The sequence below is a fragment of the Diadema antillarum genome, unplaced genomic scaffold (genome assembly GCF_040938485.1).
Source record: "Diadema antillarum isolate AM-2024a unplaced genomic scaffold, OU_Dant_1.0 scf00000041, whole genome shotgun sequence".
Lineage (NCBI taxonomy): Eukaryota > Metazoa > Echinodermata > Echinoidea > Diadematoida > Diadematidae > Diadema > Diadema antillarum.
The window spans coordinates 198,705-487,062 of NW_027270930.1; the positions used below are offsets into that span (position 1 = coordinate 198,705).

The 288,358-nt window shown below is 38.7% G+C and overlaps 6 protein-coding genes across 6 annotated transcripts; 4 read left to right on the forward strand and 2 right to left on the reverse strand.

Moving 5' to 3' along the window:
- The first annotated feature begins 1,248 nt into the window (after positions 1 to 1,248).
- On the forward strand, positions 1,249 to 3,138 carry LOC139712559 (uncharacterized). Its single transcript, XM_071624373.1, has 2 exons — positions 1,249 to 1,374; positions 2,727 to 3,138. The coding sequence occupies exons 1-2, from the start codon at positions 1,249 to 1,251 to the stop codon at positions 2,916 to 2,918; spliced, it is 318 nt and encodes a 105-aa protein (XP_071480474.1). The 3' UTR covers positions 2,919 to 3,138.
- Positions 3,139 to 17,876: 14,738 nt separating this feature from the next.
- On the forward strand, positions 17,877 to 55,782 carry LOC139712571 (dual specificity mitogen-activated protein kinase kinase 5-like). Its single transcript, XM_071624383.1, has 20 exons — positions 17,877 to 17,975; positions 19,400 to 19,448; positions 23,288 to 23,355; positions 27,920 to 27,989; positions 29,232 to 29,269; positions 30,221 to 30,285; positions 31,820 to 31,862; positions 33,063 to 33,127; positions 33,713 to 33,752; positions 35,349 to 35,417; positions 45,483 to 45,564; positions 46,111 to 46,172; positions 46,817 to 46,865; positions 47,709 to 47,833; positions 48,447 to 48,518; positions 50,677 to 50,703; positions 51,784 to 51,810; positions 53,681 to 53,713; positions 54,555 to 54,616; positions 55,396 to 55,782. The coding sequence occupies exons 1-20, from the start codon at positions 17,877 to 17,879 to the stop codon at positions 55,550 to 55,552; spliced, it is 1,302 nt and encodes a 433-aa protein (XP_071480484.1). The 3' UTR covers positions 55,553 to 55,782.
- LOC139712630 (complement C1q-like protein 2) lies at positions 38,404 to 43,839 on the reverse strand. Its single transcript, XM_071624442.1, has 2 exons — positions 43,800 to 43,839; positions 38,404 to 39,197 (listed from the first exon to the last, which is right to left on the reverse strand). Exons 1-2 carry the CDS (start codon positions 43,837 to 43,839, stop codon positions 38,404 to 38,406), a joined length of 834 nt encoding a protein of 277 aa, XP_071480543.1.
- Positions 55,783 to 66,173: 10,391 nt separating the features above from the next.
- On the reverse strand, positions 66,174 to 74,216 carry LOC139712390 (uncharacterized). The gene is made up of 7 exons (XM_071624219.1): positions 74,190 to 74,216; positions 73,756 to 73,844; positions 71,890 to 72,034; positions 71,157 to 71,238; positions 69,194 to 69,890; positions 68,314 to 68,477; positions 66,174 to 66,412 (listed from the first exon to the last, which is right to left on the reverse strand). The coding sequence occupies exons 1-7, from the start codon at positions 74,214 to 74,216 to the stop codon at positions 66,174 to 66,176; spliced, it is 1,443 nt and encodes a 480-aa protein (XP_071480320.1).
- Positions 74,217 to 82,808: 8,592 nt separating this feature from the next.
- LOC139712640 (C-myc promoter-binding protein-like) lies at positions 82,809 to 190,561 on the forward strand. The gene is made up of 30 exons (XM_071624452.1): positions 82,809 to 82,998; positions 107,521 to 107,636; positions 119,729 to 119,945; positions 122,799 to 122,935; positions 123,451 to 123,649; positions 145,721 to 145,850; positions 149,071 to 149,240; positions 153,499 to 153,740; positions 159,326 to 159,392; positions 162,426 to 162,626; positions 163,235 to 163,410; positions 163,925 to 163,967; positions 164,702 to 164,842; positions 165,886 to 166,027; positions 166,408 to 166,553; positions 167,792 to 167,907; positions 168,523 to 168,720; positions 169,647 to 169,791; positions 170,533 to 170,661; positions 171,335 to 171,599; positions 173,928 to 174,299; positions 176,630 to 176,845; positions 177,321 to 178,550; positions 179,722 to 179,905; positions 180,158 to 180,610; positions 180,837 to 181,155; positions 181,737 to 181,820; positions 182,361 to 182,533; positions 183,330 to 183,502; positions 184,275 to 190,561. Exons 3-30 carry the CDS (start codon positions 119,769 to 119,771, stop codon positions 184,409 to 184,411), a joined length of 6,165 nt encoding a protein of 2,054 aa, XP_071480553.1. The 5' UTR covers positions 82,809 to 82,998; positions 107,521 to 107,636; positions 119,729 to 119,768; the 3' UTR covers positions 184,412 to 190,561.
- Positions 190,562 to 211,878: 21,317 nt separating this feature from the next.
- On the forward strand, positions 211,879 to 243,528 carry LOC139712403 (methylmalonyl-CoA epimerase, mitochondrial-like). Its single transcript, XM_071624230.1, has 5 exons — positions 211,879 to 211,938; positions 215,680 to 215,782; positions 217,613 to 217,668; positions 220,453 to 220,599; positions 243,197 to 243,528. Exons 1-5 carry the CDS (start codon positions 211,879 to 211,881, stop codon positions 243,347 to 243,349), a joined length of 519 nt encoding a protein of 172 aa, XP_071480331.1. The 3' UTR covers positions 243,350 to 243,528.
- Positions 243,529 to 288,358: the final 44,830 nt, after the last annotated feature.

Sequence of the window (288,358 nt, forward strand, 5' to 3'; positions counted from 1 at the left end):
TATTCTATTATTTTTCTTGTTGTTGCCATGCCCATGTAATATCCTCACACTGATGATTTTTATGTTACGTGGTAATTACAGGTTTGTTCAATCTGAAGCACATGTAAATGTTTGATTTATATTTGAGCTGTGCTGTGCTGTTGTTTTTTTTTTTTTCAGATGTGGTGAATGACTTGAATTGAAGACGGAATCTGTATTACATTTTATTCATAAATCATTCCTACTAATAAATTGATTGAATCTTTTATGTATTTCTGCTTCTTGCTGATGTAACCATTATGATATCTACTAACAGCCTCACCCTATTTTCTTTGATTTGTGCCAAGCACAGAATCATGTTTATTTCATGTTTCACCAGGTCATAGAAAAAAAGACGAACAGAATTTCTATAAATTCATGTGAAGAGAATCATACAATTAGAGCAAGTGAATTTTGAGCAGTTTGGTGCTTCAATGTGTCAAGCTCAAATGGCTTTCTGCAACATGCCTTTTTTAACTTTAATATTTGATGTGTACCTACTGTATATCACACCAATTTTACCTATTTGCTTACATATGTACACAATGTACATATCTTTCTCATCTGATTTATCGTCTGATGTTTTTACTTGGTGTGCATATGTTGCTGTTTACAAAGCTGAATCAATGCAATTCAGTTTATTTTTGTGGTCTTGTGAGGAAAGGAATGATGCTCAAACAACTGGCCTCCTTCCATGAGTTAGTGTAACTATATATACATGTATATATGTAACATATTACTTTATATCTTCACAAATCAAAGCATGTAAGGAACAATCCTGGGTTACTATACCTGCCCACAGGCAGGTAAGTACAAGGAAAGAAATACAATGGACCCGGTCCATTACAACACAGTTGGCAAGGACACAAATATACATATACATTTACAAACAAACATGATACATTTGATCAGCTTTTTCAGGACAAAAAAGGTGTTTTAACATACATTTAACTTAACACCAAAAAGAGAAAAAGAATAACTTTTATGCCTTCATTCAATTATAAAAACTACCAAAATACACTACCAATAAATTTCATTAAATTCACCCAACATAATCTTATTTCACATCCAACATTATAGAAAAAAAAAAGAGAAATTTTCCGACTGGAAGAAAAAATACAAGAAACATATAAATCCTACACATATTCAACAATATGTATTTTTGCCTCCATATTATCACAATAGGTGATCCCTACTCTCTGTGCACAGAAGCTTATCAGTATAAGCAGCATGGCTGTTCCCCATCGCACATCCAAGCGCCCCTGGGGCACCATCACCAAGCCTGATGATATGCACCTCGGCCACCAGAAAGTCAGCATGTATGAGGTTGACCAGCTGGTAGAAAGACTCTATGAGGTAAAACTTGTCTTTATTCTACTGTACTAACATTGATCTGTCTCCTTTAATGTTTGATAGTGATTCATCTAAATGATTTATGGTAATGTTCAATCAATATTATGCAAAGTTGTAATATGCCATGCAAAAACTTACATAAACTATAATGAGAGGAGTGAAGGAGGTGGACGTATTATTTTGATGAAATGGGAATATCAGGAACACACCTCATTTCCACCATGAAATGAAATAGATGCCTGACAAGGAGAGTGAACCCATTATCTACTCTATGTATATCAACAGCTTCTATATACCCACTCCCTCCACTTAAAACATTATCATTTGTATGAAATGTGCTGGAGACAAAATTTGAGAGAGAAAACAGTCTCAGTTGTCTTGATGTTTAGCACTATAGTCATCTACTGCAGGTCATTTTTTTAAACAAATAATTTTTAGATCAGAAGAATTTTTGTTTTTCTTTAGTTGAGCAAGGAATGATATTGATTACGTAGGTTCTTTCTTGAGGAGCTTATATTTAATGTTGGGTGAGGAAGCAAAATGTCAAGGCATCCATTACTTCTCATGCCTTCCCATACTTACTATGATATGAAGGTTATTTTGCTTCAGTATGTTACTACAGGCTTTTAATGTGCATCATTGCTAAACATACATAGTGCATTAAAGTCCCTGGAGTTAGGGCCCAAGGAAGATGCACATACACCATGCACTACCTGAGCAAAAGTAAGACTCTGCCCGGTGTTGGCACAGTGCCTATGTTTACTTCCTGATGTGTATGTGTGTAAATGTATGTAAATGTGTATTTCCTGAAGTGTGTATTTTCCATACACACATAAACATGCGCATGGATGCAAACACACAAACAGCGGCCCTTAGAGCTTGGTGGTTAATACTGCAACTGATCAAGGTGTGCTGTATCTTCTCAAATGCACTTTGCTGACATGCAGTGAATGGGAGATTTTGTGACAGCAACATTACATGAATTCCACACTCTTAATACATCTGAGTCAGAACTGACCTGGAACTGGGTCCGTTGGGGTCACACACCGTTCCGGGTCAGATATGACAAGGAATGGGGTAAGATATGACCCATTCAGAGTCATGAATTGGGTCAGGGTGACCCCATTCGGGGTCTTCATGACCAAATTCCAAGTCATTTTTGACCCGGAACGGTGTGTGACCCCAATGGACCCAGTTCCGGGTCAGTTCTGACTCGGAATTTTTTAGAGTGCATATTTAGTGCCTGTCTACTTCTTAAGCTGGTATTACATTGCATTTCATTTATCTGTTGCTCTCAGAATATCAGAATACTGAAAACTGATTAAAATGTTAAACTTTTATTTCTACAACCCAAGATACGGAAGGAAATTCCACTCACATCGAATCGGCAAAATCCCAAAATGACTCCAGAGGCAGTAGATGACATGCTGGACAGGTTGACAAGGAACTCGGGTGAGAAAGCGCCAGATGCTAAACGAGTTGCAGAAGGGAAACTGAAAGATATTGGCATTCTGAACTCCTTTGCATGGAAAGGCTACAATTATTGAGAAACAGAAGTGGAAAGAATGAAGAAGAAGAGCCATTCACTCTGATAAGGTATAGATGAGATTCTTCTTGTACTACTACAGCAATATTTATTTCTACTTGTGGAAGATATCAACACTACCACTACAAACAATACATTTTTATAAAGGAATATGTATGCCAGTTCTACTTGCTCTGTTTCATGTTGAATCTAGATATGAATTCAGACATAATACAGTTATGAACCAGCCTCTCACTAAAAAAGAAAAGTGACCCTGCAATTTTACCATTGCTTAAACTGTTGAATTTGGGTCGACTATAAGCAAACATACCCATTGTGGGATAAAAGGATTGAATATTGTTACCATGTTTTGATCATATAATAGCTCTTGATTGCATCAGATAAAATACTGAAACAATTAAAGCTTTCACTTTGTGCTTTTACTCAAAAAATATTTTCTTAGAAATTAGCTGTGACTGACACACATCTTTAGAAGCCAGCTAGTAATATGACATGGGATTCCTTCGTAAGGCAAAATGAAGATCAACCAAAAAGTAAGGTAATTGAAGCTTTACGGGAAAAAGGAATTTGAGCTGTAAAAGACATGTGGTGCCTCACATACTTTGGTTGTGAACAATGCAGTGAGTGCACATTTTGAATTTTGACACTTTTTATCAATATGCAAAGCAAATGCTTATGTTTTCATCCCATTTAGTATGCAGTAAAAAGAGTGCCAGAATAAACATCAAAATTCAGTATTTATCTGCAGTTTACAGATACAAGCTCAGTATGAATGTCCATTGAAATCTGAAATGTTTGCCATTACTTTATAATCAAGCCACTATTACCCAAGCTGCATAATACATCCTTCTTGATGATATCAGCAAGCTGTAGGCCTACAAATTAGCAGTCACCATAATTTATATGCAAGTGAACTGCCTGTTAGCCATCATTACCATTTCAGAGGTCCAAATGTCAGCCAAAATTATTGTAGGTAAAACCTTATTTGATAAAGAGTTGTTGTCCACAATTGCTTCTGAAAATGAATAATAAATGTAAACAGTGCTTTTTAACATGATTGCTTTACTGTTACAGTAAATGGGCAAGTGTAATAACCATTAATCTTATTTATTAGGTTTGTATCATTGGCATTATCTATGACAGGTTTCTTTTTTACCACCTGATCTTTCACATTTGCAGTATTTGGTTTCGGTGCACTGAGAGGCTTTGGATCTTTTTTAAACACCTAATGTACAGAAGTTATGTTATTATATAAAATACACATCCAGATGTATGTGCTTACTATAAAGGTGCAAGGCATTATGCTTTCATGGGAATGATATTCTGTGTGAGTACTTCTGAACAAAATTTCAGCAAACTTCATCAAGTATTAGCAAAAGTCAGGTTGAAATAACAAAAGTTCACTTCTCAGTATTCAATTTTTTATCATATCATTCCAGTAGGCTAGTAAGTAGATTGTAACACCCTGTTACTTTTTTTTTTTTGTTTTACCTGCAAGAATTTTATTATCTATACACTATACTTAGGAACAGTGAGCTTTATTGTTCTCATTGTTATTTTGCATTAATATGTTTATTACTATTTTTTTTTGGTGTGGGAAATGTCTTTTTTTCATATGAACCTTTTTTTTTTTGTTACTGGTGATGGGCTCTTTGTGACTGTGTGAAAACTATATACAATTATGTTATCATTTGGTACATGTATGTAGATAATAAACGTTTTTATATGCTCATTTTTTTTATAATTTTTACATGATTGCTAGAACATGTGTCTGTTATATGTGTACACATGTGTTTTATTACATCTCATATCTTATACTTTACCCCTTGTCCTCTAAATTTCACACTTTATATGGATAAAATAGTGAAGGATGATCTATTGTAAAAGAGAGGTGCCCTCCCTGATTGTAATAAAATGATAAATATGTAAGGCCACAAATTCATTGAAAAATATTATATAATCTGTGTCAAAATGATGCAAGCCAACCTTATCTTTCAGTCTCTTATTCCATAATGTCAGTAAAAATACATGAGAGGGACTTTGATAGTGTTCATGGTCATTCTGTTTTTCAGATACATAGCCCCACAAAGGCTCAGTTGGGTGCTGTGTAGTTCCAGTATTATCTTGTTGAATTCTTTTATATTGTGCCTGCCACGTTTATGTGCAATATGTTGAGGTGTAATGCTTTCCAATGAGGTTTCACTCTATGTATGAAATGAATTCCAGCTACAAGAGGGTATGTAGTTATTGAAGTTGTGAAGATGTTTGTGCACAGTCATTTAGTGTTGATGCCGTGCTGGTAATGGATTCATCAAGTGAAGAGTTTGTTTGCAAAAACCGATAAGTCCATATTTGCCAAATTGAGATATTTGCGATTAAAGGTCAAGAAAAATAAAGAGAATAATAAGAAATTTTTTGCCTCTTTTGACCATAACTTCAAAAATGTACCTTTACATGTAGTGACCAATATATCATTTGAAAGGTATTATTTTGTACTTTATGACACAGACCGTACTTCAAAATCTACAAAAATGGACTTATCGGTTTATGCGAACAAACCCTTCAAGTGTTGTGCAACATTGAATGCTGCAAGTTGTCAAAATAAGCAACGCATAGATTAGCAGGTGTAAAATAATGTATGCTGCTTACCACCAAAGAAACTGATAGCATCTGAACAAATTTAAAAGCTTTGCTGGAAATCTGTCTCTTGGGCTTCTGTTTGTGTGATTCGATTTGTGAGACAGTTGGGTCTTGTTCTTGTTTTCAAATGTTGTGCTGTATTTAATTTCAGTTTGCCCTGCAGATTGAAAGTTTACAATCATGGTATACATATTTATATATGTACTGTTTGTGGTTCACTGCATAAATATCATAATGTTTTGAACACAAAGTACCAGCAATACCCTAACTGGTTAAAATTAGATGTGTCAAGGGGTTCATGATATTTTCTAGTATGACTGATTCTTCCATGACTTTGTGTGTGTGGGATCTTTTCCTAATTAAATTTCTTCATTTCATCCATGCTTATATATCTGAGATTGTTGTTTTTTAATTGGTTGTCAGTATTGCAAAACAAGTATGATTCATTGCAAATGATTCAAACTTGTTAGAATTGACAGTGTCTTGTGTATTGCTCGTGCCACATTCTTACTCATGCCGATTGTTTTTTATTTTGAAATAAACTGATAAAGAAAAGAAAGCTCAAATGTTATTGAATGTAATTCCTGAAAATGTGTGGTGTCGCATGAGTACTTGCATGCATACCTCAAGATTTTTTATTTATCTATTTTGTGTGTGTGTGTGTATGTGTGTGTGTGTGTATATGTTAGGTTAAGTGAATATAAAAGAAAAATGAAATGGATCTTCTGTGTGAAGATATACAATGTATATATATATATACATATATATATATAATATATATATATATATATATATATATATATATATATATATATATATAGTCATGACGAAGGAAGAAGGGCTGCTGGCAGATGTAGTAGCAGTTCACTCACTGCCTTTTATTGCTGCCAAGCTTTTGACCCTGTACAGGTCTTCTTACTCGTCTTAAGTGTACCTGTGTGGTTTCTGGTGTATGTGCAGTATGTATTATATAAATAAATGAATAAATATATATATATATATATATATATATATATATATATATATATATATGTTCCAAAGCTTCTCGGGGTGCTGGTGTGATGCATAAGCTAAAATTTATTATTCAAATTCATGAATTCTTTTACGTCGATGTAGGGCAATTTGTCAATCAGTTGCAATGAAAACTAAAATTTATTGTTCCTAAAAGTGTCTTGACTACACTGTATAATAGCATCATAATGCCTCACTTGATGTATTGTAATGTTGCCTGGGGTAATACTTATAACAGCCATCTTCATAAATTGTTTATTGTACAAAAAAGAGCTATCAGGCTAATAACAAGCTCACACTTTACTAGGCCAAGTGCCCCCCAGTTCTTACAGCTGTGTTGTTTACCTCTAAACGAGTTAGTGTCTTTTAACTCATTGGCATTCATGTACAAGCTTCACATGTCCAGTTCTCCCTCCTTATTTCTGGATTTGTTCGTCAAAAACTCAGTTGTTCATTCCCATAATACACGTCAGAAAAACCTTCTGCATCTACCTCGTGTAGCTACCAGTATTGCCCTAAATTCTTTTTATGTGTCTTGCATAAAAGAATGGAACATGTTACCCTCAGATGTTAAAGATAGTACCACTTTTTCCAGATTTAAAGTGTTGGCTCGGAAGTATTTGCTTCATCGATATTCTCAGTCTCATTGATGCTGCTCCTTTTAAATTCTACATACATGACTTCATCTCATCGCTTTCCATTTGAGTAACATAGTCTAATGCCAATTATGTTTTGCTTTAAAATTCCATAGGTAGTGTGTGTGTGTGTGTGTGTGTGTGTGTGTGTGTGTGTGTGTGTGTGTGTGTGTGTGAGGGATTGAGGAATTCCAGTAGAATTATTCTATGGCTTTAATGTTTGTTTTATAGTAGTGAGTTGTTATATTGCATGTCTTAACTTGCCTTTCCAGAGGTTCTTATTATACAAGCTTGCTTTTCTAAGACCCCTCCACTTTACATTTATGCATCTACATGCATTGTCAATTTATTTTCAATTCTGCAAATTGTTTTAATCGCATATATTCAACAATGTATTCCTTGTTACATATTATTGTTCTTATGTAATTTTTGTATTGTGGAAACTTTGAATAAACTTGAAACTTGAAACTTAATATATATATATATATAGAGAGAGAGAGATATGTATATATATATATATATATATATATATATATATATATATATATGTATATATATATATATATATAATAAATAGTGAAAACTTTGAGCAAAGAAAATGGGTTTTCATCGGGATTCGAACCCGAGACCTCCGGATTACTAGACCGGTGCTCTACCGACTGAGCTATTGAAAGCCCTAGATCGGTGTTCGTCCCAAACCATTAATTCTCTTTGCTCGTGTGGTCAGAAGCTATAGTGTGTGTGTGTGTGTGTGTGTGTGTGTGTGTGTGTGTGTGTGTGTGTGTGTGCGCACACACACATTAACCTGACATAAACACAAAGGATGTAAATCAACTTTGGAATAAATGCGAGGGATCGCCGAAGCGATGCAGCTTTTTATTTTTTGTGATATATATTGAAACAAGAAAGGGAAAACTGACCAGAAACAAATAATAGATAGTGAAAACTTTGAGCAAAGAAAATGGGTATACATCGGGATTCGAACCCGAGACCTCCGGATTACTAGACCGGTGCTCTACCGACTGAGCTATTGAAAGCCCTAGATCGGTGGTCGTCCCAAAACCCTTAAAGGGACTGTACAGCACTGGTTGAGGTGGGGATTCATGTTTTGATCATTCCCGAAGTGAGATAATGAGAAACCTCTTATAAAATATGAAAGAGCATGTAATTTTAAGAAGGATTCAATGTTTATTTGATGAAAATTGGTTTTCAAATGGCTGAGATATCCAAAAAAAAACGATAAAAATAAAAGGCGACAGGCCACGCCTTTTATTAGGATCTCTTTGTTTCACCTTGTTTTGGGATATCTCAGCCATTTCAAAACCGATTTTCATCAAATAAACTTTTGATACCCCTTAGAATTGCATGCTCTTTGACATCTCATAGAGTGGTTTCTGAATATCTTGCAAAACGTTAAAAGCTAAAATCCTCATCTCGACCAGAACTGTACACACCCTTTAACTCTCTTTGCTCGTGTGGTCAGAAGCTATAGTGTGTGTATGTGTGCCACACACACACACACACATACACACACACACACACACACACACACACACACACACACACACACACACACACACATTAACCTGACATAAACCCAAAAGATGTAAATCAACTTTGGAATAAATGCGAGGGATCGCCGAAGCGATGCAGCTTTTTATTTTTTGTGATATATATTGAAACAAGAAAGGGAAAACTGACCAGAAACAAATAATAAATAGTGAAAACTTTGAGCAAAGAAAATGAGTTTTCATCGGGATTCGAACCCGAGACCTCCGGATTACTAGACCGGTGCTCTACCGACTGAGTTATTGAAAGCCCTAGATCGGTGTTCGTCCCAAACCCTTAACTCTCTTTGCTCGTGTGGTCAGAAGCTATAGTGTATGTATGTGTGCCACGCACACACACATTAACCTGACATAAACCCAAAGGATGTAAATCAACTTTGGAATAAATGCGAGGGATCGCCGAAGCGATATATATAATATATGTATGTGTGTGTGTGTATTCCACAATCACAGATTAAAGTTAATATTTGAAAAATAATGCAGATAAAGATTTTCATTAAAAACTATTGGAAGAAACCAACAAGAAAATAAGAAATGTTACAATATCACATTCAGCGAGCATTATGAAAATAATGTAAGCCTACTGCAAAACTCCAAGCGTTGGGAGGTGATTTTACCTATATGATTGGCAGGTATAGTTACTACCGTTATATCAGGGTGTAAGTATTGCCGTCTGTTGATAATCAGGAAATTTTGGGTACATTGAAGCATATTTACAGTAGTGACAACTCCAATTCCTCTTCAAGAATAGCCCCAAAAAGGCATTTTAGATGCAACGTACACAGGGCAATATAAATCGATGGAATTCCTGTCAATTAGCTTAGAGGGGGAATAAGAAAACAGATTTGTTTGTTAAATTGTTGCTTTTCTGGGGGTGGGGCTGTGTGCCAATTTCACCTAAACAGACGTCAAAAAAGGACGCTATATGCTTCAAGATTGATCTTCTCTGCAAGTTGAAATACATGACTTGATCTCAAGGCACTGGCGTAGCCAGGGGGGGGGGGGGGAGGGCGATGGGGGCGATCGCCCCCCCTAAGATTTGGACCGGGGATTTGGGAGGCGGAAAAAAAAAATGCGTGTATACTGTATGCATGCACATGAAGCGGGTCTCCTTTGCAACCTTTCATCAAATAAGATATTTTTTTTGAATATTTCACTCAAAGTGTGCACCAGATCGTTGAATTTCAATTCAAATTATGCAAAATCTCTCGTGCTTGGGAGGGGGATACCCCTCCCAAACCCTCCCCCTCTGTGCCTCTTTCCCCAGCTTAGTACACTTTTTAGATTTTTTTAACAATTATGAATAATTCTGAGTGCACAAGACTTATCACTTATATTCCGAAAACTCAAGGTTCCCTCATGTATAAGGGGAATTTCCCTTTTAATCGACCCTTTCCTCCCTCAGTCCCCCCCCCCTCCCCCAATCAGTTTTTGTGTGTGTGTGTGTGTGTGATTTCCCAAATGTTGATTCCATCAAATATGCGTAGACGAGATATCTCAATTTCAACCTTAAAAAAGCAAAAGCTCCAAGGGTGGGGAAGGGTGGGGATAACACTCGCCCACGCCTTCTCCCTGCTCGCCCGCCCCTCCCCCCCCCCCTTCCGCCATGCATAGAAGTAGACTGTGGCTATACCCAGATCGCTTTATTTCAATTCTAAAAACGCAAAAGCTCCGCGAGCGGGAGGATTGCCCCTTCCCCTAAGCTCTACCTCACTAGACTTTCTACATACACACAGATGGTGCACATTCGGAATAAGAGCTAAATCCCGTGATGTTATCACTTCGATGAAAAAGTATTGCACCAAAAATTTGCAACAGATCGCTGAATTTCAGGTCTGAAAACGCAAAATCACCTTCGTGTGGAGGAGATATGCCCCTATCTACACCCTCGTGTGCATGCTTTTTCTGTTTGACTGCTGAACAGACAGTGTTAAAGATATTCAGTGTAAGAATTAATACAAGACGATTATTTAAATGATACCATTTTATAGGCAAATTGTTCAATAAAAATCTACACTAAAATATACTGCAACTTTAAACAAGTGGGACTGTTTCAACTCGTTAAAACACGCAAAAACATGCATCAAATTGCACCATTTGCAACATCAAAATGCAAAAAGTTCTCATCGTGGGAGGGGGACATCCCCTCCCACACCCACTCCTCCCCCTTCGCCCTCTCCGCTCTCTCGGGTTCAGTCGCGTTCATGATATTCAGTGAAAAGAATTAATACAAGAAGCGTATTTAAGATAGCATTTTATAGGCAAATTGTTCAATGATAATCTACATCAAAATATACTGCTACCTTAAACAAGTGGGACTGTTTCACGTTGATAAAACGCGCAAAAGCATGCATCAAATTGCACCATTTGCAACATCAAAATGCAAAAAGTTCTCACCGTGGGAGGGGGGACACCCCCTCCCCTCCCCCCTCGCTCGCTCCGCTCGCCCGGGTTCAGTCGCGTTAATGATATTCAGTGAAAAGAATTAATACAAGAAGTGTATCTAAATTATACCATTATATAGGCAAATTGTTCAATGATAATCTACATCAAAATATACTGCTACCTTAAACAAGTGGGACTGTTTCACGTCGATAAAACGCGCAAAAACATGCATCAAATTGCACCATTTGCAACATCAAAATGCAAGAAGTTCTTACCGTGGGAGGGGGACACCCCCTCCCACACCCTCCCCTCCCCCTCGCTCGCTCCGCTCGCTCGGGTTCAGTCGCGTTCATGATATTCAGTGAAAAGAAGTAATACAAGAAGTGCATTTAAATTGTACCATATTATAGGCAAATTGTTCAATGATAATCTACATCAAAATATACTGCAACCTTAAACAAATGGGACTGTTTCAACTCGTTAAAACACGCCAAAACATGCATCAAATTGCACCATTTGCAGCATCAAATGCAAAAAGTTCTCACCGTGGAGGGGGACACCCCCTCCCACACCCTCCCCTCCCCCTCGCTCGCTCCGCTCGCTCGGGTTCAGTCGCGTTCATGATATTCAGTGAAAAGAATCAATACAAGAAGTGTATTTAACTTATACCATTTTATAGGCAAATTGTTCAATAATAATCTACATCAAAATAAACTGCTACCTTAAACAAGTGGGACTGTTTGACGTCGATAGAACGCGCAAAAACATGCATCAAATTGCACCATTTGCAACATCAAAATGCAAAAAGTTCTTACCGTGGGAGGGGGGACACCCCCTCCCACACCCTCCCCTCCCCCTTCGCTCGCTCCGCTCTCTCGGGTTCAGTCGCGTTCATGATATTCAGTGAAAAGAATTAATACAAGAAGCATATTTAAATGATAGTATTTTATGGGCAAATTGTTCAATGATATTCTATATACTGCTACCTTAAACAAGTGGGACTGTTTCACGTCGATAAAACGCGCAAAAACATGCATAAAATTGCACCATTTGCAGCATCAAAATGCAAAAAGTTCTTACCGTGGGAGGGGGGACACGCCCTCCCACACCCTCCCCTCTCCTTCGCTCGCTCCGCTCTCTCGGGTTCAGTCGCGTTCATGATATTCAGTGAAAAGAATTAATACAAGAAGCATATTTAAATGATAGCATTTTATAGGCAAACTGTTCAATGATAATCTACATCAAAATATACCTTAAACAAGTGGGACTGTTTCACGTCGATAAAACGCGCAAAAACATGCATCAAATTGCACCATTTGCAACATCAAAATGCAAAAAGTTCTTACCGTGGGAGGGGGACACCCCCTCCCACACCCTCCCCTCCCCCATCCTCGCTCCGCTCGCTCGGGTTCAGTCGCGTTCATGATATTCAGTGAAAAGAAGTAATACAAGAAGTGTATTTAAATTGTACCATATTATAGGCAAATTGTTCAATGATAATCTACATCAAAATATACTGCAACCTTAAACAAGTGGGACTGTTTCAACTCGTTAAAACACGCAAAAACATGCATCAAATTGCACCATTTGCAGCATCAAAATGCAAAAAAGTCTCACCGTGGGAGGGGGACACCCCCCTCCCACACCCCCCCCCCCCCCCTCCCCCTTCACTCGCTCCGCTCGCTCGGGTGGGAAATAGGCAAATTGTTCAATGATAATCTACATCAAAATATACTGCAACCTTAAACAAGTGGGACTGTTTCAACTCGTTAAAACACGCAAAAACATGCATCAAATTGCACCATTTGCAGCATCAAAATGCAAAAAAGTCTCACCGTGGGAGGGGGACACCCCCCTCCCACACCCACCCCCTTCACTCGCTCCGCTCGCTCGGGTGGGAAATAGGCAAATTGTTCAATGATAATCTACATCAAAATATACTGCAACCTTAAACAAGTGGGACTGTTTCAACTCGTTAAAACACGCAAAAACATGCATCAAATTGCACCATTTGCAGCATCAAAATGCAAAAAGTTCTCACCGTGGGAGGGGGGACACCCCCCTCCCACACCCTCCCCCTCCCCCCTCGCTCGCTCCGCTCGCTCGGGCTCGGTCGCTTCGCTCCCTCGCAGACTAACCGCCCCCCCTAAGATGAAATCCTGGCTACGCCGTTGTCTCAAGGGAAGACGTCGATTAAAAATGATTTTCGAATCTTGAGGGATCAATTTTGAAATTCTTAGTCGCACAGCCACACACGGAAGCATCTTCGTTCAAAATTAAACACTTTAATAATGATTCGTATCATTGTCATTTTTTGTATAGACGAGAATTGGGGTTTTAACTTTTGGGGAGATACCAAGAAACCACTTACAAAAACAATAATTGAGAGCATACCATACTAAGAGGAATTCAAAGTTTATTAGATGAAAATCGGTTTTGGAATGCCTGAGACATCGATTAGGATTGCTCTGTTTTGAATATCTCAGCCATTTCAAAACCAATTTTCATTAAATAAACGTTGAGTCCCTTTTGGAATTACATGCTCTTTCATATTTCAGAAGAGGTTTCTCATTTTCTCACCAAAAAATATCAGAAACCTGAAGTTAGGTCTCAACCAAAACTATACCATTCGTTTAACAAGTCAAACATGTTTACGTGAGTAAATGGCAATGTTTATATACAAATAACGCTATTTCTTATTTGATTATGGCACCTGTTCAATCCAGTAGTGGCGGCAGAACGATCGCTACGTCTTTTAAGAACACAAGTTTTCCATGTCCGATTACTTTATAAAGACATAAACGTCAAGGAGGTCATTAAGGGTCGTCAGTTTGATATATTTATTCTCGCTTTTCACATTCCAACTTAATTGATATGAATTAATGGACTCGAATATCATTATGCGCTATTATATGATTTTTTTTCTGTTCCCTTGGACACTTACACGAAAGACATTTGGCGAACAGATGCAACCCTGTGATATCGTTACCAAGTATATAGGTCTAGTATAGTCGGAAGATTTTATGCGAATTGACATTACCTCAGACTTTTATTCCAAGGATTACAGGGCCTCGTCGACATACTCATGCAAAGAACTGAGAATTCGAGAGGATTTGGGAGTATTTCGCGGCACCCTCGTTGATATATCCATGGGGGGGGGGGGGATATTGCTATCTCTCCTTCGCTACATTTTGTGTGTGTGTGTGTGTGTGTGTGTAATTTTTCCTGACAATCGCTTTATACAATATTCATATGGAGAATATACACATCTTAACTCCAAAATAACACGAATTAAACAACAGACTGAATCCCTCCTTTTAGAATGGAGTGAAAATAGTGCGTTGAGAATCGTGTTGCCCTTCGCGCACAGTGAATATTCGTAGCTCTTTTTCGTCCACCTTGTTTTCGGACTGAATGACGTCGTGATAGCATAACATGAAATTCCAGCTAAAACTTTGATTACATTTTTAGCAAGAAAAAAAAAAGATACATAAAAAAAGATGCGTAGAAAGATGAAAGACGTTTTAGCTGTGTTTATAGTTAGAAATATGCATTTTGATACGTAAACTATGTCATTAACATATACTGGGTTCACAGTCATGATCCAACACCAGTGTTACCCCCCCCCCCCCCCCCCCCTCTCTCTCTCTTAGTGCTAAAATCAAATTTCTATTTGGGATACCTGGCATTAAAAGGCATCTCCTTTTCCGTTGTGAACGACATGCTTACGAGACAAGGAAATATTTCTCAAGCTGTTTGAGATGACCTTATTTTCAAGATAAACTCCACAAGCAGAAAGGTGCGATGCATGCAACCATGCAAATATCTTGTCTATTCGATAGTACATGTAATAGTTTTTTCACCTCGATGAACTATATACATAACTAAATAAAATATTTACACTTGTTTTCAAGTATAGATAATCATGCAATATCTAGCCTACTAAGTTGCGTATTGATGAAAACGTAAAGTTATATAGTCACTTTTATTATGTATCATTAGACGGCATCCATTGCAAATTGCTTAACACACAAACAGACAGACAACAGACACACACAATACCATTATGTAATGATCTCTTATGCCTACGTTTTCACTCTCTTCTTCCAATGTCTTCAAAATGACAAATTCTCCAGTTGTTCGATATTCTAATGGTGAACTTGCATCCTCATTTTTAATGCTTGAGGTCATTCAAATTTTGAAAGGGCAGAGATGGATGTACATAAAAAAAGGCAAAAATGTAGAAAGAGGGAAGAGAGAGGAGGATGAGGTGGAGAAAGAGAAGGAGAATGAAAGTAATGAGAGAAAGAATTTGAACAAATCAATCCACACTGTCAACATCATGAATGTTGCAAATATCACCTCTTTGGCCAAGCAATTTGTTACACTTGTACCGAAGAGTCCAATCTAGATTCGATTATCATGTAAATATATACAGTATGTATACATATTTTTTTTATCATTTTTATTATCATTATTATTATTTTTTGTGGAGAGCCATCCGCAACTTGCACTGCACGATGCAGGGACAATAATCACTACACTACTAGTAATACCTAAACCATTAGTCATCAATTAAGCCCCCGTTGTGTGCATGCAAAGTCTCTTCCAAAAACCTCGTATTGGCGCTTCCTTCTCGTGTATTGTGCGCACATTCATTTTACATCATATTCACGTTTATAACTCAAAATCAAAGTAGAGTTGCATGATGTGGGTTGCAGAATATCATCTGTATCCAGAATTAATTTCAATATATACCATACTATTCTGCGTTCGTATAATCAAGTCAAAACATATCAAAATTAGTAACAGAAAACCATGCATTATATCCCATCTTTCAATGCCTTTTAATATAGTCTGTCGACAATATTATCGGCTATGATGGTTGTCGTCATGTTTTTTTAAAACTAATTATGCAAGACATAAGAATAGCATCTCGAAAAATCAGAAGTTGTTTGTTCTGTTGTTGTTGTTGTTGTTGTTGTTGTTGTTGTTGTTGTTGTTGTTGAAATGTGATATAATTTGGTTGCTGGAATTTCCCCGTACACTTATTTTCAGTCACTGATGTAAGAAGAAGATTATTAAGTTGATGCAGGTTCGTTCTCCTGACAATGTAAGCATCCTAAAAACATTAAACAATTAATAACATAAACACGCATGAATACGCATCTCTGTCTGTGGATAAAAAATGTCAGTCATTATTTCAGTTAAATTGGGAAATGCACAGCAGACTCCTTGAATAATATGGTATACCCTTTTCCTATTTTTCCTCCTTTTTTTGAGGGAGAGAGCAGTTAATGACTTCACTTAGTAATATAATTATAACACTTGCGAATGACATATAAATCATAACTATACGAATTTTCAAATCTCAGAAACTCAAACACTCCTTTTCATTGAGGACTCTCAATTATACAGGTTAATGGAATTTTCTTATTTTTTTTCAGTCAATGAATCTTTCGATCCATTTTCTAGTCCCTGGTAAAAAGAAAATAACATGACGACAACCATTTTACGACTACTTGACGACAGATCCACGTACGCCTTTCAGCGAACTCTCCACGAGTCCATGTTTTGTTTTATTACGCTCCAATTATGACTAGATGTATAATCACACAGGGTCATATTGCTGATTTGGGTCATCAAGGTCTACTCGTAGGAATGACATTCTAGGTATTCCAATAAGATTGATTTCTGTAACGAAAATAACAACAAATTTACAAGTACAACAACAACAACAATAATAATGATAATAATAATAATAATAATAATAATAATAATAATAATAATAATAATAATAATAACAACAAGAACCACAATCACCACTACCACCATCATCACCATCACCATCATCATCACCATCACTAGTACCATCCTTTATCAACCTCTCCAGGGAGGTGGGAAGGAGCACCCGAGCACGCCACCTTTCTCTGGCACTCCCATCCCGCATGCTCCACAAGCAAGCGGTAACTCCCTTGACATTGTTCCACTCTGACTACCTCTTACCTCACTGTCTGTGTTGATGGTGGTGCTGAGGTGTAACTTGGCAAGCAGCGGGATAAATTTGAAGGGACTGGGGTGGGAGGATGGACAAAAGCTGTCAGAAATTTTGGCCTCGACTAGAGTGACGAATAAACAGTAGCGTTGGAAGAAAAAAAAATCTCAGTGTCCATTTACAGTTGTCTTGTTTGTTTATTTGCTTGCTTGCTAGATTAGTTGGAATTGTTTGTTGCTGTTGTAACGTTTTGAAGAAACTATGTCTTCTTCTGGTGCTTAGGGAATTTTCGGTTTGTCCACTAAACTGAGCGGAAAATGATATGTCTCCTTAATTGTTAGGACGTACTGTATTTACTCACAGTAAAGACATTTTTTTTTTCTTCTTTTTCTTGCACGAGACCTTCAAAACACTTGCAAGTAGAGTCCTTCCGCCATCAAAGACACAAACAAGTGTCTTGTTCAAAACTTCAGCTCACGGCATGATGCTTTTATAGGCAAAACAATAGAAACAACACAGCAGTCCAAATCATTGATCCAGTAAGTTATTACAATACACATAGTAGCTTGTAGGTCTACGAAAAAGACAATTTCTATCGGATCATCACAACTGGCTCGAAATTTAAGGAGTCTGTAAATACAGACTAGATACATAGCATACGCTCGCATGGAATACTGAGTAATGTCATTACTGTATAGTGGATGCGGCTTCCGTGATTGTCGATGATGGCTGCCCAACCACTTGTTATCAGGATAAAGACCCAAAACGGGGAAGATGTAGATTGGACGGTACAGTTAGGCCAGCTTTCATTCGAAGAAGTATTGGTAAGTGAATTTTCTGCCCGAAGAATCGATTTTGACGGGACTGTCGCAATACCGGTTGCGCAATGGTCGTTGGTCGTCTTCTTCTACAGCGGGAAAGCCAGTGGTCCCATACGTTCGTATTTGTGTGAGAGAAAGCAGTGAATAGCAGTGAAAAGACTGCATGCGCTTTGGGTACCGGTAGCGATACTATCATTCATAATTGTCGGTTTGAATGCACATAATGCATAGCAGATAAGTATCCTATGAGCGTGCACCTGTCCTCCTTATCTAAGTCTAACCAGTTATCTTTCGAGAGCAAAAATGGAAAGTTGATCGAGATTAGACTACTCGTATGAAGAAATCTCTCCCACAGTCGCAGTCACCACCTGACCACACAAATTTACAGTGTAATTTAGTCTAATTTAAATTTAATACTTCATATCTTTCTACCTGGAGTACGTTGCGTTGAAGAAAGTATGTTACATGTGAAAGAAATCAGACTAGACTATATCTATATTCAACTGTTTGTGCTTCTAAAACAGGGTTCTTAAATTCCTTTTGTCCACATTGCATTGTGAGGATGTAGATATTCTAGTAGTTGCTGACAGGAGTATCGACTTACTGTATCGTTAAATGACTAGAATCCCCTTCTACATGCATTCTGTGATCTAAATGCAAATGATTTTTGTGCATTGACGACCGAGCGAATAATACTGCAAATAAGTACCAGGTAGATCTAGACTATATTTTTATAACCCACAAAAGTGGTTTTTTTTTCTTGATTAATTGCTTTCCCTTTTTTGTAAAGAAATTATTCATGATTTATTTAATAATCCCACATGTGCACGTGTTAGCTTAGCCTTTGCTTTGTCATCTCAGTCTTCATCAGAAATCAAAGTCTAATTTACCTTTTTTTTTTGAAAGCTGACTAAACTTTAACTTGTTCCTCATAAAGTCAAAATAAAAAGTGTTCTGTAACATATTATTAAGGTTTCAAAATATTGAGTTTTCGTTAATTGTGCAAAATAACAATAGATTCATGTTTATGCTATAATATTTAATGTGATAATATTGGATATCATGATAATTAGATTGATGAAACAACTTCTATAGCTTGTTTTATCTGTTAAAAGCGTTCAAAATAAGTGATGGATATCATAAGAACTTTAAGAAACAGAAAGTCACAAATTATGTTTATATTTCATTTTCAAACATGAAATTGTGTGAAGTAAAAACTTTTGCTTCTGTTCTTGTGATTTATAAAGACACAGTGTACAAAAAAAGTTTTTCTCATGAAATGTAACAAAAATGAAAATGGTCAGCTTGCAAAACAAGGCTAGCACTTTCATGGATTTTCATATTCCACTTTGATTTTTTCTAATATGACCAGAACAAATAAAGTGATTGCGATGAGTCTCACATTTTGTTATCTCTTCTTCTTGCAGGAGGTAATAGCTCAGGTTCTCCAAGATAATACACCAGCTGCCTTTGAATGTGAGTATTCTATCCTCTAAATCTTGATGTGTATGAAGAATAATAATTAGGATAAAAAAGAAAGGTTGACCTTGAGAGGATGATGGAAGGGGGATGTCACAATTTTTCCTCGCATCTGTCACTTGCAAGGGGTGATGAATTCTTGATTAGTCACGCCAGTCTGGAGGGAAATAACTTCTTTATCATATAAATTTGTGGAGTATATCAGGTTAAGTGTCTGACAAGCCATTCCCATACGTGTAAAATCATTGTCCAGAGGCAGTGGTAAGAGTAAGTTACAATGTAGAGAAAATTGATCCAAAGAAACCAAAATGTAAATAACCAGGATAATTCTCTGAATACTCAACAGACTTTATGGGACTTCGAGCTTTGCTTTGTGATCAATTCAAGCTTCAAGTGAAACTTTAGGGTGCTCTGTGTTGCCATCACCATGGTACACAACGCCACAAATTTTGTCGACGCTTTGGATGGTATGCATCAGTTTGTCAAAATATGGTCTCTCAAAAACAGGCAGCCTAACATTTTTGCACCCTTTCTATCAAATACAAATGGCTTTCATTTTTTTATATCTCGTTCATTAAAACAGGTTGATGCATTTTATTGATCTCCTTGTTTCAGACCTCTATTAAAACAAAATTAAGGCTTTATTACATCATATTGCAAGGTTTGCCTAGAGTCAAACATAAATCGTTATGAATCTAACCAGTCAGAATCCATGATGGAAAATGTGTGCTTATTGTAAACATTCTATCTGAAATGTAGCAATGCAACAGGATGCAAAGCAGTGTAAACTTCGTGGTATATTTTTGATAATGGACTATTCAAATTCTATTTTTGGGAGCAGAGCTTTGATATTTGCCATGGAAATATTTTTCAGCATATATATCGTTAGTCAATAATCTAGCAAATACAACTCCTTCCATCTTACAGTCACCATTGCTGGATGATTACCACACAATCAGTCATTTGATGCTTTAGATTTGTCTGTTTAGTTTTCATTCAAAATTAAAAAAACAAGTAAATAGATGAAAAAAGTGGAGATTTATGTCCAGGTCAGTGAGAGATTTGTGAGATGATCACACCACCTCTTCTGATGTGCATACTGGTTGTGACTAGTGTCACTGCTTTTCCACTACCTCTACTAAGGAGGTTTAATGTTTGTATCAGCATTTGTTTGCAGGGGCAGATCCAGGAATTCTGTAAAAAAAAAAGGGGGGGGGGGCTTTACAAAATTAAAGGGGGCACACCCCCCCCCCCCCCCCCATTTCTTTCTTTTCATTTCTTTTGTTTTGAAAAATAAAAAATAAAGGGGGCCCATGCCCAGTGCTCCCCCACCTGGATCCACCACTGGTTTGTTTTGTTTTGTTTTTGTCTGTTTTCAAAATAACTCAAAAAGTTGTGAATGGATTTGAATGAAACTTACAGAAAAAGTTGATAATGGCACAAGGAACAGATTATTAAATTTTGGTAGTGATCTGGGTAGTTTTATGAATTTTTTAAGAATTTTTTTTTTAAATAATTTGGTGAGTAGGGTCAATTAACATGGGAATTCAAGCTGAGCACATTTGAGGTCTGCATACACACATTAAAGGGATCGTATAGTTTTGGTTGAGACCTAATTTCAGGTGTTTAACATTTTTTGGTGAGATGATGAAAAACCTCTTATGAAATGTGAAAGGGCATGTAATTTCAAGAGGAATTCAATGTTTCTTGATGAAAATTGGTTTTGAAATGGCTGAGATACCCGAAACACAGCAATCCTGATAAAAGTTGGGACCCAGCTTTTATTCTGATTGCTTGTTTTGCTTTGTTTTTGGATGTCTCAGCCATTCCAAAACCGATTGTCATCAAATAAACTTTGAATTCCTCTTAGAATGGTATACTTTGTTTTCTTAAGTGGTTTCTTGGTATCTCTCAAAAAGTTAAAAGGTCAAGCCTCATCTCCACCAATACTATACCATCCCTTTAAGGTTCTTGCTCTGCTCAAGGCACGGCCTTGCAGCATGCAGGAACAAGGCTTCTTTATTATTGGGAAATTGGGTGATTTTCAGCATGTGTGGAAATGAACTGCATGGTGGAGGTCTGTGCTTCTGAGTGCTAAATTGTAGGTTGTTTTTTTTTAAGATATGAAACTTTAAATTCCACAACTGTTAATGAAAACTTCTTCCACTTTTTTGGTTGTTTAGAAGTACAACTATTTGAAGAAAAGGTTATATGTGAATTTCACAGAAATTAATCTTTCCTGGGCATTGAAAGAGCACTTGATCTAGCATCTCTACAAAGCACTGGGAAAAGTATGTGCCTTTCAATTAATGGGTCTCAGAAACACTGAAAGGGATTGTCTGTTTTTCATGAAAAATATGTGGGGGGGGGGGGGCACTGATCATTGTCTCTCAACAGTTGTTTGACTGTTGCATGATGTTTTTAAATTGTACATTATAAAATGTTTGCAGCATAAGTTGTCATGTGTAGCTATCATGAGCATTAAATATAAATCCCTCATAGTGCATTGTAGAATTAGGGCTAAGGTTACAAACCCATACATTGTAAGTCTTCTGTCCAGTGGCAACTAAATTGTTCTCTCGATCATGTAAAGTCTAAAAATAAACTGGGTCGCCATGATTCAAGGCAGCCAGACATGCTCTAGGCAAAAGTAGGGATTGGTGCAATATCTGAACTTAGGAAAATTGGATTAGAATGGGTGATATCACTGATGCAGAAGAAGCGACAGACTTGTACTTAGTTTTAAAATATCCTCCCAGTATATCTCTATGACAAGTACCTTTCATTGATGCTTTCAATTGAACCGTGAAGGGATTGTATAGTTTTGGTTGAGACCTAATTTCAGGTTTCTAACATTTTTTGGTGAGATAATGAGAAACCACTTGAGGAATTCAACGTTTATTTGATGACAATTGGCTTTGAAATGGCTGAGATATCCACAAAAGAGCGATTCTGATAAAGTGTGGGACCCACATTTTATTACGATCGCTTTGTTTTACTTTGTTTTTGGATGTTTCAGTCATTTCAAACCCGATGTTCATCAAATAAACTTTGAATTCCTCTTAAAATGGTATGCTTTGTACTATATCATAAGTGTTTTCTTGGTATCTCGCAAAAAGTTGAAAGCCCAATTCTCATCTCCACCAATACTGTACCATCCCTTTAAAGCTTATCTATTAGCTATTTAATTTACATTGACAAACTGTTTTGTTTACAGACTGTATGTGCATGTATACATGTATTATATAATATTTGTCTAATGTTCATCAAATAAACTTTGAATTCCTCTTAAAATGGTATGCTCTGTACTATATCATAAGTGTTTTCTTGGTATCTCGCAAAAAGTTGAAAGCCCAATTCTCATCTCCACCAATACTGTACCATCACTTTAAAGCTTATCTATTAGCTATTTAAGTTACATTGACAAACTGTTTTGTTTACAGACTGTATGTGCATGTATACATGTATTATATAATATTTGTCTAATGTATTTGTCTAATTGTATAATATTTGTATAATGTTTGTTCACTTGTTTGTTTTTATGTTCTATCTTTTATGATAGTATGTTGTAACATATCTTTATATCATATTCATTTCTGTTTCCACACTCAGCGCCATGAGTACTACTGATATTGTTATCATTATTAAAAGCATGGTTTGCCTTTGTGTAATTCTATATTTTCTTGTTGTTAAGGCATGTGAGAAAATAAACATTGATTTTAAAATAGTAGAACCCAGAGTGTTGTTACATTTAATGAGTGACTGCTGCATTTAGTTAACATTACAATTCAATCAGCTGCAACGATAATGCTTATTATTTTTGTCTCATTGTCCAGATGAGGACGAAGATGGGGATCGCATCACAGTTCGCAGTGATGATGAAATGGAGGCCATGATAAACTATGTAAGTTCATATTATCATTTGTATGTTTATAGTAGATTATCTCCAGGGAAGACATCATTGTCAGATGAAGATGGTCACACAAAGGCAGCCGAGTCGCAAAATTCTGAGTAGAACTGGATAAATAGTGTGAAAGTTCTAATGATCATGTAATCAGCAGATTAAATCTGACATGCTGTCTAGTTGGTCATACACAATAATAGTATATGATAATAATAATATTAATAATAGTTGATATCCTTAGAGCACCTTTTCCCCAGTATAAAGTGCTGTGAGACGTCATCCGTGGTTGCCATAGGAGATAAAATATGTACAGCTGTACAAATTATCAGGCAGTGACAGTAGGAGTTCAGTGCATGCATACACTAAAGGGATTTCAGAATAAGTAGGTCTTACCCATTTGGCTCCTGATACTTTTATCATGATAGGCCTACCCATCCTGCACTGAATTCATAAAGTGATATAATAATACAATTTTTATTGTGTATTTGTATGATAATAAATTTACAAGTTTCTTCTGTCTTCGAAAGTGTGTCAGAACATAATGATCCAGGGCCCTGTTTTATAAAACTTGTAAGTTGCAATGGTTGTTAGAAGCTACTGAAATCCTTACATCTGATTGGATGAGAGTAAATTTGTCATAGAAATGTTGCAGTTGTTACTGATAATGTGTTTTTTTAAATAGGACCCTGGTTGTGATGAAGGATTGCCAAGGTTATGACAGGAAATACCTCTTGATGGAAAAAATGAAATTTGCAGCATTCTCATGCTCACAACAGTTTAGGAGTACCCTGAAAATGAGGTTATAATCACCCAATCGTTATGACAGTGTTCTTTTTGTTGGTTGACCAAGTGCTAACATTACAAGTCATGTTAATGTTCTTTGATATTTCCCTGACTATGCTCAAATTTCACAATGTTTTGCCTTGTTTGGTTTAAATGATCCATATTTTTCTCAACTCTTGGGCTAGTCCTTCCTAAGGAGGGTTAAGCACACATTAATGCACAATATAGCATGGTAAGCATACTATATGAGAATACAATTGGGCAGAGAAAAAAAATTTGTGGGTACGATGTGTACAACGATCCTGTTGCAGATTTTCCTGTTTGCATGCAGGCATACAGGGTCAATGGTAATCCTGATATACCTAACATCCTCTGTACATTAGTGCAGTAATTGTGCTCATCAACATGTACATCAGTTACTATGAGTCATTCTACTGAAGAGAAATGATATCCCGCTCAGCATTTTTTTTTTTTTTTTTGTTCCTGTTTCATTCTTCCTTTGATGTGCGTGCTAGAATTGTATAGAACTCGGTGCTTGGGCACATCCATTTTGACAAAGTTGGGCATGTGTTTGAGAATGAGCTAAGTTTGGAAGTGCAATATTTATTCATTTGTTGTGCAAGAATTATTTCATTCATTAACTCATCCACTTCTTCACTAAATTCATTCATTTATTCTAGGCAGAGTAAAAGGGTTATTTGTTGTAATACGAGGAGGAATCGTACCTTCCTTCATCACGGAAAGTAGAAATCATATAGAGAGAACAACAGTTATTGGAATGTGCATTAGATGCAATGTATCAAAATAGTGACATTTTTAACTAACATCGTGTGATCCTCCTTTTTTACAGACAAATGAAAGTGAAATTGCTACATTTTGCTTGTAAGAACTACAGATATTCACATGTAAGTGAGTTAAGAATAATGACATCTAGACTATTTTCAATCTCTTTTGTTGGTTCTGTATAGTTGGCACATGTCAGGTCGTCTCTACACTAAGAAATTGCAATTGATAGCAATCTCAGTAGGGACAATGAGTATCTATGAGTGGATGCTTATAAAGCGATTCAGCTGAATTGTTTTTATTTTTCTGTAACTCAGCCAGTAAGATATTTTCTCATGAGTGAAAGCACTTTGGTTCAGTTATTCTTTTTGTCTTAAAATAGCTTCTTATCTGAATAATACATTCCATCTTTTTGTTTTCTTCAAACAAGAATTTTCACTTTCTCTTGCACATAAGCCCCACTCCCTAGAAAAAAATGACAAACCTTGATGTATGATTGCTGAAAACAGTAGGCTTAGCTTGTTACATATCCTATGTTATTCAGCAATTGGTGAATGTGAAAGTGTTCCACCCATTAGTTACAATGCAATCACTAAGCAACCCAAGCTTATTGCCAAGCTTGACTGTAGACTGCCCATGATGCTGTCATGAGGATAAAGATAATCAATCCATCTCAGTTTTTATTTGTTTTTTTATTCATTTGTATCATAAATCTATATTTTCAAATGTATAGCAGCTGTGTTACACAGATTCCCTGCTAAAGACACAACTTTGTAGCTATGTATTATATTTGCATCACAGAGAACTTTTCAACCTGGATAGAGAATGATATCAAACAATGCAAGACTTTGTGTCATTTATTTAGAATTATTTGATATGTAGCAATTTCCTGGCCAATATTTCATCATTTACTGGTCATATGATATCTTCTTTTATCCATGGACTACTGAAAAAGCAAAACGAGTATTCTTTTTCTTATGGGTCTTACCCAAATACCAGTTGCTAATGAATTACTGTCATTACCAAATGATTGTGATGGCTTTTTAAGCAGGGCTACTTCTATGGTAATATCTACAGAGTATCCTTGCCTCACTGAAAAGAAAATTTTGATCATGAAGAATGTAAATTGAATGGGTATTCATTGAAAGCAGAAGAAGAGGTAGTATGCAAGAAAAATATACCAGGGCCTTATTTCATAAAGCTGTTCGTAAAGTTACGAACGACTTACGAACGACTGGTGATCAGTTCTGATGTGCTATACTTATCAGAATTTCAATAATTCAGCACAAGAACTGATCACCAGTCGTTCATAAGTCATTCATAACTTTACGAACAGCTTTGTGAAACACCCCCCCCCCCCATTAAACATACCAAATATCTCAACAACAAAAAAGAATGAAAGAAAGGAAGAGAGAAAGATATAGAGGAGATAATGTGACCAGGAAGAGAGATGATACAACAACAACAACAACAACAAACAAACAAAGAATGAGCAAAGGGTGGACAGGCATTGGCAAACAGATATCATGAGGAGGATAAATAGATGGATGGAGATAGACATATATTGATATAGAGACATAAAGATATAGAAAGACAGAAAACCAACAAAGATGACATGGGAGGGATAGATCTAGGTATAGAAATATGAAGAGAGATAGAAAGGAGAGACCTTGGCCAAAAGTAGGAAAATGAAAGTATTTAAGATAAAGAGAATTTAACACAAATGGTATCTTGTCAGACACACAGCCTCAGGGTAGAGAATTCAAACCCTGGGAGATACTCCAGACACTGACTGAGTACCATGTGACCCCCGTGACCCAGGCATGTATGATATGAATGACCTATGACCCCTGGGGTGCAAACTTTTGATGCTTACTTCGCTCTCTTCATAGCAAATGTAAAGCAACTGATTCTGATGCTTGCCTGTCAACATTTCATCATGCATACTAACTGTCAGTTTCACAAAACTAGTGATGTTCATTTTAAGATTATCTTTAACCTGAATATGTGAAGTGGGTCAAAGTCCATGGTCCCACACCCAACATATGAATCTAGGCACTCATGTTTTGATGAAGATATTACTTTCTGACTAAGGAGTACACTTGTATGTCTCGGTTAGACTGTAAGACAGGGAGAATGTCTGTTAATTGAAACATTCACAGTTTGTACATTGTCTGTTTGATTAAAGAGAAACTCTTTTGGCAGCTATCCTGATGAAACTAATAATACTCAAAATTGTGTTTCAGCATGGACTCAGAAGTTAAACGATTATGATTTATGTGTGGTCCATTTGAATATTTGCTTATTTTTAAATGCCAACCTTTTTGCAATTATGTGTTTACCAACACTGCAACAAGTTGACCACATGACATGTATAAACTTGGTTTTACAATGTTTGATCCCATACAAACCTGAATTAGATGTACCCCTGACCTAAATGGCTTTATATTCAATCAACATAAGCTGCTGGTTAGGGGATGCTTCAACAGTGAGAATATATGGGAACTTTATAGATAAAGATGAAATGAGATTTATTCATACTGGCTTTGATCATTATTTTTGATTGATTAGAAGGCTGCAAAAATCTGTGAATGTCACAGAAAGGGAAGTGGTATAAAGAAAGTATCAAGACAATTCTGCATATTTTTATGGTTTTTTTTTGTTTTTGTTTGTTTGTTTGTTTGTTTTGCATAATGACCTTTGATTGGATGTACAAAGCCTGTAGTGTGCTCTGCTTGGATTACAAGCTGTCAGCAGAAGCATTCATCCTGTACTGAGATATATTGACATGTTCTGATGTGACTATGATGTCAAAGTAAATAACAGATAAATACATTTGGTCAACATACACGTACATCACACTGCACTTTTGTAATGCGCTTCCAGTTACAGAGAAGGGCAGTGTTATTCCTCGCCATAAGCATGTGATGTCAAGTAACAGAATTGAGCAATGTAATTGACAGAGCTACCTACTGTTGTCGTTTTTTTTCTTTAACAGTACCTAACAGTTTTAGCAGAGTGTGAAGCCCGACGTGTCATGGCCCCGCCCCTAGATATCTATCCACAGGGTAAGCAACTGTGACTACCAATGTGCAAATGAAAAGATTCCAGGGTCACTAAGTACTCCAATAACTACTACTACTACACATGCTGTTACTACGTTTTGTACTTGAACTTACTATTAATACTTCAACTAGTAATACCAGTACTACTGCCACCACCACCACCACTACTACTACTACTACTACTACTACTACTACTACTCTACCACTACTATTACTACTACTACTCTACCACTACTATTACTACTACTACTACTACTACAACTACTACTCTACCACTACTATTACTACTACTACTACTCTACCACTACTATTACTACTACTACTCTACCACTACTATTACTACTACTACTACTACTACTACTACTACTACTACTACTACTACAACCACAATTACTGCTGCTGCTGCTACTGCTGTCACCACTACCATTTCTACAACTACTACTGTAAATACTTACTATTACCACTAATACTACTACTGCTACTTCCACTACCACTTCTACTACTACTGCCACAATTCTTATTATACTACTACTACTACTTCTACCAGTAGCATTACTACTACTGCTACTACTACCACTACTGGTACTGTTACTAGTAATACTGTTCACAAACATTTTTTTTTTTTTGCATTTTTTCCCCAAAATAATATGCGGCATTTCTCTTCAGTTGACCAACAATCCCTTGCCTAAGACTATAGGTGTCCATAAAGACATTGTCTGGTCACAATCAAGAACTTTACAGCCCGTCAAATACACAAATTTGTATGTGTGTGAGTCATGGTTTCATCGTGATATTGTATAATACCTCAAATTTTTTTTATCATTGTCTTAGAGTGATTATGAACAACTTACTTCCAAACTCTATTGAAGTGAAATAAATTTAATCTACATTTTCATGAATCATTACCAAACTTAATGATGTTTTTCCTCTTAAATGTCTCTTGCACCTTTCTGGCACCAACTGCAACATGCGTAAGAAGTGAGAGGTTTTGCAAATTACGACAACTGTTTTCTTGATTTGTATATGATAACAGTTGTATACGTAGATTAATGATGAGAGGCATGGTGCCAGCAGCAAAACAACATCACATCTGATGTCGCATTTGCAGCATACTTTGTTTTTGTTGTATTTATTTGGTTTCCTCACTTTGGTCTATAATTACTGTGTAATGTGAAAACTTTCTTGATTGTGATCAATGAGAAAGGAATTTTACTTTTTTTTTCCTTTTTTCTTTGCATTTTCCAGTCAAAGCTGGGGGAAGAAAAAACATTCACAATCTGACTGTAAGTATTCAGCATGGCTTTGCCTCTCCAAACAATGCATACTGTGAATATTATATGTTTAATTGTATTAAAAACAAAATTAAATACACATCAATATTTGTTGCCATCTGGTAGAGATATTAAAGGAAGGCTTCAGGAAAGCTGCCGACTAGTATCTTTGTTTAACTACTATATTTGTGTTTTTCTTCCATGAAAATAGGAAAGTTTGTTTTTCAATTAAAAGAAGAAATATATTTACTTAACTTCAATTTACATGCCACATATGAGCAATTTTCCTTTTTCTTGGGCAAAATGTGATTCTTGCCTTCAAAACATCTGCAGTGGTTGTCAGTTCTAAAAAGAAATAACATCATCAATATGTCAATAGTTTCCATAGATTCTGTATGATAACAAGGAGAAGCTTAAAGCAATAATGTGGCTTTTACTTGTCTGCTGCTCTTTGGGAAAGTTTATTGACCCATTCTTTGAGGATGGTATATTTTTCAGAGAAGCCCTGTGCAATGTTTCGTATTCCTGGTATGTTCAGGGTTTGTTTGCTTCAGTAGATAAGTATTGAAGATTTGGCAAGGCTGAGTAGTAGATGGTTTCTTGCATTTGTCCCATTTTCTTCATTACTTTGACATGTTAAAAGAGCAAAGTTAATTTAACCGGGCACTGTTGTTGTGTAGGCAATCTTATCAATTTAATATGTTTGAGATGATAATTCTTGCACCCCCAAAATAAATAAATAAAGAAAGAAAATAAAAATAAAAGGTTTTCTTAGTTCTAGATAATCTGCATAATGTACTTTGTCAGTAGTTGTGAGTGAGTGTTCACCTGAGCAACAAAAGGCTGCAGTGATGTTATTGTTGTTATTATTAGTGCTATATTCATAATGTAATATGATCATCTACTTTGTATCTGTCCATGAAGCCCTGATATGTGTGATGAATGTTGATGGTTGATTTGCAGGTGAACACAAGACCAGCAGGAGCCGTGCCAAAGGGGGCTGACAGTGGAATCAGTTTAGGATATGGGTGAGTCAAGAAGACCCCTCTCCAGACAGCTAGAGATACAAAAAGTGATGAAAGTTATGAAACAAAGAGAAATAGAGAGATAGATAGATAGATAGATAGAGAGAGAGAGAGAGAGAGAGAGAGACAGACAGACAGACAGCACAGGCAGCACAGCTTGAGAGAGAGAGAAAAAAAAAGAATTGCAGCAAGAATTTCTACTTGGACAATGTGTTCCAGCTCAGTATACTTCATGACAATGGTGTTGTTGAGCTACTATTAATGAAAGCAAGTGTACAATGTGTGTGTCAATACACAGTCAATACACAGCTACATGACCCATGGGAATTATAACTCAAGTGTTCATTTGGTATCACTCACCTAATTTGGGAATATGCTGTTGCCGATCGTTTACGCTGACTTTTGTTGTTGCGCAAGTTTGTGGTTGAAGAATTACTCATCATTTGTAGCTGTGATTATACACTCAAGAATAGCATGTGTATTACAGACGAGTGACTGAATCATTGTATCATATTGTCATTATATAATTTTTACATGTACCTCTTAGTTAACCTTTTATAACTTTGCCAGGAAGGTAGGATTTATTTGTTATCAAACTTTGAATTATTGTTAGTTTAGAGTACTGTAATATCTACTTGTATAAATTATTATAATCATAAACATGTGAAATTTAGTCTTTGGCTGACATATGATTTTAATAAAACATATGTATTGATTTGAATTGAAGTTAACTAGAGAGATATTTGTTGGAGCACCAGAAAATGTCTTCATCTTGAATATCAGTATTTTATTTGTCTTTCAATCTCTGTGTAGCTCTCTATCTGTCTATCTATCTCTCTTGCTCTCTCTCTCTCTCTTTCTCTACACAAACAAGTGAATCTCTCTCTCTCTCTCTCTCTCATGCAAACAAGTATGAATCATTTAAGGCATCTATAGTAGGATAGTTGTAGAAATCAACCAAAGCAATAGAAATTTCTTGTAATATATTTCTCTTCCCCTCCCCCCCCCCCCCCGCCAAGTATGAACCTCTAAAAACATTTATGGTATTATAGAGATAATAACAGTGCATTATTTGGAATGTTCGTTAATTTGAAAATGAAGTAAGTTTTGTTATTCTGAAGGTTTGTTAATCCGAAAATGAAAAGAGGTTCATATTTCCAAAGGTTCGTTAGTACGCACCGTCTTTACATTTTCGGATTAACGAACCTTATTTCATCTTTGAATTAACAAACCTTATTTCATTTTCAAATTAACAAACCTTCGAAGTAATGAACCTTATTTCATTTCAGATTAACAGGCCTTTGAAATAGCGAACCTTGTATCATTTTTGGAATTACGAACATTCAGAATAACGCCTCAAATGTTCAGATTAATGACCCCTTTTCAGTTTTGGATTAACAAACCTTTAGGTATACAGAATATTTGTGTTTCGGAATAACGAATCTTTGGAATAAAAAACCTTCTGAATAATGAACATCACCCAATAGAGATGGTTTCAATGCAGATCTAATCTATTCCACATTTCCTTTCATCACAGGAGACATGATGCTGAACTAAGAGAGATCCTAGCCAGTGGAAGGGTGAGCACACTGATCAACCTTAATTCAACTTCTGCATTAAGTCATATGAAACATTCTGGATGAACGAGTGAAAGTTCTTGTCAGTTTCCAGCAATCCATATGACATATTATACAGTCCTACCCCAATTATGCTGCCCACTGTTATCCGAACGTCCGAAAAAAGCGATTACAAACTCAATTGAAAACTCAAGCAATCTGCCTATGATATTTCCTACAGAAACATCACCAAGAATGAGAACAAAACAACAAAGCATGTGCTTGAAATCATTATAGTCTGCCTGTACTTGTTCCCAGAGTGTAGACTTCCATCTTTGAAAACAACTTGCTATTAAAAGACTCGAGGGGCAAGTGATGCACTGAATCATGGATTAGATAAGATTGCAAAATTTTCAATAATCATCACGGCATTTGATTAGTTCCATTCAAGAAACATCATTGAAGAGTTACATGACAAAAGCATGATCAGCTGCCAAAGGCTAAATAATTATGCATGTCAACTGAATCATAAAGAGTTGCAAAGTCTCATTGATTTTGCCAGAGATTTCCTGAGAGGTTTAGATATCTCTGTATGTCAGAATATGAGAGAAATGAAATCGCTGTGATTCAGGAGCTATTATTTTTTTTTCCCAATGAAATTGATGTAACACACATCTTCCTAACTGCTCGCTCTATACTTCCTTTGTTTTGATTTGGGGAATATTGGCAGCTCTGATTCATATTATGTGCAGATGAACAAATTTTCAAATTAGATGGAGCAATACTAGGCTGATTTCTTACCCTCTTGATGTGTAGAATATTGTACATCTAAAGTCATACAGTCATTAGATGTTATATTTCGTGATTTTACACTTAAATTACTGTAAAAGTGGATATTTTCGCACTCAGCGGGGTAAGAGGACATTCGCGTGTTTTTAATTCCGCAGAATCAAGACATCAACTACTGGAACATGTGACAAGCAAAAATATTCATGTGCCTTTATTTTCGCGCTAGTTTCGGGTTGCGCGAAATGCGCGAAAATTTCAGCCCTGCAAAAACTTCCACTTTTACAGTAGCCATTGATTACATCAGACATTATTTATAGCCGTGGTTAATACAGATTCAACTTGAATGTAGTATATGCTCTTTATTAAACAGTGGTAATGCAAGACAAATATGATGAAGTCATTCAACATGCAATGTATATTCTGTGTACTGTACAGATAGCGGAAACTGACATCTTACATCTAGAGGTTCTTGGACATGGTCACAGTGGTACAGTATACAAGTGAGTTTGCAAAATTAGTCTTATGTAGGTGTAGACATACATTATATAGATGATGAATTCAATAGCAGGGAAAGATACAGTAATGTTCCATTAGGGGGGCATGCAATGCTATGCTCTTTTAAAAAGGCTTGAAATGATTTGAAATACTCTTGTAGTTATAACATTTGATGGCATTACAACAACAACAATAATGATAAAACAAATAGATATATACAACGATAGGAAATGTAGTGCTAACTGAAACAATTGATTTAATGGTTATGAATATTAACATGATTAGGTTTATGTCAATATACAATCCATCAATATTAAGGAATCAATTATGATGGAATTTTTATACTTGTATGAGAAATAAATACAAATGTGTGTTATGAAAATCAGATGTTAATTTCACAAAATGCGGCATCAGTGTTGTATCTGTAAAATATTAGGAGTATACAAATTCATCCCATTGTGTTACAATCAACTTCCACCTCATATTCCAGTGGGAAAAAAAAAGAAAAGAAAATAAGACTTTTATATGTCACCCATTATCCTCTCTATCCTGTTACTCTTCTTTAATTTTTCCTTTTTTCTTTTTTTCAGGGCCAAGCATGTACCAACAAATAACGTCATGGCAGTGAAGGTAAGGATCTATGAAAACATTGTGCCTTCTTTTATAGATCTCATACAATTTGTAATTTCTTTCCTTTCTATTGTAGCAACATTTTATGCAACCTTCTCATTGTTTCTCAACACTGAGAGGAATTATGCTCTAAATAAGAAATTATTATTATCAACCCTTGCTGTACTTTGCTTAGTGATTGGTATCACACTGGAGTGCTTCTTTCACCAGTTGGCACAGATGTCTTGCACTAATTGTCAATAAATAGAGATTACCCTAATCCCTATTGTGTCACCCCATGGCCTTCTTCCTGTTGGACTGTGGCATATTGCTACACCTGAGTGGTCTTGCTAACTTTATAACCGGGTCAAATTTTGATGGATTACAGAATTCTGATGAAAGAGCTTGGCAAGTTAGGCTATTGAAGTGCCTGAGCACATAGAGGGTCAAAATTAAGGGTTACTTAAAGGACAAGTTCACCTTCATAGACATGTGGGTTGAGTGAATGCAGCAATATTAGTAGAACACATCAATGAGAGTTTGAGGAAAATCGGGCAATCCGTTCAAAAGTTATGAATATTTGAAGTTTCTGCTCAGTCACGGCTGGATGAGAAGACTACTATAGCTTGTGATGTCATATGAGTACAACTATATAAAGAAAGTATTAAGAAAATTCAAGATATTCTCACTTTTCTCACATAATAAAAGAACACTCGACTTCTCTCTTTCAGAAGTCAGGGGAAATAATATTACCCCGAACGTAAGTCAGTAACATGTCGAAGAAATGTGCACTTTATTCAAAGAGTCAAGTTTTGTGAAATTCTCTTTTTATTTTCCTTATATTGTTGTACGCATGTGACATCATGCACTGTAGTAGTCTTCTCCTCCAGCAGTGATTGCACAGATACTTTAAAAATTCATAACTTTTGAACGGACTGTCGGATTTTCCCCAAACTTTCACTGATGTGTTCTACTAATATTGTTGCCTTCACTCAATCCACATGTATATGAAGGTGAACTTGTCCTTTAATGCATGTCAGACAGTAGTTGCTGGAAAAGAAAAGTCCAAAAGATCAAGTGTGTCCTCATGTTGCCAAGGAAATGGGATTGTGGACAATGGTTTTAACAATAACCCAGTATGACCAACTAACCATCCATTGTCCTCTTTAGGAATTTCTGTATTTCAAAATTCTCATTTAACAAGGCAAAATATATTATACTTTCCTATGCATTCAGTGCAATTCATTAGATAGAAATTGCTGTGTCTTTATGTGTTGTATTCATGGTTACATCCTCTGAATTTTCTTTCACATCGGAATATAGAATATGATAATAATGATAGTGATCATGTGTATCATATGTCTCACTTGGTGTGACAGACAATGTGCTATCTCTGCTTACCTGTGGCTTCATACTCTCCTGTGAATTTTTCATGATCTTACTAGCTATTGTAAAAGTGTAAAAGTATGAAGTAAGTCTTTGTTGGACAAGCACTTCTGTATGGCACAAACAAACATATAGAGTAATATCATATGTCATAGAGATACAGTTATACATTTCAAAGCTACTAGTGAGGACTTTGACCAATAATGATTACACCTGCATTCTATCCATCAGGTCATCCCACTAGATATCACCCCAGAGGCACAAAAAGAAATCCTGTCAGAATTACAGATCCTGTACAAGGTAAGTGCCATTGCAAGTCATGATGATCAATATATTGAGTGATGTAACATTCCAAATCTCCCTATTTTGAAGGGATGATACATAGTTTTGGTTGAGATGGGAGATTCAGATTTTGTTGTTGTTGGAATTAGAATCCAGTTTTGAACTATCAAAGAGCATACAAATCTTAAGAGGTGGGTCCCACCTTGTATTATGACCTCTTTGTTTTTGGATATCTCAGTCCTTTCAAACCAATTTTCATCAAATCTTGTAGAATTGTATGTTCTGTAATATTTCATAAGAGGTCTCTCATTATCTCATAATATTAAAGTTGAAAGCCTGAAGCCCCACCTCAACCAAAACTATACCATCCCTTTAACCCATTGAGGACGATCCAATTTTGCTACAACACGCATTTCCCATAGACACCTGCCCGATTATACTCCGGACTCGTCTTCAATGGGTCAAAGGACAAGACCCCCTTCAAAGACATGTGGATTGAGTGAATGCAGCAATACTAGTAGAACACATCAGTGAGTGTTTGAGGAAAATTTGACAACCCGCTCAAAAGTTAGGAATTTTTGAGGTTTCTGCTCAGTCACTGCTGGATGAGAAGACTACTACAGCTAGTGATGTCACACGTGTACAACGATATAAAGAAAACAAAGAAAATTCAACATATTTTCACTTTTCTTGCATAATAAAAGAACGCTTGACTTGCCTCTTTCAGAAGGCAGGGGGAATGATATTACCCTTAACATACATCAGTGACAGGTTGAGGAAATATGCACTTTTTTCAAAAAATTAAATTTGTGAAATATCGTTGTACGCATGTGACATCATACACTGTAGTAGTCTTTTCATCCAGCAGTGACTGCATATAATTCAAAAATTCATAACTTTGAATGGGTTGTCCGATTTTCCCCATATTTTCATTGATGTGTTCTAATAATATTGATGCATTCACTCAATCCACATGTGTATGAAGGTGGACTTGTCCTTTAATGCATGAAAGACCCAGAAGCGTAGGGATTCTTGGAGTGGGAAGGCTAGCCCGGTTCAGATGTATTCAAGAATCTCCATAACAAATTATGTACAGCTCTATCACTGATCTCTATGTAAGTCTTCGGCACACACAGCCAAAGAATCTCAACTGGAGTCGACCGTTACTGATGAGCGTACACTTTGATGCACATATTCGCTGACCGATGCTATTCATGGTTTTAAAATGTACCCTGGTGGGCAGCGAATGAATGGGACCACCCATGAACCCCCACAGTACCGAGTCTTTAATAGTAGCAGCAAATTGAGAGAGTGTGAGAGAGAGAGAACTAGCTTAAGACATGAACGGAGAGAGAGAGAGAGAGAGAGAGAGAGAGAGAGAGAGACACACACACACACACACACACAAAAAAAAAAAAATGAGGGGCTGGAAGTAATAAAGAAGATGCAGAGAAAGACAGAGACCCCGTTTACAGTGAGTGAAAGGGCTGAGGTCGGCCGTGGACGAGCCCGGCCTTCATTTCACTGTAAACGCACAAAAGGCCAAATGCGGTACCAAAATTGGCCGCGCATTTGGCCAAGCCCTGGAGGTAGTCTCGGCTGCGGCTCGGCCCGGGCTCGGCCCGGCCTTTTCTCACTGTAAGCGCAAACTGGGCCAAATGAGGTACCAAATTGCGACTGGCGCGCTCCCAATAATAGTCGTTTGTTTACAAGCAGAGCGCCACTACAACAAAATATTGAAAGGTTTGAATTAAAAGCCTGGGCCGAGCCCTCCACTGTAAACGGACAAAATCGCGGGGCCGAGTACTGCCATTGAGGCCGGGCTCAGCCTGGGCTCAGCCCAGCCCTGCACTGTAAACGGGGTCAGAGACAAGCAGACAGACAGTCAAACAGAATGGAGCAGGAAGAGAGAGAGAAAGAGAGGCAGAGTTAATGATAGTAGTATATGACAGGTCAGTAGTCCCTCTTCTGATGTTTCAGAAAAGTTTTGCGAGTTTGATATTTTCTTGTCATTTGATGCTACTAAGTATTTGAATGACGATAACACCAGTTCTTCCATTTTGAGGGAACATTCATTTCCAAGGGATGGGCGAGCGGAACCACAAGTTGTCATTGTCTACTTCCTTTATATCTCTCTTTACTTTAAAGTAAACAGAGGAACAATTTTTATATTTGTCTTGCTGCAAAAGAAAGAATGGAATGGAGGGCCCTTTATAAGATCTGTTGGAGTATCAGAATCTCATAGGAAGTGGATAGTTTAGCATACGATTTGAATTATTAGTAAACCATCCTAACAGCGCAGACATTACCAGCACTTTGTTACAATTTTAAGCATGTAGTATGATAACTTACAGACTATAGTGGCTGATTATTCATGTGCTGTAGTGTAGGACTGCACATGTGCTACACCAAATACATGTACTACTGTCCTAAACCTTTGTGAAATGTGCATAAAAAGTATGTACATATTTCTGTCTTTTTATGTATTTCATTCCTGAAAACAAAGGTATGATGAGTTTATCGATATTGTGCTCAGGCATGCACATTCATATAATCTAAATACAGTGCACTCCCATCATAACAAACATGGTTATTATGAAATTCTCATTACAACAAAGTGAAGATTCGGGTCCCAAAATTGTCATCTATACATCTTCATACACTTTACTATTCGACTATGATGAAATTTTGATATAATGAAAGAAAACTGCCAGTCTTGAGGACTTCATTATAACGCGAGTTGCCTGTACACATATTGATAATTTGAAATAAGAGCAACTGTATGTGAGATTAAATAGGACACTTCATTCTTGAGAATAATAACAGTATTATAAATATTCATATCAAAAGAGATGATCTAAGAAAACAGTTACAAACTTTTCAGTCCCTGAAGTCATCTCTCTCACCACAGAGACAATGTCTTGTCTTGTGCATATACGTTCAGTGTGATAGGAATCATGCTTCTCCACACTATTGAATGTAAAGCGTTGATGAGGAGCGAAAGTCAGTGCACTGCAGGAGGTGCAGGATACAGCAGAAAACCAGTGAAGGTGGTGAACCTGTCATTGGTCCCACTGACCGAATGCCGCTGCTTGACTTGCAGCCACACATCGTCCTTCACAACTAAGTCCACGATGGCACTGTTTGTGTATGACTGCCGCAGGGAGTTGCCGGAGTCACCGTGGATCCCCACCAACTTCTCCCCATTCTTCAGCAACACCACAAGTGTGTCCCTGTTGTGTCCAATGCTGAACATGAAGAAGTATGTCCCGTTGATTGCACACTTGAAGTGTCCCGTGGTGGCATTGAAATGGCCACCGATGTTTGAGACGACGTGGTCAAAGGTCAAATCCTTGTGCACGTCGCTGTGGCCATAGACATCAAAAGTCCTTGCCGCAGTGAAAGCTGATCGGTAGCTGGCACTGCTCCTGTGGGCTAATCCTGGAGGGCCCCCTGTGAGGTCAGGATTGGCCCCTCTTCCAGGTGGCCCAGAATCCCCCTGGGTCCCTGTCTCCTCTTTGGCACAAGGAATCTCTCTCGTCACCACCTCCCCTCGTTCTCCCTTGCTTCCCTTCTCTCCCGGGAGACCATTCAGGCCCGGCACGCCGGCTGCTCCAGGGGTCCCACTCATTCCGTCCCTTCCCGGTAGGCCTGGTGGGCCCACCATCCCCGGGCTACCCTGTGGCCCTGGGGGACAGACAGGACATAAGACAGGCCCCTTGCAGATGAGATCTCCTTTCTTTGGGCGTCTGGTGGAGGAGGGGTCTGTTGGCTCCACATGGGCTGCAATCCAACTTCCTTCCAGCAGAAGGAGCAGTAACAATATCTGCACAAGAGTTTGTTTTACCTGTGAATAGAGTTCAGAGGAAGCTGATTTAAGCTTTTGATATTATGAAGCATCAATATGATATCATTAGCAACACTTTCTAGTTACCATTTACTGAAGATCTTTACTTTTAAACTATTGAAAGCTCGAGGATGAAAAGATAACTGAGAAATCTTTCAAATAAATGTTCTGCACTCTTGACAGCTCTTGGAAAACATTGTCTAGCCTGGAGTTTTTATAATTGTTGCATCGTTCTTGCATGTTGCATTTGTATCTTGTGTTTCACATTTTATGTGGTAGTCAATCATGACTCCATTTTGTCTTATATGACTTATTTTTATGCCTCCGCCAACGAAGTGGCCGGAGGCATTATATGTTTTCGGGTCGTCCGTCTGTCCGTCCGTACGTCCGTCCCGTTTTGTTTTTGTCGATATCTCAAGAACCGTGTGGTGGTTTTACATCAGACTTGGTATGAGGGTATATCCTGGGGGGATAATACTCTGTTTGGATTTTAGGGTCACGGGGTCAAAGGTCAAAGGTCACAGGTTATTTTGTGAAAAAAAGGTTGAAATTTCATGTTTTTCTCCATATCTCGCAAATGGTTCAAAGTATCTTCATGGAACTTAGTATATATGCATGTACCGATGGGCAGTGATTATCTAGGGAAGTTGGGGGTCATGGGTCAAAGGTCATGGGGTCAAAGGTCAAGGTCAACTCCTCAAAGTATCACTACTTTCCTTATATTTATGCAATGCCTGAAGGATTTTTTTTTTAAACTTGATGTATGCATGTATTACCCAATATATATTCTGTGGGAAGTTTCTTGCCAAAAGGTCAAGTGAAAGTGCTAAATTGCACTTTTTCTTCCATATCTCGAAAGTAACTCAAGGTATCATCATGAAACTTACATATTTATGCATGTTCTACCTAACAGTGATTCTCTTTGGAACTGTGAGGTGAAAGGTCAAAGGCCAGGTTTAGATAATACTATTTTACCATTTGATACTGAAATTATACTTTTTCTCAATACCTTGAAAATTACTCAATGCATAAACTTATAAAAGGGTCAAAAGTCAAGTAAAAATCATCAGTTCCCCCAAATACCTGCACTCTGACATTTTAATCATTCATCCAATTGAACCTAGTTCTAGGAAAGTGAACATTCAGCACATTTGTGGCAAACCTGTCATTTTAATATTTTGCCAATTGTGTGAAACTGTCATCACACATTGTCAAGACATTGTACTATAGAGCTATTAGGAGAACCATGCATTATGGCGGAGGCATACCAGTCGCCGTAGCGACATTTCTAGTTTTTTTAATGATGTAGATTTCTATGAGCTTTTACTTTCATAACTCTGCCTATGTCTTGCCAAAAGTAGAATATCAAAGGTTCAATAAAAATAGTATCATACATGGTCACTAATATTAGCACTCATAATGTTTTAAGGGGGGGGATGGGGATGAGGGGATGGGAATTAAGGAGATCCAGCTTGTATTTGTTGAGAAATAGAATGCATCACACACCTTCAGAACTCTTCTGTGGGCTAGAAAAACAAGCAAATGAAGGTGCGAAGATGAAGATGAATATATCCCCTCCCCCTCCCGTTACTTTTAAAGCAATAAATAATTGAGGGGCAAACAGAAATGGTTGGATTCAGCGCAGTAGAAAGAGATTATCCCCCAAGTAGGATTTACTCCTTGTGTCGATACAGACATCATTTCAGTGTGAAAATTTTTCAAAGAACACATCATTTGGTATTGTGGATGTAAATGAAAATAGGAGTTCTGTCAAAATTTGAGCACAATCAGACTGACAGAGATGCTATGTTTATGTGCATGCTGCTAAGTGAATTTGGTATGAGTATTTCTATTTCATTTGTCTAGAAACAGCAAGATCTGACCTCAAATATGTGCTACCACAGAAATTGTTCTTTCACACTTAGCAAGATCTCAAATTTACATCTGATTCTAAGTGCACAAGTTTTGAATGAAATTATATTATGAATGCTGCGGTGATACTTTGTCTCCATTTCAGCTACTGGTATATTGAGAGCCTATGTCAAACTCCCAGGACTTGATCTCATTAGACACATTGATACAGATTTGATAAATTTAAATCCATGCTAAAAACTTACCTTTTTGATAATTCTTTATTGTGTTTCTGTTGTATGAATGTTGAAATCTTATATATTTTTTTGTATCTTCACACATAGAGAATCTCTTTATGGTATTATGCATTTCTAAGAACTGAATGTTATTATCCTACCACAATACATCAAACTCAAAACCTCTCACTTAAAGACGTGTAATGATTTGGTGCCAATGTAAATAGCTTGCTCTGATCCTGTGGCTCTGTGATAGGCCTGAGGCAAGGTTTAACCAGAAACTTTTTTTTTTTGATACTGCAAACTGCTACTTTATATAAAGAATCTAATTTTGGCATTTGTGTGCGAATGCATATGACCGGTGTTGGGAGTTTGGGGTAGATTGGAGGAGCAGAGTAGGCATTGACGAGTTAATACAACCATTGTCTAAAAGTTGACAGAAAACATGTCAAAAAGTAAAAGATGGAAAGAAGAGTAAATACGTGGAAACAATTTCATTTCTCACATCTAAACCTGCTTGTAATTTGAACCGTTATTTGACGCATATTAACTGCCATTTTCAGATTAAATATGGAAAGATTTGTAGTGCTTTCCTATCATGAAGTGTCAGCATGTAATTTTAAGATGTGAGTCACACACATCATTTTTGCAGTGCTACAAGAGGCGATGAGGACCAAACTTGTGTGAAAACCAGATGATTGCAGATCATTATTCAAGTCCATTTCATTCTATGGAAATGTGATGATACAATTGGCAACAAATCGCTTATAATACAGATAGTATTTTTGCTATATTTTAATGAATAATTTCAGCGTAGTTGTTGAGAGAAACACTTACCATTTTGGGGGTTCTTGGCGAGTCTGTGTTGAACTGTAAAATGGGTTGCGTTCCGTTTCTTGGTTGAACGTGTCTCGGAACGCTATGAGTAGCTGGAGCTTGGCTAACTTCCCATTTCAGTCGTGTGGCGTAAATGGTCCCAGTGCGGAAGCATCACACCTAATGTGCATGATTTCAGGAGAATTTCTCCGTTTCTCTCTTCCTTCCTCTCTCCCTTACCCACCCCCTCTCTCTTGCCCCTCTCCCTCCCCTCTCTCTCTCTCTCTTTCTATCGTTCTAATAATCCATCCTTTATTTTCTCTCTTTCACTCGGATTCTCTTCTCTATCAGTCTTCCGGTTCCGTAACTTCTAGAGTGTAAGGCAATGATTGGTCATTCGTATTTCCCAGGTTTGCTTGGATTAGCATATTTATGATTTCATTTTTACCTCATGCATATTTATAGGCTGAGGGATTATGATTTTTTTTTTTACTATTATCATTATTGTTATCATCATTTCAGCAAAAGGGCTGTGCTTGGAAAAATCAGGAAGAGGCAGATTTGAATCTGATTTTGCAGTGCATTGTGTGAAATGTGGATTACTTGGCAGGAAGGACTTGTAACCTTCTTCCCCTCTGCCCCCCCCCCCCCCCCTCTCTGAAAAAAGAGGCATCATTTTGAGTTATTTTCTAGGGAAACTGGTTGTGTATATCTGTGATGTACTCATGTCTTAGAGATATTCCACCTTCTACTGTAAAAGTGAAAATTTTCACGGTGTTGAAATTTTCGCTCATTTCGCGCAACCAGAAACTAGTGTGAAAATAAAAGCACGCGAATATTTTTGCTTACCATGTTTTCCAGTAGTTGGTGTCTTTGATTCCGCTGAATTAAAGGACATATGGAAAGCTTGAAAGGGGGTAATTTGCATCTTTATGAGGGATTACGAGGAGTTCATGATGATGGGGATGATCCTTGCATGCATTTTAGAAGCAGAAATTGCTGGACTGGGCATAATCTTTGTGGTTGAAATTTGAAAGGGTCTTAGGTTTTTAACAGACTGAGAAAAGAGAGGAAAATAAGAAGGGAGAGAGGATATGTACTGTATGAAGGACTGATTATTCTTATAAATAAATATTTCAATGATTACTAGAAAAGTGTGTGGAACAGCGAAAAGTCAAGATTTCATGCCCGTTGCTGAACAGAGTGTAGGATCTTTGAAGCAGATTCAAGTAGCAGATATTTCTTTGTTGTTGCTATTGTTGATGCGATTTTTTTTTAAATTATGTTGCAAGAACATGGCCAGCGGAACTGGATGTGTTGGGTTGGTTTTTTTTTTTGGGGGGGGGGGGGGGTGTGGGGGGAGAGGGTGCTAGTATGAGGTGCAGTGTGTTAGAGTGTGTGTTTTTCTACCCCCTGTTTCATATCATCTTTAACAACTTTCCCATCGATTTGTGCATTACTGATCTGAAGAAAAACTCATTTTAAGTCAATGCTCAAGAAGTAACTATCACCCATTCCCCCTAAAGAGTCAATCTTTTTGAGTCACTACAAGTGGTCATGATTTGCTGCAGAATCTCTTCTGTGTAAATTCATGTCAAAGGAAATTTAGTAAATATTTTAGTGCAAGTCAGAGAGGGGTTTGTTACTCACTGTAAGAGTTGTCAGACACCTCCTTGGTGAATACTATCATGATCCCATCTTACTGTCATATGTAATTGCTACTGCTGGCACTGTTTTCTGGCTACAAATCTACAGCAGTGGGGTTCTGTACCATTTTTTGTGCTCTTTGTCCGATTTTGATGAATTTTCTACCAGTTTGTTTAATTGATTTTACACTCTGCATTATGGAAAGTTGAATAAGATGTGGAGTATCAGTTCACCTGATTATTGTAACAACTGTGCAATAGCTTGAGTGTTATTTATTTAGTATTTCAAGTTTCAAGTTTCAAGTTTCTTTATTTCACCAAAGCAAGGAACATATTAAAAACAATTACATATATCAATATTCGGATATGATTACAAACATATCAGTAAGACAGTGAAAAGGAACAAAAATACATAAATAGATTGACAATTACACATACATAGGTTAATAGTTATGCTATGGTAGGTAGCAGCCAGAAAGGAGATGTCCCTTATTTATAGCTGACCTAGAATGATTCATTCAATTTCAGTTATATATAATGTGTTCCAATGAAAGTAAAAACGTTAGAACAGGACAAGACAAGACAAAGCAAAACATAAAATGACAATAATACAGGATGCAGGATTTCCAGTCATAGATTACTTGCTGTGTCTATGGTATTACTTTTTCTAAACCCTTCATAATTCAAATTTTGCATTCAGTTATTCAGACCATAATAAGATGGAGCAAGTGGTGTATGGTTCTGTCAGTGCTCAGGATGGGGAGGGGGGGGGGGGGGGGAGGGGAATGGGCTGATTGTAGGCAAGTTAGACGTTAATATTTGATGAGCGGAATAGATCCTCAAGTGGGGCAGTGATTTGCGTCCCTGGATTACATGGGAGAGTGGATGCTGTAATGGGAGCCTAACTGAGTGTGTAATCAGAGTGGATGTCTGAATAGGACAATCATCGCGAGGAAAGAGTCAATCTCCCACTGCTAAAATGTACCAGAAGTGTGCATGCTTATTTCTGCCGTTTGTTGGCATGCAGGAGTTTCGAGTCAAGAGGAGAATTACTCTGAGGCTGAAAGTTACTATGATTGAAAAGCATAGAAACCAAAGCACACTGATCATTGAATATGTCAATGAAGCAGGGTAGCTATTGGAGGTCATCACGACTTTTCTCATACCAGTTTTGTTTGTGTAGCATAGCATCCTGTCTTCACCTCATGCAAACTATTGCGTGGGGACATTGTATTTTGTTTATAGCTTTGCATATGAATTTGTCACTATACTCTTACTAGAATCATCACCTCTGTGATATATTCAAAAATTATCTTATTGAGGACATATTTCATGTATATACATTGAATTGGTGAAAGTCAGATCTCAAATTTGATTTGGTTGGTAAGTGTGTGTATAGCAAAGTTTAAATATTGTACATCATTACAGATGTCATGATAATTAATCACAAAGCCAAAATAGCTATTTTTTTTTATGTTCCTAGATGATGGAACTGTTACCTGTCTTCTGGTGTCCAGTTGATGATTTGTTTTGTTGTTTCTTTTTTATTATTCTGCAAGTTGACAAAGTATTAAGGAGAGAGGGAATTTGTGCTTTATTTCGATAAAAAAACCACAAACAAAACTTCCAATTGTGTCAAGTTTCTCATTCAGTTGATTTGTGCTTTCTCCTTTGTTTTAATCTGCAGTGTGATTCCCCCTTCATTATTGGCTTCTATGGAGCTTTCTTCACAGAAAACAGAATCTCAATATGCACAGAGTTTATGGATGGTAAGCCAACAACCCATGTGATCTGTAATTCCTGCAGAAGTACCAATTAATTCAGTTTGATCCAACTATCAAAATTTGTGATTTATCTGCAAAGTAATTTCTTTTGTTGAGAAGTTTTAGCTGAATTGCAGTGATACAGTAATCACATGTTTCAAGGCCCCTTATTGCCTTTTAAAGGCATTTTCCATAAGAACAAACTACTGCAGAGTGTGGCAGTAATGTTGCAATTGTCTTTATGACTACAATAGAAGTGTTTACTTTAGGAAGGTCATTGAGAGCATTTGATACACAAGCAATTCAGAGACAAAATGCAGTCATACAATCAAAAAGTCATATTTGCTTATTTGCATGCAGTTGTTTACTGATTTCATTTTAGTAAGTATATTGTTTTGATCTCTATGATAAAGAGTGTAATAGCAACCACTCAGTGGTACATTTTCATTGTGATTTGCCATTTGTTTGAGTGGAGTTGCAATTGAAAGAATACATTATTTCAGTGCCAAAGTTTGTGATGCAGTCTTTTCGTCGTTCACGCTCTCCCTGTAGGTGGCTCCCTAGAAATGTATCGATGCATTCCAGAGTCAATACTTGGGAGGATGACTGTATCGGTAAGTGTCATTTAGATGTCATCATCTGCTCTTGTCCATATACTTCCAACAGATCAATATGGATGCACTACTCTATGTCCAGAAATAATGGAGTTGTAACCACTGAGTCATTAAATGAGGATATGTGTGTCTTTTCTACATGGATGCTGCTGCAAATGTTAGTAGAAAACACTGCAGTACCAAACTGTGGTGTATGATCATTGTTTCTATCAACACTATTAGTAGTACTAGTTCATAGTAGTATCAGTATTAGTGCTAGTAACAGTATTTGTATTAGTATTGGAAGCAATATCAGTAGTAGTAGTAGTAGTAGTAGTAGTAGTACTAGTAGTAGTAGTAGTAGTAGCAGTAGTAGTAGCAGCAGCAGCAGCAGTAGTAGTAGTAGTAGTAGTTCGCATTGTCACAATTCAAATAAATCAAATCATTTCTCAGTTCATGAATGATATGCCATTGTGTGATATCTTTTGCTGTTTAATTTTAATTGAAATGTAAAGGGCTAAAGACAATAAAGAAGTTATCAAGTAAATAGCTGCAGTGTGATGAGTGTACATGTAGTGAAACTGCTGGTTCAGTGCTCTGTTGAAGTTGAAAATGGCTGCCTTTAAAGATTTCCTATCTACGTATATTTGTTGTCACTGTTTCAGATTGTCAGGGGCTTGAATTATCTGTGGAATCTAAAGATCATGCACAGAGGTGAGTATTAAAGTAACTTAAAGCAGTCAGGAGCACTGACACACATTTCTGAACCCATCCATTTGGCCCGTAATGATGGTGTTCTATTCATATAGCACAACTAGAAAGAATGTAGCTATCCAATTCGTCAATTGCTCATTACATGATATGCAGTTAAATTACTGTTTCACGTTGTCGCTGTCAGCCGTGCAATTTTGTTTGAGCAAAAATGGATGTCGTATGGCTGACGTCACCAATTTCCATTGAATCCCGTGTTAAACTTGTGATGGACTCATAATTTTTGTTCCATTACATGGCTCTGATGTCACAATAAACAAACCTTTGCCGCACGCACTGCAACAATTATAGGCGCGCATTCTGTTACTCATTTTACTGTAAACAACCTCAACCGATTGGTTTTGCATAAGACTGATTGTGCAACTCCTTCCCCATTTATGAAGAAATGGTTGCCATTTCTGTATACCAAGTAGTCGGTGTTGGCCATATCTCTTGACGTCCAAGTTTTGGTCTAAAACAAATAGTGTATGGTCTTTACTCATGCAGTGGAAGGAGATATTGTGCCCGTAACCAGTCACTATTTGTATACTGTTGTTTAAGTGTGTGTGTGTAATGCTTATCATGGCTTCTCTATCTCATGAAGCTATCATGTACCAGGCCTTCTTTGTATCATGAACACAGGATAAATGTTGGCAGTTATACATAGGTGACTGGATTAGTTGTTGCTTCATGCCAGAATGAGGGTAGTCTACCTCTCAGACCTCTTGTGAATCACATGAGAGATACAATTTCACGGTCTAATGCCTGAATTCATCAGTGAATCCGTCTCCCGACTTTTCCTCCCAGACGTGAAGCCGTCCAACATCCTGGTCAACACTCAGGGGGAGATCAAACTCTGCGACTTTGGGGTCAGCGCCCAGCTGGTCAGCTCTATCACCAGAACCTACATTGGGACCAATGCCTACATGGCGGTGAGTTGAACTGGCTTCTCCTTTTCCCTGTTTGTGCAAGGTAAAAACTTTGTGTTTTAGCATGTTAGAAAAAAGAAATGTGGTCATTATTCTGTAGAACACAAGATTGATTGCACACTAGATGTTGCAACACTAACAGTTAAGCAGTCATTGCTCATCTATTTTTTATGCGTTATTCGCACAGGCATTAAGATTATCTGCTGCTTCCATGTAATTATTAAAGTTTGAATAATCTTTCTGCTAGGATCGAAAGCTCAGGCCCCTTTTGACTCCATTTTTATCTTTCTGGGAATAAATTTTTTGTGATACTGTTTGACAGTCATCTTTTCAACCTAGTACTTTTTATGGTTCTCACAAAAACTCCATTATTAGCTTATTTTGCCTCTCTTATAAAAAAAAATTATGTCATTGTATATAAATGCTGGATTCATGCTATTTTCATCAACCATCCTGCAGATTTATGAAGAAAAATTTCCCAGAAGCAAAATCTGTTATGCAAAGTTATCACACTTTGAATTGAGAATGGGTAATTCTTTTCTTCTCTTTTACAAGAAATACTGAGTATCCTTGCATTTTCCTTGATTGTAATCGTTAAATTAACCTTCCTTCACAGCCGGAGCGAGTGTTGGGTGATGAGTATGGTGTGCATTCAGAAGTCTGGAGTCTAGGAGTTTTCTTATTAGAGGTGAGACTGATCTGGCCCCGGCATCATACTTAATTCCCCACCAAGCAATGACAACTGGAACTCTTTTGTCTGTGCTGCTTCCATTTGTTGACCATATTGTAACATGCTATATGACAGTTGCAAGGATGATAGTAGATCTGTCACACAAGCTGATAATTACCACTCAATGAAAATGGAAACAGTGAATATTGAATTAAAGCAGGTGACCACTAAGGATTTCTATGAACAGAAGAGTTTTGCTTGTGTTTGACGTTGTGGTTACCGTAAGATTACCATTGATTGCCATAAGCAAGCGGCCACTTTGAAAGAAGACATTATTTCCTGTACTGTGCATTCCAAACTGTTTTAATCTTTGAAATGTTTGAAATTTTGTAATTCTTTAATAGTGTCAGAAAGTAGATTTGTACAAATGCATTAATAAGGCCTATCATTAGTGTCATGACAAATCTCTTTTGAGAATATTATTGAGCTAATGATTGGTTTTAGTTACATATTATCAGAAAGTTTTTTTTTTTTTTTTTTTTTTTTGGGGGGGGGGGTTATCTTTTTGGTCCCATATCTTGTTTTTCCTGGTGCACTGCAATGCTATGGTGATGAAGGATATTTGGCCTCAGTATGTTCCTGCCTTGTTAACCAGGTGTAAATTTTAGAAGAGAAAGATCTACAACCACTGGTGTAGATGATTTTGATACATGTAGTTGAAGTCTGGTTGTCAGATTAAACTCAGTTTTGAGAAGGAGTTGTAGAAATAATTGTTTAAAGTGAGTAATCAATACAAATCAAACAGCACAAATAAATAAACAAATTTTCCATGGATATGAACATTACTGTTTTTAAACTGTATGGTAGTTGGCATTGGCAGTGATTTTTGTCAATACGACTAGGTTTGTGAAATGTTGCTTGTTGAATGATAATCTATTAGATTACAAGGTGTGTATAGTACAGAGATAGCCAAGTGTAGTCATCTACTGTTTTCATGCCTCCGCCACGAAGTGTCACTGGAAGCATTATGTTTTCGGGTTGTCCGTTCGTCCATCCGTAAGCATTTTTGTGGACAGCGTAACTACAAAACCGTTTGAGGTATCCTAATGGAACTTGGCATGTATATGTATGAGTGGGCGAAGTTGTGCCTATCAATTTTTGAGTGCACATGTTGAAGGTCAAAGGTCAAAAGGTCAAGGTCAAATGCTCAAAATTTCACTATTTCCCCCATATCTTTGCCATGCCTGAAGGTATTTTCTGAACTTAGTGTATACATGTACTACCAAATAAAGATTCTCCAAATACAGTTTCGAGTCATGTGGTCAAAGGTCAAAGGTCAAGTGAGAATGTCAAAATGTCCCTTTTTTTCTCCATATCTTGCAAATGGTTCACAGTATCTTCATGGAACTTAGTGCATATGCATGTACTGACTGGCAGTGATTATCTGTGGAATTTGGGGGTCATGGGTCAAAGGTCATGAGCCAAAGGTCAAGGTCAACTCCTCAAAATGTCACTATTTCTCTCATATTTATGCAATGCCTGCAGGATAATAAACATGATATATACATATATTACCCAATGGAGATTCTCTTGGAAGTTTCTTGCCAAAAGGTCAAAGGTCAGAGGTTAGGTGAAAGTGCTGAATTTCACTTCTTCCTCCATATCTCGGAAGTGACTCCAGGTATCATGAAACTTAGTACATATTCATGCATGTTCTACCTGACAGTGGGTCATAGGGTCAAAGATCAAGGATCAAAAGCCAAAAGCCATGTTAAATGCTAAAATGTTACTATATAAAACTGAAATTACACTTTTTCTCAATACCTACTGTATGTCCTTGAAAATTTCTCAATGCATGAACTTATAAAAGGGTCAAAAGTTAAGTACAAATCCTCACATCCCCATATACCTGCACTCTTAGTCAATATAGCCATTCATCCAATTAAACTTACAGTTCAAGGAAAGTGAACATTCAACACATTTGTGACAAACCTGTCATTTTGATATTTTGCCAATTATGTGAAACTGTTATCACACATTGTCAAGACATTGTACTATAGACCTATTAGAAGAACCATGCATTATGGCGGAGGCATACCAGTCGCCATAGCGACATTTCTATTTTTTTTTCTTTTACATTTATAATATCATCTTTTTTTATCCCTCCACATTGCAGATGGCAACCGGACGATTTCCATATCCAGTGAGTTTCATATTTCCCCTCATTTTTAGAGTTACATTGACAGAATGACCAGGATTACTAATTACTGTTTCTTTTTGTTCTCATTGCTGACTGGAATTAAAACAATATGATGATGAACTGTAACCCCCACCCCCCCCCCCCCCTTGTTTGTTCATTTTCTATCTGCAGTGGGCATTTTTGGTATCGCCTGTATTGGGAATGCATATTTGTAATGGGTTTACGTGCGACTTGTGACATGTCACCTCTAGCCTGTTTTAATGAAATGTATAAGGGGCTACAAATGACTGATGAAGGTGTCATTTATACCATTTATCAAATTCAAGCCCAGAAGTCATTGATTGGTTGGCCTTGAGATGGCAAAACAATGTATGTCAAAAATTCATGAAAATTGACCTAATAGTCACATATTTCAGCTTATTTTAGTATAATCTAACTCTTGACCAAATCTTGAAATCAGAACCCATTCCGTTACTGAGCTTTGACACTCCCTCCCAGTGGGAATTGTTCAAATTTTGTTAGCAAAACAATATAAGCGGCGATATGCTTGCCCCTGCTCAACACACGTCGGGCATGGCAAAACAACGTATCTACATGCGATAAGTTGTTTTGCCATCTACATCTTTATGCAGTAATTGGCTGCGCGCTGCATGCGGCTGCAGAAGCGTGCACATATTGACATTGTAATAGATTAGAGGCGCTCCAGTGATGGAGACTTACATTGTTTTGCCGTATCAATGGCAATAATGTGGTTATGTTGAGATGGCAAAACAACGTAGGTTTTGATTAAATGCATTTTATTCTAAAACGAAAGGTCTAGTGAAATCAATTTGCATACACTGTATTACTGATAGTGTTGGTCCTTCTAGGGTAAGATATGAAGTGTTGAATGAAAACAGGAAAGGAGCTGTACAAGGTTTACAAAACTTCAAGCTCGATTTACTGGAAATGAGGTTGGATGTTGATACATTGTTTTGCCATCTCAAGACTGTGGTATTTTGCTCCCATTCCCTGTAAGAGGAAATACTGCATAGGGGGCCTACAGCTACAGTCATTTCTTTCCTCATTTTTCCCATTCTGCAGGTAACACCAAGAGAACGTGACCTCTCGGTGAGTAGTGCTGTTCCTCATTTCGAGTCCTCGTTTGCAGACACTTGCCGTACTTAAGTTACATTATCATCACAAGATTTTGCATCGGGTCGCACATATTCTAGCTCTTGTGTTCGACTTGTTGTAAGAAAAGTGTAGTGGATGCTGATTGATGATGCTTTTTATGCCTCCGCCACGAAGTGGTGCCGGAGGCATTATGTTTTCGGGTTGTCCGTCCGTCCGTCCGTCCGTCCGTCCTTCCGTCCGTCCGTAATGAATTTTGTGGACAGGGTAACTACCAAAACCTTTTGAGGTATCCTAATGAAACTTGGCATGTATGTGTATTAGGGGGTGAAGTTGTGCCTATCAACTTTTGGGTGCACATGCTCAAGGTCAAAGGTCAAAAGGTCAAGGTCAAATGCTTAAAATTTTACCATTTCCCCCATATCTATGCAATGCCTGAAGATATTTTCTTGAAACTTAGTGTATACATGTACTACCCAATTAAAATTCTCTGGTGAAAGTTTGGGGTCATGAGGTCAAAAGGTCAAAGGTCAAAAGGTCAAGTAAAATTTTAAATTTTCACCTTTTTCTCTGTATCTTGGAAATTGTTCAAGGTATCTTCATGGAACATAGTATATATATGCATCTACTGACTGGCAGTGGTTATCTAGGGAATTTAGGGTTCATGGGGTCAAAGGTCAGGGGTCAAAGGTCAAGGGCAATACTTCAAAATTTTACTATTTTCCTTATATTTATGCAATGCCAGCAGGACTTTTTTTTTTTTTTTAAAACTTGATGTATGCATGTATAACCCAATAGAGATTCTCTGGGATTTTTTTTTTTGCCAAGAAGGTCAAAGGTCAAAAGGTCAAAGATCAAGTGAAAGTGCTGAACTTAATTCTTTCTCCATATCTCGGAAGTGGCTCAAGTTATCTTGAAACTTAGAACATGCTGAATTTATGTATGTTCTGCCTGACAGTGATTCTCTTATAAATCAAAGGCCAGATGAAAATGATAACAATTTACTGTTCAATACAGAAATTGCGCTTTTTCTCCATACCTTGAAAATTACTCAGTGCATAAACTTATGAAATGGTCAAAGTCAAGTTAAAGTTCTTAAATCCCTGAATACATGCTCTCCTATTCATCCAATTAAACATAGGTCAAGGAAGGTAAACATTCAGTACATTTGTGACAAACATGTCATTTTAATATTTTGCCAATTTTGTGAAAATGTAATCACACATTGTCCACATGTACTATAGACCTATTGGGAGAATCATGCATTATGGCGGAGGCATACCAGTCGCCATAGCGACATTTCTAGTTCTTTTTTCATTTCATCTGTATGCGTGGACACCGGCAGGAATATGTTTGTCAGATGCAAAGAGATACAAAAAGTTGTTGTTGATTAGTCATATGATGGATTGGAATTGTAGAATTTTTGTGTACCACTTCTAGTGTTACAGAAGTAATGAACTCTGTTCATTTTGATTATGTTTCATTCTTCTGCATTGCCCTTAGTATTTTATTTCAGTATGTCATTTTCCAAACTATTACCCCTGCAGACTAATGAGGTTGTCTTGCAGATAGTTGAAATTATGAAATCTATGTTTTAATCAAATTTCAATTTTCATGATTACTATTCTGCCTTCCCTTTCAACTTATATGATTACAAAGTCAAATGAGATAACTTAAGTCACAGGTATAGGGCAGTAACGTTAAGCAAAGAAGTATTGTACAACTTTGCATGGAAAATGTTAGTAATTTTCGTCTCAGTCGTCCCATTAAAAAAAAATCTCTTAAAATGTGGGATCTTATTTTCTTCCCCTATGATTGAAGCTGTGATATTCATTTCATTTCTTCTGTTTTGATTCTCTCTTTGCAGCCAATAGATCTTCTGCAGTGTATTGTCCATGAGGTAAATATTTATTTTGCAGGTGTATCAATATTTCTGTAGTGAGTTTTGAGTTTCTTTGCTTCACAAAAAAAAAAAAAACCTTACCACCTTAGATAAATCATTACAACAGAATATGGACCAGACATGAAATTAGTTGATATAGAACAAAGAAGCCTAATAAACAGCAAAACTTGCTTAGAAGGTGCAAGTATCCCATGGCATGAATAGTGCAGTCAGACCATAGATGTGAGAATCAGTTGAAAAGAGAGGAACAAGATTGGATCAGAAAAGAATAGAATGAAATTGTCATTTTCCAGTGCATTTACTGCAGATAACATGATACTTTTGGTACAGTAGGGCTTGTTTTGATATTCTAAAATCAGTGTGCAGTATATTGATCAGAAGCAGATCTAGAGGGGGGGTTGGGGGGGTTGCAACCCCCCCCCCCCCCAAAAAAAAAAAAAAAAAAAATCTGGGGACCATTTTTTTTTTATCTTATCTGTTTTTTTTAACTTGTAATTTTTAATTTGGCAATGACCTCTATACCAAAAATAGTGGTGTTTTAGATGCAAGAAAACGCCATTTTCACACACAGATTTTCAAAAATTCTCCCTACTGTGGGAGGGGGGACACCCCCCTCCCACACCCCCCCCCCCCCTCGTTCGCTCCGCTCGCTCGGCCTCGGTCGCTACGCTCCCTCGCATTCCGCCCCAACCCCCCCCCCCCCTTTATAAAAAGCTAGATCCACCCTTGTTGATTTTTGTTCTTTATCTTTGATGCTGATATACCTAATCAAATATATATCTGTTTTGATAGCTTGTGAGTCATTGTCTTCTTTTATTATTTTTTTTCTGATACCCAGAAGCCTCCAAGGTTACCAAGTGACAAATTTACACAAGAATTTGTTGACTTTGTCAGTCGATGGTGAGTGACAGTGATGCCAATTTTTTTTTCCTGTTATCCTATTCAACACATGCCAGGAACTTTTCATGATACTCTGCCCATTGGCATGTATTCTTTCTTCCTTGTGCATGTATAAAACTTGAAAACTTCGTAAGCTCTTGTTAGATATATTTGTAGGAAAGTGGGAAAATATGATAGTTGTAGGGCAAGTTGAGGACAAGTTTTAGACATGTGATACACAGGATACTGGAGTTTGTGTTTCTTGTTATCATTAAAGCAATCGAAATATAGCCGAGTGAGATATGGCCATTGGAAGAGCCTTCATGTGCTATCACAGAAAACCAACATGTTCAGTGCAGAGATGTGATGTGTGATGTGCAGTGGGGTTGTGAACAAGTGTGTTTGTTTCCCTGTCTGTCATTTAAACTACTATTCTTTCTAACACATCTACATACAAATTATGTGCCTAGATTTTGGAGATTTCTTCCTCATGCATTGGATTTGCCATCAGATAACATTATCTTTGTGTGATAGAGTGGGATTTAGTTCCATTGTTCTCTGCATATATTTCTAATTAGGAGTTGCCTGTAATATTTCTGTGCAATAGCCCCAGGATCAGTGATAGGTTCACACACCAACATAGTTCTTCTCAATGCATGCAGTGCTGAGATTTGTAACATTTTTCAACAAGCACGAATCAAATGGATCCCAGAAAATGTTATGTGTTCTTTCTCTTTCCCTCACATTACCTCTCCCTCCTTTTTTAAAATCTCTCTCGCTCCTTGTTGCATCAAACACAGTTTGCAGAAGAAGCCCGGGGAACGGCCCAAGCCCCAGGACCTCATGCAGCATCCCTTCATCCGCATCTTCGCCGACGGCAACAAGCAGATCATCGCCGAGTGGGTGTGTCAGGAGCTCCAGGAGTTGCGGCTACGGGGACTCGTGAAGGGACTCTAGGGAGGAAAGATCGCATCTTTGGACAGGATGTGATCATGGGAAATGTAGTTAAAAATGAGACTTAGTTGTGTCCACCATTTTGGGGATGCCAGCCGGAGCATGCCACCTGAGGATGCATGACCGGGTATTAATTCCAACACCACCTCCCCATTGATGGAGACTCTCTTCCTCCACTTCTCCCATTATCTTTTTGTTTCATTTATACACTTCAGCCACGACTTATTACATGGTTGGTGGAGAGTGTAGAAACGAATCTCGCATCTATCACTGCCTGTCATGCGACCGGAAGATGCGCATGCGAAGTTTTGCTTGAAACCTCCTCTTTGTCAATACCTACAGCTGTAGCTGGTTCTTCTTCTGCTTCTTGTTGTTCTTGTGGCATTTGTAGCATGGTTTTATGGGGAATTTCGTGTGTCAACTAATGTTCAGTAAAATTAACGATATGCCAAAATATTGCCTCAGGTAACACACATACACACACTGAGGTGTGAAATGGCTTGCTTTGCTTCTTGAGAAGGAATAATTATTTCTTTATTTTTTATTCTCCTGCTGTGTTTCGTAATCTCTGATTTAACCATGAAATCATCTTTAAATTGAAAAAAATTGTGAACTTGTCTGACAAGTTCTGAGTCATGGCTCATACATGCATGTATTTGCAAAATACCTGGCTTATGTTTGCAGAAATGCATGACTTATGGCAGCAAGACATGGGCAATGAAATTGTCTAATGTAGAACAAATTGAAAGGACCGAGATTAGCATGGTCAGATGGATGTGCAGGGCATCACTATACACTTAAAAGAAAAATGAAAACCTCCTCCAGTCAAAGGGCGTGGTAAGAATAGGGCAGAAAATGTGGAAGAGCAGACTGTATGTACATGTGTATGGACATATGGCTAGGAGAGAAAAGACCGGCAGGCACCAGAGAATAGCAAATTTCCCATTTGCTGGGAGAAACCTACATGGGAGACCCTGCGAAACCATCAAAGGAGACAGAAGGGCATCTAAAATCACCCACAGTGACCCAACAGACAGGATATCATAGAAGAGAGCCATTAAAGGAAATGACCTGTCCAACCTCTCTGAGTTGGAAAAAATGAACTGTCAAGGATGATGATGAGTCATTGCCATGATAATTTGCAGATTGAAGTAATGAAAATATACTCTTTGATAATTCTTTATTTTTTTTCTTTGTAATCCATTGAATATTGATATACAAGCTTTTTGTCATTGAGGGGCAACTTCGGTCATTGTTGGTCATTGCTTTTCAGAAAACTCACTGGGTAGATTTTGGTAAGGAGTTACACCCTTTTAATAAGTAAGGTAGTGAAAGTAAAGGTGGTGACATGTAAGCATATGTCTGAGGACTTTTTGAGCAGGGATGGACAAGAAGCAAAATAATTATTATTTATATCATTATGGTTATATCATTATCAATTTTCAGCGTTGATGAATTAGCATGTTGGAAGGCATGCATCGAAAGAAATGGTTATGGGTAAGCTCGGGCAAGCATGGTTGGTAGCAATCAAATACTGTACAGACATTCTGTGCCAAATGCAGTGAGCAGATGATAGTCAGCTGTATCTTGTAGGTGTATGAAGTGTTGGTTACTTCACCTACTTATTATGGTAAGTTTAGTTCTTATTGGTTTGACAATGATGTCATTGGCAGTAATTATTATTTTGACCTGCCCAGACAGTAGCTACAAGGCAACAAAGTATGTCAGTTTGCAATGAATTCTGCTATTTTTGGTGGAGAAAAGAGATAATGGCTACACTGTATTAAACTCAACCAATGCTCAGATGAGATCATTGATGAATTGCAGAATGGTAAATGCTTTTAACTCTCACTGCAGCATTGGTGAGAGTCAGCAAGATTGTAATCATGTGGCCAGTGATTTTTCATTTGCAATAATTATATCATATGAAAGCTGCAGTGTTCGATCTGTAACCGTATACATCATTGCTAAAAAAAGATGTCCAGCGTTGACCTTTAGGAACAAGGAGCAAAAGGCATTGAGGTCACTTCTCACTGGTCAACTGCCCACCAGACCTGACCACATATATATGTAATATATTCCACATCAGCACCGAGTGCTTGAATCAAGACTATCTTGATAGTTGCTCCTCCACCTTCAGAGCTGCATCAAGTTGCGCAGCCATCCAATGGACGGGACCACACAAATGTCAGCGTGGTAGAGTTCAGCGTGAGGGCAGTTTAGGGTGGTTCAATGAGAAAGCCAGATTGTTTGGGTGCTGAAAGGATAAGGACATTAATCAAGTGGAAATCAGCTTTTGGCAGTAAAATATTACCAACTGTGATATTTTATTCATTCAGTGAAATGTAGTATATATAAAATTTCAGCAAAATTTTGTCACTTTGTATTCATAGCAGTATACTGTTGCTGAACGTGTTAAGACGAGTTCTTGTGTTGGGAGAAAATATGAGTGGAAATTTGTGTGCACAGCAATGAATTTTAAGATTTATCCTTCTGTCATTATCAAATGAGCAATGCAGGTCTTATGTGATAGCATGGTCATTGAAGTAACCAGGTCATTTTTCTCTCCCATTGTCACAGTTGATGCATCTTCTGTTCTGTGATATTTAAGCATGACCCTCATATTATCGGACCATTTCCTTGAGATGCCGAAACCTACCCAGTCTCCCTTACTTAAGGCCTCACAAAAAAACCAACCAAACAAAAACAGCTGTCTCTGTGTTTTGGACTGTAGATTTTTTTTTTAAAATCAATGTATGATCATCTATGTTTGTAATAATGGAAGATCTGTATACCTTTATTTTTTTCATTGCACGGATTCAGCATGACAGGACAGTGGATGACATGTCTTTTGAAAATGCATCAATGTATAGAGAAGGACTGGCATTGGAGGAAACATACAGAGTGTACCATCCTAGAGATTTTTCATCCTAATAAGGGGAGGTTGGAACATTCTGTATGTTACCAACAACAGAAGTGGCCATCCTTCATTTTGTCTGGGTTTAATAGTCAAAATATATTAAAGGGTACCAGGGTAATGCATACCTTCACCTTGACCTTTCTGTAGTAGCCCTTTCTGCAGCATCACCAACAAGCCCACAGATATCTAGCTAGCTGTGCTGCGCAACTCTACGAAGCTTCATTTCCAAGAATTGTCTGTACGTACATCAGAAAATGTTATAAATGGTCCACTGCCCTCTGACCATGTGTATCCACTTATTGCTGACTGGTATTTGATGGATGCAGATCAAATTTAATGTTCTGTCAGGTTTCTGAATGCAACTCTGGTGACATTCACACTATTTGCTGCTTTGAAATGTTTATAATCATAACTACTGGAGTGAACCACAAAGCGAGAAGATTAACCCATTTAGGACAGACTGATTTTGCTTCAACACGCATTTCTCATAGACACCTGCCTGAGTGTCCTCGGGACTTGTCCTCAACGGGTTAATAAAAAAAGGAGAAGAAATATTTATAGACAGTGACATGACATCAGTCTTAATTATAACTGACATCACTCTTATGTGGAAACACAGAAAACTTAAGAACTCTGCTGTGTTTTTTTTTTTTCTTTTCTGTTTGTGAAACATTTCATTAAAACTCACAGTTGACCTAACTCTCTAAGTCAACTTGGACATGAAGTGTAGTTTCTCCTTTAAAATTTCAATTCATATTGCATGGCTGCAAATCTATATTCCTCTGACAATCTCTATGTCATTGCATTGTTGTTTTTTGGAAACATGTAACACAGATGTATTACTTAGTCACCTGGTCTCTTAAAATACTATTCATTATTTTTTGTTGAAACTTCAGACTGTGACAGTGAGAATGTCTTTTTTTTAGGTATTTTTGTTTTTGTTTTGATTGCCAGAAATACAAAAAGGCTTGAATATCGTGAATAATGACATTCCATGATGATGGTATGTGCGAACCAATGAGAGATCATCCATCTTGTGCAAAGATGTGTCAGTCACTAATATCTAGACAAGCCGAGTCTGCCATCTTGATAGTTCAGCTTGCCATGTTCATGTTAGACAGCGTCTGCTCATGTATGGAATATCACAAGTTTCTTCTCCTCAATTTGATTGTAGTGTCACTCTGACTATTGCTCTAGTTTGGCCAGCACTTTCGTTAGTTTGCTGCTAAATGTTCAAACAGACATAGTGTAGCTATGGTCAGCTATATATGTCAATCTTGTGTCTATTATTGTATTCATTCATAGCAATGAGAATTGTTTTATGGCACTTGGAAAACAAGATGGCACCTCTGGCTTTATCTTCAGTTTGCCCTGTGTGATCTTATCGGACATCCACTGAAAAGATGAGATGGCATCATGGCCGCCTTTCATTTCCTTCTTGTCTGTCTCTACTTCCAAGACCAACGAATATAATAGATATGTCTGCATCGTTGGGTTAGAACCAGGAGGGCATAACTTACTTCCATCAACTCTAAAAAAGAAAACCAATGCTGGTGCTCCTTGATTCTAACCTTTTAAAAAAATGACCAGATTTTGACTGGGAAAGAGTGCCTGGATCAAAAATGTCATCTGAAGTTAACCCTGTTTTGTTGTTGTTGGGTGTGTTTTTTTTTCTCTCTCTGCTAGTTATCACTCAGAACTTGTTGGCACAGATGAGAAACTGTGACCTTCTCTTGTTTTCCAAAATTTGCATCTTTTTGACACAAAACCTGCTGGTTCGATAGGCTCAAGACCACTCCGCACAGTTGTAAATTTATGTTTGGTCACTTTTTTTCCCCTCTCAAAACAGTTTTTTTTTTCCTTCCTTTATTTGGTATGCTCCCAACCCAAGATTAAGTTTGATAACATCACCTGTGCCTGTCAAATGATAATACATAGAATATCATTTTTATCATACTTGTGTACATTTCAGTCTTATCACTATGTAGTGTTTTGTAATAGAAAGTTGATACTTATCTCCATTTTGTGGTATGGAATACTGAACTTGCTTTCTAGCTTACTGATTCGTAAAACCTGCATGAAGTTCCCCAAATGCCCTTGTCAATATGTTAGTCATAGCATGATGATGTCCAGTGTTGAGTGCAAAGTTGTATTATCATGTAAATGTGTACATACCTGGTAATAGATCTGAATTAAATATGACAGAGTAACAACATCAATTAAAGGAACATGTCATGTGTGATTACTTTTTTTTATATTGATCCACCCTCCATGCCTCATTTTTATATCATTACAAATACATTAGCATTGTGCAAGTTTGTTTTTTTCCAAGTCTAAAATAATGTGCATTGTTTAAACCAATATTTTAGAAACACACACAGACACACAGACACACATATATAAATATATATATATATATATATATATATATATATATATATATATATATATATATAGCAATAATAATGTCACAATAGAGGAATGCATTAAATGCCAATTGCCTTGATTTTAATTAAAAATCCAAATTTTCAGGGGCCTCCCCCTTCGTCAGGGATGACGGTGCGAATGAATTTTTACAGTGACATTAACAGTGAGGTGTTAATATCCTACTAGCGCGTGCACTCTCAGTGTAACCAAAACAAAGAATAATAGATAATAACAAACGCATGTTGCGCACTTATGAGTGTAATACTTTATGTCATAATAGAGAAGACGTCACACTGAGCTTGCTCGCGCTGCACATAAGGATCATGAGACAATAATAACAATAACTAGAAAAGCACTCTGAGAGCGCAGACCTCTGCCAAGCATGCAGCTCATTTCCACTACTGATCTTGTTCTATTATTTTCACCCATACGTACTGCATTGTGTGCAGAGTCGCTCGAATCCCAATATAGAAGCCTTTGTTACGTCATAAACCCTCAGCTGCACGGCGCGCCTCAAATGCACCTCAAATGCGCGCAGCCTGAACTCGCAAGTTCATTGACCCTACCTGCTAAAATATCAAAAATCCTTCATAAATTCCCCAAAAATTCTCGGATCACTACCAAAAGTTAATCGCTTGGTACTTGTGTCATTCTCAACCTTTCCTGCAAGTTTCATCCCAATCCGTTCACTACTTTTTGAGTTATTTTGCGCACGGACAAACGAACAAACGAACGAACAAACCGACAGTAACGAAAACATAACCTCCCCCCTTGGCGGAGGTAATAATAGAAGCGTCATAATGGCATTGAAGTGATACAATGAAAGTGCTAATGGATTATCACAGTGATATTAACAGTGAGGTGTTAATATCCTACTAGCGCGCGTAATCTCAGTGTAACCAAAACAATAGATAACAAATAATAACAACAAATGCATGTGGAGTTGCGCGATTATGAGTGCCATACTTTACCTCATAATAGAGATGACGTCACACTGAGATTGCGCGCGCTGCACAAAGGAGACAATAGTAACGATAATAGAAGCGTCATAATGGCAATGAAGTGATGCAATCTGTCATGTGCTTGTACGCATTATATAGAGAGAAGAGAAGAAAGAGCAAAATGTAGGGCCTACGAAAGGAGGGAATAAGGAGAGAAGAAAAAAAAAGATAAATAAAAAGGAGGGGTGAGGAAAATGCCATATACATGTGGTACATTTACTAGTAACACATCAAGACTGCGTAAGTTGTCCAGTACCAGTAAAATAAATTGAAGACCTCTACAAGGGTGAAATTATCAATAGCGGAATAGCAACTGAAATTAATCATCAGAAGAATCGGAAGAAATCGGAAGAAAGTGATCTTTGTTCATGCCCGTTTCAAAACTGCGGCTCCGAACAATGGATCGCAGTTCTGCCCACTTCCTGTCTTCAGCTGATTTGTAACCCCCGCCAAAGATGCAGACTTTCAAGTCTTTCAGCGAATGACGGGGGTCACTGAAGTGGTTCGCCACTGGAGTATCTTTTCGCTTCTTCAGGATTGAGCTCTTGTGATTATTAAACCTCATACGGAACTTTGTGCTAGTCTCACCTATATATGACGCCCCTGGGCATTTAGTGCACATGATACAGTAAAGCACATTGGTAGAGTCACATGTGTGGTCCGGTGGTTTGATACTGAGTGACGGAGATATTTGTACCACTGTTTCTGTCACCAGGTGGTTACAAATTTGACACCGTGGTTTGCCGCACCTCTTGTTACTTCATGGGGTTGCAGGTTTTGGTAACTCACTCCGCACCAGAAGTGATTTCAAGTTGGGTGGTTGTCTTTGGGAATGTAGAGGGGGTTCCCCCAATACTGTAGAAAGTTTGGGATCAAGTTGAATGTTCGCCCACTCTTTCTTGGCAGTGGAGACAAACTTTTTGACCTGTGGGTGGAATGTGGTAACAAGAGGGATGAGATTGTTCCTCTCATCTTTAGGTTGATAGTGCCTAAGAGGTCATCTCTGCGTTTTTCGCTGACCCTTTTGAGGCCATTGTTTACAAGGCGAACTGGATAACCCCTTCTGATGAAATGTTTTCCCAGACTTACAGCATCTTTTTCAAACACTTTGGGGTCAGAAGTGATCTTTTGTATCCGACTAGTTGGCTGTACACAATTGATTGCTTTGTGTGCAAGGGGTGGAACGAATTGTATTCCAAGTAGGTGAAGGAATCCGTGGGTTTGATGTACACACTAGTAGAAAGCATATTCCCATTCTTAGATACATTGACATCCAGGAAGTGGATTTTCTCTCTGGAGCTCTCCATCGTGAACTGAATGTGACGAATGTGTTTGTTAAATGCCTCGTGAAAGGCTGCAGGGTCTTTTTCACTGTGGGGCCAGATTATGAAAATGTCGTTGATGTATCTCAGATACATTGACGGTTGGAGAGTGCATTTAGAGAGGAAATCTTCCTCCAGGACTGCCATGTATATGTTAGCGTACACGGGCGCCATCTTGGTCCCCATGGCAGTACATTTTCGTTGAAGGTAGTGTCTGCCGTCATTATCAAAGTAATTGCGCTTCAACATGAACTCTGTCATGGACGTTATATCATCGATGTCACTGTTAGGTACGTCCAGTTTTTGTGAGGAATGTACGGAGAGCGTCTACACCATGTTCGTGTGGGATGTTGGCGAAGAGGCTCTTTACGTCTATGGTGATGAGTAGGCAGTCTGGGCCAAGGGTTGCAGACTGAATCTTATTCAGAAAATCTGTTGTGTCTTTCACGTAACTTTTGATTTTGGGTAGGTACGTCTGAAGTTTTTTGTCGAAAGTTTTTGACACTGGTTCTGTCAGAGAATCAACGCTTGAAATGATAGGTCTGCCAGGAGGGATTACATGCTTATCCCTGGCTTCCTCAATCATTTTTTGAATGTCAGACACCCCTGCATATATATATATATATATATATATATATATATATATATATATATATATATATATTATATATATATATATATATATATATATATATATATATATATATATATATATATATATATATATCATTTTGGAAAAGCACAAGAGTTGAAAAATTGGTCTCCGCCGGGAATCAAACCCGGGTCTTTGGCATGGAACGCCAACGCCTTAACTGCTCGGCCACGGAGACGTCATAGCCATTCAGGCAGACCCAAGCTCGAATACCCGACGGACCAACCCTTCAACTCTTTTAATAGCATATGTTCCTTTTTGGGGCAGAGAGTTATGAATAACGACCACCCGCGTGCCTCAGCTGGATCTGCAATGAGATTCACGTAGCGGTGAATTGGGATAATGTTTTTTGTGAAAGAGATCACCACTACAACAGCTTTTTGGCTTCTCCTGAATAATTTTGCATATGTGAGATATGAGAAAGGGAGGAGAAATCGGTGCGTAGCTTTGACATCGTTATTCCTCTTACTGTTCCTCCTTTTTGGAAAAGCGAGAGAGTTGAAAAATTGGTCTCTGCCGGGAATCGAACCTGGGTCTTTGGCATGGAACGCCAATGCCTTAACCGCTCAGCCACGGAGACGTCATAGCGATTCAGGCAGACCCAAGCTCGAATACCCGACGGACCAACCCTTCAACTCTTTAGCATACGTTCCTTTTTGGGGCAGAGAGTTATGAATAACGACCACCCGCGTGCCTCAGCTGGATCTGCAATGAGATTCACGTAGCGGTGAATTGGGATAATGTTTTTTGCGAAAGAGATCACCGCTACAACAGCTTTTTGGCTTCTCCTGAATAATTTTGCATATGTGAGATATGAGAAAGGGAGGAGAAATCAGTGCGTAGCTTTGACTTATTTATATATATATATATATATATATATATATATATATATATATATATATATATATGTATATATATATGTATATATATATATATATATATATATATATATATATATATATATATATATATATATATATATATATATATATACATAATTATGGGCCTCGAAATGCAACATGAAGTTTTCCAAGAGCCAATATACCTCCTTCGCTTTAACAATCCAAATGTTGGTCAATTCAAGTGTACACCGAAGCACAATTTCTTAACACTGGTATGTATACAAATACACATATTGTTACTACGTATAGTTGCATGTATACACTATGACCTTGTGCTGTACATCATATTTCAAGACACCTACATAGATATGGAAACACAAAGGAACAAGGGTTTTCTTTTCCACTTTAATTTAGTGTTCTTACTCTTTTCATAAAAAAAGGACACATCTCTCTATAATATTCATTCAAAGATAATTAACATTGCCTCCCTCACTCACATACTTACTCACCTTTGGCCCATATATTGGGAAAGTGACCAATAGCTTGATAGATTTATACAGTGTTTGTATAATAATGCAAAAAATGTTGTTTTTTCCCTTCAGTAGATAAATCAAAGCTTTTGGTAATGAAGGCATTGCTTTGACTCTAGCTCAAAACTTTCTTTTTCTACATATTAATGCAGGAGTTGGGAGTATTGACAAGAGTTGGTAATGCACTACGATTACATGGGAATGAACCACAGAAGGAAACAGAAACGGAGGGGAGGGGTAAAAGTGGAAGAGATTGGTAAAGGAGTTCAAGCCGTATTTCACAACACCAAAAAAAGGGCGGAAAAAAAAATGGTCTCATACAGTGTGGCTTGCACTACGCTAAATCTGATTTACATTGGCACATAACACCAAGAGTAGAAAGATCATTTACGATTTCTAGTTAACTTTTGCTTGCCACTGATTTACAAATTGCCCTACATTGACGTGAATAAGCACTGAAGTGATCAGTGTTTTAGTAGTAGCCATGACAAAAGAAATAATGGGCGTACATACTCGAGCAGGATTTGAACTTACGACCTTCTGATCACCGGACAGGCATCTTATCCAGGTCGTAGGTTCGAATCCTGCTCTTGAGTATGTACACTTGTGATTTCTTTAGTCACGGCTACTACTAAAACACTTATCAATACAGTGCTGAGTTACGTCAATGTAGGGCAATTAGTCAATCAGTTGCAACAAAAACAACTTGACAGAAGAATTTCACTAACTTTTAATTCATACGCATCTTGAAACTATATTTCATACTTGGTACATCTTGGGGCAACAAAAACAAAATGCAGCCCCCTTCTTTCTGTCTTTCCCTCATTTTGAAAAGACACACAAAGTGAAGTCACTAATATTCCAATTTTCACATTTCCAAATATTTATTCACGTATCACGCAATTTCTCGGCTGGTTCTCTGGATGAAATTTAGTCATCAAACGTTATCTTCTTCCCCTGGAAGGGAAGAATCTTAGACTCCTGTTCCTTTTTCCTCCTCTTAGCCTCCCAAGAAGGGTGGAGGGACTCCGCCTTCTGCCCAGGTGCCTTGCTTGCCCCCTTGCCTCCGGCTTGTCCCCTCCCTCCTCCATCCCTCTCCCTGCCTCTCTTGGCCTTGGGGTGGTCCAGGGGCCTCTGCGATGGTGGCAGCCTCTTCTCTCCCGTGGGCTCTGATGGAAGGAAAGGGACATGTGACACATATTGGATTAGTTGGTCGCATAAATTTTGTGCAGTCATGTGATTGGATGCATTTCATTATATTCCCGCAGCAGTGCCAAGAGGCTGTTATATGCACAGACAATCAGAATAATAATATCCAGTTAAGTTCAATTGTTAGTTGAAAAATAGATAAGACATACAATTATACAATCAACAGCAATTACTTCATGACACATCTACAGCCTTCAATTTCTGTGAACTATCAATTTTAGCATTAAAATGTTTAATCCTAGATAACAACAAAAGTAATAGGTTGTATAAGAAATGCACATGTTTTGGTATCATGTTGTTGTTTTCTTTAAGTATGTTACTAAAAGTGGCAAAGTATTGTCAGAAAGCATTCATGAACAACAAGAGAAAAACAGCTACAGCATCCAAGGGACAGCGTGGCCATGAATTACAAACTTTGTATGCATTAGAACTACATTCAGGTTTCAGAGACTCCAACCCAAAGCACCTTCTGATCTGGAGATTCTCCCACCTGAAACCCCTAGCAAACGGGAGACTCCAACTTGATGTGTGCGAAGCGCGAAGTTCCTAGGGTTCTAGATTCTCTCTGGTGCTATCTAAGGCTTATTTTTTCAACATACGATAGAAATAAGTAAGAAACCCTTTCCAATGGGAGACAAAGAACCAGGGCGGGAGAAATTGAATCTCATGCGGGAGAACGGGAGATTTTGCAAAAATGGGTTTTCGGCGGGAGATCTCTCGTCGAAAACGGGAGAGTTGGAGTCTCTGAGGTTTGATCTGTTGTCTAAACAATGCCACGGATGTGCTGTGAAAAGGAGAGAGGAAGCAGAGGAAGCAAGCAATTTCAAAAGAAGGAACACTATCATGTCTTTGACATTATGGAAGGACAAGGTCAAAGGGTTGAGCTTTAAGAGGAAGGAAAAGGTTCAGCTGTGCTGGTAGGGATTTCTAATGGACAATGGGAGCCGAGGGGAAAACTGATGTGTGGGGAACAAAAGGACAAAGGAGGAGGTGGGGTGTATGGGCACTGGTGGTGATGAATGGTCACCTTGGAGTTGTGTGGAGGGGGAGAAGAATGGTCAGCAGGAAGGAATTGGATGAAGTCAAATGGGGTAAGTGAGATGAATAAAGAATGGTTAACTGTCACAAAATGTTCTCCATTGTCTGCCTATTACACCTCTACAATCTCCCCCTCCCCTCATTCACATGGACCCTTCTAATCTCCCTACATTTCCAACAAGTCTAAAGTAGTACCTTCATAGCCCTTAATCCACAAACTTCCTCAGTAATTCTTCCATATATCAATACACTCTGCCCAGCTCAAGAGTCTTGGCACATCCTGTCACACATTGTATCAAATTTACAGGTAAGGGAACCTCCTCCTTTAGTGTTATTCTTATCAGCTTGTCTTCAATGTCTAAAAGCTCAATACCCCAACCCCTTCCACTCAGAATGTGCTACATCCTTCTTTCTCTTCCTCCCTGACTCTGTTTACTCTCTTCGTGTAATACATCCATTGTATTAAGGTTCTAAAATACAGTCTTGCATATTCACTGTTTTCTCTCACTTGATACTGGGGATGTGTAGGTTGGTCCTACAAGTGGAAAAGCTTCTACAATAACTGGATTTAATCCTCGAATCTATCCATGTTGACTCCGCTTGTTACAGAAATTAGAGTGACACGGTTCTACAAATTTTTATCTTTTTTCTTTAGAACGGTTCCCAACAGTTTTATCTCATTACATAACACTGGAAAAGTGTTATGAAATTTATGATTGAATTCACAACTACTGATACACTACACGCCATCAAAGAAAATGTGAGGGAAGTAGCTAGGAGTAAATGCATGCTTGTAAAGGGCAAACACAGTCTGTAGCTTTACCAATCTTTGGTTTCTCTGGCATAGCATTGATGCCTGTAATGACTTTCTTCGCTGCTTTGTCTCTGGTGGCAAGACTTGGCATATCTACCAGGGCTACATGTCTGCTCTGTGGCTGATGAGCAGATGGCCTCCTCAGCACTTGCAGCTGTTTCTTGATGTTAATTCTATGAAAAAAGAACAAAAATAGATGTAAGAAAAGGAACTCCATGGAGAGAAAGCAATATATGACCACATTAAAAAAAACAACACTTCATTCAGCCTATATCACTTAACTAACTGGTACAAAAACTTTGAAAGGAGCATGGTAAAAGTGAAAAGCTTATTAAGAGTTTGTCAGCTTAAGCAAAGTAATGCAAAGCACAAGAAACCAAATAGTTTGTGCATCTCCATGTGTGTATGTGTATATGTTTGTGTTTGTGAGTGAGTCTTTTGACTCATGGTTGTAGCAAGTCCATTTTCCTATTTTATTCAAACTTTAGATTATATCATAAAATTACAAATGAAAATGCAACAAACAACAAAGAGCAAAGACTAAAGGATATGGACTCAATAAGATGTGACAAACACAACAATGCAAAAGCATGCCTGCACAACCATCACCATCCATAAACTTACTGATAATGATAAATAATGTTTTGCCACATCATATTGCCACACATCCTCTCACAGCTATATCACACAAATTACATGCTGTCCTTGAAAAATGATAATGAACTACCATAACAACCCCCATATCAGCACTTGGCTTCATGGTTTGTAAGATTATGTTTTGGATGTTGCCTTCAATGAAAGAAACTGTTTCAGCACAGTTCGTTATGCAACTGAGCTTTGGTTAAACGAGGAGTGGTAATATGTGAATCACCATTGCAGAGGTACTAACCTATGCCTCTCTTTCTGTCCAGGGCGGTTCCTTCCGCTCTTGTTCACACTCGCAGCAGCATCCAGGAGGCTCTTGCCCGACAGTTTGCCCACAAACAGGGAATCCAGCCCTTTCGATTTCTTCCTCTCATTAGCAGCACTCTTGTCGGCATGCCGGGATTGCTGTTTGCGGAAGTGGTCAGACAGCTCCCTCAACTCCGCACCGAAGTTTGCCTCCATGTTATCATGATCATCATCGAGGTCGTCATCCACATCATCTACACCGTAATCGTCCTCAGCCCCACTTGCATCTGAGTCACTCTCGCTGCCGTCACCATTGTCCGATACCTCCCCAGACACATTTGCATCCTCTCCCTCTGAGCCAGTGACAAAGAAGTTGGACTCTTCTTTCTGTTTGTGTCTGGCTTTCATCTGTTTTTCAAGCTGCTTTTTCTGTCCAGACAGTGACACTGGAGTTGATGATTTCAATTTGTGTGATTTTCTTCTGCGAGTCTCTTCATCTGAATTACGGATCTCTTTTACAGCATTCATTCCAGATTTGATCGGGAAGTCTTCATCGTTCTCCAGTTCATCACTATCACTTTCACTTTCTTCAGATGTGTCTGATGCTTCACTAGTCTTCTGCTCAGGATTTTGAATTCTCTCTATGCTCTTTTCCTTCTTCTTCCCGACTGCGAGTAAATCATCTGTTACAAGATCTGAAGAGGGAGATCAAAGCACAAAAACTGAATGAGTATCGTATAGATACACTTGAAAATGCCGGTTTAAGTTTTGTGTGGAGAAAGAAGCCATGGCAGACAAAATTAATATTTAAGAGATGTCTGTATGACACTTGTACTGAAATCAAATTGACGTAATAAACACAAACTCTTCGACAAAGAATAGGTAAGTTAGTATACATATTGTAGCAACACATGTATGCAAGCCAAGTTTCCAGGAATATTAGCAAGCTGTTTCAAAAACAACAAAAGTGCCATGCCAAAGTACTTTGTAGAGATATGACATGCAAAACTTGCAATAACTTGTGGCCCAAAACTGAAATGCAATGTACATATATTGTGTTCAATGTTCAAAATTGCAAACTTTCTGCTTCAGAAGAGAGATCATTCTCATTTCTCATTCCATTGCTGTGGTTCTTGATTGCAAATTCAACCCCTTGAAAAAAATTGCCATACACTTCCAGATTTGTTAAATGTTATGCTCATGATAAACAATGGTGTATATCATATAGCAAAATCTGCCTAACCACTCTGGTTTTCATTCTGGAAAACCAATAGTTTGCTTGAGGCTCTCACAAGCCCAATGACACTTTCCAGCCAAATTTGGCAGCTGATGAATGCCTTAACCTGTTGAAGACGAGTCCCGAGTATTATCGGGCAAATGTCTTTGGGAAATGCTTGTTGTAGCAAAATCAGCACTTCCTCAACGGGTCAATGGCCACTAAGAGCCCAATGATTCAGAGCACACACCCGTGCACACAAACAAATTAATAGTGCCAGAGTTAACCCATTGAGGACGGACTGATTTTGCTACAACACACATTTCCCATAGTCACCTGCCCGAGTATACCCGGGACTCGTCCTTAATGGGTTAAGAATGACAGCACTTAAATCAGTTTGGCAGAATGCCCTTTCTATTTTGAAAAAAAAAAATAAATAAATCATGACAACTGCTACTGGATCCAGTAACAATAAACATACCAGACTCAAACCAAGTCTGTTGATCCATTCCACTTGAATGAATGCATGACTTGAACATAAACAGAATGGAGTGGTATACTGTCTTGTAAATTATATTCAGAGGAAGAGCTACACAGTAGGAACCAATCAATGATTAATGTGGCAATGGCTGTATTCCTTTCATTTAGTCTTCAGAAACAATATTTGGCATCATCAGTGTTGCTGTCATTTACGTATATACAATATTAAAGAGAATGAGGATTCATTTTTCTCCCTCAAACTTACCCTTGAAGGTGGCCAACTGCTGGACAACAAGCTTATGATGGATTAGACGAGCTAGTCCCCGTTCGTCAGCTGTTGAGTTTGGCTAACAGACAAAAAAAGTTTAGAGAGTGTGTCAACCTAACTGCTAGTGTTTTATATTTGAGTAAAGCACCACCAACAATTTTGAAAGCTTAGCACAAGCTATCAATGTTAAAATGTAGATGAGTACATTTTCATGAAAGAGCCATTTAAACAAACTTGCTTTTGGGAAAAAAATTGTACCACAATTGGATGCTAGAAGAAGGGACTAAGAGAAAACAAAATTTTGCTATGGCTTTGTGGGATGCATTCGTGATCACGCAAACACAAAACATGGCAAAAAACCCAAAATGGTTTCTTGTATGATCCACATGTTGGGCAAGCACATCTTGCAAATGTTAGGGCAACAAACAAGAAGATACAAGAAATTTCAGGAAGTCATGCTGTGCTGATGATTTTCATCACCCTACCACATACACATTAGTTTATCACTGTGAATATTTGAAGAGTGTTCCACTTTCTCAAAGCTAAAAAGATAAATGCACAAACAAACAAGCGTGGTGATGATAGCATATTGATACTGTGTCACTTAGGAATCTCAGTGAATGGGAAACAAAACTGATCTGCTTGCCTGCAATGAACCCTAGCTACAAATACAACGTTTTTGGTTAAAACAATACAAACATACAAAAAATACAACAAAATAAATGAGCACCTTGTTGAGAACCTCCTCAAGCGATTCCTTGGCAATGATGGCAGATATCGTAACCTCATCTGGTGGCAGATCCTTGATCACCTCAATCTCTTTGACAAGGCGGCCAGCCCTCCGTTCATTCTGTGCAATCTGCTTCTCTGACCCTCTGAGAGAAAGACACAGAAATCTGGTAAGTTTTCATAAGACCACACTGAGTGCCTAAAAATGCTCTAGTCATTACTAAACAACTTTGATACCATATGAACTACACTGTACAGATCAAATGTGACTGTGCATCACAAAACCAGCAAGAAGTCGCACGCACTGATTTTGTGTTCGGACTGAAAATAGGTGAAATTGGTCGACCCCAGCCAATCTTAAGTTTTTCATACTTTCTGAAAGAGCAAGTCTTCTCCTACATTATAATACTAAAGTTTGGGATAATAAAATGAAAAGGAAATTGTGTTTTTAGCAGTTTTTCTGGAACACTTTTTGGTAGAATAGTGTGATTAGGTGTTTCTCATAGAGTCCTCATACTCTTCACTTTCAATTCCAATAACTTTAGAAAGGACGATGCTACTGCTTTTAAAATTGGCATTGATCAGCTACAGAATGTGTTTATAAAGCATGCGCAATTTCAGCTTAATCTGATAAACCCTTGATTGTTGTTGCTCCGTTAGTCAACATCCTGTTATTTGTTCCATTCACTGCACAGCTAGTGTGGCTTGGTAAAGACTAAGCGCTCGAATAGACGCTGTACTTCAGAGCCCCTTTTCTGAGTTCACATTTTCCAGAGTGTGTGCCTTCTTTCCAATATTGAGATAGGTTAGGAGAGTCCATTTGAATTGAGTTTTACATCATTTTAAAATCTAAAGTCTCCTCTTTCAGAATCTGCTCTTAACTAAGAATCCATGTCTGGCAACTTTTTGTTGGTTTTGTGATGCAGGGTCACAAATGAGCATGCAGGCACAAAGCAATCATTGTGGTATCTATCATTCCACTACAGAGGACAAATAATAAATCATCACATTCTGTTGTATGACTATAGATTATGAAGAAAACAAAGAAAAGAAATGAAATAAAAGATACTGTAAAAAGGGCAAAGGAGTAAAGACACCAGACTACCATAGTACCAACATGAGCAATACTTGTCCAGTGCTCAAGTATGTACATAGTCACTTACAGAAATTATAGTTTTGCCAGTTTTCTAGGTACATGTATGTGGTTAGCAACCATACAATGCCAATGTAGAAATGAAGTAAAACAACTGCCAATAATTAAACCATAATGCCCTCCAAAATTTGACCGCTAGCTACATGTACTTGTTACTTGCTTGTTGAAGTAATCCCCCCACCCCTCCCCCCCCCCCAAAAAAAAAAAAAAAATTGAAACCATGCCTTTGCGTTTGGTCGAATTTGGGTACGGGGGTTGAACATTATTTTTTTTCCCCTTTTACCAGAGTACTGTACACGCCAATTTCGCCGGTCTAAATTTTTGCAAATCAGGACTTCCTGACGATTTCGCAAGTGGTTAAATTCGCGATCATGGAGTCCTATAACGGAGAAATGCATACGCTTATGTCACATTCATATCGGGATCAGAGTCAAAATGTTTAATTTCATGAAAAGCACCTGACTCGCGAAATTTGCGAAAATAAAAACCTTGTAAAATAAATTATTCAGCGTATGTATTGAAAAACTGAAAATACATTGATTACCGGTCGGTATTCATTTTATAGAAACTTTTATGTTCAATTGATTTCATGTTGGTTTATTGTAATGCTATACACAGACACAAGTTATTCATACATATTTGGCTAAATAGATCTACTACTTCGAACAATATGGGAGATTATTAGACTACTTAGTTATTCAGAAATTTACTTACTTTTTCTTGTTGATGACTGTTATTTGGCGAGTCAAGCGACGCACCAGCTGGACTTTAGCTCTTTTAACAGTTTTCCTCATTAGCACAATCTGGGTAAAAATGACAATGCAATACATGTATGTGCATATGTTGTACAGTTTCAGTGGAATTATATGAATATAAAGTTCAGCAATCACGTGTGGCATTATTTTTTCCTCCGGTCATGAGTAAACCAAGGTAATTTACTGTATGATTCGTAGATAAATGAAACGCATAGAAACAGTAGCACAATACTCAGAAATGAGTGAATGGGACCATTACACTAGCGGTTCTACCAGCACGTTTGTCTAGATCCTAAGAAATCCATTATTTCAACCTTCTGTGGAAGAATTCGAGGAGAAAGGTGATAATTTGGGCAAATATGCGTTTGCAGATTTATTTTCCGGTGCCCTTACCTGCGTGTTAAACTGTACTTTGTCCATGCTTCCCACTTGAATACCGCAACACTTTTACGCACGTTTTATTCCTGATCCAATAAAACACGGTTCACAGAACAGGTACGTACACACGTACACACGCATAATCCCTTGAACTGTGGAGCCGGGAAATGTGCAAACGCCGGGAAATGTGCAAACACCGGGAAATGTGCAAACGTCTCGCCGGGAATTGTGCAAACGCCGGAAAATGTGCAAACGTCTTGCCGGGAAATGTGCAAACGCCGCGAAATCAAAATGTGCAAATGTCTCGCCGGGAACTGTGCAAATTTCATCAACGGGATATGTGCAAACATGACGCCGGGGAATGTGCAAAAGTTCAATTTTGCCGGGAAATGTGCAAACGTCGCCGGGAAATGTGCAAACCATTCACCTTAGCAATACTGTTTACAAAGATGGTAGATAAACTCCATGTCAAAACTGCGCATGAACCTCCGCCTTTAATATTCTCTTAATAATATCCTTGACAGATTTTCAACAAAATTGGCAGGTAGCACCATTGTGGCGATGGGATCTCAATTTGGTTAGATTAGTCATACCCCCCCCCCCCCCCCCCAAGAAAAAAAAAAAAGGGGGGGGGGGAGGAACCTCAAAGTCCCAGAACTACGGTTTTATCAAAATTCTTCTTAACCAAATAAAGTAGAGCTTGGTTGGTGCTATAAAGACATTGATGACAGTAGTTCGAGTTTAATGGCAAATCCAGGGATGCAGGGCATGAGGCCATGGGAGGGGGAGGCTTCAACTCTCCTCCCTAGCCCTTGGGGGGGGGGGGGGTTGGAGCTTAAGATTCCTAATCTCTGGAATCTTTAATCTTCTTTAATTTTCTGTATGTTCTTGAAAAATCGTAACGGATTTTCACCGAACTTGATTTTGATGTATTAAAATGATCCCCCCTCCCCGCCGAAGAGGAGGGGATGGGGGGGGGGGGGGAGTTGAAGCCTCAGAGTCCCTAAACTCTGATTTTTTAATCTCCTGTAGAACCGAAAAAGATAGAACTAAGTTTGTGCTATGAAGACATTAATGACTGAAATCTCATGTTTAATTGTGGCGGGTGCAGGCTGGGGTACCCTGATCGGGGGTGGGTCGGGTGAGGGGTAGAAGGGAGATTTTCCAAATTTTCTCCATCTTCTTAAAAAAAAAAAAAAAAAAATCTATGACGAATTTTCATCGCCCCAACCCCAAAGATGGAAGGAGGTGGAGCCCCCCCCCCCCCCCCCTATCTCAGCCCCTCGAAAAGGGCCGGGACGAGGGGGTGGGGTCGTTCGGGTGGAATTCAGAATTTCAGGTATTTCTTGAAAACCCGAAGCATGACAAAAGGAATAGGCCTACATATTTCAAGAAATTTTCTGTACAAAGAACGCAATTTTATCACTTTTTTTTTTGAAGGTTGGCCTACCTTGATGAAATTTCACGTCTGCTTATAACGTGGTGGCTACTCTCGTCTTAGCCCCCGCTTTGGGGAAAGGGAACAAATTGGACTTGTTGCCCCTTCGAACAAAGTGGGATTCTAGTACCCTAGAGATGCTACCTCCCACGTTTGGTGAAAATCCGTCAAAGATTTCTCAAACAGATGCAGAAAATGTGGAAAATCTCCCTCCTTCCCCTCACTCTACAACCCCCCCCCCCATACGAACATACCTCGATCCGCCACAATAAAACATGAAATTTCAGTCATGAATGTCTTCATAGCACTAACTTAGCCCTATCTTTTTTTTTCAGCAGAAGAAGATAAAATTCCAGAGTGTATAGGGACTCTGAGGCTTCACCTCCCCCTCCCCCCCCCCCCCCCAGCGGTGTATGTGTGTGTTTGTGGGGGGGGGGGGGGGGGGCTCATTTTCTCATATTAAGATAATATCACCATAAAATGCAATCTGCCAAATTTTGTGAAAATTCGTGGTAGAATTCTCAAGATGCTGAAAATGTTGTAATCCCCCTCATCTCCCCCCCCCCCCCAATCTGGGCACCCCTGGATTCGCCATAATGAAACCTGAAATTTTATTCATTAACGTCTTCATTAGCACCAACTTACCTCTATCTTTTCCGGTTTGACAGAAGAAGAAAAAAATCCAGAGTTTAGGGACTCTGAAGCTTCAACCCCCTCCCCCCCCCCTCCTTTGGCGGGAGGGGGGGGGGGGCTCATTTTATCGATCAAGATCATACTTCCATAAACATGCTATCTGCCAACTTTGATAAAAATCCGTCTTAGATTTTTAAAGAAGATGCTGAAAATATGGAAAATCCCCCTCCTCCCCCCCCCCCCCCCCATCCCCAGTCTGGGCACCCCTGGATCCGCCATAATCAAACATAAAATTTCAGTCATTAATGTCTTCATATCACTAACTTACCTTTATCTTTTCTGGTTTGACAGAAGAAGATTTTAAAAAATCGCAGAGATTAGGGATCCGACACTTCATCTCCCCCCCCCCCGCCCCCACCCCCCCCCCTTCAGGTGGTGGGGGGGGGGGGTCTAGGACTCATTTTAGCAAAATTGGATCATATCACCGTAAAGATGCTCTCTGCAAAGTTTGGTGATAATCTGTCATGAGATTTATCGAGAAGTTGCTGAAAATGTGGACAATCCCCCTCGGGCTCTGCGTCACCCCCCCCCCCCCCCCCCAAAAAAAAAAAAAAAAAAAATCAGGGCACCCGTGGATCCGCTATAATCAAAAATGAAATTTCAGTCACTAATGTATTCAAAGCAGTAACTTAGTTCTATCTTTTTTTTTTCGGTTCGGCAGAACAAGAGAGAAAAAAACATAGTGCAGGGACTCTGAGGCTTCAACCCCCCCCCCCCCCCCTCCTTCGGTGGTGGTGGTGGGGGGGGGGGCTCATTTTAACAAATTACGACCACATCACTATTAAGATGCTATCTGCCAAATCTGGTGAAAATCCGTTATGGGGTTTACAAAAAATGTTGAAAATGTTAAAAAAAGACAAGTGGTCGCTATATAGACAGGATGGAGGCTACGACATGTGGTAAAGGAAGCAATGATTCATCCACAGGTTTGATTGAGAGTTTCTCTTCCATCTGCATAATATAGGTGAAATGTATGGTTGGCACATATCCCGGCGGCTTTTGCACATTTCCCGGCAAAATTGAACATTTGCACATTTCCCGGCGTCACGTTTGCACATTTCCCGTTGATGAAATTTAGAGATTTGCACATTTACCGGCGAGACGTTTGCACATTATTACCGGCGTTTGCACATTTCCCGGCAAGACGTTTGCACATTTCCCGGCGTTTGCACATTTTCCGGTGTTTGCACATTTCCCGGCTCCACAGGTACCAGGCGTTGCACCCTCTCCTCAAATAACCCGCTCACCTTGGTAGTTCCGCGTTTTGATATATCTCTTTAACATAGGTAGATAGTTTGCTGTCGTTTGATTGCTTTGATTTGATTTGACTTGATATTTTCATTTGATGTTGTAAAATGATCTCAACGTTTCAATACATGTACCATAGCTACACATCAAACTATAAAATACTGTAGATCCTATTATTATAAGAGGAAGAAGAAGAAGGAGGAGAATCGGCAGTGGCGGATCCAGGGAGGACCGCAACCGGCGCACGCCCCCCCCCCCTTATTTTTTTTTTGTTGAAACAAAAGAAATAAAAAGAAAAAAAAATGGGGGAGGGGTGCCTGCGCCCTCCTTTAATTTTGTAAACGCGCCCCCTCTTTACGAAATTCCTGGATCCGCCCCTGATCGGGGATGGAGAACAAGAAGAAAGAAGAAGGAGGAGGAGGAGAAGAAGAAGAATTATACAAGAAGAAGAAGAAGAAGATGACGACGAAGAAGACGAAGGCGAAGGAGCCGAGAAAAAAAAAAGAATACACGGAGAGGAGGGGGAAAAAGACAGAAGGGAAGATGAGGAGCCACAGGACCCAGAGGAGAATCAAGAAGAAATAGAAGAAGAAGAAAAAGAAGAAGGAGGAGGCCGAGGAGGAGAGGAAGTCCAAGCATTTAACCTAATATAACAGAATCATGCTGGAGGATTCCCCCGTTATATGAAGATTTGGAATCGCTATACTGCACTCATAAAATAGAAGAAAATTCAGTTCTATAGGCGCTATATGCAACAAAATGTATACACGTTACTAAAGTGCTTTAAATGGATTAATTCTGTCTCTTTCTTGTCATGACAAGTCATACTAACACAAATTATTCACATGTTGAATATTACGATTTTAGAGTATATCGTGTATCTTAAAGACACATGCATCATCATTCTGTGCATATTGCCTTTATTCTTTGCGGTGTTATGTCAAAAGCGATCATGAAATATTTAAAACTGCATGGAAGCGAGCATTTGTATAGGGCCTACGTTGGAACACATCGTTCAGGAGGCCTGCTTATTTGATATCAAATCCTCCTAAAATCCGATCATCTACTGTAGTTGTTAATTATGTTTTCACGAGGTCCGTATTCAATCTTATTTACCGATTTCACTTGCCGTTATCTGCCCACATTAATATTTTACTCTGATGCAAAGTCTTGCCGTCTGATTCCTGGCCGCCTCTCTTATGTTTATTTACTTGAGTATTAGATAGGCAGGATTATCACTATTACTGGGTACTATACTAGAATGATGTAACAATTATTCCATTCAATTCTGATTTCATTTATTGGTTTCCAACTTGTTCATAGACAACTGAAAAAAAAATATATAAGCCTATACAATTATGATGAAACTAAGGTTATAGCCCCGACACTTTGAATTTGTGATACAGATTAGTCTAATATCTTTATTTGATATAGACTTATATCATAATCACAAGCAGTTATTTATTATATTACGGAATGTTTGACGGGGTTAGGGGCTGACATAAAAAGCAAAGCTTTAATTGAAAGTGACAACTTTGGAATTTCGAACGAAAAATAAATGTAATGTTCGTCCTAATGCTTTATATTTGCTATCATAACTTCTTATGCGTTCTGTAATAGATTCAACGCCCAAGAGAAATACAATGGAAGAGAAGACGCAGTGTAATCTATATCAACATTTACTCTAAGGAGTGCTTTTTTTTTATTTAAAGGAAGACCTGCAGTAGTTGGTCACGGTAAATACTGCTTGTTTCTTTTCCAGGCAGGCTGATGAAGTGTTTTTCTTCTTCTTCTTTCTTTCTTTCTTTTTCATTCAGATTGCATGCAGGGATTCAGCCATAGGCTCACATGTAGGCCTATATAGGCTAAATGAATTTACATTAATTTTCATGTGTACATTTGCCGAATAGCAATATTATATAATGATAATAGTGATGATGATGGTGATGATGATGAGCTCCCCTCCCCCCCCCCAAAAAAAAAGAAAAAGAAAAGAGAGACAGACAAAGACAGAGACAGAGAGAGACAACTTACAACAAAAACAAAAAAAAAAACAACAACGCACGCTGCTCTGCTCACGACTCTAATGGGTCTCTTTTTTTTTCCAATGAAAAAGTCTACCTTTATGGGTGCTGTTCGTTATTCCGAAGGTTCGTTATTTCCAAGGTTCGTTTTTCAGAAGGTTCGTTTATCCGAAACACACAAATTTCCTATAGGCCTACCTAGAGGTTCGTTAATCCGAAAATGAACAGGGATTCCTCAATCCGAACATTTTGTGGCGTTATTCCGAAGGTTTGTTAATCCGAAAATGAAATAGGGTTCGCTATTCCGAAGGCTCGATAATCCGAAAACGAAATAGGGTTCGTTATTCCGAAGGTTTATTGATCCGAAAATGAAATAGGGTTCGTTATTCCGAAGATTCGTTGATCCGAAAAAATGTAGGGTCCATTATTCCGAAGGTTCGTTATTCCTATAAGATTCGATAATCCGAAAATGAAGTAAGGTTCATTATTCCGAAGGTTCGTTAATCCGAAATTAAATAGGGTCCGTTATTCCGAAGGTTCATTAATCCGAAAATGAAATAAGGCTCATTAATCCGAAAATGAAATAAGGTTCGTTAATCCGAAAATGAAATGAGGTTCGTAATTCCGAAAATGGAATAAACTCATTGTAATGACAAAATACGTTGTCGTGATTTTAAAAAAATGCTAGATATATTACGCACTAAAAATTCAATATTGTCTCTGCATGGGGAGAATAATACACGTGCATATTTTCAGGTAAAGCACGTCGTGTTGTCTGAAGAAGTGGCGTATGAATAATCTTGATTTTAATTCAATCTGAACAATCATTTACCTGAGCGATTGAATTTAGAGTGTAGGGGACTGTGTGATTTTTCTATAGCCTATACCTTCAGACATCCTCACATTTTTAATGATAATAACAGTAACGACAATACGATTAATACAGTGAATAATTAATACGTATGGACAAGACTAAAAAGTAAAATTGATGGTATGTAGTTATAATGGCAATAAAGGTGGTAACAATAATGATAACGCATAGCAACTATATAGCTATTACTAGGAGAAACTGGCAGGGGAAGGGGGGTAGAAAGAAACGTAATCTTAATCTGGGGCGATGGAGCATTCTTCTCAATCAAAGAAAGAAACACATTCCTTTGTAACGCTAAAACAGGAGAACCTCGTTTAACTTCTCATGGAATTCATGCAAAAATCATTTCTGACATAGTGTGTGATCGGTAGGACAAGTTCCATCAAATGCCACAGTCTTCACAAGAGATTCAGAGTTTTTGATGGCTTTTATTTTTAAGTCCACGCATTACGAAAGTAATAAGACTATAATAATAATGATAATAATAATGATGATAATAATAATAATAATAATGACAATAATAATAATAACAATAACAACAACTATTTCTTATTGAGCGCTTTTACAGGACCTAATCAAAGCGCTGTATATACATCAACATACAACATTCACAAAGTATAGAAACAACATAGTGTCATGGCAAAAGCTGTCATAATGGAGTGCTAACGCAATTTTCTTTACTTTATGAAAGCTAGAAATTATACAAAGCACTGGCTTACATTTTATCAGTTACCATAACGGCATGAATTCAATGTGTTATGTCACACAAAAGTGGAGAACTGCATTTAACTTCTCATTGAATATTAATGCAAAAATAATTTCTTACCCAGTGTGTGATCGGTATAACAGGGCAATTTTGATTACATTCCACTCTTCACAGTGAAGCTTATTAAAAGAGTTGTCACATTTGAAATCTGCTTGTTGAGTTGTACGATAGGCTTAATTGTTGTATTTGCTTTATAGCTTTTATTTTTAAGTCCACGCATATTATGTGTGATTTTTTTTTTCTGCTTGAGACATGTTAGAGTTGCCGAATATGGTAATCATTTCAAATAATTAATGTATTATCCTGACAAAAATGAAGAGGAGAAGAAGGCCTGGAGGGCGAGGGCGAGCTCATCCTTCGGAGGAGAAAATACCTCTACTTTCATCAATAGTCATGTAAATGAAATTATAAATTCCGACGGCATTTTACGTCGCTGATAGAAGTTTGTGTGGAATTGCATGTGTTTGCGTGTGCCTGTTTACATTGTGTGTTTGTATTTGTGTGTGTGCGTGCGTGTTATATGTGTCCAAAGAGAGTATGAGCATGTAGACATCCCCTTTTCAAAGTGAACATGCCTCTCCTGAATTGTTATGATGATGATAAATTCTAGATTACTGATAAATGTAAGGCCATCGGAATTACAACGCGAACCCTAATACATTTTCGGATTAACGAACCATATTTCGTTTTCGGATTAACGAACCTTATTTCATTTTCGGATTAACGAACCTTCGGAATAACGAACCTTATTTCATTTTCGGATTAATGAACCTTCAGAATAACAAGCCCTTTCCTTCGGAATAACGAATCTTCGGAATAACGAACCTTCGGAATAACGAACAGCACCCGGCGCCGCGTTCTTGATTTAAGTGGTGGTGGTGGTTGGGGGGGGGGGGGGGGGGGGGGGGGGGCAGTTTATATTTCTGGCGTCACTTCAAGCAAAAAGAAAAGAAAAAGGCCTTCAGCTCAATTTAAAAAAAAAAAGAAAAGTGGGCCCAGGTGGTTAGACCCTGTGTATTCCTATATATTATGCAAAAAAAAAAAAAAAAAAAAAAAGTGGGGCCCGATCGAGCCCCCTGCCCCGCGCCGGCCCTGTGAATGTTTTTGCCGTTTTTGGCAGTGCAGCCGGCTTGTTCAGCAGTGTTAAACTACCATCTGTACATTGTAATACTATGACCACCTTGGCCCGTATTCTGCTGTTTAAACCAATGGTTTTGTTCTAAAAAGTGCAAGTGTCTAAAAAGTGGACCTCGGTCCACAGTAGAATACGGGCCCTTTGCGTGCATCTTTTCTGATAGTACCCCATCTACGGTGGACTAAAAGCATTGCTGACATGATAATGCGGGCGGAAAAACAAACAACAAACCCACTGTGTACCTCTACTGGCGATGGCAGCAGGCCTAACCCTTGCCGCCCAGTAGTGAGCGCGCTCTGGAGCTTACCGTACCGTAGCACGGCCAGTTATCGATTCCACACGTAAACGGCGCCCGTAACCCCTTGTGTGTATGAGCTAGCTAGCTAGAAAGACCACCCATAACTATCCCACGACTCCCAGACCCTCACGCCTTTTGCGCCTCTCTGATGCTCGCTCTCGGTCGGATACTGACGATGGCTCGCATGAAAGATAACGCAAGGCGTGCGGCTGTGATGTGTTCTGAGCTATGAACTGACTACAATTTGTACCACTGAAGACGTTGCTGTATATTTTGTGAACCTTATTGTCTTGGATATTTATAGAATATCATAATAGGACCTGACAGAGACACGAAAGTGCCTTTAAAACTGTAAGTAAATGCGTTCTTGTACTCGTTTACTCACTTAGATCTCTATCTACGTATCAGTTGAGTTATGTTGCAGTATGAAAAAGGTAACAAGACACGGGGGCCACGGGCTCCCACCCTGTACCGTTCATAGTTTTGATAGCTGTATGCAGCGCGCGGCGTGAATGTTGTCTGTCTACCTCATTATTGGAAATTTGTGCTTACATCGAGTAGCTTCTCATCAAGATAATAATGAGACCATGTCTGCATGAAACAGTGATCAACGACAGAACGTTTGTAGAACGTTCTAAATTCATACTTGTGAGAGTACAATTTGTATGCTGTTAAAAACAATGTGCCAGGAAACCTTCATAAACATCTCGATGGAACCGGCTAGACGACGATCTAGAATCTACATTGCATTGTACGTAGCACTCAGTACCGAGGCGGTGGCTGTATGCGATGGTGATTGCCAATGATTGTAATTTAGCCAGGGTTAGCTTAGACATCTAACATGTTAGAAGAAATTGTCGTTGTAAACGTAGACAGTAAACAGTAAAAAAGGCAGCCCCCCCCCCAAAAAAAAAAAAGGTAGAAAGAGAGAGAGAGAGAAAAAAGAAAAACGGCAAGCATACCAATCTTAATTTCTACCATGGCATTACCAACCATCGCCATCCATCCAAGGGACAGGGTGAACTTCTGTTGTAAGAGATGCTTTTTGACAAGTAAAGTCGCTTAAAGCCTGCCTCACACAGCAATTTTGACTAGCGATAGCTTGCGGTGGGTTTGACTTTAAGTTTGAGCGATATCAGGCACCGTTCATCCGCTGCAGGATGTTGAAAAATCGCAGGCTGTTACACGTTAGAAATAGATAAACAGATAAATATTAAAATACAGTGTAGAATCTCCACACTCTGTGCGCTATCTATCTGGCAATCTTCTGCAATGCAATGATGTATCACAAGAAATTGCAGCCTAAGGTGGGCTTATTTAATTCGATGGCATGTGAAGCTCACCACAATAATCATGTAAATATTTTTATGCCTTCTTCATTCACTACTGCAGCTGCAAGCCACCCTGCGCAGGTGAGGTGTACAATGTGTAATGTGTGTTTACGTACCGTAAGCGCTTTTATTATACAGAGACGTTGTCTTGACACACACACACACACACACATCCGACACGAAATCCCACACACATAAGTATGCATACAGTACACTGTCCTTGAACATGTGCTATTGACCTGCGGCATGCGGGGCCTGATAGATACCTGGTACTCAAATTCACATGCACTGCTCGATTAGGGTATATTTTACACCAATAATATGTTTACATTGTAGGCCCCTCAAGTGCATGATTGTCAAAAATGATTGGATGCTAAGGCCAAGGGAAATGCACATGTACATTGTATGTAGCCTATTACGCACATAAGGGTAAATCTTAAGAATTCTTCTTCCAGTTGTAGATTTATAACCAAATAAATGATGTACATGTAGGCCTACTCTGGCCATTAATTGACTGCGTGCTAATGATTACCATGTATGAAATTCTAACTCATGGTCAGTTTTGTCTGTGGATAAACCCACCCTTTGCTCCCAACAACGTTGAATAGTAAGAACTATGGCTAATGTTGTTTTATCACAAGACAAAGCATGAAAATACTTATTATTATTTTTATTATTATTTTTAGATTGGGTAAGGGGATTTGTGTGTCGATGGGGAGGTAAAAGGTCTTAATTCCTGACATGCGTGTACAGTAGGAGGAATTTACTTTAAAGGTACAATGTCTGGAGCTTCTGCAGTGTGTCTACTGTAGGAACCACCCTTTTCACAACACATTTAATTCACTCTCTACTGATTCACCAATACACCGCATAGCTCACTGGGGCACTCAATAGGTATCCGCTGGGCATCCTCCAACACCTTGGCCAGTTTTCTGTGAATGGGATTGCAACTGACTCTGGAATGGAATGCAAAGAGATTTAGATTCTTTTGTGCCCTTCGCAAATCCGTTGCTGTCACTCTAGGAGGCCTATTAAATCCTTCCAAGTTGAGGCCCTTTCAGTTTTGCAAAAAACCTTTTGTAATGTATGGGTGATCTTCTTTGTACATAGAATGCTAAGTCTGTACAGTGTATTGTCATTAGCAGAGTTGATCAGGATTTGACCTTCACTGTTTTTACTATGAGGGTCAAATTGTTCGAGTGCAGACCAAAGATTTGATAGTTTTAAACTTTTATTCAGCAACATAAGGGAATGTTTTACTGCCATTTATCCTTGTCTTTTTGTTTCTATTGTGATGGTTTTAATGTATTGTACCTTGAAAGTTAGTGTGTCATTTTCTGAGAAAGCAAATGACGGGAGATGCATGCCAGGGGGTGTTTATGCACAGACTGCTAAAATTTCAAGTTGTCTTGCATCTTTTGTTCTATTGACGTAAGAATGTAACTGTGGAAAGTTTATGTAAAAGCAGTGTTAATCATTTCATCAGATAAAAGTGCTGTAGTTGTACACAGAATTATAGAACACTGTGGGATCTGTGTTTGAACATTTTGTCACTTGATGACACCGCAAACTCAATTCATGTCCAGTATAAGCACCTGACCGTGCAAATCCATACATTCAAACAGCAGATTGTGTTTGATGTACAACTGTATGATATTAAGATTCTCATTAAAAAGCCAAGCCAAACCTGCTCAGGGTTACATGCATCAGTTGTAAAGATTTCATATAAGCAACTTGCTCTTTGATTTAAGTCCCTTTCCATTACGATGAATCTGACTTGAACCAAGAACATCTCCCTTTCCTCAACCTTCCTCTCTTTGCACCATATTGTTTTTGCACTAAGCCGCAACTAATCATGCATGATTCCTACTGAAGTCAAATTGCAGAATAACAAGAAATGTATTCAGAGCAGAGTGCACACACTGTCTGTGATTGAATTGTTGGCGCAATCTATGACCTTAGTTCTTTCTCAATACACACAAATGTAAGTTGGGCAAACCATGGACCTACAAAACCTTCTTGTCAGCATAGCATTACTGCTGTAATTTTCTAAGCTTGCACATGGTGGGGATTTGAAATACTCTCTGCCGTTGAGGTCAGGAAGAAGGATACTGGATTGTGAACACAATACCAGCAGCATACTGTATTTAAATTATGGTCATTTGTGTGTGCATCAATGGACCCATGGGGCTGTCCTTGATGACGAGTCCTTATACAGGAAAATGCAGTATACATGCTGGTATGCCTTTTAGCACAAAGTTCAGCATAAAGTATTTATTCATGTTTACATCAGAGTGAAAGCTGTATCATAGTATTTTTTTTTTCATGCCTATTATAGTAGGCCTATGCAGGAAGTCAAGACTAATGGATGGAATTTGCTCAGTAAAGTCTGGACTCCTGGCATGTGAAATGAATTGACCAGTGGTTAACCAAAGTAGTGGAGGTTAGTGTAAATTGATAAATGCTGTAACAGTGTACTGTCTGAAAATACTGTACTTCTGTTCAGTGTTAGTGCTGATGTGGTTTTGAAAACAGAGTGCGCTGATTTACACAGTTAGCTGCTGTCTTTGACAGTATGAAAACTGCTAAATCCTGAGATCATACAAGGTGCAAATAACATTGTTTCACTGTCAAGAGACAAAATTCCATATTAGCAGTCTTATTTTATTACATTTTATGGTGTATAATTGCATTATTAAATAATAGTAATAATAATAATAATTCTCAACATTTATATAGCGCGTTATTACATAAAATGTCTCTAAGCGCTATGGGAAAAAGAAAACAATAGAAAGGGAAGAAGAAGAAAGTAAAGAAAGAAAGAAAGAAGAAGAAGAAGGTACAGTTTCAGTAACGGTATAAGACATGAGACACATTCATGATACTACTCAATAAACAATACGTTTTTAACATGGATTTAAATTTGTCTACTGAGTCTGTTTGTTTCAAGCATTCAGGTAAACTGTTCCAGAGTTGAGGCAATTCACACTTCTACAACTGTAGTATACTTACAAGGATTTTTGTAATCCTTGAAAAGAAAACAGTAATTTGCAGTTTATTCTTGAATTTCTGTAAAATTTTCAATGTAATTTGTGATCCAAGAGGAGAGGATTGAATCCCCTTCACATACATTGTACATACATGTACACAAGTAGCTTTGACAGTGTTTGCATCAGCATTAAAGCAGCTGCCAAATCCTGTATTCCTATACATTATTGTTTTGTGTTACATACTAAAAGATTCTCAGCAATTGATATAGTGTCCTTTGTCATGTCATGTCCATAGTGAATAACTCTTGATTGCTTGAAAGATACATGGTCCATTTCTAGAGCTGATTGTTAGTGACATTGCAGGTTTTGTTTTCTCCACATACACTTGTGGATTGCATTCATCTTCAGTTTTATTTGATATGTCACATGAGACTGGAATAGTCCATATGATTGCAATCTGGATAAATACCGTTGACAAGTGGAAAAAAAGGGTTTGTTTATATTTATAAATCAGAAGATTTAGGATGCATGATGTTGAATTTAGAGAAGAAGTTCTACAGCCCAGAGACATAGGGGTGCATTTTAGATACATTTTGTAAACTCATTCCTGGTGCAGAGCGAATTAAAGGACAAGTTCAGCTTCATAAACATAAGGATTGAGAGAATGCAACAATATTAGTAGAACACATCAGTGAAAGTTTGAGGAAAATTGGACAATCGATGCAAAAGTTATGAATTGTTAAAATTTTTGTGTTGGAACCGCTGGATGAGGAGACTACTACAGCTTGTGAGTCATATGCGTACAACAGTATAAAGAAAATGTGAAGAAAATTCAACATATTTTCACTTTTTTCGCATAATAAAAGAGCACTTGACTTGACTCTTTCTAAAGGCAGGGGGAATGATATTACCCATAACATTTGTCGGTAACGAGTCGGGGGAATGTGTACTTTTTGCAAAAGATGAAATTTTGTGAAATTCTCTTAAATATTTTCCTTATATTGTTGTACGCATGTGACATCTAAGTTACTCACACACTGCAGTAGTCTTCTCATCCAGCGGTTACTGCACAAAAACTTCAAAAATTCATAACTTTTGAACGGATTGTCCAATTTTCCTCAAACTTTCACTGATGTGTTCTACTAATATTGCTACATTCTCTCAATCCTTATGTTTATGAAGGTGAACTTGTCCTTTAAAGGTTTCCAAACAACTCACGGGGAGTTTGGGACAGTTGATAAACACAAAGCTGTTTTGATTGTTAGGTAACCGTAAGAAACATGTTTCTGAAATGCCCCCCCCCCCCCCAAAAAAAAAAAAAAAAAAAAAAATGCAATCACAAACTGTTTACATGTTTTCAGCCTGAAATGCATTTCTGTAGAGTTGATTAAACATGAAGTCGTTTGAAACACGTAGCATGTAAATACATTTAGCTCGCACCTGCCCACGCCAACCACTGCCAACCACACATCTTCGCTCCTTGGGTCAAACTGCGCAATGGACCTGCGCAGTGACGAGGCCTCTCAATTGACTCACAACAGAGTTGATATATGCAACAACACGAGAAGCGTGATCCGAAAGGCATTTGCAAGAGTGTTTTGATAGTGGGTATTGAGAGGCGTTTCAAACATGGAAAGTTGATAAATGCAGCCATAGTCCATTTTCATACTGCAATGATAATGTCTTGTTTGTGATCATGTTTGTGATCACATTTCTAATTGCATTCAAATTACTGTAATACAGATGTTTAGACACTGAAATGGACTTCCCTGCTGTCCACAAATGGGAACATGAACAGCTGTGTTGCAAACTTGGGGCTCTCCGTACAGCTGTATACATGTGTAAATTCATGAACTCCGAGTACAGTAAATATTTGTGGATGCATACTGTACATCATACTGTAGGCCTACATGTATACATGTTTCTGTAGAGCACTCAGTTTGTTACCAGCAGAACATTGAATGAAGATCAAGCTAAGCTTTATCTCCATTATACTGTATGTGTACATACAATGTACAGGTTGTACACTTTTCTTAGATGTCGAACTGTGAAGACAAAATCCCAGAATTGAGAAAAACTAATGCAGGAAAAATCTCAAGACAAAGATTAGACAAATATGATCTAATGGAAATGTTTGAGAAAAATGAGAGTCAAGTTTGCTTGTGTGATTTACATACATGTTTATTTAAATTATACAATCAACAGTGTAATAATTACAGTCTAGAAGTTTTTTTTTTTTTTTTCATTGACTCCATGCTTACCCAGGCAGCCACGATTGAATTGTTTGATATGATAGAATTGTCAGATGAATAGACAACGTATCTTCCACAGTCATGTTCTCAGATTTTGGAGTACGGTGTACAGGACATGTATACTGGGGAAACCTCCCCATTGCCCAATTATTTATGTGTCATTCCCCAGATCTCCATATCAATACATGATATGTACAGGTAATGTTGCAAAATCTATCAGCCTATTTAGAGCTGATCTATGATGATCTCACGTCAATGCCTCACCAGTAGCTACAGATCTTAATTTGAAACTGTCTCTATTTTATCTCCATTGTTGTAAAGGTGACTCATAAGTAGTGGTGAAATTTGAGATTAGTCCAATTGCAGGCAGATGCATACAGCAGTAATAACTTGAACCATGTATTTTACATTGTACTTAATTTGTGCATACCTGACAGTGATTTCCATTTTATATTTTTTGCATGATAGTGTGAATAGATATACAGTGTAAATGTATTTATCAGTCATTTTTATCATTCTTGACATGTCATATGCAACATGTGTGAAGTAGTCTGACACGATGCAGTGCAGGTTGTTCAAAATTTTCTGCTAGCTATTAAAAAGTCCCCAGCACGCCAAATCACGCAAATGGATAAGTGTAAACTGTGATATCATGGTCAAGTACATACCGGTACTGTGAAACGAGGAATCACATGCATTTTAATTTCGCGAATTTTGCAAGAGCCAAGATTCACAAAATTACAACGCACGCGAAAGTTCTTGTCTGCACTATATGCATTGAATGTTGGAGGCAACTTGCGAAAATTTCATGCCGCAAAAAGGCTGTCAGCTCTAATTCGTGAATCAGGCTCAGCTAGTCAGAGTAGTATTGACCCCTTAAGGTGATATGCACACCTGTATGCACAATAGGTTTGCAGTTCTGTGGTAGATGAAAATATGAATTTATGGCATGTGCTTGTAGTGTAGATAATGTAGATTCTTGGCTCAGCATTGCAATGGAGATGATGTTGTACCAGGGTACAGTGTACCTCTCTGACCTTCCTTGTTATTATTACGTTACATTTCCAGACAAGTGTGTACAGTGTACAAGTTAGGCATATCATACTGCTTTGTTGAAGAGAAGAATCCTAACAGATAATAAAGGAGGCAGTAGATATCCAAGGTCTGTGTCAGCTGAAAACTAGCATTAGTTTAGTGAAATTGCCTACATGTACAGTACCCTTCAACAAGATATGGTACAAAGTGTAGTTCAAATTTCATGAATTTCTTCCGTCGAGATGTTTTCATTGCAACTGATTGACAAATTGCCCTACATCGACGTAAATAAGCACTGAATTGATCAGTGTTTTAGTAGTAGCCATGATAAAAAATCATGGGCGTACATACTCGAGCAGGATTCGAACCTACGACCTCCTGATCACCGGACAGGCGTCATCTCCACTAGACCACCGAGCTTTCGCCCGAACCAACACTTGCTTTCAGGCGAAAGCTCGGTGGTCTAGTGGAGATGACGCCTGTCCGGTGATCAGGAGGTCGTAGGTTCGAATCCTGCTCGAGTATGTACGCCCATGATTTTTTATCATGGCTACTACTAAAACACTGATCAATTCAGTGCTTATTTACGTCGATGTAGGGCAATTTGTCAATCAGTTGCAAAGATATGGTAGAGAAGAAAATTGGATTGGTCCATTGACTGATGTTTTAAATATTATATTGTACATACATGCATATAAAAAAACCGTGTAGTACTTGTACTACACTGTATAAGAAATTGTATAATTTGTAGGAGGGACCTAAAGTTATAGGCAGGATGAATGTGCTGTTGCTTTTTAATTTGTACCGGTACAAATGTATGTGTTAGTATGCTCTGTGTACAATGGGTGTGTGTGTGGTGCTTGCTGAGTCGCACTGTGGATTTTGCAGAAAGAGAGCTGCAATTGTACGTATATTGTATGTACATGTAGTTGATTTTATTGTGCCAGGAAAAGTTGTTCACATGACTCATTGGGCATGTACCTTTTGTTATGGTCTGTGTTTATGGCTGCCGTCCAATCCAGTCCATGTACTCTTGACATTTTTGCAATGTACAATCTGTATAGGGGAGTGATGCAAGTGCCCTTGAATAGTTCTGTGCACTCAATGCAGTAGGGCCTCAATGGTACATGTACAGCTGTACAAGTACTTTCATCTGTACAGATGTACTCTTATGCACAAGTACATTGTGTAGTATGGATGCAGACATTGCCATGATTAACCTTGTACATTTATAGCATTGTAACTAACAATTAAAACATGAGACACATATATGCATGTAGAGGGTAATTGTACAGTGCCTTTTGATCTTGATGCTGGTCTGTTCAGAACAGTTCAAATGTTAAATTGTTTGTTTGTTTTTCTGTATAAGGTGTTGTTTATGCCAGTGTATGACAAATATGCAAGAGTTTGAACACATGTGAGCACATGACCTCTCAATGAATAATTCATGAGTTATGAGGAAAGACATGGGGGGGGGGGGTGTGAGAGGGAAGGGGTAAATAGAGGAAGGATACAACAAATCAATACAGCTTCTGTGTGCAAGGCTAGGTCATACTACACATTGTATGTAAACAAACACAGAAAGTTGAGAGGACACCATTCATGTGAGGTTTTGGGAAGAGTTTCCATGAGTTGAGGGTGATGTTACATCGTACGTGGGGTACATACACAGCTACATACAGTACCACATACTAGTATTCTGTACAGTAATGTATACAGTGTATGTATTTTACATTTTGAAGTGGTTATTGTAAGCCAGTGCATTGTCTTTAGAAACCAAGAGATGCGTGCCCTGTAAATCTTTATAAAATTTCCTTTTGGCTTGAGACAGACAGACAGACAGACAGACACACACACACACAAATTGTATGGTGTGTGTTTGTATAATATGCTGTTCACACATCTATAGTGAAAACTATCGTTAAAGACCATGGCATCCAAGGCAAATGGGAAAGGCAGGCTTTAATGGGAAGCTGGTTTTTATGGATATTGTTTATGGACATACAATTGTGTATGTTAAATGCTCAGAAGGGATGCCAATGCAGTGGTTGTAATTTAATAACAGTTGGTCATTGCTGGTTTTACAAGTTTTTTTCTTTCAGCTCTCAGAAGTTTGAATCTTTTTGATGATTTGTATACAGTGATAGCATTATTCATGTGGGTAATGGAAATGTAGATGTTTCCCACATGTTGTGTTTGATGAATTGAGGAGCAAATCTGAATATATAGTCCTAATATTAGGCATGTCTTCATCAGCCCGAAGTTCAAACTAGCGGGACATTTTGCGGTCGTAGTAAATAGCCCGATACAGCGAATGTGCATCTTCATCAGCTCGAATAGCCTGCTTCGGGAAATTAGTCCGAAAATTAACGCATGCGCACTTTGCAATATTACTCTGCATAGCTCGCAGTTCGAAAGTAGATTTCCCCTCTCAAAATCTCCTATATCACCGTATGTACGATACGACAACCAGGGAGGTGAGCGGTACAGCAAATTCTCTCCAAAAGGATATTAATAACGCTACTCTTTTGTCCGGTGAGGCATCTTATATGAAGTTAACAAATTGCAGTGTTTAAACAAATCAAAAATACACACAATCTGCAAGAATTTTCAGCTAAGGAAGAAGTTTACAAAAAACAGCTAGCATGCACGGCACTGAGTTTTATTAGGGAGGTGAGAGAAATCACCTCCCTGGTTTTAATGATGTCAACAACAGTATAGGCCTATGTGATCCTGGATGAATACACCGTGCATGGGGGTAATGTACTATACACAATTACTAGCTTGTACATGCGTTTTCCATTGCCAGCTGGCTGACCAGAAGCGTAGAGGGATCGAAAAAATTTCAGGCTGATGGAGACGCACCGAAAATAGCGCGCTATTTCACGAATTAGCGCTCTAGTTGACGAACTAGACCAAGATTTGGGGGGAAATTTTCCCGATCAAATAGCGCGCTATCTGCGTCTTCACTACACAGATAGCGCGCTATTTTGACATCGGACTTGTTTGGTAACCGCAAGATAGCGCGCTATTTGGAAACTTCGGTCTGATGAAGACACGCCTATTTTGTCAGGTCATCTTGAAATTTGTTGTCGAGTTGAGACTGTGTGAAAGGCATGAAACCATGTATTGTGTGTGTGTGTGTGTGTGTGTGTGTGTGTGTGTGTGTGTGTGTGTGTGTGTGTGTGGTGGGGGGGGGGGAAATGTAATACTTTTTCATGTGGAATCTTAAATGGTAAATAGCATGGACATTACAGAATGCTTCAAAACTTATGATCACAGATACAATTGTACATCAATGAGAACAGTTTGCATCTGTTCTTGTGTGCATATTACATGTATCTCATTAAAAGTGGTAATGAGAATACCACAAGTTTGCTAGACTGCATTCTTTCAACCACATTGTGTTTTGTATAATGGTAACTCATGATATCATGCAATGTCAGTACATGAAGGACACTCATGTGCACGTACAATGTACATGTGCACTCATTCTATCTTGGTTTGAGTGCAGTTTTTACAATGTAGTCCCAGGAATTTGTTTTTATACTTATGAGGAAATAAATTTGAAAGATTTCTGGATAAACTGTGTGAATGCCACACAATTTTTCTTGATGATATTACAAAATGTATGCACAAACAATACAACTGTAGTCTTTTCCATTGCTGGCTACTACAATTGTACCTACATTGTATACACAATACATTCAACTATAGTGTGTGAGTACACAGTTCCTTTACTTACAAATTACAGCAATAACTTGTAGCTATGTAACACAGTCACTGTAATAATTCAACTCAAAGAAAGGGTAATTTGCACAGATGTAAGTAGATGGAGAAGGGGGGGGGGGGAACAAAGGGCTCAGAACCAAGATAAAAGGGTTGAATTTTTATGCACATTACCTGTCTTTGTACCCCAAATGATTCCATTCACTTAATTCATGGAATCATTCAATGACTCATCGTGATCAAACGAAATAAAAAAAAAATTGTGAACGTAATAACGATTCATGGTTTGTACGAGTGCTTTGACACAATAGACACCCTTTTTCAGACACCCACACTGGCCCACACACTCTTAAAGTTTGTGCACACGTATGAAAGAGGTCTTTAAAAAACAGAAGATGAACAAAAAAGATAAAAGAGTGGCCTGCGATGTGACAAAAGCGGCTGAAGCCCACAGACTTTCTTGTCTCCAGTTCATTGCTTCAGGGCTGCGTTCATGCGAAACTAGAATTGCGTTTCTAAACACGTTTAGTCGCTAAACGTGTTTAGTTGCGTTGCGTTCATGCGATTTTTCCATTTAAACGCGTTTCAAAACGCCGATCTGAAACGCTGAAAAAAGGGCGTTTTGAATCATGATTCTGCCAGAATCACGATCGCAGAAACCGCATGAACGCAACCGTGATTTCAATCATGATTCTATGACGTCATTGTGCGCTGTGCGCATGCGTGTCTCATGGGGTATCCCATGCACAGCTTCTAGTTCTGTTCGCGCGCTTGTGTACGTCTTATGAATCATGTGTTTTGGTACCATACTTGCACTTGTTTGTTTACATCAACGCCATACACCGATTCTGTGCTAGTATCTAACGTTAACTGTTTAACATAATAATACATATAATTACTCTCCGATTGAGTTGATAAAAGTAATAGCTGCAGCGCTGTGTCTACCAAGGGAAACAATGAGACGAAGAATTAGGATTATTCCTCGATCTGTTCCTCGATCTGTGCATGGGCAGAGCCTGAATGCCACAGCTAATCGGAAAGTATTCACCGAAATAAAAACGTAAAGGCCTGTACAGCTGGAATAAGGAGGTCTGGCTCGAGTTGCAGAGACAAGGTCAAACTGCGCAGTGCGCTGCGCAATGGCAAATGATGAGTTGAGCCAGAATCAGCATTGCGAAAGCCCGCATGAACGCTCTTCCGCTGAGACCGTGATTTGAAACGCCGTTTTGAATCATGATTCATGTTTGTGATTCTGGCTACGAAATTCGCATGAACGCGGCCTATTTCCAGGCCAGCGGAGATTGCTCAGTTATGGTTGATCCATTGGGACCCAATGTTTGTTTGAATTAGTGAATTTTGCTCTTCAGTACATGATGAATGGATAGTATGCCCCATTTTTAGGGAATGATGGATGATAACTGTCAATATGCAAAGGGAGGCCGGGGACAAGTTGCGCGCATGGTAATCTCACATTTGTCTGTTCTCATGTGGATTATCTCCCATCGGTGTAATGGCGCAATCAGGATTTCGGTGCTCAGGATTAGGTTTATGGCTCGGGGTTTGGGGATTAGGGATGGGGGTTGGGAGAAAGGTTGGGAGAAGGGTTGGAAATTTTATGATGTAGAGTCTCACTTGGGATAATTTTAGGGTAATGGAAATGTGGATGTTTCTCACATGTTTTGTTTGATGAATCGGGGAGCAAATGTGAATTAGCCTAATAAAGTAGGAACAGGCCAATGACATTATGCTGTTTGCACTGGTCAGGACTTTCTTACATCAACAGGGTATAATGGCAGTTGTTTCAGAGGCTGTTCAAAGCATTGTTTATCAATGCCTCTAGTGTGCAAAAGTTGAACTGTATGCTTTGAAATATTAGAGTTTCTAATCTACAATGAGAGTATAACAAATGTATTGAAAATAATACTAGAGTGTAAATGCTTAAGAAAAAAAAAGAATATGAAACTATAGGCCTACATGTGATTACATGTAGGCCCTACTGGATAAGACTGGATTTACCTTTCAATAAAAGGTATATAATTAGAATGATTACCGGTATAATGTGTATTTATAGACCTCTTTATAGTGCAGCATAATTTTCATGTGTTGTTTGCTCTGAACTTTTTTTTTTTTCCTTGCTTTCATACATTTAAACATTAGGCCTATCCCTCAGCTGACTGAATTTTTGTCTTGAATAGTAGAATATCATGCGGATTGTTTCAGTTTGTTTATAAACCAAAACATCCTTGAAGTTTAAACCCATCTCTTTCTCTCTCACAATACATTTCTTATCATTCATTTCTTGCATCATCACATGGTTTGACTTGCCAAGTGCGTACCATGTCTTTATTTAAGTGTGGTGTATCCGGGGTCTTGACAAACTGAGCCAGTTTTACAAAGAGGCAGGAGAGTCTCGTAATTCCACAAAGAAGGACTCATGCCTCCAAAATTGATCACAGTGGTCGCTATTCGATCTTGACACAGTTGCGCAACCCTTTCTACAAAGTAAGCGTGGTCTTCCCAAAGTGTGTACTTGCACTTGTGCTGCATAAAAGAAAAAGGAGAATATATTGAAGGGGTTTCCCCATTGAGCCTTTTGACACATCTGGGCTTGTTGCAGTTGGATCAGTGGCTCTCTTTGTCTCCTGTTGAACTAATCAATATGGTCTAGGACTCAAGTTGTGAAGCCATTGTAGCATCTCCACCTGCTCCGCTGTAGACACAGTCCAGCTGGAAGGAAGCCTTTGTTTCCCTGCATCTTTAATAAACTTTGTAAACACACTTTGTCTAGTAGCAGGAAGACTTTGACCGCTCAAAGCTCTGTCAACATCTACATGACTTTTACATGTATGTGCTGCGGCAGATTATTGCCATTGTAAAAAATCATGGCAGTGCAGCAAATAATGATGCAAACTCCTCCTCACAACAGAAAATCAAGTCATTGTCCCAGCAGTGTCTAATGCTTGTACTGCAAAAGGTGGAAATGTTGTACAACGTGTACATAATTTTAAATGAGGCTATACAATGTATTAACATGTTTTTCACAATTTTTTAGGGGGGGGGGGAAGGTGATAGTGAGCCTGCATTTGCAAGTAATTCATTAATGATGGTCATATGGAGTGCATTCCTCTTGTAATTGTTTATGATTGCAGTCCTTCGTCTCTGCATGCATTAGTCATGAGAGAAGCAATTTGTGAAACACTCTTTTACATCCAATCCTACAGTAGCATATTGAGCAATACGTACTGCAGAGTAAAGTACACGTAGTGCTTGCCCTACCCTTGTTGTCGTACATTGTACGGTATGACACACAATTTGTGATTGGCTGTCTTCTGTCATCCCAAGGTTACAAGCCAAAAGATGCCAGCAGGCATCTGAACTTGTGTATTCATTCATGTGTTTTTGCAGGATTGCTATGCTGAATGGAAGGGTTGATTTATTGACTTTTCTGCATATAAGCAGCATCTGTTTTTTTTTTTTTTTTTTTTTTTTTTTGATAATCTGGGTTTGCATTTATCTGCCTGTGCCTTATAATACCACTATCGCCAGTGATATCAAATGAAATTGTCCTGTCTACATTGTCTGGTATGTTCAGCTTACATGTGTGTACTGTAGGATGTTTGGCAATGGCTTTGTTCTTGCCAAATCAGATTTTTATATCAAGTAATGGGGGCAAGGTCCCAGCAGTCCTTGTTAAATTTAAATAATGAAAAAAAAAATCATTCTCTGAAGGAACAATATTATTCTTGTTCTGAATTCATGATTACGGTGTAAGTACATTATGATATAGAATTGACAAGCTACATATTGCATAGACTTGCAGTGGATCACTGCTTCCATTTCTCAAATTCATAGGTGGATGTATATTAACATAACTACTGGCATTGCACAACTTACGTTTCTTTAACGTGTGATATCATGTAAAGATTAGTTCTTTTAACATGAAAATAAATGTAATGTTCCTTTTTGTTAATATCCAAGAAGATTTTATTTCTAATTCAGTAGAGGTTCACAAATTGAACTTGTATGTATGTGATGTGTGTCCGTTGATTTGTTTTATTCATTGTAGCATAATGTACATTGTAGGAGTGCCTACAACATAGTGTAATTTAAGATGCTGGCTATATTTATATTTTTTGCATTATTGTTGTTGCATTGTGAAGTACACACAGTGGTAGTACCTCTACCAGCAGAATTCATTTTTGCGGTAATGATATTTTCATCATATTAATAATTTGTACCAAGAATGAATTCAACATGATATCAAGCATTGAAACAATTCAAGTGAAAATCAGCAAAATGCTGGTTCCGTAAAATTGATATTCATTATAAAGAATCCCTCACTTAATTTGATACTGTTCCTACAAAGTGGACCACTAATACTTGACCTCTCCAACATATTGAGTGTCTAGGCTGACTGTGGGCATGATAACCAAATGGATTTGGTTACATTTTATGTTTACTAGTGGTATGACCCAGATCTTAATGAACCTTGCTTACTGTACAGTATATACCAAAAGAAACTTTGCGTTAATCAACATTAACGTTTCATTAACGCAAGCGGTTTCACCTGAATCGTTAGTAACGCAAAGTAACGATCGGGAAAATTAACGTTTGTAGTAACGATGAGTAACGATGAGTAACGATCCCTCACGCAAATTAACGATGTTTCGTTAAAATTAACGATAGGTAACGCAAGAACTCACACGAGATTTTGGTTTTGTAACGAGACCTAGTGAAAGGACGACGTAGCCCCCGCCGAGTGTAGCGATTTAGCGGAGTCTTTTCGCGAATCGAATCACGATTTCGCGAATGGTTTATTTGCGACCGGCGTCACCAAAAACGCACGCCGGGCCACCAAAAAAAGCCGGATGTTTGCCTTCAGTTTTGAAAATGAACAGCGGTAACTATCGGCTTCGTAAGCTCAGGCCTCGAATTAACCGTCTCGTTGGCCGCAATGCCTTTTGTTTTTTGATCAAAGTTACGGCCAAAAAAAAAAAATGTGCCCTTTTTCTTGAGGCCGTGGTGCCCTTTTAGAATGAAAGTTATTATTCATGACGTATGATATGCCCTTTCTCAAAGTCTCTTTAATAAGCTTGAACAACTTTCCTGATCTCAAATATCATACCTTCAGTTCCGATGTATCTGATTCAAACTCAAAGTATCTTTCCGAGATGTACGAGACGACGTGTACGTACCACAGAACTCATGAGTTCTGTGGTACGTACATGTACATGTACGCCCGACCGGCTTTTACCGTCCCGACTGCCTCCGCAGCGCAGCGGCCGCGAGTACGAGTATGTACTAGCTAGGCAGCGCATATTCAGATAGAGTAGAGTGAACTCCAAGTTCACCAAGAAAAAAGAAAAATCCCACGATGCCAAGGGGTGCCAGACTGGGGAATGGGGAGGGATGGAGAGAGAGAGAGAGAGACCAATCAACAGAAGAAACCGCGCGTACTGGCGCATTCTTGGAGGTCATGAACTGTCTGTCACAGACTAATCATAGCAATCTGCACGCGCACGCAAATTCCTTTGCCTTGTGGTTTTGCCAGCCAGCTGTCGGAATGTGCTTTGAAGTTTCATGGCAGCCTGGCCTGGCTGGCCTGAAAGGGTGTCGAGTTTCAATCAATACCTACTGTTGTTTTATTCCTGTTTTAAAAAATGTTGTTTCACCTGATAGAAACGCGGAGATCGGGAATGTGTTACAGCTGTAGGGAAGAGGTTTTTGTTGTGTGTTGCACTTTGTGTGTGTGTGTGTGTGTGTGTGTGTTTGTTTTTCTCGGTTTGTTTTTCTTCTTTCTTTTTTCATAAACACCAAACATGCCCTTTCCAATGTGGCCTTGGTGCCCCTCTGACTGGCCTCTTGGAAAAAGTGCCCTTTTCTAAATGGCCTTGCCCCCTCCAAAATCCTATTTCGAGGCCTGTAAAGCTGCTAGATTAAATGTCAGATGTTTGCTCTTAATTTTGGAAATGAATAACGGTAATATTCGACTCCGTATTATACAAAAATAAATGTCGGATGTTTGCTCATACTTTTGGAAATGAATATAATGGTAAGATTCAGCTCCGTACGGTGCTGAAATTAATGTCAAATATTTGATTTTGCGTTCGGAAATGAATAGGGATAAAATACGGCTCCGGAAGATGCTGAAATAAATGTCGAATGTTTGCTTTGACGGTCGGATATAAATGATAATGAATTTCAACTCCGTATACGATGATAAAATAAATGCCGGAAGTTTACTTTTACGTTCGAAAGTAAATAATAATAATATTTAGCTCTGGAATATGCTAAAGTAAATGTCGAATTATCCCTTTGGCGTTCGGAAATGAATAACAATAATAATAAACTTCGTACAACGACGAGATAAATGTTGGATGTTTGCTTTTACTTTCGAAAGTGAATAGCAATAACATTCGGCTCCAGAAGATGCTGAAATAAATGTCAGATGATTGTTTTTACGTTCGGAAGTGAATAACAGTAATATTTTGCTCCATACAGTACGATGCTAAATAACTGTCGGATGTTTGCTTTTAAATTTCGAAATGAATAACAGTAACATTTAAATGCGTTTGATGGTGAAGTTAATGTTTGCTTTGACGTTCGGAAATGAATAACAATAGTATTCAACTCCGTCCGATGATAAATAAATGTCTGATGTTTACTTTTATGTTCGAAAGTAAATAGCAATAACAATCAGCTCCGGAAGATGCTAAAATAAATGTTGAATGTTGCTTTGGCGTTCGGAAATGAATAACAATAGTATTCAACTCAGTACGATGATGAAATAATTGCTGGATCTTCGCTTTTACGTTCAAAAGTAAATGGCAATAACATTCAGCTCCGGAAGATACTAAATATATGTCGAATGATCCCTTTGACGTTCGGAAATGAATAACAGTGATATTCAGCTCCGTACGACGATGAAATGCCGAATGTTCGCTTTTACGTTCGAAAGTAAATAGTGCTCAATAACATTCGGCTTCGGAAGATGCCAAAATAAATGTCAGATGATTGCTTGAACGTTCGGAAGTGACAAGCAGTAACATTCTGCTCCATAATTAAGATGCTAAAATAAATATCAGACATTTGCTATAAATTTAACATTTCGAAATGAATAACAATAACATTCAGTTGCGTTTGATGGTAAATGTAATGTCGGATGACGTTTGAATGTGAAAAACAGTATAACATTCGGCTCCGTACGATGCTGAAATATGTCAGATGATTCATTTCACTTTCGGAAGTGGACAGCAGTAACATTCGGCTCCTTCGATCATAAAGTAAATGTCGGGTGTTTGCTTTTGAATTTGGAGATGAATAACGGTAATATTTTGCTCCGTACGATGCTAAAATAAGTAACAGATTGTTGCTTGTACATTATGGAAATTATAAACGGTATCAATCGGCTCAGTTAGATGATAAAATAAAGAGCGGATGTTTGCTTTCACGTTCGGAAATGAATAAGGATGATATTCAGGTCCGTAAGATGATAGAATGAATGTCGGTTGCTTGGTTTTATATTCCGGAAGGTGTTAAAATACTTATAAATGTTGAATGATTGCTTGAATTTCCACCAGAAATAAATAACGGTAATTTTTTGGCTCTTTACGATGCTAAAACAAATGTCAGATGTTACAATGTCTGCAAATGCTCCCACTTTCTCATTTCAAACGTAAATTTTGACCAATTTAATAGGCATCAACTTTCATAATAATCTATAAGCCTATTTGCGAAATCTTAGAACTCAGAATAACGGTATAAGATGATTAAATTTTCTCCTTATTTTAGACGTGGGTACCTGTATCACTTCAGTAATACTTGATATTTATTTTTCTATGTTTAGTAGGACCGATAGTTTTGCTTGTTTTTTTTTTCTTTTCGGGCCACCAAAAAATAAAAATCAATCATTTTGGTGGCCCGATCGGGCCACCGAAATAAAAGTTAGTGTGGAGCCCTGGCCTTTTGTGGATAAAGTGTCTTGCTTAAAGGCAAATATCGGGCTTCGAGGGGATTGAAACCGCAAACCCGTACCATGGCTAATTGATTCAGATTTTACTTAAGTACATGTACTTGAAGGTCAACTTTAGATAGACTTTTTTTTTTGCGATACAGCTGGGGCTCCATGCGCATTCATTTACAACAACAGTATAATCGGAAGACGAGCAGAAAGAATGTCAGCACCAGGAGTAATCGCACCGGGCCGAAAGGGGAAAAGGAAAAGTATATCCTGAATCTATACCCCCCCCCCCCACATCGACAAGAAGACAAATGAAAAAAAAAGAAAAGAAAATGAATGGACCCACATGACGCATAATTTTGGTAAATCTGCGGGATATTCGTTATTTCATTTTGCTGTGTTCAAACTATACACCAGTATAGCTTTTCGAGTGTGATCTTAATGCGTATGAATGTTCTATGGACTTTAAGTTTATAATGCGAAAGAGGGTAAGCCTAACTATATAACAATCAACGACATGTATTGATAACGCCAAACAATAGGAAATTTCAGAGTGCAAGAAAAATAAGACGTCCCGGAAGTACGCCAGACATCATAATTGCTTTTTTTGTTCCTTTCTAGCTCCACAGCATCACCTAGGAAATCGATTTGACCAAGAACAAAAGCGCGTCCCTCTTTTCTTCCTGGGCAATTACCCCGGACCCTTCCCCTGGCCCTAATCCTAACCATAACCCAAACTCCTCACCCTAAACCTAACCCTAATCTTTACTCTAACCTTACCATTAACCAGTATTTAGCGGGGGAGGGGGGGGGGGTAATTGCCCTCTGGGGTTAATTGCCCGGATTAGGTTGCAACACACAACAAAAACCTCTTCCCTGGCCCCACACCTTCCCGATCTCCGTGTGTTGTCAGGTGAAACGACATGTTCAAATACAAGAATAAAACAACAGTAGGTATTGATTGAAACTCGACACCCATTCATGCCAGCCAGGCCAGGCTGAAATGTAACTTCAAAGCACATTCCGACAGCTGGCTGGCAAAACCACATGGCAAAGGAATTTGCGCGCGCGTGTGGATTGCTCAATAAAATTGGAGGGCCTGGGAGCGGGAAGCGGGAAAACAAGGGTGATTACTGAGTAGTCTGTGAGTTATCAAAAGCAGACCTTTCGAACAATTGCAAACGTCATGATACTATTTTGTCTTCCTTTTGGACTGAAGAAAAAAATCACAAAGACGAGTTGAGTACACGTTGTATCACAATTTTTTACATAGCCATGCAAAACGATTACTACACTCATGTTATGACAAGAAGAATCAATATTCCAAGACAAATACAAAGCAGCCTCGGGTACTGACGGTGACAAGAAACGCCACGCATTCACAATGCACGTTGGGGAGCAACATGGAGGTGGGAAGAGACTCGTCCCGCCTCCCTGGGAGCAACATGGAGTTGGCAGGGAGGGGTGATCCTGGAGTTTGTGAGAACTTCCCGATACTCCGTGACAACAGGGAGGTGGAAGAGAGACACTCCCCACCTCCCTGGTGACAACAGTACCTACACGATTGTGACGATCTCAAAGCATGGACCCTACCACGCCCAGCAAATCTGCGTGCTACTTCTCAAAAATTTGAAGGAACTTTGTCTCTGATCTGTTGAGTTGTTTTTGCTGAATATCAGGAGCTTTTCATGCCTGACGTTCAAATGGATGGTTGCCAAAAATTTCATAATCTATAAATCTCTCAGTAATTTATTTTAGGCTGTTGATGCTGCCGTAAAAACATTAGAAATTTCATAGGAACTAGTCAGGATAAAGACAAAAAAATCTCCGCACAAAACAAATACAAGTATCTTTTATTGTCATTGGTAGTCAAATTTGTGTTATACAGATACATTGTATGATTAAAGCAATAGGCATAGTATTAACTATTGTATTACACGTAGTAACACTTTCATGGTAAGTTTGACGTTTTAAAAATCGCAAGAGAGTTTTTTTTTTTTTAAGGAGTGCAACCATTTCTAAACGTGAAGGCATGATAAATGAAAGGAGAAAAAAAAAAGAATCAACGTTTGTAATTCTGGGTCTTCGACTTGAGCTATCTTTAATTAAACATTCCTTCTCTGTTCATCTCCAAGACCCCAGACTGTTCATGACCTCCGAGAATGCGCCAGTACGCGCGGTTTCTTCTGTTGATTGGTATCTCTCTCTCTCTCCACCCCTCCCCATTCCCCACTCTGGCAGCTTGGCATCGTGGGATTTTTCATGTTTCTGGGTAAACTTTCATGTGAAGCGTGCCTATCAAGTCACCACTTGACTCACCTGCTGGCAGTGTAATAATGCGAGCAGAAAGTGGTAGACATTTTCTTCTGCTGCAGCTACTTTTACTGCCGAAATACTCGGCTTTGTCACCACACACTACCACCAGTTATTCGGCGAGACACACGTTGTGTATTGGAATATAAATGGACTTTTGCACCTTCCTGAATTTAGTAAGTGTCTGACCGTTGTTGAAATCGTGACATCGCTAACGTTAGACAGTCGGCGTTAGTTTTAGGCTTGCGTATGCGTGATTTCATGGGTTCAATGTTCGATGGAATATGTTGGCTGTGGGGAAAAATGTGGCTTCGAAATTTTTGCTTGCCCGATTCCATTGACTGCGCCCATGAGTACAAATTTGACGACCATGACAATACGACATTGCCAGGGGAGTTCTGCTCAACTACAACATCTTTTCGGTATTTGATTATCGCTATTTAAATGCCTTCCGCCGGCAGGAAATTGTCCGTAGTAAATATTACGAACGACAGTTACCAAACCGAGGCATCTCCGAGTCTCGCAATTTCCGAGATTTCTTGCCAGTCCACATGACAAGTCCGCTAACGCAAGATCTAAAAATTAACGCACAGTAACGATCTGTAACGCACAGTAACGATCTGTAACGATCTGTAACGATCATTCACGCACGGTGATCGTTAATTTTGTAACGCAGAAAGATTAACGCAGTACCGATCGGCGCTTGCGTTACACGTAAATTTAACGCAAAGTTTATTTTGGTATATACTGTATCTTTGTTTCGTGCTTACTGTCTGTGACACTGTGCAGCCAGCTATTAAACACAACATGTACTACTGTAAACGTCAATATTTTCGCGCGATTAATTTTTCGCGCTGAGCGGCTCGAAAACATATTCGCGGGTTCTTAAATTCGCGCTCGGCAGCAGGTTAATACACAGTCGCTGTTTTCATCCAGCGATGCCAGCGTACGATAAGCGACGTAGTGAGCGGCGCGAGTGCGAGTACAAGCGCTCAACTACATAGTACAACCGCTATGACATGTATTCTACTCGATACATGTACTGTAGGACTAGTACTGTAGTCGCGGGGATGTAGCACACCAATCGGCCGTGGGCTCGGTGCGTGCGGTGCGTGCGATGATACTGCTATATGCGTAAACATGTCTGTACTACGTAGCAGTATCATCGACAAAGCGCACCAGGCCGTTCAAAATGTGCATAGAAAATTGCGAAGATATATTCGCGCGTTTTTGAATTCGCGCTAGCCGAACGTAGCGCGAAATCCGCGAAAATTTCCATGTTTACAGTATGTAAATTAAAGATAAGTAATGGTTTACTAAATTTCTAGAATCTGATTTGTAATGCATAGACATGATTGTGGCCAGTCTTTGGTCTATATATTCAAGTATTCCCAGTGTAGATGAAAATACCGCCTTGAAATTGCTGTGTAATGTGTACCGTACTTGACTAGTCATTTCATTCAGATTCAGGCTGCAGAACCTCTCTACATTTGGTTCATTGAAATGGCGCAACACAAATTGCAAGTTCACATCTCTATATGTTCGCAAATCAATGAGACATGTCATGAAAACTACAGACTGTGCAATATCCCCAAACTATGTGTATAAAGCATCACTGTCACATATCATACAGTCTACCACTCGTTGAACCATGCACAAATCCACCTTACATAATTTATACAGATGAATATGGGAGAGGAGGACGGGAGAGATGTGGTAGGATTTGTGGATGGATACAGTAGCTTGATCTTCATATTTCGCAATTGCTTTGCGTAAGACTTCCGGATGCATTCCGTCTTCAATTACCAGCACTGTGCACATACAAGCTCATTTGACATTTGTGCATCGCTCTACAAATCAAATTTATCGGGAGTGGATGGGGAATCCTGAAGCTATTGCCTTGTTTTCAGACTCTAGTAGGTTTTTTTTTTTCATGTCTAAGGATCACGACATTGAGGGCTTCTGCCAAGTGTTAAATGTCTTTAATGTAATTGCTTCATTGATGCATCAAAGACATTAGATTATTGGAATTCATAAATTTGTTAAAATGTAGTTTCCATAACCTGTGTATATTTCAAAGCATAATTTAGAAGCACTTAAAAAAAAGAATGCATTAAGACATAATGGTTTCAGAGTGGTTGAAGAATGGAAAGACTACAACAATAGAAGGCTCGTTTCTCACAATGGATACTGTGCTATTAAAGAGGAGAGCATGATGGTGAATTTCCTTTTAATATACACATGTACCTGAAGAGCCACTTAGGTGCAACAGAATTGATCCTGAAATCATGCATTTGCTGTATAACACTTTCTATGAATCATAAAGGGTGCCTGTGAATATCAGTGTGCATACAACTTACTTTTTATGAGATAGAAAGTATTATAACTAGTGTCATTAACACCTCCATTGAATGTGTGCTTTTGCATAATTGCGATATACCAACATTAATATGACATTTGAAGGGGCAGCTATTTTCTTTAAAGTTTATCACATGTCCAAATGAGTACATGTGAACATTGATATTGTGAACTTACAGTTGCCAAGAAAGGACAGTAATTTAAGAGAACTATATTTTGTTCTTGTTTTTGTTTTCTTTCTGGAATTCCTTTATGGAGTAGTTCAGGTGTGCAGTTAAAGTAAATGTCATGCCAGCACATCAAGATAATTGTGGCAAATGATAGAGGGCTTTTCTGTGGTTTTCAGATAAAATTGAACTGTACTGTATTTCAGTGGACCTTGTGTTTTTGTTGTAGGTCCATGATTGACCCAAGGTCCTTGACCGTGCCAAAAGTGACATTGCAGTGTATGTACATTGTAACTAATTCCCCAATGGGTGCAGGGTTAATGACTGTGTACAGTAAAGCACAGTGTTGTACCGCAGTCCTTGCAATGTGTACCATGGTAAACATTGTATGTTGCGAAGATGTGACGCTGCAAACTGTACATAAAATTTGTGTTCATCTGTAGCCATGACCTGTGGATGCATCATACGTACAATGTACACATTGTAGAACACACACTTTGTGTCTGTTCCAGTCATCGGCTGTTCCCACTAATCTCTGCCTGTGTGTGCTACATGTATTATATGGGCAAGCACACTCAGAAAGCAAACACAGAGAGGCTTTAGTCAGCCACCAGTAAACATTTCAAGGTTCGTCCCCTTACCTTGCCTCTGCATTCTGCAGCATGAACTAGGTCATTACCAAGCTCGCGGCTGTACTTATGAATGAATTTTGTGTGGTATCTTGTCATTCTATCACAGATACTGGGAGACAAATCTGTAGTGAAGACAACTTGAGGCCAACTGCAAGATATCAAGTTCGCGTGGATGGTGTCTTTCTATTGCAACACCAGCAACTGCCGTGAGTTATTATACAGGTGAGATTTTGTGTGGTCTGTACTTCATGACAACAGGTCTCATTCAGCAGCAGTTTCGTTCTCATGGTTTCCTTTGCTATGCAAAATTCACTTGATGTCACAGAGATTTGGAATATATAATGTTAAAAACTTCAAAATTCTATTGCAAATGTAATCAGGATACACATCTGTATGTATATTGAAACAATTCTACAAATGATCGAAATGCTTTTAAAATACAAATGAGCTAGAATTTGAGTTGTATTTTTTGTGTATGTCGGATGTGTCAGTTTTGTTTCAAGCACGTCTTTTCCTATAAAATGTGTTGCAAATGTTTACCTTAGAATAAACTCCCGCACAACCACACGCCGTTAATTTCAAGAGCTTTTACAACTTGTCATGTTATCATTGTTGTTGTTTTTTACAACTCCCAATCTATTGAATAGGAAGTTATTTTATAGTGACATACATGTGTACACTCGATTCAGTGGAATTACTACAACTGTGCTCTGCATGCAGTTCTCTGCATGGTGGTGTGTGAAGTTGATTGACGATGACAAAGCTGTTGGCATGCAGGAAACGTGCATTCCATACTGTGGATCCTGCGAGCGAAGGGAGTCGTGAAGGGTCGTCAAGCACTGATTGATTGCTGGCGACACCGGGGCTGTGGGACCTGAAGAGCCTTGTTTGAATTACCTCAAGTTCAGTCTCTCTGTTTTGGCGTGTTATAGGAGCAGATACTCGAAGACAGTTTATGATAATGTGTGTCAGATAGGTAGCACATTCTCTCTGAGCTCCTCACATTTGGATGTAATTTTTTTCTTGTTTTCTACTTTAAAATGTTATTATTTTCCTTCAGTTGCCTGTAAATTATGAAGAATTGTGTAATTATTGTGTGTGTGTGTGTGTGTGTGTGTATGTGCGTGATGATAGAAAACAGGATTTGAAATAAAAAGATCAGATATGAAAGGACAGATGCATGAAGAAGAATGATTGCTCTGACCAGTTTCTCATGGCTACTACAAATACTCTTTTGTGGGTTTTTGAAGAATTCCTTGTAAGCAAAATAATTTATTCCACTAGATGCACTTGATTGACTTTGTCATTGCAAGTAGTGACTGTCGTGAACAGCATGATTTTGCTAAAACTTTTCAATCTTGTGACGTTTCAATGAATTGCCACAGATACACAACAAATTTTTGTGGAATACCCAACAACATGTTCTTCTGTGATAGACTGTCAGCTGGTATTTTACTTAGAATGAATTGACCTCGCTGTGGTCTATATGGATGTCGTACAATCTGCTGTGACCAAAAACTTGCTATATTCTGCGTGAGGGTCATCAGGGATATATTCACTTTTATTTTTAGCTCACCTGAGCCAAAGGCTCAAGTGAGCTATTGCGATCGCCCTTCGTCCGGCGTCCGTCGTGCGTCGTGCGTCGTGCGTCGTGCGTCGTCCGTCGTCCGTCGTCCGTCGTCCGTCGTCCGTCGTCCGTCGTGCGTCGTCCGTCGTGCGTCGTGCGTAAACTTTTTACATTTTCATCTTCTTCTTGAAAACCCCATGACCGATTTTCATCAAACTTGGCAGGTAGCATCCCTAGGGGGTTAGGAACTCAATTTGTTAAAATGGGCACTATGCCCCACCCAGGGGGCCCCCAGGGGGGCCCAAACCCCCCAAAATTAAGGAATCTGTAAAAATCTTCTTCTCTAGAACCAGAAGTGATTGAGCGAAGTTAATACTATGAGTTAGTACATTGATGACTGTAGTTTCAAGTTTGTTCATGGCAGAATCAGGGGTGCCCCCCTTGGGACCCAGGGGAGGGGGGTGGGGAAGGGTTCTAATGGGGCCTAAATTGTACATTTTCATCTTCTTCTTGAGAACTCCATGACCCATTTTCACCAAACTTGGCAGGTAGCATCCCTAGGGGGTTAGGAACTCCATTTATTAAAATGGGCACCATGACCCACCCAGGGGGCCCCCAGGGGGCCCAAACCCCCCAAAATTAAGGAATCCGCAAAAACCTTCTTCTCTAGAACCAGAAGTGATAGAGCTAGGTTAATACTATGAGTTAGCACATTGATGACTGTAGTTTCAAGTTTGTTCATGGCAGAATCAGGGGTGCCCCCCTTGGGACCCGGGGGGGGGGGGGGGGGGGGTGGGGGTGAGGAGGGGTCCTAATGGGGCCTAAATTGTACATTTTTATCTTCTTCTTGAGAACCCCATGACCCATTTTCACCAAACTTGGCAGGTAGCATTCCTAGGGGGTTAGGATCTCAATTTGTTAAAATGGGCACCATGCCCCGCCCAGGGGGCCCCCAGGGGGCCCAAACCCCCCAAATGAAGGAATCTTTAAAAATCTTCTCTAGAATCAGAAGTTATAGAGCTGAGATAATACTATGAGTGAGTACATTAATGACTGTAGTTTCAAGTTTGTTCATAGGAGATCCAGGGGTGCCCCTCTTGGGGGTAGGGGGAGGGGGGTGGTTGGAAGGGTCCAAATGGGGGCCTGAATTGTACATTTTCATCTTCTTCCTGAAAACCTCATGATGGATTTTTGTCAAACTTGGCAGGTAGCATCCCTAGGTGGTCAGGATCTCAATTTATCAAACTGGGCACCATGCCCCACCCAGAGGGCCCCAGGGGACCCCAATTCCCCCAAATTAAGGAATCTTGAAAAAATTGGGCCCTTATTGTACATTTTCATCTTCCACTTGAGAATGCCTCGTCAAATTTTGGTAGAGCTGTGAATAATTTAGATTAGTGATTGCGTGAAAGGTGAACTTGCGATACTCAGGTGAGCGCTAGACCCGCGGGTCTCTTGTTAAACTCAAAAGAGTTTAGCTGTGTCTCCACTTGCATTCTAGGCAGAGGCTAGCTGATTTACTGGCTGATAGAGACAGAGTGAAGGCATGCATTGAATTGAAGAGATTGTGTGGACGATTGCGTGGGAAGACCAGAGTAATGCAGTTTGCTACAATTTGCGTGTAGTCTCATCGCTGGGAAAGATTGACGGAACAGGAGACAAACGATAACACGGGGAGGCAGGAAGCCAGTCGTGCATATGAAATTTTGCTGTTTTTGGTATAAAGAATTTTGAGGGCAAGTCAAGACCAACCCAGCGTCGCTCGGATGTGATTTATCTTGGAAGGGTGCACGCCAATCGGTCCCCTCCATCAAACATTCAAGAGCCAGAGTGCCGGATACTCGCATGCGCTTCACTTGTTGTGAAACGCAAGAGGCGCTGTGCTGTATACGAGGGAGTGTGTCGCTATTAAAGTCCATGAGATGTCAACTATTGGCAGACACACACACTAACACACAAAAAGAGAAAAGAGAGAGAAAAAAACAACAACAAGTGGAGCTGTAGGTGGCAAGGCAGTCATTGGGTAGCAATTGAGGGAATAGGTTTTATTTGCTGACTGCAAGGATGGCTGTGCGCGAGAGCGGCAAGAGGCACATAATATATTAGCCGCGGTGCCGCTCTATGTTTACCTGCCAACCAAATCACATTGAACTGAGTGAAGGTGCTATGCATTGCTATTATGTGTGATGGTACATTGTACATCATGTATAGGTAGATTGCATGGACTGCCACGCACTTCACACATGGCAGCGTGAAGCACATAATGCCAAATGTGCCAGATTCTATGACTGCACCACATAGAGGTGTGTTGAGATTTAAGATCTTTAAATGTGTTTGCTTGAAATAATATGGATTTCGTCACTGGAAAACAAAATTTATTTTGATGTACATGGTACATTGTATATGTCCATCAATCACTGAATTAGAATGCATGACAAAGTACATGTAGTTCCTCCATTACTTACATGTAGTTCCTCCATTACTTACATGTAGCAACTCATTATTTTGAATCTTATTGAGATTATTGTTGCTCTGCCATCCATTGTCAATATTCCTTTATGGTTTGTAATAGTATTGATAACGAGCGTGATGAGGACTATTGGATGATAATAATAATACCGCTGATAATGATAATGTTGCCCATGATTAATAATGAAATGATTGCTATTATCAGCATTATTACAATGATAACCATGATTATCATCACCACCACCACCATCGTCATTGTCATTGTCGTCATCATCATCATCATCATCATCATCAATGATATCAATAGTAATGAAGTAAAATTCACATGTGTTCTGTTTGGCCCATATGCATCCATTGATTGGACAATTCTCATTCTGAAGACACATCCCTCTGTGTGTGATTCTTTGATTTTAGAAAGACAACATGAATGTGTGGACTTTATAAACCAGCGCTTACTACTTGTAATAGCCTCACCTGGTACAGAGACTCCAACCCAAAGCACCTTCTGATCTCGAGATTCTCCCGCCTGAAACCCATAGCAAACGGGAGACTCCAACTTGATGTGTGCGAAGCGCGAAGTTCCTAGGGTTCTAGATGCTCTCTGGTGCTATTTAAGGCTTATTTTTTCAACATACGATAGCAATAAGTAAGAAATCCTTTCCAACGGGAGACACAGCCAGGGCGTGAGAAATTAAATCTCAAGCGGGAGAACGGGAGATTTTGCAAAAATGGGTTTTCGGCGGGAGATCTCCCGTCGAAAACGGGAGAGTTGGAATCTCTGCTGGTAGGGTAAATGTGCAGCACAAATTATATGTCATTTGGGTGAAGGACAGGTCTTGTCCATGGAGAGGGAGAGAGTGAAGGAGAAAGGGACAGATAGAGGGAGAGAGAAGTTATTGTGATGTCATTTCCTGTTTGAGCGAGGACCTGGGCAATTCTCCAATGATGGGCAAATTTCTGAAATCAAGTCTCTCATTAGCCTTTTGACAAGACCCCCTCACTGTATGGGGACGAGCGAATGGGGTGCTGTATTAGTGAGCCCAGATAGTGAGAGGGCCTTGTCAAAAGGCTACTGTAGTCTCTCACACATGTATGTGCTCCCTGGTTTAATAGATCTTTCTGTGGTTTAAGGTGTGAAAATACATTTTGTGAGTTCGCTTTTTTTTATTTCTGTTTCTGTGAATGATGGAATATATGGATTGCATTGCCATGTATTTAATAGACATGCCATGTTGGCAGAAACATGGAAGCTTGCTTATAGTTCTGTTAAACAAATGTTCGTGTGCATTTTGATTTCGCAAATTTTGTGAGAGCCAAGATTCACGAAATTAGAATGCATGCGAAGGCTCTTTCTACACTATATGCAGTGAATGCCAAAGGCACTTCACGAAAATTTCATGCCGTGAAAAAGGCCGTCGGCTCCAATTCGCGAAAATTTCATGCCGCTAAAATATCATGCTTTACAGTAAAGTTGGAATTTGCTATTCCTTCTAAAATATCTTACATACACTGTGCATATTTGGAAATGTCTGGACAATGTACTGCGATGCTATCCTGGTACAGAAATTTCATCAACTCTTACTGAGTATCTAATCTCTTGGATGTACAAATCTAAGTGATGTATGTCACATTCACAAATTTAATGTAAGATGTATATTAATCTGCATGTTTTGTTTTGAATGAATGGTTATATACTGCAAGGGAAACCATTTTGTGTTTTGAAAGCTGTACCCTGGCTCTGTGAGAAAGACCTACAGTGTAGACTTCTGCTAGTTTCAGTTATAAATGACAGTGTCCCTCTCCCGTATTAACTGCATTTAATTTCCTGTGCTGTAGCTTATTAAATGAATGTTTCCATCTGAAATTACGAATGTTTCTTCAGTCTTTATTAAATGCTAGGGTAATAGAAGAATGTAGGGATGAGCACTACTGTAACAGTAACTGAATTAATTGATTTCCTGTAGATTGCATTTGTGTAGCAGTTGTGAAAAGGAGATGCATTTGTAGTGTTACAGTCAGTTTAACTTCTTTTCAAGACTTACCCCCTGTTCAGACGCAAGCCAGTTTATACCGAAACTCGATAAAGAAATGATGTAAATCATCGTATAGCCGACAGGCCGTTCAGACGCTAATTTTGACCATTCCGGAAAAACGTCATATAGATGTGCAGTTTCCCACTGCACATGTTGTTATGGTCATGAGTGACAGGTACAAGGCCATCTTTCGTGCTCGCTCCTATTAAGCCCCGTCCAGTTATACCGTTCTATGGTCGCCATACGTTCAGACGCACAGTAGAATCAATGGAATGCTGATTCATTATCGAGTTCTAGTTCGAAACGATGCTCTGACCGTCGTTACGCTATACAATTGTACGTCGTTTCGTTAGTCATAGTCAGACATATAAATTCATCGTATAGCTGTACCGTTATAGTATAATTTTTTTTTTTTTTGGGTCTGAACACCCTGTCAGTGCGTTCTTCTTGTACATGGTGAACTGCAGTAACGTATCATGTAGTTTACTTGAGTACTCTGCATCTACAAGCTTGTAGATTCATATTTGAGTCTTTGCTGCTACTGCATGTACATGTGAGATTTGTATTCATCAAATTCTTATTTCTAACCCATGTATACATGTAATTGCTTTCAATCAGAGCAGCAGGCTTACAGTGTCCATGATATAGATGACTGATGACAGTTTGTAGGTACATTGTATGATATACATACTGCATGATCATCATGAGGTGCACTTGATATGTACGTACTGTATTCTCTGGTTGATCCAAGTGCCGATAGAAACTGAAATGTTGACTGTAGTTTATCATTAATGCTATGTGCAAAACTCAACAATAATCATCCACACGTAGATGATTATTGTTGAGTTTTGCATAAAACTATGGAAACCAGCATTATTGCATCATCACTCGATTTTAATACTCCCACACTCCTACCCTCTTCACTCGCAAATCTTTGGAGAAATTAGTATTTGCTGGAGTCACGGATTGCGTTTAGCTAGCCATGAATCAAGGTTTGCAGTATTAGTTTCAATGTAGTTTAAAGATAGAAAACAAGAAATACATATATTCTATGTAATTAAATAAATTTTTAATATCTAAAGGTACATGCTGTAACAATCATACAGAGCAATCTTCTCACAGAATGGTGTTACCCAGTCTTTTGCAAAGGCATTGGTATGGCTTGTTTAAACGGTGTAGCATCATATGGCATGTGATACCTGCCTATTCAGCAGGTGTTTATGGCAGCGTGTAAACAGTTGTTGATCATATTCCCTTGCATTCTTTCATGAAATTGTGTCCTCACATAATGACAATGGCTCTCTCCTGTACTGAGGTGCACCCTCCTGGGTAATATGCCTCCAGTTTGATGCAGGAGGTGTGCATCTTATTAGGTGCGATGAATGACGTTCCGCCACACTCCCCTCTCTGGCCAACGAGGGGGCCCTACAGGAGGAGATTTCTGCGGGATCCTCCTCTCCTAGCCTACCTTGCAGACTGTAATGAGCTCCTTTGCTACATGCCCTGTCCAGGAATGTGTCAGCCTATTGAGCAGCTAAGGTTTAAATCTGTACATTATGCATAATGTATGATGCTATTTAAGAAATTTGCATATTATATGCATGAACATGCCAGGTTGTTAGAGTCTCTGTTCAAGATCGATGTACAGAACTGTATGCAAGGCAATGATATTCCTACCAATAGAAGATAAAATTGAGCCTGGAAGCCAGGCTATTTCAATCTGCCAGCTTTTTAGCTGCCATAGCCTCTTGGCCATGGACGACCTAATGCTCAATTTGCCTGACCCGTGAATAGGAAAGGCCACAAAAAACTCTGGGCAAATGCGCGAAGTGACCCAGTGTCCCAGAAATAGAATGCATTCACCTCAGTTGCTCCAAAGACTCTGCAGCCAATTTTCTTCTGTGCACCTCGAGAGAGGCACTGTAGCACAAGTTACTTGGGAGAGATTGGTTTTTGATCAAGATCCTTTGGACAGAGCCAGCATTATTGGCCAGAGTGGATAAAAAGTGAAAAACATTCAGACATTAAAGACTTTCTTCTCACAAATATTCAGTGGGCATACATGAACAAATGGAAGGGGTAAAAAACATTTACTGTAGTTATACATGACTACGGTGGTATGCGTAGAGCATGCTGTAATTTGGTTTCTTATGACAAACTGCACGTGACGAGGTTTTGATAGAATCATAGAATTGAGCCAAAGGTTACTGGTACCCTATTACATAATTGTAAAATGCTAGGATTTATTGAGGTAACAATATCATAACAAATGTGTACAATACCTGCATATTGCATGTATACAAGTGACTTTTGTTTTATTATGATAGCATACTGATTACAATGAATAGAATACATATATGGAACCAAGCTGGCAATTGCAGGGTCAGGTATTAGCTATTTGTTTGTTTGTTTCTATCTTGGGGGGTTTGTTTGTTTGTTCGTTTTTTGTGGGTCTTTTTTTTTTATCAGTGGGAGGGGTTGAGTCTTCAGATACATGTAGAACTTCATCAATGAGAACTAAAGGTTTGTGTTGTTTACCTGTATTCTTTTCCAGGATGTAATAATAGAGAAAAAGGGTTTCAAGTATTAGCCACAAATTGATATTATTTCTTTCATTGAGATCTTACTTTGGTTCATAATATTTTATATACATGTTAGATGATACGTTTTTAAACTTAATATTCATGAGTTTCATAAAGTTATAAAGCTTGTACAAGAATTTTTGTATGTGCAGTTATACTTCCAATTACTTATGAATATGTTGTCATGTGCAAGGTGTATGTTTTTGTTTCCTAAGCTGTATGGGGCTTTAAATAATAATGAAAGTGTGTGTCTGCCAGCTGCTGGATATGCTGGGCACGGTGTTATCGCTTCCGTCCTAGTGGAAATCCTGAAGGGATTGGGCTGGTTCCGGCAGTGGGGGAAGAGAATGGCTTTTAGAGAGCTTCGGAACTTCCTGAGGATGTCATGTACGGTATATTGACTTCAAGTTCATGCGCATCTTTTCATGAGAGGAAATGCAGGCACCTGAAACAGAAGAACACCCAAGCTGGCCTGCAAAGCAGGGTTTGCTGTGAAGATGTGCGCACTGCGCCTCGTGCAACGTGTACAAGTCCACACGATGCCGAACTTTTCTTTTACCTGTAGTACATAGTTGCAGTCATGGAAGAATTACCAATGAATATAATGCTGTATGATGACGAGGTAAATATCGGCATATTTCCTTGCTGATAACAACCAGTGCAAGATTCAGCACAGCACACCCTGGACCCATGAAGCAAAAGTGATTTGGTCTTAAGTGGTTGATATGGGCATCAAGGCATACATTATACGTGTATATTGTATAGCATACAATATCTTTTTATACTTGAACGTTCAGTTTTTCAGTGGCAGTGTATACTGCATGCGCATATGTATTACCTGCTCCCACCCCCTATTCCCAAAAGGGGATGAGGGATAATGAGAGAGGGGGATGGGGGGGGGGGGGGGGTGGGGGGGGGGTGGGAGGGGGGAGAGGAGTAGGATAGGGACTAGCCTTTTTGAGCGGTGTTCCCACTCAGTCAAAGCTTATCGCATTTTTGAACATTGTGAATTGATACAACAGGCTGGAGGCATGAAAGCCACATGGCCTGGTTACTCTTATTTACACGCCTCATTTACAATCCCGTCAGAGTCTCTGATCTAAACAATTAATTGTAGGTGGCCTTGTCAAGTGCACGTACCACTGGTGCCCACTCTCATCAGCCCCCTAAACCCATTATCATGCCCCAGTCTGTCGCGGTATGTGATCAATACCTTTGTGTGTCCAACAGTGTGGTATTACCGTGTGTCGCTTCATCAAAAGCAGTGAAGGGGAATAGCATTATCGCCCTAAACACTGAATCACAATAGCTTTGTCCCGCACGGCACTTTCTGTACAGGAAACCAATGCTACACATTCTGTGGCACCAGTCATTATGAAAGAAGTTCCCCCCCCCCTCAAAAAAAAAATGATAATAATAATAGTAATCAGAATTGATTCTGTTTGCAATTTCACTTTCCATCCTGCCATTTTCGAGTTCATACTTGCACCAAATTTACGTGACTAGTGCACAGTTGATATCACATGATAATGCAGGGCCATATTTTGATATTGACTTTGGGTGGATGTGAATGATGCCTGCAGTGGATGCCATATCATGCAGCCCGTAATTGGCTGATTTTGTGATTTGTCCGTGCACTTGTCCATGCACCTGTCCAAATGTACATTTTAAAGGATCGGAAGGTTCCTAGATGAAGAGCGATATATCAGTTTTGTAGAAATTAATCGCAGTTAGTGTGGAGAAAAGCTCAGTAAAATCACCGTAAGCAGTGTGTAGCAAGTCTTTGTGAACGAGACTGTGAAGTCATGACGTCAGAAATGATATCTTTTTTGGAGAGTGCGTAATTATCGATGTCAATACTAATAGCAAATGAATGAAAGTCTACAAGACATGGTATAATGCTATTAGTGTGTGTGTGTGTGTGTGTGCCATATCTACAGTATTTTACACCATCATACTCAAGTACAAAAGCCTGTTAAAATACAGCTATTATGTTTCAGCAAGAAGAGTGCACAGGTTAGCATGTACTTGACAGTCATAAGAATGAACCTGCTACTGTGTATTAAAACAGTGCATACAATCATTGAGTGAGAAAAATGCTCGCAGACCTACAATGTGTCTATCCTGTGATAGCTGACAACTCTCTTGCTTTTTACTTCTCCTTCCATTACAGTGGTATATTCTCATTATTATACAAGCCCTTATTGAATATTGTTTTATGATTACATTTCTCCAAGGACACTGTAGTGTTCATGGTCTGCAACAGGTGTCATATTCAGTTTCCACTGGTCCAGAGGAAAAAAAGAAAGAAAGATGGTCATGAAATCCCTAGGTTGTTATGAAACCTTTTTGTACAATAATTTAAGGTTTTTCTCTGTCAATTCATTTAGCATTTCTTAACCAAAGCTGGAGAAGCGTACGAAAGGAAGTCTAGGAGTGTTCCCATGATAAGTTTGTGATCAGCCAGGCGAGATGGGACGCAGGAAATGGTTATGGCATGTCCGTCTTTATCCCCCAGTCTGATTGTCTTTGACGTGTGTGTTTGTGTGGGAAGGGAAGTTTAAGGAACCATGCTCAGGTAGACAAGAAGTGCAGAGCCTCCTTGCTCGTAAACATGCAAGGAAGGAGGAGTGTTGTCCAAACGGTCGTTACAATGAAATGCATCCCACGCAAGCCCTGTTCGGGATGAATGCCTGCCACGCACCATTCGCTGCTTTGTCAGACAACTGAACGTGGTGTGACCTCATAGGAAGCCTACACATTGCCAATGCCTTTTCAGTGTCCCATGAAAAGTTTGTTTAATTCCTCTTTAATAGCCTAGAGGGGGTGTTCTTATAGGAATATAGAGAAGAAAGAAATGAAACATTACAAGGAACATGATAGTTGCAGTTGAAGGTAATCTGCCCCCCCCCCCTGATAAAAAAAAAAAAAAAAAATCTTTTCTGCTTGCAGATTACTCTAAATCATTCACAGAAGTTGACAGAGATTGTTTTCTCACTCATGAAAGAATTTGTTTGTATACATGTATGTGTCTGGCTATCTTATACAAGTCAATCTTTCCCACAAAAGCAATTTTGATTCATATTTCTGCAAGACATGCTTCTTAATCACATCTGGCCATCTGTGCTCTTACGGTTTCATCCAATTTGGTTTCTCTTGCTTCTGTATGTACATTAGCAGCCTACATAGGTTTGACCTGTAAAACATAACTGAGAGGTCAAGAGTACAAGTAGCTTGCTAGTGCATTTACTTTCTTATGCACTAGCATGTACGTTGAGAGTTGTGTTTGATTGACAGGGCCATTGAGTTTGTGGTGTAGCTATTAAATCATTTGGAGATAGTGGTCAGTGAGGAAATTTGCTTCGGCATGGTGATACTTAGTAACCTCAGACATGTTTAGGAACATATCGCATAGATACTCGATCACAAACCAGTGCTTATTTATCTGAAATCCATCCCGGGTTCCTCTTCCACGGAAAGCAATTGATAAAACTCTGTCAGAGCACAAAAATAGCTGCTCTTCCATAACAGTTGTAAAGAAAAGTGTATATCCACATCCTTTTAGTCATGAACTCCCTTTCCATTTTGTACAAACTGAGAGTTGTGTCAGGGATTAAATACTGATGTAGTTTTTCACTTTCCCTGTGCTCTTGTTGCCTGCAGGACTACCTTTGCTGTCGACATGCCCACATAGATCCAGCCAATGATGGAGGATCACAGTGGCGGCCAGAGGGTCGCCGATTATTTTGTCGTGGCCGGCCTGACGAAGACGTCGCGGCCGCTGGAGGAGGAGATCCAGAGCGAGGGCCCGCGCAAGCCCCCCAAGAACCTCGCCCCCATCACGGATGTAGCGATCATCATCAAGAGTCAGGGGGAAAAGGTGGGTATCTGTCCTCATAGTCTTTCTCAGGAGAGGCCCGTGCATTCTCGCTGTGAAACATGGTGACATTAGGTATTTACAATGCTGGGAGGTGTCCATTCACACGCAGTGCAATAAAGAAATTGTGATGTTACAAGTTATGCAAGTTTTTAGCTATCTTAACCCGTTGAGGACGAGTCCCGAGAATACTTGGGCAGGTGTCTATGGGAAATTATGCGTGTTATAGCAAAATCAATCCATCGTCAATGGGTTAATGAGCACGAGCAATTGCCTAAAAAGTGGCAGTGTGTGTTGTGCTGCTATGGCCATGATGTAACATCAGCTGAGGGGTGGGAAAAGGTGGGTATCTGTCCTCATAGTCTTTCTCAGGAGAGGCCCGTGCATTCTCGCTGTGAAACATGGTGACATTAGGTATTTACAATGCTGGGAGGTGTCCATTCACATGCAGTGCAATAAAGAAATTGTGATGTTACAAGTTATGCAAGTTTTTAGCTATCTTAACCCGTTGAGGACGAGTCCCGAGAATACTTGGGCAGGTGTCTATGGGAAATTATGCGTGTTATAGCAAAATCAATCCATCGTCAATGGGTTAATGAGCACGAGCAATTGCCTAAAAAGTGGCAGTGTGTGTTGTGCTGCTATGGCCATGATGTAACATCAGCCGAGGGGCTTGCTGCACTTCTTACGCATGTACTTGTAGCTGTGGGGAGTAACCTTAAATGTAAAGAAGTGATCAGATGAATATGGCTATTTCTGTGGTGAGAGTTCTTATTGCAAAAATCAGGCTCCAGACTGTTACGCATTCTGGTGATGTTTCAGGTGGCTTGTGGCACAGGTGCCAATCAACTCTTACTAGGATTTTTCATTGACAGCGTGAAAGGCCCTAATCGTGCCCTCCACACTTCTTAGCTTTTTGATGATGCCTATTTAGAGCCTGAACCACTTAACTGTTCTTGACGTCAACTGCAATGAAGGATTAATCTCTAGATGAACACTAGGAATGTGTGCATTAACTGACAATGACTATGTAACATGCTGTGCGATTTTTAGAACAGATGGAGAAAAAAAAGAAAGATACAAAGTGATGTAAAAATCAGAGTTCATAAGGCATTACGGTAAACAAATGTACAAGAGGCAGAAGAAGCGCTTAAATCAGGGAGGTGGGACATTGATGTCTTCGTGTGTCAAGTGCTAAAATCATTACTGCCTCTGCACAGGGAATAGCTCGAAGGGCAAAGAGCTTTATGACCCCCCACCCCCCTCCCCCCCCCCCAAAAAAAAAAAAAAAAAAAAAGAGAAAGAAAAAAAAATAAAACAGCAACAAAAAAGAAAAGAAAAGCCTCGTACAACAACAACTACAATGATAACAACAACAAAACAACCCACAATGTTCACTTGGGAGACCATGAAACTTTTTGTAAAATTTTGTACAATTATGCTCTTCGCTGCAATTTGATTTTTGATGGTGTATGAAAACAGTAATGCTGTTCTTAAAACTCCTGTGAAGGTGTGTCTCAGAAAGTACAGACAAACGGGTCAATAACACAGTTTTGTATGTGCAAAAGACATCTGATTTGGAAACTCCGTGTAATTAACTGGATATTTCACCATTTCTCGGGGCTGTCAGTTTCGATTCTAAATTTCGATTTGTCTGTCTTGATTATTTGTAGCAGTTCTTCCAAAATATGCCCTAATTAAAGAGTTAGAGCCATGATTTAACACAGTACAAATTATAGTCTGCCCACTGTTGACATACCCTGTTACCATAATATGCATATATTTGTGACCACTACCTTTAAAGCACTTTGATATTTTTTTCTTTTTTTTTTTAGTCAGTAGAGGAATCACTGTTTGTTTACAGCGGGGGTGGGCAAAGGAGAGGTGAGGGATTAGTAACGTAATCCTATCTTTTAATTCTCTTTCCCCTTGTGCATTGGATTGGAAATGCCTGTGGCATGCATTACCCACATGAGGGTTGTGTCAAGTTATGGGTATCAAGTTTATGGGTTTATCTAAGCAGTTATATATAATGAAAATCACACTCCTGGCAGAATTTGTCTTTTGCCAAATTCTGTTGACGTCATGGCTACATATTTATACCCTTTTGTTTATTATTGTTGTTATTCTATTTTTGCTATTGAATTTTGGGGTTTAGCCAAACATTGTCGAATTTGTGCCGGAAACTAGCATTGACATCATAAATTATGTATAGCAACTGACCATGAGGAGGTAGGGAGTGGGACTTTGTATCACGTTCTACAGAGTCTAGAGCAGAAGTGAGATACATGATGCATGAAAGAAATATTCCTCAAATTAGATTTTGTCACTTTCGTGCACTTCAAATCCTGTCCCCTCATAATGACTGAATCATTTCATTCAGATATCCTAGTGCAGTGTAAATGTGATTTTCAGTGTTTTCTAAATTCATGTCAAGCACATCACAGGGACTGATAACATCGTTATTAAATGCAACATTCTCATCAAAATTACAGAATCTCAATTTTCTCTAATAATATTGGGAAGCAAAGGATGCATATGAGTGCTTTTAAATAGATTATTATTATTATTATCATCAATATTAATATCAATATTATTATTATTATTATTATTAGTATTATTATTATTTCATTTTTATTTTTCCATATACTTAATTTTTACTGTAGAAGATATGACAACTTTCTTTACATTTACCTTGTTATTGCTGTCAGCATCCTGTCAGTGTACAATAATGTCATTATGTGAATGGTGGTTCATAGAGCGTTTGAAAAGTGACCTATACCTTTGTTGTTTTCTTCTTTCCTCCCTCCCTCCCTCCCCCCCCCCCCCCCCCCCCCCCCCCACCCACCCACCCAGGTTCCACCAGGATTCACTTGTGTGGAGACCACACCCTCTGGGCTGGCGGCAGACCTCAATCATGGGAGCATTGCTAGCCCGTCCATCTTCCTCTGCGTCAAGAGGGGCTACGATAAGCCACCTCTGACTGACATTGGGTAAGCCCACAGCCCACCAGGCTGGCCATTAGTGTTTATAGGAAGATTGCACAGTCCTGAATAGTACTGTATTTATTATGGTAATGTTGGATTGACAATGGAGGTAGTAGCCCTCTTTCTTTGCTCACTGGGTGAGGGACAGCTTTCTATGTAGTCCTCATGTTGATATAGACAGATCATCATGTCTAAAAATTGTATATGAGATGCCTTGCCATGCCATTGCCATAGAAGGAATAGAGAACACCAAATGTTGGTGAGTGGCTTGAACATAATAAATCAAGTTTTGTGAAAGTAGTTGCAACATATGATGTTTGGTTTTACAAGGTAAATGCTTCCCAAATCAAAGTTTTAAAATGAGAGAAAGAGAGCGAGAGAAAAAAAAGTCCCAAATAATAGACAATGCCTCCTTCATTACAAAGTGTGTAACAAAGGTTTTGTTTTTAGTTTTTTTGTTTTGATAAAATGTTAAACTATGAACATTTGTAGCATTTTCTGTACATGTTTGCCCTGTGCAGGATTTTGTATGAGGGGAAGGAACGAGTGATGCCAGGGTGTGAGATCGTCAGCAGCACGCCCGATGGACACCCTGCCAATGTCAGCAACCGGATCGGGGTCAACAACCAGCGGGCGTATATCACCTTCCGACGGGCGTCGGAGAGCGCGCCCCACAACGCTTTGGCAGTCGTCGATATCTGCGTCATTCTCATGAACAAGGTGAGAAACTAACTCGCAACAGGCCCCTCTAATATTCGGCGAGATGCAGAAGGACCGTGATTGTGTGTACACTTCAAATAGTGCCCTTTTTTTAGCTCAACAGATATCCGTTCTTGATGCTTGTATGTAGCGATGTAACTGTGTAGTTAAGAATGATGTGATTTGTGATTTGAAGTGTCTGTTTTTGCAACAGTTTTAATGACCTTTGCAGCAGACATCTCCCTCGCAGTATCAGCTAGCTTCTTGGCAATTGCAAAATTCTTGCCAACTTCAGTGGTGGGACACCCACATCCCACAATGAGCATCTGTGTGCTCCAGGCATGAGAGCTGTTGCAGATATTTATGCGCTCTTCATTGTTGAACGTCAGCGCAAATGTCAGTCCACCATCTTGACTGACATGCTTCATTGTGTAATGCTCTACTATGTTTCTCCTCTTGACACAAGAATTTTAATGTTTTAAGTGCGACGAGACAGCAGTACTAGCTTATTTATTACATGCTGGTTTAATATCAGATCGTTTGTACCATGCAAAAAAAGAAACAAAACAAAAAACAACAATTGTCAGCTTTCATACATGTGGATTAACAAGAACGCACAAGTGTGTGAGCTAGGACAAAAACAAAAAAGTCTCTCTGTAAAAGTCACTGTGCTGGGCGTACAGGAAGCCTTCTTCAGCCTGCATACAGATTCTGAAAACATTGTGGGGGCGTGACACCTGTTGAGATGCAGGTGAATTATGTGCTTCCCCAGATTCTTTTTATCTAAAGAGAGATGGGGATGGGGGAGGGGAGAGAAGAGATAGATAGACAGATAGAGTCCACAACATCTTTGAAATGACGTTAAATGCAAATTCCCAAATTGGATTTGTATTGATTTTTACCTCTTTTTTTTTTTTTTTGAGGCGCATCAATCGGAGCCAAGAAGACGTCGAGCTAGTCGATTGTTGATGCATGGATGCAGGGCGGCCAGAAGAAAAATAGAATGTGTTGTTGAGCACGAAAGAAGGAAGGGAAGAAATATGAGATTACATGTGCCTTAAAACAGATCCATCAATATGCAGTTAGATGAACAAATATTACACAACTACACTACTAATATTCTACTTCCGAGAAAAAGAGATATAAACATCTGAGCAATGCATTTTGGAGATACATCCCAAATGTATGGCTCAAGTGAGGCAGATGTAGACTGAAATATAGCATTTCATTTTTTTTTTTTAAATTGCAAACTCATTCACTTGTTTGGTATATTCTTTTCCTGTTTCTGCTCTAATGGCAAAAACGTATTACTGAAGACGTGGCTGTTGTGAATTTTGCTTTTCCACACCATCGCAGGAAATACCATTGCATTTTGTCTCTCTATCAGGTGAAGTTTGTGCAAATTATTTGCTTGTTTTCACAGAGGTATAGGGAAGAGGAGGGGAGAGTTTGATTTGTGTCTTTTTGCTCTCAAGTTTCTGCCTCCCTACCTTGGGTTATATAAGATGCATTAGTTTCTAATGAATTTGGGAGCGGGTGGAGAGAGGAGGAGGGGGGGATGGAGTTGGCAGAGGCGGGGAGGGACTCTGCTACTAATGGATGAATTTTGATTCCAGTCTAATGTGCCTGCCGCATGAACATTTTGTCACGTATGTGAAAACAACACAGCAGAGATCTTCCGGTAAACTTTGAAGACAACACACAAGCAAATGTCAGTGCAGTGCTTTCTTTATCAAAGCACAAAAGCTGCATACTGGTACCGGGGGACGGAATGAAGAATTTAAGCTGGCATCTTTCATCAGGGAAATGGGTTGAGCAATTTGTTACCCTGCGCCAAGCATTCATGCCTGTGTTGACAAGGTGCGGAGAATGTTTGAAAGATTCTTGTGTTTTTGACAAATCTGTCCATGAGCTTGTGTGTTCCGAAATGGAAAGCTGCATCATATTCAAGTTGACTGTAGAAATGTGACCACATTCAAGCAAACATACTTACACTATGATCAGATGGAAAATTAGAGCTATAGATGGAGTTTGCAAAGTTTTCAAATGCTTTCATGATACAGCAATACTCGTCAAAATCACTCACCCATACACTAATAAGATGGAAGTATTTGATGTTAATTCTTTAATTCACCTGCACACAAATATTCACTGAATTTTCCTGTATGCAGTGAATTAGAATATAATGAATAATGTTCTTTACATTACATTATCAAAGGGTTGCAATAACTTAGCAATGGTGACTTTTTAAGATGAGGGATTGTTGTCCCTCATTTGTTGACCAAAAAATTTTGAAATTATGTTTATATATGCAAACCAGTGGAAAAGTAGGACGTACTGTGTCATTTGATTTGCAATTGTGGGAGCAATGAAAATCATGGTTTTTTGAAAACATGGGAAAGTTTACAATTCCACAGCTATCTCATTCTATGTTTGAATTTAGTCAAACATCTACCTTGATCTCACATTATCTCTTGACGTGGACTTGTACACGGAGCAGCATGTCACTCTAAAACGCGTGTAGGTCTCCGTTCTCATGTTGTAGGCCCATGTGTTCGTTTTTATGCTTTCTCTGCGCAAGATTGGTGACTGATGTCACAATGTGCGTGCTTGGTCTTGATTGTCGGCCAATCGTTTGCGGAGCCCGGATGACTTCACGCCATCATAAAGACAAATGAAGGCAGCATGAGTCAGCCTGGGGAAAGTGTTCGTTTTGCTTGGCAAAGTGCCATTTTTTTTTTTTCAATTCTTTTGGTTTGCCTTCAGGCAAAATGAGTGTGCAAATGTCTGGAGCTCGAGATCATGATTTTGAAAAATGCTGTCGCAGAAATCAGTACAGAGGAGCCGCATTAAAGCCCCTGTCTTGGCTGTGTGGATGTGTGTTGAGTTTGAAAGAAACTTGCACCTCTCAAAAGATGATGAAATCACGTGTTGCCGATATCATGTTGGAAATCAGCGGTAATGTGAATGTGTGGGAAAATATTATGTTTTTTAGATTTCTTTGTTAAAAGTTAAAGTGGATCATAAGGATTAATTTTTTTGTCAGAATCTGCAGGTGATATTCTCACTTTTGATGCCGTTGATAAAATTGTGCGTGACTCAGTCAAGGTTTGCAGAGGTAACTTTATCCGGAGGGTCTGCATCGTGAGAAAAATTGTGACGGTGGTTCATCAGTGGTATCAAGTTTGCTCAAAGGGAAAGGCTTGTAGTAGGAGAGAAAAACAACATGTCTCGAACCCGACTATGGCATAGGATTACAAATCAAAAAGATGCGATGGATATGCGGATCAGAATTGGTATGATCATTTTTCAGTTTTGAGGAAATTTGGCTCATAAAGCTCTTTAACACTCACAGAGCACAAGATTACAGTGTACATTATCAATTTCAGCAGTGAATCAAGAGAGCTTTTTACCAGGAATTTCTTATACTCCTGGCCTTTGTGAGTTGGTGACCATAATGGTGACAGAAAAATGTGATATTCGTTTTCCTTAATCAACAAGAAAGTGACCCTCCTGTTGTAGTTAGCTGCATGATAGGATTTCTGTGTATGTTGCAACTCATATTGTCAGGGGCTTCCCCCTTTAAAGTTCCCACATGACTCTGGATGTATATCCTGTCAGAATGAAAGAAAAAAGGTTGAAGATTGAGCTAAACTTTTGGTGACCTTGGTCAGTAGTGGGCAATACTGTGGTGTTGGGTCCTGCATCACATCTAGTTGCCTCTCGCATAGTAAATCATTATTCAGTTGTGGTTTTGTTTGTGGATTTGAGATTCAGTTTGGAGTGAGGGTGCATAGTTCAAAATTCACATTTTTAGTCCAAGTTTATTTGGTAGGAAATGTTGGAAAGTGAAAATTATGCATTGGGACCAGGGTAGATTAATAGTGCTCACTGTTTCAGGATTAATTCCACTTAAAGTGAGTCAAAGAAATGGCAAAGCCCCAAACAAGATTTTTGGCATTGTCATGCAGTAATAGCTAGATTTGTTTACATGTGGACTCATATAGTCACTTTTAATCATAAATGAAACAATTCGTTTATCACAAATCAGCCATCTGCATCAATTACTTTGCATGCAGCATTAGGTCTTTTTCACTAGAAAGTGAAAGGATTGTGGTTTTTTACTTTGCTTTTCTCAATGACGAATCACTGAGCATAACATAAAAAATTGTGCAAAACAAAATGAGTCACCACAATAAACCAACTCATCACTAGCTTATGTGGGGGAAAAAAAAATACTGTAAATAGTTTCCTGAATCACAGTGAATGAAATAATATCAGTAAGCATTCGAGCAGTATGAAGAACATATATGTAGTGTTTGATGTATTATGGCACCTTGGAGGTCGCTTTAATACCAATGCTCAACCTTGTGCATAAAGACTGTCTAACAATTTTGATCTAGTGTGCACTTATCATCATAATTATTGTGAATATTTGCAAGCTAAGAATGGCTGCAGCATATGGAATGATTTTGTGTGGAAGTGGGCCGCGGCAGATTAGAATCACAGTCACAAAAATAGTGTTGATCTCCGTGTAATTCTCTTCTGATGCTCCTTGCTATAAATGTCAAGAGATGCATGGAGGGTTGCCAGGCAACACATGTCACCTAGCAACCCATGTCACACGTGACTTATGTATCGGCAAACTTGATGACCCATCAGACCTGTAAGAGGATGATAGTTTGGATTCCAGTCCTTGTTAGAATTGTGATGCCATCTGTGCACCAGTACAGTCGTCAAGAAGCAATTGGTTACCACAGAAAGCATTTACCAAAGGACAAGAATGTTATGGAAGTTTTGGGATGAAGAGAACAGATTCAACAAAACAAAAACTCAAGTTATTGAGGACACTTTTTTAGTCAGATCACCCTGAAACATACCATGTTGTGTGGTTCTAGTTTCTACATTTTGTGCAAATCGGGAATAATCTAATTCAAATATCCCAAATCATTGCAATATTCATTTCAATGTGAAAATAAGAATGATTTATATGAGATATACAACAATATATGTGGATATTATGTAGGGATTTCCTCTTTTTCCACCAGCTCTGTATGATCAACATCCTTCATATTGCAATAAATCATTTGTGGGCTGTGTCGAGGCATTATTTTATGAATGCCTATTCTATCACTCCCATTCTACACAGGATGGGACTGATGTGCATTATGTACTACTGGGTGTGTGCATTGTCATTTACCAAGTCAGGGCCACATTTGTACTGTGAGAACAGTAATCTGCCAAATGGATTTCTGGCCTGTATAATGCATTTGCCATCAAAGTGAGTGAGTCCCTCACTAAACTACCTGCAACAAGTTGAAAGTAGCATTCTGTATGCACCATATACATATTTTGCAAGCGTGACATTGCCCAAATACTGTGATTAAATTTGTGGTTGAGAACCACAGTGACAGCATTATGGATTGGTTCTATCCTTTGTCAGGGAACAGAGCGAGGGATTTCCCACCATGAAAATTATATACACATTGCAATTCTGTTACTGGAGGCAATATTTTAATATGTGTTGTTGATTTAGTGTTAATTGGTGGACTTGAGAGATTTGTGAAAATGAAATCAGCTGCTGCGAAATATATGGTAGTTGTTGAATTCATAAATATTGGCGGACTCTCAGAAATTTGTGATGATGAAATCAACCATGACATATATGCAATGTCAGAGTATGTGACTGATCTGGCACAAAGGGTTTTTGACTGTATGTTGTACTGCTCATCAAATCTCCAACCGCCCCCCTCCAAACGAGAACTACATTGTACTTGCATCGCTATCATTTCAGGGAGTGGTAATAATGCAGTGTGATGTGGCCACCTTCAGCTGGTGTTCAGCTCATTACCTGACACCATGCTGTAAGACTCGAACCAAACATCCATCGACCATTAACCCAGCTATATGCCATGAGTGTTTGCATCTAAACGTTCAAAGTCTATGTGTGTTTTTGTGCATGTATGTGTGTGTGTGCCTCAGACAAATGATGCATCATTAGGCAAACATTTCAAGCACAGGTGAAGAACCGGATGCTTTCCTAGTTTGCGCACGAAATGTTGGGCAGATTTCCGGTGAGGAGAGATAGATCTAAGAGAGATTGAGAGATGAATTATACGTTGTAGATGAGTAGATGGATATACTAGGTAGATTGAAATAGATAGAGCATAAATAGATATATAGATATGAAAGAAAGAGATAGGAATATATTGGATAATAGAGAAAGAGAGGGAGAGAGAAACTGAAAGAGAGAGAATTTAGGGATATGACAGGAAGGCATTAGGCTCAGCTGAGATGCTCTGCTTCTGGGGCAGGATATCCGTAGTGGTATTTCGGCGCATTGATAATGAATCTGCAGCATGCGGATTGACGATTTGCAAAATTTCATTTTACTTCAATTTTGTGCACTATACTTCTCTTGAATGGGAAATGGAATATCTTTCTTAAATGAATAATGTTGTAGTCATCTGCCATAAAAGCGAAACAAATATGAAACAGAAATGAAACAAAAACCTAACCCAACTCAGCATAAGAGCAGAATAGAGTAGATATGTATTAAACAGAATGCTTCAAAGCCTGCTAAACATGGCTGTTTATAGCTGACTTCTGCCAGAGAAAATATGTTGCATTGAGAGATACCAATGCTATTGGGTGCTTTGTGTGTTAATGCAAGAAGTGGTGTCTGTTTAGTGAATGCATTGCAATGTGTTCATGTAAAGAGTTGTCTGTATAAAGTTATAGTACATTGAATTTTTGTTGTGAAATTCTCACTTTCCAATGCCGTACAAAGAAAGGCCTAATTCTCCCAAAAATGTGTAATCTTTGTTGCCAATTTCGGCCTTTGCATTGCATAGCATTTCATTAAGCAGAATGCAAGGAATACATAGTTCTTTGTGAGCTGGGTTGTTCGATCGCTGAATGATCACCTTGTACAGCTAATGCAAGGGGCTGAAGCTGTGCAAAACAGACACCTCCCCCTCTTTCCCCAGTAAATGGGGAAGATACAAAACAAGAACAGAAAATCTCATATTGTCCTCATTGTGTGGAAAATAATGTCATTTTGGATTAAGCGGACAGAGTTTCACATAAACCTTCACGCATGCTTATAATGCATGTCACGTATCAGAGCTGGGTTGTGCAAATTTGCACCGTGGGTAGTGAGCATAACCCTCGACCCCTTTGGCGCTTTCGTGCCCACATCGGCAACCAGGCATTGTGGCTGCCATGAAAGTAATGAAGAAGACTTTAAATGGTACAATCTACCCTAGTTGCTTGATTTAAATACTGATGATTAATACTGATTTTATTAGCCCACATACTTTTGTATAATTTATCCACAGATATGCTGATTTAATAGTTCATACTCAGAAATATTTGTGGCATTGTTTAGTTCAGTTTTTTTAGTAGTGACAATTGAAAATCGTGAAGTATTCTCGGACTTCATGTCTATATCCTGAGACAAAACTTAACTTGGCCATGTATTTGTATGTCATAGTTACTGCTAATGTTACATAATCATCAAGCAGATGGAAACTATGCAGTCATTTAGCATGGAGGACAAGGTGATTATACTAGTTTGCAATGGCAAAGAAGCATGCTTCCATTTAAATCATGCATGCCATGTGCGATTGCAAGGCAATGTGGATATCTTGCAGAGCCACACAACCTTCTTTTTTTTTTTTCCTCCCCTTTTTCTGTTTCCTAAGAGTCATTGGACTGTGTATGTTGACTGAATAGGCCATTGTAGCAATATTTATTCAGTCTTGTCAGGGGGCGATATTGTACGAAGAGAACCGACTTTTAAAAGAGTGACTGGAATCATGAGTCATGGAGCCATTGACAGTGGAAGGAGACTAAGTATGAAGAAATGAAAGGAATGAATGACGAGCAATAAAAGGGTGAAAAAAAAGGCCTAAAAGAGAGCACTGTTCTTGCACTTTTGAGCATTGGCAGTGTTGTTTAGAGTCCTTTTCATGTAGTAATGAGATTTGCTTGTGGATATCCGTAGATGTATTTGTCACATTTCTAGGAAGTTTCTTTGCACTGCAGAGCCAGTGGAGTTAGGGTCACCGCAGTGTTAAATAGCCTTTAGATCATATCTACAACAGTATAGGGCATAATGCTAGTGCATGGCACTGTTAGTCAGTGATGTAGCTTGGATGTAGCTTGGAGTGGGTTAGGGGGGCAAAATCTGTTTAAATTCATGATGAACATTAACAACAAATTCACATGTATACAATTTTCAGAGTTAGCTTTATAGGTAGATGCTAAAGACACTACATATATGGCCCCTTGCACCAACTAGTTCAAGAAGCTCATAGAAGACAGGCTTTACAAGTGTTCAACACTAGCACCTCTGTCACAACAGGAGAATATAGGTGTGCAATAGTCTTGGAGCAAATGAACCCTAAAAAAAAAATCAATATATAATTAAAATAAAGATTATTAATTTTCATAATAGCTTTCAGCACCATCAAGGATGGGTGCCCATTGTCAATTTTTTGTGAGGGTTGTAGCCCTTAACCAGCCCGGCTAGTGGTGATTAGGAAACGGGTAGATGTTCTTGTCAATTGGTACTGGCAGTGTTGAGTGTCATTGTAATGCCATGGTAGGGGAAGTCATGACCATGGCTTCTGATGGGTTACAAAGGGAAGTCATGACAATTGATGGCAGTCGAGTGGTTAGAGGGCATAGTAATGACATTGAATGCTAATTGATTTGGTACAGAAAAAGAGAAAGGAGAGACTTGTCTGGCTTAAATGTGGATGCTATCTGAATTGGCTCTTCTCCCGGGCACACTTTGTGCTTCGAATAATGATGTATCAATATCAATCATGTGATTAGAGAAAGTGCCTCTTGACATTTGCAATGTACAGTATTGTCTGAAGGCATTATTGCCTTTGTGATACTTGACATGGTGAGTGAGACAACTCTGTGTAGAAAAGATATCAATTACTAAATTGTATTAGATAACCACACTCTGCTGTACCAGATTTTAGAACTTGACATTTTAAAAATACCTCATTCCATGAATTTCAAGCACAGAATTTATGTGTCATGTTTTCATAGCAGACACTGCAATGCTAAGTATAGCTACAGATGGGTTTTTGATTGATTTCATTGTGTTAGGAATATAGATATTGCACGTTCAGAATTAAAATGTAACGCAAGCAAGAAAAAACAACAATGAAACTTTGCTACTGCTAGTGGCAGATGACATTATCTTGAGACAGTTTCAACTTGTGCTACCTTAATTAGTCAAGTGTCAAAGAGATGATATGCCTAATATTGAGAATTACTTTAATGCAGATGAGAGAGAAAAAACAAGTCAGCAAAAGTTGGGTGACATTAGATGGTAAGAAAGATTTTACATGATAAATGTTTACATATTATGTGACACACTGTAGTCCTTTGACAGACCCACCAGAGCCTTGTGACTATTCATTTGTTTCCATTGTGAAATGACTCCCAAGATGTAAAATGATCCCCAGATTGTGAATTGTATGTTTCTTGAGTACAGTCTTTTGATTTAAAAGAAAGAAAGCAAAATACAGAAACAGAAACAAAAACAAAAACAGCAGCAGCAACAAGCTATTGCTACAACAACCAACAAAACAAAACTTGTGTTTTATAATGTATGAGAAAGGAATATATCAAGTTACATCAGTTCTAGAGTGTAGTTGTGGATTTAACTGTTTCATGTGCGGAGGAGCAGTGTGTGGATTACAAGTAGGCCTACAAACCTGTCATAGAAGAATAACCAGCAAGATTGCTGTTTGCAGGTGCTTGGCCTATGGGTGACATTGTTGATAGACTTCAAAAATATTGATTTGATTTAATAGGGAGAGGTTTGAGTCAAATTTATTGATCCTTCGCTTTCGTCTCAATTTCATCTTCTCTACCATCGTTCTCTATAAGCAGCTGCTGCAGTCAGATGGTTTGTTTTTTGACGGGGGGGGGGGGGGGGGGGGGATGGGATTGGGCAAAGGGACAGAATTTAAGAGGGTTGGCATATGAACAGTTATGAATATTATGTGAGAAATATAATGATTCTATTTTATGGCAAACTATTGTTTCTCTGGTGAGCTTTGCCTACGATAACTGTATTTACCCTCTTTGTCAAGGTCAAAAAACAACTATCCACACAAACACACCTACAAGAAATAACAATGCCAATAAGAAATTCCATGGGATTTTTTCTTTTTTTGTGTGTATGAATTCTGGAGATGTGTAATGTATCTTTGTTTTATAATAGGAATACTTTTTAGCGTGCATGAGGAAGGAAAGGTAGATTTCAAGCCAGCTTCAAGGTTAGAACTTTGAAGCATCGAGGAACTTGATCAGTTTTCCAATGTGATTCAATATCAAGTTCTTGATAGTTCTAGTGCCCAACCTTGGGCTGTTGATATCCTTCTGCTGATGTCCCCCCTCTACCAAAAAAAAAGAAAAAAGAAAAAAAGAAAAAGAGAAAGCACACAAAACTAACAGACAAACAAATAATGAAGCAACAAATGAATGAAAAAGCAACAAGACAATACATGAACAAATAAATAAATAGCCCTTTTGAAAAAAGCTCAGCAAATAAACAAGGAGGTATGCTGTCTTCTTTGTTTTGTCCTATAGATGCTGGTTTAGGTTTCTTAGGTAAATGGAGCATAAAAATCTGTACAGATTCGTTTCTGTTCATTGTCATTGAAGTAATGAAGTTAGGTCTAAAATAACTACAGATACAATTGGGACCAGGTCAGGCCTTGAACCGCTGAAAGCCATTATCCTCTGCTGTAAATAGCAGGAACAAGTGTCTAGACTGGCAGGTTCAAGTTAAAGAGAGCCCAAAGGTTTCTAGACAAGTTAAACAATGTCAATATCGCAGTAAGTAAATCCTTCTTTTTTTCCAGGTGTCCCATGGGGACCTGATTTGACCTTCCTTGTTGAAAATGAGAGCATGGCGTCACCTTGAATGAAATCCTTGTTTACTTTGTTTCTTTTGTTTAAGATTGATATGATAAGATCAACTTTCCAACAAAAATGCTGTAGCCATGTTAATCGAGAGTCGGTGCTTCAGTTTTTATGTCTTTTGACCATGCATAATAATGATATTGATATGTCTGGAGAGAAATTATGACATGCTATGATATATATTATTTGGCACCAATAGATAATTAGCAATCCAGATGAGATGCAATATTCGCTTTACGGAGATGATTGTCTCGAGATGCCTGTTTGATTCAGTGTAAAGACGCCACATTGACGTTTAAACAGTCTAAAGTTTTCTTGGATATTTGTCCATGTTCACTCAGTGTGTGACTGCTTTATTGCTGATTGCGTTTACTGTGATCATTGAGCTACATTGGGCTGGGTTGACATTTCCCATAAAAAGGCAGCAAAAGGATACACATGACGTAGATGCCCTTTGTGTGCTGAAAAGGAATGCATCTGTCACCTTAACCCGAAAACATCAGATGAAATCATAGCAAATGAGAGAACTTTCGCTGCTGAAATTTGCAGCACAGACAAAATGTACCACGTAGGCCTACATTGAAACTAGAGTGCACTGCAAAGACAGCCAGCTAGCAAGAAATGTTCACGATGTTGCTATTAAGAGAATGAATTATAAACTCTGACTGTGTTGTGCAGTCAAGTCGGTACAAGGCAAAAGTGGATATTCAGAAGAGACTGGCAAACTGGAGTCGGCATATGTATGTGGAGCCCATCAGTGGGATTTTTTTTTTTTTAGCTGTGGTGTGCACTTGACTGCTGGTCATTTGAGCTGGGCGAGGATATCGGCTTACTCCATCACGCGCATACCTGCAACTGAAATTACTTTATTGCTTAGAAAGAGTACCAAAAAAAAAAAAAGACAGAGGGGGAGAGAGAAGTATTGCGGAAGAGTATGTCTAGGGACTTGCACTTGCAGAAGCTGCAGTACCTATTGCTGCAGATCGAGTTTCATTTTTCATTGTGTGAAGGTGTTTAGCAACATCCCTCTCACGTTTTCATCATATTGTGTCCATTTCAAGTCTCTGTGGAGACAGAATGGGGGGGGGGGGGGGGGAGAGGGGTTGGAGAGAGAGAGATGGAGTGAGGGGAGATATCTGTAGTGCAATCCATTTGTTGGTCTGAACCTGCAGATGTTGCCGGTGGAAAGGTCGCAGGGTTTTTTTTAATGGTAAGCCCATCAAGATTTTTCCTTCACGGTCGTCGTCAAAGCGGGTAGAAGAGATGAAATGAAAAATTGAATGCATCTCAATAACAAAAACATTCGATGGCAGGATTTTCCAGCTGCCAGGTTGAATGACATCTGACCTTCTGTTGTTCCACCTTCAACATCCTGCATTCTAGCATGCCTTCCTTATGCTGCTGGAGGCTCGATGAAAAAGAAAAATTTCTCTTAATGTCCTGGCGGTATAATATAAAAGACTCCCTGATTTAGGTATCAATTTGGTCTATCGAGATGCATGTAATAAAAAGTATCTCCCTGATTGCTCTATGCTATCTCTCTAATTTTGACGTGTTAATGTTGGCAGCCCTTATTCTAAGGGATACACACATACTAGGTATGCACACACACACACACACACACACACACACACACACACTCACACACTCACACACTCACACACTCACACACTCACACACTCACACACTCACACACTCACACACTCACACACTCACACACTCCCGTGGAGACATACAGATGTACTTTACATGCTCACAAACATGCTTAATTTTTTTTTTTTTTGGGGGGGGGGGAGGAAGAGGGTATGGTTTCTGTACTGAGATGTCAAGTTATTCACTGTACATATACATGAGATACATTTTGCAGTGTTTACATTTGTGAGAAATGCTTGCATTGACCAATATTGCAAAACGAACAACTCATGAGAGTATTTAATACCTCCCATAGGTCAAATGTAGTGTACAAGGAGAGAAATCACTTTTTTTTTTGCTAGAAAATTGAAAGTGCTTCTTTTTCAATTTTTTTTTCAATTATCATTGGTATATGACCAAAATTTAGGGCTTAAAGGATAGAAGCTTTTTCATTGTACTTCATGAGATTCTAGCAATGAATAATAAAAGTACTGTACAGAAAGATATTTTTGCGGCATGAACTTTTCACGAATTGGAGCCAACGGCCTTTTTTGCAACATGAAATTTGTGTGAATTGTCACTGGCACTTGATTCAATGCATATAGTGTAGACAAAAACTGTCGCGTGCATTTTAATTTTGTGAATCTTGGCTAGCAAAATTAAATTGCAAACGGAACATTCCTCGTTGTACAGTTGTCATAAACATGATGCAGGACGGAACCACAGAAATTTGGTTTCCTGGACAGAGTGGGTTCAGTGAACCTTTATGATATTTGTACTTGTAAAGCCTTGTCTTATGTGTGCATCAAGCGAACGGACTTCAAATCAGAAGGCCCTGTTGCATAAAAGACGTCCTCAATATGAAACATGCAGTAATTGCTGATACCATGGCAACGGCCATTTAGCCGTCAGAATTTCCAAATGTTGCTGTAGTAGTTGCAGTTACGTAGAAATGCTACTGCAGCGAATCACAAATGAAGTATAGAGGACTTCAGAGTAAGAGAAAGGACAAAAAGAACAAAATTCAGACTAAGATTAGGGCTTTGAGTCATCTGTCATACAGCATTGCTCTTGTCATCCATTCTTTTAATTGATGACATATTTCTGTCTTCCGTGCTTTTAGAGTAGAAATCGAAATGTCAGGAGGGTCGTTCCTCAGAATGCATTACTAGCATCATAGTCAGCTTCGAGCATCGTCGAGCTTTAAATACCATCAGCCCGTGTCCTGGAATATCTAATCGCTTCCCGGCAGACTTGGAAACAGTGATACGATGTAGTAAAACAGGGCTCGACATTAGCAGTGGCCCAGGGCCACTAAAAATTATGTCGGGCCAACAAGTTTCCAAGAAGGCTATCTTTTGCTGGCCTGATCAGGCATGTAAGATTCTTAATGGAATGTTATATTTTCATTTAAATTTCTTGCCACTACATTTCTTTTACTGGCCACCAAAATTTCAGATTTGAAGATTGTAGTGGCCTAAAACAGGCCACCAGGGAGAGGAAAAAAAGTTAGTATTGAGCCCTGTGTGGAAGAGAGTTTTTCTTGTAGGCATAATATATTGAGAGCTTACTTGCTGTCCCGATAATGCCCACTCGGATTAGAAAGATACATATTCCACATATCACCTGTACATGTAACTCCAAAGCTGCTTGTTTTCTCCCTGTACCAAAGGGGTTAAGGTAGGAAGGCAGAATGGAACGCGAACTGGGAGAGATTTGGGGATATGACGAGCTGATGGAAATTTGCGGGACAGGAAGATTTGCTCTGTAAGTGTTTGAGAAGTTCATTATCCCCCATCAAGTCTTGCCTGTAGGAGGAGGAGGAAAAAGAGACTACTAATACATATTTATTGAACACTCTCTTTGGCTTTATTATGGAGGGTGGGGCTCACATCGCTCACGGCTCTTCCCAAACAGTGGGTGTGATGCCTTATCTAATGCCTGTCTTCTTCAGGCAAGATGGAGTAGAGTATGGAAACAGTGTCAGTGATTGATCTATTTGCTGTGATATACTGCTTTACTGGGGAAAAATATCAATCATCAAGGCAACAAAAAGATGTCCCCTTTCCCTTTTACTCAATACACCCCCCTCCCTGGAAATGCTAGCAAAGTCCCCTCCATGGCACTAAATGCACTGACCTGTAGTGACTCTATTGAAGGTAAACCTGGGGCGATCCCAGTGAAATGAGAATGCATCCCAATCATCGTCTGCTACTTGGTACTCTTGAGGAATCTATTGAGGCCTGTGTCCTAGTTTACCCCTATTTTATGTCCCTGTCCATTCGTCTATCAACAGAGTGTTTAGAAGAAGACTGCCCTGATGCTGAATAGTGGTCCCCCACATCAAATCTGCTGGGGGCAGTGAGAGTAATAGATTTTGGAAATCATCGATCACTGCAGATAAATGTCATGTGTGTAATTGCACAAAAAGGCACTAGCATGGACTGAATTCTGGTTATTAATGCCATTGTAGTGTCTCAATGGGTTTTGGTTTATTGAGTTCAGATGTGGCAGGAAAGGTTATTGTTCGCTTTGAGTGTTTTGTTATGTTAAAGGCGCATAGTCCCGGTAGTGTAGAGGGCGCTGTTGATGATACTGCCGATCACTGTTAGCGTTGATACGAAGATTGCCGAAGTTGAGCTGTCATCAAGAGTAAAGCACGTAGGTGTTGCTAAGTAACGTTGCCTTTATTGTTTTCTCTGCGCATCACGCAGTCTGTAGTAATGCCAGGGTGCGTGCATATGTGTTTCTTATTATGACATCACAAAAGAAGTTTGCTAAAGCTGTCATCCCGTCAGCCGAATCATGAGCCGAACTGTGATCGGACCACTGGCTACAGTGGATCGGACTACTTCGGACTCGGGGAAGTGGGCCACAGCGTAAGCGCTAAAGAAGAGTCGATAGCGTAGGTCTCTATAGGAAACTTGCGCCATGCGCCCGCGTACGCATTTGACTAAACCACCGGGACCATGTGCCTTTAAGGGTGTGTACAGTTCTGGTTGAGGTGAGGATTTTAGCTTTTAACGTTTTGCGAGATATTCAGAAACCGCTCTATGAGATGTCAAAGAGCATGCAATTCTATGGGGTATCAAAAATTTATTTGATGAAAATCGGTTTTGAAATGGCTGAGATATCCAAAAACAAGGTGAAACAAAGAGATCCTAATAAAAGGCATGACCTGTCGCCTTGTATTATTATCACTTTTTTTTTATATCTCGGCCATTTGAAAACCAATTTTCATCAAATAAACGTTGAATCCTTCTTAAAATTACATGCTCTTTCATATTTCATAAGAGGTTTCTCATTATCTCACTTAGGAATGTTGTAAACCTGAATCCCCACCTCAACCAGTACTGTACAGTCCCTTTAATGTCTGTTTCAGTCGTAACTGGTTGCTTCTGTATGTGTAACAATAGTTGGATTCATGCACTGACATAGCAATGCTCCTGACTCATTGCATGACCAATTGAATCATCTTTTCTTGTATTGGAAGCCCCCAATTGTGGCTGAAATAAGTTACAGTGTTTTAAAACCAAATAGGGCTATAGCTAGATTATTACTCATCATCTATTAGAGTCAATGGACAGCTTCATCATAAAAAGCGTTCATTGCTCAAATAGTTGTTCAACCTTTGTGGAGCTTGCATCAACAGTTTCGAATACGGTCAAGACCATAGCTGGACCATGTGATTGACCTGTGTAGCACGCACTATTGTTTGTATATCTCAAAGCAGTTAGTGCTGTCAGTCAACTGGCGAACTTCAGATCTTGCGGAACGACAGTTTGAAGTTCACAGTGCACCTTGATGAGTAATTGAATTGATGCTGGCATGACTAAGTGGCTCCTTCAAAAGCAAACAAAAGAAATATTATCAATGATGATAGGTCCTTTAGTTTGTTCAGGGAGATCTGGTTTGTTCTATGTTGAGAACTTCTACATGTAAAGCGGGGTTCCCACTATCACGATTGGCGCCACGATTGAAATCGTGGTCTTAATCGTGCAGCGAGCGTGATGGTCTTATCAGATTGTATCAGATCTTAAGGTCAATCGTGGCAATCGCGTTAATCGTAGGAAAATTTTGGACGGTTCAAAAGTTTTCTGCGATTAACACGATTAGTTTTTGATCGTGATCATCGCATCAGATCGTCTAGGATCGTATCCAAACGCAGCAAATCTCTTCTAATCTTGCTTTATAATCGTGTTGATCGGGATCGACTTTTTCACTTCACTTCCGCTTACTATCATTATTATTTTTTGCCCATTTGCCCTTATTTTACTCATAAATTGATTTATTTTGTATTCTGATAGGTGGTAGCCTGCATCTTAGATTATTATTTCCAAACGGTAAATTGTATGACGGTGTGATGGGGTTTAATTGTAATTTTTAAGGTACATTATCAAAATCATTTTTTAATGATTTCATACAATGAAAGTTGTATTACAGATTTTTAGATGTTTTCATACATTATGTTAATGATGTTTTCACTAATGAGTTGCTATTACCATTATACAGACACACAAAACAGGATATGGGATAACTTTTGTTACGAAAACAAAAAATGAGCAAAAATAAAATGGCAATTGTATGTCTGCACGTAGTGACTAACTTCAGTACAAAGATGAGAATAAGTTAATGAATCGTGCTTGAATGGGTACATATCAAAGGCAAATAGTTAATTTTTAAAACTATATTACAGACTTTTTTTTTTTGGGGGGGGGGGTGCAGTATCTTGCTGTTTGTGTATTGTACATAGTAATTAAGAGTTGTTGTTTCATCAGCCATCGTTTGACCCCTTTACATCTCTTTTGACACTTTTCAATGTCTTTTTTTTTGTATGTTTGGTAGAGCATAATTTTAGAGGAAAATGGTTATTTTCAACTCTCATTATTACTGCACATGTAAAAGTGACCATTGTCGTGGATGTGAGATCACTCGTATGATTATGACAATGAAGATCACTCTTATTATTTTTCACAGTTAGTTATTCAATAAGTGTAGCAATATACCCCTGCGAAATAATTTTGCGTAAAACCTCCTTTTTTGTTAAAAAGTGACATCATTTTGATTAGGGAGTCACTTTTCTGTTATGTGTGTGTATCAGTTATGTTAAACATTGTTAAGTAAAACACTAAATCAAGCCGAATAAACCAAACTTTTAATAACCCATGAGATAACGACATTTTGAAATAAAAAGGCATATGATACATACACTTTGCGAATATGAAATCGAACACATAAGCAATACTATCCATTCGGCCAACTTTCTTATATCGAGCGTATATAACACATAATACTATGTTACATAACATTCAAAATGATCCCATCCTCTTTCTTAGCTTCCATTTCATCATATTATAATCATTTTCTTCATGTATTAGAGAGAAAGGTCATTTTGTCTTGCTGGGTTTTTTTTTTTTCTGGGGAAGAGGGGCAATCATCTGATCTTATGTATTAGGGTTCGTTATTTCATTTTTTTTTTTTGTGAGGGGAGAGGGTGAGCATGTCGATTTGATAATCTATTAATTTCTTTACGTTCAATATTAGACGAGGGAATATCTGAGGTTATGGCTGGCCTGGGTGCTGCTTTCTCTCTGATAACATAATCGTTATTAGCAATACTGCAAAGGTTACGTTGTCATCATCGTCAACCTGTCAAGCCTTGCCATCATCGATGGTTGTGGATAAAATTAATAGGCCTGATCACTCTGCATAATTTAAGGGAAACAATGAAATCCATCGTCAGCCGGACTATAATATTCCCATTCGGGTCCAATCGCGCCTTAAATGGGGGTCGCTTCTGATCCCGATCGTAAATGATATCGTATTTTATCTCAGCAGCCCGTATTGGTTCGCGGTATTCGTATTGGAAGGTATCAGTACATTGCTGCACGTACCAGATCGGGGATCCTGATCGTAATGGTCATGTTAGATCGGTGCCAATCGTGAACTCAATCAGGACAATCCTGTCGGATTGTATTTGAACGGCAGACCAGATCGTGACAGATCGTATCGCTTGAAATAGACCAATCGTGACCATATCGCATCCAAGCGTACCAACACGTATTGACTCGCATAACCTCGTATCCAAACGTGAAATTTCAGACGAGTTCAACAAATTTTCCACGATCAGTTACGAATGTCCAATCGTGGCGTTCGCAATGGATCGCACGATAGTGGGAACCCCGCTTAACTGGGATTTTCCGGCCTCTACCAGCTGTGGCCCCATATCTTCCTGTCTGTCACGGTGCTATTGTTCTCTCCCATGACTCATATTCCGCTGACCACCTGGTAGTATCGGTAGTGGAAGTAGTACAGGTAGTACAATTGTCCAGAATGATGTCAGACAGAGCGAATCAGTTGGGTACTCGGGTGTATGTGTGTGTGTGTGTGTGTGTGTGTGTGTGTGTGTGTGTGTGTGTGTGTGTGTGTGTGTGTGTGTGTGTGTAGTGTATTTTAGTGTCAATACATTGTATATGTGGGAAATCCTAATCACAGAGGTACCTGAACATCCAGGGTAGGCGGTGCTGGCTGCGTGGCATTAGGCATCAGTGGCTCACCATAAAAAAAAATTGATGATCAATGCCATCGCACTTCATCTGTATTACTTTGTCGTTTCTCTCCCATCGGACAGAAGCTCCCTGTCCGGGGAGAGGGAAAAGAGACAGTTGTCTATTTATTGCCTCGGTAAAATGAGGCTACGTGGTAGCTAATTACTCACCCTGCATTAACGAAGGCCAAGCAAACTGCTTTCATGTGTGTATACTTGCATCAGAAAGGGGGGGGGGGATGTGGAGAGAGGTTGGGAAGAGGGAGGTTATTTGGCAGCTCTCAGCTTCTCTGATGGATATTAAGTGATTGAGGAGTTAATCCGTGGAATAACACACAAGCAATTGTACAAAATGTCTGTTTCAATCACTTACAAATGAGGGGGGGGGGGGTTATAGCTTGAACAGTTTTCACAGGATAAGCAGTCTTTGTCATATAATGACAAAATGCAGGTTTTTTACTTTTCTGAACAGAAATATTTTATTAGTATGAATAAAGCAGAGCAAAATTTAGGGGCTTGAATATACTTTAATGTGAGTGGCCGGCATTTGTTTGTACCTCCAAAGTCGGCCAATGTCATCCCCCAAAAAGAGGGAACTAAAACAAAAGCAAATCACATTCGTACGTAGCCCAAAGTCTGTTAGTGTGATCCCAATATTGATGATAGTTTAAAACAGACTTCATAGAACAGACAAAGTCAAAGTAGAAATTTTGTTCAAAAAGTCCTTAAGAAGTGTCTAAAAGATGGTTACAAAGTTCAGAACATATAGTTTTATATCGTTTTAATAGAACTGTGATTGGATTACAAGTGATTATCTATGACATATATAGGCCTCTTATGTCCTTTCCATTTTTTGACCTGCAACATTCCAGAATCATCTTGTCATTCTATTTTTTTTTCCAGGTTAGCTAAGATGGTTAGTGGAATTTTCTAGAAGAGTTACGTTATTCAGCATTAATTATAGTTATTGCTGTCAGTAATATTTTTACATTAAAACTCTGCCAAGGTATTTTGATGGGATTTACTTTTGTTTAACTGCTCTTTTGAAGGAGATCATGCCTAACTCTTCATAGGAAAGACGGTCATTGTTTTCAGATCCAACGCAATGGTTTTTGCTGTCTTGTCTCGTGCATGTGTAACCTTACAGAGTCCAACGGCTAATCTTTCCTCCCCGCTATGATATTTGAGAATTGTGGCACTGCAGTGATACAGGCAGGGAGGGTTTTGTTACACTCCAAATCATTGCAAAGTCAGATATTGCGGGCGACAGGAAGGAAACCCGATATTTTGTTCACAAAGCGACAGAAATCCAGATATATTTAACTGCTGGAATGAAGGCAAAGAATTAGAACTGAAAATCCTTTGCGTGTATCTCTTGTCAAAACAGTTCCGAGCTCACAATTGAAGACTTGCAGTTCCCCCGTGTTTTTATAGAAGGATATTTTGACTTTGCATGAAGGCTTGATTTGTGCATCCCATATGTTTACATCGTGGATGTGATATTTAGGTGTTTGGCATGGCTGGGATGGGTAGGAAACACTCTACAAAGTGATGTGGCCTCAATCTCGAAATATGGCTTTTGTTGCCCAAGAGGCCAGAGGAAGCCCTATCTTACAACTTTATTTTGGTAAATCATTCCACCAGTATCCATTAGAATGCAATCTACTATACAGAAAAAAAGAGGCATTCACACTTTTAAAAATGGCCATTACAAAGTAGATGTGACAGATGTGTATGGAGGAATAAAATGTGTGAGGGTTTGGCATTATTTACGTCACAGATGTCTTGTGCATATGAGAGTACAGCATGCCTCAGCACCGCACCGTGCTATTTTTGGAATGCAAGTGCTTGCTGGGGTGATAATTTTTCCTTTGTGACCGTAAATATTTACATTTTTGCTTTTAAAAGTACTTTATCAGAAAGAATTTCATGAATTTGAGCCATTACCCACAAGCAAACTCAAATCACTGTTTCATGCAATTTTGTATGATGGTGAAGATACTGTGGATTAGTGCCCATCTACAATTAGTTGAGCCATTACAGTTATTGTTGAATTATGCACATACTAAATACATGGGGACTCCTTTTATTATTATTTTTCTACCATATATGCCCACAATAAAACCAAACTGTTACGGATGTATGCATGGAGAGGCCCTAAAATCTTGTGCTCAAGTTAATTTGTGTTTCTTGTTTTTCAAAAACTGATGCCTTTACCTTAAAAAAAGAGTAGCAATATATCATAACCATCATCATCATTTGCCGTAATTGTTATCATAGTTATGAATATTTTTAGATATTGCATCACCATCATCTGCATAATCCATATTTAGGTATCATTTTATCATCATCAGTTTCTGAGATATCTATGTAGTAAATAACAGCAAAATGTAACAGTCAGAAAAAAAAATATTGCCATATCAATGCAGTATCATTATTATCACCACCACCTCTAAACACTGCTACAGAAATGCCGACTGTTTTGTGTAGTATTTTGTGCTATTTTTGCCAAAAATACTGCAGGTTTCAAGGAAAATACTGTTTTTCCACCAAAAATATGCCTTTCAGCCCTCAGAATACTGCATTTTTTTCCAAGATTGGCATCCCTCATATTACCATGGTTACCACCACCATCTTCATCATCACAATCACAACAGCTGTCATTATCATCATCATCATCATCATCATCATCTTCTTCTTCATCATCTTCATCTTCATCACCATCATCATCATTATCATCATCATCACCATTATCATCATCATCACCATCATCTTTGACATCACATCACCACATTCATGATTGTGTTTAAACCTTTGATAGGGGATTACTGTCTGATTTGATAGGTTATTAACAGTCTCCAGCAGTGACTCAGTTGATTATGATTTTATGCCAATCTCCTTTTTTTTTTCTCTTCTTCCTCCTCCTCCTCCTCTTCCTATTCTTCCTCCTCCAGAATGAGAGCCCTCCCCATGCCTTCTGCCTCATCAACAAGAACCTGAACAAGGGGAGCGTCATGGGCTCCGACGTCTACCTGTGCTACAAGAAGTCTGCCATACGGGGAAACTCACTGGTGTACCAGGCTGGTAAGTTTGTGCTGCCCCCATCTCCCTCTCATATTTTGCTTTGCACGGTCATTATGCATGAGATCAATATGCACTCAGTGGGGATTGGGATGTCACAGCAGTTACTGCGAGATTACCAATGCACCGTGAAAATGGTGCATCAAAGATGATCAGTTGCCGTATATGGTGAAGTTAGCAATTTTGCCCAACCTTAGCTATGGCATGTGGTAGCTAAGTAGTTCTTGTCAAATGTTGGGTTAAGCCACTGACTTACCTAGCAGTGAGAAACAGAATAAGTTCTTGCTTTTTCTGGATGTTAATTTTTTCTTCTTTTTTTTCCTTTACTTTATCTGTGTAGTCATTTATTCATTAATCTAAAGGTACTGACTTGCTTAGCAGAGAGACAAAAATTGTTCTTTGATTCCACACTACCATGTATGTTCAAGTTGACTTTGATTAATGGAGGCAAATCTGACAATTATTTGTTTAATTTCACTATTTTCATTAAAGCAGACTTGAACATTTATTGAATTGCACTTTATATTCCTGTCCATGTTGCATCTTTTAGAGAACACAGTCACCCCCACCCCCATAACAAACCGCAAGTAACAAGAATAAAACTGAACCAAAACATTGTGCATACTATTTACTTATAATTGGAAATGCCCAGGAAAAACTACATAAACGACAAAGTAGCTATTGATTCTTCATACTGTGTGTGAAGTCAGTGGATCAGCCATTTTATTAAATATGTGTTGTGACAACCTTTCCTGTCATAAATATTTTGATGTTTTCATAATTTGTGAGTGAAGCAATTCAAATTTTTCTAGAAGCATCGGAATGTATCTGGCAATTTTTGTTAGCAGTTTACCCAGTCATTGACTTCCTGAGAAACTCTTGCAGAAAAAGGATTAACTGTCTTCAAATGTACATTGTCATTTCATAAATCAATCCAATCATGGGTTTTTGTCAGTGCAAACCTGTGCAGTGCCCCTACAGAAGCGCCTGTCTTCAACTCCTCTGTATTATTCTCAAAAACATGCTCGTGGTAATTCCCCTATGATAACACAACAAGTGCATGCATTGAAAGTTCAGAACTTTGAAGCAGCTCCTTGGAAATAAAAGCTTCACAAAAAATGAGCTTTGAACATGGCCTGAAGCACCAAGGGTAGCCTTTGTTCAAGGTTGAATGGACCCATGTTGTACTTTTCCTCGAAGATTGCTTGCCACGTCTCCAGGAACAGAAGTCGCCCAGGATGGAATCCTGTAAAGATACCTGTCGTTGTCGAAGAAGAAGAGAGTCATAAGCTGACTTTACACTTCAGTGTCGTAAATTCCAAGACACACTAAAGTGCCATACCAACATTACCTTGATTGCTAGAGTAGCTGTGGAGTCAGAGGAAAATAATTAGCCTGCTTGTCTCGAGGTATTCCCCACATTCCAGTGCGATTGTTCCTTTCGAGCAGCTACATTTCCCACAGTGCCTGGATTTAGCTCATCGAGCCGGCATTTTTTATTTTACAAATGACCCTTTGCCTAGGTTATGACAGTTGTATGATAAATGCCAGAGATACCAAAGCATTATTTGTCACCATTTCCTACGTATTCCATCAAAGGGTCATTGCAGTGTACACGATAGCTGTAACCTCTGATGGTTCACACCTACTTGACCAGTGCCATTTATAAATCTTGACAGTCGTGAGTGTGAAGTAGCCACATAACCTACTAAGAAAGTGGTCAGTATTCACATATAAATTTTGAAACATGTCCGTCCGCTTGAAAATATTAATGCATGATCACCGATTATTGATTTATGATTGATGATACCAGGAAATATTCAAAGCCGTGACATGATGAGTGTGGCATGAATACAAGTTGTTGATACCTGTATATACCTTGAAAGGCATAATACTTCCTTGTAGCTAAGGAATTTGTAGATATGTATAGTGAAACTGGGAGTTTAGACTGGTTTAATGGCACTTACTGTATTCACTGCTTTGGAAGATATATCCTCAATTTTGTGTTTCGACTGTTTGTGGGCTTTAGGGATCAGAGTAACCAAAAAGATCCATCAAAACTTCATTTCTTCCAGTAAAAGAGGTGTCGTATTTCACAATACATGTATATCCCAAGCTAAAGATCATGTTTGTTTTGAGCATTTGGGGAGATACATGTATATGTTTCAGACTGTGTTAGTCTCTGGTTCAACGATGGAAAAAACTCCAACATGGAGACTGCTATGCTAACCACTGTGTGTGGACTCTCCCCCCCCCCCCCTTTTTTTTTTCATCAGGAGTGTAAATGGGCTGGTTCTTATTTACTGGCTGCATGATTCAATATTGTAGAACTTCAGTGTACTATCCAAAAAAGTTTGAAAGTCTTAGTTCAAGTTGTGGTTTTAGTAAGTGATTTTGTCAGGCTTGACAAGTATGTGGATAACAATATTAGTCCATTGTATTGAACAAAAGCTTTTAGATGATTTCAAACGTTTCAGTTACCTTCATATGAGAAATACCTACACCTGCTGTTACCAAGTGATTCTGTGTTGCACAAAAGTTGCCCACAAATAAAATCTTTAATTGCCTTATAAAAGAAACTGATGTAGAATTAAAGTGTAGAGACTTATATTTCGGGGGTGGGGGTGGGTGAGGGGAAATATTTTGCCAGGAAGTCATTGACAAAATTCTGTGTGGCTCTTTCTATGCACTGGTACCTCGTTGAATTTTGACAAAAATCTGTGGGTGGTGTGGCTTGCCACACAGGGCCATTAAAGGGATGGTATAGTTTTGGTTGAGATGGGACTTCCAGTTTCCAATTTCTTTTTTGTGAGATAATGAGAAGCCTATGAAACATTGAAGAGCATAGAATTCCAAGAGGAATTCAAAGTTTATTCAATGAAAATGGGTTTTGAAAAAGCTGAGATATCAGGAAAACAAAGAGGTTCCAATAAAAGGTGGGACCCACCTTTTACTGGGACCATTTTGTTTTACTTTGTTTTTCCATATCTCAGCCATTTCAATATATGATCTTAATCAAATAAACTTTTAACACCTCTTGGAATTGTATGCTCTGTAATATTTCATAAGTGGTCTCTTATAATCTCGCAAAAAGTTAATATATGAATCCCCCATCTCAACCAAAACCATACCATCCCTTTAATGGTCGTTTGTCAATCTTGTGGCCATTATCAGATCCCTTGTCCTATCTCCCCTCACCTTTCTCTGTCATCCTCTTCCCCAGACATGATCAGTCGTTATCCCTTCGAGGACCACGACGACTTTCTCCTGCCGGAGTCCGTGCCCCGGTTCTGCATGCCCATGGGCGCCACCATCGAGTGCTGGGAGGACAACCGGGAGCACCCCCTGCCGGTCTTCTCCACATTCGTTCTGACGGACATTGCTGGCGGAAAGGTAAGTCACACAGAGCAGTGGGCGTTATTATTTTGTGTACAAGTGTTTTTATAATTCTGTTGAAATCTGAAGTATTACCAAACTTGGTATCGGATTGGAGAGTAGAAATGATTTAAAAGAAATACATATGGACATATACAGTCAATAGAATTGCCAGAGAGACATGTAAACATACCAACAGACAGACAGACATACATACATTTGTGCATACTTTTGTACATAGATACTGACATACAACCACATACACGCACACACACATGCATCCATGACGAATTGATTTTTGTTTATGTATGTATGTATGCACAGTGTATAATGCACATATGCTCACAGATGTTTTAGCAACACTGTTATGTTTAGATAATTGGTGGTTTGTTTGTGTGGGTTTTTTGTCCCCGCCGAACGAGTTCGAGCAGGGGACTATGAAACGGGCTCCGTACGTGTGTGTGTCCGTGTGTCCGTCCGTGTGTCCGTCCGTCCGTCCGTCCGTCCGTCCGTCCGTGTGTCCGTGTGTGCGTCCGTGTGTGATCAAAATCTTCAATTTGCTACTTCTCTGTCATTTATGAGCCAATTTTGATTCTGTTTGCTTTATATGATAGCACTACATGGGAGCTTTGAAACTTCTACACAGAATTTCAGTCGTGACCTTTGACCTTGACCTTTGACCTATATTGTACATTTTGCTACAAAATGCTACTCCTTCGCCATTTCTAACCCGATTTCGATTCCGTTTGCTTTATGTGATGGCACTAGGTGAGGGCTTCAAAACTTCTACACAGAATTTTGACCTTTGACTTCTTTGACCTTTGACCTTGATTTTTGACCCATATTGTACATTTTGCTACGAAATGCTACTCCTTCGCCATTTTTAACCCGATTTCGATTCCGTTTGCTTTATATGATGGCACTAGTTGAGGGCTTCAAAACTTCTACACAGAATTTTGACCTTTGATCTCTTTGACCTTTGACCTTGATTTTTGACCCATATTGTACATTTTGCTACGAAATGCTACTCCTTCGCCATTTTTAACCCGATTTCGATTCCGTTTGCTTTATATGATGGCACTAGTTGAGGGCTTCAAAACTTCTACACAGAATTTTGACCTTTGACCTCTTTGACCTTTGACCTTGATTTTCGACCTATATTGCACATTTTGTTACAGAATGCTACTCCTTCGCCATTTCTAACCCGATTTCGATTCCGTTTGCTTTATGTGATAGCACTAGGTGAGGGCTTCAAAACTTCTGCGCAGAATTTTGACCTTTGTCTTCTTTGACCTTTGACCTTGATTTTTGACCTATACTGTACATTGGCTACAAAATGCTACTCCTTCGCCATTTCTAACCCAATTTCGATTCCATTTGCTTTATGTGATGGCACTAGGTGAGGGCTTCAAAACTTCTACACAGAATTTTGACCTTTGACTTCTTTGACCTTTGACCTTGATTTTTTACCTATATTGCACATTTTGTTACAAAATGCTACTTCCGGCGGGGACATATGTTACGCACCGCGTAATTTCTACTTTTCCTTGTTTTTGGTATGATCCTTACCTTCTTCCTCAGTCTTGACTGTGTCTTTTCTCACTGTAAGTATAGCACATCTAACATGAAATAAACTAAAAGTGACATACATTAGGGACACCGAATGGTAAGTTAATGTGTAAGCAGGAACTTAAACTAATGCAAGATTTGCAGTCCATGGAAGTTCCTCTTTCATATGCCATTTGCCCAAGTCTACATGCACACAATTTTTGTGTGCTGTTTGACCATCTCAAGTGTAAAAGCGGCAATGTCAATACAACTGTTGTTAAGTGTTTTCTGACTTTTCTTACTATTTTTTGAGCACATGAAAGAACACCCTAACCAATATGCAGAACAGTAAGAGAAAGAAAAAGAAGAGCAAGTGTTTGTATTATACAAAATGAGCTCTTTAATTGTGTGAGGAAAGGTAATAACCCACCGTATCTATCCCAAATCCTTGGGTGCCTCATGAAATTCCTGAAAATCCTTGCATAGAAGGGTCTGTGGCCCAAACGTCTAGGTCACGCCAACCCACCAATTAAAATGTGTTCATATCCTGAAAAGTATAAGGTGTGTGACTCCATGATTGGACTGCCATTAGAAACACCTTCTGGAACTGGGAGGAATGATGAGTCATTTTTTTACACATGATAGATGAAGTGCAAGGATCCACATCAGGTGATCATTTGAGAGGCAGAAGGGCATTAATCCAGTCAGACTCACTGGTGGTTTGTTTGCATACAATATCAATAACAGTATGTTGAGATATGTTGGTCGGACAAGGGTCATTGTAGGTCAAGGTTTATGGAGTTGATGCCCTTTATGCTCCAAAGTGATAGATCTATCCTTGAAATTAAAACCAAATATAGTTAAGGTCATACATTTAATTCTTTTTTTTTTAATCAGCTGTGTGTTTAATTAGAATTCTGCACAGTTGCCATTTATCAGATAACTGGCACACGAACGTTCACAGGTTTTCTGGGTCGCTGAGGTATCGTGCTAGGAATGTGGAGCAGTTCCACGCACAAACCATGGGATGAATGAAAACAATTGGTTACGTGGTTACCCCGTTCATGCCCCTCTTGATGAGTCTTATTCGATTTGGGAATGAAAATTAGTTTCAGCTCAGATGAATTGAATGGTGATTAAACAATCTAATTGCGCATATTTGTATGGGTGACCTGATGTGTGTATAAGTGTGGGTTGAATCTAAGTACAATTTGGAGAGTAGATTTTTATTAGTCTGACTGTAGAAGTGAATTTTATTGACGAGAGAGTTTTATTTGTTTTGGTTGTTTTTTTTAGGAATAGGACTGACAAGAAGGAGTGTAGTTTCTAGGAGTCTAGTGGATGTTATTACTGTCTAGTAATCAGGAGGTTGTTGGTTTGAGTCCAACCTTTTTGAGCAAAGTAAATATACTTACAGGGGATTCAGAAAACTCTCCAAAGCATTTATTACGAATATACGCACTTGTCAATTGAGGTACAGCGCTCATCAGAAAATTAGGAACTGCTTTTGCAGAAACTCTACTTACGTGCAGAGAAATTTTAAAAAAAATGTATCTTGTATGGATGATTTTACAAATAAATCAGGACTACATTGAGCTTATTCAGGAGGTATTTAGTTTGGAAGAAATACAACCATTGTTAATCTGTGACATCTCAAAATGCTAACCAAAACCAGACAAATATTCTGTGAGTTTTCATTTTCCTAGCATAACAGCTATCTCTTTTCATATATATGCCAAACTGTCATTTGTGCAGTTTCCCCATTCATATTGCCATTTTGTGTTTGGATAGTCAAAGGCATATCCAATGCAGTGGTCTGACACTTTGGGCCCACCCACATATTGAGGAGTGACATGCATTTGTACATATGGACCACTGTTGGAGCCCAGCTTTAATGGGAAAACAGTTTTTGTTTTTCCTTTCGTATTCATCCTGATTAAGGATGGGGGGGGGGGGGGCACTGTTATTAATTATTGCATGGTGTGTGCTGAAGAATACAAACAAATAAAGTGTGAAAAGAGAAACTTTGTACTGTATGTACTGGTTTGAGTTTCTGACAAAGCAATCTAATATCCAACATTTTGTGCTGTGCTTCTCTGGTTTGCTAATCACTCACTTCACTGATGGTGACACATTGGAAGAGTAGGTACAGCAAGCACAAACACTAGAAAACGTACAGGAAGATTGCACAGACACAGAGGTATATTTGGACTGCTGTGTTTCCATAGGGAAAGAATAAGATGAGGAATGACATCTTTTATGCTTAATGAGAATTATTAGAAATCTGCCTTATATTTATGAGTATAATGTCAATCTCCTCAACTTCTTAGTGAGCTTGGACATGTTTGAAAAATTTGATAAGTTATCTTTTATTTCGGCCTTATTCCACTGTGAAAGAGAAAGATTATTACCCTATAACAGCTAAATGAACATAACATTTGAAGCATGCCAAACATGAATTATTCTGGCAGACTGTCATAGCCATCATAAACCATGCGGTCATGCAAATCCACTTTTAAGATATTGCAAAATTGTAGGTGTTCCCTGGTAACATGCTAGCTCATGTAGTTGCTGTGTGGAGTATTAGTACATTTAGCCACATTACAAGGACACTGCTGTGCTTCATTATCTGTGATTAGTTATGTTTCCTGAGCCAAACACAATGAATTGTTCCTTCCTGTAAACATGTCGTCTTGATGCATTTATCGATGACCCTTGCCCTCTCAAGGTTTATGGCGCGGCCGTGACATTCTATGAAAACTACCCCGAGGGGAAGCTGAGCGAGCAGCAGAGAACGGCCCTACAACTGCGGCCCAAGAGCGGCAAGAAGGGCCCTCTCATCTACAACATCCACGTCAACAAGTGCATCTGTCTGCTCTCCCACTTTCCCTTCTTCGAGGCCTTCAAGAAGTTCCTCTCATTCATCTACCGCGTGTCCATCTCGGGACCCCGCTCCATTCCCATCGAGAGGTAAGGATCCCCACCCCTACTTCCCCCTCCATCCCATTTCTCATTCTCGTAGAGAAATAAGGCTGTAATTGCTAAGGCTAGGAATAATTTCTCAGATTTGGACTTTCGATTATCATGAAATTATGGAATACACCAAGAAATAGAATCTTACAAATGTTCATATAATCTTGATTACTTTGTTGATTTAAAAAAAAAACAACACACACACACAAACACAAAAGCAAAGCAAGAAACAATCTTGAAGTGTGTATTTCCTTTTCAGAAAAAAAGATGTCAATATTGAAAAATAGAGGATTATGCGCATGGAGATAATGATGGTAAAGGAGCAAGTGAATGACTGAATCTGAGCAAATCAAATGATACAGAATCAGTGATCATATGACTGATAACTCTTGCATGTCCTGCTCGTGCAATCTCCCATGAATGACTAAAAATAAATAGCCTTTTAAGGTACATTGTCCTTTAATATAATTAATCACGCGCAGTCGTGTGATCACATTGCAACAGTACCTGGCCAGAACAAGACTGCACTCGCTCACTAGAGAGATAATTCACACAGCTTTTAGCGCATTTGGGAAAGACACCGATGAATGTTGTAATATGAGCCGCTCTAATCATCTACAGTACACCCCCCCCCCCCCTCTCCACCCCCAAGCTGTAGTCTGTACATAATGATGTGTGTGAGTAGAGAGCTCTACTATTCCATTTGGTGTGTGGCATACTTGCCAGCTGTGATATCGTCTGGATTGGTTTCAGTTGCTACACTTCACCCACCCTAAACAATGCTCAGGAAGCACAGTGAATGAAAGTTGTGACCTTATCCAACCAACCCCATCAAATGCTACACCATTATGTCTGTCTGTCCCGAGTCCAGGGAAGTGCTATTTTGTCTAGCCAGACACTGCTGGAAAAGCATGAGACGATTTCAAACATAGAGAAACAGACACCCTTGGGCATGGGATAATCTCCCCAGGGGTACTATCTCAAAATTCTGTGCTTCTTAATATTGCTCGTTGAAAGCAATCACATAGTTAAAGGGATGGTACAGTATTGGTGGAGATGAGAATTGGGCTTTTAACTCTTTGCGAGATACCAAAAAAACACTTATGAAATAGTACAGAGCATACCAATTTAAGAGGAATTCAAAGTTTATTTGAAGAAAATTGGGTTTGGAATGACTGAAACATCCAAAAACAAAGTAAAACAAAGCGATCGTAATAAATTGTGTGTCCCACACTTATTAGAATCGCTCTGTTTTGAATATCTCAGCCATTTCAAAACCAATTTTCATCAAATAAATGTTGAATTCCTCATGAAATTACATGCTCTTTCATATTTCATAAGAGGTTTCTCATTATCTCACCAAAAAATGTTAGAAACCTAAAATTAGGTCTCAACCAAAACTCTACCATCCCTTTAAAGCACAGACTACTCGGAATGGTATTGCATTGAGACACTAAAACTTGGTCCAGTTTCGTATCTCCTGATTCAACCTCATGTTTATATACCAGCAAAGACTCCTGGTGGCAAGTTGTAAGTCGAATGACAGACCTTATTTTGAAATTTTCAAGGAAAAATGAAAATAGCAACATGCTAAGACCAAGTGCAATTTAGTATTCTCAGAAAAGATGAAGGCTGACTTGTTAATTTGCAGTCACACATCATGATAACATCCAAGATTTCTTTCTTGACAATATGCTCTGAACTTTGAAAATTTTCCCTTTTGTTGATCCCTTTTGTGGGGTATGTTTTTAGCTCACCTGAGCCAAAGGCTCAAGTGAGCTATTGCGATCGCCCTTCGTCCGGCGTCCGTCGTGCGTCGTGCGTCGTCCGTCGTCCGTCGTCCGTCGTCCGTCGTGCGTAAACTTTTTACATTTTCATCTTCTTCTTGAAAACCCCAAGACCGATTTTCATCAAACTTGGCAGGTAGCATCCCTAGGGGGTTAGGAACTCAATTTGTTAAAATGGGCACCATGCCCCACCCAGGGGGCCCCCAGGGGGGCCCAAACCCCCCAAAATTAAGGGATCTGTAAAGATCTTCTTCTCTAGAACCAGAAGTGATAGAGCTAAGTTAATACTATGAGTTAGTACATTGATGACTGTAGTTTCAAGTTTGTTCATGGCAGAATCAGGGGTGCCCCCCTTGGGACCCAGGGGAGGGGGGGTCGGGAGGGGTTCTAATGGGGCCTAAATTGTACATTTTCATCTTCTTCTGCAGAACCCCATGACCTATTTTCACTAAACTTGGCAGGTAGCATCCCTAGGGGGTTAGGAAGTCAATTTGTTAGCTCACCTGAGCCAAAGGCTCAAGTGAGCTATTGCGATCGCCCTTCGTCCGGCGTCCGTTGTGCGTCGTGCGTCGTGCGTCGTGCGTCGTCCGTCGTCCGTCGTCCGTCGTCCGTCGTGCGTCGTGCGTAAACTTTTTACATTTTCATCTTCTTCTTGAAAACCCCAAGACCGATTTTCATCAAACTTGGCAGGTAGCATCCCTAGGGGGTTAGGAACTCAATTTGTTAAAATGGGCACCATGCCCCACCCAGGGGGCCCCCAGGGGGGCCCAAACCCCCCAAAATTAAGGAATCTGTAAAAATCTTCTTCTCTAGAACCAGAAGTGATAGAGCTAAGTTAATACTATGAGTTAGTACATTGATGACTGTAGTTTCAAGTTTGTTCATGGCAGAATCAGGGGTGCCCCCCTTGGGACCCAGGGGAGGGGGGTGGGGAAGGGTTCTAATGGGGCCTAAATTGTACATTTTCATCTTCTTCTTGAGAACCCCATGACCCATTTTCACCAAACTTGGCAGGTAGCATCCCTAGGGGGTTAGGAACTCAATTTGTTAAAATGGGCACCATGCCCCACCTAGGGGGCCCCCAGGGGGCCCAAACCCCCCAAAATTAAGGAATCCGCAAAAATCTTCTTCTCTAGAACCAGAAGTGATAGAGCTAAGTTAATACTATGAGTAAGTACATTGATGACTGTAGTTTCAAGTTTGTTCATGGCAGAATCAGGGGTGCCCCCCTTGGGACCCAGGGGAGGGGGTGAGGAGGGGTCCTAATGGGGCCTAAATTGTACATTTTTATCTTATTCTTGAAAACCCCATGACCCATTTTCACCAAACTTGGCAGGTAGCATCCCTAGGGGGTTAGGATCTCAATTTGTTAAAATGGGCACCATGCCCAACCCAGGGGGCCCCCAGGGGTCCCAAACCCCCCAAATGAAGGAATCTTTATAAATCTTCTCTAGAATCAGAAGTTATAGAGCTGAGATAATATTATGAGTGAGTACATTAATGACTGTAGTTTGAAGTTTGTTCATAGGAGATCCAGGGGTGCCCCTCTTGGGTAGGGGGGGGGGGGTGGTTGGAAGGGTCCAAATGGGGGCCTGAATTGTACATTTTCATCTTCTTCCTGAAAACCTCATGATGGATTTTTGTCAAACTTGGCAGGTAGCATCCCTAGGGGGTCAGGATCTCAATTTATCAAAATGGGCACCATACCCCACCCAGAGGGCCCCAGGGGGCCCCAATCCCCCCAAATTAAGGAATCTTTAAAAAATTGGGCCCTTATTGTACATTTTCATCTTCTACTTGAGAATGCCTGGTCAAATTTTAATTTAGATTAGTGACTGCGTGAAAGGTGAACTTGCGATACTCAGGTGAGCGCTAGACCCGCGGGTCTCTTGTTAAAATGGGCACCATGCCCCACCCAGGGGCCCCCCAGGGGGCCCAAACGCCCCAAAATTAAGGAATCTGTAAAAATCTTCTCCTCTAGAACCAGAAGTGATAGAGCTAAGTTAATACTATGAGTGAGTACATTAATGACTGTAGTTTCAAGTTTGTTAATAGGAGATCCAGGGGTGCCCCTCTTGGGGGCAGGGGGGGGGGGGGGTTTGGTTGGGAAGGTCCAAATGGGGGCCTGAATTGTACATTTTCATCTTCTTCCTGAAAACATCATGATGTATTTTCGTCAAACTTGGCAGGTAGCATCCCTAGGGGGTCAGGATCTCAATTTATAAAAATGGGCACCATGCCCCACCCAGAGGGCCCCAGGGGGCCCCAATCCCCCCAAATTAAGGAATCTTTAAAAATTTGGGCCCTTATTGTACATTTTCATCTTCTACTTGAGAATGCCTGGTCAAATTTTGGTAGAGCTGTGAATAATTTAGATTAGTGACTGCGTGAAAGGTGAACTTGCGATACTCAGGTGAGCGCTAGACCCGCGGGTCTCTTGTTATGACTGAGGAGCTTAAAGGCATCTTAATCAATGCCTTTATTTTGTATGTAATTCATCAAATACATTGTAGATTGCAATTGTAAGTGCATGATAATTGTGTCATAAAAGTTAAAACCTGCTCAGATGCAAAATGTATCTGCCTGTGTGTAACTATGAGAACTGAAAACTGATTTTATTTGTTTAAACAAGAAGCAGAAGCAGCCTGCCATGACCCAAGATTCCAATGGGAAATCAGTCAAGCTGATATTTTTGTGGAGTATATTGCCCCTTAGGGGGTCCCAACCAGCTGACTCGCATTAATAACGCCCAGGCATCCCATTGTCTAAAACCACTCCAGCGTGCCAGCTGCAACCTTCTGTCACTTTCTTCCCTTTCTACCATTCCTGCCCACCAGTCAGTGGTGAATTTTGCATTAACTCTTTTTATGTGCCATGGTGTAAACCCCCTGTGTGTCACATTATTCTGAGGCAGCTGTGTGGTCATACTTTCGAAAAACATTCTGCTTGGCAAGTCTATGTAACTTTCAGAGATTTTTGTTATCGTGGACATGTAATGAGTGAAGTTGTTGAGAAAATGCCAAGCTTTGCTTTATTGTAAATTGTATGACAAATCTGTGATTGCTTTTCATTCAAATGACAATTCATCAATTTTTTGTGTGTCTGATTTATTTTTCCCCCAAAGTTTTGCTGATCTACTCCTTTAATTGTTCTGTTTTCTAACACAGCAATATAATATCAGAATCCATGGAATTTCCTTTCATTAATTAAGTTGGTCGTGCAGTTGTTTAGTCAGTACAATGTTAAATCAAGGGAAACATGCACTGAATTTATATCATTCTCCCTAGTCAAATGTACAATGTAAATTAATAGCATTGATCAGGTCTTGAAGTTGAAATTATGAATTATTCATACACAACTGGGTACTGCAAGTACTAAAGAAAAGCAACAACAATCTCAAAACAAAACAGAGAACACCCACACACAACAACACACCTAGGTCTTCACACACACACACATGCACACATTTGCTTGGCAAGTGATTATGATTGATAAAATCATTGATGAAATCATCTACACATGGATAAGATCCCTATAACAGTTATTGAATTCATTCATCGGGTGACATCGTGGGATTTTATGCCAAATCTGTGTAAACTTGGGTGTACACAATGACACTGCGCATTGACATTGTTCTAGATGCCCTTTCTTGTTTTGTTACGTGTAATGTGTGCTTAGACTTGAATCGAAGTCATTTGCCAAAGGAAAATTTCATGCTCCACTGTGTTTGTCTGTATGCTGAATTAGCAACGAAAAAAAGTGAAATAAAATGAATGTGTGTTGTTTACTTTTCAGACACATCTCCCACTTCATGCATGAGGTTCCCTTCCCAACACCTCAGCGGCCAAGGATTCTAATGGAGGTGGGTGTTCCGACAAACATTCTGCCTCGCGGAATGTGATATTTGCCTTTCCTGTGGCCTTTACAAAGGCTGCATGTCATCTGTAGATAGGCTTCTTTTTTTTTTTGCCTTCGAAGTGAAACTCCAATCCACGGCTGAAGGTGACCTACATTAGGGGAGTTTTAGAGAAAAAAAGAAGAAGAGGAAATTGTCACATAGCACGTAGAAAGTTTTATATTGTTAGTAGTCACAAGAATATTGAAAGTTACACATTTCATAAACAAACAATTGTGTTGGTCACAATTGTATGTACAGTAGTTATGCTAATAAGAGAAAGTCAAGAGTCATTACCTCTCAACCTTCTGTTTGATTTCTGCATGAAATTTCAAAAACTTTTCTCCCTTTTTCAAGAGGGAAGAGGGTCATGACTGATCAACCCCCCTTTGTAGATCAAAGTAGATCATCACTGCTTAATCTTCACAACTCTAGAATTATTTGGCACGGAAGAAAAGAATTTAGAAGCAGAACGGGAGGAATTGCAGTGTGCAGTGAGAATTTGTCTGCAAGCCACTTGGGTCATGTACTAATGCCGTGACATCATCTTATCTAATTTGCATATGCGATTATTGTATGGTGAAAATGATCTGTCGTAGTCATCCTGCTCACAAGTAGAGTTTTGCTTTCAAAGTATAGTTGATGTAATGTGATACCAGTGGAGGTAATCTTACTCATTTCCCCTTGTTGCGGGTATGTAAAACATTTAACCGCTGTGAAAAGCTTGTCTGATTTTCGGAGAAGTCAATTTTTTCTCACTTTGATTGAGGAGGGCTGTGGAGGAGAGCTCTGTGATGAAAAGTGCTGTGCTTTCATTTTCATAATTTTTTTTTTCTTTCTTTGGTGTGTGAAGGAGAGTTATCCATAACTTTCTGATTACTCCTTTGTAGATTGCTGTGTGCATATCTAATCCATGTGAGCATGGCATACTATATGCTCACTAAATTGTTTGTTTGAACAGACTGCCTGATTTAAGAAAATAAAAGGGGGGGGGGGTTCAAAAATAACAAGCCTGCATGATTGTATGTGCAAATGATGGCTTTGTTGCCGTTAATGCTTGTTTGTGCTCGCAGTTCAAGTGATAAATTGTGCGCAATTAAAATAATATGTGTGCGTGACACATGGGAGAGAGAAAGAGGTAGCAAAGGTTGTGTAAATGCAGCCATCAAAGCACTGAACCATTTGCTGTTAATCTATCTATCGGCAGAAGCCGTAAAAAGTTCATGTAAACATCCCCCAGTTAAAGGTAGCATTGCCGTTGTGCGCAGCTGCCACATGAGGAGCCCTATCTCTGACAGAAATGAAACCTTTATGATATGAATATTACACTTCATGTTTGGATGAGTATCATTATGAGCTTCTCAATCTAGCATTTGGCTCATTGGGGCCCTGGTGCATAAAAAGATGCCATCAAATATAAGTCAGAAAATCAAACTTCAGTCAGGTATCAACCAATCAGAATTAAGTATTCACAGACTTATGCTGGATTTTCTGTTGTATGTTTGATCTCAACTTTTAATACAACAGAACCTTGGTCTCAATATGAGATTTACTACATTCTAAAGTGCATTCAAAGGTATAATCATTTTACTCTTTCACTCAAGAAGGCTCTTGTTCTGACAGCTTAAAGTTTGGTGGTCATGGCTTGAATCAAATTGAATCACATTTAATTATATTGTATTGTTCTGACTTGATTGGAAGGTTGATAGATAAGAGGTCCAGTGTACAGCAACCCAAAAGTAATGAATGAGAATTTCAGCAATTTTTTCCTGTGGAATCGGAATAAAGTTGAAAATAAACTTGCTTTTCTCATACGTATGGCTGAAAATGGATTTAACTAGTATGTGAATGTCATACTGATGCCAGATGGCCATGTATTGCGATTACAGATATCGAATCTGGGAAAATCTCTGAGGTTTTGCCACAGAAGGATGCCAGCTTTGAAATATTTGTATAATATTTCCTGCGCTGTATAAACTATGCAGCATATAATCTATGTCAAGTATAAACACAGTGCTTGGGAATTTTGGATTTTTTTTTCCCCTTTTTTTTTTTTCCCATGTAGGGCATCAGGTTCATCTGGCAGACACAACACACATGGTCTGATTGGCATTTATGGTGCCTAGCATTATCATAGTGTTTTCTGTGGTATGCCATTAGATGCTGAAGAATTATATTCTCCAAATTTCCCATCTTTTTTTTTTTTAATGGTTGTTAAGATGCAAATACATATTACATTTCTTGGATTCATGAAAATATCTTGCCGTTGGTGAAAAAAAAGAAGAATGTATGGTGTCAAACATCGATTCTAGCCAATCAGACTGTAGTCTTGTCAAAAGCACTTTACTGTAAAGCAAGAAATATTAGTGGCATGAAATATTCGCGGCTTGAAATTTGCGCAAATTGCCACTGGCATTCAGTGCATATAGTTTAAACAACAACATTCGCATGCATTTTTTTTTTGAAAAAAAATTGTGGCTCTTGGCGAAATTTGTGAAATTAAACTGCGTGCTAACATTTCTTGTACAATATTTGTGTGGGTGACACTTTTTCCCCCTCTTTATGAAGACTGTGGCCTGATGTGAGGCTATTACTGTATACGCTGAATATTTCGCGAGGTTTTTATTTTTGCGAATTTTGCGTGTCAGCCGCTATTCGCGAAATTAAAAACACGCGAAAATATTGACTCTGATCCTGATATGAATGTGATGTACGCGTACACATTTCTCCGTTCAGTACAGGACTCCACGATCGCGCATTTAACCACTCTCGAAATCGTTGGGAAGTCTCGATTCACGAAAATTTAGACTCACAAAATATATGGCGTATACAGTATGCAGATCTGTTTGGAGACAGTTGGCAGTATTTTTGTTTTTTATTTGTTTTGTAGAGACCATTAAAAATAAACAATTAAATCTAATGGGACTGTGAGCAATGTTAATGAGATTATTTACAACTGTTTTTGACCATTTTGGGACTTTCATTTGCTGCCCTCTGCAGCTGGCTCACGACCAGCTGATCCTAGCCCGGCCCCAGACGTCGCCCATACCCCTGAGTGGAGCCAGCTACTGTGCCATGCTGCGGAACCTGGGCCCAGAGAACAGCCTCAATGTGCTAGCCTTCCTGCTGCTGGAACACAAGGTGGTCCTGCACTCGCTCCGGTCCGCCCTGCTCACCGGTGTAGCAGAGGCCGTGTCCACTGTAAGTGGTCAAGAATTCATCCATCATGCATGATAGGAATTATTGGAAACAAATCACTATTCCGCTCCTCAAATTGGAAACCTTTATTTTTAACCTTGCCCATAAGCTTAATTCCGTAAACTAGTGATAAACTGTGATACAAGTGTTTGATGATAAAGTGTCTAAGCTGTCAGTGTGAGTGAAAAACCAGTGTCTGAACGTGGATGTAAGGCAATTTGTCAATCAGTTGCAATGAAAACATCTCGACGGAAGAATTTCATGAATTTGAGTAGATTACAGTGTGTTGCCAATTTAAGGAGTCCCCAAATCCTGAAGATCAGAACATGTATGAATTATGTACTTTATCCTCAGTTGGCAGCTACGGCACAAGGTGAAAAGTATCCCGTAGAGACAGTTAGCACCTTTAAACACCAAGTTAATCTCCAAAAAGATAGTAGAGTCACTGGCCTTTGTGGACAGGTTATAGCTGTGGGGAGATGGCCATAGTGACAGGTGTGACTGGAAGTTGCTTGTGACTGAGGCGAGTTTCTCATCTGACTTTCCATACAATATGTGCAAAATTGACATGTTAACGGTTTTCGTCCTCATTTCATGTTTGTCTTTTCCAGCTGATTTTTCCCTTCGTGTGGCAGTGCCCCTACATCCCCCTGTGTCCCCTTAGTCTGTCTGACGTGCTCAGCGCCCCCATGTCGGTGGTCGTAGGCATCGACTCGCGCTACTTTGACATGTACGACCCGCCCAGCGATGCCATCTGCATAGACATCGACACCAATACCATTTTGCAGTGAGTAGTGGGTGCTACTTTGGGTTTGTGTGTTCTGAGAATATGATTAAGAAAGGTCGTTTTGCAAGTCAATAAAAAAAGTTGCAAGAAACCCAGTTTATATAAATGGGAAATTTGTTGTGATCAAAACTTTTTAAGGTCATGAAGCAGCTCAAATGTGAATTTACAATAATCACAAGAAAATTATTACAAAAAACAGTTTCTGGCATGCTTCAATGTTTTGTGATGTTGTTGTCGTGTTACCTGTCTCTGCCAATATGTAAGATTAATGGTCAATATTAGAAGTGTAAATAAAGGCCGTAATGTTAGTTTCTTGATGTAGTAATGCTGAATGACATTGTGCTTGTCTCCACCTAAATGTATGCAGAGTCAGAGTATAATGGAAGTATATCATACAACATGTCAAAGCCTGGCACTTGGACAATCTTTGAATGCAGGAGAATAGATAAGATCAAGGATTGCATCACATGATAATCAAACTTTATATGTTGTGTGTTTTTCCTGTCCTTTGCAGAGCTGATGATAAGAAATCAATCACGTGGAAGATTCTTCCCAAGGTAAGGGTGAATGTTAATCCCACTGTGACAGGTGCAAAGTAATAAATGTGCAGCATTTGAAGTCATTTGCAAAAAATTGTTTGCACCACCCTATTCCTGCAGTACATCCTTAACACTAGCAAGCAAGCTGAAAATGTTGAACAATCTTCATTGTATTGTGGTGGTTATTATGAGTGGGCTGAACCAATCAGCCAACTCCGCAAAAATATCGGTTGTTTGCATATCAGATTTGCCAGTTTGATGAGTCATTTGTACTTTTCGAGAGGTTTTTAAAAAAAAAAATTTAGTAAGAGTTCATATCCCGGCTATTATTGGGGTATTGCAAGTTAAAATGTCAGCAAGTCTTGAATGGAAATTCATAATATCAGAGTTGCCAATTTGACAAGACATTTTTATTTAACCCTTTCTGTGTCAATAAGTCAAATGTGCACAAATTTTACACACTACAGAGAGGAAATCAGTGTGGCATTCAGAGGGTTAATAGAGATTGTTTCACTTGATAAGAGTTCACATCATGTGCTATCGTTTTGAGTATTGCAAGCAGAATATCTGCAAATCTTCAATAAAAATCTAACATTTGCACAAAAAAAAAGGTGTCGATTCACATGCGTTAAAACCCTTCACCATGGTGATACATTTTATGTAGAAGTGGAATGGAAAGGGGGAGGGAAAAGAAAATGGAAGAGCCTTGTCAACCTCTTACTTTCAATACATTCACTCCTTTGTGCCTGCAGAAAGCAGCCAAGAGGCTGTACAGCACCCTGAGCAAGCTGCACACGGAGCTGTGCGAATCCAGCATGGGTGACGGGATCTCGGACGAGCTCGCCGTGGAGGTGGTCCCCATCGACCTCGATTTCAACCTCAAGAAGAAGAGGGTGAGTGAGAGGGAGAGTGTGCCTTCGGGCAGCATCTGAAAGAGACTGTATTGCTCATCTAAATATTTATATATTGCTTATGTGTGTGAGTCTATCTATGCCTATCCATCTTATTTATAAATCCATCTCTCAATCTATCTACCTATCTATCTGTCTATGCATGTACAGTTTGTATGTATGTATGTATGTATGTATGTATGTGTGTGTGTATGTATGTATGTATGTGTGTATGTATGTGTGTATGTATGTGTGTGTATGTATGCACAGTGTATGTATAATGTGTATGTATGTATGTGTGTATCTATCTATCTATCTCTATCTGTCTATCTATCTATCTATCTATCTATCTATCTATCTGTCTATCTATCTATCTATCTATCTGTCTATCTATCCATCTATCTATCTATCTATCAATCTGTCTATCCATCTATCTATCTATCTATCTATCTATCTGTCTATCTATTTATCTATCTATCTGTCTGTCTGTCTTTTATCTATCTACCCATCTACCTTCGTATTGATTGATCTGATTGCCCATCCAACTCTTTGTCTGTTCATGCCCATAATTTTGTATGCATGTACATGTGTGTGTGGCTTTGTGCGTTTAATTTTCTTATTTGTCAAAAAACCAAGCCTCAATATTATACCGCTATTGTTTCTGCAAATCACTGTGTACCTGAGTACAGAGGGTTAGATGCAAACAATGCTTGTATAGTAGTAGGTTTTGCAATGGAGATTGACAAAGTGCTCTGCATATTTTTAGCACCTATTGGACAATTGTATCATTGTGCTTTCAAACAAGTGATCTACTTTAGCCATCAGCTTTCAGGGCCTCATGTGCCTGTGTGCCTAACACACCCTTACAATTGCAAAGCCTTTTTGCCAGCATCATATCTATCTACTTAATTAGTGTCACACTAACTATAAAGCCTTTCTGCCAGGATAAATCCATCTATGTGGTACTTAACTTGATATCAGACTACTGGGTACCTCCCATTGCTGTAATCCCTGAACCACCCAAATCCTCCCTTCCCCCCACACAGATGAACATGGAGCTGAGGATACAGGATGCCTTCCTGACGTTCATGGCGATGATGCTGAAGGGGTACAGCCATCATCTCCTCCCCATAACTCAGCAGCCCAGCAACAGGGCCCTTGATGCCAGCTCCAGGTTTGACTATCCAGGTGAGACTCGATGGTCTCTTGATCGATTTGTCTCGTCTTGTCTTGTCCTGTTACAGTAAGTGTGCTCGTACGTAGGCAGCAATTGACCCATTCAGGTTAGGCAGACATACAGTCAAGTATGTTTATGTCAATTGCTGACTAATGGAAAAGTATGTTCCTCCTCTTCTCTCAGATGTTGGTAGCATGTTCATTTAATGCATTAATGTATATATATTTTTTCATTTTTTCATTCCTCTTTAAAGTATATATCACGCTTGTAATGCTGCTGAAGGTGCACTCCTGTTAACCGCTGGTTAAGGGGAGATAGTGTTCAACTGCTCTTGTTAACACGATGTATGGCATCATCTTGTTATTTTGTTGTTGTTGTTGTTGCTCTGTAGGTTTCATGAAGACTCGTGACAAAGCATCCCACGTGTTCTTCAAGCAATTCCTGCGCACCCAGATGTTCATCAAGTTCATCGAGGAGATCTCCTTTGTGTCAGACAACGACGAAAGATTTGCATTCTTTGATGACTGCATCGAAAAGGTACAACTGATCCCCTGTGATCCGTTAGTAGTGTGTACATTAAAAAAGTGATTTTTCTTTTTCTTTTAAGGGGACAGGCTCACTGACGTTAAAGACCATTGACTCAAAAGTATGAAAAGATTCAGACAGGCCTTATGGCAAATCCAAATTGTTGTGGATTTGCATGAGTGTGACAGGTGAAGTTCAGTTCAGTGTGCCATGGATATCTTACTGTGCTTTGTTCGCAGCTTTGCACAAAAGCTGACACTTCCTTCACAGATCAGCGCAGATGCCTGAAATGTATTGTCAGTGAATAGAGATTACTTAATCCCCTAATCCCTTTTGTGTCACGATAGACTTCCTGTTAGACTGAGGCGCATTCTTATTGCTGCGCTTGAGTAGGCTTGCTAATCTACACCTAGGTCAAGTTTGAATGGCTTTACTGAATGCTGATGTAAAAGCTTGGCAAGTCATGCAAAATTCCTGGGCACAGGGTCAAGTAACTTGGGTCAGGTATCTTAGACAATATTGTTCTTGCATCAGTAGCAAAACACTAGTCACAGTAATATTCTTATGGCAGATTGCCAAAACCTTCAAATCACTGAAAAGTGAAATACAACTCCCAGGGATTACTTTAACCCATTGAGGACGAGTCCCGAGTATACTCGGGCAGGTGTCTATGGAAAATGCTTGTTGTAGCAAAATCAGTGTTGTAGCAAAATCAGCAGGGTTAAAGCCCTGCTGTACATTCACACAAAATTTTGTGCAGTCCATCTGATATCTCCCACTGTAAACAAAGCTGGCCTCAATGCTTGTGGTGGTATCAGTTGGAAATATCTTTACTCATCATTACCTCACATACAATAATGTCTCTTTGCACTCCCTGATATTTCTTGCTAGACTTTATGCTCAGATGTCATTTAATATTGGAATGGCTGCGAGTCAGTGTCAACTCTAACTTCCGAACAGCAAAGCGTGCAACTATCTTCATATTTTCTTTAAATGCGATGTGCATTAAGACAGATTAAAATCATTGTAAGAGACATAAAGTCATTAGATTACAGGTTATTGAAAGAATTGTGACTGTGATTGTATTGCTTGAAATATTTGTCCAAGTGATATAAAAAGGAATCACCAACTTTCAGCTTCACAGCACTCATTTATTTGAAAGAGATCCTCACAAGAGTGAGGACTCTTAAACCTCTGCTCTGCATATGGAATGGATTTCTTCACAAATATATGCTGTGTTTGTTCTACAGGTGGATGTTGACTCCAAAGAGGACGTCCACTTGATAGAGCTGGAGTTGCAGCAGGACAGTGAGCACACTGTGTTCGTCATGCCGCCAGATGCTGATGGCAGTGGTGCCACCTACGAGTGAGTTATTCTGTGGACTTTGTATGAAATGAGAGGATTCCAAGTTTTCTTTTTGTAGTTTCAACAGTGTAGGATGTCTCAAAATTTGATATGGACGGACATTTGTATGAGTAAAACCAAGTACTTACTCTTTGACACGATAACAAGATAAGACAAAGAAAGGTAAGAACTGATGTTGGCTTTCACAAAGTATCTGTGTAATTGCAGCTGTCAACTGAAAATGCATGTATATTCTTATCATAAAGTGCTACCCCACTCCCTCCCCAAAAATTTCATTTTTGAATGATCAAGGAAAGTTATTTAGTGTCTTGATTCCTTACTGGTTAGCCCTGGGTAGTATCAATCAGATGGCCATTTTACTCAGAGAAATAGTGGGTATGACTTTAGCTTTGCAAATTAGCGTCTCTCAATCACACACAACTTCATATTTCTGTTCATATACACCTGTATGAGCAAAAAGCAGAGATTTGACTTGCATAGTTGACTATCATGAACTTGAAGTGACTTCATATTCCCCCTGCTGAAATACACCTTTGCTCGCTATGTTGAATGTCTGGTCCGGCAAGCTGAGCTGAGCAATCTTCAAAGATTTCCGTTTATTTTGTATCTTTCCAGCTACGTGGAGTTCCCTGTGCTGCAGCCCGAGCTGTTCCATCCCCCAATGGCGGAGGTGAGGGAGGCGCTGACCCCCAACGTGGGCCGCTTCAAACAGGGTGTGGCCAACAGTCCGTTTCCCCGTAGGACCAAACAAGAGATGAGGAACTCCCAGAAGATGGCCAAGATGCAGGCAGCCTCCCCAGAGCAGTGGGCAAAGTGAGTGCTGGCTGGAGCCCCTCATTCTCTAGGAAACAGTGTTGCTTTCCCTTTGGAAACTGCCAAGTTGATTCCATTGTCTAAACATTGTCTAATAAAAGCTTCTTGGCTGTCTCACATTCTTTGCTGTCTCCTATTCTTTGCATTAAATCATTACAGAGTTGCAACAACTTAGCAATGTTGACATTCAATAGGGTGGTAGTTGTAGTAGGTAAATCCCTGACAACAAAAAAAAAAACAAAAAAACAAAACAAATTATTTGTATAATTTGTATGGAGAAATTACAGGGAAGACTGTGATGGCATTGTTGCCTCATCTAATATGCATAAGCGTTAGAAATATGACCAATACCAATGTTTCATTTACGATTCCAGTGAAGCATCTACAGTTCTATTTGTTTGATGTTACTCATTCACTGACATCGAACTGGAATGTAGAGTGGCATTTTATTCTGCACAGGTAATCCTGGGTTGTACTCCTGCCTGATGCATACCTCCTACAGCAAGATGTATTGACCTACATGTATTACGTCCCTCTAAACCCTTGCATGTAACTGTACTTGGTAATACTTCTTCAGTTACAATGGCAAGGCCCTACAGGAAAGCAGGACTCCCTTTAGGGAGACAACTCTGGGATAAATTAGACCATGCTATACATTATCGTTTAACTAAGTAAACACAAATGCAAAACCAAGCTGATTATTTCTTAGCAGTAGTAATACTTCAAATTGTAGCTCAATGCTGTTAATTGAATTTCTGAGCAAATGAGATGAGACTGAAAAAGAATGTGAGAAAGGAAAGATATGATCAAAGCTGTAGCCCTGTGTGTTTAGGCAATTCCTCTTTTCATAGGAGCTTGACAATAATCACATTGCTTCTCACATCAAAGAGTATTATCAGTTGTTTGCCATGCTCCCTTTCATGCAGCTACCTAGTTGGGCAGTCCTACGCCCTCTGGTTCATCCACCTGCCGTCCTACGTGAAGGCAACCCACTCCAAGACGAGGGCGTTGCGAACGGCCTTTGAGGTCCTAAAAAAGATGCAGGAGAAGAATATACCACTGTTTGATGAGGTATATAAAAAATCTCTTTACTTCCGCAAGTGCATTTGCATATTTTGTTATTTTTCCCTTTTATTGTCTGCAATATTGTTTGCAGTCTAATTTTTTTCTTTTTTTTTTTTTTGTAAATGGGGGTTACCCCTCCCCTCAAAAAGGAGTATTTTGGTGATTAAGAGCAGTGATATCATAGTATCAGCTCTCCATAAATTCTGTCAAATCCCACAAATGGTATGAATATCAATGTCAGTAAGTGGATTGGGTAGTGGCTGTGTGACTGTATGACCTCTCATATCCCATTCATTCATTCTATTTTCTTGACAGGAATTCTTATACTACATGCCTCTGCTAAAGATTAATCCAGGATATTGTAATTTTTTGCATTTCCTCAGAGAGCACCTCAGACAAATAGCTCATGTGACTCCTGTTCATATGTTGTTCCAAAAGTTTAAACCAAATGGGGGCATTGGTCATGTGTTCATTGAGGTCCATTACTTTGGAATAAATTGCCATTAGTTATTTAATAAACTCACAATATTGATGTATTTAAAGGTAAACTAATATCACATTTTTTAAAACTTTGCATACAAGTAGTTTGTTTTGTTTTATTTTGTTTCTTTGTTATACATTGTTCCCTATTTGTATTGTTATCTATTGTCACTTCTTTAAAGTGCTTTGCACACTTCTGTGGATGTAGCGCTATATATAAGTGACCATTATTTTTATTATCATTTGTTAAAACCTATTCCTCAAAAGGTGTGCTACCGAGTATTGATGCAGCTGTGTGGTCAGTACAGGCAGCCAGTGCTTGCCGTACAGGTTTTTATGGAGATGAGGCGGAGAGGAATCAAGCCCAACGCTATTACCTACGGCCACTACAACAAGGTGAACACTCCCTTCATTTCTCTCCCCACCCTGTTTCCCATTTTCATTGTGCATCAGCTCACAAGTGTGTGCAAATAATGACCAGCAGTAGCAAAGGGCATACTGGTAATTATATGCAAGCACACTGAAAGAGGTGCTGCTATTTGTTTCCCCAAATCCCTTCCTTAGATGCCAACTGTTCTTTTTATTTCAGTATCTTTTTTAACTTTTTTTCCCCAAAATACTGTAGGCTTCATGGACACTACTGTTTTTCAGAAATTGTATTACTGCACATGTCTATTGCAGGAAAGTATAAAATACTGCTTTTCCACCAAAGGAATGCCTTATCAGCCTTTAGAATACTGCAATGATATTTCTTTTGGTCTTGGACAGATCTGTGTTTATGTCTGCTTATAGGCAGCTTTACCCAGTACTAACCAAAGCAGGATCCTAGAGGCATCCTAGAAAATAAACAGTCTATGTTTCATGAGCAAAGCACTTGTCAAAATTACTTGACAATGAATGATATTGTAGAGGGCACAAACCTGTAAAATTCATATCAATCTCTTCTTAGGTACTGAAGGAATGTTTGAACCTTTATGTGTAATGGGATGGCATATCTGAGACAAATTTTATTAAAAAGTACAAACTTCCAGCTCTGATTGACTTGATGTTCTTGTCTTTTCCGCACCAGGCTGTGCTGGAATGTCAGTGGCCGGCTTCGTCCTTCAGCAGCTACCAGCAGTGGGTGAAGCTGCGCAACACGCTGGCCGCGGTCACCCAGTTCCGGCGGGGCATCAAGCACCGCGGCTCGTCGGACGGCAACAGCGACGGTGTCAGCCACAGCAGCGCCGACAGCGGGGACCTGCTGGGGGATGGCAAGGACGAGACAGACCTCATCAAGCTGATGGACAGCAGCAGCAGCGCCAACCTCACACGGGAGGAGAAGAGCAGCACAGGTAAAAAACAAACAAGCAAACAAACAAACAAACAAATCCAGGGGGAACATAATTCTCCTATCCCCTACTACCAACCCCCATCCCTTTTCGCTGCCACGCCTCCCTCTTCTTTCCTCACCAGTATTCATACACAACACATCTATCCCTCCCATGCATCTTCGGTTTGAGTGCACACTCAGCAAATTGGCATCATGACCTATGAAAGAAGCAAAAAAGATGGATAGCAAGCATGCATATCTATTCTTCTTCTTGTGTACTTCACCTATTTACAATACATTGCAACACATTACATCTTCTTCAAATCAATCGAGGGTACAACCCACAAAGTTGGCATCTTGGCATGCAGAAAAAAAAGAAGAAAACGAACACAACAACAACCAGCATGCTATGGTTTATTTCCATTTTTTGTCAACCATGGAAACGGGTTTAAAAAATCTAAGAGGCATGATTAGTTGTATTCTGTGATGGAGGAAATCCCCACATGGGCTTCCACTAGACAAAATGTGAGCAATATGAGATAGAAAGGAATCTACAGGTAGTTTGACCAAACTCTCCCAACCCACTTTTCAGAAGTTTGCATGGGCATAAAACGTCCAGTCCTGTATGTGTTCTAAGAATATGCAGAATTTATTTGAATTCATGTTCATTTCATTAGTTAACTGATCACAGCCTCATACCCCCCCCCCCCAAAAAAAAAGCAAACACCAAAAACTTCATTAACAATGATCACTGTGGAAACCCCCCCCCCCATTTTTTTATATATTAATCTATTTACTTTTATGCATAAGTTTGTTTACAGTTTGGAATTTTGATGTGTTTTACTAACACAGATTTTGACTGCATCCCAGCATGCAATTTCTGTTTGAGTTTACGACTTGAGAAACGTTGATTGCATTTTCCTTTTCACAAAATTATTATAAATGATGTGCTCATTCTGTCATGTTTGACCATACATATAAAAGGGAAATAATTGCAAAAACTGTGTTTAATGTGTGCCCTATACCAGAAATATGTACACTATACCAGAAATATGTACACTAAGCTCTCATTTCATGAAAAGCATATTTTTAATGTCAAGACTGCCCTTTCCTCCATTGAAATTGTCATGGAGAAGCATCCATTTGTTTGGCCTCTAACCATAAAGGTGATGAAAAAATAAGTCTTTGTTACTGGAAGAAAAAAAAAAGGGGGGGGGGGGATTAAAAGCGCAAACAGCAAGCAGATTTTTAGTACTCACATTCATAGTGGAAGGGGCATGTCTACTCTCTCCAGCATAACGGTTCATTACATTTTCATTCCTTTTCTAAGAATGCATAGTCATTGTAGAAAAAACAAAGTACATATAACCACTCTATTGTCTTCCAGCATGCTTAAACCCTCTAAAAGTCACATTGCATAGGTAAAGGTATCACGACTGGTGACACATTAGCTGAAGGTGGCTGGAAAACATAGTTTGGGGCCCTAATTGGGGTTTGCCCTACCATAATTAGTGCACTCTAGTTTGCTGTTGACTTTGAAAGTTCACATTTCTGTCACTGCTTTAATAAAATTCTACTCTGTCTGCAGTGTACTTCTCCTCTCATTAAAAACTATAATGTGTTCCATAACAGAGTGTTGTTCTTTTAGATTGTTGTGCCAGATTTAACCTCAGTGCTTTTTATTACAATGCTCTATATTCTTCATCTAGCACACAGAGGTACCAGGGTTACCTAGTCATCCGGTGTTCATGATTCATTGTTGGCTCGATGTCATGCTTGATTTTTTTTTTTTTTCATTTCCAGAAACATTTTAATAGTCTTTTTATAAGCACCCTTTTAGTCTTTTCTCAGAGTATTTCCAATTTGTGCTGTAACCATGCACTGGTGCCATCTATGGCATATATCAAAAGCATGATTATTTGCATTGTGACAGAATTTTTGTGTTTTCTGGCATTGGAAAGAGTTTAGACTGAGCATTCACGTGTACATTTTGCTTTTAGACACGCATGATTCACATGAGCATTTATGATGATGTTTGGGCAGCTATTGTGTAGTTTAGAACCTCGTTCACTTGAAACCATGAGGTTCATGAAAGATATGATAGCCTGGCAGTAAATATTCAAAATATATCACCAGGTAAGAGGAGTTTGGAATTTATTTCAAGAAGAGAAATGGTTTGAGGAACGTTTTGATTTTTGAAAGGAGTTGATATATCTCCATGCCAATCTGCACACATGGTTACAGCTCAAATGTGGGCCAGAAAGTCTTTCCCCTTTCTTTCTTGGGAGGAAGGGAAAAAATAGAGAGAAGAGGAAAAAAAAAAGGTCCCCCTAAAAATTCCACTTTCCAGGCAACTCTGACATGGGCTATGCCTCCATGATCATGGATGAGACCACACCCAGCGACCTCTTGACCTCTCCCGAACTCTCCCCCACCAAATTAGCCCGCCAGCGAGACTCCCAGTGTCTGGATGAAGAGGACGAGGAGGAGGAAGAGGTTGAGGAGGAGGAGGAGGAGAAAGTAGCTAGTGGGTTCATGAAACCGGGCTGCGGCAAGCCGGCAGCTGATGTGGGCCAAAGGGGGGAGATGGAGAGGGCTGGAGGAGGCGGAGGAGGAACTGGAGGAGGAGAAGGAAGAGGAGGAGAGGAAAGGGAGAAGGAGGCGGAGAATCATGAGATAACACTGATACCCGAGGCGGCTTTGATGCCCATTCTGGAAAGGGGTAACTGACTCAAGTTGATATGTACCTCTGATACTAAAAGCCGTGGTAGCTGCTTTGATAGGCGTCTGTATCAGTCTCTGTTTTTCACCCCCCTTGCACTCTCTCGACCTATATTTATATATCTATCCTGGCTTTTGTGTGTTCCAGTTTGGCTTCCCCTTTATCTCAAGCAATGTAATTTATTCTTGTGTGAGTAATAGATAACACAAACTTATTGCTGTGCTCTCACAGATACCTAACATGGTGGCATTCCTGTTACTGTTGATGTGTTGTTTTTCATTATCATATTTATTACTCAATGCAAGATGTAATTCAGTTGCCCTATGTATTTCATTAACTGTATTTGTGAGCTTTATGTGACATTGTTTTCGTTTGTATTGTTTGAGCGTGTGTTGCGCAGTCATAGCAAACTCAGACTGTGTCTCATACTTATTTTATCACCAAGAGCTGCCCCTAAGCCTCCTTTTAAAAATTTCATATTACTATATTAGATTACGTCTACATGAGTCAGCACTGTTTGGACCTTGAATACAAAAATAATGCACACTGCCTGTGTTTTCTCCCTTTTTATTTAATCCATGCATAAGTCAAAGTTTTAGGATGACCCCTCATGCTGTATGTCCCCAAGAGACAATATCCACCGACTCTTGGACAAAGGGTGCTAGATTTGACAGAGGGTTCAGGTCATTAAAGAACAACTATAACCATCTCCAGTGGTCACCGGAAGATGTATTCTGTGTTCTAAGACCATTTATTTGACTCGGGAGATTTTCTCGTACATATGACCATCTGGAATGTAGAAAACGTTAGCCAATGAGTTTTTGTTCCCACTGTTATTTCAAAATGTGGGTAGTACCGCCTTTGTTTTTCTACTATGTCTGCCGATAGGTAAAGGGTATCAGGCAGTGAAATCCCCAATGCCTTGCATGCAAAAAAAAAAAAGAAAAAAGAAAAAAAGGAAATGATCAGTGCATCTTTGTCAAGTGAAGTGTGTACATGTCAAACTTTGCTCAGTGTCAATTCATCATCTTGAAGTGTTAATTAATGCAAGGATTTGCTAAAGACAACCATGAAATCCCACATTTATGCTCCTGGCTTTCTCCTAATGCCCCATCCCTCCCCACCCATCAGACATAAATTGTGTATTTGTGACATGTTTTGTCTGCTTTGCTTTGTGTTCAATGGATGGATTAGAGAAATGATGGTTGTATTTATCTTTTGTGTTCACTGAGTCCTTTTTTTTTTTCTCTCTTTATAAAGCTCTAGTCACAAAATTCATTTTAGAAGAGACCTTTGGACTTTAATATGTCATGTGTAAATCAAGGAAGGGCAAGTTCTATATTTGCCAATTTCTCCGTGTCCATTGTCCTGAACAAAGAGTATCCCAGCTTTGTGCTGCGCTGCTTATTAAAAGTTTAGGAATTGACAGAATAGATATATGTTGTGCCAGCATGTTGCATGAAGCATGGAATGTTGTGGCCTAGTGCATTGTTAGATTGCTGTGCCCATTGAAAAGCATCTGCATGAAGTCTTGTTCGATTGTGATGTACAATGTGCCTTGCATGTTGTATGTCTGTGCAAACATCAAGACATTACCCATAGACATTTGTCGTGCAATAATTTTACTGGCAGGAAATGAAACGATTGTAAAAAGCGATTAAGTTTTCTGTGTTCCTATTTTCCACTAGGTTTGTGCTCAGTGTATCATTTTTATATAGTTCTTCATTTATTATGGGCATTACTTCTTTGGTCATGTGAATATTGAATACTTGGACAGTTATTGATCCAGGCTTAGGTGGGTCCTCTTAATCAAAAGAAAATTGAAAATTAACTTGACTCATTATTCATTCCTTTATTTTGTGAAATGGTAGCATAGTTAGATGGCAGGGTTCAGCTATGGTCAAGGTGTGTATTGATCTCTTGTCTTGAGATTATGAGAATGGTGCATCTCATTTGAAGAAGCAGATTGCAATGATTAAGATAATGCTGTAAACTGCTGTAAAAATCACAGCGTATTGCCTCATATGTTATTTTCTTTGCATAGATTTTATAAAGCACACATAACAAAATGTATTGCTCAGAAGGATTAAAAAACAAGCAAACCACTAAATAACAGGCAAGCAATTCTGATAGCCTAGTCTTATAAATCCATTGACTATTGATATTTGATTTTTTTTCTTGATGGCTAATTCATCAGTCTCTAATCCATCAATTGAGATGCAAAGTTGGCGGATATGTACATCTTGATGCCAATACTCATATATCCAGTAATACGTATTGGCTTATGTTGGTAGAACAACTCTATGAATCCTACCATTTTGCGTGTGCAGACACCAGTGCAGACGTCACCCTGGTCAAGTCCAAGAGCGCTCCGGTCAGCGAGGCCTCGACCCCGATCAGCCGCAGGCGACTGGACCTCGGCGGTAAGGACAGTCCCGGTGAGGGCCTGTTCGGCATCCCCGACACGGAGGAGGAGCCCACACGGAGAAGCAGCAGCATCCTGCGGCGGTCCAGGAGTAGCGTGACCAGCCGCGAAGGGATACACGGTGAGACTCCCAGTAATGGAGCATGTCTCCAAGAATTCACCTTCAAATTTCAGCTTGTAGTGTCAGCATTTTTCAAGTTTCAAAATGTATTGCCTGTATATTGAAAGTCTTGTTTGAAGTTTGATGATTTGATTTCTCCTTATATATTTGCAAAATAGGGAATGACTTTTCTGTTATCCTGTGCAATTACCATTAAGTTAGGGTTGGACTGACACTTCTTTTTTTGTAAGGTCAACAGATAGGTGCCTTCAGAAATTCCTTAGTGCGAGATTTACTATTTTTTTTCCTATGTTGGTCAGCCAGACCATTTGATATGTTCCTTGTTTTGTTTCAAAGATTTTGCTTCCAGTGAGACGAGTAATGTCATACTGAAGTAGGAATTGGCTGTCTGTGACACAATATCGTGACACCATGTAAAAAGAGAATATATTTCCTTATTTCTCTATTTTTCTTTGTTTTAATGTTCCCATTACAGTGGTCCTGGACACTTCCAATTCATCGATGAATGCAAATACATCCCTTATGGACACTGATAACCTGGACGAGAATGAGTTTGATGAAGCCCAGCTACTGGCCCCTCAATCCCCGAGGAGGCGGCACAAGAGTGCAGGGGACCATTCCTGGTCACTGCCCGTGGCCTTCCGCAAGCGCAACAGCAGCGGTGGGGACGCAACCACCTCCTTTTCCGACAGTCTTGCCAGCCCAGAGAAGCTGAACAATGTGATAAACGAGGACCTCTTCGGGTGCGACTCCAAAATTTTGGAGAGTTTACGGACTAATGGCGGTGAATCTGGTGAGTCGGGGACGCACTCGCGGTCACTGTCGCTAGGCAGCAGGCCCCAGAATATGAGCAGGACTGGTGAGGACTTCAGTGTGGATGTGAAGCCCTTAGCAGATGAAGTGAAAGGGGAATTGATTGATGTTTGCCATAAAATCGAAGCCTTGAATAGTGAAAGCCAAGACAAGAGCAAAGGCGAAAGCCAGGACTCTAGTGAAGATCTTCTGATTTCTTTCAATGAGAAGAACTCTAAAGAAGTCGTTGATAGCGGGAGTAGCAATTTAATAGAGTTGGTAGAAAGTGACAGTAAACCAATTGCTTCCAACACACCTAATGGCATAGCGGACCATAGTCCAGTCCATGCATTAGATAGCAAAGCGGTGAGTGAAGGAACGACGCAATTGGGTACGGAGGATCCAGCAGCAACGACAGAAAAGCCACTGGAAAATGGGAAGTCGGTCATGGGTCAGTCAGAGCTGTACAAATTGGAAAGCATGGAATCGTTACCTAGCAACTCCTCCAGTGAGACAAAGGACTCCAAGGAGAGCTTGTCTTCACACAAGCCCCGGAAGACGCCCAAGAGGGCGTCGAGCTTCCTCTCGGGGCTCCTCACCTCCCCGTTCACGCCCCGCATGTCCAAACAGTCACTCAGCCGCACCTTCCAGTCGGCGTCCTCACAGATGGAGACGCTGCGCTCGCGGGCCACCGACTTCGCCTCCAAGCTCGGGGAGTACACCCGCCAGCTGTCCTCGCCCGCCGTGCAGCGCGACAGCCAGAGCAACCCCAGCCTGATCGACTTTGATGAGGCGGGTCTCGAAAATGGCCGGTCGGACCTGCGCGACATCGCCGGCTCCTGGAACGAGAGCAAGCTGGACAGCCTGAATCCGGAGGACGTGGGCATCCACATGCCAGGGTCTCAGTTTGCAGGTAGAATATCTCCCTTTCCCACTCCCCCAAGTAAGCTTGCACAGAGCAATAGCTATTTCATTTGTACTGTTTGATAGATTAGCACTGCCAGTCACTGTATATGGTTGTGAAGTATGGGGGTTAGATGATATTGTGCAAATTAAAGTGTTTTATAGATAACTTTTGAGGAATATTTTTGGTGTCCATACGTTTGTAACAACAATCTGTAATTGTATGATTTACAAGGAGACAGGGAGATATAAGTTCTAGAGTAGAGTGGAGTGAATATGAGAGTATTGAGCTTCTGGTGTAGTTTACTTACTGGAAAACAAACTAAATTATCATGCTCGCTTTATAGGTTTAGTTAAGATGACACATAATGATATTGAGAATGCTTTTTGCTGTAGGCGGATCCTGAATGTTAAGTTTGTCTAAGATAGTAGTGGTATTGGTGGAGTTGGAGATAGTCAGGAAAATGTAAATGTTACTTGGTTAAAATGTGTAATTGCTCTTTGGTTTAAAAAGATATTGATAGACAACTCTGGTTTAGTGATCTGAATGAAAATAGCCAGTGTCTGAATTATAGAATTTTTAAAGAATCACTTGCATTTGAGCCGTGTCTTGTTAAATGTGATGTGGATAGCAGAAATTTATGCAAGTTTCATTGCGTGAGCCATCGTTTCCCCTGTGTAAAGGGGCGGGATGAGGGAATGATAGATTTTGCTCAAATTATCACAAACCTTGTGGACAATTATTCTTGACGTAATAGCATGGAGTGAAAAGTCATGCTCTCTGTGTAGTTACTGGACTGAACTCCTTGACATGTATTGAACATTAGTATGTTGCTTCTTGGATGTCTGTTGGAATATATAGGCCTGGCATTCTTGCCACTGCTACCATTTAACTCTTTCTGTGCCATGGTGTATACTGCTGTGTGCCACATTATTCTTAAACCACAATGCATGAGCCCTTTCAATCATTCTGTTTTTCATAGCCATGTAACTTTTTGTGGAAACATTTATGCTAGAAATACAGTACAGCAAAGTTGTGGAGTACAGCTGTTGATTTAGTTGGGCATGCAAACATGGCACACAAAGAGATAAGTGGCTGAGTGTTGCAGATGATTTGTAGGGAAAAGGTGTGCATGATGTTACTGATCTTTTATTTCACCCAATCATTCATCCTTCTCTAGGGAGCACGCAGTCCTTGAACAACCCCTTGGTCTCGGACCAGGAGGATGGCTACAGTTCGGGCCGACAGTACGCCATGCACGTCTTCATGACCAGCTGCTTCCGCTGCGGCGCCTGCAAGTCTGCTCTCTTTGACGAGCACATCATGGCCGGCTGGGCGGCTGACGACTCAAACCTCAACACGAGGTGAGGTTGATTCCTCCTTCTGTACATCCTCCTTGTATTTTTCTCTGTTCCTGATTTGATACATAACACAGAAATTACTGTTTGGAGGATAATTTCAGCTAATATTTTGCCAACAGCATCATGTACGTACTTCATGTGTCTGTGTAAACAATAACCAATTTTTGAAGGATTTTGTTTTTCTGTAAGCAAATATCGCTCGATGTGTTGTGGGAAATGCATTCTCAGCATTTTTTTATGTTTTCTGCGATCCAGCTGTGCGTTCTGTGGGTCACCTCGCGTCCCCTTCCTGACAGTCACCATTAAGGACCTGCGGGAACCAGGGGGGCGGTGCACCATCACCCCCAGCCCCTCAGCGGAGAGTATGCAGAGCATCCAGTCGGCCCCCTTCCTGCAGCAGGGGGATTCCTTGCAGGGCAAGGAGGAGCCCATCTCGACCTACCAGTCCAACCCCAGCGTGGACAACCTCTCCCTCGGCAGCGAGGGGGAGGGGGACCCCAAGCCGGGCCTGACGGGCTGCCCCCGGCCCAGCGGCAGGCGAGAACCTGCCCTGCACCACACGGCCAGCGATGTGCCCCTCAGGGAGAACTTGAAGCGGAATCCCGTGGCCATCTCGCCCTCGGCAGCCAGGAGGAGGACCGTGAGCGAATGTATGGTGGCTGAGGACTTACTGAAGGAAGTTGAGTCAGCGGAGAGGCCGGGAAATGAGTGAGTGGAGATTTGCTAAATCCGTGTATTTATTATATATCCAATGTTATTCAGAGATATGAACTTGTACAAGGTTTATGTTCAAGTTTATGTGAGCTTATGTGTGTTTATGGTCAGTATGTGGCTTCTGTTTTGCATAGGAGGTACCATACCATATCCCCTTACGTAGAGTCTATCAGGCGGTCAATTACCCTCCTCTCCAATGCCATCTCTACTTTTGCCCTAGGTTTGCAGCCAACATGCGGGCGGGCACTTCGTACAGCCTGCCGCGCTGCAAGACCATCCAGGAGTCTGGCCATGGGGGCAACCGGCTGCTGGCCGATCTCACCTTCTCCACCTCCAGCCTCCCCTCTAGCATGCGGGGCTCCCGCGAGTGTCTGGCGCCCCCACCCCGCAAGGACGTGGACCCGGACCCCGTCAGCGTGCCCTACCTCAGCCCCCTGGTGCTGCGCAAGGAGATTGAGAACGTCATCGACAATGAGGGGGAGGAGTGTCTGCGCCAGCCGAGCTTTGTGTTCCAGCACCCCATCATCTTCTGGAACCTTGTAAGTGGTCGGACTCGGGGATCACACATCTGAAGCACACATTGATCATTTTGGAACTTAGGCAAAAGGAACAAATTTGCTCACATCCTGAATAGCAGTTGCAGAGTATCGTGTTCTTCTACACATAAGTTGTTTCTTTGTCCTTTCTTTGTTTTGTGTTTGGAAATGTTGGGTTTAAGGCTTACATTGGAGATACACAGTGTGTATGGTTAAACTGGTCTGTAATGGCTATCTGCTCCAACCCACTCTTTCTGATCTACTAGACCCTGTGTCCTGCATGTGAATAAGCTTCATAGATTTCCAGATTTTGTAAGTATGCCGTGCCCTACAATTACTTCAAAACAGAGGGGGGGGGGGGGAGGGTAATGTGATGAAACTCAGAGAAGATCCCAACAGGAGTGTTTGTTCTATTGATGGGAAATAGCTTCATTTGTATTTGAGCATACATTAATTGTCACAAGAGTCAGAGGTCTGGCCTGGTGCAAATCCCTGGTGAGTGCATGGTTATATCCTCCAAACTGATTCCCACCATGTGAAATTCATCAGGCTCTAATATTCTGCTGTATCACTGACTATTGCAGATTTGGTATTTCCGCCGCCTGGACATGCCCAACTACCTGGAGGGAGCCCTGTTAGCAGCATATAGTGAAAACAGAGATGCAAATGTAAGTAACAGTTGTTTTTCCAAGGTTTGATAGAATCACAAACAGCATAATTGTGTGGAATTTCTACTTTTCTACGTAGTTCAAAGTAGCATGCTCTAAGCTTTAAAATGACATATAACTTGTTAAAATTGAACAATCCTGACCCATTTAAAACATGATTGAAATAAGAGAGTTAGGTGGTTCATTTTCATAGATACAGGAGAAAAGAGGATTTAAAGATTAGGGTCACTGAGGCATGCTATGTAGAAGTATCAATGAAATAATGTCCTGTTTCTCAGTTAAAACAGCACCTTTGTGAAAAAACATTATATTTGTTTTTACGCCGCCAAATTTTGATGGTAGGTAGAAAGAGATTACTCTCCCAGGTAAGACAAATTTTGAAAATCTGAGGTGGGCAACCTAAACGACATGTTTTGGTCCATTAAGGAGAATCCTAATCCGTGACTCTTTATTGGGTTTGAGCAGGGCGGTCACATATCATGCAGGTCCCATGAGTCAAGGCATCTTGTAGATCACACTCTTCTCCGTCTGTCTCTGTAGGACGGCAGCCGTTACCTGGCGACAGACTCGCGGTACGTGAAGGTGATTGTCCTGTGGGACAACCTGACCCTGTACAAGGAGGATGGGGTGCCCATGTACATCCACTGGACCCCCAACGCCCAGGCCATCAAGAATGCCATGGATGCCCCCGACCGGCCCAGCTTTACTAACGCGTGAGTGGGCTCACATATGTCTTGGGTGCTGTGTGTGTGCGTGTGTTTTTTTTGTTTTTTTTACGTTTTGTTGCATCTTTACATGCACCTTGCCCCTCAAACACTGTCTGGATAATCGGTTCAGGGTTTGAGCCCTTACTGGTTTTACGTATTTCAAAATCTTAAAATGTTTGTTTTTCTGTTCATGAATTGAAGGTACATGCAATTTGGCTGATGCCATCACTGATACACCGTTAGTTATGTATCATATGAATTTCACATCTTAGAGTGATGGAATGAATGCTTAGAAATAAAGGAACCTAGTGGTAGTATTCTGTTGTTGCAACCCTATTATTTACAGAAGTAGAGGGTGGACCACCTTATGGTCAGTTTGATGAAAGGAATTGTGATATGAGAAGACTTTAACAGCTTCTCCACAACGTCATTGGAATGATTTACCAATAAGGGCAAATATGATGCTTTTTTTCAAATATTAAGCAAGTGCTTTTGGTCAGAATCAGAAGCATCAAAAGCTGGCTGTGGTAAACTGTGTTTATGACTTCCATTTGCGCCATGATAGATATTTGTCCAAGTCATCCCATTCCTACATCTCCCCCTCTGCTGCCGATCACGAAAATCGTATCACGAGTCGTACGAGTAGGTCGCTGTTATCAAGCAGCTGGTCAACAGTCACAATCAGAAGCATCAACTGCTGGCAGTGGAGTGGAATAACTGTGTTACGATTTCTTTGATATCTACAAAATATATTTTGTAATTGTAATCAACATTTGTTCCATCCCTGCCGTATCCCACCCAGGTTCATGCTGCAGATTGTGAAGCTGATCCGGTACAATAACGTCTTCATCCCCATCACCATGCTCCTGGATGAGTTCCAGAGGCAGAACATCCCGATCGGCAGCCACCGCAGCATCTACCGGGAGCTACTCTTCCTCTCCTTCATCGCCCTTGGCAGGGAGAATGTGGACCACGGTAAGAGACGCGATTACCATGGTAAGGTCATGGTTATAAGCAGTGTAGCTCTGAGATTACATGTGTCTAATTTATTGCTACAACTGTAGTACACCAAAAAAAAAGATAAGGATAATTTATTAGGCATTTTGATAGGGTCTGTTTTGCCATTTAACCCTGAAAATATACTTGTAAATTGGCATAGAACTGTATGTTTCCTTTTTGTGGCTTCCTGTTTTTACGTCTGACTCGTATTTACATGTGGAGGTAGTTAGCACATAAAAACACAGTTCAAAATGAGGGTTTTAGGAGCTACAAATCGATGCTCTGCAGTCTCTGCAGTCATGGGTTCCCATAGGAACTTCTTCTGCCCCAAAGATATTGAAAAAAGAGAAGAAGAAGAAGAATTTTTTAAAAAGAGAGAATAAAAATTGCATATATCAGTAGAAACCAGGGTGTGTTGGCACTTCCCTTTTTGCAGTGGATTCTCATTTTTAGTACCATAAGAATCTGAGTAGGAGAGTGTTAGGGGAAGTCATTGACTTTTTTTCTTTTATTGCCTATGAGTGTGATGAGGTGCACGGCCCACAAACAAGCTAAGGAGTGAAGTAATGCTTTGATCCCTCTATCGTGTCTGACAGTACAAAATGTACATGTCTTTTTTTTGGGGTGGGGGGGGGGGGGGGGGAGGGGGGGTGGTGAGGAAGGGGATATACTGCTACCCACAATATCTGAAGTGTGATGCACAACATGCTGACCATTTCTTTCCCCCTACTTTTTTCTTGCTGCACAGATGCATTTGACCAGCAATACAGGATAGCCTACTCCAAGCTGAGGGAGGACCAGAAGGAGCTGATGCAGAAGAACGACCGGCCGCCGCCCAGAGCCGTGCAGATGTGCCGCTCCTCCTTCGGCGATCTCAGCCTGTAGGAGCTGCTCATCAATGGTGACAAGTGACACCCAGGACAGTGGAAGACCGGCGGCATTGCTTCTTCCACTGCTGAAATGGAGAGGTCTCGGGAAAACAATTTTGTTGTTGTTTTGGGGGTCTCGTTTGCAGTCTGGCGCTCGCAGAATCTTCTGGATGTCATCTCCTGTGGTGCTGTCTCAAAGTTGACTGATGCTACATATATGTGATAACAGCGTGAGAAAATATCTTTTGTGAACACTCTGATAACGGGATGCCTGCCAGATTGGAATATACGTTACAGTCCTTATTTTGCATCAACAGGCTAAAGATCACATAAACACACGGTTTCAGTGTTTTATGGCAAGGTGAAGACTTTAAGGTTCAAGGTTCAGTTTGTCATTGTGTGCTGTCCATGTGTCAGATGAGTGTGGTCTGAAAATACTGTCATAACATGAATTCTTTAACAAAGTATACTGAAGGGTTTTATTTAAGATATCTGAAGAAGAAATCGGCATAGCAAGTTGCATTTCACTGGACAGGCCATGTGTTGCAGAGTGATCTCGTATTAACATTCATTAGACGCGTGTATAGACCAGCCTTGATTTTAAAATGGCAACTGCATCAATATTTCAATGTAGAATCTGATTTTCTGACCTTGGTTTAAGGCTTTTCCGATTATTTATAATCTATCAAGAGAGAAGCAGTCCATTACGAAAGAGTAAAAATGTGATAAGATTGACATGCAAGAACTGAACTTTTGGGTGTCACTTGTGGTGACAGCAGTGCATTGGCATTTAAAAAAAAAATACAGATGATGAAAAATGTTGTAGTTCAGTCATTTGAATCTTCGCCCCATATGGGCAATAATGCAACTGGCATGGATCTATATCTTGCTTGCACGTTTTATTTTAACTCAAGGGATATATTAGGCTCTGTGAGTGAGTGTGCAGTGGTTAACATCAAGACATCAAAAGTGTATGCAAATTTTGATGCGCATCAATTGTTCAGATGATTGACATGTACTGTGCTCCTCTAGAGGAAGAATGTGGTGTCTGAACCTCAAACTATTAGAAAATGAACACACATCCCGGCACAAAATCGTTCAGAATGAGCTCAGCAAGAAGTGAGATTCTACTTTCGGCAGCCTGTCATATTTTTTATACTTTATTGCAGTTTGTGCAGAAGTACAAGTTCATGATTTGTGACTGTCATTTAATCTGTATCACCGTCACCCAGAAGTGTTTAAAGCCATGTCACTAGTATTATGGCACTACGTGTAGCATTGGTGCGACTTTGTAGCACTTGATTGTCAGGCGAAGCAAAAATAATGAATAACACAGATATCTATTGCCATCTGGTGTGACATTCAAAGAAAGGAAATGTCAAGGAAGGTCTGGAGATGAGAATACCATGGAGACCATCAAGTATCTCTGATACCTTCGCGTAGATTGGGAACAAAGCCAAACCTTTCTTACCAGACCTTGGAAGTCTTAAACAGGGGGCTTTTGAAAGGCCTACCAGCTCAACAAGAGGATTCTGTGAGGAGAGAGCCGTGTTTAGTGACTGGGCTCAGAGGGGGCCACCCGGGCCCAGGATGGGAGGAGCATCAGGGCGTGAACCAGGGCCACCAGTTGGAACAGAAGGGGGATGGGCGTGGCGTCGAGTGGTTTTCAGCTGTGCAAGGATTCTTTTCATGCAATTGATTACTTAAGAGTTTGCCTGGAATCCTGTGTGGCTATGATGAGAATGCGATGATGAGAACATGTTTTCTGCAAAAGAATTCTTGTCAACCTTTAATACATATGTTCACTCGCATGCATCAGTATGAGCTAACTTTTGGGGAGAGCCGTGCTTGTCAATTTGTACGTGTTTTGACGGTGTATTTTGAGTGGATGTTTTTGAAAATTCTACAGGGATATTTATTGATGAGATTGTCCAGCTCCCGAGGGCAATATGAATTTTACACACTATAAGAAAGACACTGCCAACTGTTTGTTTTTGTGAAGGAACTAGACATTTTATCGTACAGGTAACAGATGGTTTCATTGTACATGTCATTTGCATTGTCGTCATTTTGAGAGATATGTTATTATAAGTGTTTTATGACAGGAATGTACTCATCTGCATACATCAACACGGTTTGACCCCTCGTAATATGAGGTTGAGTTTTTACTCCCAAAGAAACTTTCAATTGAGGTTGTGTGTATCAACAGCTACTTGATGACAGTTCCTGAGACTGGATTCTGTTCTACAAGGAAATTAAATGACTTCAGATAAAAGAGAAAGATGTATCAGAGCTGGAGCGCACCAAGTAGAAGTGACTGTAAAGATGAGGGGATTATATTCCTCGTGCAGTAATGATGACACGGGGAAGTGATGATGTGTGGAGTGCGAGAAGATAATTTCTTCTTGGTTGTCGTTTATAATTTGTTCACATGGTTTGTTTCCCAAAACGTAAAGTTGTACCGGCTGTGCTGCAAAGCATATGCTTCCCCAATCGTTGGAGAGCTAACAGATGTGTGTGCGGTTCTTCCGCTGCGAGATTACAGCAAAACCCTCCCAAGTGTCAACCATCCAGATGAACACATGTAGAATTCCAGAACAAGTCATGGGAGCTTCAGCTAAAAACAGAACAAAACAAGAACACCTTTTGCCAAGCAGTTGGTTTGTGAGGGAATGGTAACATGTGCCAGCCTTTACTTCAGGACTGGACAAGTTTTGATTGCTTGGATGAGTGGATATTGTTATGGCCCCTTTTTGCTAACGTGTGGCCATTTTTTGCTTCGTCAGTTCAGTTGAGAATGTTGTCAGTGGCACATATCGACAGAGTTTGCACATGTGTTTTACACCAGAAGAACATGTGGATGGTTACACATATAACCTGCTGTGTATTGTCTGGTAGGAATTGGGACAAAACATTTAGTTGTTTTGTTTTTTTCACTATGTCAGGTTGTTGTTCTTGTAATGGTACTACCACATTAAATATTGGCTTACCATAAATGTCAGTGCAATGTATAGCAAAAAAAGAAAGAAAAAAAAACGACAACAAAAAGACTATTCTGTACATATCCTCTATCATTTTGTACCTTCGTAATTTTCTTTTCAATGCGTTTTCTTAATTTCCTATGTATAGAAGAAAAAGGTTTGGAGTCGGGTTGCTATGTATTGCTTGTGCAAATAATTATATTACAATTACAAAACCAATGCGGCATACACGGTAGATAGAGCTTTGGGGAAATTATTCTTTTTCTGTACATGCGCGAGGGTGATGATTTTTTTTTTAGTCAATGAGATGCTACTAGCGCAAAAAGGGATTCCTTTCATTCGACATTTGTATTTGTAGTCCTATCCCTGCTGTCTGCCTTCAAGAACACATGTTCGGCTCTTGTGTATACATAGTTTACATATGGTGTACTCACCATAGAGTAAAATGCTTGCAAGGAAGACATCCAACGGTTGAATCTTGCCCTCTAGAAAATCAACGTCTTTGAGTTTACCGGCAGTAGGCCGGACACGAAGACAAGAATGACCTTTTCTCTATGTGCAATCGGTGATACGGCGTGTGATATGCAACGTGACGAGTTTATCCCAAATGGATGTGTTTCACAAGAAAAGAAGGAATGTTCATGTGAATTAATGAAATTTGGAGTTCATACATGTTGATACTCTCCTCCATTCACAGCAGTGATGTTGACTTGAAGCGTTAGGTCATTAAAGTACCTCGGTAATTATATAAATGAGTGGGGTTTTCTATATTAATGATTAGCTTGTGTAATAAGGTGGGTCTCTTCTCTCTTCTTTCATTTTTGTCTCACTTTGAACTTTGCTATGTCTCTATCTGCCAAATTTCTTTGACTAGTGTGATGAAACAGGATGGGAACTTTACAGAATGCAATTTAATAGGGAAAGAGAAAAGATTTGGTAAGAGGGAATGTTTTTGTTTTTTTCACTTATGAAAGAGTTTGAAATCTCTCATTTCATATTGCATGTCCCCTGCCATTATCGTATCAGCAATCTGGAGGACAGTATTGGCTGGGGAGCATTCAGAACTTTGAAATCTTTGCTTAAAAAAACAAAGTGATAATTGTGCAATTTTGTTAGCTCTGCAGTGAGCACACAAAACAGAGAGGAAATGTTAGCACTGTAGACCAGAAGGAGACTCGATATGTATAAAAAAAAGTAAGAAAAACTTGCAGGGGTCTGTTGAAGATGAATCACTATATGATATCTACAGGGTACAATCACATTGCAACTGGCTGTGAAGTTGTTATGACAGCATGAGACCTTAGTGTAAGCTTTATCCTGTGAAATATCCTAGCTGTTTGGCCTAGGTAGAAAATACTGAGACCAATTTTATGCTGCTCTATCCATTTGTAGTTATTTGTTTTTTGTTTTTTAATGCAATGCAAATATGTAACTTCATTTTTGGGTCAAGCTCTCCATTTGACACTACTGGTTCCACTGTTTAGATTTCTAATTTTTAAGAGAGCATCCAAAATGTACAGAATGGAACGCCACAAAACATGGAGGATAATTGAAGACGACACATCATTTGGGGATCCATTGGTGTAAATGTTGGAAACCAACATAATCTACCACTAACAGAGGGGGATTGACGTCATTTTCCCTTTGATACTACCATCACCAATAATGAGCTTACTGTAGACATTATTGGATTATCGGGGGCGTGTTTAGATGACGTTTAGGCATATTGCAGTGCATACGAAATGTGTGTATTTTTCTTGTGCAAGCAAGCAAATTACCATTATGTACATTTCTGTTTCCAGTGTCACATTAGTTTTTCTGCCGTGGTGTAGCATTATCACTCAAATTTGTCATCCCTTCCTCTCAGGGAAATGATAAAGAATCAAAAATAGTTTTCCATGGACTTCTGTTCAGTGGATAGATATTGAAGAAGCTTCGCGTTTTCAAGGTCCTTCATCCATTTTCCTGAAACATTTTGTCAGCACATGTAGATATTGGTGTATGACATTGACCATACATCCCCTCACATCCATTCTAAGAGGACAGAAGAAGTTATTAATCCAAACTTTTCTTGTGCTTTCCCCCCTCCATCCATCTCTGTATTTTATTAACTGGAAAATGTCGAAGAAAAAGTGGGACAGCCTCATAGATGGTCAATATGTTAAAAGTGTGCCATTTCTCATTTGCTTATAAAATTGAACATGATGTTGTCAAAGTAGCATCGTATAGACCAGTGACCAAAGTGGGCTTGAAATCAAGAGTAATGACGGAAGAAACATTTGTTCTGGTATACTACCACTCTCCCTCCCTTGCATGAAACAGAAAAAAAAAAAAAAATATCCAAACTTTTTTAGGGGTCTACCTTGAGTTTGATTTATGTGATTTAATGGTAATCAGTTGGTATGGAGCGTAATTTGAAAATCAACAAATACGTTGTGAGAACAGATGGGGGCCCTTGAGTTGTTATCCTTCTTTTACATAATTAGTTTAATCCAAGCACACATACACACAATTATCTTGTCAGAGAAAGACAAATATGCAGAAGATGACTTAGTATCTGTGTGGGTATTCTTCCCCTCCCCCCCCCCCCCATCCCACCCCCAACCAAAGGGATTTCCTGTGTAGATTATGGGTACTGTATGTCATGAAATTATTTTAGAGAAATCCTCGTAACCAGCAACTTAGAAAATGTGTGAAAAGTTAGTAGAAATTAAAAAGTTAAAACTCGCAGCATGAAACAACTTGTGTGACGGTCTCCGTTGGGTTGAGAGTATGACATAACATTGAATCCCGTTGTTAATATGTAAAATAATTATCTCGCTTGTGAAATTTCTGTGATTTATCTGTATATTAGGAGAAACCTGGAGACAAATATGAATGAAAAGTGGTTGCAATCTTATTGAAGCGAGGTCTTGCAAATAACATTTGTATTTGCATGAATTTCCAGTTTGCTAACTCAAGTGTATATTTTGTAGGGTCTCATATGTTCTGTACAGGCTCACTGCTAAATGTAACCCAAATTATGTGAAACAATTTGCTTTTTCGTTCTCATTTCTTTCTCCCTTGGGTCAGCAGCGTCTCCAGCTGGTATGAATGTGCAAATTATGCTATAATTAATTCTCATATCTTTGTTTTGCCATTGATTTTTGTGATGTCAGTGTCAATGTCTTGTATATTAAACAACAATATCCCATACTCCTGTGTTTACAGTCTTTTCTTGGTAGCCCCATTGCAGTGTCCTTACAGCCGAATCTCTGGGAATACCGTTATTAAACACATCAAGACATGAATGTATAACATCAGATATACCGATCAATATACCTGATGTAACAGGGTACACGATATATATAGGAAATTTCAGTGGTGCTAACCACTGTACTGGTATTCTCAGAGACGGCTTAAAAGGGAGATTCTCCCGAAACACGCAAGTCTCGATTCTGTGAATGCAGAAATGATGGTAGAACCAAGGGGGTTCGAGAGAATGGAGTCACAACTGTCTTATTTCCTTTGCTAGATGTTCGATGCCGCCGCTCAAAAATATTTGAAGCACGTGCCAAACAGGATCTGCCACGCAGATAGTAAGACAATATGACTCGTGTCTCATTGCATAATCACCAGCCACTTTCCAAGGAAGATATGTCTTTGTGATGGCAATTACTTTCTGCTATCCCTTCTTATAAAAGGTAGGTGGTACAGACACAAGGATGTGCGAATAGAAATTGCGCAAAAAATGCTGAAATAAAGATGAAAATTACTCGACTGGGCATACCCGGGCACTAATCTGATATATCTATCAATAAAGAATTATATTTGAAGATTATTCCATGTTAGTTTTATTTGTCGGAATTGAGCGGAAAAGTGATAAAACCGGCTTTCCAGGATGGTACAGTTTTAAACATTTTCACATGATACAGCTCTGATTTACACTTTTGCACAAATTTCTGCACAGGATTGACTTTTGTTGTCCCCGCCGAACGAGTTCGAGCAGGGGACTATGAAACGGGCTCCGTACGTGTGTGTGTCCGTGTGTCCGTCCGTCCGTGTGTCCGTCCGTCCGTCCGTGTGTCCGTGTGTCCGTGTGTGCGTCCGTGTGTGATCAAAATCTTCAATTTGCTACTTCTCTGTCATTTATGAGCCAATTTTGATTCTGTTTGCTTTATATGATAGCACTACATGGGAGCTTTGAAACTTCTACACAGAATTTCAGTCGTGACCTTTGACCTTGACCTTTGACCTATATTGTACATTTTGCTACAAAATGCTACTCCTTCGCCATTTCTAACCCGATTTCGATTCCGTTTGCTTTATGTGATGGCACTAGGTGAGGGCTTCAAAACTTCTACACAGAATTTTGACCTTTGACTTCTTTGACCTTTGACCTTGATTTTTTGACCTATATTGTACATTTTGCTACAAAATGCTACTCCTTCGCCATTTCTAACCCGATTTCGATTCCGTTTGCTTTATGTGATGGCACTAGGTGAGGGCTTCAAAACTTCTACACAGAACTTTGACCTTTGACTTCTTTGACCTTTGACCTTGATTTTTGACCTATATTGTACATTTTGCTACGAAATGCTACTCCTTCGCCATTTTTAACCCGATTTCGATTCCGTTTGCTTTATATGATGGCACTAGTTGAGGGCTTCAAAACTTCTACACAGAATTTTGACCTTTGACTTCTTTGACCTTTGACCTTGATTTTTGACCTATATTGTGCATTTTGCTACAGAATGCTACTCCTGCGCCATTTCTAACCCGATTTCGATTCCGTTTGCTTTATGTGATAGCACTAGGTGAGGGCTTCAAAACTTCTACACAGAATTTTGACCTTTGTCTTCTTTGACCTTTGACCTTGATTTTTGACCTATATTGTACATTGGCTACAAAATGCTACTCCTTCGCCATTTCTAACCCAATTTCGATTCCATTTGCTTTATGTGATGGCACTAGGTGAGGGCTTCAAAACTTCTACACAGAATTTTGACCTTTGACTTCTTTGACCTTTGACCTTGATTTTTTACCTATATTGCACATTTTGTTACAAAATGCTACTTCCAGCGGGGACATATGTTACGCACCGCGTAATTTCTACTTTTCCTTGTTTTACATGCTTTATAATTTAGTGAAATTTCATTTCATTTCATAAATAGATAAGCAAAATATGGCCAATATCATGTTAACGTTTAAAATGAATCTTCAGATTGCTCAGCAAGATGGCGGCTTTGAACATCGATCATCAAAGGCACAAATGCACCTGTGAAATTCTTTTGTACATCAATAGAAATCTGACAACTGTTTATATAATTACAGCCAGTTGGAACTCCAACTCTTAAACCTCTTTGGTAGAACACATCTTTGAGGTTAGAGGAAATTCAAACAATCGGTTTGGAAAGTTATGAATGCCTAGGTAAAATCTGTGTGCTGTTACGACTGGATTAAATGGCTTCAACAGTTTGTAATGAGACAGTACCTATATATAAAGAAAATAAACTCGAAATCCACCGATTTTCTGTTGGTCGTAATAAAAAGTATACATACTCTTGACTTGTTAAGACACAGGCAAATATTCCCACAAAGGAGGCAAGTCACGCACTTTTTTATTGTGCCAGAAAAATAAGAATGTGTAATTGTCTTTATATTTTCCGTATACACTGTGTATTAATTCCTAATGTTGCATTAGTATTTCTGCATTCACTGAATCTACCTCTCGTATATTTGTTGTCGATTTCCCTTTGAATTCAAACTGTCATGTTAATTCAGACCATAGTGTGATAATGACGACGATGATGATGATGATGATGATGATGATGATGATGAAGACGATGACAATGAGAGATGATGATACTGAATAGCGATAAGATGATAGTAATGATAATGGTAAATTTATATCATAAGGTCTACCACTGCTATTGTAATAAAAAAAGAAAAATGACAAATTACACCACACACGCACACAAAAACACACATACACTCTTAAGCCAAAACCTACAGTAAATGTTGGTATCGGGGGGAAAAAAATATCAAACACAACGTAAAATAGATAATCAGAATGAACCTTGACTGAAAATATCCTCTCCTTTGACTTTATTCTCCACTACACTGACACCAGTGAGACAATAGACATGTCATATTACACTGTCAAGCAAATGACCAACTGTCTGCACTAAACAGGTCTTTTCTTACATACAATGTATCTCACAAGAAAATTACTGGTAAATTTCGGCAGTTCATATCTTGATCTTTACGTCTGCGGAAAAATATTTCTGGTTGTTAACTTTCCAGTCACAAGTTTTTACAGGTGAACCTGCCCACCATAAATCACACAAGGGGCATTAAAATTTTCATATGTAAAAATTGACCATGCAGGATATTCATGAAATCATTTTTATGAACTATTACAGGGATGATACAAGAGATCCTGGGGACTTGTGCTCAATAAAATATCACAAGTTCACCTTCCATGCATTATTGCACACTAATAACATACATCAGGGGTGGGGGGCTAGTGCCCATTTGTGCTGCCAAGTTTGTAGAAAATCTGTCATGGGGTTTTCAAGAAGAAGCTGAAATGTACAAAGTTTATTCATGATGCATGGCACACATCAGATGACAGATGATCGCAATAGCGAGCCTTTGGCTCAGATGAGCTAAAAATGTTTGCTCTCTATAACACAAATGTCTGTAACATCGATGGAGCTCACCAACATCATATCTTGAAAAAGCCGCTGAGGATGTACATAACTAGTTGTTAAACAGAAGCCATTTATTGTCAGCACTGAACTCAGCTGCAGAAGGGTAGGATTATGAGTGTAATTCAGTCAATACTCGTAGCTCCATGCAATAACAAATTAAGCACTAACTGAAATACTGTATCAAAATAAAGGGCAAAGGAAGTGTTGACGGTATCAAAAGTATTGTGATGAATTACGAAACCTATCTTGACAGCTGAGAGTTGCTGGGAACATTGCAAGAGTCACACAAACTGATATAGAGAGCTTCCTCTAGATTGCAGCCCCTGCCTGCTGTCAATCAGGAATTTATCATGCAAATGTGATTGCCTTGAATAGCAACACCTTAGGGTGCTTGAACCATGGCCATGAGATCAATGAGAGTCAAAAGTCTGATATACAGACAAAGTCATAAGTTGAGTAATCAATGCTGCATTTTTAGCATTCAAATGCTCTGTTTGAATGCGAACAAAGTGAGAGTGATAGCAATAGACATGATGGTAAACACTTAACAAATACCTTGTAAGTACTGATCTGTACCTGTGAAAATTAACTACATTGTAACTGACTTTGCAGCTGTAAAGAATATAGCAGTCCTATAAACATTGGTATTATCAAGTATAATTACTTGGAACTCTGTTCTGTGCCACAACTCTCCCATACATCATCTCAGTTCTACAGTACCTCCCTTCTGAATATGCATTTGTGACCCGCTACAACAAAAAGGTCCTAAAGTCGCGCACGGCCGAAGCCGTGAAAATCGAGTTTGAAGTCAGAGCATTAAAATTGGTCAAAACTTACGATTTTCTGATTTTGATATATTATTGGAGTCTAACATGTCTTCTATCATCTGTCAAAATTTTGAAGCAAAATGATCAAAGGAAAGACCAAAAAATAGCGTTTTTCTGAGCCATGTTTTTTTGGCGTTTCAACGAAGCAGAAACTGGTTCGAAAATTTGGATTGAGCGCCACAGATAGGTTCCGCCCAAACAACGACCAGAGTGATCTCATTGGTCAGTTTGCTGCTTGCTGTTAACTGAAGCGTGGTCACTGATTGGTTGGTGAGGAGACCGCCGACGCTGATGTGCTTGAATGAACTCTTCGGGGGTTGCTAGGGCTTACCTTCTATTGTCCAGAGGTGAAAACTGACTTGCGTGTCCCTTGATCGCGATTGCCTCGAAAGGAAGACTTTTAGGGCGCTTTTTTCGAAACAGTGATTTTCCAGACGTCTCGACATGCTCTCTTTTAAACATCGATATCTCCGCAGCCGATTATTTTTATAAAATGTGTTAAATATCAATTTAAAGCAGAAAGATTAGGGGATTATATCATGCAATTTAAAATAATCGACCTCGCCCGACTTTAGGATCATTTTGTTGTAGCGGGTCACATTTGGTGTTTTGGAGCAGCAATTCAGTTCTTAAAAACAGCATCATGTCTTCATAGATACCATCACAACTTTTCTGTGGGACAGACTCCACATAAGGCTGGAACATAGCCCCAAAAACACTTCCACTGCATCTCTCTGATCGTGACTCAGAGCTGCAGATCTCGTGTGTCCTCTTTGCATTCACCTGCAAATGCACTTGATGCCACATAATCAGCTCCATGACAAACTCAAACCTGAAGATAGAGCTTAACACTGGAGGAAGAGTTGATTCACTGATCTCAGCAGAGAGGGCAGTCTCACTATCAAAATATCTCAGCACCACACTGCTTGCTGCTGGGGTTGGGGCTCAATGCTTTCCTTCTTCACAAGAGTTCTGCGTTCAGCTGATAATGGCATGGAGGATCACTCCTCGAACATTCATTCTTTGAACTTCCACTCCTGCCGACACATGGGGCACTGCTGGTGGACCTGCTGCGAATTCAGCCACTTCAAAATGCAGTGCATGTGGAAGACATGAGAACACTGCCCCCACACTGTAAGAAAGAGAAAGGAAAAAAGACACAAGGTTGCCAGTTTTCAGGATGATGCCATGAATAGTAGCAAATCATTCAATTTGCACCATCTCTAAATTTACAGGTGTGTTAGTGTGTGCTGAAATACTTGAGTATGAATTGAGTGTGACTCCACTGCAAAATAACCACAGAAAAAAAGGTCATCATACATGTACATCAAAGAAATGCCATAAAAAGGTATAACTTTAGAATTTTAATTCGTATTTTCTACCCACATCCCCTCCATTTCTTGCACTGGCTGTGGCATCTTCAAGTCATCAGAAGAATAAAGAGTCTACATAATAAACCAGGGTAAATGATGCATGCTCATCATGTACAATGATGATGTATCTACCATGTAACATGCACATTTATGGAGTAATTATCCAAATCCATACATGTACATCCTCCAAAATTCAAATCAATCAACCAACCAATCCTCCCAAGATTTTAACCCATTGAGGACTGACTAATTTCGCTACAACATGCATTTCTCATAGACCCCTGCCCAAGTATACTCAGGACTTATCCTCAACAGGTTAATAGAAGACAAGTGCGCCGGCAATATTACAGTGTATGTGATATATAAACAATGTCATCTGACATCAAAATAGACGAGATACAAAATGTCACTTGAAGACAAGTTAGGCAATATGCTTGGGGTCATCTGATACTGGTCAAGATAAATTGGGGGGGAGGGGAGGACATTCATTTGCGCATATCTACCCACACAATAACATAAGAGACAAGTTAAGCAAAAGATTGTGTTTGAAAACAAAGAAAACTAGAAATGTCGCTACAGCGACTGGTTATACCCCCGCCAAACAACATTTCATAAGCTTTGGTCAAAACAACATTTCATAAGCTTTGGTCAAAAAACTGAGGAAGTAGTTAAATCCGCAAGATCTTTCCTTGATCTTCTGCCATTAATATGCCGTTACCATGGCAACGTACTTTCGGGTACTGTCGAAAAATGCGTCTTGCACATCTACAACCAAAGGCACACATCTGTACCAAGTTTCATGGAAATTGGGCAAAAACTGAGGAAGTAGTTTGCAACACAAAATTTTCCATCATTTTGGCTCATAATATGTGAGCTGTTACCATGGCAACATACTTTTTGTCACTGTCAAGAAATGTGTCATGCTGACCTATATCCTAAGACAAACATTCAATATGAATTCCATGAGAATTGGAAGAACACTGATGAAGCAGTTTTGCCATGAAGCATTTTGCCCTATATTTTACCAATAACATGCCGTTACCATGGCAACGCACTTTTTACCACTGCGGAAATATGTGTCTTGCACATTAACATATTCAGATGAACATCTGTACCTAATTTCATAAAAATTGATCAAAAACTGTGGGAGGAGTTCGCGACGCAAGATTTGTACCCATTTTTGCCCATAATATGCCGTTACCATGGCAACGTACTTTTGGGTACTGTCAAAAAATATGTCTTGCACATCTACAACCCAAGGCACACATCTGTGCCAAGTTTTATGGGAATCGGTTGAAAACTGAGGAAGTAGTTCGCGACGCAAGATTTGCAACGGACCGACCGCCCGACCGTGCGCTGATTCCTATATACCCCCTTCAAACTTCGTTTGGCGGGGGTATAAAAAGGGGTAACGAAAAACTAAATTTTGACAGCTCTCTCATACTGTACCTAATGGGCAGTCATCACCAGGCATCTTACAGTCTGGGCAGCAACCGTCAAAGGCCATGCGACAAATTCCACAGTTGTCATCGTTGGCTATCCATCGCCATGTAGCCACAGCTGTCCAGCTGAAAGTGAAACGAAGCATTCAAACTCTCATTTAATTCAAATCGCACAGAACAAAACAAAACAATAAAGTGCAGAGGTATCGTGAACACAAGTGTTGCTCAAAAAATACAGGCAAAAACTGTATTAAGTGGGCATTCAAGGGAGATGGAAAAAGTGGCTGCTAAAGAAAGGGTCTTTAACATGGCTTTTCTCCAGGAGGGAATTTTTCTAGTGGCCTTATATAGCAGGTGGCCGCTATAATGGCCACAATGAAAGTAGGCTTGACTGTAGTTTGGGAAGACCCTTCTACTTCAACCATCTGTGATAACATTTCAGCAATCCAATTTCCAATCTATCACTAGTGTGAACATGAACAAACATACAAATAAACAAAAGTACATTTATCCTGCTCAAGCTACAGTTTGATGGTAATTTTTAGCACCCATGGTCAGCCATGAGACTGAGTAATATGGTTTCAACTCTATGGGGTCAATGCCAAGAATTCAAAAGAATCAATAGTCAACAGAATAATACTAAATCCAAGTGTGACCTAATGATGACATGCACCTTTACTGCATTGACACTAGCAAACTTGAACAATTATTGCTTGACATCACAACTGTATGTCCTCCAAGAATGTCTTACAAATATTAAATTCATCATGGATAGATCTCAACTTTTTGCTCAAGATTCACCTAAAGAGTTTTCCACATTTTAAAGTGTAAATCATCAGTGTCCCTGTTGTCTTCAAACATACATGTACCACGGTACTAGTCTAGGTTCTCTCTTTTTCTCATCTCTTGTCATATTTACATTGTATATCAACTGATTTAACGCATTCTCCTTTCTTAACATGTACAGATGTACATGTACCTCTTTGCTGTATGAATGGTCTACAATAGATCCAGAACTCTCATATTTCATTTGCGTATATATATATGAATTCCAGTTAGTAGCTCTGTCTCTATAGGGGTATAATACCATGGCACAAATACTCACCCTTTAAGGAAAAAATGATTCCATTGAGAATGCATCCAGACACAAAAGTCAGTCAAGGACAACAAACCAGGGAAGGAAAGAACATGAAATCAAGTTAGGTGAAAGAAAACAATACAGTACAGATTGTTCAAGAGCAAAATAGAAAGGGTACTGTCCAACATTTGATTGAAGGTTTTATACAAGCATGCCAATCCTGCACATAGGAGTGAATAGCCATTGTCCTTAAGGGTCTACCTCACTGGAGAAGTTGCTGTTGCTGTGGCTGCTGCAACTCATCTTTCCCCACAACTTGTGCAACTCGAAAGACCCCAAAATAGCTTGTGCTCTCACCAAGAAGGCAACTCCACGATGACATCTGAGAATTCTCTAAACAAGGTCTCAACTTTTCACCCTTTTTTAAGTTGCAGGGACGTCAGTGGCGGATCCAGAGGGGGGCACACCGGGCACACGCCCCTCTTTAGTTTTTGCCAAAACAAAAGAAATACTAAGGAAAAATGGGGAGGGGGCGCATGCCCCTCTTTAATTTCGTGAAGGTGCCTCCCCTTTACGGAATTCCTGGATCCGCCCCTGGACGTCTCGACAACTTCGTCGGTAAGTTGCCATAGGTCTCCGCAAGGTCGTGGACAAGGTCAAAACTTACCCACTCTTAGGTTGGGATTTAAAAGGGGATTATAAAATATCTTGCAAATCATTAAAAAAAAAAGTTGATCAAATCCCAGGTTGAGTTTCTAACAACGCGGCAGGCCGGCCCAATAAACTTCACAGGAGCCAGCATACCCTGACTGTGACAATTCATCACATTTGTTGGCTAATTTCAGCAGGCCGTGCACCCCTGGCTGCCAGGCATACATTACGTGCGTAGGTATTCGATGAGTAGCGAGTGAATCTCGAAATGGCATAAATTTGTAATGTCTGCATGCACACGACAATGTTTAATTGCAATAACTTCATGTATTTATGGTCCAAGTTGCATTGTAATGACAATGTAAAGAAGCTCAATCATATGAGAATATAATTCTGGAACCAAAATATCATCAGTTGGAGTCATTTTGAGGTCAAAAGGACAAAACTGAGTGTGTGTGGCCCCTTAACCCCTGGATTGCACAGGGGTGCTGTAGATCAACATAGATCTCTATATCTAGACCAGGGCCTAGGTCTTTTGACATTAAATTTAAATAAAGGCCCCATCACACTAACGTTAGAATGAATGCCCAACGAATACCCAAAAAAAAAAAAAAAAAATTGACGATATGTTTGCATCCATTGGCATTGCTAATATCAGAACAGTTCTTTACAATAACATGTTTGATGTTCTTTGTATGATTAACTATTCATATGGATATGCAAAGGCCAGAGTACGCTGGAGCCAATTTTTGTTATTTGAAACATATTTTCTTCTTTGATAGTGATACTATCCAACACCCCTCAAGCTCTGCAGGGAGGAAATCATGTACATCTTTATTAAATGACAGCCCCAATTGGTGCAAAATAGATTGCCTGCAGGGATCTCTGTGAATCCCTACAGCTGTATGTATGAATAACGGTAACGTTAGCTAATTCAATATGGTACAAAGAATGTCAAACATGTTACGAACTATTCCTGTATTACTAGTATTAGCAAGGGATGCAAGCGATGAATTCATTGCTGGGTTGGGCATTAATTGTTAGGCTTTCATTCGCACTGGGGATTCGCTCTGCCACTCTACAGGGCTGCCAACTCTGTTACTCATTTTGGTCCTTTCTCACTCTCAAACTTTATTTCATTTGCATGCATTTCTATTGATCTCACTCTCAACTAGTTTCCAGTGTTGGCAGCCCTGCTATTATAGCCTCTGGTGTGACGCGGCCTTCTATTTGCTATAGGGGTCTAACCGCAGCAGCGACCCCAACGCAACAGTAACACGTACCCGACTGGTTACAGCGCCCCGCGCCAGGGTTTAGGGGGTCTACCGTCTAGTATTGATTAAATGTATAGAGTAAAATATCCCGTTTGCGGCAGTTTAAGCATTGTTAAGGGTTTTTCCAACTTGTAAACAAATCAGGCAAATTATTTTCAACCATCTCGTATATCATAGACAAGATTATTCATTAACACAATTGTTTTCATAAAAGAAATTTACCATTGACCAACGCAGTTTTCATGATTTACCAGGGCAAAACCTGGCACAGTTTTCGCCGATAAGGGCGATATGCGATGTAGTATTTCTGCTTGTGGCACGATGTACGATCCCTATGCAATGCGCGCGTGCTCCGCGATCTTTAGCTGAACGCCTTCACATGTCTCGCGAACATTGCGTAAGCGCCAATTCCCATTGTGAAAGCACGTGAAAATAGCGGGCGCACATGCATTGGCCGCAAACAAGATTGCAATTCTGGCGGTGTTGTTGATGTCTTTCTCGTGTTTTTCTGAATTTTTTCGATGGTAACATCCACTTTCCGAACAAAAATGGCGGCCCACATCGGCTCGCGAAAGTTCTATTTTATGTGAGGATATGTTTTCAAAATCCATGAGCATCGGGAAAACGACAAAAAAAATCAAGTTTCTTGGACCATTATTTCTTAATTGTTACGTTAAGAAGTACCGAAAATTTTATTTTGGATGCGATATGTTGTCATTTAGGTGAGAAAATTTCACTTTCTTCAGAGATCGAGCCCATTTTATCGGTTGGTTTTTGTTGATTGCTAGTGTGTTAGTATATGTGTAGTGTGCATGTAACAGTGCATGTAACAGTGCAACAGAGCAACTTGGACGTGGTCAGTGGTGGACGTCTCTTTTCATCCTCTCCGCCTCTTGAGCTCTCTCCGCCTCTCTCCTCACGTGGACCTCTCTCTCGAGCGATACGGGTGAAGGCTGAGCCGGTTTCGATGAGTACCACACAAGTGCATTAAGTTGATAAATAGAAAAGAAATATGTTAGTTTAATAAATATTAGGAAAATTTATATATAAATTAATCTGGATTAGTTTAAGGTTTACAGTAGTTCTCTTTGGGGCACTTTGGGGCGCTTCTACTCCTGAATACCTTTGTTTGTCTATGCTGTTTCTTTTTCCCTTACTCTATATCTGTGTGTTCCGTGATACAAGCGGCTCTGTTTAATGATTCATTTATATGTTCCTTCTGTTTCATCTACTCATCGTTTTGGAGTGACACATCTCATCGTGTTTTCTTCTCCCGATACCTTTGCATTCCTTGTATCACACTCATAGTTTATACACGTGTATACCCTCCGCTTAGCAAGTTGCTATGCGTACGGATACAGTTTCTTTTTCTCGTGATACACTCTGCTTTTACATGACCTACTCCTCATATCCTTGTATGTATTGATTATTTGCATATTGTATCTGTATTGATTATCTGAATACTCATCACTGTACCAATTTATGATACAGCAGCCTTTAATTTCATTGTATTTTATCGCAGGCTGAGGTGAGGTGAGGGAATTTCCACCTCATCCCGCATTGTTGTACTTTGATTACTATACTAATTTCTGCAGGTTTTTTTTTTTTCTAGTTTTCTATACTCTCTATAGTTGTGCGCGTTATAACTACAACGCTCCCTCCCTTCTCCATAGGTTTCATTGTCAGGTGCATTTCCTGTACAGTTTCTCTATACCCCATAGATTTTATACTCTGTCCTTTAACAGACAAAGTGGACATTCCTAAGCACGGAGATTAGCCCAGATACTCGCTACAAGCTCCACTGAAACTTTCCGGGAATTTCTTTCCTCCCCCCAGCAATAACAATAACCGTTTCCAACACCTCACACAAACCGACGCCCTTTATTTAGCTTACAAATTCTCTTCCTCGCACCTTCCTTAATCCTTTCATCAGTGACAATAGAAAGCCAGGACTAATTTCGAGTCTGTGGTTTACATACTCGCATCTCTGTGTTTTGTAGGTCCCTTCCACCTGCACAGTTCCCATTTCTCGTTTTGTTTGCTTTGTTTTCTACCTCTCCCATACAATCATTACTAAGACATAGGTTCAGTTCATTCAAATCCATCAAATATGGAAGACACCGAAACGGAACCTGACCCCGACCCCAATGACACCATGTTCACTCAGCTACTGTCAAAAGGAAAAAACGATCCCGAAAAGACACTATATCACTCGAAGACAACGAAGATGAATTCCACACCCCCTCACGGCCGTCAATCTCACTTTTCGTCACTATAACCGGGGTTGACAAAAACATAACTCAATCCAACCCTATACAGGTAGCGAGAGAAATCAACCGCATAGCAGGACACGTTGTACATGTACAACGACACCCTAAATCGTTCGTCATTAAATGTGCCAATTCAAAACAAGTCCATTCTTTTTTAGCGACAACCAACTTCTGCAACACTTCAGTCTCTGTCACCAACACCAATACCCCCCTCAACTCAACAAAGGGAGTAATCAAACGCGTACCCGTTGATCTAACAGACGACTCAATTCACCATGAATTACGGGATCAGGGAGTCACCGAAGTTCACCGCATTTACAAAAAGGTCAATAACACTCGCTCAGCTACATCCGTTGTCATTGTTACTTTTAAACACAAATCTCTTCCCTCAGCTGTTTCATTAGGGTACGAACGTTTTGAAGTATCGACGTACATTCCCCCCATCACGCGATGCTTCAGATGCCAAAGATTCGGACACAGCATCGACACCTGCCGTTTCAAGCAGCGGTGTGTCAGGTGTGGCGAATCCCACCAACTTGACCAATGTCCAATGAAAGGTACTCCTCGATGTTTACGATGTGGGGGTCCCCACAGTGCTGCCTACGCCGGATGCCCAAGTACAAACAAGCAAGGAAAATACAATCAGTCAAAGTACTAAACAAATTGTCTTATGCAGATGCGGTCCAGCACGTACGGAATTCAACACAAACTACCCATAACCCTCCTCCCGAAAGCTCAGCTTCTCAAGTCATCGCAGACCCCATCACTCTCGTCTCCCCACGCCGATTAACCAACCCTCCTCCTCCCACACGAACTCATCCCTCACCGCCACGTCGTCTGCTACCCCTGAACCTCAACGCATTCACGCCACAGCCAAACACTCTCGAGTCCTCCCAACCCCAAACTTTCCTCCCATAAGACCTCCGACATCTGACGCTTCAACACAGGTAGACAAGCTTAACCAGTCTTCACAATGTTCTCCAGGTTCTCCACTCACAGTCGAAAACCTGGTTACCTTCCTTGTTTTTGTTATTAATAACCTAGAGACAGCCAACTTGAAGAGCAACAGAATAAAGCTAACAGTACAGGCCGCCAACACCTGCTTTGGCACTATAATACCACCTGAAAAAATCCATGAACTTTTATCATCCATTTCTCAATAATGGATACGCTGCTACTCTGTCTTATACTTTGTTCCTCTCCCTTGCTCATTATGCAGTTTACCCTCTGGCAGTGGAACGCCCGTGGAATATCGTCCAACGGACATGAACTAGTTCACAATATTAACACCTCTACACACCCCCCACACATTATTTTGATTCAGGAAACCTGGAGCCATAATCACACAAATTTTTTTATTCCTCATTATGTATCCATCTGGCGTCACCGTCCCAACTCCCTTAGAGGAGGATGCGCCATCTTCTTACGCTCCGGTATCACATACGACATCATTAACTGCGCCCCCACACTCGAGGCGCAACAAGTAAATGTCTTGTTAGGTACTGTTAAATTGTCTGCTGTAAATTTTTACAATCCATTAAAAAAACTTACTTTAGATAATCTCAAAGAGCTAACCTCCAATTGTCTTCCAAATTTTATATTAGCAGTTGATTTTAACGCTCACCATCCCATGCGGGCGGAACCACGGAAGATCATAATGGGAGATTAATAGTTGACTATATATTAACCAACAGCATATCTATACTGAATGATTCTTCTCCCACACGAATCAATATTTCACGCGGGACATCATCTTCCATAGATTTAACTCTCTCAAGCCCTTCTCTAGCCGCACGATGCAACTGGTCTGTCTCTACTACCACGATGGGAAGTGATCACTTCCTGATCAAATGTGATATAGCACTAAATGCACCGGTACCTAACATCATTCCCACTGATTCTAGATCAGCAAAACCATCATTATCCTTTCACAGGGCCAACTGGGAGCTGTTTGAAAAGGAATTAAACAATATTTATAAGATGAAGAATGTTGATATTGAAAATATTTATGACTTTTACAATTTTTTCATCTTACGTATGCATCCAGAAAGCAGCGGATACTGCCATTCCAACTAATAAAATCAGAAACCTTCCTCCTAATCCTTGGTGGAATCAAACATGCACCGAAGTTACCAAGGCTAAACACAGAGCTAAAAGAAGACTGGAAAGTTCATATTTATATACTGATTTATGTGCATACCTCAAAGCCTCCGCTCTGGCGAGGAAAACGATTAAACTTGCCAAACGTGTACATTTTGAACAGTTTTGTAATACCTTAAACCGGTTTACTCCCCTTTCTACGATATGGCGTAAGATTAAAATACTTTCCAATAACCGCCAGCACGGCACACCTTTTCCTTCTCTCCATATCAATGGTTCTCTCTTTTCTGATCCCCTAACTATAGCCAACGCCTTAGCAGCCTCCTTTTGTGAGAAGTCCGTTTCTTCTCCCTTTTCCACACGTGAACTACCCACAATGGCTACACCGAATATCATTCATGATAACAACTCCCCATTAAACTCCCCCTTTACACTCAGGGAACTGAAAAAAGCCATCCATGTTGCCAAAAATTCGTCACCTGGAGCTGACGGGATCAACAAAGAGCTCATCTCCCACCTGACTGATAGCATGATCCATTCGCTGTTACGGATGATAAACCACATATGGGACACTTCCACCCTACCACCCCAATGGAAGCACTCTATCGTCATACCCATTGTGAAACCCGGCAAGGATAAGCACGACATACGTTCTTATCGTCCTATCTCTTTGACTCCTTTCTTATGCAAGACAATGGAACGAATGATATGTAGCAGATTAATTTATGTTATTAACAAACACCACTTGGTGTCTCACACTCAATCCGCTTTCTTACCCCATCGCAGAATAACCAACAACCTTCTTCTTCTTGAATCAGATGTCCGTAAATCCCTAATCACTAAACAATACACCGCAGTTATTTTTTTAGATCTCAGCCAAGCATTCGACACTGTCGACCACAATGCCCTTATTGCCAAACTCAAATCCATCGGACTACAAGGTAGATTCCTTGACTGGATCCGCAACTTTTTAGACTCGCGGACTTTACAAGTGCATGTTGATTTCACTCTGTCAGATACCTATCACCAAAATATCGGTCTCCCTCAAGGAAGCGTTATTAGTCCAATTCTCTTTACTCTTTTTATCAACGATATCTCTTACTGCAGCAAATCTAATATATCTCTTTACGCAGATGACATAGCGATTTGGCGTACTTCCACCAACCTACGATACATAAATTTCAAATTACGGGTGGACATCGACAACGTCGCTTCCTGGCTGAAACAATGGGGCCTCTCCTTATCAAGCAATAAATCCAAAGTAAGGATTTTTTATCCATGATCAGTTGCCGCCAGTAATTTCAACATACAAATATCTGATACTCCTTTAGAAATTGTGCCAAATTACAAATACCTCGGTGTCATTTTTGACTCCTCCCTGACGTGGTCGCCTCATGTCAATTACATAGTGAATAAATGTAATAGACGCCTTAACCTTCTTAGGTCTATATCCGGCACGTCGTGGGGTGCTGATACTAAAACTTTGCTATTGTTTTATCGTGCATTAATACGTCCCCACCTTGATTACTCATGTGAAATCTATCATTACATTTCCCCAACGCTCGCCAAGAAGCTGGACTCAGTTCAAGGCCACGCTCTACGTATTGCCACTGGTGCTCTTCCCTCCACCCCGCTACACTCTCTCCAAGTGGAATGCCATGAAGCTCCTTTAGACATACGCCGTGAAAGGGCCGCTTTCAACTACTGTGCATATTTATTTACTCTCTCCACCACTCACCAAGCCCGGGCCGCCATTTCTGACTGCTGGCAGTTTGCTACAGTCAAATGGCCTGAACACAAAAAACCGTTTGCCCTTCGTACCTCATATTTATTTCCCACTTTCAGCAAACTCATCCCGCTCTCTGACTGCCCGTGTCCGCCATGGTCAATAACACACCCAACGATTGATCTCTCTATACACGACCACTGCACAAAGACTTCCCACCTTGAAATGCAAAAACAATCTGCTCTCCAGATAATCAACACCGTTTATGCTAACCATCTTCATCTCTACACAGACGGCTCTCACGACCCCGCCAGCAACAGGGTTGGCATCGGGATTTATATCCCCCGCCATGAAATAAAAATTCATGAAAGAACCTCCCAGCTATCCACATGCCGTGCTGAACTCGCTGCAATTTTAGAAGCCCTTACCTGGCTCGAAACTTCACCGCCGTTGGAAGCTGCAATATTTTCAGACTCCCTCAGTGCTCTGTCTTTATTACAAAATTACTCCTCCAATAAACATGATCTAACTTGCGAAATTTTATTGAAATGTTCACAATTATTAGCAAACGGATTTTCTCTTTCCCTGGTCTGGATTCCCTCACATTGTGGCATTAAAGGTAACGACTGTGCAGACTCTCTCGCAAAGAAAAGCCTTAAAAAAGATTATATAACCATCATGATCCCTCCTACTGTTTCTGAAATTAGACAATTAATTTCGACAAAATTTCTGGATGCCTGGAACGAGACCTGGCGCACATCCACCCATGGTCGTCATTTATACTTTATCCATAGTAATGTTAAACAGCCTTTCTTCATCAATTGCACCTGCCGACAAGACGAAATTATCATCCATCGACTCAGAGTGGGTCGTGCTCGACTCCCTGCTTTCTTACATTTAATTCATAAACACCCCACTGGCCTCTGTCATATCTGCAACTCTCCAGATACTGTAGGACACTACTTGCTATACTGCACACGATTCCAGAAACAACGCATAGCATTAGCCCAAAGATTACATAAACCCATCTTGCAGTTGTCTGATCTCTTCTCGAATCAGCAATCTATGGACCACCTGCTTCAGTATGTCAAAGACACAAACCAATATTTTAATCTTTGATTTTTTCTACCTTCTCTCTCTATCCCACTACCTACATTATACATAGGTCTGATGTTTGCAGAGGCTTCTCACTCGATTGCATCCACTATCATGTTTAGGCTCTATTTTAACTTAGAAGTATACCCACCCACTGGGAGAACTCCACCCTCGTGTACCATCGACATACTCAACACCGTCTCTGTTTTATATCAGTACCATGGCACTCTACTACTTGTATTCAAAGCCGTGCTTTGTTTTTATACCGTTATTTTTCTCTCAGACCTGCGGATCATCAATGGCTCGTGGCAATGCCTAGTATATGTGACTCATTTTTCACATTCCCTTTTTTTTTTGTAACTTTGGTAACGGGCTGACCCTATGTCAGAGAGAGGAGCTCAGCACCCTCCACCCCCCTAGCTAGCTGTCTATTTTCTCTGCTCTGTCCTCACCCTTTCCGCTATTCTTCTATCATTCCCCTCTTCCATGATGTCCCTGCCTACTAGGCTAATAACAATTTAACACCTAGGCCGATAAGTCACTAGAGGCGCCTGCCCCCGGGAAAGGCCGAGACTTCACCGGCGTCGGCCGGTGGGTCCTCTACCTGCCTGGCCGACGGGAACGGCGTAACCCTGCATTTCTCTCGATGCAGGAGTAGGCAGATGACATTATTTCCGGAACCCTGTCCCTTTTCCTTCCGATGTACATATATCACTTGTAAATATAAAAATAAATGTAACTGTTTTTTTTTGTAAATAATTAGAAGTAACTTAGGTTTTTATGATTAAATTTAAGGGTATTTTTGAATAATTATATTTTTTTGGAGCAAATTGCTCACTCGGCAGAGAGCTCCACAATTCAAAAGAACAACAACAACAGTGCAATGCTGTGTTTAGCGGTATATTACCATGTATGTTGTACCTGCCGCGAACGGATGCACGGCCGCTTACTGCCGCAGTTACTCTAGTAGATTCTAACCGGTTACATTTCATATTATAGAATGGGTAGAGAGAATCCTGCGATCTGATTGGTCGAGAGCTATGTGTTCATTTTTACTGGCCACACGCTGAGTCACAGTGGTAAACATGTTATCGCACACTCAGCAAGAGTACGCGTACTTGTAACAAAGGTTCGCGCACTAAAGCAAGCGTTCGCACACTCAGTTTGGCCATGCATCCAGTAAAACTGATGCATGGCTGGCCATGCATCCAGTAAAAATGGTAAGTACGGGTATGCATGCCCGTTTACGGCAAGCCAAAAGGAAATGCATCCAGTAATTTTGTCATCGGGTAACACGATAGAAAAATGAATTTTTGACAAGAAAATTACCCATTCTATAAATCAGATGACGCACATGTCTTTTCGTGCGTCAGTCGGAATGTAGTGTGCATGCGGTAACTATGGAATTTAGCCTAAACCCACTCGGCTTCGCCTTGTGGGTTAAGCATTCCATAGTTACCTTATCATGCACACAATTCCGACTGACGCACTCAGACCTGTGCATCATTTGTATATTTACCCCTTTGGGCTTCATCTTCAGCACACCACCAACATGACCAAACTCCAAGCAAAGTCAACGATTATCATTCATTAGTATCTACTCGCTCTCTGCTGCTGATTAGCCCGACAGACGCCGTAGCGACTTACGTCCAGTGTACACGGTGTACAGCGACAGGGCTGTGTGTAAACCGCACATCAGCGACCGGGGTTGAAGGGCTGTACGTATGCTGTGCAGTGTACGGTCATGATGGCTACAGCTGAGCCGAGTCTTTAACAAATTCTGACCTGTGATTAGTGTGAACAATAAACCATACTTATAGATCTACTCACTTTTCACTTTAACTTTCATGCTTTTAGTCTGTGAATTCCTGTTTAGGACAAGCTCCAAGGTCTGTCTGTTTACTTCCGTCCTTTAGTTTTATACAAATCTGTTGAGTCAAATATCGCGGGCATCTCTAACGTACAGCTGTACAGTAGTTGTGACGAGAGTCCGATCGATATCCATCCAAGCCATCGAGAGCATGTATATAGCTTTAGCGGAACAACGAAGGGAAGGAAGAAAATTGTATGGTGTCTTCAAAATCACAGAAAGAAATTGTCAATTCAATTCAATTCAATTCAATTTTATTTGTTCAATTCCACCAAGAAAACAAATTACAGAAATTGTAATATTGAGTGAAGACAAGAAATCAATGATTACACAAACATGACAGATAGCTAAAAAGAGTGAACATATAATACATGAGGTAGAAAAAATAGGAGTCCTGCTGAGAAGCAAAGCTTGTAAATTGCAGAAACTCCTATTTACAGATACAAAAAAAAAAAAAAAAACCACCAGATACACAAGACTGGAAATTTCAGCCTGAAAACTATATACAATATATACATACAATATGCGAAAATGAAATATTCAGTGACAGAATTAATCAAGAACATTATAGTAAAGTATTTTCACGCATTCTATTTTGAATATTTAATATTGGGAGTGTTTGGCTTCTATTAATAGTGGATATCAAGTCGCCAAATTCTTCCTCAGAGGAAGTCAGGTCGTGTCTTGCCTAGTCTTTGGACATGATGTAGGCCTGTACTCTCCATGCTACCACATTCAGGGGCCGTGGGGGCCGTGGGGGCCGTGGGGGCTCGGGCCCCCACACTTTTTGTGCACCATACAATGGAAGAAAGGTGTCATCACTTTGGGCCCCCACACTTTTTTCAACCCGGAAGTACGTAAGTGGCACTAAAATGGGAGGGGACAGTGAAGGAGCTGAGGACCTTTTTTTTTTTTTTTGCTTGTTAGCTGAAGAAACCCGCCGGGAAGAGTACGGGGAGAGATGAGCTGAGGACCTTTTTTTTTTTTTTTTTTTTTAGCTTGTCAGCTGAAGAAACCCGGAAGTGGACGGGGACGGGGAGAGATGAGCTGAGGACCTTTTTTCTTTTTTTTTTTTTTTTTTTTTGCTTGTTTTCGTAGCTCATGAAACCCGGAAGTGGGCCCCCTTTTGAAAACACTGCGCCCGCCCTGACATTTTTTGACCCACAATCACTCAGGCCGTGTTATAGCAAACGAAATCAGACTTTATTCTATAGGCCTATTGGGGGAGTTATAAATAACATCTGTCAGTCAAGATGACATTGGATCTGCCATGCTCTCCAGATTAGAGAACCAGTGGTATCAAAATAAGTTTGCCATTATACGGAGATCTAACCTTTTATCATCTTATGTTAAATATTGGGGGGGGGGGGGAGAAGGAAAACATGAAATAAGGTAACCCTGCTTCACCAAACTCGCTGAGATATATATAGGCAGTTATGCACGTTGTCAGTGGCGGATCCAGGGGAGAGGGCCACTGGGAGCGCACTGGGGTGCCCCCTTTATTCTTTACTAAAACAAAAGAATGAAAAGAAAACATGGGGGCACGTACGTGCGCCCCCTTTGATTTTGTAAAGGTACCCCCTCTTTACGGAATTCTTGGATCCGGCCCCAATCCAGAATACACCCCTGGTTCTGTAGCGGTATAGGGTATATGCCTGCATGTTTAGTGTCTTTGATGATTTGCTCTTGCCACTGTGTAATTCTAAAAGAATGAAATTTCGAATTTCTCTTGGGACAAATATGTGGGAGGTAAAATAAAGTACTAGTAATGTCGATTTACCATAAAACTTGCAATATATGCTTTCTCTTATATAATTCTCTCGCGATAATTATGGGGCCTTGATCCAATGATGACATTCCTTAAACTCATCAATGCAATGTGCAAGTAGTTCATACTTTGTCAAGGTCACCAGAAAAGCAGGGCTCAAAGAGGTGAGAATTTGAGTTTGAGAATTGGAATAAATACGCCTGCTAGGCGAGCCCATCACACGTACGTGTTGTTCTGGACAGAGGATGTTTTCTTTTCTTATTGCGAAAGAAGTTACCGCAGTAGGACAGCGACTAGTCATATTCAGGTGGCAACTTCATTGTATATTCCAACATGGCAGCCTCCATGGGTAGATTTGGAGTCAGGAGTTGTCGATTATTCAATCGAGTTGGTGTAAGTATGTCGGTAAATGTACAAATAGTGCATGGGAAGCATTTCCTTATGGAGATAAAGAGTCCTTGTCGTCAAGTAATCTTATTATTTGTAGTCAAACAGTGAGGTAAAATATTCAGAGTATATTACGTAGATGTAAGTGATTGTGTAGTCCCGCATATTTATATTAGTGTCAGTAAATATTTGTATATCATTGACTTGCCCCGGAGACCGCGCCGCCAGGCGCGGTCCTGGCGGCTTCCCCGCAGTTTCGCTTATGTTATAGTTCAAGTATTCTGTGCGCTTGTGCAAGTGATTGTGAATTCTGTGAACATCGGTGAGCTGCTTATAAGACATCATTTTGTGCATCACAAGCAATGAAATGCATCAAACAGTCGCCGATGATAGTCATTTAGGTTTCATCGACCCATGTAAGTATTCCTAGTAGTTTCTGTTGAAAAATTAAGGAAATATAGCGCCGCAAAGGCACCCATTTGTTCAACATGAAGATCTTTTATGGGAGCACGGCGCAGCCGCCACACTGCGTGTGGCGGCTGTCGCAGTTAATCATTGACCAAAGACAAAGTCTAGCTAGGGCAGGGCCAGGGGTTCCTAAATTTTACCTGTGTGTGGTAACTGGTTCTATCTAAGTCAGACATTTACCATTGTATGATTGAGTTAATGTGATGTCAGTGTGAAGCCTTTAAAGGACTAATTCTAGACTCTACATCAGGAGCAACTCAAACGGCGGCAAGCAAAATTTTGATAAACACATTTGAACTTTATTAGTTTAATAGTAATTTTAAAATAAAATAGTCTAGATCTAGGTGTTTCTAGATCTAGAGATTGATGCCCGACTGTAATTTTTTACCCTGCAACCGTGCAAGTGTAAATTACATTGGTCTACTTCTAGTAACCAAAAGATTACTGAATGTGTGATGTGGCAGTCATGTCCTCTGCTTTCTACAAAGAAAAGAAAGGAACAGTCATTCACCTCTTTAGTTTATGGATAATTATTATCATTATTATTATTGTTTTCATTATTTTTTATTTTTTTATGTTTCTCATATCACCAATATTAAGCCTTTTCTCCTTACTTTGATTTAAAAAAAAAAATCTATCTGTTCCATGTGAGTACCTTTTTACATCTTTTCAGTATTCTATTTTCTGTGTCGGAAGGAATAAAGAGTGGTGTATACTGTAGTTAGTGTAAGTTAAATCAAAGGTGATCCCAAAATGCCAAATGTACATATGTTATACACATGACATACCTTACATTATAGTATACCTGTCAGAGTCTATTCTGCATTTCTTTCACATGTTCTTGTTCAGTACCTTGAAACATGATGGGGGGGGGGGGGGGGGGAGTGGGAGGAGACATCCTTGAAAAATGGAAAAGTGAGTAGATTTTTAAATGTTTTCATCATACTGCTGATTCTTTTGTAACTTTGTGCACAAGATTGGTGCAATTATTCAGATGTTATCACATCGATTTGATACTTTTTTTTTCATTTAAGTGTTTAAATGGCAAATTGTTTGAAAGTGAATGTAAAATATATTTACCTCCTAGAAGCTCATCAGAGAAACTTTCTACCTGTTGTATTTAAAATCAACCAACAATCATTTTTTAAATGAATTGCATGAGTGAAACCATAATTAAGTTTTGGGTCACTTGAAATATAGTAAGATGTTTATATTGTTTATTGTTAATTGTAGATAACAAACAGAATGATTATCTTTTCTGAAGGTAGCATTATTGTGAGTGTCATCGTTATAGTAATCGTTCACACCTGTGTCATAATCTACTTTGATGGGGTTTATTATTATTATTATTATTACCAGTATTATTATTTTCGTTATTATTATTAATGTTATTATTATTAATATTATTATTAGTATTAATGTTATTATTATTATTATTGTTATTTTTATTATTACATTATCATTGCATTGTTATTATCATTTTCATTCTCATTACAATAACTATTAATATTGTAATCAATATCACTTCTTTGATTATCATCATCATCATCATTAATTTGTTTTTAAAGAATCTTACCATTATATTGCTGGTGATGGGATGTCTCCAACCTGTTTGTTCAAATACATGATTTAACAAATAAACAGAGAAAGCGAGCACTGCAGGTGAATATGTAGTTACAGTACCACAGTAAGTTATCCTCAAAGGTATTTACAGTACCCCCTTTACATATTTGCAATCATACTTATTCTTATAATGTTTGAGGTGCATCAATTAAAATTTGCAATTTTTCTCCAAGATAGCATGAGCCATTTTTTCTATGAATCTTTGAAATGCTTAAGTGTCATCAAAACCATACCCTTTTCCGAGATCTTTTGCCATATTTTTTTCTACACATTTAACTAAAATTTTCTATACTATAAGCTTTCACTTAATTTTGGACTGAAAGATCTTCCAAAACCTTCTGTTTTATAAGACCATAAATGTCATCTACGATGCAATATTGTGTGTGGGATGAAACTATTAAAGAAAAATTTACTGTTAAAGGATAGTGAAACCCATATGTATTGTATTTGAATTGAGGAATGCAGCAATATTGGTAGAGCACATTTAAGTGAAGTTTGAGAAAAAATTGACAATCCTGTCAAAAGTTAAGTTTTGGTGTGTCATATCTGAATGAGAAGACTGCAACAGTTTTTGATGTCACTTTCACACATACCTTGTGTGGACAATGATATAAAGAAAATACAACATATGTTCACTTTTCTGGCATAGTGAAAGAGCCCTTGACTTATGCCGCTTTCAGAAAGTGGGAATAATGTAACCCTTAACATGTCAGTGACAAGTCAAGGGAATGTGTACTATTGATAGGAAATGAAAGTTTGTAGAGTTTTCTCTATAAATTCTTTATATCATATTACATATGTAACATGACAAACTAAAAAAGTCTAATCATCCAGCAATGACCGCACCAAAATTTTAAGAATTCATAACTTTTCTATGGATTGTCTGAAACTTCACTTATGTATTCTGCTAGCATTGAGTACTGCATTTACTCAAAATAGTGTATAGCATGCTTGTCATCAGATGATGTAAGTTGAATCTAAAAAGGATTCTTTTATTGGGGACAAAAGAGATTGACAAGATTAGGCCTACTTTCTTTTAGCTTAAATCTATATTTGATGAAAACCTGACATAATCAGCAGGGCAACTTTGAACAAACTATACCCTTTCATAAAGAACAGAACAAGAAAAGAATGGATAAACAAATGAACAGAATAAGAAAAAAGGAAAGATGGAATATACTTAAAGAAAGGAAGGAAGACAAACAGACATACATAAATGAAGAAAATTAAAGAAAAGTTGAAACTAATTCTCGTTCTAATGTTGAGAGTGACGGAAGAGTGATATTCCCAGTTCTGATGTGAATATTGTCACCTTCTCCTGACTAACTAGTATATTTGTGATTTGAACATTCTTGTACATAAAATGAGAAAAGATTCTGATGTGAATATTATCCATTCTTTCTTGGAACATGATGACTGCAGATGTGTGATCCAAAATTACTGTGCAGCAAGAAGTCAGATTTTTATGAGGAGAGCTAGACTTGATTGAGCTATGACCAGAATGATTTCAGTGTATACAATTTGAGTGACATTCTTCAAATTTTTTATTAGAACTTTGGAGCCCCACACACTGTGAAACCTTCTCAGCTCTTCCTTAATTGCATTTAAGAATCAAAATAAACAAATCACCACATTTTGTGTTGCTGGACATTTCAGGCAAGCCTTACACAAGTCAGAAGAAGTCAGAGTTCAGATGGAGTATCCAAGCTGTGGAGTCTTGGCAAACTCAACCATGTTGCCATTGCAGTGCCAGACCTAGGTAAGGCTTTTTTGTTTCTCGTCCGGTATCTACGAATGTCTACGACCTTCTCGGGCACTCAAAGGGGAACTTTTTCCTCATTTACATGTGGATTAAGTGAATGCAGAAATAATTAGTTAAACACTTGTGGTGAAGTTTGAGGAAAATCAATCTGTTAAAAAGTTTTAAATTGTTAAAGTTTTGATGAAATTTGTGTGCCATCATCGCTGGCTAAGAAAACTGCAACAAATTTGTGATGCCACAGTAGGAGAATTAGAAACAAAGAGGATTTTTCAAGATTCTTATCAGTTAATGAAAAGCAGACATTCCCTTGTGTTGTTTGTGGCATACAACTATGTTGAGGGTAATATTATTCTCCCTGATTTCTGAAGGAGGTATAGTCAGTGTGCTTTCTTCTTGTGCTAGAAAAATGAAAATTTAACATATCACTCTACAACACATTGTTCCTTTATGGGGTGAACAATATGGAAAGGAATGTATTCCACCAGAGAGGGGAAATCAAATGTTTCCATGATATGAAGGTGGTGTGTTTTCTTTCATTTGTCAATGACTTTGACAGTTTTGCATTTAAGAGCAATTATCAAAGTTTTTAGCGGGCCTCATTTTCTATGAGCTTTCTCCATTTTCCAGCAAATCTATTGTCAGAAGAAGGCATCTTGAAATGTTAAAGTTGGCTGTGTCAGATATTTACTCAGACTGTCTCATTTTAGAAGCAGAAAACTACAGCTATCCCTGAATTTATTTTCTTTGATGTAGTTTTTGAATGTTGAAAGCACTTTCCGAGATGAAGGAGCCTCCTGTGTGAGATTTAATGTCTCATGGAAACTTAATGTTAGATATTCAGAGCTAACAATGCACCAATTCGTATTTTCAGACCTTAGAACAAAGTTTGTTTGTTTGCTTAATATGTCTGTCACCTATCAGGGAACAATGGGGAGTTTGTCGTATGGGTGACACTTTAAATCACTGCACAGCACTATATGCATTAACACATTTATTTCATTCAGCCAAATCTCCAATTAGATGAAGGAATGGAAAATGAGGTAATGATAGATTTATAACAAATATCATCTTTGTTTTTGTTTTTGTTTTTTTACTCTTAATAGGGACTGGATGTGAATCTTGTATTCATAACAACTTCATGACAACTGTCACAACTAACAGTTTCAGATGTTGGGGAAAATACATATTGGCAGATGATGCACAGATCTATGCCAAAATATGTACAGTACCCTAGCATGCGCAACATGTATGGTTGCAGTCCATCATATTTCTGCCAAATTTGTGAGCATTTGTGTCAATATCACTGCACAGCCAAGTTCCTCCTTTTTTTCATTCTTTTTTTTTGGTAAAGTCACACACAATCTGCAAGTCCGTATTCAGTATTATAGAACAGCACATTCTGTTAGAACACTTAACTTTGTTAATCAGCATGTAAACAACCACCAAAAAGCAATCAAAATCTTTTTCTTGCATCAACTGCTGCCAAATTTGAGCTGTCCCCTTTCTCTTAGTTTTTTTTTTCTTTGATAGCACAGGATACTAGGTTAGTGGAAACAGAATAAACGTGACTGACTACGTATTCCTGACTTCATGTTGAGTTGAAAAGGGCAGCTTTAAACCGCAACTTTCTGACTGCCGTGTTGGCAAGAGAAGCAAACTTTTGTTTGGTTCATTTAGCCACTGATGTTTAATCATTTTGTACTGCTTAAGAAATCACTATGTCTGTTGTCTTGCATTTCATGTAGAACATGCTGGCAGAGTATTCTGTGAAAGCAGATTGTGTCATAGCATGCTTCAATGCCTCTTCTCTCTCATTTCCTGTCACAGATAAAGCAGCTAGTATGTACAGAGATATACTCGGGGCCAAAGTCAGCGAGACTGTGGTTAGTATTTCTCTCTTTTGCCCCTCATGGGGAAGAATGAAAATCATCACTTTGTACTCCCCTTCACCCATCACATCCCAGAAAATCACATTTCTATAATTTGATGCTATATCTTCATATCATTGTTTAAAATTATTCATTGTCAGTGTTTCGTGAGCTGTAGAATAAAAGGTTCTCTTTCATTTGAACATTTTGTATATCCATGTATAACTATTTTTTTCATTGCAAAATTGTTATAAGTTCCGTCTTAATTGCTAGATTCATAAATTCTTCTCATAAATTGGCAACACAGTTTAGAAGGTTGACATTCCTGTTTCTCTCTCAAATTAGCAAATTTTTTGTAAATCTTTGTAAACTGCAGATTTCATGAATTCAATCAGTTCCATCGTATTTTTTGCCGATACAAAATATGCAGTGAAATTCACTTATTTGTCAGGCAAAGAAACAGGATGGATGATGATGATGGTGATGACGATGACGATAATGAGGATGATTATTATTATTGTTGTTATTATCAGTTATTATCATTAAGGATATTATTGTTATTATTATTAGTAGTAGTAGTATCATATTATTATTATTATTATTATTATTATTATTATCATTATTATTATTATTATTATTATTATTATTATTATTATTATTATTATTATTATCATTATTATCATTATCATATCATCATTTTCATTACTGGTAACATCACCATCAACATCATCTCCATTATTACAATGATTGTCAAAATTTTGAAATGGCATCATGTTTGAGTATGTGTACTGAAATGGAATGGTGTAATTTTGTTTTGTTTTGTTTTGTTTTGTTTTTGGGGGGTGGCAAAAAATACTTCATGTCCATCAAGCAAGAGTTAAGGTCAATACTGAGTTAAACTTGTCTTCTGCTATGAGCGAGACATATCCTATAGTCCAGCTCTGAGCGGGGCCCAGATATGTTGCTACTTTGCCCTGTGGCTCCCAGCCAGTTGCCACATCCTGTATTGGATTGCATGTGTTTGATGAGTAATGGCAAAACACACCTCACAGTTAGCAGTGAGCGATGACGGTGCTTGTAAATTTGGAGAGAAGTATCTCCCTTGTAGTGTCCTTGTAAATCTGATGTGAACAACGACATCTTGAACTTTTCATGTTCATGAATGGGTAGAGTACCCAACTAGGGAAGCGTTTTGTTGATTTTTTTGTTGTGTGTGTGGTTTCATTTTTAACAAGCAGTGAAACATTTGCAACAGATCGATCGCAAATGTCAGAGAAATATTAAGAAAATCAACAGCAGTGGAGATGCATTGTCAGTTACTCATCTGATACAAAAAAGTGACTTTTTACAAAACTTTGAAAGGATTGCCCTGGTCATGTGATCAAATTAGTAGAAATATCAGTCACTTGATTTCTTCTTTCCATGAAAATTATCTTCTCTGTGGGTCTTCTGAAGTGACACCAGTAATATCATACCTACGTCATTAATTCGCTCTTCTAGCATAAGCTTCTTTCCTCACTAAACTTTCAGTTTCCCTCTCTTCATGTCTCTGTACTGATGATGTTGATGATGATGATAATAGTAATTGAGTTATAATAATAATAATGATAATAATAATGATAATGATAATAATAATAATAATAATAATAATAATAATAATAATAATAATAATAATAATAATAATAATGATAATATCATTATTATTATCATTATTATTATTATTATTATTATTATTATTATTATTATTATTATTATTATTGACTTTTTTATATTCATCTTCATCATCATTATTGTTATTTTATTTTTATTCTTTTATCTCCTGTCTCCAACCGTAGAGCTGTGTCCAATCCATGGACCTGGGGCATAACAGAGGGAATGTCACATAAAAAGTTAGATGTACATGAAAGAATGCATAAAGGCCAGAATGGAATGCTCTCTGAGTTAAACAAACCCTACTGTAACCTACTGCTTGTACTAACTGCCCGGTTCTCCAGCAGTTTAAAGAGCTCACCCATAGGGCAAAGTCCTGCCAGTGCATACCAGTAACTCACAAGGAGCTCTAGAAGGCAAGCCTAACCCTATCATGTGCATCACCTTGGCTTCCTATATGTGATCATGTACACATCATCTTTGATAGGATCTTGAGAGAAATGTGGTTTGTCCCTGGGATGGAAATTCCCTGTACTGTACTGAAACTTATGTTGCTTGGTACATTGTATGTGATCACTAAACTATCAGGATTATCATTATAACAGGCGATTCCCATTACAATAAAGTCCCCGGGACCGGCAGTTTTCTTTTGTTATATCAAAATTTGTTATAGCCAAACAGTAAAGTATATAAAGACATAGATAAAATTTTGTTACCTGAATTTTTACTTTAGTGCAATGAGAGTTTCATTATAACTATATTCATTGTCATGGGAGTGCACTGTATTACTGTTATGGCAATAAATAAAATCAGTAGTCATAGTAGTTGTATTAGTTGTATTACTTGTAGAAGTAGTAGAGTAGTAGTAATAGCATGTAGCAGTAATGGTGCCAGGTAGTTAAGTAGTAGTAGTAGTAGTAGTAGTAGTAGTAGTAGTAGTAGTAGTAGTAGTAGTAGTAGTAATAGTAGTAGTAGTAGTAGTAGTAGTAGTAGTAGTAGTAGTAGTAGTAGTAGTAAATGTAGAAGTAGTAGTAGTGGTAATAGCAGCAGTATTTCTATCATTACAATTGCTACATTACTTTATCATTACTATTGCTATCATTATCATCAAATTGATCATCATCATTATCATTATCCTTACTTCATCAGCCTCTTCCGGAGCATGGTGTCTACACCGTTTTCATTGACCTCGGCAACACCAAGCTGGAGCTGCTTCACCCACTTGGGGAGAAGAGTCCCATAGAAGGCTTCCTCAAGAGTAAACCAGAAGGAGGAATGCATCACATATGCCTTGAGGTAAAGCTTTCTGATGAAATTATTTAAAGGGATCATATAGTTTTTGTTGAGACCTAACTTCAGGTTTCTAACATTTTTTTTATGAGATAATGAGAAACCTCTTATGAAATATGAAAGAGCATGTAATTCCAAGAAGGATTCAATGTTTATTTACTGAAAATTGGTTTTGAAATGGCAGAAATATCCAAAACAGAGCAATCCTAATAAAAAGTGGGACACACCTTTTATTAGGATCACTTTGTTTTACTTCGTTTTTTGATTTCTCAGCCATTCCAAAACTGATTTTCATCTAATAAACTTTGAAATCCTCTTAGATTGGTGTGCTCTGTATTGTTTCATAGGTGGTTTCTTGATATCTCGCAAAAAATTAAAAGCCCAAACCTCATCTCCACCAATACTATACCATCCCTTTAATACCTGCCATCTGCCCATAGGTCTGCTCAGAAGGCACATAAATGCATTTTCAGTGGCAGTTGCCCCTAGACCTCCAGAGGGCGACCTTGGATGATGAGATCTTAATTTGTTCAAATGAGCCCTATGCCCTCACCCCCCCCCCCCCCAAAAAAAAAACAAAAAAAAACAAAAAAAAAACAAAAAAAACAGCAACAAAACACACAAAAGGGATAGAGCTTAGTTAGTGCTATGAGTTAATACACTGGTGACTGCTGTTTCAAGTTTGTTCCATGCATGTCCCCTTTAGGGGAGGCAGGGGACCAATTATCACATTTTTCTAATCTTCTTAAAAATTCATGGTCACATTTTTGCCAAACTTGGCAAGAATTTTTGCAAGGATGATAGAATATATATTTGTCAAGATGAGCTCTATTCCCTGAGCTCTATTTCCCCATTTGGGGGCCACCAGGGGCCCAGTACCCCCTAAATTAGAGAATCTTTACAAAATTGTCTTATGTATAGCCAGTAAATACAATGTACATTAGCAAATGTATTAAAGTTTGTTTTAGGCAGTTCCAAGAGTTGGCCCCCTTAGGGCCAACACTAAATTGGTGCCCCTTTTTTTTTTACATTGAAAACACATGGTCAAATTTTCTACAAACGTGGCAGGTGTTATTGCCAGCATGATAGAAGACACATATGGACACCATGCCCTCCTGGAGATCCCCCAAAGCTCCCCAAGTTTGTTATGTGCTTCTCTGGTAATAGTCTGCATGAATGTGTGGGAAGGTGAACCCCTGGTCTCTTGTTCAAGTAACAATGTATGCATCAAACTGCATTGATTCATATCACTCTCTTAGTATGGTGCAATTATTGGTGCTCTGTTTTGTTCTGTAAGGCCTCAATAAATGATAATGCCGTGGGGGAAAAAAATCTTTCAACTCTTCATACCTGTACCTCTTAAGTGATCAAAGACTTCATTATGAGGCATTTCTCTTTTCTAATCCTTTGCTGACATGTTGTGCTGTGGTGGGCTCGGTGTTGCATTGGCATGTGTCTTTGATGACTTATGAAGCATTGATTAGATGCTCTGGCGGCAGTCTGTTCTAGTGCAAAGCACAAGGACAGGTCACACACAACATGAGCAGAACTGAACGGGATCCGAACATCTGCAGGCCCCCACACAAAAGGGGGAATCGTGATACGAAATCATCGCCATGGTTTCCGGAGTGCGGTTGGCTTACGAGGAGCGCTCCCGTCTCCAGATAAGTACGATGAGACATCTTCGTCACCTCCCGCATCACCCAGAGACCTTGATGCGGATCTAAATTTTGCATGCCGCATGGTGAGTGCTTGTGAAGTCACCGGGCGTGCTGCCAAGAGTTCGATCACTCTCCCTTTTTTTTCTGTCTCTAGATCTCTCTCTTTCTCTCAGCCGTCCATGGAAAGTTTGACCTTTTGTGTGTCCGTAACTTTTCGATGCGCAAGGTCACGCTGCGATAGTGTGGGGAAAATGTATTGTATTGAATCCCCCTCCAATCACCCGTGCATTATTGAATAGAAGATTCCAATCTGCATGCTGCTGTCCTTTGAGCTGTGCTTTTTGTACTGCAATGCATTGTGGGATTGAGAGATGTGACTTTTAAGGCTTTCTGGGGCACAAGCTGTCCCCTTGTCATCTTGCTGATCATGTGTCATTTTCACTTCCTGTACCCTGTGTCAAGGAATTGCGTTTTACTTCACAAACACACTTAAAATTTTCTATTATTGGGACTTTACACATAGCGCCCTTTGCTGTCAATTGTTGGTGGGTGGGGAAACAGAAGTAAGCTATTAGTAAGATTAGATTGTTTGTCAAGGTTTTAAATTTGTAAATTGAAATGTCCCCATTACATGGAAGAATTACACCTTTTTGATGTTCGCATAAAAGACTGAAGGTGGCTGGCAGTGCACCGTACACCAAAAGGAAATTAGTAGGAAAGGGGTCTGTAGACACTGGCAACAATATTTCAGAAATATTTATGTGTCTCATTGCTAAACTAGGTGGCATATTGATGCAAAAAAACAACAACAGCATGATCATTCTAATGACAACACCAGAATGCAGTTTTGTTTTTTATCAAGATGTGGGGTTTGTCTAAAACGACACTGAATAAAAAATGAACACACAATAAACATCACCCAAGCAGGTGGTTGATGTTTTTTTTTTTCTCTCTCTCTCTCTCTCTCTTTCATGGTGATCCGTTATGTGCCAAACCAGATGAACATAGAAAGAAGGCTGTAAAGTTGGAGTGAATTTTACTTGGAGCCAAGAAAATTCTGTAAACATTAAAATGTACACACTGCAATCTTCGAAGTTGGATGAGTAATAATCAATGATACCAGTGCAAATGAAAATGTTAAGAGACACAAAATAGCAGGTAAACACACATAGCAATAGAAAAGAGGCAATAAATCACAGAATTCAAGTGGCAAGTGCACAAAATAGGGCATGATGCTGTAACCATGATTTCCAAGGCTTATGTTGACCAAGAGTACATGTTTTCTGTAAAAAGAATAGATGTATTAGAGAAGGTTATCATGCAGAAGAAAAGATAAGAAAGAAGGCAAAAAAATGCTGGTGAGTTGCAAATGACTAGACATGTTACTCTACTATCAAGTATAATGTTATATGGTAAGAAAATTTATAGATAGACAAGATAGTAATACTTGTCCTAAAAATATAACATAAACGTGATATCTCAGATGCTAAACTGGTCAAACCTATGCAAGAAAGCATAGGTATGTCAACTCTGGGAACAGTGTGCATGGCCAGTGCAGGTCTTTGTTGCTTCCGTGGTCTATGTCCATGTCATGACTGTTATCAATAACACATACTTGCATTTTGCTCCTGCATGGGTATTCATTTTTGAACCAGCATTGAAAAAAAAACAAATAAAGAAAAAAGTATGGACCCCTCAGAGATTAGATGGCTAATTTTGTAAGAGCTATATTATCACACTGAGCCAGTATTACATGAGTGATTGTTTACAGGTCACTGTATAATGAGTACAAACCTTTGATTGGTAGGTTTGGGATGAAATGTGTGTCAGCAGCCTCGTGAAAGATGTTTTTACATCCAAATTTGGAAGATAATGGGGTTGCTTTAAAGGCCCAAGGTCAAATTACATTGTGACCTTGGTGTTTTTCAAGGTTAAAGGTGCACTCTCTACTTTGACCTTCCATCTTTGTAATTGATGACCTTTACGTGAAATTTGCATGCCATTATTTTTGTGCTTAGGGAGGTGCTTTGGGGGCCTTTGTAAGGTGTTGACTAATTTAGAGAGAGATAGCATGATAAATTTGGTGCAATGTGGTCTTAAAAAGGGTCCAGAACACAGAGAAGAAAGCCAATGTACGTGATCGATATTACTTCATGTTATGTCGCCATAATGTTCAAACAGAGAGACAAAAACAAAATCAGAGACACTCTGGATGCCAACATACGGTTCGTTTTGACTCTGCTGTGCAGTACCTAAAAGTAAGCCAAATGTAATATATTTAGCTAAAGCTAAAATTGTGCCTGCAATTATTGCAGCACTGAGACTGTCAAGCAGCATAGTCATGTCCTTTCGTTGTTTTTATTCCGTTTCAGCAGACGCTACGCTTACCTGCAAAGTTTAAGCTTATGACGCAAAAGGCCATCTCGTTAAAATGGGATGGACTTGCTTCAAAGAAATGTGTTGCGGTGAAAGTAGCATGGTAATAACAGCGCAGCACTACACACTTAAAGCCGCTGATTTTTCATCTAGATGCAGGCTGTTGCTGTGCAGTCCTGAAAAAGCAATTTATTAAGATTACTAGATGTGCTTGTGTTGTAAAAAAACAAAAAACAAAACCCAGTTTCATTTTGCCATGGCATGTTGAATGAATCACTCATACATGATTCATAGCACTCAAGTATTACTCATTTATCACTGAAATATTCTGTCTGCACAATTTTTTGTGCTTGAATGTGACACAGAACAGTGAAAACAAAAAGAAATGTTTGGAACATGCATGGCAGTTTTAGGGATTTGAAAAGTGCCACAGAAGTGAAAATCCCTGCCACTAATCATGTATTGCTGGAAAAAACAACATAATTGAAAGGACTTAGAATACAGGGTGAAAGATGATAGCGTTAACTAGTCGACATGTACATTTTTTCCCCCTCATGTCTTCTACCGAGAGAGCTATAATGAGTCACATGTGAAGCACATGGCACTTGATTGTCAATGTTAGTTTTGGTGCAGCCACAAGTTGTCTGCCTACCCCCTAGTGGTGGGGGCATGGGCCCAGCTAGGACTCTGCCCGCATGCCCCGCTGAACTCGGTCACTGTACTTTTCCGCAATGCAATTTCCAATTTTTCTCCTCGCTGCTTGCCATTCATATTGTGCGGCCGGATGGCGACTAATACTGCCATTCTGCGCGCGGGAATAGATTTCCACCCAAGCTTCGGCACAGGGCCCCTTAATTGCACAAATATGAAAAACATCCATGCTAATTAATTTACTGAATCATGGACTCCCCCGCCAGAGGTAGATTGTGTTTGTAGCTCTGTGTACATCCAGGTGTAGGAGGACTATCTGTGTGTAATAAAACCCACACGAATACAACATTATGGGTGCCACCCTACCGCTGTGCATTGCATGTACGAGTGTGAACACTTGCAATAGCATTTGTCTCTGTAGTTTGTGGTATGTGTTCGGTGCTGGGTTTGTGTGCATTCCGGTCATGTAGCTTGTCCTAGTCATGTGTGGTTAGCAGTATGAGAAATGACAAATGTATTCACAGGCAGAACAAAGTGGTTGAGGGGTGAAGAAAAGCCCGAACGAACGTGCATGCCTGGCTGGCTCGATTCCAGATCAGGGATGCCACCGGCCTGTCAGTCGTGAAGTATTTGACGCAGCACAAAGTATATGTATGCATTTCGATCATCCCGACATGAGTAGGATTTTTTTTTTCTGTTCCGGCAGAAATGATGCTGCGCCATTATTCTCGCGCCAGAGAGGGGTGCGGATGCAAAGTCACTGATGCATCGAGGGACGACTTTGTTTCTGCGTTCTGCTCTCTAGTTGAGACTGAGGGGAAAGGATCAAGAGAGATGCGTCATTCTTAGACCGTATGGTCTTCAGCGAATCAATTGGCAAAAGTCGCAGATGGATGTTACAATGAAAAATCTGAGGCTGTCATTCAAAAAAAAAAGGAAATAAAAGTTATAGTCTTTGTTCACCAGAGACTTGCTTTATGAGGACGAAGGAAACATTTAAAATCTTAATTGATTCTTACACTTGCACTGCGTATAATTTCTCTCTGCTCAATATATCGGAGCCTTTTCATCTCTTCCCCTCCCTGTCCATTTTGGTGCTGTTAACGCTGTTTCCATACTGACTTATCAGGTGTGTATCATATCCCATGATATATGCCCTCTCGTGTCAAGCATGCTTATAAATGCAGGTAGCACCAGCGATTCTACTCATTGTTTGTTCATGTCTGCACTATTGTCTTTTTTTCAGTCCCACACAGGCTATTCTATGTCAGTGCATTCCTTCTCTTTTCTCCTTCCTGTGTAGATAATGGTGATTGATCACCATGTTTCAAAAATTCAGGGGAGAGAAAAAAAAAAACCTTTGCAACCATATTTTTCCACTTCTCTTTAGTGAGGCGGGTGCACCCTTTTGAATATACGTCCTGATGATCTATGATGAAAAAAGAAAAAAAATGGGATTTTGATCTATCAAGAGTCAAACAAAATGATTTCTGGCCAGAGTAAAAGGTGTCTTTTATTTGTGCTGCCTTTGCCAAGTGCGGCATTTGGCACCAATGCATGAACGGCACACCAAAGTGCTTGTGTCTGTTGCTTTGTATGGACAAGCATGCACGATAGGGCATGTGATCTAGCTTAAACTTCCTTACCTTTCAGTGAGATTCAATAGGAGGATTTTAGGCAGGGCCAGAGTTTTATCATTCTGGGCAAGGATGGAGGCCTGTATTATTGTAATCACCACTATTTGTTTACTAAGGATACCATGAATTTAAGATTTATCAGCCCTTCACATGTTTGCCACATCCCTATAGAGGCGTGTTGACTGACTGAACAAGTTTGTAGTAGTATTTTATAGTACCCCTCGATGTTGTTGATTTATCCCAAACCTTTTTCACTAATGAAACTGAAAGCAGTAAGAGGCTCTGGATGTGAAGGTTATGAGTTTGGACGAGACATCAACGAAATAAAGTGGGCACTTGATTTGAATAAATACCCATTTAATGCAAAATTATCATTGGCATGCAAGTTGATAGCAAGTACTCCAACTGACTTGAGAGTGTCTATTGGAAAGATCAAAGCCCCCCCCCCCCCCCAAAAAAAAAAAAGAGAAAAAAAGAGAAAAAAAAAGGAAGAAGCTGAAACTAGATGTGCTACTGCACACTACTTACACATCTTGCATCTAATAGATTAACTTGGTATTTCTTAGGCTTTAGTGCACAACAGACAATGGGTTAATGCATGTCATACTGTTTGGTTACCTCTCCTGTCCCCAAGACTACATTTTTCTTTCAATTTTGGCAGTTTTTCCCATCCTGTTCACTTATTTGCAGACCAAGTCTCTGTTCATGTAACAGTGTAGTCCTGCGTGCTATTACAAAATACTCTTCATTCCTGCAGTAGGAGGTGTTGTGGTTAAGATTGCGGGTTCTCAATCTGTAGGTCCTAGGTTCAAGTCTTTTGGCAGCAGTGGCAGTGCCCTGAGGCGAGGCATCATATCTTCATTGTACAGTAGTCCTAAGGAGGGCATTCTTGAAAGGCTGGTGGTTCTGTGGATGCTTCTTTTGTCACCCAGCTTACCTCATGGCAATGTAAAACTGAAGCCAGTCTCAAGCTCAATGTATACAATGTGCAAAGCAAAGTGACTCAGTTCTTTAATGCTGTCTCTGGGTCGTACGTTCTATATATATATTCATATCATATTTCTGGTAGCACTGAATGACATGCCAAGAAATATTTTGCTCACTAACAAAGGCATGTTTCTTGGTATCCCATGAAATGGGGCTATCCAATGTGATCATTGTTGCATTTGGATTGAATGATTCCATGCCCTCTTTGCCAGAATTTCATCTATTTTTGGCATTGTTCAGCAGTGCACACTGCCACCCGGGGCTGCCCCATTGTTTACAATACAACATGAGTATGGTATAATGTGCACATGGTGGCAAGTTGAAAGTCATGCGCTGGGTCTGCACATTCTACGAGCAACTCCGCGGGATTTCCCACGGAATCGGGCAGCGTCATCGCGACAGCTGAGAAGCGGCCATCCTGACAAGTTGATTACTTCTGCGCATGCGCGCTGGAGATGATGCAAAAATATGCTCTGATATTGGACGATAAATGAGTGCAGTGGTCTGTTCGGGGAAAATGCCGTCGTTAATACAGCACATATTGGGAAGGCTCTGCTGCGGGATGCATACAGAGGCGAAGCATGTATTTACATTGTAGTACTAGCTAAACTGCCCAATAGATATGATATTTCAAAACACTGCCCAGACTGAAAGATTCCTTGTTGGTTTTATGACGAGGAATTTGCATGAAACTGAAACCGCCACTACTACAGAATCAAGTGAAGAAGATCCATTTAGCAGTGATGATTTATATCAGTTCAACTCATTTCTTTTGAAAACTTTAGATGACATTTAAACATTCCCTCTAAAGAGAAAAGATGTTATTTTGTGTGTTATGTGTATGTCTATGTGTGCAGTGATAATTATTCAGTATGGCAGCAGTGACTTATGTAAATCTGGAAGTGTAAGTGCTTGTATGACATTAGAATATCATGTTGATGAAACAAAGAGTTTTTATGTTTTTTTTCACCAGTTTTATTCCTTAATGTGTTGTCTAGACAACACATTGATATAGACAACTATAGGCCTACATAATCTCTGTATTTTCTCCTTTGTGTTACTGCTAATGTTGTTTTGTAAAGGGCCAATCCAAGCAATGTACAAATTTACTTATAAGTTATTAGACTAAAATTAGACAAAACAGAGTGTTTCTTAAAAATTGGACATAGGATAAGAAAGTCGTGGAATGTTTCAATAAAGTTTGGCATGATTTCCAAAAATTACCCAGCAACTTTCACGTTTATTTTGAGACTGTGTGGGATGCAACTGGGGATGCTACTGGTACTTGTCAGACATGTTGATGTAGGTGTGAGCGTCGACCAAATAGTAAGATTTATGTCAAATACAATTCCTTGATGTAGAATTACAAGTATATGAGTACCTGCATTCATATGCCACTTTTATGATTACACTCATATTCTGTCCTTTATTTCATTCTCTTGTTTTATTAATTACACTATTACTTGTAGCACCATTTGTGTGTAGGTATGTACATTTACATTTCAAGATACACTCACGTACACACATCACTAGATACCAGTAGATATGTGTATGAATCATGAATAATCTGCTAATTTGATTCAAGGTAAAAGTATTTTTCTGGAAAGTACTGTATGAGCTGAAATGTTTGTGTACAGATGTTTTCGCAAATTGCTACTGGTACTTGTCAGACATTTTTGTGTGTTGTTAATCTGAGCTCTGTTGCAAGGTTCTAGTAATCGTAGAATAAATATGAATGAGTAACAAGCAAAAATATTAGTGGTGACTGTTTTTATTTTGTGAATCATCATTCATTGTACGTGAACATTTAACTAAACAAGTAGTGTGTTCTACATTTGAAGCATACTGTACTAGCATGCTGTTATGCCCCAGATATCGCTGCTATCATGGCCCATGCAAGGGTACTAGACCTACAGTTAGTTACTAGTTGCATGTGATGCAAGCACTGGCATGGCTTGATATTTATTTTCTTTTTAGAATTATATTTTGCATGTTATTGTTGTTTTTGCACCATTTCTATGTTCAGGATTCAAAAGCAACTCACAAAATTTGCCAAAAAATATAACCACCACAAAAATTTCAGCTCATATGGTATAAGATTTGGAGTTGTTCATCCTGTCTCCCACCAGCAGCCCCCCCCCCCCCAAAAAAAAAGAACAGAAATTTGACAATGCTGAAATCTAGTCCTGTGATTCCCTGCAGTTTATGAGACTCGCTTGGTTACATAAGCAGACGAATCAGAGTCGGTGATAACCTCTGCTCCCTGTGACCTACGGTGTCGTGCTAGTAAAGTATCAAACTAATTACTGTACTGGTGCATCAGTGTTATTGAGAGATATTAATCGTGAAACTCTTTGTGTCCTGCTCTCCCTTCCTCCCCATTCGACTCCCCCTTCCTACCCCCCCCCCCCCCTCCCATCCTCCACTCTTTTTCACTTAACCCCCCCCCCCCACACACACACACACTCACACACACACATACCCTCGTACACATTGATGTCATGTACAGCCGTGCAGGACTGAAGGAATTGTTTGTGAATGTGGAAATGATTAGAAGCAATACCGCTGGCATGAATGTGTTGATCAGGGAGCCTTTTGTTATGGCTTGCATCTGTTGTTGTTTGTTTGTTATTTTTTTCTCTCCACGATGTGGTCATGGCACAAACAGCATCCGAAAATGAAACTTCCCAGGCGAGACAGTAAGATCTTTTATCCTGCCAGAGTATTGTTGTTTCACATTTTAGAAGCAATTAATGCATGTACAGCTCCGTGAATTAAAACGTACAACACACACACACACAGGAGCACACAATTCAAATGGCTGTCGCAGCGATGTCAGTCAGTATTTCTTCCCTTCTCGCTCCACATTTTGCAAAATACGGGCTTTAAAAAAAAAAAAGTTACCTTTGTTCATAAAAATCAGGCTTTTTCAAACTGTGCCGTCTGAGGACATCATTGCTAATTAAGTGGTGGCCAGGGCCTGCCGTGGCAGACTTAACCATCACATTAGCTTAATCAGTTGCTAACAATCAGCTAATTGGCATGCCATTTTCAGGCCGCTGTCATCAAAGTCGACGCGGCGAGAGGGAGGCAATAATTTTTTCACCTTAATTGGAGGGCCATAAAAAATTTTAGCTAATTGAATTGAAACACTTGCCTATTATTTCAATTCTTTCTCACGATAGTGATGTTCAAGGGATTGAAATATATATATATATTAGATGTGTGTGTGTGTGTATGTGTGTGTGTGTGTGTGTGTGTGTGTGTGTGTGTGTGTGTGTAATCTGGTCAATGTAAGTGTAACAGTCCTCTTCACACTTGATACAGAAAAGATCAGAATTGTTTCAGCTAGACTTCCCACGTGGCTGAAGAGGGGATATCTTTATTATATATAAAAAGAAAATCTGCCTCTAGAGAATGAATGTGATGTATAATATTTTCCAGACAGATAGATACATGTATATATCATATATTCACAAAAGATATGGATAGATTGATGGATACATTGTAGATAAAATAGAAAAGAGACATGGAAATATAAAAACTGACTGGAGAAAGATATTCAGGTGAATTACGTCATGTTAATTTTTATACCAGGTTTGGGGAAGACTGAATAACATAAAGGAGAAAGCATGCTACGTTTGTGTATAACACACACATATACATGTAGATAGATAGATAGATAGATAGATAGATAGATAGATAGATAGATAGATAGATAGATAGATAGATAGATAGACTGGAGAAAGATATTCAGGTGGATTATATCATGTTGATTTTTATACCAGGTTTGGGGAAGACTGAATGACATAAATGAGAAAGCCTGCTATGTATTTGTATAACACACACATATACATGTAGATAGATAGATAGATAGATAGATAGATAGATAGACTGGAGAAAGATATTCAGGTGGATTACATCATGTTAATTTTAATACCAGGTTTGGGGAAGACTGAATAACATAAATGAGAAAGCCTGCTATGTATAGTGTATAACACACACATATACATGTAGATAGATAGATAGATAGATAGATAATAAATAGATAGATAGATAGATAGATAGATAGATAGATAGATAGATAGATAAATAGATAGATTAGATAGATAGATATATAAATTGATAAATGAATAGAGAGATAGATAGATAGATAGATAGATAGGTAGGTAGATAGTTAGATAGATTAGATAGATAGATAGATAGATAATAAATAAATAAATAGAAAAATAGATAGATAGATAGATAGATAGATAGATAGATAGATAGATAGATAGATAGATAGATAGAGTTACCATGGAGCTACCACTTGTATCTCCATGGTTAAACTTCCACACTCCAGTGTATCAGCAAAAGATACAAACAATGTACCAGATTAAAGGGAGTTCGAGATTGTGGCATTCGTATGATCATACATTTTGCTTAGCTAAATGAAACTAAAGTTGTTGCTCCAATTTCCTGTTTGTGCCTCTGTGTACTCTTGATATTTCCTACATTTCTGAATGAAAGAGGGCATTTCCTCTTAGAACATGAAGTGAATTTGAATTTGTGCCAAGCGAATAGATTAGAGGCTGTACTTTGGCTAGTGGTCATGCGTGTGGAAACTAGGATGTTGCATGTGTGTCCAAATTCTGGTTTGCAACCTCAAACAGTTGTAGAGATGTCACATTGAGTGTGTCCAAATTCTGGTATGCAACCTAAATCAGTTGTAGAGATGTTACATTGAGTGTGCCCAACTTCTGGTTTGCAACCTGAACATTTGTACAGATGTTGCAGGCTACAGCAAGCAATCATACACACATCATGTTGACAACATTGTAGATAGTTGCAACTGTCATGGGAGGTGGAATTGAGGGCTTACCAACAATGGTGGGGCTCGTTGAGGTGCATGTTGTTGCATGTTGTGCAACAAGTGGGTACCTATCTTGACGTCATCCGTTGCAGCATGGCGACCACTCGAGAGTCGAGCACTAGTGGCAGCCAGTAGTGGTGACCCGCTGCTTGCCACAACCCAACAGCAAACTTGCTATACTTGTTCGGCAACTAATCACACCAATCACAACTTTTGTGTTTTCTTTGCAATCTGGCTATATTCACAACCTCCCTCACACACCATCATGCGTCATTCTGTAGTCTACAACTAACTTCAGCATTGGTGCATCCATAGCTTAAAGAGCTCCATTGAAAAGCCAGAGTAATTTGTTCATCATCTAGAAAGCAAAAATACAAACAAACAAAAGAAGCAGGAATTTTTCGGCCCTGACTGCACAATGCAGAACAAAAGACTAGAGCTTAACAAATTTACTAAAACACACACTGCTGTGCATGAGTGAGAAATGCAAGCCAAATAAATAATGACCCACTCGTTGGAAACGGAAGTAGCTACAACAAAAGCTACTCATGATGAAGTTTACCTTTTTTGTGTTTGTCTTTTGTATGTGTTGCATTCTTTCTGATGAGATCACGTTCCTGTGCAGTCACTCCTCTTCATTCTTGTTTCATCCCATAGTCCTGCAGAGACTCCAACTCTCCCGTTTTCGACGGGAGATCTCCCGCCGAAATCCCATTTTTGCAAAATCTACCGTTCTCCCGCTTGAGATTTAATTTCTCCCGCTTGAGATTTAATTTCTCCCGCCCTGGCTCTGTGTCTCCCGCTTGAAATGATTTCTTACTTAATATCATTGTATGTTGAAAAAATAAGCCTTAGATAGCACGAGAGAGCATCTAGAACCCTAGAGCAAGGAACTTTGCACATATCAAATTGGAGTCTCCCGTTTGCTAGGGGTTTCAGGCGGGAGAATCTCCCGATCAGAAGGTGCTTAGGGTTGGAGTCTCTGGTCCTGAATCATTTTTACTCTGCAAGTAGTGTCAAGAAGCATGTTCATATGTGACACAGGGCTGTAAGTGACACATATCACCAGAGCTTTGTTTAACCCTTTCTCTGCCAATGAGTCAACTGTGCTCAAATTTCACACAAAAACCTATGGACAGGAAATCTATGTGCCGTGCAGAGGGTTAAAGGGATCGTATAGTTTTGGTTGAGACCTACTTTCAGGTTTCTAACATTTTTTTTGATGAGATAATGAGAAACCTCTTATGAAATATGAAAGACCATGTAATTCCATGAGGAATTAAATGTCTATTTGATGAAAATTGGTTTTGAAATGGCTGAGATATCCAAAACAGAGCGATTCTAATAAAGTGTGGGACCCACATTTTATTACAATCGCTTTGTTTTGCTTTGTTTATTGATGTTTCAGTCTTTCCAAACCCGATTTCCATCAAATAAACTTTGAATTCCTCTTAAAATGGTGTGCTCTGTGCTATTTCATAAGTGTTTTCTTGGTATCTCTCAAAAACTTAAAAGCCCAATTTTCATCTCTACCAATACTGTATCATTGCTTTAAAGACTGGTTACTGACACTTTGTAAACTTCACATTCATATGCTGTGTTAAGTCGAGGGAGGGACGGGGAAGGAAGAAGGAACAGACAGACGGACAGAGAAGAGACAGAGAAACATATGTGTTTCTATCGTCAGCACCTGACAAGGACAGATGTGTAGTTGTATCATTCTGACGGCTAGTTTAGACCATTGCAATACCTCAATCCCCTTGTGGGCAACAAGTGTTTTTTCTGGGAGACTGGCAGCTAACTCCCGGGCCTTGCCTTTGAACCTGACTTGCAAGGCAGCGGGTGGCACCCTTGAGTCGAATCGGTGGCCCCAACGAGTGAGCCCAGTCACCCTTTGCTCATCCGAGAGGAGGTCACTTGCCTGGTGCTAGAAACTTTTTGAGTCTCCAAGTCATAATGGGGCGGGTCATCGGAGGAAGGCAACAGTTGTCTGGTGACACCTTTCAGAAGATAAAAATTGAAATAAAAGGGGACGCCAAAACCACAAGGATGAAAACCTCTGTCACCTTGCCTGTTGCAGAAGACGCTTTAAATAGACCGGTCTATTAGCTCCTTGTCGTCGGTGCAAGCAGTACAGATTTATTGCGTGTCCCTATCAAAGCTTCTTGTCGGCAACAACTGTTATAACCTATATCCAAAGCCTTGGAGACATGTGTATAAATATTATATACATTTTTTTTTCCATAATGGCATTTGTCTAGGCCTGACAAAATATTAAGATTAGAGGAACTAGATAGTGGAACAGAGGAGGCCTGACACAAATTTATTCATTGCATCCAGATGAGCAGGTATGCCAAATGCACCGAATAAGTACCGGTATATCTTGAGATATGCACTGTAGTTTAAAATGGATGTGGTATTGACATATATTAAGATGTCCATATCTACCTCTCGTGGCACCTTTAGAGTTACCGCTCCTATACCATCTAGGACCATGCCATTATTATTTGACCACAGCTTTGCCAGGTTCCCATTTCTTTCTCATTAATACCTGGATGAAGAATGACATGTACTGTAGTAGGGTAAAAACATCTTGTCCAGGGATGTTAACATGTGGTAGGTTTAGTACTGAACTACCCCCTATTATGAGTCCAAACTCTTATCCACTATGCCACAGTGCTCTCACAGTGCAGTGTAACAGATGGTAAATGTGGCTAGCTTCTTCCTCTATGAGCCAGTGAAAATTAACAAAGATTAAAAGAGGAGGCGGAGTGGAGGGGGTAGGGCACAAAATATGGTACAAGCGGGTTGTATTTGATATTACCCTTGATATCCTCACTGTGCAGTTTGTCATTAAGAAAACAAAATTAGTAAAATAATGAATAAAAATGTGAGAAAAAAGGTGGAAGATGAAATGTAACCATTTAAGTGCCCAGGCACTCAGCTGAACTTGCCGAGCATTTTCATCAGCATTCCTTAAGCCGTCCAAACTTGACCTATGTTTGACATTAATAAGCCCACTCAGTTACAGCAGTGTGCTTCAGCCTAACCTTTAAGCCGTGGTGACACTGTAGGGATCAGGGGGATTAGGTTATCTCGATTCATTGACAATTAGTTTCCGGACATCTCCACCAACAGACGACAAAAGCACTGTCATCAAATTATTCACCTAAATCACTCTGAAGGACTGGGAATATCTCATGTGATGAACTGCTATAAAAAAAACAGCTTTTTATTTTTGAAGTAACATGTCTCAATCAGTCATATTGTGTGCTCAGATGCATGCCAATGGTACAAACTAATGAAGAGTTTCATTGCAAAATGGGCTAAGCACCTCTTTTAAACATTTTAAAGTATGTCCATCGTCAGATAGAGCAAAGTAAAACCATTCCAATGAGACCTCACTTGTAACATAACAAGGAATGTTCTAGAAGTTATGATGAAAAGTATCCCATATTTTCTTATCATTTTCTTTGTTTTTTAGCAGCTTCAATCACTAATATCTCAACTTAACAAGAATGGATTTAGCTCCTTTTGTGATAAAACTCTTTATATGCAAAGAATGTGTCTTTGAGGTACTTGTTTAGATGAAATTATGTTAGGTCTTCATGAAGGAATCTCTCAATTTCTGTTTTCCTAAAACACACGTAAAATCTTTATCTCTCTATCTGTCTTTCTGTCTACTTTTCTCTGTAGCTAACTGTCTGTTTCTCTCTCTTGTAATCTTTCTGTATCTCACCTTCTGTCTCTTAATAATTATGTCTACTTATCTTAAAGCTAAATGTCTATCTGTTTGCTATCTCTAATACTGTAGTTATTTCTGTAGCCAGATACTGCCCCAAATAGTAACAATTATAAAAGAAAGGTTGCTGTGGTATAAATCTGTAATGTACAACACTATTCTGGTAAAATTTGGTTCTTCATAACTCCTAGGTTGCTAAGCAACCCACCATCCTCTCCTGGTATCTCTTTTGGCGCACCTATGATGCTCTCTGACTTTCTGCCGTATTCTGTGCTGTGTATACTCTCCTGCTGCCTCTAGTCCGTCCCAGGATGACGTTCGTCTGTCTGTGCGTGTGATAGTCAGCTGCCCTATCAACTGACCATCCACTGGGCCGTGGCTAATTTGTTTTTCGCCTCTCATCTCGCATTCTCCGTTGACATGAGGAATATATCAGTGAAGCTTCTCCTGTCTTAGTCTTCCATGAGAAAACTTGTTCTGATTCTTGCTTCTTCTTCTTCTTCCATTTTTTATGCATCACTACAGTTTTTAGGTCTTCTGTTTTCCTGAGAAAACTCTCACTACCCTGTTGCTCATATTATCTTTCAAGGCTGCTTTCCACAGATCAAAATTTGTTCCCATCCCTCACACAAAGTGGTGTTAATGTGTTATTGATTCATCAATTAATTGATAATAATAATAATAATGATAATAATAATAATAATGATAATAATAATAATAATAATAATAATAATGAAAATGATAATAATGATGATAATAATAAAAACAAAATAATAATGATGATGATGATAATAATAATAATAATAATAACGATTATGATAATAATAATAATAATAATAATAATAATAATAATAACAACGATGATAATGATAATAATCATTCAATTCAATTCAATTCGAAGGTTTTATTTTCACTTCTTTCAACAGAATGTACAAAAAGTATAAATTCGACATGTGTTTGAAGGAATGATACATAGATAGCAAAGAATAACATTTGTCAGTAGTCATTACAAAGTGAGGCATTTTTCATACAAACATATTTATACATTCTGCGAAAAAAAAAGTGGAGGTACCCACTCAAAAGACTGTGCTTGTACTATGTGGGCACCTCACAGGGGAAAAAAAATAGGTGAATAACTAAACTACAAGTGTGCGGGAAATGAGAAAAGAAGGGGAAAAGAGGAGAGGGAGGAAACAGAAATAGAAGTAAAGAGACGAGACAACTAAAAATAAAAAGCCTAGATCAATCGATACATTAAAGATCAAGCCCACAGAGACTATTAGCCATATTAGAAGTGTAGAGCGTTGAAAGCGACCGAGAAAGTGACATATATGGAATTGCTGATAGCGGAACATATTATCTGTTCTGTGAAGGCACGTATAATAGTATACAAGTTCGCAATAAAGTAAGCAAGGGATGTGATGTGGAATGCCGCGAAAGACGCGACCTAACATGCCTAAGAAGAATCAATAGCATCCTGGTGCTTACAAAACCTACATGTTTAAAAAAAGTAGACAAACAAACTTAGTTTCTTTCTGTTACATCATAAGACTTAAGGAGGAATGATTTCAATCTCTATTTAAACGAATACAAAGAAGGAGCATTTTTTATGTCTGGACTAAGGGAGTTGATAATAATAATAATAATAATAATAATGATGATGATGATGATGATAACAATAATGATAATACAGGGTACTTATAATTGAAATGTCAGTATACTGTTGTGCTTGCTTGTGGAACTTTCACTCACAAATTTGTGTCAATGGACATTGAGTCTACAGGCTAGAAATTTTCCATGGCAGACACATAGCCAATAGATGTATGTGTGTCAAGGACAAATGATTGACGGCAAGAATAATGAATGAGGAAAGAGCGAGAAAATAAATAAGAAATGAGACCCAAAGTGATGACCATTTGCTGTTGATCGATCTTGCACATCTACAGAATGCATCCAGTATAAGCCTACGTACATTGCAATGTTGAGAAGCAACGGGCAGCTACTTCATAGTTAATGTTCTATGTTAATGTCCTTGTGGCTCTCAGATATCAGTACATCTCTCACAATGTCATCATCCTTTCCATCATACAGAAATGATTATGTGGACCCTCCCCCATCTTGCTCTGCTCATCACATCCCTACCTGTCAAATCTAAATCGCAGCTTCCCTCCTTTGTCAAGTCAGCTTTTAATAGACAGAGTTAAAATCGGGCGTTCAGGAACAGTACTTTCATCAAAATCAGTTATAAGAGTCGTGTGGAATCTCAGCATCTCACATGTGTTGTACACAATAGAGATATGGTTTGCAACCACATTATTTTTGCATATTGATATAGTGTTACCAACTCACAACTGTTTCATTGGTGTGTGCTCATAATCATCATAGGATAGTGAGTTTCTGGTTGAAAATTTAGCAGCAACAACCATACAGGCCTAAACATGAGGTCATTAAAAAACTAGTACATGTATATTGCAACAGGATGGAAGAATTTCTGCATGCAAAAGATGCAGATTTTTCTGATTTTGCATTTTTTAAAAATGAAATGCAAACTGAAGACTTGTGAAAGTCATGACATCATCACCTAATAATCTAATATAAATATCTGCTTCCTACTCATAACACTGATCTGTTAAAACATGAGGCATATTAGTATTCCATAATGATGCTTTTGTTGTTGTTGTGGGTCTGATATTGATGCAACCTCTGTCCGCTTGATTTTACCCTACACTACTTTACAGAGAGCCAAATTGAAAGTGTTTTGGCATTGTATGGTACCTCTCTGCTTGTCTTTTGTGACATTGACCCTGTCATTTTATTTTATCAATTTCCTCTTCCTCTTCTTTTATCAACATCATACTTTTTAACCCACCAAGTCTCACAAAACACATTTCTGAGGTTGGGTGCTATATTAATCTTCTCAACTCAATTTTGATATCTCCTTATATAGTTGAAGTGAAAATTATTATCTTTTATATGAGTCCTAATTTGATTATGTCCCATGATTTTACTGCAAAATTATCAAAATCCTCAAAATGTGCAATTAATAACTGATCCTTGAATTAGCATTGCATTTTGATATATCAAAAATAATGTTTTTGTCACAAAATCTGGCATATTTTCTGTAGTTATGTCTGATTTCTCGCATATTATATGAAATTAATCAGTCCCATCTAATCTTTCTGCGACACAAGATACGCAGAGATCAATTCAAAGGCGCCTGTTTAAACCATTGAGGGCGAGTCCCGGGTATACTCAGGCAAGTGCCTATGGGAAATGGTTGTTGTGGCAAAATCAAGTCGTCTTCAATGGGTTAATAACGGTGTGATGATAATTTCTACCGCAAAATTCAATCAGGATTTCTATATACAGGACCTTGAAACATGTTCATAAATGATTGTCTACATCTGCCTGTTCATTTGTTCCTTTTTTCATTGGGGGTGGGGGAGGGGAGGAAGGGGGCGGAAGGGGAATCGGGAGGGGAGAATTAAAGGAAAAAGAGAAAGAATGAAAATGAAAGAAGTGAGGAGAATGTCTGCAAAAGTTTATTCCTCCCTGTCAGACCATGATAATGAGAAATAGAATATTCCCTCATCCCAAGATTCCCTCGACAAGTCACAATCTGTATACGTGTGTATCTCCGTACGATTCACCTCCCGGTGAACCTAGAAAACCCGAAATCACGTCTGCTCCGATGAAGCTACTCAGAGTAAGGAGGAGGAGGTTGGTAAGAAATGTGTACATGTATGAGCAGCACTGATAGAAAGAAAAAAAAACCACAACGAAACATAACAAACTACAAACCGCTCCTTGCATCCAGTCGATCATTGCGGAGAAAAGGAGCAGAGAATCAAATGAAATGTAGCGTGCACTCCAATGCATTCGCGGATAAGCCTTATTCAGTCGTGTCAGCATCACTCAAGCGTAGAGGTGCAGTCCCTTGATGTGCGCTCCGCTCCCCTCCGTTGGCTAATATACGTCAGCGGGTCTCGTCCACAGATACGGGATGTACTCTGCTGTCGCTGACTGCCGTTTGTGTGCCGTCAGGATGCTGCATCTAGTTTCGGTCATTACCGATGTTACTGATCTCATTGCAAGAGATGCTGCGTGCATGCTTGCTGTTTGAAGGCAGGTTGCCATATTTGATGAGAACTTTCAGAGCAAAAAGCAGGTCATCATGTTGACAAAATGACAGACTGAGATTAGAAGCAGTCTACATCTTTTAGAATATCATGCAGGGGAAATATTTCTTCCTTACAATTTCTTTTTTTTTAATACCCCTCGTCTTCTACTTCACATATGGTTGATACCTTGATACTGTTGATGCCATAGTATTCTATTTTTGAGAAAAATGCTATACTTACTATCTTTACTGTGCTGAGATCTGCCACAGCGCACTCCCATTACTCAGTACTCAGTAGTTTGTTTACATGCCTTTGTAGTTTATGACCGCTCCATTGGAAGTGCTTGATCCTATTATATTACCCCCATTTGTTAGGCTTGAAATGATTTATGATGCAAGGGAGTCATGCAGTTTTCGTCTACTTCATGGCGTGGAAGTAGGTGAAATGAAATGTTATGAAATATCAGCTTTGTGTAACGCTTTTTTGTCCCAAGAGGAAACACCATTGGAACACTGTTTATGATAGAGATTACTCAATATGTGGAAATTCTAGAGCAATTCTTAATCTTATTGACTAGATGCATATATAGTATTTAAATGGCAAAACACCAATATGATCTCTTTGAAGTACATTAATAACCATGATAAGATGGTAATTTGCATATATCTACACCTATATTGCAAATGGAAAAAAAGAATAGATACTGTATTTTCAGAACTTATCAAATGAATATGTTCATATGCTAGTACCTGTAGATACTTAAATTGCTGATGTTATATTTTAAATTCATTCATTGTTACTTGTACAGTATAGTCAAATGTCCATTATCATCATTATTATTATTATCATTATTATCATTATGATTATGATTATTATTATTATCATTATTATTATCATCATTATGATTTTTATTATTATTATTATTTTTATCATCATTATTATTATTATTATTATTATTATTATTATTTATTACTATTATTTGTGTGTGTGTGTGTGTGCGCCTGTGAGTTACAGGACAGTTTTCCCAGCTGAAGTCCACCCAGTATGTTTTAGTCATTAACTATGTATCACAAACGAGCATTCCGTCCGATGTGACAGACACATCGTTTTTCAGGGATGCGTGTATGAAATTATGCACTGGGTGTTCATGTGCAGGCAGTCAGCCCACTATTAGAGTGCCAGAATAACAAAATTCTTTTTTAGTCTTCTTGCAGATTGGCCGTAACCAAAAGAAAAATGTAAAAAAAAATTGTAATATAGCATTCATCTTATCTCTTATACCCTGTTGTTTTTCTTATGTATTTGCCAACACAGTGTTAAACCTAATTCATCAGTTACCTGCCTGTATGATACTGCCTGCTTGATTTGATATACTAGAGAAAACATTAATTTTCCCCAATGTGGAAAAGCTGTAATTACAGACCCTGTGTAGAGTAACAACCCGATTTACTGGTGATGGTAGTATCTGAGGTTTTTGTTCTGTAAACAATATTTTACTGCAGTTTGTAGCCACCAGGTCATGGCTTTTCTGTGGTAGGCCAGACTCTAATGAACATAACAGCAGATGTCTTCACAAATCATGAAAAAGACCAAACAATCAATGAAAATACTACACTTCATTGGATTCATCTGTGTTTTCTACTGTTCTTTTATAGTTGTATATTGGGAAAAAAATATCAACACATTGTGAGTGCACAAATTGTGCTTTAGTAATGTCAAATGTAGTGCGTAAATTGTGCATCAATGATGTCAAACACACATATATCTAAGCTTTAGATCTTGATTCAAAATGGCTGCCAGGCCATTTAGTGCAGTTTTAGCGGTCACACATTACATGTCCAGTGAGTGATAGCTATTTCAAATTAGATCTGTATGTTTATATTCATAGGCAGCTGTAATAATGGCATAAAGTGACATCATTTCTTGTGTGTTTACAGTTGAGATATGTATGTACAGGAAGGCATCCATTGGAATTTGATTTAATCCAAGTTAGCTTCAGGCAATCAAGTGACAATAAATTTTTTGCAGAATCATGAAAGATGACTTTGATTTGTATGAAACCTGCAGTGGAATTTTATGACTATAATATTTACCATAAGCTCCTTATATTGTATCTCTGCTATTATCGTTGATATTTTTCTTATTCCACACTTTCTAACGCTCTCTTTTTCTTATCTGTCTATCTGTCTACAACTGTCTATAATCTGTCTATCTATCTATCTATCTATCTGCATTTATGTCCTTTATCTTTCCCTTTATTTCTTTGTATAATTTGTTATTTCCATCTGTTCGATTCTCCTTCTCCATCTTTGCCTGTATGTCTGTTTGTCAGTCTCCAGTTTTATATTTCCCATTTTCTACTTCTGAATATCATTCTTTATATAATAAATACACTCACATACATATACGTATATATATGATATGTTTAGCTCCACCTATGATATGATATGATGTATATATACATATATATATATATATATATATATATATATATATATATATATATACATATATCTATATATACATATATATGTTAATTTTTGTTCTCTGTCTCTCCTTGATGTTTCCTGATACAGGTAGATAACATACAGGAGGCAGTGAAGACGGTGAAGGCGAACAACATCCGCCCGCTGAGTCCCGAACCTCGGATCGGCGCCCACGGCAAGCCCGTCATGTTCCTCCACCCCAAGGACTGTGGCGGCGTCCTCATCGAGCTGGAGGAGAAGTGACGGTGTTTGTCCTTAATGTGGGCGGCGATGAAATACCAGTGATTGGTGGCCGCTGATATCAAACTGATAGAATGTGCAGTGTGTGTGTGGACTTCCCATCATGCTGGTCAAATATTTTTGGGCCTCGCATGTCGTGGTATATTGATATGGCAGGGGAATGGATCATTGCACACACAGTGGTAAAGGAAAGCCATCCTCAGTATTGTGCTTACTGAAGGAGGGCGTTAACATGAATACTATAAAGTATGTGTATATCATGTGTGTGTAAAGTTATGTTTATGCGCATATATATATATATATATATGTATGTATAAATTTATATATATATATATATATATGTATAGGTTTATATATATATATGTATATATATATATATATATATATATATATATATATATATATACATATACATATACGTATATATGTACAAGTCTTGACATTAATGGTGGCCTGGTGGCATGGGACCACTAAAAATTCATGTCTGGCTACCAAGTTTCCAAAATGGCTATCTCTTTGTGGCCCAATCAGGCGGCTGAAATTCAAGATGAATTTCTGTATTGCCTTTTATTTCAGACTACTTCATTTCTTTTTCAAGCCCACCAAAATTTCAGATTCAAAGATTTTAGTGGCCCAAACAGGCCACCAGAAAAAAAAAGTTAGTGTCAAGCCCTGTTTATATGTAGATATACACATACACACAAACATATAATATATATGCATACATACATATGTACATTAACATACATATATACATCTATATGTGTGTATATGTATGTATGTACACACATAAACATACGGAATATTCCGTGATTTGTATATTAGGATCGTGATGTGGCAAAAGAGGTCTGAATTCTCAGAAGGTTCCTTGATCGGAGGCGCCAGCTCTTCATACACTACACGGTGATGGGTATTTTGTTGCATGGCCAACACACAAAGATTGGTTTTATGGGAAACAGATGTGACCAGCATTTTAGCTGCAGTTCAATGTAATATAATGATGATATGTTCTTCTTTATCCAGGGTAGCCTCTTCAGTGTATGCACTTGTTCTTCCAGAGGGCCCTGCCATTATTAATACCATAGTGTTGCCATCTACCTAGTGCATGCTTGCAACTTTATGCACCAGAGGATAAAGCATCTCTTCTTTTGGGGGGAAATGCACAGAGCCTGAAGGTTTTTCTAGAAATACATTTTCTTGGAAATACAAATTCATAACTCTTCCCTCTCTCTCTCTCTCTCTCTCTGATTCCCTCAACTATTTGTTTCTGTAGATTCTATGTACCTCCTCCAAAGCGACGTAGTGTTAAAAAGACACCTGGGACCCTGCCTTGGAAAAAGAAGATACAGAAATTTATGTATAAATAAATATATATATATATATATATATATATATATATATATATATATATATATATATATATATATGTGTGTGTGTGTGTGTGTGTATGTATATGTATATATATATATATATACATGTATATGTAATTTTCCTTCTGGGTATGCTAGAAATTGAGCGTATTATTGCAAATCAAGCTTTGGCCCAATTCTTAATGCGGTCGAATGAAATTGGATTCCAGATCCAACAAATCTTATGAAAACATAGAGAGAGAGAGAGAGAGAGAGAGAGAGTTAGAGAGGGAGAGTGGAAAAACATGAGAGAAAGAAGGAGATAGAAATGACAATACTAATGTTGGTGCTGAGGTTCATCCTGCAATTGTGGGAGCATTACAGCCATAATTTTGTTATTTTTGTTTTGCTTTCTTCCTGTGAGATTCACACGCAAATATTTTTAGTGCCAGTTTATTGATCTCCCGACAAGGAAATTCATCGGCTTGTTGATTCATTCAAATCAACTGAAGGGGACATCCGCAGAGGGCCTTTTTTTTCTCTCTTTTCTTTTTTTATGTGAATTAATGCACTGAGATGAATTAATATCACAACTTGAAGTCATGGTCTGGGATGTATGGGAGGAATAGACTGGAAATGATTCAAATTTCCTTAAAATATTATGTACTCATGTAAGCATTATGTATATTACTTTGTATTACTTAAAATGGAAATAAAATCATTTTGAATTGAATTGAATTGAATTGAAATGAAAGGGTAGGTTTTATCTCTGTTATATAACAAAGAACAAAACAAAGAAAACCTTGTCTGTGTTCGTACACTATGTAGTGTTACCATAGATTGGACCTTTTTCTGTATTAATGTTCTTGCCCCTCCCCCCTCCCCCCCCCCCCCCCCACCGAATATGGCTTATAAACTTTCATGATATGATGATAGGCAATACTGAAACATATCCCATTCTGCTTTGAAAAGTAAGTGTGGATGGCATACAGTAAATGAAGAGTGTATGCTTAGTATAATGAGGTGCCATTCCTTGATTACATGGAGGGTGGTATTCCCATCAACATGGAAGGTACAAATATCGAGATGATACCACATAAAATTTCATTATGTTAGTCTTTGAGTTTATCTATTGCACATTTCATGGAAATATGATATTCAGAGTATGGCAATGTGAAACTCATCCTTCTATTTTGCATTTTGTGTTGGGGATCCTGCTATCTTGGTCACATCAATGCAGAAAGCACGGAAAATGAAGAGACTGTGTGTATTTATACATGTAGATTACTAGCCATACAAGCTAGTGCAGTACCACACTTTAAATTGTCTTTGAAAAATTACAATCAGGCTTAAGAGAAGTCGAATCCTTGAATTTCAAAGAAATAAAGATTTGACTTGTTACTTTGACATATTAATGCTGGATTTTTGTTGTTGTTATTGAATAAACAATCAAACAGACAAAACAAAGCAAAAAAAAAAATCTAGTCCAACCTCAATGAACTGTTAAGTCAATACATATCCAAGTCTATTATTGTGTTTGTGTGTGAAGCTTTGATCTTGATTTGTATTCAAATGTGGAGGATCAACAGAAAATGAGGTTGAGTATATTGGATAATCTTCCACTTTAGTTTTGGAAGGGGAGATGCCCAAGACAAAAATATATGTTTACAGACTATGCCAGTATTTTGTGACGTCATATACAGTGGAAGGTTGTGAAAACGAGGCTGGGTTTAGCAATGATACATTGGCTCAGTCGGTAGCGCGTCTGCCTCACGATCACGCGGCCCGGGTTCGAACCCGAGTCTGGACTGAGCAATGTTGTGTGTAAACATACCGTCCCCTCTAGCAAGAGGCAAAACACTCTGTCCCTCGGATAGGACATAAAATGGAGGTCCCGTGTATGAGAGAGTCACAGCTCATGCACGTAAAAGATCCCGCTTCATTCATTCATCGCAAAGAGCAGGGTGTCTAACCCGGTGAAGTGGTCCTACCCCACATCCAACTGGACCCCATGGAAGACCAGCTTAGTGTAGCTGAATATGGGCTATCCAGCCATCTTCACAGATGGAAAATGAACAACAACAACAACAACATATTCAAATTCTTTCGTCGAGTTGCATGAAAACAACTCGACACAACAATTTAATTAGTTTGAATGAATATGCAGTACCCGCTGTTACACGGATATAACGAGATACGTGATGCAATAATGAGGAAATATCAGTGTACGCAGGCAGCTCGTTATAACGAGGTTTCCTTGTTAAATGTACTCGGTTCGTTGCTTCATCACATCCTCGCAGGATGTATATGTGCGTTGCAGAAAATATATGGAGATGACCTATAATTAAGAGAAAATTCACCCATTTGTTGTGTGAAACGGCAGTTTAAATTCATTGCTGGGGAAGTGGTCTTTGTCTCGGACAATCATGTGATTGGTTACGAGCTTTGTTTTTTTTTCAATGTGTTCATCAGATATTAAAGTATTTTGTTTGTTTGTTTGTATGTATGTCCGTACGTGTTTGTGGTTACATTAGGATTATATAGAGCGTCTGTTGCTGTTTGATAGGAATACGATATGGTAAATCTGTAGACATTGTCAAACTGAAACAAGTGTTGGTTATTTTTAAATTGAAAATCGCTTGAAAAATTGAAGTCGTGATTGCTGAAGATACCATATCCGACTCCATTATTAAACAACAAAAATGCTGCACCACCCTACTCACTGTCCTGAAGTGAAATGTTTGCAGAAAGGAAAATCTTTCGATTTCCTTACATGAAATTGTCTCAGAATTTTTCTTGTTTTTTTTTTTACCTGAATGGAAATACGAAATACGGTTCCAAGACATTTGCTTCTGCGACAGTTGCTCCCATGAAATATATACACGGCAAGCCAAACATACATTCTACCCACGAACAGAACCCTTTCCCTAGATCAAATTGGCCTTAATCCTTTCACAACCCTAACCCTAATCCTAAGTCCTAGGAAAAATAAGACCGGAGCAATTGTCGCAGGAGCGAATGTTGTGTCACCACGAAATACAAACTAAGATCTTTGATATAATTATGTTTTGAAAAAATGAAAAAAGGAGATGCAATTACTGTGACGATGATTTATGTCTAATGACCTCATTTCATTTGGGATCATTATAACAGGTATAAAACAATTATGTTTAGAGATGGAGGGCTATGGTTCTTAACGCCTTCAGGTACTCACAATACGAATGATCAGGGGGTTTTTTTTTGAAGCCATTTTTTTTTAATGTTTGCCTGCGGACATGTATTTTGTTGAAAGGACCTGTAAACTCAAGTTCTGTCGATATATGAATGCAAATGTTTCTTTGTGTGTATGTCTGTGTTCTGTTATGTTTGTTCGTGTTTGCAGTGTATGTGTGTATGTATGTATGCATGTGTGTGTGGTGTACAGTATAGTACTTGGATGTTTTGATTCGAAGGCATCTTTTAGAGTCGATTTCAAGTAAAGTTTTAATGTTTCAAGGTCAAAGGTGTATTCTTTGGCGATTTTTTTAAAACTTCAATTTGCATCAACGTTCGAGGTTCGAACGACTCAGCTTATATCCAGAGTCCCGCCAGGCCACGCCGGACTTGGAGGCTATATCTCCGAGTACCATAATTAGAGGTCTTCTTTTCTTTTATTTATTCATGTATTTATTTATTTTTTTCCTTTCACATACACGACTATGCATGTTATACTGTTTTAACAATGTGAAGTTAATTATGACCATGTTGACAAGCTCTTGGTTATCCAAGCTCATGTACAGTAAAAAAGGAAGTCAGTTGTTCATTACTATTGTTATTTTTATTCCAAAAAAAGAAGAAAAATTTTTTTTTTTTCAAAGGTCTTCTGATCTGTGAGTCTCGCAAAAAGTCGAATTTTCTATTAGTAGATGTAAAGTATCCATTTTAAGTTGTTTCTAACTTTTGAAACAAATATCTCCTTTAGCACTAAAAACGAAAGACAGTAGTTGAATAGCGAAATACTGGAGGATAAAAACATGCACATGCTGTTGTTTTGGCGACAGACAATTACCTATTTCCAAACCATGATTGTAACAGTTTTAATTCTTATAAAAGTGGTTAAGTGGACGATCTCATTTCAAAATTGTGAAATTTCTATACGGCTTGATGACGCTTGTGGTCAATTATATGGGTAGATGGAAAGATGGGATGGTAATGTACTCTGATTTGATTGAAAACCACCGGCCTCCCCCTCCCATTGATGCTGATATCTTATGGCTCTTAATTGGATGTTGTGGTTTCTTGCTGTATAAAAACTCGAAGTTAAAGGAAACCTACACCCAAATATATAAATGTAGATTATCAGTAAAAAGAGCAATATCAGTAGAACACAAAGCGAAGTTATAGTAAAATTGAAAAATCGATTCAAAAGTTATGAATTTTTAAAGTTTTGGTGCCGTCATCGCTGGATAAGAAAACTACTAGAACAGTTCATGACGTCATGTATGAACAATAGTATAAAGAAAATATAAAGAAAAATTAAGCAGAATATTTTCACTTTTCTAGCATAATAATGGAAGAGCATTGACTTTAATCTTCTTGTATTAGAAAAGAGGGGGAATGATATTGCTCTTAAAGGGGGTGGCTAGTAACTGATCAGCGGGAATGCTGGGGGTGATTGTTTCAAACCTTGTGGGATTCATTTAAGAGTACATCATATATCTACTGTTGTGTGAAAAATATTTGCTTCAGAATGGTCTCATATTCAAGTAATGTGCAGTTCAATGTTTCCAGGTTAACATACCTGTACAGTGTCGGGGCGATCGTTATATCGTTTATATCGTTATATCGTATATATCGAGAGATATGGATGATGGAAAGATTACTGTTCTGTTACTGCTTGATTTATCATCAGCATTTGATACTGTTAATCATACGAGTCTGGTGAATACTTTGAAGTCATTAGGTGTTGATGGTAAAGCTCTTGAGTGGTTCAAGTCATACTTATCTGAAAGGTGTCAGGTTGTTTGTGTCAATAATGCAAAATCTGATCCTGCTCCTTTAGACTGTGGTGTCCCACAAAGATCTGTCGGGAGCCCAACCCTTTTCTCGATTTATCTGACTGGTTTGAATGAGATTTTACATTGTCACTCTTTTAACTATCATTGTTATGCTGACGATATCCAGATATATGCATCATTTCTACCTACCCAAACCAATGTCGTTAACATCATTCAGAAACTTGAGGCTTGTATCCATGATGTCAAAAAGTGGATGAGCTCTCATTCATTGAAGTTAAATCAGGAAAAGTCAGAGTTGTTATTTATTGGCTCCAAACTTCTACTTGACAAGGCCAGTCTTCCTTCTTTAACGGTTGACAATGATGTGGTTATTGCTCCATCTAAATCGTGTAGAAATCTTGGAGTATTATTTGATTCTACAATGTCTATGTCTGTTCAGATCTCTGCTGTCTGTAAATCCGTGTGGTATCAGTTATGCAATTTGGGCATTATTCGCAAGTACTTAAATCGTTCAGCTACAGAAAAAATAGTTCATGCTCTTATATCGTCCCGACTTGACTTTGGTAATGCACTCCTATTTCAGCCACCACAATCTCAACTTTCACGGTTACAAAAATTGCAAAATTCTGCAGCTCGCATTGTTACCCTTACCAGAAAAAATACTCACATTACCCCTGTTTTGTCCTCATTGCATTGGTTACCCGTTGAATCTCGCATTTTTTTAAAATTGTTACTGTTTGTTTTTCATTGAATACACGGATCTACCCCAGAGTACAATGTTAATTTGCTGACATTTTATAATCCTCCCAGATGTTTAAGGTCATCCGATTGTAGATTGCTTGCTGTTCCAAAAACGAAGAAATCATGGGGGGATCGGTCATTTTGTACATGCTGGACCTTACCTGTGGAATCAGTTGCCTCAAGCTACTAGTATCCGTTACATTTCGAATGTTGACTCCTTTAAAGTTGCCCTCAAGACTCATTTGTTCGTAACCGTTTTCCAGTAGAATTGTGTATTATGATTTTTTTTTCATGATTGTTATTGTGTCATTCATTTTCATGTGCATGTTTGTGTAATGATTTTTGTATTTCATAACTCACTTTTTCTACTGCGCCTTGAGCACGTTAGTTTTGTGGAATTGGCGCGTTATAATGTACTCTGTATTATTATTATTATTATTATTATCATAATTATTATTATTATTATTATTATTATTATCATTATCATTATTATCATTATTATTATCATTATTATTATTATTATCATCATTATTATTATCATTATTATCATCATTATTATCAACGGCCCCTTAACGATCGCCCCGACACTGTACAGGCAAGGATTGGAACAATCATTCCCCAGCATTCCCACTGATTCCCACAGATCAGTTACTAGCCATCCCCTTTAACATAATATATATGCCAGTAAGAAGTCGATGGAATGAGTAGTTTTTATGAAAGATGACACTGTGAATTCTCCCTATATTCTCTTTCTATTGTTGTCCATACATGACGTCATGAACTGTAGTAGTCTTCTTATCCAGCGATGACGGCGCTGAAACTTCAAAAATTCATAACTTTTGAAATGATCGTTCAATTTTCCAGAAACTTCGCTGTGTTCTACTATAGCGTTGCTGTTTTCACTCAGTCCACGTTTCTCTTAGTGTGTGTGTGTGTGAGTCCCCCCCCCCCCTCCCCCTTAAGAACGTTCCATGGGTAGGTGTGCTTTTGTGCATCAATGACATATCTCATGTTCTATTTATTCAACTGTGCGCAGTGCGCGCGTGTACAGCAGTACAGGCGAAGAGGCCGGGGAGGTGAACGGGCAGAAAGGATTGGGATGGGAAGGGCGAATGCAAGAAGACGACACCTGCTCTGGTCTTGGAGCAATCCATTTATCGCTTCCTGGTGATGAGAGAATGTGACCAAACAACATTACTTTGATCATCCATGTTTGGCGAAATGGACTTTTTCAATAGTTAATGGGAAGTGAATATTTGGAGGTTGTTGTTGTTGTTGTTGTTGTTGGTTTTGTTTTGTTTGTTTTTTTTTTGGGGGGGGGGGTTGTTTTTTGTTTTTGTTTGTTTTACGTTTGCCTTTTTCGGAAAGGAATATTGGTGTTGTTTTTTTTCTTGGATGGGATATTACAAGAATTTGCTGATTATTATGTGCAGCGTTGATACAGAAATTGCATTGAGATTGCTTTTGATTGCTCTTGCACACACAGACATACATACCAGGGGTCGTGCAACGACGATGGGGGGGGGGGGGGGGGGGGAGGGAGGAGGGGGGCTGCACCCCCAACACACGCACGTGCACACACACACTCGCTTCATTATTGCTTAGAATTAAGAAAACACACACACACACACACACACACACACACAAGTAAACTCATGACTCTCGAGGGTTCCGTCCAGAGAGTCTTTCGATCAGTGGGGAGGGGGAGCATTGACCCTTGACCCAACCAACTACGAGGGTTACCCCCCTCCCCCCCCCCACACACACATACACATACACACACATACCACTCACACAAAAGAAATAAAGAAACAAAAAAAAACGTTCCGCAGCTCCTATATTACATGCATACATATGATATGACATACATAATCGCAATGCGTATATAGACAAACAAGTAAATATAACATACAATGACCATGACCGCTCACCACATCTCAGTTAGATAATACAAAAGTTCTGTTTTCCGAAACGATATCAGTCACAAACCATTATGCCAATTAAGTAGGGCATTTTTACCATTGTCATTCACTTCCGTATTGTTTGTGTGGGCTTTTTTAAGGGTTTCTGGGTGTTTACAAGCAAGAATATTCTTTTAATTTTTTTCCATACTAAATGTGATCTATGTTGGTTACACCTCCAGAATGATTTGATACAAAAGGTGTGTATAACTTCTTGTTGTTAAACTTATGTCAATATTGGATACTTTGTGAATATTTGTTTGCAAACCAGTTGTGTATATCCGCCTATGTGATTGTCACCTTTATATACTTTGCTGTCTGACGACCGTACTCTAGACTTAAAAATTCATTAACTCTCCCTCTCCCAAGGGAAAGCGCGTAATGTTCTGATGAATTCAATTTACTCCAATCAACCTGAATATGAAATGGCGTGTCTTTGGTTTGTGTACACTATGTTCTTTTCGACCCTTGATATCTAGTCCAGTCCGCTACTCTGGTACTCCTAAAACTGTTCGACACTGAGTGAGCGTCTCATGGCAATATAGAGTTGAGTAACTATCATTCCGACTTCTTAAAAGATTGTATAATCATAGGACTAGGGCACACTAATCATGAATCAATGAAAAAAAAAATAACTGCACTAGATACTATTGTTGAATGAACAAAGTGTCACTATCATCTATGTTTGTAGCGATAATTTGAATGCGTGCTTCCAAATTGTCATGACTGTGTGATAACCAAAATGAAAAAGATTGTAAAAAAATCCTTTACTTCGATATGTGCTGTGAATGACCACAGCAGAAGACTCATTCACAATCTGCTTAGATTCTTAAAAAAAAAGGGGGGGGGGCAAAAAGTCGTGGAGCCTAAAGCAGATATATTTTCTCAGCACTGAACGTTTATGTCACTGAACGGTGAACCCTATTTTGCCTTATTTGCGAAGATTCCACAACTTCTTTTGATGATTGCCTGCCCCCTTGAAAAGATTGAGGTGAAGTGGAAGAAGAGTTCTGCTGTTGAATTGTCGATGCCTATGAATACACCTGTTTGTTTAGCTTACACGCAATACATTGATACCTCGTGGTATGGAATATAGCTGCTGCGGATCATCTTTCATACCTACCTACCATTGACAATGATCATTATGGATAATTTTACGAAGCCCCTGAACCGAAGTAGCATAAAAGTATGCATTGCGTTTATTCTTATTCAAATTCAAAGAATTTGCCACCGGGGGTATTTTTACGGCTTAGTTTGGAGAGGTAATATGTTATAATAATGATAATAAAAAAAAAAAAAGCCTAGGAGCGTTTGTTTAGTAGATTTCAAAAGAGATAAGGACAAATAGTTTAGTTTGATGATGTCTGTGTAGTGGCGTCACTATTGACCCGCCGAAACCCGGCAATCTTCTCTCTCTGGCCTTGCCCCTTTAAGTTTAGAAGTCAAGTTTTTCAGAGTAAGTTTTGCTGGTACTCAGGATCGTCCTCATGCAATAGATGTTCTAGGTCGTTCCGTCCTTACTGCCCGCGGGGGAAAAGTGCGGGTGAGGTCAAACTTGGTCCAGAAGTCCTAAGAGAGAGAGAGAGAGAGTATATTATACAGAAAGCTACCTTCATTTTATTTAAAAGCGATCAAGTGAGGCTTGTGCATGGTGATACGAATTCCATCCCATTCCTAGAGTTTGAATGAAAATAAACGTAGGACTGTATTTATTGTGTTATGTTTTCATGTCTGTTGTATACGACAGTAAGAAGTTCGGCCATATTCAACCGGTAACATTTTTCATTCATTCTGACTTTCATCATAGGTAAATCAAGAAGGTACTTATCGTATATGTAACATGCTAGAAACTTGTAATGCGACATGAGCTCTACTATGACTAACCACACAATAAATCCAAGTCTCAAAGGCAAGATGCTGCCCGTGGTCCTTAATAATTTTATAGTATATGATATAATATAATATAATATAATATAATATAATATAATATAATATAATATAATATAATATATAATATAGTGTAATATAATGTAATATAATATAATATAATGTAATGTAATATAATATAATACAATATAATATAATATAATATAATATGATATAATACAATATAATATAATATAATACATGTATAATATAATATAATATAAATATAATATGTTACGCTATTTTATGTTTCATTGTAAATTATGTAATATTTTATCATATTATATCAAAACGAAGTTCCGGGTTCGAACTCTGCCATCACTGTATTTATATCTTTCTTTTAAATATACTTTATCGACAACAAGCCTGACCCTCCCTTTCTATCTTTAGGTGTAGAAATTAATGGTTAGGGCCTATATGTATACCATGTAGGACCCTGCATCGCGTTTGGATATAGCTTGTGTGTCCCCTGACATGGCACCCTGGCTGGAGTGCTCCCCACAGGGGTTGGAGAGGGATAGTAGATGTGAGGGGTATGATCCCAGTGACTGAGGGTTTACAGTATATATTGTCATGCAATTTGAACGCCACGAAGTGGTGGGCGTAAAATATAAAAGAATTCATATAAAATAATGTACTAGTATGTAGATATTCTTCCTTCAGTATTTAGTCATCGGTCACGAGAGGACTGCAAATTACAAGTATATCTTTTCAGCGGTCCCCTCCATTTCCAACAACTCTGTTTTTAATAGTACAGTTATAAAAGACGCAGTACAGTATTGTATTTCCGTTGACAGTGTCTTCTTTTATTGAAATGTTGCACTGAATTGTATAGATATGTATTTGTAAATTCTGTACTGAATTGCATTTCTGTAATTAAATGGAAGAAAAAAATTAAATGAAGAAATAAATGAATTTAAAATTAAATGAAGTTTTGTGAAATATGCGATACAGGAAGCCAGCTGCTATCATCATTATCATCAGTACTATCACTATCGTTATTTCCCACTCTAGCATTCTTCATGACAAGAACTCCATATACATGAAAGAAAAGATGTGAAAAATGCATATCAGTACGATATTCATCCGCTATATAGCTGTGGTCTTAACTGACATTTTCGTGATGCTGAATCTTCGATATTGCAAAGAGAAAAATGATAATCAAAGTAGGATCACTACCTTCTTTTTCTGAATGCGGCAGGTACAATGATGCATAAGGATAGTCGTACTAAAATTATCCGTCAAGAGGTTATTTTCTTTTTTTTATAAGACAAGTAGCTGCAATCATTATAAACTGCCATGAGACGTTAACACAACGTATCACATTTGGGACTAGCCCCCCCCCCCCCCCCCCCCCAAAAAAAAAAAAAAAAAAAGAAAAAAGAAGAAAAAAGAAAGAAAGAAGAAGAAACAAATGAAAATAAAGAAGAAGAAAAAAAAAAGAGGGATTTAGCAAAAAAGATATAGTTGCCTTCCTTCTTTTAGAAGTTAAAGGGGGGGGGGGGGGGGGGACTAGTCTGTGTCAATTTTCCAGTGAATTGAAGTACTGATAAATCGTTCAATCCATGTTCTAAGTATTAAAAAATATGGACAAATGAAAGGAAATTCATAAACGACGAGTGTGTGTGTGTGTGTGTGTGTGTGTGTGTGTGTGTGTGTGTGTGTGTGATATGAGAGAGAGAGAGACAGAGAGCTTTGAGAGAGCATCACTTTATAGTCGGCAGCTGGCCATTTCATCATGAATAAACAATTAATAGAAAAGCGATGCCAAATAGACAGTTTGCCATGCACCCACTCAACAAATTGAAAACGCAAACAACATAATGGGCTGGTGACCATAATCCGGAGCGCCAATTCCACTTATACGATGGTCAAGAACGCCACACATTTTTCACTGTGAATTGCATGACTCAACGTAACTGTGAAGTGAGGTAGATTGTGTTTCCTCCGCGCGCGCTCTCCCTCTCTCTCTTCTAATTGGTTATAGGCAACTAAAAAAAGAAGGGGAGATAGAAGAACGAAATTCTTTAGCAGCTCTGAAAATAGAAATGGAATAAGGAGTCTTACCCTTTTAGAGATGAATGGTTATCAAATCAAATTTTCTTAACCCTTAGGTTTCCCTTAGGTCTCCAAGTTTTTTTCTTTAACCCCCCACGTATTCATAATAATGCATGTACCAGAGTTCCGTGGGCAATGAAAGGGATGGTATGATATTGGTTGACGTGAGGATTCAGCTCTTAACTTTTTGCGAGATACTTTAATTAGAGACCACTTTATGAAATGTTAAAGAGTACTATCGGTTTTGAAATGGCAGCAATATCCAAAAACAAAGTAAAACAATGGATCCTCATAAAAGGTGGGTCCCACCTTTTATTAGGATCACTTTGTTTTTGGATATCTCAGCCATTTCAAAGCCAATTTTCATCAAATAAACTTTGCATTTTTCTTCGAACTATACGCCCTTTTTGTATTGCATGAGCGGTTTCTCATTATCTAAAATATATATATATATATATATATATATATATATATATATATATATATATATATATAATCAAGAGAAGTCGGAAACCTGAAGCCCCATAATCTCAACCAAAATGGTACCATCCCTTTAAGGTACTTCTCTTATTTTTTTTTTATCACACAGCATGACGAAATCAAGCGTAAATATACATGATATGATAAACCTTATTACTCAGCAAGCTACTTTTCAATGTTCTGCATTTTTCGCCTTATTCGTTGTGTATTGAATGGAAATATAAAATCAGTAAACGTGAATGAGGTGATGTTACTTGAATCTTTCTGTACAATATTTTTTTTTTTCATATGACAAGAATAGCGCGTAATTGCCCTGCATAAATGCCATCTAGTAATAATGTCAATATCAAACTTGATGTTAAATCAAGGTTTTAGCTGATGTGAAAAAAAATCCATGATCAGAGAAAATATAACACAGATACAAAATCAAACTTGTCTATTTTTGCATGATCTATGACTACAGAAACCGTCTGCCATGTTTCAAGAGGGTAATGTAGAAAAAAATGCACCAATTTTGTACAGCATTCATATATTTCTATCTTTTCTAACGGTTTATCCTATAATGTCTTTCAATCTGAATATATATATATATATATATATATACACATATATACGTGTGTGTGTATATTTTTCATTCTGATTCACATAAGATATTATTCCTCTGAATGTATACTCCGCGGCAGATTATAAGCTGCTTGTTGAGTGGTTGTTGTTATAATCCATTATAGAATTGTAAGGGTGGTCATACAGACAACACAAACGTGTATCTAAAACTCTGGAATTACTTTCGTCAACCTGTGTCTGTTTTAGTATCTATGTTGATAAGAGGGTTAGGAAGTTAAATGCAAGGAACCCTAGCTCCCTTTTTCCAACAAAGAAATCCCCAGTTGACATTAGTAATATAAGTGCCAGCCTGCGTAGTTTCGCAATCGCACATCTGTATCTTAACTTACTGCAAAGAACTTTCTTGGTTGTCTATTGACTGATCACAGATCCTGGTCAAGGTTTACAGACGGTCACTTTTCATGGCGATGACTTTGAAAGGTCAGTTGAACGAGGAGAGAAAAAACACCAAACGAACTTGACCAACAGGAAAAGGAGCAATCGAAAACAACTCGACGACCTGACTGTTAACTCGTTCATATCCGTCTAGAGACTAACGAGGGATAAAAGGGAAGTGAAAGCAAGAGTGTTCTGTGGATTAATCTACTTGAACACACATGGAACATAAGATATATGTCCCCCGTCAAAGTGAAATAGTCGTTAGATATCAATCATCTATAGTTCGTAACATTCATAATTTCAATTCATTATATCTTCACGTTTACCTATTTTTTTTGACATTACAACACAAATTTGATATTTCAATTTTTGTTTTTGTAAATATCACATACATAGAAAAATATGTACTTTATTTCATGACGAACTCAACAAAAGCATAAGATGTGTTCATACCCTTCTGATCTTCGATGTCAATTTCCAGTTGCAGCGCCCATCAAAATAATGCGCGCAAATAGATACTGCACTCATCTGTAAACTTTCACACCATTCCACCACATTACCACATTACATCAACGCAATGTTCAGATGCCTGAGCTATCCGGTGCGTGCAAGCAAGTCCTACAGTTTCTACGTCTCAGAAAAGTATAACACATTTCTATCAAAACCCCACCGTTTTACTACAAACTAAAATCAATTTTTAGACGAATTTATTAATCATTTATACAACATGCTCATTTCAGAGTGGAATCTTTTGCGTTGCATTCACGATACATAGCAATTTCCGCTCTTCAAAAATGTACATTTTTTCTGGAAATAATAGTTAAGGGAGTGGCAATGACATGCCAGTCATAATGTGGCTGGTGCATTGAGCCGAGATGGGGTTCTCTGTAGGGTGTTGCCAGTTTGCACATGACAAAACCTTTAAAGATATAATCGATGGCATCCACGTATGTTTCGAGAGAGCAAGTTCTGTCAAGACAGGGGCTTCGAGAGTGTGAAACATGTTTAAAGATACTTCCGTAGCTACCTATAAAACACTTTTCCCTTTTTAAATTACAAAATTATTTGAGATGTTAAAGTAATAGCCATAACACTTGTCGTCATTGTAATATAAACAATGACAGAATTTTCATGAAGTTCATTGGCTATACAAAACTTTCTTATGTCATAATGGAAAAAATAAACTTGATGATGACAAAAATGACAAATAAATGACACCGGTGGTAATAATCATGATGATAATGACACAAAATAAAAATCTATCTCAAAGTAGGCTTCGCGTCAACTATAATTATGTCAACGATGATTGTAATGAAATAAGCGATAGTATAGTGGATGTCTGATACTGTGTCTGGAATTGACTTTATAGTTCTCTTGAATTAAAGTTCAAATTCGCCTCTTTACATTACTTCTCTCGAATTAGCGCAAAAACTATGAATTATCAACACATTGTGTTTTGTATGTTTACGTATGTATGTGCGTGTGTGATCATTTCAAGTTCACGATCCAGATTTTCCCGAGAAGAGAAAACAATTTACAAAGACAGTATCGTACTAGGTTGTGCGATACTGTCTTTGTAAATCAAGTATACTAGTTTAGATAGTAACTTCTGATGTGTACTTGACCTAATCCTATTCTGCAAACTATACTTCAGCAGAGGGAAGTGATACTGCCTCGTTCTTGTTGTTACTAGTGGTGTTTTTTTTTTTTTTTATGGAGATGGGGGGGGGGGGTTCTGTGCTGCTATCCGGTTAAGGTGCCAGATATTAGCTATAGCATGCCAAGCGTGTCACGAATGCATGTTTTCTTTTCCCTTGGTTACTATCTCGCTTGTCTAGTTACGTTTACCCTATTTCAATGTATGTACGTATTCATCGACGAGTCTTCTCTACTTTTCATTATTTCATTTGATATACTACCCTGAGAATGATAATGAACGGAAGGAATTTGGACCTATATCTGGACTTTGAAAATTATAAATGCTGAAGAGTATACACACATGGACATAATGATATCTTTAACTCGCTTGAACTTCTGTAATGTTCTCTTGCAGGGCATCATTCCTCCACTTAAATATTCCATATGAATACTGACACCAGCGTCTCCGGAATGATGTAGCTCTTGATCAGTAGCCGTGTCCGTTGAGATAATCGAGTTCTCTTCGTAATAATATTATGTTGCGTATTGATACGGACGGAGCTCTATAAGGATGATAAACATCGGCCACATGAAAGAAGAGGCAGCTGCAATAGGTCGATGCTCTGCTGACGACATTTTGCACCCAAGCAAAATATACCTGTGTATATCCATGTCAAAAAATTTTTCAGCTTGTTCCAAAGTAACGCCTGCAAAGGAACTGATGATTTTAAAAAAATAAAAAAAGCTAAATGCGTTTCTCAATCTGTATCATAAGAAATGCACCACCGATGCTTTACTATGATACCATGATATACATATATATATGACCCTACTTTCACAACTTAATGGATAATTTTGTTTTCTTCTCTGTTTGAAATTCAGAGAGTTTTCTCTTACAATTCTGTTTGAATGTATAAGAAACATCAACATGACCACTAAATCCATACTGATATGCAATTACTTTAGTATATACCTCAACAAGGATCAAACACGAGTTCCTTGAGTTTGATTCTTTATATTCTTCGCGACATAATTCGTTAGGATATGGAAAAAGAAGAAGCTATTTTTTCGTGTCAATATGTTTTCTGACTAACAGACATTTCCCTGCCAGTTGATGTCCATGCTCTTTTATGAGTACACCCTACACCGCGGCCATCCGCCAGCTGCCCGGCCGCTGCGGAGCCTCTCCACATCCATGATGCGATCAGCATAAAAGAATAATAATTGCCGTCATCTATTTTATCACTGAATGCTCTATTGCCTTTTATGGCGGGCGCAGATCAGCGTTGTGCTTTTATATTAGCTGTACGGGAGGCCATCCCCATGCCCCTAAAGAGAATCCATAACTCGCCGATTCACCCTTTTTGTGTGGAGTATACTCGCTGGAGCAGCGCCATTCTTTTCAGGCTGGGAGAAATAGATTGATAACATCCAGCGGAACGCTGAGTACCAAACGCCCCGTGGCTCTGGCGTAATTGTCCGGGCGCAGTGACCCCTACCACGCCGCCGCGGTGGCGATAGAAAGCCAGTTTTATCCTTTCAATATCTGCGGGTATGATTGTTATGAAAAATTCCTCTAATTTTTTTTTCCTGTGCCTTCTCTTTCTCCCTCTGCCCCTCCGCGCTTGTTTTCTATTCTGTGTAGTGATAAGAATACATTATGAATGAAGTTGTAATATAATGAAATGACCCCTACTGCGCCTATCGCATCATCAATAAGGGGTTCTCGCGGCTTACGTCGGCCGGGATCTTTATGGGAACACACTAGTTCACCTGAGTGGGAATGTATACATGCCACTAGTCAGCCGGTCCGCCTCACTGGGCTAGTACGGTGGCAAATCGGCATCAGAAGTGCGCACCAATGCGTGGGCGCGCTGATGGTCATACGGTGGAATTGAAGTGTAAAACATACATCGCATTGGCTCATTGCAGACCAGGAGTATATATCTACTTTCCTCTCATTCCCAGGGTTTCAATATTGGAAGATAAAATTTACCCAGAAAATTTATTCTTTCAGCCTTTCGTGTTATTTGAATGCTCTCCTTTAATGACGCCTGCTCACAATATGCCAACTGAAAAGTGTGGCGCTTGTCTCTTTTTATGTCCTTTTGGAAAATGATATTCAGAGTATATAGTGAAAGTGACCCATTCATTTTACCTTCATGCATCGAAGTACATGCACACTTCATATTTCCTTCTGTTTCATTGTATATATATATATATATATATATATATATATATATATACATATATATATATATATATATATGATGCAATCGACTAAAACAACCATTTCAGCTCCAAGGGATTCAGTTCATATAGACAAGGAAAAAATAAGCTGGAACTTCCTGACGTATCCAAGAGATACAGAGTATCTTATCATACGACACATTATTTGGAAGGATGTATCTGAAGGAAATATATAGAGAGATTTACTTTAAAACTTCTGACAGACAGACAGACTTCATGTAACAAATTCGGTTTAAGCTGTAGACAAAGCAAATTATCAAGCAAGTTTCGTTGTTACAATATGACAATATAAGATCTCAGTCCGTTTATCGGCTGAACTTTATTCGACCTGTGTCCAACATGCATGGTGTCCAACGGTCTTGAACTTGATAAACTCCTGTCATCCAAAGTAATCAGTAAAACATTTTGCGGAAATTACCTCTTTAACATTTGGTCTTGAACGTATACATACGTCTTGAAGTCATAAAATTAAGTTCAAAAGATAATAGGAGCATTTCTTAAAACCTCTCGAAAATGATAATACTGCACATTCCTTTTTATTGAAACTTGAATCCTTGGAGTGGTCATGGTACGCTAAGTGCAAACAGTTGCAGCTTGGAGTCACATTCATAATGTCGTGACATTGAGTTTCTGATTAAGAGAGCATGATGGGGATATAACTGTATTTGAATTCATTCATTCATTGCAGAATCAGAATTTGTATCTGATAGAACTTAAAGCTACAAACGCTTGAGAGAAACCTTCGCCATTTTCAGTCGCCTTGGGTGATTCTTTCGGTCTCTTTCATCGATATCAAAAATAACGTCAAACAAACAAGCAAAGAATTATATTATGGTTGGTGTCCTTCCTGATGAAGCGTTGATTTTCACCAGCGGTCCAAGTGGGAGTGGTATTATGTTGCTATATCGAATTAAGACTGTGACTCTACGCATGAACAAAATTTGATTTGCAATACTGCTCTTCGCCTGTTAGTACTATCAAGAGGAACTGAAGAAGATTGTGTTGTTCAAGAATTATTTTACAAACTTGTGTTGGTACAATCAAAATACGCTGCATTCCCTCGTTTGATTTTATCCTGTCTTCCTTTTTTTTTTTCTTTTTTTGAGGGAGGGGCAGTAAAATTTCATGGCGGCGACGTTGATCTTCCTGAGAGCTATGGCTTAGGAAGGAAATAGGCGGGTAGATAATGGGCATCATCGAGAAAAAAAAGGAAAGAAGCGTATAACCGGAAGTAATTGTCGCGGAGCGTTTACATTCAGCGGAGAGTCGATGGGGCTAGCGCTGTCTTTCCTCCCCCTCGACATTAATGGAGGTTCATAACGCGCGCAATTTCTGCCTTACGGATGAGAGCCCTGTAAAGAGTAGCTGTCGTTACTAATATCCAAGAAGATGTCGGCATGAAAAGCACATACGGACGTGAAAAAGATGTGTTTGTTTTAAAGAGGAAGGGATGGTCATTGTATTACAATTCTTCTCGATCACATCTCGAAAATGTGAGCGATTCATTGTTGTTGAATGAATCTCCTTGCTAACGAAGTTTAACTATTATGCACCATGTTTATTCCTAAGGAAAATTCTTGGCGGATGACATCGTACACGCACTTTGTATGGCAGACAGAGAAAGGGTCCTATTGTCATGTCTCCTATACACACTTAATTGAACAGAATCATGAAGCACAGAATTCGTAACCCCCAAATACACAGCGTGAACTCGGTGTAAACTAAAAGGATAAGGTAAAAGTGTTGTCAATGTCATAATCCACCGAGTGCTTGATTATTCAGAAATGACCCTTAAAGAAAATATGAATTATCCTGTTCTCAGTTCAACGCATCAAAACAGTATATTTGTGTCTGGTTTTGATTGATCTTTATGTTTTCGCAATCTTGGAACAAACAATTCTTGTTTTTATCAAAGTGGTAGGTCACTTTTTGACCACCCCTAACGTATGCCGCTGAGAGATAAGCCAATTCGCTGCACTTTGTTGCTGTTCAGGAATTTTACTCCTCTTTATGAGTGCTCTGTTAATAGCGCGAACAGGAGAGAAGAGGAAAGGCTGTGTCGGTCCCTGTGGCCCGATCTTGCACCCGGTCGTTGTGTGGTAGAAACGAATTTCCACAGGTGTTGGCGTTCGAACAACAGTGCTGCGCGATGCACAGGAGAAGCCATCTGCTGCATTGTTTTAGGATCAACTTTTCGATGACCTTGAAGAGTTGCAGGCACGCGATATCGCCAGAGCACGTGGCGCTTAGTCCTTCAAGGCGCCGCAAAAACCGACGACATTGGGCGGTCCGGCCTAATCATGTACGCATGTATACTCGGGGATCATGGTATATAAATATAACATGCTGGCAACGACGTACGCAGTCATATTACCGTGACTTCTGATATAGCTTTCGCAGAGCAGATCTTCGCGTGCTCAGAGATAAGAAAGAGGAACAACGACATAGTATCACTTCCCGCATCTCTCGGGATAAATTTAATCGAGTCCACTGGTTATGACTGTCCATAGTTTGGTTTTAACAACGAAATTGCTTCCGCTGTTTTCATGCTTCATTAATAAATGCCTTCTTCTCCGTTAAACAGATACAATATCTATTTATGGTATTTTTATGTCATGCTTTCCGTTCATTTATATGTGTCATGGAAAGAGGAAACACCGACGAGATAATTTGGCTTAATAACCTTTCTCTGAGACAGTTTAAACGAACTACTGATATACCATAAATGGTGTGGAACTACATTTCTGAGAAACTTTTCTGTCTTTGCATGGTTCTTATTGAAGGAGACGTATCGATGGGTTTTTTATGTTTTGCGACAACTTCCAAAGAGACCTAATACTTAGGCAAAAATACAGACATACTGTATTTGAACTTGAAAATGATGGTTGATTTAATCATATTTCAAAACAACGAAGTCATAGACTCATAATAGATATGCAAAATGTTTAAAATAGTGTAAAATGTTTTCAAATTCTGTCAGCAATGTTACAAACTCCGTGGCTAGCAATGGTGTAATCATATCAAGTCATAAGAAATGATATGGTCTGGTTCTTCCTTATGAAGTGTGGTTTGCCTGTGTCCATGTGACAAAAATTCCAGCTAGTAATGATTTAAAAAAAAGAAGATACTAAAAAGGCTGGTGTGTCGAAGAAGACGTACAATGCTGTGAAAATATTGATAAAGATAAAGATATTACAAAGAGACAAAGCGTTTACCTATAAAACCAACTGACTAATTTTTTGTAAGGCTACACGTTGCTATCTGAGCGGTTTCTACCCATTTATGTGTGTGTGTGTGTGTGTGTGTGTGCCATGTCTATACACATTATTATTATCACGATAGGAAATTGCCGTTATGATTAATATTATGATTAATATTGTTGTCAGACACCATAATTTTCTTTTTTCTAACCATGAGAAATGAATTGCTCTACAAAATGAGGCTGTGTGATAATGTCACATTCCATTTTTCAAGGTGACAGCCCAGGACTATGGCGGACTCCGATAGAGGTGCATTATGATCAGACACAGGTGTAAACTGGAGTTGTAAGTTGTGAGAAGAAGTTGTTTATTCAGCACCTGGTAAACAAACGCACTTTTGGCTTTCTATGGGATCGCTCGGCCTCAAAGCACGGTTCAGCACAGCTACAATGAAAGCGGCCCCGTAAAGAACTTTGCGGTTAATTCATTCATTTCATTTTTCTTTTTATAGTTTCCCTTTGGTTTCATAGCTGTCTATGGAAAGGTTAAGTCATCTTCTTTTTTTTTTTCTGCTTGATTTAATTTCCAGTATTTTCTTTCTGCATTCGAGGAAATGTAATACAAATTTATCAAAATGAAGGAGTATTTCTCTTTGTAATTGTTTCGATAACCTAACACAAGACTGACTTGAGGCGGGAAAAAAAAATAATACGGTGTTACAAATAATACATGATAGTCTCATTAAATGAATACTTTTGCGATCGACTGACTTATCTCATTACATTAAATTGGCAGGATAGGTTACTGCAGAATATGCAGCTACAGCTCTTGAATGCATACTCTCTAAAAAAATCGAGTGAAAATATTCACTCTTAAAAGAGTGAATACAAAAAAGAGTGAATTTAGAATGAAATTGGAGTGAATTTTGAGTGAAAATGTTCATTTTCACTTATTTTGGAGTGACCTCAATGATCACTCGAAGATTTTGGAGTGATCCTTGACGTCACTCTAAAACGAGTGAAAATGAACATTTTCACTCAAAATTCACCCCAATTTCACTCTTAATTCACTCTTTTATGTATTCACTCTTTTAAGAATGAATATTTTCACTCGATTTTTTTAGAGAGTAGATATAACTCTGAGAACCACAACAAACTTTTAACAGACTATCATACCAGAAAAACATGAAGCCGGGGAATAGAAGAGGACAATTTCAGAGAGAGAGAGAAGGAGAGAGAGAGAGAGAGAGAAAAAAAAAAACAAAACTATTGCAAACACACACATCCTACACCTCAGTTATTACTTGGACAGACGTATCGCGCGAGCCTGTTTCCCGCACAAATCCATTTTACAACGTTGCTCGGAGTGTGCGCGAGGTGGTTTTTCTTCTTTGGAGCTAGTAGCATCAGTGTATCCGATCTATCGCATAGCGTGCTGATCTCAAGCGTGTATGTAAACGTGGCGCCATTTCAGCATCACGTGACAAGGCGCGATAGGCCTCACCGCGACTTATGGGGTGACCTGAACGTCCCGACACCACGATATTACGCTGAACTCACTGTGTATATGACACGAAGCATTTCTGCATACACTGTGCCTCTTTTACATGTGGCTGCTTATACGCTTTGAATACTTCATGGGTGTGTCTCACTTCAACGCACCCATGCTTTACGTTACGCTCAGAGATATCATACTGATCATTGTGTTGTTTCTTGTCTTGAAAGAGAATGAGTGATATTTCGTTCAACAAGTTTGTCGTCCCGTTAGGTCATGACACACATGCATACATGCTTTTCCAGACATGTGTTAATTTGCCACAGTTGATTGCATGATATATTTTTTGTTCACTGCGAATTTGACTCTATTGTGATATCATGAATGAATATTTGGTGCTGATCATCTATTAAAATAAATTGGGCCACTACCACTCGTACATAAGAAGAAAATTAGAAAAAAAATACAAATTAAAAATAACTCACATCTGAAGAAGAATGACTTGCAATATAAATATGAAATGATCAAAGTGACATGGAATATGAACGAAAAAATGACTAAGTGCAAATAAAGCAAATATTATTTGCAGTGGCATGAATACGAAGAGATGCACTGTTTTCGCTGACTCAGATCACATCAATAGTAATAGGGAGGGGGAGCGATCCACTCCATGTTACTTACAATCGAAAAAAAAAGAACACGTTGAAATTTGTTACTTTTACTTTTGCTTAATAGTGATACCGACATGTTCATGTTAGCGAATTACCCAACACTTGCTATGATGTCTGATGTATACTCTCCTACTGGTTTGCAAGGGGAATGGATGAAATCTGTAAGTCAGCAGAAATACCCGTTCCTTACCTTGTACGAAGTCGCCTGTGCTGCATTGTTGAAATTCTAGAAGTCTGATGGTAGAAGGTAAACTTCTTCCTCTCGATTCCATGACCAAAACGAAAATGTAGTGACGATTTGTATACGAGCCTTTTAAAGATTCTTTTGAGTCCCTTATAACACACATCATCTTCGTAAAATGTAGCTTTATAATATGGCTGACTCTGATGAGGGAATTATGCAACATCAAATTCCAAAACTTACAGACTCTTGCGTCCGCTTTTGATGATCAATCGCAGGTCTGTTTGTTTATCGTACTCCATTTAGCATAGTCAAATGGCACATGGAGTTAGGCTTACTGCATGCTGTCACTTTGCACAATCTGTACCCCCCCCCCCCCCCCCCAATCCTACGCGACATCGATTACAAGCGTTGGCAAATCTGTTTGGACAGCTATACTAAATATATTCAAACTTCGTCGAGACAGAATCTGAAGAGTTTCTTTTATTTTGTAGGTCGTGTATTTCATTTGAAAGCAAGACCTGGCGTCTCTCAACGAAACAGTCTCATTTTAGTCAAATGCAACGATTACTTCATTATTGTTAATTAATCAGATACATCACATCTCTTAACTCACATGCGAAATATCACATTAGCTTCATATGCGAGTCTCGTTTGCATTATTGGATCGTCTGGAAGACATCTGACGCATTTAAAGGCAAATCAATTTATTTTGACTTATGAGAAATCTTTGAATTCTGATCGCCAAATCCACGAAGATGTATGTAATAGCTGTCACCCTCTTCCCGCATAGAATATTCTATCGTCAGATGAAATTTCGTGAAAATTTTTAAAACAAGGGAGCTTAAAAGGTTATAATCCTAAGCCAATTTTTGTAATTTCAATTTCGAAGTTTATGGCTTTTTTAACACATTATTTATATATCGAAGATATTTGGACATGAGTTAATGTTTCACACCAATATTTTCGTCATTTTTTACGATCTTAATCCTTTTGTACTTCCCATCACCATCAGTTTATCTCTAACATTACTGGCAAGGTTATACAAAATTAAAATCTCTCTCATTATAACAGGGGATGAGTTTCATGCGATATACTGTAATTTTGGTAATGCTTGCAGTGTGACGGCAAAATGAATTCATTGGTTGCCATGTCATGGGGTCATGTGTACTTTCTTCACAGGCTTTTGTGTGTGTGTATGTGTGTGTGTTCTCGTGTATGTGTGTATGTGTTTATGTGTGCTTGCAGGAGAATGGCTTTTCTAGAGAAACTCTGTATTGAACTTTTCATCTCAAAATGTGAGAAATGATTCATGAAGAATGATGCATGTACTCATTTTCGGCATCGCTATCAAACGAGTCAGCCGACAACAAACAAACGACTAAAATTTGAAGAGAGGTTTGTCATGACTGTATCCATAACGTAGAACATCTGGAATCAGTTAATTTCGGAATTAACAGGATGTTTTTCTTTTCCTTGTATACTCATTAAATCTGCCAGAAGATGAAAAACAATAACGCCAGATACATATAAACTTGTTGCTCTTAAACTCTTGTTTTCTTGAATTTATACAAAGTATACGTCTGATGTAAACTCTACACACGTATGCGATATCACATTTTCACTTTTTGCTTCATCCACATTATCATAATACTATGAGAAATATATGTGTCCGCACTTCCACTGGAGGTTTATTCAATTTCAAGTTATTTTCATATTTCTCAGTGAAAAAAATACATCAAATATAACAAAATGAAATGATACATGATATCCAGCTAGCAAGTACTATCGAATATTGCTAACATGTAGAACACGATGGTCAATCTAATATGAAAGTTTGAATCTCAGAATGAATGCTAAAGAAATATGATGGAGCCTACTTAAAAGCAAACTTGTTGAGCGTAGGTCCCAGTATTAAAACCGAGTGTAAAGATTAAGATGAATAGCACGGGTACAACAAACATGACAAATGATCAAAATCTAGAAAAAAAAAAGAAGAAGACAAAAATACTCGGGGATATTGCAAATTCTTCTCAAATGCAGATTTGGAGATCGGATAAACGACGTGCTGCGAGCGGATAAACAGTTATTATTGCAATATTGACAGTATGATATAATAACAAGATTTAGACAATTAGAAAAAATATACATTTGTGTCCTCAGAAGAGACAAACAGTTTTGTCCTAATTGTAACAATCATGGTATATACCATAATGACCCAAAAGTTTCATTCCAATTCACCAAACGTGCTCAAGAGAGAGGCATAAACTTTGTAGTCGTCAAAAGTTACAACGCAGTTCTATCTATTTGCAAATGTGACCCTGCACCTCAAAACAAACAAAAAGTCGCCAGACATGAAATTTTAAGTTAAGACCATATTCTGAAAGAGCAGACTTTAAGCTTTAAAATGATGTATAACTCAAATCAAATGGACTCTCCTAACCTATCTAAATATTGGAAAGAAAGCACAAACTCAGGAAAAGTGTGAACTGAGAAAAGAGGCTCTGAAGTACAGTGTCTATTCAAGCGCTTAATCTTTACCAAACCGTGCTGGCTGTGCGATGAATGGGACAAAAAACAGGAAGTAAACCACCAGAGTAACAACAATGAAGGGATTATCAAATTAAACTGAAATTAATCATGCCTCATTAACACATTCTGTCCATAATTAATGCCAACTTTCAAAGCAGTAGCACTATCTTTTCAAAAGTTATTAGAGTTAAAAGTGAAGAGTGTGGACAAGGTTTTTCAGAAATGAAAAAGGGATTCTAAAGACACACCTAATCACACTATTCTACCAAAAATGTTCCAGATAAACTGCAAAAAAAAAAACCACACTTTCCTGCCCGTTTTATGATACCAAATTTTAGCATAATGTAGAAGAAGACCCGCTCTTTCAGAAAATATGAAAAAGTCAAGTTCGGCTAGGTTGACCCATTTCACTTATTTTCAGTCCTCACGCAAAATCAGTGTGTGCGACTTTATGTTCGTTTTGAGGTGCACGGTCACAAAGTCTCATCAACAGCGGATTTGAAATACGTCAGTAACGGACTTTCAATGTTTACTTACATTGTTTACAAGGTATCATATTTGCATGCTTGTATGGAAATTAGCGGAAGTGATATCAAATTTTTGGTCAATGATTTATTTTAGCCAATACAATTATTTTCCCTCAAAGGCATGGCTAGCTTATCGCAACACAACACCAAAAATGGAAATTATGCGATGGATACAAAAATTTAGGGTGAATTTATATAAGAAAAGGAAATCTAGTGAAAACTTTTGTTATCAAAAAAGTTAAAGAGAGACTTCAGAGCCCATTATGACATCATCACTTAATATCATTTGCACGTGTGGTTAGTAGTGATATCACTGTCATGTGAAACTTGTGACATTTATATAACATTTCATCTCATTTCTTTCTTTTTTATCAAACCTCTACAATTCTGATTGTTTGATTTTACGCTTTTCAATGAAATCAGCTTAAAATGGTTCGGATTTTGCATTTTTAAATGTTTCACGTCTGTTAAACCTGTACGCAAAGAGATAGCCATATAGATGTCTATGAAAAACAAACACGTTTCAAATTCAACAAAGATGAAACGCTATACAAACAAATGAGAATATATGCTACATGAAATGGAGGTGGTATAATTTAAAGATATAATCTAGTAATTCAACATAATGTCACGATTGGTCTAAAGACAAACCAAAAATAAACAAACAAATATGGTCTTGTGCTTTGGCGTCGGTTTGCATGTGACCCTCACCGATCCAGTCCCCCCCCCCCCAAAAAAAAAAAAAAAAATCATAAAGATTACTCAACTGCAAACTTATCAGTACATTTATAATACAATTTCTTAGGTACAATAATAATTGGTTTTGTTTTCCTGTTCGGATATCCCCTAATTCTATTTCCTTAATTTCGTTTCTGTCTCGTCATATCACCATTGTCTTAATCTCCTCAGCCCAATGACAGTAAAGATACTCCAAATTTCACGTTATTTGGTCATTTTTTGTACCCGTCCTCTTCATCTTAAAGGACAAGTTCACCTTCATAGACATGTGGGTTGAGTGAATGCAGCAATATTAGTAGAACAAATCAGTGAGAGTTTGAGCAAAATCAGACAATCCGTTAAAAAGTTATGAATTTTTGAAGTTTATGCTCAGTCAGGGCTGGATGAAAAGACTACTATAACTTGTGATGTCACATGAGTACAACGATATAAAGAAAGAATAAAGAAAATTTTACATATTTCCATTTTTCTCGCATAACAAAAGAACACTCGACTTCTCTCTTTCAGAAGGCAGGGGGAATAATATTACCCTTAACATACGTCAGTAGCAAGTTGAAGAACTGTGCACTTTATTCAAAAAGTAAAGTTTTGTGAAATTCTCTTTTTATTTTCCTTATATAGTTGTACGCAAGTGACATCATACACTGTAGTAGTCTTCTCTTCCAGCAGTGACTGTGCAGATACTTAAAATATTCGTAACTTTTGAACGGATTGTCCAATTTTCCTCAAACTTTCACTGATGTGTTCTACTAATATTGCTGCATTCTCTCAATCCTTATGTATATGAAGGGACTTGTCCTTTAATCTTTACACTCCAATATAATACTAATAGGTTCCATCATATTTCTTTAGCATTTATTCTCAGATTTTAACTTTCATAAATTGACCACTATGTTCTATATGTTTGCAACATTATATCGTGCTTCCAAAATTTTGTGCTTCGTGTATTATTTCATGTTGTTATATTTCATGTATTTTCAGCGAGAAATATGAGAATAAATTGAAACTGAAAAAAAAAATAAATTTGCTTCTTTGATTATGTGTTTCCTCCCTTCAGTTAAAGATAAGAGAGAATAGTAACAAACCATAACGTCCACAGGCCGTTAACCAAGTCAAGCGAACTGCTTAGCGATAACGGTTTCCCCCACCTGTATACTTGAAGATATACCATGAATATACAAGTATTATTATTCAATATTTCGTATGAGTACTCTTGCTTATATTTTCATGTGAAAATGTTTGACTTTGCCATACTGATTTCTTTCATACAAGTGGCGAAATTAGACCCTATTGAAAGTGAAACTGAAACTCTCGAAATGTATCGTTGCAATGTAATTTCACTGATATTGTGAAATGGCAGCAGAAAGCCATCTTAACTGAGTTTTGCTAACGAATTTTTTCAATTGCGCTCGAAGGATCGTTGACGCTTTGCCCGTTTTCTCCTATTCTCTCCTACCAGCACGGTCTCCTTTATTAGCAATATCGCCATATTTTTGATCTATTACCACATGTTGCCGAAGACTTCATTTCGTTTGTACTTCCCCTTTTTTTCTGGAAGAGAAAAACAAATTGTGTATGGTTTGCGAGATTTTCTGTTCCCACCAACCCATGGGATTTGCATTTACGATTAAGAGAGGCTTATTTTGATCAATTCAAGCAAATGAATTAAATTCAAAAAATCACGCAACAGTTTCAAATATTCGTTTGTTTTTTTTTTATTTTTTTATTTTGCAATTTGAATAGATAAACAACGTACGGTCTTACTTCAATGATTGAAAATGTACCGAATATTTCCAACCAAAGTGTGCACCAGATCGTTGAATTCCCTTTCTGGAAATGCAAAAGCTCCTTCGTTTGGGAAAGTTGATGCCACCCTCACCTTGCTCGGTCGCTGCGCTTGGATATCAGAAATCAAGATTATTTGATCAGTAAATAAAACAATCTTGCAACAATTATAAATTTTTTTTTTGGTTCTTTCTTCAATCTAATCATCGACTGACTCTTGATTTAAAATTCCCCCCTGTGTTCTACCCAAAGTGTGCACCAACCAGTGCCAGGTGGTTGGTACGGTTACACAAATGCAAATGCTCCCTCGTTTGTGTGGGAATATTTACATAATCATATTTATATGTATGCATATATACATTTATTCGTATTATGTTCTGTACACATTCATACACACATTTGTATACATATGTATAGATACACATATTTGATCCAATGAAAAACACTTATTCATATGAGATTATTGTTTACAAATACCATTTATTATGTTCTCCAAATCTAATGAGTAAAAATGCTACAACACAAACAAGACAAATGCATGATATTACATTATAATATTAATGCATTCAGAGAATTTGATATGAGAAATACTAGTAAGTCACTACAACGCCCGTAAGATCAAGCCTGAGAACAACTGTGGCAGCAACATGAACAAGGAACTTCGGAGTAAAACAAGCATGGTGATATTTGTCATCGAAATTTGAAATTAGAAAAATGTCTTCCACATTTTACATCATAATCTACCAACAATAAGTCGGTCAGAATAAGGCTAATCCTTTTTATTCGGTTTGATATCAATAGTCCGTAGTCACAATCAATAAGTTTGGAGTTTTTTGTTTGTTCATACGAAATATTGCAGTAATGGAACGCTGAGTCATTAAGTTGTTTACCTCCGTCCTCGTGGGCTGCGCTTACATTGCCCTTTTTTCCAGGAAAAGGTACCAGAGTATATATCTATCTGCCTTCATCACCAGTGCAGTAGATCGCGGAGCACTCCATAAGATTATCGTGCCAGGATTGAATAATGCATTCCAAATGCGCCGTTAACCGGGGACCAGAGAAGAGGCAGGGGTCTTCGGTCTATAAATACCCATGTCGTGATGTAAGTTCCTACCATTTCTGACATTTGGTACAAACACCACTTCCCATCGTGGGCAGGCAATGCCTACAAACGCCAACTGCTTCTTGTACTGGCTGTCCGCTCCGGTATGGCATCGTTTGCCTGACGGAGTGATATCGGAGCGAGGGCGGTTAGGCCAGAGCTTTAGAAGCAGGGAGTCACGGGCCTCGATCGGCTGACAGAATGGCGGCGGGGACTTGATCCTGGCTCTTCATGTGACACGTGTGCCAAAAATGTCGACCCCGCGGGCTAAACAATCATCTGAAAGAGTGTGATGTTGGTAGATCTTGTGATCTAAAGACTGTTAACAAAATAGCATATAATACATGATTAAATGAACGGGTATAATACCCATTCGATCGTCTGTTACGATTTTTTTTTTCACTGTCGCAAAAAAAAAAGAGAGACAGTTATCACTTTCAGTTATCACTGTCATTGTGTAAATTTATCATAGAGATAATTACCGAGTAAATCGACATCTTTTTCGTGAACACAAAAACTCTGTGTATTTAAATGATCATGTTAAACACTATCAAACTATGCAGAATTAATATCCATGAAAACAATACATTTGTTAAACCTATCATAGATTGATGAAAAGATGTCTGTAAGTGGTTGTTTAAGCAGTGAAAATAGTGCATGAAGTTCTGTGCAGTTAACGGAGAGTGTCTGAATTTGACTTGAACCCAGTTTGAGATGGGACATGGACAGAGACAGAAAAGGCGTGGTACATGTTTGTACTAACACTGGTAAGACGAGTATACTTTGGGGCAACGAGCAAAGAATGACGATTATAAAATAACAGCAAATTCCTTCCTTCTATATATGCTCTCATGGTTAACTTCTTCTTCTTCTTCTTTTTTTAAAGTGAAATATCAATAAAGCAGTTTGATTCAATTTACTACGTAATGAATTTCAGTGATCCCACACTAATACGATAAAACGCGCGCGCTTTATGCCAAATGAGTGCATTTGAGCTTTGTTTTCTATCGAAAATTTCTGAGAAGTTGAATTAGATGTTCATGTTGCTCTGATAAACTGTTTCAAAGCATTCGGCACCGAGAATTTGATGTTCGATGTAATTCTCTGATTCTAACTTACTTTGCTCACAGAAAATGGGGACATTAAGCCCTTGCCAATTTTCTTTAACCTTTACGTTCTGTGAAACCTATGATAACACATGCAGAAAACGATGTATAAAGTCACATCCTGTCTCAGAAATCCCATACGACAAATTGAGGCTGAGACATGGTACATTTTACATGTTCTCCATACTTACAAACGAGGGTGAGTATATATGGCTGCATGAGGATTTCAACGATTTGAACTTGCTAGATTTCTTTCCACTTACGGATGCAATTTTACTTTGAATCTTTGATTTGTGAAGGGGATTTCGCTCAAATGACATGACGTAAAGTGCAAAGCGGCTCAAAAATTATATTTGAACATCATCGTGATCGTAGGATTCTAACATGTTTCTTCAGCAGCAAGAAATATATGCTTCGGAGCATATCACCGTTAGAAATAAGCCAGTTCGAAAGTAGCTCATGTGTACATTTGGTGCAAATGACCTTTTTTCTTTTTCTTTCTCTTTTTGCATGATGCATGAGCTTGCCCTACGTAACAATCTATAAACCTGTAAATCTTTAAACAAAGAATAAACTTGCGCAGATCAGGTGACTAGAATGATCTGTCAATAACATCTGGGGAAGCATACATTTCATTGTTTTCCCCTGCATGCATTTTTAAAAAATAAAATATTGCCAAATACCAGGCTTATTGTCTGACGGATGTGCTGGAAAGAGGCATTTTATAAGGATCACACGAATAATCATCACATCACAGATGCATCATGTCAGTGAATTTACAAACTAAAGCGTCTGTTAGTACATTAATAACCTTTTTCTGCTCATGCGCAAAGTGGAATTACGAACTGGTCTATGACAGCCAGTGCAATTGCATCGAGAAAGAAGCAAGTGCCACTTTAAAGTGAAACACTGTTCCACATACATAATTATCATCGTTGACTCTCATAAAATGTGGCACAGTAAAACAAAGATATTGGTCGAAGTTTCAAAATTAGACACAAAATTTAAATTATATAGATCAGGCGGCGATGTCATGGCCTTAGAAATAATAACAATAATGAATTTCGTATTTCCTTTCTGATTCTTGTGAAGCTGTCATCGTTCTTTATATATCGTTTGTATTGAGAAAGGAAAATCCTATAATTGCATTTGCAATTTTCTGATGGCAGATATCTTCTCCGATCTTTTACTGTGAACGAGTGTCGGTTTGACAATTTCCCACGCCCTTGCATACGTCCCCGACGACGCGTGTGTGCGCGTGTGCGTATGGTGCGTGTACAAAACGTGCTTTGGTAGTACATGGATACATAGTCATTTTTCTTATTCTCAATCTATGAAATCCAAAAATTTTGTTCTTCTACTATACAACAGTGCATGGGGGCACAGTAACATTCTAGTAGGAAAATGGGTCCATACACGTAGAAAGAAGATGTAATCCAGTCGGTAAATTCTGCCCGGCGCGTATATCCTTTGATAAACAAGATGTTTCACCGACTTTGAACCAAGGTGATATGGATTGGACACGTGCATCGTGTTCACATCATTTTTCCTCGCTGCATTTTGACCTGATTTGCTTCCTTCAGGAGGGACTTTGTTTCTGCGCATTCAGTAAATAAAACAGTAATTGATATTTCACATCATATATATATATATATATATATATATATATATATATATATATATATATATACATATAAGTCCATTAACTGCAGAAGAAGATAGACGAAGCAAGGTGCAGAAATGACAAACTACATAAAATAACTCACAACAAAAATATACATACTTCAGTTGATCTTGCATTGTCTAAAGGGAATATTGGTAATAACAGCGACAGAAAGTGCAGATTACCACCATATTAAGAGATAGTTGAAGGAATGGCCAGCATTTTGATGTACAATATAGAAATAGGGAAGGGAACCCCTGATCAGAGTAGTGTTTTGCTCTACTAAGTTGAAGATGCCCTTCTCCAGGTGTGGTGTGACTCTTTTGAACTTTTCTCTATATTCAAATTTACCTTTAATCGTCGGGAGCTATTAATCTTTTTCTTTGTTTTATAATTGTCACATCTTACTAAATACAAGCCACTTTCATTAGATTGAATTCTAAATCAGATACGTTCAAGAAATGCTGTTTCGTCTGCATTATTGTGTTCAACTTCTAAAGATTATCTAAATGACTGGCATACATAGGGGCAGGACACCAAGGTCTTTTGAATGCTTTTGCTTTTACAGGAAAAAAAACACATTAATTTCTAGTACGTTACCTCTGTGCTAGAAAAGAAAATTATTTTTTCCTGAATCTCCCCCATAATATTCCCAAGTTTTCGCAATTTTAATTTATGCTCGCGTTATTGCGACTTCTCTCTAGCACATTCATTCGTTGCTTCTTTTGAAGATCCTCTTTAAAGATCTTCAAAATCGGCATACCTTGATGAAGGATCATCGCTTTTATTCTCGCACATAAAGCAAATACTTGCTCAAATCTTTAACACCGCTAATATATCAAAGATAGACAAATAATTCAAGTAAAAACATGCGACCTAAAGTGGGACACAGAATACAGTTGTTTCCTTCTTTCTTACCCCTCTAAAAGAAGACATGGTCTCAATGAAATGGTCAGATCGCATGCTCCAGGAGCCCCGCGCTTCACCTCTCGCACGTGTTAAATCATTCCCACTAGCTGTTGGTTTGAACATTTTCCGGAGCCGAGCGGAAGGTTAAGGTCAAAAGGTCGCCAAACATCGATGGCATATCCAGATACATCCATTCGCTAAACAGCCCATTTTGCATATTCCGCACAATGCACTGGGCTGCATTATTTACTCAATCAATAAAGTTGTATCGGTTTCGGAGGCGATAGAACACCTCCGCTTTATACGTTTAAGGTTGATAGTTATAATGCAGTTTGTTTCCTCCCAATCACACCAATAGTCGAGAATTTTTGTCGGTCACGCGATACGGTCATATTCATAGCTGCGAATTTGTGCAACCAAAGTAGTAATCATTAGACAGTGTTATATTATCATAAATGGACTGACATCCCCCGGTAAAGGGCACCTAAAAGTTACCTGTATTCATGTTGATGCAAAAAAGCCCATCGTTGATATACAGAGCTCAAATATATAGAAAATCAGTCAATCCAACACAACTCCATTCCAATCCTTTCACTTATTTGTTTCTATCTATTGCAAAAACAAAAAACAAAAACAAAAGAAAAAGCCTGCAATACACAATTTTCAATATGTTCCGAAAATGCCGATGAAACAGATTTTAAATAGCTTTATACAAACTAAAACCGAATTCATATCATTGTTTAGTGATTAAATAGTGGCTTACCTGGTAAAATGCGAATCAGTGTAGCATAAAAACGAAAATATATATATATATATATTTATTTATTTATTTATTTATTTATTTATTTATCCATCTATCTATCTATCTATCTATATAAGCCTACATTTGTTTAATGTGCGGGAACAAGAGCGACAATGGTCCGTCATTAAAGAATGCAAATTTCGAATATCTTTAAAGAGTGTTATCAGGCAACAGAAGTAGCAAATTAATGTCCTATACAACGATATTGCGATAACGCAAGTATAAAATTGTCAATACTGAAAGCGTTATGGGGAGATTCAGAAAGAAAGTATTTTCTTTTCTAGCACAGAAGTAACCTATGAAAAAAAAAGTTTTATTCTTGTTTAAGCCTAAGTATTCAAGATACCCCCTTGGTTTCTTGCTTCTATTCCTTCTTGAGCCGTTTAGATTTTTACCATTCAGGAAAAACGTATTTTTTTGCGGTATTATTTACCATTGGGAGCAGTGATTTAAAAGATGTTCGAGTTAATCATATTTGATGCAAATGGTAGTTCAGTTGTATCACAAAACATCCTACCATACAGAAATCTCGCAATAGAGCCTAAAATGTAAGGAGATATCACTATTTTCCTCAATAAACTATATTTTATAACTGCAGCTGGTTTATTCTAGAAACAATTTTATTATAACCATTGTTCAGATTGTGTGTATTTAACAATAATTAACATTGATTATACGGATTGAAATTTGTAATTACGTTGTTTCTATCCCTAACTCACATGTTAGAACTATTTTCAAGCACTATAACTAGGATTTTGTTTCATCTGCAAGTGGTAAATAATGTCTTTAATGTACCTGATTTGGAATTCAGGTATCATCATCATCTAATAAAGTTGGCTTGCATTCAATAACACATGACCATAAAAAAAGTATAAGAGGTATATTTGAAAAGAAAGTTCAGAAGAGTCACGCCACGCCTGAATTTTACTTAATTGATATTCACATTGATGAGAAAAGCCCATCATTGGTGTATAGAGCTAAAATGCTCTTTTTAATCTATCACTCCAAAAACCACTCTATTCCAATCATTTCACTTACTTATTTCTATCTATTGCACACACAAAAACACACTTAATACTTTATTAAAATGCGCGATGAAACTGATTTAAAATAGCTTTCTAAAAACCACAACCCAAATTCCTATCAACGTCTGGCTTTAAATCTCTAAATCTTTATGGGGTTTACTCGGTAAAGCACAAGTCACAGGAGCATTGATGTATCTATATATATATATATATATATATATATATATATATAAGCTTCTGTATCTTATGCTTTACAAATAAATATGAATATATATATATCATATATATATATATATATATGCAGGGCTTTTTTGTTTGGTGGCCCGATGGGGCCACCAAAATCCTCAATTTCAAATTTTTGGTGGCCCGAGAGAAAAATTTGGTGGCCCCGAAAAAAACCCAATAAAAAACATTAACAGTCCTGTTTTTTTTTAATGAGTCAAATATCTAAGTTTTATCCAGTCATAGTAAGAATTGGAAGTTGGACATACATCTACTCATGAATAAACCTCAACAAACTCGCAACACTCACTCTCAAGCACTCATTCAGTCCTTTTCATCCATCCTTTAAACAAATATAACTGCTAATTTCCGGCGCAAAAAGTTACGAATTAATTGACGTATATTTTTCAAAAAAAAATTGCCCTTTTTTAAAAATTTGGTGGCCCGATTTTCAATTTTGGTGGCCCCGGGCCACCGGGCCACCGTTAGTGTCGAGCCCTGATGTATGTATATATTATATGTATATTATATATATATATATATATATATATATATATATATATATAACCCATTTAGAATGTAGCGACTCTAATCATACACTACAAATAATAAGAATCTTACCTCGTCTTTGTATAGGTCTTAATTTTTAAGATGCATCGACTTATGTATGTTTAAAGAAAATCTAAATGTGGAAAAGGAAAGAGAAACAGAGAATTAAAGGAAAGATTAAGAATACGAAGAGAGAGAAAAAATGAGAGAATAGCAAGGAAATAGAATAGAAGAAAAGTGCAGGAGTCAGGAAAAATGTGAATTGCGATAGGTGATATACTGAGTACTGTTTAAGTTTTAAAGTTTTGTGTAACAATTCATATTTCATTCAAATGGACAAATTCGACTGTTTGATAAGTGCCTTTAAATGTCTTGACTTATGCTACATATACAAAGCTCAGTTTAAACATATAATATATATTTTTCTCATGTATATTCTGCGATCCTCTTGTATTTCCTCTTCGTGTGGCTGTATCTCCTATTTAATGCCAGGAACAATCCAGTCAAGTCGTTTTATTGTTGATTGATATCATGGAGAATGCAGTAGAGGAAAAAAAAAAGACTGTTAAGCCTTTTGAGATGTGAGGTCGGGATATATCTCGCCTTTATAAGATCAGGGTCGACCAATAAACAAGGCATCTTGATACTAAGTATAGCCAATGCGGTAGTTATTCGTGTAGATTTACTCCCAAATAATTGCCTTTTCACACACTATTCGAAAATCTAGATCTGAAATCACTTCAACGTGGCAGGTTCCCATGAAGTAGGACAAACAGTTATTGTAACACCTTTATGCTTACTGATTCACTTTACCCAGCTTTATACTACTGATGACGCATGGGACTTTGTAGAAGGGAGTCTACCGACGACAGGGAATTAAATGAACATCCCAAATCATTCTAAGGCCCCGTTGCAAGAAAGTTGCAATCAATTGCAAATAATTGCTAATTTTGAAACAACCATTCTGATTGGCTCAGGGTCTGCCCTATTAAGAAGACATGCATGCAACAATGATTTTGATTGGCCAGTGACAATCAGTCGCAAGTTGCGTTTAAACGCAAAGTTTCTAGCAACGGGGCCTAAGTCACTGAAAAAAGAAAATCAGGCGAAGGAAATAAGCAGAGCCGAGAAGATTTTCATTTATTTCGGGGACTTTTCTCGAAATGGAGTAGGTTATCTATATCTGTTTACCACTTGGAAACCTGTAGTGTTTGTGCATGCTAGGGTGTGTCTATATAGCTACGTAAGAGGGCGATTGTGTGTAAATGTCTTTGTTATGCATTTGCTTTTACACTTATAGTTTTCTGAAGGAATGTTTGCTATGCTGTCTTTTCCAACACGAATACACTTCAACGTAAATCATTAAACCAATGTTGAACAAGGATTTAAATCGTAGACTATCGCCAAAGAGAGGTAAACAGATGGTAAAAAATAATGTAATTTTTAAAAGTGAACTTCCAAAGGCAGAGCATTGTCAGATTGTGTAAGAAATATATATACATACATACACACACACACACACACACACACCAAGATATAGGCCTACCTATAGTTTTAATACATACATTCGTGTACAAATAGATTATGCACATAATTACATGCATGTACACACACACACACACACATTCACATGTACATACATATACACACATACACACATACATATACACATGCAAGTAATATCTTACATTAAATTTTTATGTCGTGAAATTCGCTTATTTCACTTCACACATCAATGATGTATATAAATACGTATAAGTGTGGGGTTTTTTTTGTGTGTGTGTGTGTGTGTTCATTTTGGGGTTTAGATGAGCCACAGTAGTAACTCATAATTATTTCAATGCAGTCGATCTAAAATGTACATCAAACAGAGAATATCTTAACCTATTCTAAATGACTATTCCTCTTTTTTAAGTAAACTAACTTTTATGTCGATTAAATCTGACATACATGAATATAAAAATGATATTAGATCATTTAAGTCAATACCACTCACAGATTATACAAATTGAAACGTTTAAGGCGAAAAAAAAATCATTGCAGGAACGGTCGGCCAAATTGGTAGAAATACACATTTATGGTGGCTCGGCTCATTTGATTTTGACTAGATTGCTTTTCATATTTATATAAACAGCAATCCAGACCAGACAGCAGAAAGTGTATATGTGTTTGCCTGTGTGTGTGTGTGTGTGTGTGTGTGTGTGTGTGTGTGTGCGTGTGTGTGTGTGTGTTTAACAGTGTTACTAGTCGACGTTGAGCTGAAGTACCATCCAAATCGTCATCCTGAGATACAGACACACTCCGATTATTGGCCCCACGAAGATCCGTTTGGGGCTGACAAGCAATTTATGGAAACATCCACAGTAGGCTTCTATCAAAACGGAGAAGTAGATAAAAATGACTCGGATTGTTCGGTTGTTTGGTTGTTTGTTTGTTCTTTTTTTATTGTAGAAGGTCAAATCGACGCCACATTTTCATTTTCTATAGTGACAAAAACGCCATATCAAATGGCCGAGCTGTTCTTACCTTCAGGTCAAGAAGCAATCTATAAAATCGCTGCCCAGCCACAAGAAAGAATACCTCTCATATCAATATCCATCCTCCCCCCCCCCCCCCCCCTCCATCGCCAACCAAAAAAGGAAGAAAATATTGGGCTTACTTCGGGAAATTCATTCTGGCATGTGAAGAGACATATTAAACCATCGCCTCAGTGTTCACGCGGATTAAATCTAATGGCCGGCCATTTTCTTTGACGACTCTACCGTCCGCCGAAATGTTGCCTTCTCATTCGCCCGTCCATTGCTAGCATGCTGTGGATGCCTTCTGCAACACAGAGATCTCGTGTATTCGGTCGGCTATGAGTCTGTTTATTGTATTAAGGAGAAGTCACGACAGTTCATTGACTCACTGTCACCACACGAACAGTGCTGCTAACTTTCCTTTTAGCCAGCAAACCGCCATGGCGGCTGACGGTTTGCGGGACACGAGAGGAGTCGGGAGGGGCAAAAGCGCGGATGCATCGTGAAGAGAGGAAGTATACGGGGTTGGACGCAATATCAGCTTGGAAAGGAGGGCTAGCAGCATACGCAGATGATGAATCGAAAATACTGGAAGAATGATAAGAAGCACAGGCGAGGACGGAAACGAAGAGCAGGGTTCTATAAGCTCGTAAAATATTTGTTGTGTTTGATGTTAATGAAACGTAAATAAATTTTCATTGGATTCAGTCCTTAATGTTTGTTTCGAATTACCGCTTGCTAACATTATGTAACAAAAAAATCACTTTACTTATTTAAAGCAACGCAGTATTAGAGCTTCATCTAACATTCATTAAACGCTAAGCGTGACGCACAATACATTTTTTCTTTTTTCTTACAAGACATGAGTTATGGGAAAACCTTTAAATATAATATGAACGGGTATGGTGCAGATTGATTTAGAGAAGCCTTATTCTATTTATACATTATACCAAAAAGAAAACATCAGAAGATATGCTAAGTGATATAACAAGTCCTTGGAATATTAAGTGGAATCAAATGTGGAGTCAAAGTAATGAAAAAAAAAATTAGATGAGAATAAACCGGTTTTGTAACAACTTGGCCTTTTGTTTGTTAGATGAATGTTGACAAGGAGTCCTCTAAAATTGAAAATCAAAGGTACATTCTCAAGTGTTTTCAATGTCTATGCTATGTATTACATGGCTTACTCAATTCTGTGAGAATTAAGGTCAAGGAGATTTCTGATGAAAAACTAATCAAACTATAGTACTTGCCGTGGAATAGTACATTTTAACTCCATCTATTTGATAATCACTCCGTATCTATATTATGGTATCTTAGTTGTGTATAGGGAAATATTTCGTCAACATCAATAAACAGTTTTTTTTTTCCTCCCGGAAAATGTTACAAAATTCATTATAGAATATTAGACAAACAATAGGTCGTACTAGTGCCCATGCACGCACTGATAATTGGTTTCTTTAGAATAAGATCCTCAAGATTTAATTGATTTACTTTCATTTATTTCCTTATTTTCATCAAAAATTATATATGATCATAAACAAAAAATGATAATCTGAATTCAAAATATTTCAAACATCTACATGTGAATTATGTGATAAAGGTAACAAACTTTCAAGTAAGTCATATGGAAGTGATTTAAGTTGTATTAATGGATAATTGGATAGGCTGTTGGATTACATCAGATGCAACTCGACCAATTCATTTACAACCTTCATAACAATCTAACATCAGTCTTTAACCCAAAGTGTGTCCTTTTAACAATATTCAATACATGAATACCATATAAGACAGTCCAATTGTAAATATCCATTTAGTCTTAAAGCAGATATTTTGTTCGAAACACTTTTCTTTTTTTTTAGTGGACCCAAAATGTGGAACTAACTTTAGGCTGTTACTCATTAAACCTTGGAAACATCTTAATTCTAATCTTTAAAAAAAAATAAAACTTATTTACTAGTTATTGAAACACTGAAAAAAATGGATAACATCTCCTCAAAGTTCAGTGATCACCGATGTTCTTATAAGTATCCTTTAGCATCATACACGATTTAACCAAGTGTTTTTTTTTCTTGCATACGGCTGATCGTTTTAATTCACTCTTTGAATTTTAAGATTTCAAGTGCTTTCTAACACGTACTTTTAATTCTTATAAATAATGTGTAATGACATCCTAAATTGTACGTTGGTTTCTTTGTCACATAGTCCACTTTTACTGCGTTGTTGGTTTTATTCCTTCAGGTGCTACGGTATGTTTTTATCGATCCTTATGTCTGTGTGTGCGTGCGTGTGCGTGTGTGTGCAATTGCTTTATTTCCGCATATCCTCCAAGAGTTTATTTTTTAGGTTCTTTTCTGAATCGTAATGCCCGTTAAATTACTTTTACTGTATATTTTCTGATGTAATTTTCTTATTATATCATATCTAATTATTCTTCTATCATATTATTATATCGTTATCTTATATTTTTTCTAGTAATCAAAAGAAGTAAAAGCTTTTCCTTTTAATGTTTTAATAAGGACTTTGCTTGTCGTACAAGGTTTGCTTTCCCTGCAAGTTCCCACTTATGTATTCATTACAATTCAGTTCTACTTCGATTTGTCTTAATTTCATGAACATCAAATTAATTTTTGGCTTATATATATATATATGTATATGTTTGTAAATATATGAATATATATATGTATATATATATATATATATATATATACATATATGTGTGTGTGTGCGTGTGCGTGTGCGTGCGTGTGTGTGTGTGTGTGTGTGTGTAAATATTAGGCTATTTGGTTGGGTGTATTTTAGACGTAAATGTTCGTATTTACTTCATTGCATCAGTTCATGTGCCTTTTCACCTGTTTGTACAAACGTATGTTGTGACTTTCATCTTTTTCTTTATTTTGATATGCAAATTAGGCCCCTATATGAAATTAAATGACAAGAACCTGCATTTTTCTGTATTTTATAAGATATATGGTTGGTTCCAAGATGCAGGAGAAGTAATTGACGAACCAGGTGACTCTGCTTAATGATACTGACAGAACTTACCTGCTGACTCTTTGCGTGCTTAGAGTGCGTTTGGCACAGAAATTCCCATAGCCTTGTGCACACTGTCTACATTATATGAACTTTTTGGCCCGGGATAATTCAGGTAAAATTTCGATAGACAGAATTAATTTAATACAAAAGAAGGCTCTCCATATCAATTCTAACACATGCTTTTATTTACGTTTATTCACATACTATCCACTTGTTTCAATGTGTTTTATGAACATAAAATCCTTCAAATTCAAGATTTATATGACTTTCATTGAGGGCAACTCATACACCAATACAAATCCAATGACCTTTGTGACATTATTAAAAACTTTAAATAAAAACTTGTTATATTTACTCTACGAGACAGAATTTTAAACATTGTAATTAGAACGCTATCCGCCAGCAGAATTTTCTTATTTGATTTGATTTTATTTGATTTAATTTCTGAATTTCTTTTTCATACATAAATGAAATACAAAGTCAGTTGAACGAACTAATTGAGCACAGCATAATTTGAATCTGACAGCTAAAACAGATAAATGATTAATTCAAATATCCAACATTTTTTTTTCTAACACAATACAAAATGAAACAAGCAGGCATTATTTTATGCATATATTTATGCAAACATAGGATCCCCTGTATCTGTCGTTCAAAGACAAATTAAGCAACTCTTGATGTAACAGAAATACAGGAGACCATCATCATAAGCAAACGCTTGACGAGGACAATGGCCTAAGCAATATAATTCACCGGGCCTGAACTTGAAATTCATGGACCAAAACTCTAAAAAAGAATGGAGTATGACTACAACTTTAAATTGAAATTTAGAAATGGATTACTACAAAAATATTCTGTTTAGAAATCATCTTGTTTGGTCTCCTCTCCTCTTTCCATCTCTTCTTTCCCCATCCACCTTAATTTGTCTCTTCTACTCCCTTTTGTCACTCTCTCTTCTTTTCTTTACACATAAGTGGAGATCTAGTTTCAAATTTAAGCCATTTTTGCACAAGCTTTGTCACACGTAAAGTTGTCGGAGGGCCTAAGTAATATAAGCTGTGCTTTTAAATTAGGTCCCCCCTTTTGTTCTATAAATCAATATTTTGTATTCCATTTGCTGCTTCAAGTATACGTTTTGACTATCATTTACGACATGAACAACAAAATGTCATTGCATTGTAATGATCATTGTAATTCAGTTTTTCATTGTTTTGTTAACACAAGGGACAAAATAAATTAAAATCGATCAAAGTAGCAAGATCATGTTTTCTTGCGATTAATAAGTGTTTATGTTACAAGGAACATCAATGAATACGCCTGTGAGTTTCAATAACATAACACGTGTGTACCAGGACATGTATAATCATATGCTCACGTACAGGCATGATTCATCCACACAAACGCCTACCAACATACAAAGTACAGTAATTTGCCTGCACACAGCACATAATGATCATTAAAATGCTTGCTTCTCCATCAGGAGATGTGACATAGCGTGGTGGTGTCATCGTCGGTTAAAATTAATAAAGCTCTATTGAAAAAAAAACAAAACAAAAACAAAACAAAAGCGCCATTTCCGGGTGTACTTTTCATATCGTTTTTAATGAAGAGATATATCACTTATGAGAGTCATATGTGCGGAACAGCAATTTCTGCTGATAGAATGAAAAGTTACATCGCGATGAAATACCCCCCTTTCGGCCAAGGACGTTTCGACGGGCCAAACCTATTCACTTTGCATTACACAAATTACCGTATGTATATGGTCGTCCCCGCACGGAGCTTCGGGATATCATCTTTTATATACGATCCTCCGAGTAAAATTTCTCCGCTAATGACCACAGTGTAATAGAAATTTTTAAAATTGAATTTCTCGAAAAGCTTATAGTCTCAACGAGTCTCAACAGCAGTTAACTGCCACGAGTGTGTGAGACATTGCCCGCATTGTAAGTCTTTTTTTTTCCATAGCATTAAAAAAACGAAAAATCAAATAGGGGATACATAACGTTCCTTGAAATCAGGTGTATGTGAAATGTTAAAGCCAGCTTCCGAAAATACATAGCTAAACGAATAAAAATGTACTTATCAACATTCGTTTTTAAGGAAATAAACTGAAGCCAATTGAAAAATTGCCTTTTATCGACGTAAAAATTTCCGATTATTTAGTCTTTTACAAAATAGCCATGGTAAAAATAAAATGAAATAATGGGAATTGGCTTTACATACTTGGGTTGAACCTTTATTTGCCAGTTTGATGTCGACCGTTTTTTCGAAAGTATGGGAAACGTTTTATCAATATCTTTCCTGTGCTAGTATCATTTTGTCTGACTTAAGGACAATTATGAGTCAGTTAAAAGTTAGTCTGGAAAGAAATAGTACAGTTTCATTTCACTTCATTTATTAAGTTTTCACACAAATTATACAGGTGTTGTATTTGCAACATCCATCCATGACAATGTAAAGTAACACATACATTATAAGTTCAGTATAAATATAAAGACTATAATAACATTTACATGACACAAAATCAATTGAAATCAATCTCAAGT

Coding starts and splice junctions, on each gene's coding strand:
- LOC139712559 (XM_071624373.1), top strand. CDS start 1,249: ATGGCTGTTCCCCATCGCACATCCAAGCGCCCCTGGGGCACCATCACC. Junction 1,375..2,726: donor TGGTAGAAAGACTCTATGAG/GTAAAACTTGTC, acceptor CTACAACCCAAG/ATACGGAAGGAAATTCCACT.
- LOC139712390 (XM_071624219.1), bottom strand. CDS start 74,216: ATGGACAAAGTACAGTTTAACACGCAG. Junction 71,239..71,889: donor TTGAGGAGGTTCTCAACAAG/GTGCTCATTTAT, acceptor TTTGTCTGTTAG/CCAAACTCAACAGCTGACGA. Junction 68,478..69,193: donor GGACAGAAAGAGAGGCATAG/GTTAGTACCTCT, acceptor CTTTTTTCATAG/AATTAACATCAAGAAACAGC.
- LOC139712640 (XM_071624452.1), top strand. CDS start 119,769: ATGATGGAGGATCACAGTGGCGGCCAGAGGGTCGCCGATTATTTTGTC. Junction 163,968..164,701: donor CGTGGAAGATTCTTCCCAAG/GTAAGGGTGAAT, acceptor TTGTGCCTGCAG/AAAGCAGCCAAGAGGCTGTA. Junction 180,611..180,836: donor GCGGAGAGGCCGGGAAATGA/GTGAGTGGAGAT, acceptor CTTTTGCCCTAG/GTTTGCAGCCAACATGCGGG.
- LOC139712571 (XM_071624383.1), top strand. CDS start 17,877: ATGGCTGCCCAACCACTTGTTATCAGGATAAAGACCCAAAACGGGGAA. Junction 33,753..35,348: donor ATAACGTCATGGCAGTGAAG/GTAAGGATCTAT, acceptor TCTATCCATCAG/GTCATCCCACTAGATATCAC. Junction 35,418..45,482: donor AATTACAGATCCTGTACAAG/GTAAGTGCCATT, acceptor TTTAATCTGCAG/TGTGATTCCCCCTTCATTAT.
- LOC139712403 (XM_071624230.1), top strand. CDS start 211,879: ATGGCAGCCTCCATGGGTAGATTTGGAGTCAGGAGTTGTCGATTATTC. Junction 217,669..220,452: donor CCAAAGTCAGCGAGACTGTG/GTTAGTATTTCT, acceptor TTACTTCATCAG/CCTCTTCCGGAGCATGGTGT. Junction 220,600..243,196: donor TGCATCACATATGCCTTGAG/GTAAAGCTTTCT, acceptor TTCCTGATACAG/GTAGATAACATACAGGAGGC.
- LOC139712630 (XM_071624442.1), bottom strand. CDS start 43,839: ATGATAGTATTCACCAAGGAGGTGTCTGACAACTCTTACA. Junction 39,198..43,799: donor GGTGTCTGACAACTCTTACA/GTGAGTAACAAA, acceptor TTCTGCTGGAAG/GAAGTTGGATTGCAGCCCAT.